Source organism: Rhipicephalus microplus, unplaced genomic scaffold (assembly GCF_043290135.1).
Source record: "Rhipicephalus microplus isolate Deutch F79 unplaced genomic scaffold, USDA_Rmic scaffold_15, whole genome shotgun sequence".
NCBI lineage: Eukaryota > Metazoa > Arthropoda > Arachnida > Ixodida > Ixodidae > Rhipicephalus > Rhipicephalus microplus.
Genome location: NW_027464588.1, coordinates 1,686,772 through 1,902,455, shown reverse-complemented (window position 1 = coordinate 1,902,455; position 215,684 = coordinate 1,686,772). Strand labels below are relative to the sequence as shown.

The 215,684-nt window shown below is 45.7% G+C and overlaps 2 protein-coding genes across 3 annotated transcripts; one reads left to right on the top strand and one right to left on the bottom strand.

Moving 5' to 3' along the window:
* Positions 1 to 46,589: 46,589 nt before the first annotated feature.
* On the top strand, positions 46,590 to 203,943 carry LOC119185177 (DNA mismatch repair protein Msh2). Of its 2 annotated transcripts, none has more exons than XM_075883121.1 (26): positions 46,590 to 46,638; positions 65,513 to 65,562; positions 67,962 to 67,997; positions 71,382 to 71,469; positions 72,639 to 72,784; positions 73,987 to 74,097; positions 77,203 to 77,289; positions 81,402 to 81,522; positions 82,222 to 82,308; positions 84,161 to 84,219; positions 90,103 to 90,223; positions 94,029 to 94,148; positions 100,810 to 100,946; positions 111,092 to 111,211; positions 112,012 to 112,126; positions 114,466 to 114,521; positions 117,072 to 117,161; positions 124,378 to 124,549; positions 130,011 to 130,139; positions 131,263 to 131,358; positions 151,509 to 151,573; positions 157,076 to 157,243; positions 184,734 to 184,825; positions 187,094 to 187,248; positions 192,474 to 192,541; positions 201,312 to 203,943. In XM_075883121.1, exons 4-26 carry the CDS (start codon positions 71,430 to 71,432, stop codon positions 201,384 to 201,386), a joined length of 2,430 nt encoding a protein of 809 aa, XP_075739236.1. In that variant the 5' UTR covers positions 46,590 to 46,638; positions 65,513 to 65,562; positions 67,962 to 67,997; positions 71,382 to 71,429; the 3' UTR covers positions 201,387 to 203,943. The 2 variants fall into 2 exon arrangements, with proteins under 2 accessions (XP_075739236.1, XP_075739235.1); XM_075883120.1 differs by lacking the exon at positions 46,590 to 46,638 and adding an exon at positions 61,740 to 61,923.
* LOC119185178 (mitochondrial ribosomal protein S31) lies at positions 47,307 to 61,515 on the bottom strand. Its single transcript, XM_037434279.2, has 8 exons — positions 61,469 to 61,515; positions 61,105 to 61,315; positions 60,221 to 60,318; positions 58,953 to 59,135; positions 57,529 to 57,741; positions 56,474 to 56,547; positions 54,575 to 54,721; positions 47,307 to 47,834 (listed from the first exon to the last, which is right to left on the bottom strand). Exons 1-8 carry the CDS (start codon positions 61,510 to 61,512, stop codon positions 47,545 to 47,547), a joined length of 1,260 nt encoding a protein of 419 aa, XP_037290176.2. The 5' UTR covers positions 61,513 to 61,515; the 3' UTR covers positions 47,307 to 47,544.
* Positions 203,944 to 215,684: the final 11,741 nt, after the last annotated feature.

The following is a 215,684-nucleotide window of genomic DNA, read 5'->3' as shown; positions in this document are numbered from 1 at the left end:
TTTTACAAAGAACTTCCAACGGACCCGACTCCCGAATTTGAAAGGGAGATAAAAGTAACCCTAAACAATCTCCGCCGGGACGAGAAAATTACCGGCAAAATGTTAAAAGCAATGTTACCGGCCCATTCTGTTCCCGGTCGATTCTATTTTCTGCCCAAAATACACAAAGCAGACAATCCGGGACGTCCAATAGTATCCAGTAACAGCACATCAACAGAAAATATATCAGCATTCATCAATACCTTAATAAAAAACATCCACCCAAATGTTCCCTATTACCTAAAAGACACAAACCACTTCATCTGCGAAACTTCAAGTCTCGACATCCCAGGTGGCAGTTTTCTGGTGACCATGGACGTCTGCTCACTGTACACCAACATACCCCACCATGACGGAATAGCGGCTATGTTTTCTGAATATGTAAAATCTGACTCATCAACTAGTGTAAGTGGCGAGGTACTGTTTGCACTTCTTGAACTTGTACTAAATTATAACCATTTTGAGTTCAATGGCAAGCATTTCCTTCAGGTCAGTGGCACTGCAATGGGCACGAAAATGGCCCCAAACTTCGCGAGCACCTTTATGGCTTCTCTTGAAATCACATTCATTGAGGGATGCACCTTGAAACCTTTCTACTACAGAAGATACTCAGACGATATTTTTATGATATGGAACCATGATGAGGAAAGTCTTTTCCGCTTCATAGAGTATTTTAACAAGTGCCACCCGTCAATTAAACTCATGCACAAAATTTCCAAAACTAGCATTAACTTTTTGGACGTCACTGTCATGGTCAAAACTGACCGCTTGTCAACAAACCTTTACAAAAAGCCTACAGACCATCAAATGTACCTAGATTTTAACAGCAGCCACCCAAAGCAGTGCAAAACGGGTATTCTATATTCTCAGGCCTACCGGTACCGAAGAATATGCACCGATATGTGGGAATTTGACAGATACGCGGAACACCTAAAGCATTCCTTATTGAAACAAAACTATCCGGAAGACATTATTGACGATGCCATACTACGTGCTCGCAACGTGAACAGGAATGATATAATTAAGGGACCAAACAGAGTATCTAAAACGACTTCCCAAACGAACCTTCTACTAACTTACTCCTCATCAGCGCCACGAATCAACAACATACTTTCCCGCCATTTCAACATAATCAGGCAAAGCAAACGACTAACTTCTATTTTCGCGAAGCCACCTCACGTGGTGTACCGCAGGGATAAAAATCTGAAAAACATTCTTGTCAGAGCAAAAACAAACACCCCCAAAATTCAATCAGGGTGCCATCCCTGCGGAAAAGCTCGATGCAAGGTATGCCCACAGATGGTCCCAACACGTGAATCCAAAGCGAACTTCTCGGATTTCAAATTCTGCATAACTGAAAGCCTTAATTGTGACTCCAGTAACGTAATATACATGCTACATTGCGACATCTGCGGACAAGAATATATCGGCCAAACAGACACGCAAACAGACACGCCGTTTCGGCTGCGGTACAGTAATCACCGGTACCACGCCACTTCACTGCCGAAGCTACCTTTATCTGGACAACTGCGCCTGCCAAACCACAGTTTTGAAAATATCAGTGTAACTCTTTTGCAGTCCGGTTTCTCAAACAGGCGCGAGCGCGAACAGCGTGAGGCATATTTTATTTTCAAATTTCGAACATTAGTAGCCGGCATCAACAAGGACCCCGAAAAACTCTCCTGCCTCCGAGAACTCTCCTGCCTCCCACCAGGAGGAAATTGGTGACAAAGATTGATAGCTGGAGACCATGCTTGTTTTTTCTGACTGACTCGTACGTGTACACTGTCCTTTCTTGTTTTTTGTTTTTCTTTTTTTTCCTTTTTTTTCTTTTTTCCCATACACATACAAAGTGTTTATGTTCGCCTACCACTTGATGACCATTGAAGGGAAACGGACGAAGATTAAAGGTAAAGAGCCGACCGACCCATTAAGGGGAAACCCTTTCTTTACGCACGCCGTCACGGACCCTTCCCGCCACCGCGGCGACAATCTTGGGTGGCCCGACACATGTCGAGAACTGAACAGCGCGTGATAAAAACCGGATGAGGACGTACACGGACAGTTGGTTTCGTTCTCAGTGTTGACAGTGGTTCTTTTTTACTTTCTTTCTTTTCTTTCTTTCTCTTTTTTTCTTTTTTTTCTTTTCGTCTTTTTTCTTCCCTCCGCTTTTTTTCTCTTTTTATTCTCTTTCTTTCCTTTTTTTAGTTCCCTCTCACTCTCGCAAACATCTTTCAAGGCGAGAGGGACGCGGCAGCAACAAAGTTTGGAAGTTCATGTCAGTATAACTCATCCCCTGATGAAGGGAGGACCCCTCCCGAAACTGTTGGGAAATAAATATATTTATCCTTGTTGACAATGCTCCCGGCTCCCGTTGTGCCATATCCCATATATATATATATATATATATATATATATATATATATATATATATATATATATATATATATATATATATATATATATATATATATATATTGTCAAGATGAAGAAAGACGCTGGGGCTCGGGCACGTGGGCAGCTAAGGGAAGGTAGAGAAAGAGGAAGAAGACAGAATAAGAACAGCTGGCCCAGGATCGGGTGTTGTCTCTTGTTCTCTGTCTCGCTCATCACAATATATATATATATATATATATATATATATATATATATATATATATATATATATATATATATATATATATATATATATATATATATATATATATATATATGTATATATATATATATATATATATATATATATATATATATATATATATATATACGCCGGAAAAAGTCACCATGTACTCCATGTCATCATCATCATCATCATCAGCCTGACTACGTCCACTGCAGGACAAAGGCCTCTCCCATGTTCCGCCATACTGCATGTACTGCATGTACGTTGCCTCAAAAAATCGGATCTGTCTTTGCGGACACCCTCGATCTACAACGTAACGAAACACACACTATAGGCTGTAAATTGAATATTTCGTTTGTCTCATACAGCTGCGGTAAGCCATTGTTTTTCTTTTTTGTTTGTTTGTTTTTGCCTTAACATTTTGTTGTCGAGACATCTTGTACATGCGTGCATATGGTATTGAGCGACACTGCCCTCGAGAACCAAACCGTGTTCACACAGCTCTTCTAATTTTTTTAAACTCAACAAAGGTTTCTATTTATACTTCTTGCCCCGCTGCGGTGGTCTAGTGGCTAGGATACTTTGCTGCTGACCTGCAGGTCGCGGGATCGAATCTCGGCTGCGGCGGCTGCATTTCCGAAGGAGGCGGAAATGTTGTAGGCCCGTATGCTCAGATTTGGGTGCACGTTAAAGAACCCCAGGTGGTTGAAATTTCCGTAGCCCTCCACTACGGCGTCTCTCATATTCATATGGTGCTTTTGGGACGTTAAACCCCGCAAATTAATCAATATTTACACTTCTTTATAAGGGTTTGTACCCAGACGAGTGGTGAACCTAAAAAGAATGAAAAAAAATAAAAAATTGGCAGATCTCATGTACAGAGGGAATCGATGATATGAGAAGCACGAATGAGGAAGGTTGGTATGTCATTTTAAAATCAGCACATTGTTACGAGGTGGAGGTAAATTACGCCACACAACATTTCCGTGTCATGATAATCATGTTTAGATGTGTCGTTTACCTTTGTCATCTATTCACGCCACGTGATACCAAATTTAGTATATGTGGAGCTACTTCGTCATCCATTGATGTCACGTAACACCAAATTTGGTACCCCACATTGGCGTCTGCGTAAGTAGGCGTTTCGTGCGTAGCGACACCACGGACCCGAGCTAACGGGGGAGTTACGACTCCCTCCCACGCCTAGCCGTGCGTGGCTCTGCCGTGCCAGAGGAAAAAGGATCCTGGGGGTCGAGCCGACGCTGGGTGATTGGACCTTTAAGGCCCCCCGGCACAGGCAACACACCCCTTTGGCCCCGGCTTCACGTAGACGGCACCCCTGGGCTGACCCACCCAGGGAAATCGGCAGTCACCTTTTCCTATCTCTCTCTACCTACATCTTCGTCTTTATCTCTCACTTTTTATCTGTCCTGTCATCTTCTTTTCTGCTTACTTTTAAATTTTCTGGCGGCGAGGGTTAACAATGTGTAGTTACCCAACCTTGGGTAGTTATATTCGATTATAGCAGCGATGCATGGCTGGCGTCTCCAAGTGTTCACTATTCAACCTAGTAGCGTCCTCTTGTTGGGCTCGGTGGTGGGTGGCCACCATCGCCGCCAAACTGTTCACAATATGTATGGCCAACTTTCCCCCCCTCTCCCTGATCACCGACCCAAAAGGTGGCGCACCGAAGAACCGTTTCTTCTTTCCAAACCGAAGCAGTTCTTTCCCAAGTTTAATGTCGTCCATAGCCAAAAAGAAAACAAAACAGACTGAGCAATTTCACCTTTTCTTGTCTCGAAAACACTCACCAAAGCAATAGGCTCAGGAAATCGTGTAACGAAGTTGGAAAGCGGTGACCTCCTTTTGGAGGTTCGCGACAAGCTCCAATACGACAATTTACTTAAAATGACAGCGTTTCGGGATGTACCAGTCTCAGTGGGCCCACACAGGTCAATGAATACAGTGCGCAGCGTGGTCTCTGATGACGACCTGCTTGGACTGTCCAAAAGTGAATTATTAGAAGGCTGGCAAGACCAGAATGTAGTCAAGGTCCCAAAAATAGTTATACGACGAGACAAAAAAGGAAACACTCACGAAACACATATTCATCACCTTTGGTACCAGTGACTTACCTGATTCTATTGAAACTGGCTACTGTAAGCTCCGTGTCAGGCCCTATGTGCCAAATCCTCGCAGATGTTTCAAGTGCCACAGCTTTGGACGTGGGTCACAAAGTTGCAGAGGGTGCAATACTTGCGCAAAATGTGCACCTAATAAGTGTGCATCAGATACGTGTAATTCAAACACATCATGTTGTGCGAACTGTGAAGGAGAACATGCTGCCTACTCGAGATCGTGCCCAATCTGGAAGAAAGAAAAACAAATCCTTGAGATTAAAGTGAAGTTCAATCTGTCCTTTCAAGAAGCGCGTAAACGGTTCTCCATCCATCAGTCCAGTCCCTCCTTTGCCGATGTGACGCGCCGGGGCGCCGCGCCGCATCTTTCTGTGCCCGCAAAAGTCACACAGAATGCGGGCGCGCCACGAGCGCCACCGGCTGGAGCAGCCAGTACTGCTCCGCCGCCTAACAAACAGGGCCAGCAGACTCCCCAGTCTGCCGGACCTCGGACCACGGAAAACGCAGTTAGGTCCGAAAGTTCTCTGAACGTGCCTGCCGAGCAGGCACCATCCACCACCTCACAAGAGGCGATGGATACAAGTACGACCCCTCCGGCGCCCGAGACGCCGAAGGAGAGGCGGAGCTCTTTGTAGCGCGCCAAAAAAAAAACTCAAATTACAGGGCCCCTAAAAGGCCTTGTAACCTAAGGCAACACTTTTGTACACACACCACCACACAAGACTAAAATGACACAAATACTAGAGTGGAACTTCAGAGGACTGCTGAGAAACCTCGATGATATCCAGTAGCTCTTACACGAACATACACCAAAAGTGCTGTGTGTGCAAGAGACACACTTGAAACCAAAACACACTAACTTTCTACGCAAATACGTTATCTTTCGAATGGACTGAAATAATGTCATTGTGCCATCCAGTGGTGTTGTCATTATAGCTAATCAAGGGATTGCATGCACACACCTACCACTACAAACATCCCTTGAGGCGGTGGCTGTTTGAGCAGTTCCTTTAAATAAGATCGTAACCATCTGCTCTCTATACATACCTCCACAACACGGTCTTGAAAAGCATGAATTCCAGTCCCTCATAGACGAACTTCCAGAACCTTATATTCTTCTTGGAGATTTGAATGCACATAGCAATCTATGGGGTGACTCTCGCTGCGATGCTCGAGGTCGCCTGATTGAACGGTTCCTTTTTACTTCTGGCACGTGTCTTCTAAATCGAAAAGAGCCCACATCTTGAATCTTCTTGAGCCCACATCTTGAACATCTTGAGCCCACATCTTGAATCAGAAAATCTTGAAAGCTTTAAGAAAATAAACTCCCAAGGAAGGAGAACGCGCTAGTAGGCTAGGAGAGAAAGTTGACATACCTTTTTATCAGGCATCACTTTATATACACAAGAAACTAAAGTCTGGAACAAGGTTCGCAAGGTAGCAGGACGACACGCATCTTCACTACCTCTCATAGACACACAAAAGAACACCTTGGAAGACCAGGTGAACTTCCTCGGTGCCCACTTCGAAGAGGTGTCCAGCTCGTCGCATTATACTGCAGCTTTTCAACGACACAAAAGAAAAATTGAAAAAGAGAAACTACAGCAAAAATCCTCTAAACATGAGTCGTACAACAACCCTTTCTGTTTGGCTGAGTTACAAGCATCGCTATATATCTGCAATAAATCAGCTCCAGGTTTGGACCGTATAGTATACGGAATATTAAAACAACTGCCTCCTCAAACGCCAAGAACCCTGCTTTCCCTGTATATCGCTATTTGTTTTTCCGTTGAAATCCCCTCTGCCTTGAAAGAAGCCATTATTATTCCGATTTTAAAGCAAAGCAAGGATACATCTTCTGTAAGTAGTTACAGGCCAATCGCACTTACAAGTTGCATGTGTAATCGAACTCGGGACAGCATGCACGTGAAGCAGATGCTTTACCCATTGCACCACAACGCCACGCATTGCATGTGTAAACTTTTTGAAGAAATGATTAATCGCCGACTTGTACATTACCTTGAAACAAACAATCTGCTCGACCCATTCCAATGCGGCTTCCGAAAGGGTAGATCCACCACCGACCACCTCGTACGTATCGAGGCACAGAACCGAGACGTCTTCGTCCACAAACAATACTTTCTTTCTGTGTTCCTCAATATCGAAAAAGCCTGTGATACGAGATGGAGATTCGGAATATTAGGAGACCTGTCCCATCTTGATGTTCGTGGCAGGATGTTTACTATTATCGAAAGCTACTTGTCCAATCGTACATTCCGTGTCAGAGTGGGCAGTGTTCTTTTCCGAACATTTGTCCAAGCAACAGGAGTACCGCAGGGTGGTGTACTTAGTTGTATTCTCTTTAATGTTAAAATGAATTCTTGGCGTCTTTCTATCCAACAAAATATGTTTTACTGTACAAATGTTGATGACGTCCAGCTTGGATTTAAGTCTTGTAACCCGGCAATTTGTGAGCGGTAGGTTCAGCTTGGCTTGAACAAGGTCTCCAAATGGGCTGAGGAAAACAGATTCCATTTAAACCCCCAAAATACACGTGTGTCTTGTTCTCTAGAAAGAGAGGAGCTCACCCCGACCTTGGCATTCAATTACACGGTCAACGCCTGTCTGTTAACACTGAATACAAATTCTTAGGCTTAATTCTGGACACCAAGCTAACCTTCGTAGCAAACATTAAGTATCTAAAAAACAAGAGCATCAGAACCATGAATGTTCTAAAAGTGCTGTCACGCACTACGCGGGGGAGTGACAAGAAGTGTCTCATGAACTTGTACAGGAGCCTCGTACGCACTCGCTTGGATTATGGAGCAATAATCTATCAGACTGCGACACCCACCGCCCTAAAGATGCTTGACTCTATTCACCACCAAGGCATTCGCCTCTCTACGGGTGCCTTTCGCACTAGCCCCGTTGAAAGCCTTAACGTGGAATCGAACGAATGGTCACTCCACCTGCAGAGATGTTACATGTCTTTTTTATACTATCTCAAAATGAAGGCAGACAAAGACCACCCTTCACATTTCACAATTGATGACACGTCTACTACTGTTCTGTTTGAAAACCATCTATCTTTGAGACAACCCTATTTACTACGTGTGAGGGGCATTTCTAAGGAAACCGGTGGGTCACTCGAATATCGTCTGATGGCTCTCGCAGTATGCCCAAAACTATGGCAGTGGCAATTGAGAGATTGTGATATGTCTTTTTTAAAGATTACAAAGCATGCACCCATTTCACATGTCCGCACATACTTCCTAGATCTACAACAAAAGTACACATGCCCTGAGTTCTTTACAGATGCGTCGAAGTCCAACACTTCTGTTTCATACGCAGCCATTGGCTCATCCTTTTCAGTTACTGGCGTCCTGCATCCTGATGCAAGCATTTTTACGGGAGAAGCCTACGCAATACTTGCAGCTGTTAAACACATTGCACATATAAAACTATAAAAAGCGGTAATTTACACGGAATCTCTGAGTGTGGTGAAAGCCTTTAAAACACTTAAGAAACGCCAAAACCTAGTTCTTGGGTCCCTTTATTCACCCTTATGCACAGTCTACTCATTCAAACAGCATGTTGTAGTCTTCTGGGTGCCAGAGCACCGTGAAATACAGGGAAACGTTTTGGTAGATCAGCTGGCTGCATCCGCCAGCAACGATGCCACTAATGCATCAATACCAATCCCTGCACTTGACATGAAACCTATCCTGAAACGAAAGCTCAGAGGTTACTGGCAAAACATGTGGGATAGACACACAAGTAATAAAGTACATGATATTAAGCCACAACTTGGTCATTGGCCGCCACTAAATCGCGACACACAGAAATAACACTTACAAGGCTAAGAACAGGGCATACATACTGTACACATTCATATATTCTGTCTGCCGGAGATCCACCATTGTGTTCGAGATGAGGAGAACCACTTACGGGTCTCCACATCCTCTCACAGTGTAAAGAGTTGGACGCTCTAAGAAAAAAGCACGTTTTACTGTCCTACCGACAGCAGCTCCCAATACACCCTGGGATGCTTATCGGTAGGGATCCGATTTTTAAAATTCACTTAATGTTTACGTTTTTGAATGATGTACACAGTTTTACTGCATATTTCAAGGTAATCTGTAGCAGGACCTGTGGTGACTACATTCCCGCCATAGTCTTATTATCATGACCTTTCGACATTCCTTCTCACTGCACATATTTCACGCCACTGTCACGATTTTAATACTTACGTTTTTACCCGCGTTAGCGCGAGGAATTTTAAGGACTTCACAGCCACGCATACCATCATTGTTCGTATCTCTAGTCTATCGAAATGGCGCTCTTTGGCCATCAATTGGACCTTGCGGCATTAAATCCCACCCATCATCATCATCATCATCATCATCACCAAATTTGGTATATGTCGAGCTAGTGAAATGGCCGCGAGCGCATCATAAAAACGGCCCAATATGCTACAACAAAATGTTGACGCGCGCGAACGCCGGCCACAGCGACGCCTCCCTGGGCGCCGCCATAGCCCTCCTTGGGCTGTGTAAATTGGCGCGTCCCCTCGAAAATGCACTGACAACGCTGCGCCCTTGGCCTTTGTACTCTCGCGCGCCGCCCATCATGGCGTTGTTGTTTTTTTTTCCTTCCTGTGAAAAGGTGTATAGCATAGAGAAAGAAGAAGACAAGAGGGGACACTCCGCGAAACCTGGCCTCAGAAAGTGCGTCACGACTACGTAACAAACTAGTGCTCTCACCAAACGTCAGAGGGCGCAAGCGCAAAAAAAAAACAGTTATAATCAATGCAACAAAACCGTTTTTACAAAATAATAATTACACGCTCAAATTTGGTATGTTCTTTATACATAAAAACAATTTATTCAACACACCTTACGCGATTATTTTTCTTCAGCCGTACTGTCATAAACACCATCCACCTAGCGACAAGCCCATGCATGACTGACAGCGAGAAGCTTTCGTCGCTTTCGTCAACGTCGGCTGCGTCGGCGTTTTCGTGCGTGAGATAACAGGTGAGGCACGTTTTCAAGTGAAGCTTGTTGAATGACATGTTGTTGGTCTTGTTGGGTCATTTTTTCAGAAAACGGTTACACTTGCGCGAATAAGACACCATGCAACAAACATAGAAAGATGCACACACACACGTTGCGCTTCGAGTGTGCGAGTTTGTTTCTTACGTGGCGTCTCATTCACGCAGTTGTAACCTTTTTCTGAAGCTTGTAAGGACTGGGAGGTTCGCTAAAAAGAAAGTTTGTGGCTCTATGCGGCGGCTAGACGGGAACATTGTGCAACGTATGCAGTATAGCAAAGGCGGCACGGCGTCAAGCCGAGGCGACGCGTGCTGCGTCTGCCACGGACGCAAGCGTCTGTGCGCTGAGCGTAGCTGGGCAGCTAGGTCATAGGCTCGGTGCAAAATATTGAGAAGCATTCGCTGGGCCTCGCATGCTTCACGACGCGTTTCCCGAAGGCTCGGAACACGAATAATTTTTGGTGTGCCGGAGGCAAATCTGGACAAGCCAAGTGGCCATCATCTTCGTTTTTTTCGCTAGCCTTGTGCCACTAGTGCAAGCTGCTCACAAATTTTTTTGACGTTTCCAATATAATTTTACCGCATAAATTTCAACTACGATTTTTCTTCCCAAGGTACTGCTGATACTGCGTACGTACGAAGGTGTTCTAAAGTTTCCAGGCCGCGATACCATTGCATTACAAGGGATAGCGGCCTGGAAACTTCTGAATATCTTTGTACGTGGTCTTGACGTATATCTTTGCAAGTCAGAGTTTTATGGGTCAGAGATGTATCACTGGTTTTGTATTGTGCATCGATTAGCTAATCATTCAAAGGGGTTTGTTGGTACACTTATGACGTGCACATATCTTTTTCGTAATTTGACAGCGAAGCATCCACTTACTAACATTTTCAGACCGCGCTGACGCCATGCCGTCCGGCGGTCCAAGCTACGGCAGCTACTGCTGAGTATCGTGGTGCTTCAACAATGGCAGAACCCACAAGAAGCCTGGGACGAGTTTCTTCCGCATACCTTGGGAGGGCAGGTGTGTTAAAGCTTTTGTATGGTTTGCATGTCTTTAGGCTTACTGTTCCTACTTGCTAAGTGACGGTAACAATAAAAAATCACTATTCAAGCACTTCCCCTTTCAGCTGATAGTTCATTGCCAATGCAGGATGAAAGCATGGATGCAGTATGCTGGACGCGATGATCTCCTGAGTAAGCCGGCCAGCCTATTGTACGCAACGTACAGGGTTTGTAGCGACCATTTTACTGCTCAAAGTTTCATGGACCCTGGGCACACAAGGCTTACAAGAATGGCTGTTCCCAGTGTGCAACCAGCTGCACCATGTAAGTGATTGACTGAAACTCAAATATGTGCAATAGCAGCCACTTGTATTGAATCAGTGCCGACAGTTAACCGTGAAGATCTTTGTAGCCGATGGAGAAACCTCACAATAGAAGTAACACTTGGAAAGTCTTAAATTTTGTGAATTGTGGGCTATTACCTTCATAACAGCAGCTTTACATTTCTGTCGTTTTTTGATGCTCTGGACCTGCGCAACTTGTTTTGAAAGACTTTAAAGGGCTATTTCACGTTATCTTCAAGCCTGAGTGCACATGTACGTATACATTTCATCAGTGAAAGCTGCCACTGTTGATAATTCCAAAAATCACAAATTACTTGTTTCCTAGTTGGTACCTTCTCTTTTCTTCCACGTTCGACCAATTTATGCGTTTGAAAGAGCTCTTTAAGTTTCCCCATGCTACAAGCTTTGTAACTTGTACCAGCTGCACATATATGCAGGTTCTCTGAGCGTCGCTTCAAGTAGTGACTGTGACATGGCTGCAGAAGCTGCACTGCAAGGTGCGGATGAGCTTCAGTTTGTGTTATTTTAAGCCTCTTACTGACACATTGTCGTAATTTCATTTCTTCAGGACCTGCGGTAGAGGCTTCAAAAAGCGGCTCCCACACATTGAGGTGCCCCGATGAACACGGTGCGTTCAGTGTCGCGATTTTTTTTTTACCCAAATTGACTGTTGACCAAACCTCTGCAGGTGGCAGCTCCCTTGTAGCTGGTGAAAGAATTTCTGCTGACTTCGTCTTGCCGGAGAAAACCTTAACCAGTCGTTCAGCTGTCACAAAAGGAACTTGTGTGACCGGTAAGTTGTATGTTCATTTCAACGCCAGAGTGGATTGATATAGAGACTTCCGCAGGCCGCTCGCAAGATTGTTCCGACAGCACTGTCCGAGGCACCGAACAAGCTTCACAAGACCCTCCAGAAGACGTCTCCGCCAACAGCTCCACGCCTGAGTTCCCTAGAGAAAATGGTGACTATGCTTTTATTGCAGCTGTTTTTAATGTGCTATTTTATGTTTAGGACATTCTGAGGAAACTATCCTCAAAAGGACACTACGTGTGCACTTACAAAATGTAAGAGTGGGCTCTCAGTTATTTTTATTTTTTTTGTGCATTGTCAACATTGTGAATGGTTTGTTTTTAGGTAGTGGAATCGAAAACTTTGCACCACAGAAAGTTGTGCACCTTGGGTCTGAAAGAGCGAGGAAAGTGCTCGTATGGGATTAGTTGTTCTTCGCTTTTACATCCATTTTTTTGTTTATTGCAGTGCGTTCCTGTGTGCCAGCGACAATGTCTCCATCAATGAAGTACAAGCAAACCATTAAACATCTGCAAGCCAAAGTAGCAGCACAGCGGAAAACTATCAAAAGACTGCGGAGACAGCCTCACAAAGCACTGTCATCGACTTCAAAGGCCCTTGAAGTTATCCGACCGCACGTCACCGAGGAGGTTTTTAAACTTCTTTCTGCACATGTTCGCTTGAGGCCCAAACGCAAGGGCAAGCGGTTTGCTCTTCACTTAAACTTCCCAGGTCCGCGAGCATACCAATTTCTGGCTCCATATTTTTCTTTGCCCTCCCGGCGTTCATTAAGGAGGTGGCTAGCTAATGTAAAGATGACTCCAGGCATAATTCTAGGAATCCTTTCTTCCATTGCAACATATACTCAAGCTTGGAATGAACGGGACCGAGTGTGCGCTTTAGTTTTCGACGAAATAGCACTCAAAAAGAATTTGTACTATGATGCTGCAAGAGACGTTGTCCAGGGTTTTACAGATGATGGCACTCATCGCACTTCAACCATCGCTGATCGAGCACTGGTTTTTCTTCTTGTTGGCGTTTCGAGAAAGTGGATTCAACCGGTTGCTTTTACTATAGGCACACATCAACACCATCATCTGTTATGCATAACTTGCTGGTGTCACTCATTTTGGAGCTTAGGAGCATTAATATTGCAGTGAAAGCAGTCATTTGTGACCAGGGCAGTTCAAATGTAAGTCTCGCTAACCAACTAAGAGTGACTGTAGCAAAGCCTTTTTTTGAAGTTAATGGTGAGCGGGTATATTGCATTTTTGATGTTCCGCATTTAATTAAAACAACGCGCTATAATGTCCAAGCACACAAGTTATACATTGGGGATGACATCGTTAACTGGTCGCACATTGTAAGCCTTTACCAATCCTCACATGAGTTCCGATTGCGATTGGCTCCAAAGTTGACTGAACGGCACGTTCATCAGAAACCTTTTTCTAATATGAAGGTAAGCAGAGCAACTCGGGTCCTCAGTGCATCAGTTTCGATTGCTATCATGGCATTGGTGTATGCGAAGTTGCTGCCTGCCTCGGCCATCACTACAGCTCAATTTTGTGATCGTATGGACAGGATTTTCGATGCCTTCAACAGCTCGAGTAAAAAAAGAACTTCGCAAAAGCTGCGGCATGCAATCATGAAAAATGATTCAGAGCTGATTGACTTCCTCCGAGGCCAGCTTCCCTGGATTGCATCATGGCAGTTTGTTGGCAGACGTCAACCACAAACCATCGTAGGTTGGCAAATTACAATTCAGGCAATTTGTCAACTATGGGACGACCTCTCCAAAAATTACAATTTTGAATACCTGTTAACACGCAGGCTTCAACGGGATCCTCTGGAGAACATATTTGGCCACATTAGGCAAAAACAGGGTTGCAACACCAACCGCAATGTAGCACAATTTATTTGTAGCCTGAAGCACATCTGCATAAGAAAACTCTTCAAGCTGTCAGAATACGGAAATGTCGAGGATGATGAATGTGACCTCCTCCAGGAGCAGCTCTCACCATTCTCCCTCACCAGTGCGTCTCTTGTGGATAATGAGGAGTGTGCACAGCCACAGCCTGACGACTTTCCCGCTCTAGACGATCTCTCTGAACTTGCGACAAACGTTCACTCCCATATTATCCATGGCACCGCTGCATATTATGTAGCTGGTTTTCTCATCAAACACTTCCTTCGGAATGCATGTGACGGTTGCAGTTGCCCACAGTTACTGAAAGACGACAGTGAGACGCTTAAGGGTACCCACCAGTATTTCACAATGCTCAAAGCACACCACGTCCCCAGCAAACTTTTTGGGAATCTCACTGTGCCATCAGAAGCAGATTTTGCATACGTACAACAACTTGAATCTCACTTTCTTGCCATAATTGAGGCCACTGCACATCACCTGAAAGTGTGCGATGTTTTGTATCACCATCTGTCAAGTGTTGGCGATTTTCATTTCTGCTCTGCTGGGTGTCGCGCGAAGTTTCTGAAAATGTTTTGCCGGGTTCGTTTATGTTGGCATGTGCGTTTTGTTAACCGAAACTTAGATAGGGTTAGGTTCAAGTCTTGAATCTCAGGCATACAGCTTGACAAGTTCAAAGGTTAGCAATTAGCGGCGGGTTTACACTAAAGTATTCGAGTTGAGCCGAATCCTGCAATAGCTTTGTTATGTTATTACTTCGTTACAGCAGACTTCATTATGGTCTTATATGCTTATATTCAGCTCAACTGGACTAGCCACTCCTTCGTTGCATACATTGTTTAGGTTACCCGCTATGAGGAGTAGGGGCACTGTGTATTCGCTCGAAGTGATTTGCATAACCTTAAAAAGAATGTTGGGTATCCCGTCTGTATTTTTGTAGCAAATGCGGGCGAACTGTACACTTTACTGTGGCTCGCTTGGTCACTGTGTATGCTTTATCTCTCCAGCTCAAGTAATATATCGATAACAAAACCGCTTGTTGAAATGTCTTCGAGCGGGTAAGGAACACAGTATGAAGTGGGCACGGTTCACGTTATCACGCTTTTCGTATTTTAGCTTCTCATCAACCTCCTCATCTCGCCCATCAAAATTTTCAAAAAAATACTCAAACTTGTAGCGTTTGATGGGGCTGCGGACGCTGCCATTTTATTTTTATATAGCTTTTGAGTGATAACGTACGATGTAGAGCCTTTGTGAAAAATAATGAGCCAAATTGGTTTCCTTCTGCTATTTATTAGCCCTTTAATACCGCTCTCGTAGCACCAATTAAGGTCCACAATTCTGGATAATTGATGACTACAATCTATTTTAGCTCGCAAGCGTCACAGCAACACCCAGACGCAAATCACGTGAGATCTTAAAGTTTTGATGAATGCTACGTATAAGAAGAGCCACAAGACCTGCCAGTGTTGTAGCATAAAGTTTGTCTTTCACGTAGTGAGCAAGCTGCAAAGCCCTACCTTTCTGAGGACAAGCAGGCATATAGTCTGCTTTTTTTTTTCATTTTGGGCTAGCTGTTCTTAAGCACAGCCAGCACACTACACCTTTGCCTTTCTGCTATATTGTGTCGTGTGGTTTTTGTGTGCTCTTTTTTATATGCATTATTTCGGTTAACCCCAGGCGTGATTCGCGACTTCGTTGCTGTGTATATGTCACTTCTTCCTTCTTCATCAGCATTTTGCGCTGTGTTTTTGCCATAGATCCTTACTTACCCACTGGCCCGGTGTGTCATACTTCACCAGCTTCTCGGCTTCTGCCAACTCTAGCGATGTGTGCGTTGTCTGTGTTCTCTATGTACTTGTTACAATATTTGTTACAATTTATTTGTAAGGCGAGATGCATTTGTTGTCTACCTTTGTCATATTGTGCTTTTTATATTCTCATACTCTACCTTGCCTTTGAATAAAACATTGCGGATGCTGACTGATATATACATTGACTGATATATACATTGACTGATATATACATTGATCACTTGTTCCAAAAGAAAAACACAAGCGCGATGAATAAAACCGTAGTGAATTATCATTACCTGCATCTCTTTTTATTATAACTTAATCGAAATAAAAATTACGTCACGACTGATTCGCACGAACCACTGAACAAAACAAAACAAGGAATCGCTAAATCAAAACGACCTACAAAAACTATCCATTTAAGCGATGAATAGTGGTCTGAAATCATGAACTTTCGTCATAACCAAACGTCGGTTATGCTAAGTAATTCAAAATTTGCGCCAGTGAAACCGAAACAGGAAGCGCACGCCGCTTGCTCTCACCAACCACTAGGTGTGCTAGGGTCGATTGGGCCGCTGGGGTCTACGGGAGTGTCCACTCTTAACCTTTATTTCTCTATGTGTATAGTCTCACGGCAGAAGCGACCGGCGTGACTAGCGTCCGTCGGCGCAGCTCGACGGCAACTGGCGCTAAATGCGACATTCTGCAAGTTAGAGCCGATGCGTTATCCAAACAGCACTGCGTCTGCCTCTTTTCGTGATGGTGGGATGCCAGACGCACTGAAACGCGCATGCGTCAAAGTAACGCAGCGCGACGCGCGCATGCGAGTATATGTCAGGACCGGCGCCTGGCGTGAAACCACCGGCGTGACGCGACGAAACGAACGCCGAAACATATTGGTGCCTTGACTGTGGCATGTAGTCATGTTCCCACAAGACACGCGCCTCATGATTACCATGTTTGTACCAGTCATATACATTCGTCAGCCATTGACATCACGTAATACCGAATTTGGCGTATGTGAAGCTATTGCCGTGAGGGCATCATGAGTGTAGCATATAGCCATGTTGTTACATGACACGCATGTCGTGATTATCATGTTTATATGTGTTATTTACCTATGTCGTCCATTCGCGTACCGAATTCGGTACATGTGAAGCTAGCGAAACGGCCACGAGCGCATCATGAGCATAGCATGTAGTCATGTTATTACATGACACGCATCTCATGTTTATCATGTTTGCACCAGTCGCATACCTTCGTCATCCATTCACGTACCGTAATACTAAATGTGGTATATGGGACGCTAGAGAAACGGCCGCCAGCGCATCATGAGCGTGGCGCGTAGTCATGTTGTTACATGACACGCATCTCATGATTATCATGCTTGCATTACTCGCATACCTTCGTCATCCATTCACGTACCGTAATATCAAATTTGGTATATGTGACGCAAGCGAAACGGCCGTGAGCGGATCATGAGCGTGGCATGTAGTCTTGTTACATGACATGCATGCCATGATTTTCGTGTTAGGGTCTGTCGTTTGTGTTCGCCACGCAATCATGTCATTCCACACCAACATGTCATGGAAACGAAACCAACGCAGGAGCAGCGGGACCATGAAATGTAAATCATGACACTCATGACATACATGTAATGAAATTTACGTTTAACTAGTCAAATATGCTCTTCATATAATCATGTATAGTCATACCAAGTTTGGTATCGATACTATTATCGATACTGCCAGGAGAGCTAAAAGTCTTAGGCGGCTAGATAGATACGCTCAATGTCACCGATGTTTGCCGAGAAATGCTTCGCTTTTAAAAACATATAAACACGATCTGTTTACGTGCGCCACATGTGCTATGCACCTGCCACAATGATCCCTTGCCGCCCGCGAGTACAAACGTGACACGCGTCACATGCTTGACGAAGACCAGTCGCGTCAATTGATCAAAGTAGATAGGCAGGTGGACATTCGTTCAGCGTGACAGAAAAATGTGAACCTAATTATTCTGTTCTAGAACTGGGGAGTGCTCGGAATAAGTTTCAAAAAGGGAAGTACCAAGAAGGTCAAGCCGCTTGCGGTGCTGAGATTGGTAGAGTGAAATATGTGGTCGTTAATTGTCATTTTTACTAGTAGTTTCGAAGCGTTCTAGAGTGCTTCTGCGAGAGAAGTGTTGCTGCCGTAAGCTCTTCGAAAATGTTGTACACACCAAGCGCTTCCACTTTGTCATTGGGTGCATTAAGTGGTACACCTAAGGCAGCTTTGTATGCTCCCTGTATTATCAAGTCAATCTCTTTAATTTCCGTTGGTATGAGCTCCTGATATGGTAGTCCATATGTGACTCTACTAAGGATGACGTTCCTGAGAGGGAGAGAGAGAGATTGCGTCTTTTCATTTTCTCAATCTCTCTCTCTCTCTCAGGAGAGCACTTTGAAACATCCACAAATATGGGATAAAAGTTGCCCGCAGATCCACCAAAGTGGTGCAGATGTAGAATGCCCGCACACTACTCAAAAGGCCTGGATTCAAATCGCAGCTGTAGATGGTAGGTTTTCTATTATTGGTGCCCCTTAAAGCCGCATTGATAATATCTTGCTTCTTAAAATCAAGTGAAATAGGAAAAATTTCACAGCATGAGCGTAATTATATTTCCGCGCCATCCCAAGGCATTATGGCCTGTGAGATTCTTGTATATATATATATATATATATATATATATATATATATATATATATATATATATACTGACACTTTCACGTTTACATTCACATAGAGTGTGATAGCTCAGTGGTAGAGCATCAAATGCGTTAATTTAAGGTCGTAGGTTCGGTTCCTGCTCACGGCAAGCTATTTTTTCACCCACTTTTCTTTTTCCTTATTTACATTACATTGTTTCTAATGACTTCCCCTGTACATTACTTGGCATTATTGTCTGTTAGATCTCATTATTATTGTGTCAGAACACGGAAAAACGAGCCCTTAGGTATACACTTCTTTCCCCTATTCATTAACGAGGGTCTCGTACTGTCAGACTTGGTGCCGTAAACTATTGGCCAGCTGCCAGCTCGTAATAAGTTCACGTGCTACGTGACGTCACGCAGGCTCATAAAAGAGTGTTTCCCACTCGCCGCCATGGCTACAGATGGCGCTGACTGACACTCCCACGTTTAAATTTACATATAAACCCAATAAAGTGGCTGGTGGGATGGTTGCCAAGGTAGCTCAGTGGTAGAGCATCGCACGCGTTATTCTAAGGTCACAGGTTCGGTTCCTGCTCACGGCAAGTTATCTTTTCACCCAGTTTTCTTTCTTCAGAATTATATTACAATTTGGTCTAATAGCTTCCCCTACACTTTTCTTGGCATTGTTGTCTGTTAGATCTGAATAATATTGTGTGAAACACGGAAAAACGAGCCCTTAAAAGGATACACTTCTTTCTGTTATATATATATATATATATATATATATATATATATATATATATATATATATATATATATATATATATATATATATATATATATACTGTAACAACGTGCAAAGAACAGTACACAAGGCTACGTTTCGACGTTAACAGCAAGGCTCTATTTGCACACAGAAACAAAGCGCAAGAGCAGACACGCAACGTCGTTTTCCTCGAAATGATGATGATGATGAGCCTTTAGCGTTTGCTGGCACTCGCCCACGAAGGGGGATCGGCCAAGAACCGGGTGGCAGGATCATCAAGTGAGTGAGTTATGAGTCAGGCATTCAGGTAGCCTCGTAGCCGTAATTAATAATAACAATAGACTAACAAAGTAATCTTTTTGTTGCCATTATGTACGCTCACACGGCAGAGTAAACCTCCCTGTGGCTATAACCTGAACGCCAGAGACTGCCGCTCGTGATGCTAGCTTCTTCCTCCTCTGTTGGGCTTACGGCTAAGATATATATATATATATATATATATATATATATATATATATATATATATATATATATATATATATATATATATATATATATATATATATATATATATATATATATATATATATATATATATATATATATATATATATATATATATATATATATATATATATATATATATATATTTATTTATTTATATATATATCCTAAATTTTTATTCCTGACGACTACTACTTGATCACCAAACTTCCGTTCATTAATTCGCTTCGTTTTATTGCGTATAGTGGAAATTACCTGTTTTGAATCATGTACATCATTCAACACGCATACGCTGGAGCAGCACATTCCAGACTGCACACGTGAACGATGTCTACTGATAACGCAAGCTTTGAGACAACCCGAAAGTCTATATAGGCACGCGTAGCACCCAATTATACATAGATGTAGGCTATCGCTAACCGTGTATGTTATCAGCGGATGTTGTCAGAGCACACCAGAGCTCGCCGCCTCAGCGTTATGAAGGCAAGCGTGTTGAACTCTGACCGGCTCACACTAAGGGGATCGAATTGAAAAAAAATGAAAGACGACTTCCTAATGTAGCTGAGAAGCAAAAAGTAACAAAGAATGATAAGAATTCACTATTGTGTGCTTCGGTGATATGATAGCAATAATATCTGATTATGAGGGACGCAGTTGTGAGGGCTCCTGAAATTTCGATCATCTGCATGGCGCTTTTTTTTAAACCATGGCCCCAAATTAAAGTACACCTATTCGAAGTAGCAGGCATTGACGTCACACAATACATGGCCTGGGCCTCCAGAATTTCTCCACCGTGAAAATGCTGGGAGCCTGAACACCATGCATTGTTAGGGCACATTGAGAAACACTAGATAGTCTAAATTTCCGGAGTTCTACTACGGCGCGCCTTGCAATCATGTAGCAGTTTAGGGACGATAGACTCCAGATAATAACATTATAGAATAACGAATAGGTGGGTGGATAGGTGCCCGTAATACATCAACATCATTATACGTCGCCATTTCTACCCGACGATGTCTTACCCAGACTGGCTTCCCACTTGATCCCCAAAAGGGGTAAAGAGCCGTCCAAATGCACAAATAATTAGTTTTAATGATTCAGCAAGACGGTAGTAAACACGAAGCGTGAATGCAAAGAAAGCAACAACGACACTCAAGACTGCATTAACAGGTCAAGTTGATCCATTCTTATGCTCGAGGGAGTGAGTCATGCATCTAACAGTTCTTCAAAAGAGATTTAATGTCTCCCTTTGAACAGAGTTATACAGGGTGTTTAAAAAACCTGTCCGAATACAATATTTTGCTCGGTGACTCCACAATCCAGTTTTCCGTAGAGGCAGGAGTCTTGAGACGGTTAAAGACATCATTTAAAAGAGTAATAAAGAAGAAAAAAAGTCGCAGTTTTGCTGCAAAGGCGAAGCAATGAACGCGATAGCAACAAATCGGAAAGTCACGCGCAGAATGGAAAGCAGATTGAAACGTTCCCCACGTTTGTGCAAATGACCCACGAAACTTACTCACATGTACAGATGCACGCGAATAAGCGTCTCAGTTATTACTTTGCTGTGTCTGAAAAGCGCGCGCTTTTCGCGAATAGAGACTGCAATGATGATTTGATTGATATGTGGGGTTTAACGTCCCAAAACCACCATATGGTTATGAGAGACGCCGTAGTGGGGGGCTCCGGAAATTTCGACCACCTGGGGTTCTTTCACGTGCACCCAAATCTGAGCACACGGGCCTACAACATTTCCGCCTCCATCAGAAATGCAGCCGCCGCAGCCGGGATGAGACTGCAATGATTGCAGTGACCTTTGTGTGCCTGGTAACTACAACAGAATCATTCCAGGTAAAACCTGAGGCCAGCCAAGACGTACGATCCTCCCTGCGAGGTAAGGGCGCGCAAGGGAGCGTTGCTTCCCTCCTCTATATAAGTGGGGCAAAGTGCGCGTGGGAGACCAGAGCGCGCGCCGCCGCGTGATGTGGCAACGCGCGGTTATTGCGCCATCTTGCTGGTAAGCTGAAAACACAATAATAACCCCCCTCCCCCCCGTGTGTTGTCAGCAGAGGTAAGTGGTAGATACATATAGCTTCTGGTTTGAAAGTCGAAGGACCACGCGCCATAGTATTTTTATGATTTTTTCTTTATTGCGTTTTATATCTATATTGTTACGTTTAGGAATGGGTTTATTCCGCTGTGACGTACCGGTAGACTCGAAGGTGTCGTGCACCACAGGCCTTCTTCGCTAACTGAACGTCCTGTTCTCTAATCTCCCTGTTCCCCGCTACCCAGAGGCTCATACCCAAATCACGTATGCAGTAACAATTGCCTCCACGCAGACGAAGCCCACCGGGAGAGTCAGAGGATATTTCTAGGAATAAAGCACTTCAAACGTGCTATATGGGCAAGTTCAGTCTTTGCATACCATCGGCCATTTGAATGAAGACGTGCTATGCACTAACTTAAATCACTTATACCGTGTAGAACAACATAAGTTCCCGCATAGTGCGCCAGCAGTTTTTCACACAATCCGCGTTTTCTAGCTGGCGTCCACAGCAACACGAGGTCTCCGCGATTATACGTCACGTGTCAACGTCGATGGTCAAAGCGTGCCTTCTAGCGATCTTGCGAAGCGAGAGTGCGCAGGTAAGCAAGACGTCGGGCTTCTTCTGCGCGGCAGACGATCTCGGATATACCAGAATCATGGTGGTCTAGAAACGGGAAGACGGTATCGACGGTACAACAGGGCAGCCGAGCATACAGAAGAAAGAACGGACAGTAACCAGTAGTTTTATGATGTGCGGGGTTGAATGCATAAGTGATGAAAGGTAGCAGCCCGTCCCAGTTCTTGTGATCCACCGTGGCATACATATAGATAGCATGTTCGTAAGGGTCCTGTTAGTTTGTTCCGTCAGGCCATTTTAAATGCGAAGCATTTCTTAGCGAACTTCAGCGACTTTCGGGGTATCTATCTATCTATCTATCTATCTATCTATCTATCTATCTATCTATTTATCTATCTTTCTATCTTTCTATCTATCTATCTATCTATCTATCTATCTATCTATCTATCTAGCCGCCTACGACTTTTAGCTCTCCTGGCCGTTTCGATAATGGTATCGATACCAAACTTGGTATGGCATAACGTGACTCTATGAAGAACATATCTGACTAGTCATAGCATGAAAATTATGACATGTATGTCATGAATGTCATGATTTACATTTCTTGGTCCAGCTGCTCTTGCGGTGGTTTCGTTCCCATGGCATGTTGCAAAACTGGTATGGTATGAGATGATTGCATGGCGATCAAGTCATGTAATAGCATGACTACATGTTACGCTCATGATGCCTGGCGGCCATTTCGCTAGTTTCACTTATACGAAATTTGGTATTACGGGACGTGAATGGATGACGAAGGTATGATACTGCTGCAAACACGATAAACATGAGATGAATGTCACGTAACAACATGACTACATGCTACGTTCATGATGCGCTCGCGGCCGTTTCGCTAGCTTCACATGTACCAAACTCGTTATTACGCGATGCCAATCGAAGGTATGTATGCCAATCGAAGGTATACGAAGGTATGTGACTGATTCAAACATGATAATCATGAGATGCGTGTCATGTGAGGACATGACTTCATGTCATGTGAGAACATGGCTACGCCAATACATTTCGACGTGACGCGGCGCGCGTGCCCGCCGGCGTTCATTTCGCCGCGTCACGCCGGCGTTGCCCCACCATGTGCCGGTCCTGCCTTATGCTCGCAGGCGCCGCCACGCTGCGTTGCCTTGACGCATGCTTGTTTCAGTGAATCCGGCGTCCCCTTGTCACGCAAAGAGAGAGACGCAGTGTTGTCTGGGTAACGCATCGGTGCGAAATGCAGCATGTCGCATTTCGCGCCAGTTGCCGACGGACGCTGGTCACGCCTGGTGTCAGACTATAAATGCTCGCGTTTCGCTAATGTAGCGTCGCTGTGCCCAGCGTGCGCGCGCGTCAACGCTACATTGGAGTATATTGGGCCCTTCATGATGCGCTCGCGGCCGTTTTGCTATCTCCAGATATGTTACGGGACGTCAATGCATGAAGAAGTATATGACTGGTGGAAAATGATAATCCTGACACGCGTGTCATGTAGGAACATGACAACATACCGCGCTGATAGTGTGCCCGCGGCCGTTTTGCTACTCTACATATACTAAATTTAGCATCACATGACGTGAACATATGACGAAGGTGAACGACACATCCAAACATGATAATCATGACACGGAAGTCATGTACGGCATCATTTACCTACACTTCGGAACGTTTTGCTGATTTTAAAGTGACATATTGAAAATTCTCATTCGTGCTTCGCGTACATATCCTCCATTCCGATCATGCGTGGAATCTGCCATTATTTCATTTTTTTCGAGAGGGGGGGGGGATATGATATAGTGCAGAGTGCCGAAAGCTTGAAGTGCATAGACGAAGCATCTCTTCCACCACGTCTGCAGCGAATCGTCGCCCACGATCACCGATAAAAATTCTAGGAGGTTCATGTCGTCGCACCACAAAACGCAGCATGAATAAACACATGTCAGCTGCAGTTGCCGATGGTATATCAGTTGTCTCGCAGTACCGTGTTAAATGGCCGGTGCAGACGACTATCCAGTGATTGTCATCAGAAGACAGCGGAAAGGGCTCTACAAGGTTAATCCCAACTTGCTCGAACGGAGTTCTAGGGGTGCAACAGGATGTAGTCGCCCTGGGGGAGCACTGGTAGGGCGCTTGCGGCGTTGGCACTCGTAGCAACTAGAGACGTACTGTTCCGTCGTGTGGCGCATTTTCGGCCAGTAGAATCTTTCTTGAAGCCGGCAGAGAGTTTTTGATGTGCCGAGATGGCCGGACGTTGGGTCATCATGCATAGCCTGCAAGACGGAAACGCGAAGACTCTTCGAAAACACGAGAAGATATCGTAAGCCGGTCGTAGCGTAGTTCTTTTTGTACACAAGCCCGTCGAGCATGCAGAAGCGAGTCGCCGATTATCTTGACTCGGTAGGAAGGAGCTCCTGTATGGTGTGGTCCCTTTGCTGCTCAATCTTAAAGGCACTGGTATCAGGAAATGGCAGGTCCAATGGCGCGATGTAGGTTTTGAAGTTGCCCACGTCACAGTCCATCGATGGAAGCGGTATAATCGCGAAAGACAATCTGCATCGGCGTGACGACGACCACTTTCATAGGAAACCGTAAAGTCGTATTCCTGCAGACGGAGTGCCCAACGCACTAGTCGACCAGATGGGTCACGCAGCTTGACCAACCAGCAGAGCGATTGATGCTTTGCCACGATGGTAGAGGGGCGTCCGTACAGGTAGGAACGGAAGCGCTGCACTGTGAAGACCACTGCGAGGCATTCTTGCTCTGTGACTGTGTAGTTACGCTCGGACTTGCTTAGCGAGTGATTTGCATACGCCACAACATGTTTTTTTTTTGTATCCAACCGTTTAATTAACACGGCGCCTGCACCGACAACGCTAGCGTCTGTGTAAAGTTCTGTGGGAGCCAGAGGATCGAAGTGTCGAAGAGTCAGATGGGATGTCAAAAGGAAGTTCAGCTCAGAAAAAGCGGACGCACATTCTGAAGTCCAATCAAATAGCACGCCTTTCTAAAGCAGGCACGTGAGTGGGTGCGCGATATTGGCAAATCCAGGCACAAACCGACGGTAATACGAGCAGACGCCCAAAAAGATGCGTAATTCCTTCGCTGAGTGAGGTCGCTTGAACGCCTCCACTGCGGCCGTCTTCGCGGCATCCGGTCGTATGCCTTCTTTGTTCACCAAGTGTTCAAGGACGAGTGTTTGGTGCTCTCTGAAACGACATTTCTTCGAGTTCAGCACCAAACGTGCTTTGCTTAGGCAGTTCAGCACGAGATCGAGGCCTATGTTGTGCTCACAGAAAGTGCGCCCAAAAACACAACATCGTCCAGATAACACATGCAGACTTCCCACTTCAAACCACGCAGAATGTTGTCCATGAAGCACTAAATAGATGCCGGTGCATTGCATAATCCAAACGACATCACATGGAATTCAAAAAGTCCATCTGGTGTAACGAATGCCGTTTTCTCTTTGTCTTCTTCGTGCATTTGAATCTGCCAATACGCCAACCTCAAATGAATAGACGAAAAGTATACGAGGCCGATGAAATACAGTCTATAGCATTATCAATGCGTGGTATACCGGAAATACGTCTTTTTTTTTGTAATGGTGTTGAGACGGTGGTAATCGATGCAAGATCTTCTTGACCAAAATTACGGGAGCGGCCCACGGACTACATGATTCTTGAATTACATTCTTCTTTAGCATCTCGTAAACCTGTTCATTTATCACTGCGTGTTCCGAAGGCGATACGCGGTATGGTTTTCGTCGGAGAGGTTCATGGGATGCCGTCTCCATGCGGTGCTTTATACTAGAAACAGGGAATGACAGTGGAGCCTGTAGCTGTGCGAAATCGAAAAGACCAGCATGTTTGAGCAGAATATTTGCCAGGTCATTACGCTCGTCGGTGCTAAGAGACTGCAAGAAATCTGCTAACCTGTTCTTTAAGAATTTGCAGGATTGAAATTTAGATTGTGGAAGAAAGATCTCGTCATAATCTATACTGAAAATCTGGTTTAAGTTATCAGATTCAATTACCTCACTTATGTTGACATTTATACTTGCCAGCCTTTTGTACATAAACTATCTGCGGTGTATGAAAACGAGGCCAATGAGAGAGCAAGAACGAATATGAGCCACTGATGAAAACATAATCAGCTTTTCTCACTGGTAAGCTGTAAAATTTTAGAAATGGCTGTACTGTTAACGAGTGGAATCGACAGAGCAATGTAGGGAGATGCGCTTCCCCTTCTCTATCTCCATGTTGTCTGCTACCCAGAGGCTCATACACAAATCACGTATGCAGTAACATAATATATATATATATATATATATATATATATATATATATATATATATATATATATATATATATATATATATATATATATATATATATATATATCTGTGTCCATACACGTACACAATGGCTATATCTCGGTACTCCCAGAAGTAGGATACATAGCATCGATTAGATATATAAAGCTATATACATATATGATGGAGAGTATTACTAAATGAACAGACTATCAGCACCTCAGATATCCCTGGAAGCCTCGGTGGGGTCAATCTAGAAAGTTAGAAGTTATTTCGACCAAATTTCGATGCCGAGTCCCCCCCATTAAACTTTGATTTACACAGAGCTGGTCTGGCGATATTTCCCCTGTGCCCATTCTGCAAAGAAGCAGAAACCATTGAGCTTTATTTTATGTCATGGTGGAGTTATTCATTAATTACGAAAAGACTTCTAGTTATTCCATTTTCCAGTGTAGGTTTAACTGCAAATAATATTCTCAGTTTCGGTGCCTCCGGCTTGGGACTTTGCCACAGAAACTTAATGAATGCAGTATCTAATTTTATTCAAGAATCTAAACGCATGTCAATATAACGTCTACTTGAATATATACTTGACGAATGCTAGTGATATAATTGATGATGTGAATAAATGAAGGACGCAAATTAGATTTTGATCGGGTCTGATCAGCTGAACTGACTGTATGGTCAGCTCGAAATTTCAGTCTTTTAATACGGTATTAGCTTTCATTTTCTTTTATCGATTCATTTTTCTTTTATTACTATTTTATTTATTTTAACAGATAATTTGAAATTTCTTTTTTTATTCGTACAGTTCTTCAATAGGCTGACAATCACTGTATAGTGTACACTTATAGGCTATCACAAGTTTTCTTGGCCAATCCCCCAGAGTGGGTATGTGCCACTGTTCACAGGCAAACAAATGAGCAAATGAATGTGTCAATAAACCAATGAATTCGTATTGTCTGCATGAATTTTACATTGGTGCAGTCGATGTCAGGAGCCTGCAAGTGAATATCCAGTTCGACTTCACTCGTTGTCAAGAGCGACCCTTCATCGTGGGGTTCCAAATAGAGGTTACGAGGAGCTGCAGGATGCCACTACAGCTCCGAGCCTTCTGGAGAAGACCGGCCATATCGCCGGAGCTACTGTGGATGACCTTGTCGCTCAAGGTAGCGTGTCTGTGAACACGACTCTTAAAGATTTGGCGCCTCATTTGATGAAAGCTCCCTCGGCATGTGAATTGCGAACACCAACAAATCTCACTGATACTAGCAGTGAACGGGCCCGCTCTGCTTGAAATGCAGAGGTATATATGAAACAACAGCAGCAGCTTTTAGAACATCTTCTGTCATTTGTAAATGTAAGAGAGAAGAAAGAAGTTTCTGTTTGACCGGACAGGCATGACGGTAGTTCAAACGCTGATGCCTGGCTCGATTTATACAGATTTGCATGCGCAAAAAAACAGTGGATGAGCCATAAAGACAGCGTACATAATATGAGGCCTTTTTTTCTGTGGGAACGCGTGGAAGTGGTTTTAATTACAAACAACTTTGCATGCAAACACTTCTTGGGCCACATGGAGAAAAGGCTTCGCAAGTGCTTTCGAGACAAACCCCGTAGAGCTTTCGGATAATGCCATTGTTTACAGATAGAGATGCACAAATATCAGGGAGTATGTTTTCATAAAGTGGCGCTTACTTAATAAAGCTGACCCACTACTGGTGGACTTCTCTGCCATCACTCTGGTCATACGTGGCATGCAAAAGTACTATGAAAGACAGATGTCAGGGCACACTCAGCACCGAAATATGTCACAGCCCCTGAATACAAGACACCTGATGAAGAGGCTAAAGTCCGCAGAAGTAATTGCAAGAACACGTCCATCTGTAGGGTGTCACAGAACGAGCGCTCAAAAAGAGCGCGCCGCCAACTCCTCGCGACGAAACGCCGGAGTAACGCCACGAGGTCAACGATAAAAGAAAAAGAAAAATAAAACAAGCTCCCCGGGCACGCTTCCTCTCCCCGCGGAAGCGTGGCTTCGCCGACGAACCTCCTCACCCCACAACGGCGGCCCAGCAAGCACTGGATTTTTCTAGATGGAAAGGGGCGTGGTCATACCGAGTTGAGTCATCCGCCGTGGAGGGCATTCCAACCGTCTCGCCCTCTCCCCAGCCTTCGCTGCGTATCGCGCCGACGAAATGACGAGAACCTTCTGGAATCTCGCGCGGAAGGTATTTAATCGAGCAGCCGAGACGAGAGAGCAGGAGAAGACGGAAGTTAGCGCCAGAACGCGTAGGGTATCCCGCCGTGTAGTCGGCGAAAGTTTTGTCCGTAGGGACAAAGCAGGAGAAGACGTGAGGTTTCCTGGAAGAGAAACTTCGAAGGAGAAGACGGAAGTTAGCGCCAGAGCGCGTAGGGATTCCGCCGTGTAGTCGGCGAAGGTTTTGTCCGTAGAGACAAAGCAGGAGAAGAAGATAATTTCCACCTGAGGGGTGACGACTCGAGCTACAGGCAAGAGTGTGTGTGTTTACCGCTATCGAGCGAAGACGCGTGCAAACAGCTGCGTGTGTGAAGCCGACGTGTTTCCGGCGAAGAAGTTTGAAGCTTGGAGAGTGGCCAATTGAAGACGCGAGGTTTCCTGGAAGAGAAACTTCAAAGGGCAGCGGAACGACAAGAACGCTGGACTTTGAGTGAGTGATTCTCGGAAGAGTATCATCCAGACGTTTGTTCCAAGAACTTTGGACTGAATAGGTTTTCTATCTCTTTAGTTTTTAAGTGTCTTGGTTGTTCAATGCATGCGACTGCATTGTAGTGCGTATTGTTGTCTGTGTCTGTTGTTTCGAGTGTGGCCGATTGTACTCTGTAGTACGTTGTTTGATTGGTGACATATTGTATGCAACTATTGTGGAGTGTGCATTCTTGTGTATTGTTTTCGATCTGCCATTATTGAGAATATAATTTTGTTTGTTTATCAACTCTCGGCTCTGACTTGTTCTTTGGGCCACAGCCGGCGTCCGCTGGCGCGCCAAAAAGGACCACTTCTAAATTGTCCACGCTTTCGTGGTGCGGTTCGGGCGGCCGATTGATTGATTGATATGTGGGGTTTAACGTCCCAAAACCACTATATGATTATGAGAGACGCCGTAGTGGAGGGCTCCGGAAATTTATACCACCTGGGGTTCTTTAACGTGCACCCAAATCTGAGCACACGGGCCTACAACATTTCCGCCTCCATCGGAAATGCAGCCGCCGCAGCCGGGATTCGAACCCGCGCCCTGCGGGTCAGCAGCCGAGTACGTTAGCCACTAGACCACCGTGGCGGGGCAAACGGGCGGCCGATACTTCGGCCCTTGGAATTAGCCCGGCGATCGCCTCCCTAATTAACGGGACCTGTGTGACATAGGGGCACCAGAGCCTAACCTTGAATCTAGACTAGACCCTGTTGCGACTGAGGGGGAGGGGAGGGGGGGGGTTGACGGGACCCGAAGCCATCTAAGGATCAGATGAAGATGAGCCGAGGGGACGGGGCTGAAAACTTGAAACGTTTATTTACAGTATTTATATGATTAGGTAGCGTGATACATGACAAAAAAAGAAACGCGCACACGAGCATTCAGCACTCGCGTTTTCTACCCTGTCATCCCAAGATTTCCTGCGAGGGAAGACAAAGGAGTCAAAGACCCTCCAATGGAATCATCGTCTGTCACTGCGCCCACGAAGCATCGTCTTTTACTGCGCCACGAAGAGGCAAAGTCCCAAACCCCTACCAGGAAAGGGGGAAAGGCATGTACCAATCGTCTTGCAGGTATGGGGCAGTACGCACAAAAAGCACAGCACTAACTGGCACGGTGCATTGACCTTGAACTCATGCACAGAGTAGATTCCTCTGGTTTGGCAAGGTTTAAGGATGGTTCATTGAGGACGCCCTGCCGCGTCGCTGGGCAGTCCGTGGTGCGCAGGAAAAGACCACTCGAAAGGCACTTCAGTTTCCCCGGTACTCGGTTCCTTGTCAGGTTTATTCCGACGACTCCAACAATAACGCACAGGGGACCGGTCTTTTTAGGCAGCCCAGACAGAAACACAACTCTTTCCAGGTAATTCGTCAGATGTGCTGGCCCAGACGGCTTGAGGCGAGCCGACGGACTTTGAGTTCGCTGTGCTGTCGCTTTCTTGACGCCTCCGGAAGCGTGACAATGTCAAAGTCCTTCCACGTGTCCAAGCGGAGCCAAGACACGGGGGCCAATCACAACAGCTCGTCCACCGCCGGAAAAAGGACTCGTAGTGGCAGTCCACTGCAGTACCTCGAAGAGGCCTGGCAGCACAGCAGGTCTGGAATGCCTGCGGCTGGTGTTTTCTGTCTTGCCCCAGTGTGGTCAGCAGGTTCCTCATTGGTGTTCTCTGTTGAAGGGGCTCCCGCAGGTCGAAGACTGGAGCTGACATTAGTGATCAAATCCGCACAGTACCCAAGCAGCGACAAGGCGGCACACAACCCCGCCTGAGATATGCCATGCTACAGACCTCCTTATTCTTAAACCTACCCCGTTCATGTAAAGCAGCAGCCCCCCTCAAGCATTGACGCAATGGCCAAGACATTAAGGCGACGCGCCTAACAATCTGAAGAATTTCGCCCGAATTTCATCTCATTCTAGACGCAATTGCCACCTAGCGTAGAGGCAAATGACGTGTGAGAAGACCGTGGAACCCAATTAACGAGTTCTATTTCTTTCTGAACGCCTGGCCTCGGCAGCCTAAGTGTAAAGGCGCATGATGGCGTAAAGTTCAAAATAAAACGAAAAAACAACACTGAATGACATACCAAACTTAACCCTGTATTGACATGACAAAGTGCTAAGAAACGAAACAAACAAACAAACAAAAAACTTCACACGAATATTGGAAAAGCTCACAAGTATAATCCTTGCTTCATCTTGCCTCTCTCACGATACCAAAGCATTCTAACTTCTGTGGTTCTCCCAGGACGTTTCCCAACGCACCCATTTGAGACGAGCTCTGGGGGGATGCACATTCCACAATTTTAGAGGCATCGGAGTTAGATGGAAGGACCAAGGACTAAGCTGTCCAGCGCACTCAATGGCGGTGATCTTTGTTTTGCGACACCCGAACTCTGACAGACAGGCATTCCAATGTTTTCGCTTCCTCAATGTGCGCTTGCTAGTCAAGTGGTATCACCCTCGCCCACGTGTCACATCGCATTGTTTCCCCATCTATTCTGCCCCGAAGGAGATGAGACTAGCTCACTTTTCCAGGGTACGTTCGCTTTGTGTGTCGTGACCGGAGTTGCTGCGCCGAAGGGCAGCAACTTCGTTGGGTCTCCCTGGCTCACACCCAGTCCCTTTGTTGGGTCTCCCTGGCTTGTACGCCGGGAGGCAGGCCACGTCTGTTTGGCGCCTGGCGCCAAGCGGAGGCCCCCTTGCCAGGGTATGGCCGTCTGACCAGGACGAGGCCTCCCTCTCACAGGACCCTGGTTGTGAGGAAGTGCTGGGACAGACGTACGGATGATGATGGGTTAATGAGTTACGTGAGACTCTGCGACATAGCACCCCGGCATCGCGTCTCCATCCTATCTGAAAACGGCACTGGGCGGCCACGTCGGCGTCTCAGTTTCTTTGAAATTATTTCCTTCGTGACGCGCTTCCCACCCAATCCTAATATCAACGAAACCCTCGACTTGGGACTTCCTACATACCTTTGCGCGATCGTTGGCCTGACCTTCAATCATTTCTCAGTGGGCCCTCTCCCGATCTGTCTCTTAACACTATGCTTAATGAGCTGAGAGCCAAAGGCATGGGGTTTGCGTTTAGTTATCTTAGCCCGGTCGTGGCAACTTAGACCTTTCGCTCTCGCCTTACGTTTTCTCCGATGATGATGAAGATGAATAAACTTTATTTTTGTATCCGGCATGTTTGTGGTCCGGGCTAGACCGCACAAGGAGGTACCGGGAAACCTTGTCTCTGTACAGCCTCCCTGGCCTGCTGGATAGCCCATTTTTGGTCTTGAACCTCCCAGCTGAGCAGCACAAGTCACCACTGCTCCCAGAGGACCTCAGGAGAACTTGTTGATAAGCTGGGGCATTCCCATAATATATGTTTGTAAGACGCCTTTTCTGTTACACATAGCTTACATTTATTGTCCGGGTATAAGTTTGGGTAGCTCCTGTGGAGGTGCACAGGGTTCGGGTAGCAGTTCGTCTGTAGCTGTCGGTATTCCGATGCTTCTTGCTTGTTTAGACTCGGATGAGGGGCGGGAAAGACGCGCCTTGCTTCTCTGTAGTGTTGCATGTATTCTGTGTAGCTTGTAAATCGGTCTTTGTGTGGTACGTCGGCGGCGCCAGGGATGATCGTCGAGCGGTGTGGTCGAACTGCGCGGCGGGTTAATTCACGCGACAACTCATGAGCCAGCTCGTTAGGATTGGGTGTATCAGTATCTGTGTGTGCCGGGAACCATACGAGGTATTTCGGTTCATATACTTTGTGTAGTTCTTGGTTATTAACGAAGATTCTGAAGGCTTGCTGTGAAATCCGTCCTTGCGTAAAATTTCAGATTGCTAGTTGCGAATCGCTCAGTATGAATGAGTGTTTGTTGGAGGTGATAGCCATGGCTATGGCTACATCCTCAGCCTCCTCTACATTGTTTGTTATGACAGAGCACGCATTGATGCAAATGCCGGACGTGTCAATCACGACAGCAGTGTGAGCTTTTCGTTCAGGGTATGGGCTAGCATCTACAAAAAGAGATTTACTGTTCGAGCCGTGTGCTTTTAGCAGTGCTTTTGCTCGGTGTTTTCTGCGGTCCGTGTTGATAATGAGGTTCATGTTTTTCGGTATCGAATTAGAAATGATCTTAGCTCTGATTGTATTAGGGATGTCATTTTGGACACCAGGTTGTGCATGGTACATGATCCCTAATCTACTCATTATATTTCTTCCAGTTTTAGTTTTACTGAGCCTTTCAAGCTGGGATATCCACTGAGCTTCTATTATCTCTTCAAGCATATTGTGTAGTCCTAGCTGAAGAAAAAGGTCTGTGCTAGCATACTCAGGTATTCCTATCGCTTGTTTGTAGACCTTCCGGATGAGTGCATTTATTTTGTTAGTTTGAGGTTTTTGCCAGTTGTGGTATGCTGCTACATACGTTATGTGACTTATGACGAAGGCCTGAATTAGACGAATTACGTGGGTTCTTTCATACTTCGGTGTTTATTCGTGACCGTGCGAATCAGTCTCATCGCATTCGTGACTTTGGTGTTTAGTCTGCGTATAGTCTCACCGTTGGCACCGTTAGCCTCAATGACTAATCCCAGTACCCGTATTTTTGGAACTGTCGGTATAGCTGTGGCCTCCTGTGTATGAATCCTAATTTCCTCATATTGCCGCTTGTTTTCCTCTGACTTGCGTGGCCTGCCTCTGATTGCTGGCCTGTAGAGAAGAAGTTCTGATTTCTCTGGGGAGCATGTGAGTCTGTGCCTTCCAAGTATCGCTCAACTGTTCCTACTGCTTCTTGGAGTCTCTGTTCTATGTAGCCGTTGCTGCCATCACTGACCCATATTGTGATGTCATCCGCGTAGATAGAGTGATATAATCTCGGGATTTTATTTAACTCTTTCGGTAGTCCAATCATGATTAGATTAAAGAGCATTGGCGATATTACGGAGCCCTGTGTAGTGCCTCTGCAGCCCAATTCTTGGAGATCAGATGTAAGGCTTCCTAAGCTGAGCCTTGCTTTCCTGTTGGTCAAGAAGTTTCTGACGTAATTATAGGCTCGCTCACCCATGTTTAAGCTCGATATGCGGCTGAGAATTGTTTCATGAGCTGCATTGTCAAATGCTTTCTTGAGATCCAGACCGAGTATGGCCAGTGTGGATCTTGTGGGGTAGTCTATGATTTAGTGTTTAATCTGTAGCATGGCGTCTTGAATGGCTGGCTGACGACGGAAGTCTATCATCGTGTGTGGGCAGTACTCACCATCCTCAAGATAGTTGTTGGCTCTATTTAAAAATGCATGTTCCATTACTTTTGCTACGCATGACGTTAATGAGTTGGGTCGGAGATTTGCTTTGTTGATTGGCTTTCCAGGTTTTGGTATAAGGATTGTTCTAGCCTCTTTCCACGCGTCGGGTATTTCCCCTTCTGTCCCGTTTTCTCCGACGCCTTTTTCTTTCGGGGCGGCAAGAAATGCTCTCATCCTCAGTACTAGCACTCACAAGCACGCTGCTTTTGACCTCTTCCAACAGTTACGGTGACTCAACTAGCTTATTCTCAGCGTTCCAAGGTGTCAGCGCTTCAGACACAAGGGTGCATCCTGTTTTAGCTAGCCGGCTCGCCTCCTACATGAGGGAATCTATCTCTGTCGGGGATAGCCCCTTTTCTCGCGCCTTCGTATTCAGCCTCCTGCTCTTTCTGACGAGCTTCCTTATCTTGCGTCATGTGAAGCGCCTCTTCCGCTGGCGCTATACGAAGAGCCTCATCGTCTACGACTAACACAGTTTACGTGCCTCTCACTCGTGCTTTCTGCTCCCCGATTATCACGAGTGGACTCACACGCCGTGGGGTATGCCAGAGCTTTCGCCGACCCGTCACCAAAACAAAGGCCTTTGAAATGCATACCCGAGTCATTCAAAAGATAGCGATCATGATTTGGCAGGTTTTGTGACATGGCAGCCTCATTCGCAGGCAGTCCTAACGGTCCCTCACTCCCTACGTGAGCCTAGAGCAAACGCACACTTTTCCACTTCACTCTATAGTTTCTTGAGACTCCGATGTCTCGTCACCCGCGCATTCATTGTGTTGAGCCACCGGATCATTAGCTCTTATTATAAACAAAATTTTGGGGCTGCCCACCTAAGAGAGAACACTGTTACGCCCTAGGCAGCCGATCGCAGTGTGATCACGCTCTTGGCAACCGTAGCATACGACCGGCTTTCTAGCCTTACACGCCTCTGTCTCTCTTTTGCTTTCCGAAGCACCTCTGCTTTTATTGCCCTTCGGCGAACCTCATCTAGCACTGCGCGAACGGCCGCTTTGCGACGCGCCTCGCTTTCCAATTCCTGCCGTCTTCTCGCTTCGCGCACTCTTTAAGACACCTGTGCTATTGCCTGAAGCTCTCGTTCTGACGCTTGAATCTGTTTTTCATGTCTGCGCTTAGCTTCCATATCCTCCCTGCGCCATCTTTCCTCGGTTTTAGGGTCGAAGCTCTTTATAGCGGCGCCCGTTTGTCCCTCGCAGTTGTTGTAGTATGTAACAAGTATAACATTTCGACCTCCAAGGCGGTGCCGGTGAGAGATTTCTTCTGTGCGTTGTTGAACAATCAAAAATAGTGCTCAATGTACATGCCAATGACTGCTAATAGGGAATGAGAGACAGAAGCATTCGGCTTTTAGTCAACGCGCACGCTGCGATCCCCAATAGCAGCCATTGGCATGTACATTGAGCACTATCGGACAAGAAAGGGTTGCTACATTATACTTGCTGGGTTTAACCTCCTTGGTTTTAGAAAGGTTCAGCGAGCGTTGGGCCGCAGTGCCATGAATACAGTGAACTAGTATATACCATGAACTCGAGGTGGTTAAAGGTAGGAAGTAGACCCGAAGCGCAAGCCGTAAGAAAGTGTGCTTGTGCCACCTCTCGTTTAGTCCTTGGAATGTCCGCTGGATGGCGGTGCTCCGGGGAATATATGATACATTCCCCATCCCCGGAACCACCCAAGACCACAAGCGTGACCACCCACCAGGGGGAAATCAGGGCCGATGTACGGACCACCCCAGGGCAAACCCTCCGCGAACACACCCAGCCGGTTTACGCAGCAAACATGGCACAGCTAGCACCTTTGAGCACACCCCGTCCACCGGGGACGAGTTTGGCTCCGCCAACATGGGGGCCACATCTGGGCACTGCACACCCTACGAAGACCCCGTGGCAAGCATTCAGGCTCAGCGCAAGCCCCGAGCTGTATCAAATGGTTGGGGAAATGGTCCGCCAGCAAATGATGCGCCAAATAATAATGCCGAGTCAAACCACCCAATGATTCTGAAGAGCCGTCGAAGACACCACCACCGCAAACGCACAACCACCAATGTAAACGTTGGTTTTCTCAATCTTCATGGGGCGAGAAAGGCAGCTAAGTGGGCTGAGCTGTATAAGACGCTGAATAGCGAAAAGATCGCTCTGTATGGTGTGGTGGAAACTCACCTACGAGAGTTGGAAGAGCCACCAGTTGACCCCGAATGGCAGTGGGTGGGCTGCAATCGTACAGGGGATTGCCGCAAAGGAGGCGGCGCTGGTGTGCTGTGGCGCAGCAATACAGCCTGGATGCCAATGAAGGGTCCTTGTGCCGAGCACATTTGGGTTTCTGGGACTATTCTTGGTGAGCCAGTTCTCTTTGGTGTGGTGTATTTAACGGTGGCTAGTGGACCACATGACGGTAACGACAAAGTCCTACAGTGTATCATTGAAGATGTGAAACGGTGGGGTGCAGACCGCGAGGTGTTGTTGATGGGAGACTTTAACGGACACATCCCGGCCACTGACGGGTACTTGGATTACAATGGGAAGCTGTTGTTGCAATGTGCGGAGCAGCTCTCTTTGGAAATCGTTAACCTTCGCACTGACTGTGAGGGATGCTTCACATGGTGCGCTCGTACCAGCCGCTCTACCATAGACTATGCTCTGGTGACTGCAAAACTGGCCGCTCGCATAGCACAAGTGCATATTGATGAAGAGGGCCAGTTCAGCCTTGGAAGTGACCATAATCGCATACGGCTGTTGTTCTCTAAGGGCGGCTTTCGAACAGGCTGCATGTCACCTCCACCCAGGCGTGGCATGTACTTGCCGAGCAAGTCCGTGGAGAGGGTCGCCAAGGATTTTGAAAGTAGTCCTCAACGGCGGGAATCCCGCTCGTACAGTGAGTTCATGCGCGCACTGGACGCTGTAATGCGTACCCAGATGGTCCAGGAGAGGCCGGGACGCAGGCCACAGAACCCATGGTGGGACAAAGAAGTGGAGGTGGCGTGGAAGGAGCGCCGCCAAGCAAATCGGGAACATCGAAGATTTGTCAAAGGCCTTGACACTGAGGTATGTGCAGAGAAGTGGGCTGTGTATCTGGACCGTAAACACAAGGTACAGACCCTGATTCAGTGCAAGATAGCAGACTACAACCTTAGGCTGATCCAGTCCATCAGACAGGAAGGAAGATCTGCAGCACACAAATTTTGGACATACATTAGGTCCTTGGACAGAGCCGCCCCCCCGCCACCTCCTCTCATAGATGCGGCAACGGGGCAACCAGTCGGAGAGCCCTGTGAATACATTGCACAGCACTTCTCCCGGATTTTCGGGACCTCAGACTTGAATACAGACACCACCCTTAGTAAAGAGGAGGCAATCAGTCCTAATACCGAACGCCCCCCAAGCCAAACAGAACCACCCTGGGCCCTCTCAAGGTTCACAGTTGAACGGGCGTTGAAGCGGATTAGGGCTGGAACGGCCACTGGTCTGGACGGCATGCCAGCGCGCGTACTAAAGTGCTTGGGAGAAGACTCGAGGGAACAGCTCGCAGAGATCCTCACGGCCATCATCGAAGGCGAGCCCATCCCTAAAGAATGGCATGAAGGGAAGGTGATTCTTATCCCCAAAAGGGGCGGAGATGCGAGGAACATAGAGGACTACAGACCAATAACGGTCACCAGTGTTATGTATCGCTTGTTCGCGGGGGTCATCAAAGCATGGATGAGTGGCTGGGCGGAAACCAAGGGACTACTGACCGAGCTTCAGAATGGCTTCAGGCCAGGCAGACGTCTGGATGACAATCTGTTCGTCGTCACACAGTGTGCAGAAATAGCTCGCAGGGAAGGGAGAACGCTGTTGTGCTGCTTCCTCGATGTTGAAAAAGCGTACGATAGCGTGCCGCACGGTCCTCTCTTTGCATGCCTGTCTGACCTTGGACTGCCCCGGCTGCTAATCTCCACTATACAACGGTTGTACAGTGACAATGTAGTGAGTGTGCAGTTGGGTGCCATAACTACTGGCCCAATTCATGTAAATAAGGGTCTGAGGCAGGGCTGCCCACTGTCACCATTGCTGTACATTCTATACGCATCCAGAATAGAGCGGGCCTTGTTGAACTCCAACCTCGGATTCAGCATGCGTTTCAGCACAACTAGTGCTGAAGAGAACTTCCACCTGCCTGGTTTGGCATTTGCAGATGATCTGGTGGTTATGGCAGAGAGTAACCAGGAGTTGCAATCCCTCCTCGACATCTGCCAGACGGAACTCGCGAGTCTTGGACTTCGATTCAACACTAAGAAATCGGCGGTTGTCCGTCTAACTGGAGGGAGTACCGATGCAGCAGCGTTGACTTTAGGAGGAGAACTGCTGGCCACACGCAACGATTACAGATACCTGGGCGTCACCCTGTGTGTGGATGCAGCAAAATATAGTCTACACGAGACTGTGATTCGACAGACTGCGTTGCAGGCTCAACGAATCCTTCGTCGCCGATGCCTATGGGGTTGCAACCGATTTCAGATGATCCGGGACCTGTGGAAGATGGTTCACGTGCCGGGCCTGACGTTTGGAAACGCGGTAGTGTGCATATCGCCAACGACACGGGAGTGGTTGGAGCGTCAGCAGAGAGAGGTCGGCCGTGCAGCGCTCGGTTGCCATTATCGAGTGGCCAACGAGGCGATTCAGGGAGACGTCGGATGGTCCAGCTTTGAAGCTCGGGAAGCCGCCAGCAAGATTGCCTATCGGGGTCGTCTCACGCTCATGCGACGCACTCGATGGGCGCGCCGCGTGTTCGAGTACCTTTCGGCAACATGCATGAGGACTGACTGGACACGACGACTCTACCAGCTGGAGAAGAAGTATGGCTTCTTTGCAGAAGCCAGTCCTATTGAAACAGCAGCCAAGTGGACGGTCGAGGTCCGCATGCGAGTCAGAGAAGCAGAAGAAACCCGATGGCGAGAAGCTATGGAGGCGAAGTCCACTCTCGAGTGCTACAGGAAACACCAGGACAGCATCTGTGGGTCGCGCCTCTATGACAATAGCATTGGCAGCAGCCTCCTGTTCGAGGCGAGAGCTGGGGCTCTTCGCACTCTGGAGTACCGCAGAAAGTTTGATGCCACTGTGGTCAGCAACCTGTGCAGAGTTTGCGGCGTAGCGAGTGAGACACAGGAGCATCTCGTCCTTCACTGCAGGAGTCTCCCAACTTCTCAGGTGGAGGGTGCAACCCTCCCACAGGCGCTCGGGTTTCAAAGGCTTGATGAAGATGGAAGCAGCGACAATGGGGGGGGACGGTACGCGGTCGCAGCCACGAAAAGGCGGCTTACTGAGTGGTGGGCAACTATACGGCGGACTTAGGACCTAGACCACTGTGTGCGCGTCTCTTGCCTGTGTCGTTCAAGAGTGTGGATCCTTTTCTTGGTCCTTTCTTTTTTCTCTGTGCTTTTGTTTTTCTTTGCCCACTTTTCTTTTTGAGGCCAGGACACTGAGTGTGTTCCCCCGTTGCAAAGGGGCCGGCCGCCATCACATCATCATCATCATCATCATCATGATGAAAAGATGCGAGATGGTGGTATACTTGGAGTGTTGAATAGATGGACGAACGGACACACACACGCATGAATGGACGCATGAACGGACGCAGGGGCGGATGCATGGATGAACGCACGAACAGACGCACGCACGGACGCACGGATGGACGCATGAACGGTCACACAGACGGATGCATGGACGAACGGAAGCAAGAACAAATGGACGGACGAATGCTTCGCCCCACTCTCCATCATTCACTCCGTGGATATGCTGCCATTTTTTTTTTTTTTTTGCTTTCTCTAATTCCTCCCATCTTGCTTCCTCCAATTCCCGTTCTCTGTTTTGCTGGTCGGTAAGAATTAAATTCCTGTACTGCTCGATATCATCATGTTCGCTTTCGATGATTATTTTACGGATTTCAGATTCAGGCGTATGATTATCTACCTCTATGTCGAGCTCTCAACACAACTTCAACAGACTATCCCTGGTCAATCTCGTCAAGTCTATGGCGACCTCCTTGCTTGGGCTAAGCTCTGACAAACTACAATTTAACCAGTGCTTCAGCAAATACCCTCCCTCAGCTTCACGATCTCCTCGTCATCTCTGCGGCTTGCCTCTATTGCCTCGATGACTTCGGCCTTCATTGGTATTTCCCAGGATCAATTCCTCATTCCCCATGTATCGCGTCTAGGTCTGATCCGTGCAACTTCTCCAAGCCTGGCTACTACTCTTTTGCAGACAAGTTTCTCAAGGAATAGGGCAAAAGAAAGGTTCCTGCGAACAGGCTTTTTACATCCTTGTCACCAAGAAGAACCACGTTAAGCCTGGTAACTCTCCGAAAAAAAAAAAAAGGTCATGCACTCAACAAGCCGGTGTCAAATTCCTGCGCAGATCATCTAATCGCTGCCGCCACTGCTGCGGCGACTGGGGGGGGGGGGGGGGTTGACGGGATCCGGGACTATGCAAGGGTCAGGGCGAAGACAAGCCGAGGAAACGGGGTTGAAAACTTGAAATACTTATTTACAGTACTTAGATGGTTAGGTAGTGTGGTACATGACAAAAAGGAAAAGCACACCGGAGCGTCTCAGCGCTCGCGTTTTATTCCCTCCGTCTCCCCAAGATTCCCTGCGAGGGAAGACAAAGGAAAGACCCTCCAATGGGATCGTCGTCTGTCACTGCACTCGTGAACCATTGTCTTTCACTGCGCTCACGAAGAGGCGAAATCCCGAACTTCTTCCAGGAAAGGGCGAAAGTCATACACCGATCATCTTTCAGGGAGGGGGCAGTACACACAAAAAGCACGGCGCAGCTGGCACGGTGCGTTGACCTTGAACTCACGCGCAGAGTACATTCCTCCGATTTGGCAAGGTTCAAGGATGATTCACCGAGAAAGCCCCGCCGCTGGGTAGTCCGTGGTGTGCAGGAAAAGAACACTAGCTCAAAGGCCCTCCGGTTCCTTTGGCATTCGATTCCTTGTCAGGTCATTCCGACGACACCAACAACGCTCAAGGGACCGGTCTTTCTAGGCATCCCAGAGAGCAAAAAAAGCCCTTTCCAGGTAATCAGTCGGTCATGAGGGCCTGAAGGGCCTGAGGCGAGCCGACGGATCCACAGAATTCTCCGTGCTGAACACTTCCGGAAGCGTGGCAAAGTAAAAATCCTTTTTGTGTCTAAGCGTGGCCGAGACACGGGGGCCGATCACAACACCCACATGGGATTGAGTGTACGGTGTCAAAACACAACTAAAGAAAGTCACATTGTCAAAGAAACAGTCTTGCTCATGAAAACGGGGATTCTGGGTGTCTTGATACTAGCGAGTCGTCACATATTGCCAGTTTTGATTGACACTGGTGCCTCAGTCAGTTTAATGCACGAGAACCTTGTATAAATGCTAGAAGTACTATACACGGGAAACCCATTCGTGTGTGCAGCTATGATGGTTCTTGTCAATAGTATTATAGATGGGTGGAAGTCTATCTGTAGTATGAAGGAGAGAAGTTCAAAGTTGAAGTGCCAGAAGCGCCCAAAGTCAATTTCGACTTTGTTTTATCAAGACATGACATGCATGAAAATTAACATACTTTGGAATGACAAAGGTATAATTAGAAGCGAGTGCGCTAAAACAAATATCGCCCACAAGGCCTACTGTAGGCCCACTACCAGAAAAGATGTACCCCTGATGTTTCCCGAGATTTTGTGTGTTGGCGCTTACCCAGAATTCAAAAGAGCCATTGAGGTACCGTTTCTGTTATGAGACAACACCATTGTGAAGAGGAAACCATACAAGCTCAGTCATGACAAGAAACTCTGGTTAAAGGAGGCTCTCCAAGGAATGCTAGAGGCGGGAGTCATGAAGCATTCAACTTCATCTTTTGCTTCACCTATTACAATTGTACCGAAAGAAGATAGTTATTTTGCCTGTGTACAGATTATAGGCTTATAAATAAACAGACCAATCTTTTCCCATATCCATGCCACAAATTGATGAAATCATTGAATAAACCGGAGGATAGCAGTGGTTTTCCCGCAGTGACCTATGTAAAGGATACTGGCTAATGCCGCTAAAAGTGAGTGAGTGAAACAACTTTATTGACAATCCGGCATAAAGGGGGAAGGAGTAGGGGGATTAAAGCGAGACACTAGCGTGCTCGGACGTCCCGGAGCAGCAACCTACTCGCGTCAAACCCGTAGGGGCGCCGCTTTCGGCCGCTGGCGTTCCAGGATGCTAAGCACGTGCTGGACCACGTCTCTTTGATTGCCTGGCTCTCGGCTGATGATTTTGCTGCTTATGGCAGTTGGCATTACTTCTTGGTTACCCGGCGGTGGTGCACAGTCCCAAAGGAGGTGTCTCTGGGTGGCTCGCGCGTTCTTGCAGTGTTGGCATACATCAGTGGTGTAAACCTCCGGGCAAATGTGCTTTGCCCAGACGGGGGTCCATATTGCTTGTACTTGCAGCTGCCGTAGTGTGGCTGCTTCCATGCGTTGTAGGTCTCGGTGAGGCGGTTGGTAGAGGCGTCTGCTCGTTCTGTACCACTGCAGAACGTCGGTGTATGTTGTGATAAAATGCCGCTAAAAGAAAATACAAAAACATTTACCGCATTCGTCACCTCTTCCAACATCTACGAATACAAGAGTTCTTCCATCCCTTTGGATGGAAGACCTCTGTATCATTGTTCCAAGAGATGAAAAATGATGCACTCAAGGACTTCATTTGAACATTCTGTAATATATACATGGACGAAATTATTATATACTTGAAAACACAGGAAGATTATGGAGAGTACCATGAGGAGATCTTTGAGGCACTTAGCGCCGCGCCAGACCTAAGATCAACATGAATAAGACTAAGTTTTTCTGGAAAATTTTTTTCAAGGGCGAACCAAGGGCACTAAAAAAAGGGCGTCCAGTGCATTAACAAGCTGACAAAACCTTATGACACACACTCTTTATGAGTGTTTCTTGGACTCGCAGGTCATTTCAGTGCATTTATAAAGGAATGTGCAAGACAGGAACATTCTCATCACGGCGTTATTAACTGAGAAGGGAGATCCCTTCGTCTGGTCCTACTAATGTGAGAAGAGCTACTTGGAACTCGTCCGAGCCATCTCAGCTGACTCTGCACTAGCCCTGCCCGACGTTGACCTACCATTTGAATTATATACAGATGCATCTGGCTGTGCTCCAGGCGCCATGCTGTATCAACGCGATGAAAATGAGCAACCCCGAAGAGAGCTCAAGGTCATCCTAGTATTCGTGCACGTTCTCAAATACGCAATAAAATTACACAAAAACAAAGAAACAAACTCTAGCTGTCGTAACGACTCCAGGTACTTTAGAAAGTACCTGAAAAGCAAGCATGTCAACCTGTTAACTGATAACTAGGCATTGACCTATTTGTTGCAACTTGCACAGACAAAGGACCGATTAGCTCGATACGTGAGCGATATCTAACAATTCAGTTTCGATGTGATGCATAGACCAGGCCAGAAGCATCAGGACATTGACAACATGTCTCGTTTTCACGTGCCACAAGAAATTCCAGATGGAAGCATTAACATGCTAAACTATGGAAGGGCACTCAAGACATGGAACTGTACAATGGGAAGATGTATGTCCCTGAAACAAAGTGCCTCAAGTGCTGAAATTATACCACAGCAGTCCACATTCAGGAGGGCACGACGGATTCCGGAGGACATACTACAAACTTAGGCACTCTGAGATATACGTTGCAGAGTATGAAAGCAGATGTTGCCCATTATATGAAGACGTGGCATGAATGCCAAATGGTGAAGTCAAAATACAAAGCTCGGGGAAATAGAATGGTATTGCCAGAATATTCGACTGTACCATTCGAAGTTGTTCACCTTGATTTCGCAAAAGTTAAAAAAGAAGAGTGAAAGCGTAAAAAGAACCCAAGCTTTCCTGGTCGTGCTGGATGAGTGCACGTGCTTCGCTGCCGCCAAAGCTGGAAGAGAATACGCGAATCCTGTAATAGCACTGTTGCAGAAATAAAATTTCAAGCACGCCAAGGTTATCGTCGCAGACAATGGGCTAGCGTTTAGGAGTCAGGGGCTACGCAACTGGGTTCCCGAAAGGAACATCGTGCATTGATACCCAGCGCCTGATCAACTGGAGGCTAATTCTCTTGCTGAACTCTGCTACCTAAAGGTACATATACAGTCACTCTATGCGAAAGAGCACAGCCATGGCTATAGCGGGAGCAGTGGGAACTAGTGTCCATGCCCCTGACAACGGCAAGGCGCGAGCATAAGAAGCTTGACGAGCAAGCTCCTAAATCTCGCGAAAAGTCGACAGCACTTCAGCACCCTGATCATTCCACAAATTCCCTTCTCAGAACGAGATGAGATAGTGACATGTGATCTTTTAAATAACAAAAGAAAATCCCTCGCTTCTAGGGGGCCTTGATGTCCACGCGCACTCGCTTCAAAACAGTAGCGTCCTCTCGCGTTCTGACAAGTTAGGCGTCAGGCACCACATTTGTTACTATGGCAAAGAGGTCAATATTTCGTTGGAATGTACAAGCAACAAGAGTGTCATTTCATTGCGGAGAGCCATCAAATCTAGAGGTGACTCCATGAAAATCAATTTGAGGGTAGGCATTTTTTTCATGTATTTTGTTTTTTCGTAATCGAATAAGTTATGACTGCGTACCGTTATCGCTGCCGTTCTTACTGCATTATTATGCCTGTACTTCAGTCCAAACAACTAAAGAATGAGGAGGTTGAATAGTGTTTGAGAGCCCCTTTAAAACTTATAACAGTAAATAACCCCCATTTCTGGAGTTGGATACTTAAAAATCATGTGAAAAATCTGCTTTGCTCTTGCATGACCTTTTTTCTTTTTTCAGACTACATGGTTCACAACAAATATCTAAATTTCTTCTTTTCATAACACGTTGGTCTTCATTAGCCTTTCAAAAACAAAAGATATCTATTTTGACAACTTTTATAGATTAAGTCAAACATGAACTGCAAAAATTCTATAAAATTGTTCTATTCAAATTTTTTCATTTTTTAAAATAGCAGGTCTATCATAATTTGACATAACCATGTTTCTTTTCTATATAGTACATATACAGATACATACACAGTGGCTGTAGTGAACACTGCAATGTAGAAAAGGTACCTAAAGATCTTTTTATTTTTTGCCGTGCTACAACAAGTTAACAATGTGATTTTTGAAGTAAGGTCACAGCACTCTATATGTAACGGGAGCCCACAAAGGTTTAAACAATACTTCATAATCTGAGTGGCATATTTTTTACACTGTCAAGGAAGGAAGTTATCTGTAATGTCATTGCAAATTTTATGACGTTAACTCTACTGATTTTACCTCAGTCCGTGCTTTTCCACTTATGTTTTCAGAAATTTCGATGTTCTAGCATGAGGGTTGCATGCATATTTGTATTGAAACATTTTTGAGAAACAAGTTAGCCTTACTCATGTCACATGTGAGGAATAAACACGAACCCTGTCTTTACATGTTAGCTGCTCAAGCTCCTTCAAAAAAACGTTGTCTACTGAGCCCAGCTAGATTAGACTTTGCCTTATCAAGAATGCCTACTGCTCGCTTCAAACCTAGAACATAGGGATTCCCATGTTTTCATTAGCAAATGCTGCCTCTAAATGTTGCTAAAGTTCAGAAGAATCATAACAATCCCTCATTACAGTAAACTCACTTTATTTGAAACATTGCTTTATTAGAAATTTCTTCCGATCTCAATGCAATCGCATGCATATTAAATTGCATTACTTTGTAGTTGAAGCACACGAATATGTAACTTGACCCACTCAGAACGAAGTGGCAAACGGAGGCAGCGACCCTTGTGTACATGCAGCGTCATAATAACGCCACTGGCATCTCATGCAGGCACAGAACAGGCCGCAAAAGTACCAAACCAGCAACTGATGGCCACCTAATAACGGGTACCAAGTGAGTGCTCTAAGCTGTTTACATAGTGCGGAGTGAACGGGAGCCGAGACATTCTATGGTGCAGTGCGCCTGGAGTGTTAATCCTGGTCGTAATTGTGTTGCTGCTGTACCTCGTGATGGAATCTACACAAAAATAGTTTTCCTGGAGCTTTGAAATCCCAGACAACTGCGGTGTTATGAATGCCGAAAAATTGCGGGCGCCGTAGCATTCGATAAGGTGCGATTGTGATTAGCCATGTTAATGCGTCATTTAAAGTCGCTCTGTGCTTTATTTTTGTAACTGAATGAAGTGTGGCTTCATTGAATACATTGCCCTTTAACTTCTTCACGGTAGTAGCACAAATAAATCTCGACCGCTTTAACTTTTCTCAAATGGTCACTCATACCAAAATGCCACTTACAAATTTTTTCGCTGTCCCACTGACTTCGTTATAACAAGGAATTACTGTAGATTAACGAAGTCAAGATCAACTTGAGTACCACAAAAAGGAGCATAATCGCGTGGATTTGCACTACAAACACGACCTATCAGCACTTGTTTTTTCTCTTCTAACAATTACAAAGAAGCCTGGCCTCACTAACGAAATTAGAGTGTAATATTGAACGCATTTTTTCAACATTTCGGTGCTGCATCACAGCGAAAGAAAAGCCACTGCCAGCACATGATGTTTGTTTGCAGAATTTATTTATTACGTCTTTTATTTTAAATAAATTTGCACAGCATGAATTATGGCAATAATTTCAGCACGTCCACCATGTGGTGTGTAGTCTGCACCTAGCAACTTCACTCTCAGCTTCCAAAAAACATTTCCCACCACAGTCACAACAGTCCTCCACTGCGTCCAAATGAGCAGTTAGCAGCACGTACACCCTCGAAGTATTATCACGTCCACCTACGATCGCCGTTCAGCTGGCCTCGATGCTGCTGCGCTCCTCCTCTTGGCCCAAGTAGAAGAACTCGCCTTCCTCAGGCAGCACTCCCGAGGCACGCAGTATATCGGCCTTGGCGCGGAAGTACTGGCGGAACCACTCGATGTGCTCCCGTTTGCGCTGGGCGGAAATGTGCGGATTCTTGGACAACCCCACCAGGACAAGCTCCATAAAGTGACGGATGGGGCCCCGCTCGGGAAAGTCCGCGATGTGTTCCTCCAGGAAGACATGCTCTTCGAAGCTTATCTGCGCCTCCTCGTCCAGACCTGCATTATTTGTGGGAAGGCTTAGCGTCACACCCCTGTTGCCATCTGTGTGTTAGACCACTAAATCTGGAAATGTCATGAGTATAAGAGGCATCACTTTATAGTTTTGATATGTCAGTGAATTGAAAAATCGATACATCATTAACTGCAAAATCCATATATATTGAAGTCACGGAACGCAAGCTTTCACCAACTGTCTTCCAAAGGCTGCAGTGAATGCATGAAAAGTGACTTATTATTGGTCATACACTTTGTCAAAGTTTGGGTGTCGAACCATGAAACCTTTGTATTCTTGAAGGGATACCGACCAAAATTTAAAAAACTGACGAAAATAGTGAAATTCTACACGGAAGATGTGGCTGTTCCAACAGATGGAGCTGGTTTAAGGTATTTTAGAAGAGCTCGCAGTACTTTTAAAGGATTGCAAGCCTGCGGTGTCTTCATGTCCGTGCAAGGTATGCCATCAAAGCCATTCTGGGGATGCACTGTGGATGTCTTGCTGTCCTGATACTTCACTTTCTCCCCCTCTCCTTTACATCTCGCTTTACCCTCTTCCACAAAGGCGCTGAGGCACGACCCGCGATTTTGGGGCCTCAACCCAACTAGGAGTTTATACTTGCAGTCGGTGCTGATCCTTCTGATTCAAGGAACTCTAGTGGGAGCTGGGTAGATTAAGATACACGAGCAACGTCTGACACTGTTGGCACGCCCGTATTCAACGTGTGAAGTCACCAAACATGACATCCTCTAGTTTACGGCATGGTCGTTCAAGGCACCAGTCTGTGATAAACAGGTTGAATTCATTCTTTCCTCTAGTTTTGCTTGAAATAAAGGTTACGTCTGTGAAGAAGAAAGAGCATCGTTGGCAAGTAACATCGCCACCGCTTGGGTACTGGGTGCTGGGCTTCGCTCGCTCGGCTCGTGCTGATCATCGCCGGCATCTGCTTGACCGTTGCTCTTGCACGATCGTGTTTCTTCGTAGGACCACCGTTCCAACAGTCGCCAATAAACCCTTTTTCAATTGGTGGAGGGTGCTGACATTCCCCGTTGCCTGAACCTGGGTGCTGCCATTCGCCGTCGCCTGAACCTGGAGCTGCGCAACCGAACGCTACCTCCCATCATGGCTACCAACAACGCGCAACCTGGCTCTTCCACTCCATCCTCTAGCAACCCCGGCGTTCTTCGTTTGCGAGAGCCCAAGGTCTTTAGCGGAGCTGATGAGACCGACGTGGAAGACTGGTTCGCTAACTACGAACTGGTAAGCGCAAACAACAAGTGGGATGACGCGGACAAATTGACTAACGTCATCTTTTACCTCACTGACGTGGCCGAAATGTGGTATAACAACCACAAAAACGACATTACGACGTGGTCGATCTTCAAAACGTCGTTTGCTGACGTTTTCGGCCGACCCGCTGTCCGCAAGTCCAGAGCCGAACAACGCTTGCGGACTCGCGCACAGAAGCCATCTGAATCGTTCACCAGTTATATCGAAGACATTATTGGTCTTTGCAACCGCGTGAACAACGCCATGCCCGAGTCGGAGAAGATTCAACACATCCTCAAAGGGATAAATGACGGTGCATATCAGCTGCTCCTGGCCCGTAATCCTGCCACCGTTGCGGAACTTGTCACTTTGTGTCAAGTTTCGACGAGTTGAGCAAGCAGCGCGCCCTGACTCAGCCATTTTCCTCACACGCCGACTCGCTCTCCAGTTTCACTTCTGTTCCCGACCACTCACCAACCCTGCAAGAGATTAAAGACTTCGTACGTGAAGAAGTAGCTCGGCAACTGTCGTTGATTCCCTTCACGCAGCAGCCGCCGTCCTCTCGTCTGCCCTCACCACTCCGCGACATTATTGCCGAAGAGGTAGCTCAGGCTGTTCCAGTCGCTGCCCACCAACAGCCTGTGGCCATGCCTGTTGCCCATGCGCCGGCTATGCAGCCCGTGGCCGCGCCTCTTACGTATGCACAGGTGGTACGTAGCAGACCCCGCCAGCAGCATTTGCCAGCCATGTCTTCAGTCGCTCCCCACTCCGCCCCTTTTTCGACACCTTGGGCCGCACCACGAGTCAGCAATTCCTGGCGCACTCCTGACAATAGACCGATCTGCTACGCCTGCGGTACCCCAGGACACGTGGCACGATATTGTCGCCGTCGCTTCCAACCACTCCACGACGCTACTCGGCCGTTACCGTATGACCCACAGCCCATGCACATACCTGCTCCCTATCCCTCACCGCAGTATGGATACACTAACCTTCCTGAGTCTCGGTCACCCCAACCTCAAACTCACTCTCCCCGCTCCCCATCTCCTCGCAGGCGATCACTGTCCCCGATGCGTCCTAGACCCGCTTCCTCCAACCGGGAAAACTGAACACCGCAGTTCCAGAGGCAAGAACTGTGCCGTCGTCGAAATGCTCAAGTCCTCGCACTTCACCAGCTAACGTCGTCGCTATATCTGTCGATGGTGTTTCTACCTTTGCCCTCGTCGACACAGGTGCTGCCGTTTCTGTTATAGCCGCCCAGCTCTGCCGCTCCCTACGCAAAGTGACCACGCCACTCTCTGGACTATCGCTTCGTACAGCTAGCGCACAACAAGTTCGACCTCTCGGCACCTGTACGGCCCGCATATTCATCCAAGGCTCTATGTACGTTCTCGAGTTCATCGTCCTTTCGGTGTGCTTGCATGACGTTATCCTCGGGTGGGACTTTCTGTCAAATCATCATGCCATCATCGACTGCGCACGCGCTGAATTTTCGCACCTGTGTGACGAACCTTTGCACGAAACCCTTGAGCGGTCGCCAAAACTTGTCGTGCGTGAGGACACTGAAATTCCGCCAGCCTCTCTTGCCGTTGTCCCGGTTTGCTGCGATGACTATAATGATGCTACAGTAATGTTTACACCTTCCGACATTTTCATGAGCCACAGAGCCGTTTCCTTGCCTTTCGCTACACTCGACGTCACTGCGGGCCGAAGCAATATTTTCGTCCACAACCCCCTTTCTGCACCGCTTACGCTACTTGCCGGCGAATGTCTCGGTCGAGTGGAGTACCTCGATTCCTCTTTATTCCTTAACATGCCAGACGAATCGTGCAGTAGCGCCTCGACCGAACTTTATGCCCTTTCCCCACTGGAATGCTCATCGAGTGACACCTTCTCGAGTTCCATCGCCGACACCTTAAGTGCCCATGAACGCGCCGAGCTTCTTAATCTCCTCCAGCACTTCGCGAATTTATTCGACGTTTCTCAGCCGCAATTGGGTCGGACTTCCGCAGTGCACCACTACATTGACACCGGTTCGCACCAGCCATTGCGTCAAAGACCGTACCCTGTCTCTGCTGCAGAACGTCACGTCATCAACGACCAGGTCGAAGAGATGCTACGCCGTCGCGTTATTCAACCATCGCACAGTCCTTGGGCATCTCCTGTCGTTCTAGTTCGAAAGAAAGATGGATCGATTCAATTTTGCGTCGACTACCGGCGATTAAACAAGGTGACGCGGAAAGACGTCTATCCATTACCGCGCATAGACGACGCCCTTGACAGCCTCCAAGGCGCCGAATTCTTCTCCTCCTTAGATTTACGATCTGGATACTGGCAGGTTCCTATGGCAGAAGCTGATCGCCAGAAAACTGTGTTCATTACACCAGATGGCCTGTACGAATTTAACGTAATGCCATTTGGTCTTTGTAATGCTCCTGCCACGTTTGAACGACTCATGGACAACACACTGCGTGGACTGAAGTGGTCTGTGTGTCTATGCTACCTCGACGACATTGTCGTTTTCTCTCCCAATTTTCCTACGCATCTGCTTCGGCTCCAACTGGTTCTGACGTGTTTAACCAACTCTGGGCTCCAACTGAACCTTAAAAAGTGCCGCTTCGCCGCGCGAGAGCTGTCCATCTTAGGGCACATCGTCTCCAAGCATGGTGTTCGACCCGACCCTGCAAAACTGCGAGCAGTCGCTGAGTTCCCGAAACCTACTACACTGAAAGAATTACGCAGTTTTGTCGGACTATGCTCGTACTTCCGGCCCTTCGTGCGAAATTTTGCATCGATCATGTCACCACTGACCAACCTCCTACGCGGTGATGCAGACCTTTCATCCTGGTCTTCTGACTGCGACGTCGCGTTTGCCACGCTCCGTAGTCTGCTAACATCTCCTCCAATTCTTCGGCATTTTGACCCAACAGCTGCAACGGAAGTTCACACAGACGCTAGTGGGGTTGGTCTAGGCGCCGTCCTCGCCCAACGCAAGCCGGGCTACTCCGAATACGTCGTCGCTTATGCGAGTCGCACACTTACTAAAGCTGAGGCCAATTACAGCGTCACTGAAAAAGAGTGGTTGGCGCTAGTGTGGGCGCTTCGCAAGTTCCGCCCTTGTTTGTACGGACGCCCATTCGACTTGGTAACGGACCACCATGCACTTTGTTGGCTCGCCACATTGAAAGACCCTTCTGGCGGCCTAGCTCGGTGGGCACTGCAAATCCAGGAGTACGACATTCGTGTCATCTATCGCAGCGGACGCAAGCATTCTGACGCCGACGCCCTGTCGCGTTCGCCTTTACCTCCCGACTCGGCCTGTGGAACCACTGGTACCAACTCCATCGCATCTCTCGACCTAGACTCCTTTACCAGTGAACAACACAAGGACCCGTGGATCGCTTCCCTTTTTAACTGTCTTTCTGGATCGTCAACCACTGCGGTACCACGATCTCTCCGACGTCAAGCTGCTCATTTCGCCATTCGTGATCGGCTGCTACACCGACGCAACTACGCCCCCGAAGGTCGTAAGTGGCTCTTGGTTGTCCCGCGCAGCTTGCGATCACAAATCTGCGCCTCCTTTCACGACGATCCCCAATGTGGTCATGCCGGAGTTTTGAAAACTTACGAACGCATTCGCCATCGCTTCTACTGGCGCGGAATGTATAATTTCGTTCGAAAATTCGTTATGGGCTGTCCTGACTGTCAACGCCGCAAATCACCGCCTTTCCACTCGTCCGGTGCGCTTCAACCGCTTCCGTGCCCTGCAAAACCTTTCGATCGGATTGGAATTGATCTCTATGGCCCTCTACCGACAACATCAGATGAAAATCGGTGGATCATAGTCGCTGTGGACCATTTAACACGCTACGCTGAGACCGCCGCCCTTCCAAGTGCCACTGCGCGGGACGTAGCATCCTTCATCCTTCATCGCTTCATACTACGACATGGTGCACCTCGAGAACTACTAAGCGACCGAGGTCGAGCCTTCCTATCAGAAGTCGTCACGTCTCTGCTTTCTGAATGCCATGTTGTTCATCGCAAGACCACGGCATACCACCCGCAGACTAACGGGCTCACGGAAAGATTTAACTGCACCCTTGGCGATATGCTCGCCATGTATGTGACATCCGATCATACTAACTGGGATCGCATTCTTCCATTCATCACGTTCGCATATAACACTGCGGCACAGTCTACCACTGGATTTTCACCTTTCTTTCTTCTTTATGGACGCGAACCATCCCACACCATCGATACTCTCCTTCCCTACCGTCCTGACGCATCCGAATGCCCATCTGTGTCCGAAGCTGCCCGAAATGCGGAAGAGTGCCGTGAACTCACACGCACCTTTACGTCACAAGAACAACAGCGCCAGAAAGAAAACAACGCCGACTCTTCACAAAGCCCCAGCTATTCCCCGGGATCACTTGTATGGCTGGCTGTTCCTTACCAAACCCCCGGCATTTCCTCAAAACTCGTTCCAAAGTACGAGGGCCCATACCGCGTTTTGGAGCAAACCTCGCCGGTGAATTTTCTCATCGAGCCACTTTCCCCATCTGACGACATGCGCCGGCGTGGACGTGACATTGTCCACGTCGCCCGCCTTAAGCCATATCATAGCCCTCTGCCTCCAGACTCTTAGGTCGCCAGGATGGCTCTTTTTCGGCGGGGGCAAATTGTGAAGAAGAAAGAGCATCGTTGGCGAGCAACATCGCCACCGCTTGGGTACTGGGTGCTGGGCTTCGCTCGCTCGGCTCGTGCTGATCATCGCCGGCATCTGCTTGACCGTTGCTCTTGCAAGATCGTGTTTCTTCGTAGGACCACCGTTCCAACAGTCGCCAATAAACCCTTTTTCACGTCCATCAATTTCAGCACCCAATCTTTCAATTGGAATGCCAAGGAGCATTTAGTAGGACAAAGGTTCAATCGACCAGCTCTGAGGTGTGTGTTGTTGCCCATGGGCTCAATTTCATCACTACACGTACAAGAAGGATTGGTCAGTAGAAGGAAAAGAGTTCACTAATTGTTTTTCAAAATGGAGGGTCTGTTCGGCAAACAGCGTTGCAATATTATGCAAAATATGATCACCATGACCTACTTTATGAATTAGCAAGCTTACATGGGCAAGTGTAAAAAAAAGTGGGAGCCTGTTTACTGGCCCTTCAAGGATACTTTAGTTGAAATAAAAAAGAGGTAAACATATAACGCATAAGCAACATTAAAAGTAACAGACTGGATTTCTAGAGAAGGTAAACGAGTGAGGGGAAGACAGAAAGTTAGAAGGGTAAATTAGATTAAGAAGTTTGCGAGCATGATATGGCAGCAGTGAGCACAGGACCAGGCGGAACACAGAAAAGGCCTTTGTCCTGTAGTGAGCGCAGTTGAACTGAAGACGACGATAATCTCGGAAAGCCATTTAGATGCCCGAGTCTGCTCTTGCATATAAGGCGAGGAAGGAAACGATACTGACCTGCTTCGTTGTTGATAGGGAACTTCCACAGCTTGCCCTGCTCAGTCCAGAGGATCATCTCCTCGTAAGCATTCTTGGGCGGTGGTGTGACCAACAACTGCAATTCCCGCTGCTGCAGTCTCTCCCACGTTTTGAGTTGTGGCACATCTGCAAGGCGGACAGTGGAGTGTGCTGACTACGTATATACGTGCACAACCATTCTTTCTAAGCTGTAGACAATTTTGCCCCTTGCAATCTACTGAGTAAAGCGTCACAGCTACTAAAATGCACTTAAACCTCTTCGAAAGTTACACTAAAGTGAAACAATAAATCAGGTAGGACTGATAGAGTGATGCTGCCATACAGCTGTTTATAGTGCAAAGCTAAAGGAAATCCATATGAATTTCCGTTTGTACTGTTGTGTTGTATATGTATGAAAGCCAATTTTTTTCCTCTACGTAAAATTCCCTCCATTTTTGCGGGACTACAAAGAAGTGGTCTGCAATATTCAATTTTGAATGATATTTTTCAAGGACTGTATAGCCATAGGCTCAATATCAGAAGTAAATACTCAAACAAAAGTAACAAAAAAATATTGCACATTAGCTTCGCAACATATACAGTCTAAATGCAAAAAAGTGGGGAGCAGTATTTAAGAGGGACAAGAGAAGGGAACAACAGCATAACCATTCTCTTCTCTTGTCCCTGTTTTGTACTGCGCTCCACTTTTTTAGCATTTAGAATGAATCTTACCAAATAGCCCATACAGCTGTTTTGGTGCATCATATACAGTTATAAAACTAAGGTTTTTTTTTTTTTTTTTGCCTCGTTCTAACCCTTCATTCAGTCATTCTTTGATGCTGCCTTGGGCCCTGTGCTTTGGCCGATGCACCACTAGGGCCAAGCAGCCCGTTTTATAAATCCCTGGTAGAACTCACACGGTATGCGCACATCGGCTGCTAAATTCAGGAGCAGTCCACAAATCCGGACAGATCAGTGGGTTGTCTTTAGCAATATACATCCAGAACATTGCATCACATAGGCTGCACCCAACCCGAAGCTTGCCACCGCCTTCTAAGACCACGTGACAACTTGCGCAGCAGCTGCAAAGCTGCGTCCGAGCGCAGCACGGCGTAGAGCCTCCCATGTGAACAAGATATGCCTTGTTAGAGAAAAATTGTCTTTTTGAGAGAGAGTAATTAAAGAATAAACTAAACTAAAATAAAAAAACAGCACAGACTGGAACACTCAAACGCCCCACAAAATCTCAGAAGGAACTCATGAGTAGGAAAAATACCTTTTGATTTTAAGACATGCCTGACAACACGAACCATTTCTGTAGAATACAAGCCCATGCTCATGGTCGCTGTCCTAATGTAAAAAAATAGATGAACACGAGGCCGAAATAAAGAACTACAAATGCTTGGCCACTGCTTATGCAGCTAAATGGAAGCAAAGAGGAAGCCTGCTACAAGAACATCAAAACTCTACTTCGTAAACTTGGCCGAGAAACTTTTATTGTCACTTACATAAAATTTAAACAAAGCAGATCACAAAATGAAACACAGCAATGCAAGAAACTTGCGTAAAAGCATTTACTTCCGGATGAATAAAGTGACAAATGCATTGCACCTTTATTTTTGTGACTGTGCCATGAAATACCTTCTATACCACGAAAAGAATTACAATTTTCAGCACTCCCTGCTTTAAAATAATAAACTTATCACACTGAATCAGTCACATCTTTTTGTATCTGTTACCTTTATGTCAATCACCTTGTAACCACCATGAATATAATACCGTCTGCCCTCAAAGGTCCTTCAGGGAAATGAACTAGGCTCAACTTCAGTAGCCGTATCCCTCCCCATTTTAGTTGGAACAAACATTAGGTGTTCACTTCAAAGTATAAACCAGTTGTACCTGTGTTTTCTTCAATGTCCCTTGAGAAAATGCCAAGCCGCCTGTCGACGTCGAGTTCCAGTTTCTCCTCGATGCTGTGCAGCAATGAAAGAGAGAGAAAAAAAGCTGCAGCTATCATGAGGAGAAGATGCTTTGGCACATTTGTTTTAACCATGCTAATCAACCAAAAAATTGTGACCAGGTTCAACAATGTAGGGAGAAAATTCCACTTTTAGCACCAATAAGTAATTTTTTAAAGTGGGTACAATTAATGCAGAAAAAAATGCAAAGCATGACATGAGGGACAGGCAATAACTTTGACACTTGACTGAAGTTTACTCGGTGCAGACAACATACGCACATATTGCAAAAAAAATTGTGATGTCGCACATAAATAGAAAATGACTTAAAAGTAATCTTGGAATGTAGTGATAAAGTCTAATTGTGATGCAGTGTCGGATTTTCGTTTCCCCCATCTCTGTTACATTGTGCAAGCTTGTTAAACAGATCATGCCACATGGACTCGTAAAGAACAATACCTGTCTGAAGGCTGTGTTCTTAATGTGGCAGCACAGAATTTGTAATAATATATGTTCTATGCCAACTGAGAATAACAGTCTAAAAAAAATGATGGTGTATCAAAAGTAGTCCCGTAATTCCAATCACCAAACTATAACTGTGATGATTTTTAACATGGCTGGAATCTATAACCTTATGAATGAAACTGAATATGATTACTTGGGAGCCGGAAGCAGGCAGCCGTGGAAGCAATAGCGAAGATGAGCTGCCAACCACGTGATGAGCATGAATTAACGAAGTAATTCATAATAAAAATAATAGTACCTTGGTTTCGTTATGGTTGAAAACAATGTGATATTACGACTGATTTCAGACACATACAGAATAAATAATCAGACCATATTAACTGTTTTAAGAGCTGCACCTTATCATTAATGCTTAAAAATATACAGCCCTTACAGAACAATACTGTTCATGCAGTTGTATAGCAATACATTGTTTAAAGATTTTCTCCAAATTCGCTTACTAGCACGAGTTATTGGGGAGCTGCACCTCACCGTTCTTGCTTGTTAGCAGCCTGTCGTCGGGCGGCAGCCTTTGTGTCCCTGTTGACTTGCTCCGTCAGTGCATCTATGGTGCCCGGTAGGAACTCGCTCTGCACTGCGCCAAGCTCGCGGTCTCTGCGGCTGCGATCTCCCCGCCCACCACCCTCCTGCCTTCCCTGTTGCTTGGCTTTCTTGCGCTCGATCTTCATGCCGACAAACAGGTCGCTGCACGCAACAGTGTACAGCGAAGGCATCGGTATGACACCGGCTAGGAAAGCGTTAATTTGCTACTGTCCCATCACCACACAAGCGGCTCATTGCGCCAGTCAAAAGCAATGACTGCTTCCAGTTACGAGAGTACTGAAAGCTACTACCTCTTAAAGGGTCCACCTTGAATAATGCATTTAACATGCAAGTGGTTGAACAAGATACCGTGGCTAGAGGGGACATAGAGTGCCAGTTTAATTCTTAGCGACAAGAACTGCATTTTCATGGTGATAAAATAGAATCTTAGCCACAAGAACTGCCTTTTCATGGTGATATAAAAGGAATAATGTCTGTGTACTTAGATATTAGTGGATGTTAAATACAGTAGACTCAAAGTAAATGTAAACAAAACAGAACTTTTACTTCAATGGAACAAGTACTTTTGACAAGATTAGTTTCATTTATGTAAGTAACTTTCCTCCTGTGAACCTATTGCTTGTTTGCTACATACCATGCCACGTTTCTGTCTCATTGTTAACTCGTGACAGTATGAGGAGACAGCTTACAGATATGACTATTCACGTATTTGCTAGGTATTTCCGATGCTTTCAAGGCAGAGAACAAAAGTTACAGGAATAAAGGAATGCTGGCGCTTTGCTATTGCGTTCACGATTCCTCCTTTCTTGGAAACTGCTGCTTGCGTGCAACAAGTTACACGAAGAGACACCAAAGTGAAGCGATGAATCAATTTCTATGGATAAATAATGCTCTGAAAAGTCTAATGCTGGTAATTCCACCATACGTTTATTATTACAGTAAGTGAATAAAGCTCAAAAACTTTACATTTTACGCCAAAATCCCTGACATGACATAGCAGATTTGAAAGTATATTTTTCATATTTTCGCTACACTTGCTCAACGAAATTGATTGAAACTTGGGAATTTCAGAGAGAAGTGTACTTTATTTTTACCAACGAGGAACTAGTACATAAGACAACCTTGTGGATGCTGTCAAAGTCTATGATGTCCCGGCATTTGATGCCAAAATTTGAAGGCCTCACCTTTTCTTTTTGCGCATTTTCTCGCTTACGAAGTGTTTCGTCGCTGCGAGCACAGTGATTTTGGAACTGTGAAACTGTACTTCACTCTTTTGAGTCCCTTTAGCAACTAATCTGCCACTGAACTACAACTGCGGTTAGCATTTGGTTCACAAGGAAAGCCACGCCCACCTGAGCGTGGCCGTGTTGTCCTTCTCTGGAGCAACGTGCTGGTTTCCCTGCCTCTCCTGCGCATGCACACGGAGCCGTGCCAGCAGTTCCGACTCGGTCTGCTCCTTCTGCTCCTTGCTGCTGCCCAGGCTGGCAGCCACCTCTCTGGCAGCCTGCACCACTGCCTTGCCAAGGCCCTTGGTCCTGTGTAGCAGAGCAGCCCACTTCACTAAAGCTGCCTGTAGAACTATAAACTTTGTGTAGCTGTTCTAAAGTGTAGACCAGCTAAGTTTGGCAACTGGTGGTTGCTGTGAAGGCACATAAATATTTTAGTATCACCCGAAAAGTTAGAGCACGGAAAATATTATTTGGGGGAGGGGGGAGGAATGTGCAGAAAACGCTATAGTCGATGGCAACCTAAGAATAAATCAGCGCTCTGCCCCCAATACTTCAGCGTGCCTGTCATTCACCTGTGCAACAGAGCAATCATTAGCAATTTCCATTCGAACCATAAGCACTTTTTCATTAATAATGCAAATATTATGCATATTATAAATTAAAAGTTTGTCATTTTTTGTTAAAATGTTACGTTTGGCTGAGCAGTGAAGCCGAAATCTCTGACAAAATTTGCCCCAAACTGAAATTTTTCCATCAAAAATTATCGAAATGAACACATGCCTGTACGGCCCAGTCATATGCCTGAAATACATGAAAGAACTTCATGTCACGTATATAAGCAATTGCAGTTGGTTGGATATTTATGAAAATTATGCCTGAATGGGATGATGCTGTGACAAGCTATAGTTACGGCCCTGGTACACACCCTTCCTGAAGTCAAAACAAAGCTGCTGACTGCTGCAGATGCTGTGGACAAAGCCGTGGTCTCTAAAGAGATGATCATGGCATCTACACAGTTGTAAAAGCACACATGTCCAGAGTCGAAACGAAAGTGTTGACCATCACATCTGCTGCTGAATAAACCTGGCTCACATAAGCACAATCATGGATGGTGACCACGCAGTTCCGAAGGCACACAGTGAAAATGAAAATACTGTTTGCAGCAGCTTGTGCTCCAGTCGCGATCGACATGATCATAGAGAACACCACCGCAGTTCATGTGCACCAAGTAAAATCAAAAACAAAATGAGTGTGCCATAGATGGTAAAGCCTTGGTTGTCAACAAAGATTTCAGTGAAGTACAAACACTACTACTCCCGTGATGCAATAACACTTACAATGCCATATTTAAGCGAGCTGTTGCATAAAGATAAGAGGAAAAACAGTCCCACCTTTGCACCTCTTCCTTCAGCTCTGGCTTCTTCGGTAGCCCAGGTTTGGCCAGTTTGAAAGATAAGCTGTTGGGATCAGTGCTTGCAATGGACTCAATCTGCAATGCGGATAAACTGCTTAATCATTATGATAACAATACTCCATGTCTTGCTGAAACATGTTCCTACATAATTATAATAAAAGGGAGAAGCTGCAATCAGCTATTTTACAGGATAGGTCGGACGGCAGAGCGACCATCCCTGAATAGGAATGGTGCCTGGTTTGAATACTAATGCCAAATTTTCCGTCGAGTAGGTCACTCTTTTCTCGAGAACTCCGCACGCATTTACTTTGTAACTTCATGCGTTTTGCAACCAATCCACAAAACTGTTTAACATGCACGACTCACTGATATTGCTGCAGTGAGCGGGTTGTATCGGTGTCGCTTTCGAACGCAGTCAACTCCGATCGGGATAGTAATTCTTGAACGTGATTGGCTTCCTTCCATCGCCTGAGCCAATCATGTGTACAACGTTGCATAGCGATCGGGAGAGATCATGAAGGAAAGTAGTGGCCGTGTGACTGCACTGAGTTCCATAGATACTCAGCGTATCTGGCTGCAGTCGAACGCATATCTAAACGAATGGTTGAACTAAAATCCACAGATGAGTAGGCGCGCATTAGAGCTAAAGTTGCATTGATAACCCGGCCGCGATTCTTAGTTTCGTTCATACGATGTGCACCAGTACGCCACAAGTTTCGAAGAGTGTCGACGGAATTTACCGAATTTAAAGCAACGAACAGTGCACACGCTTTTTGGAGAGTACAGTTTTCAATCCAAGTTTCTTAACAGTCTCTCAATGCAAGTTTCTGAACAGAGTTCGTGCAGTGCGCGCGCTCTGACCTTCATGTCGGATAGCAGAGCCGAAAGCTTGTCCAGCGCAGCTTTCTTTTGGTCGCCTGATGGCTCATCCTTGGCCGGCTGCTCGCTCTTGCCTGCCGGATCGTCGGTGCTCTTGCCACTTGACGAACAGAAAGACCTGGCCAAATGCGAGCCCCAACGGCAAGCTTTCGTGCGAGGACGCAGCGCGTACCGCACGCTGGCTAGCATGGCTCTGCGGTGAAACAAAAAAACGCAGCGTATCCGTCGCTACACAAGCATCAAAAGAGAACAGGCGTCTGGTCCGATTTTGCCACTTTGCACAAACAATGCAGCAGCACCAAATACTGCAAATTAGATACTTCAGAAGATTACATAGCTCGGATACCTCTGTCTTGAAGCAATGCGCGAGCAGCACATGGACACCGCCATGTTTCCTTCGGGTCAGAACCAGAACTACAGTACCACCTGCCTCGCTAATTTATAGCGTCATTATTTTGATACTAAAAGCACAATTTTTTAGTAAACTTTTAAAAAGTGATGTTAGTAATTTGGGCTTGTTTTTGTTCTGTGACAGCGACAAGCGTTACGTGCAAACATGTTTTCACGTCTAGGTTTGGTGTCTAGGTTGGTTGTGTCGGCAACTATGACGCGCGCACGTGTTTTGACAAATGCGTGGTCTTTTTGTTTGTTGTCACAACGCATGCGTTAAGCGCTGTCAAGGAAGCCTCGGCTGCGCGTAGTAACGTGCTTGAACCATTGTTGTTGTTCTTAGCACCTTGCAAAACAACCAGGGAAGCGTCGTCGCTATGGCCGAGCTGTTGCCAAACGTTGACATCGCGGGTAAGACGACGTTCGCGCGCTAAATCCGCACGAGCGAAAGCGCGCGGTGAGCGGAGGCAATCGCCGCGCGCGCGGGCGTCAGCATGCTCTGCGTGTTTCTTGTAATGTGTTGCAGATTAAGTCTGTGCCTCCTCATTGCGCGAGGCGTATTCGGGAGACATTGAAGAGCGAGTGAAATATTTTCCCGGCTACGATAAGTTAATGAACATTGACCGTGGAAGAAAATTTATCCGGGGAGAAATTCTGCGAATGCCTAGACATCAGTTTTTTGGGTCCTGCCCAGCTTGATGCAGCATTATGGACACAGAGAAACACACACAAAAAGTTGCCACAAAAAGAGAAACACGTTAGTGTCTTACTAAAGCGGTTCGTTCTGCGCCGATAGCTCGATTGCCATCTTGAATCGAGTGATTACTTTGACAACTCAGCTCACCCCACAGATATTTACGGTTAATATTAAAATGCTTCTTTTGCTACAGTGTTTTTTTTTTTTGGCCAGAAGAGATTGTATGCTTAATATTCTCTTCCCCTTTTAAATGAAAAGTGATTAGTTTTTAAAGGCAATATGAAAACGAAGTAAAGACGCCAAAAGCTTGCTGCAAAATACATTGTTAAACGCCGAGATTATAAAAACAAGAGCGCCTTTATCGCTCTCACCATTGTAAAATGAAAACAACAAAATTGCGTACAAATTAGTGAGTCAAGGGGTGACAGTCAGCGCTGAATTTTCACCACCAATAACCTTGTTACTCGCATACAAACTTTGAACTGTAAGACAAGAATGGTAATTGAAAGAAAAATGATTATGTATAGCCTGATAAAAGTAGGGTAGTACCTTGCTAAGTAAATAGCTCATTTGCCGAGAAAACCGGTCTCACTCGCAGTGTTTAAGTTGCAAAAAAATGCTGACCCTAATGTGCCTTTGCATTTCCACTAATTGTTTACTATCCACGCTTTTGCACTGCTCTCATCTCCTTTGTAAGTCCTTTGATGAAAAGGGTGAAGCCGCACTTTGCATCATTTCCCATCCTGAAACGTTTAACCTTTTGCAGTCCGGAACCTCTTTCCACCTTCTATTCATTATACTGTGAAATTAAACGCCTGTGGTAACAGAAACTTGCCTACTCATAGATGGCACATGACGTTTTATAGATGGCACACGGTGTCGTGAGAGAACATATCTGTCAATCTACCTAAAAAAAAATGGTCTAGCAGTGCCTGACCGCAGACAGCTGCGATCGTGTTGCAGTGTCAGGCACGGGCTGATCACAGTCTTCTTGGGTAAAGGGACACTAAAGGGAGACAATGAATCGGTGTAGAATGATAAATTATTCTTGGAGGGCCGTAACGTCATTAATTTCAGCATCATACATTTAATAACAGAGACTAAATTCAAGGTCCAAAGTTTTCATCTTTAAACTTTGTGTCAAATATTTGCATGTGATGTACGAGTTTAGAAGTGCATGTTTTTTTTTTATTTTGGATGCATCAGCTTAACTAAATTTTCATACTCTTGGTGGATAAATATATGCCCCCCTCCCCCATAAGACGATTTATTTCACCTTTGCTGATTAGGAACGACTTGAGACCTAGTAGATGCCATCAAAATCTATGAAGTCATGGCTTTGGTGCAGGAATTTCAAGGTGTCATCACCACTTCTTGCATTTTCTTATTGGGCATTTTCTCGCCTACCAGACCTCTTCACATGGCATGCATTGGAATTTCGAAATTGGGAAAGGGGAATGTACTAATATGAGAAAAAGCTTTCTTGTCTTTAGTGTCCCTCTAAAATCCAGGATAGATGAAAGCAGAAAGCACCGCCTCATAGCATCATCCTCCATCTTGTCTGTGTGTGAGAGGCTAATTGTGAGGAAGTTAATTCTTAAGGTTTGGATAATCATAAACAATGTCATCAAAATTGTATCTTTTTTCTGCTTTGCACTCCCTGTCTCTTGAGAATTCTTATTGCTAAATTTATCAAAATTGTGTGCGAGAAACTATGATGGTTGCACACAAAATTATGTTCGCTAATTGCAAATATCAAATCATGTGCTCAGTGTGTGGATTTTTTTATGCTCTGCACGTTTTAAATTGATAATGCTAACATTATTGCAGAAAAGAGAACTAGGTTCATCTACTTTCTCACAGTACTTTTAATAAGCAACAAGCAATTATTACTACTGTAAATTTAGGTTGTCGGGCATATTCTCCATTGCCGGTAAGCATATGTATTGTTTATTGGCATCAAACTTGTTTATTCTGCCATATTTGGCCCGAAGCTGGTCGATTCGGAGTATTCTCAGGGTTCGCCCAGCTTGAAGCACCAGAAATGTGCAATGCAAAAACATGGAAATGGCATTTGCAAACAACAGAAATGAGGTGGCACAATCCACAAACCATTCTGTAATACGGCATTGATATTGCTGGATAATTTTTGCTTTAGCTTGCTTTGGATTAGTTAAGACAGGGTGGTCTGGAGCCATGGTCACTCTGTGAGGCTAGTTGTGTGGGGGTGCTGACACCCCCCCTGTAAAGTTGTCTGCGCCGCGTGGCGCACGTGTCTCGCCCCAGGGCGTTATTTCGGTGGTGACCACCACCGGGCGATAGATGGCGTTGAGTTCGCTTTGAGTACCACTGTTGGTAGAGTGGTAGCGCCGGTGGTGGCCCCTGGCGGAAGGCGGGCCTTGGTGGTGCGCGATCGTTGAGCGAGTCTCTTCTGCGCGTGGCGGTTGCCGCGAACGGTTGTCTGTAGCGCGGGTCCCCGGTGCTCGGCACCGCGGGCTTCGCGCCGGGGTCCCACGTGGAAAGTCAGGCGTTGGCGACGCCGTCTTGGGTATGTGCTAGTGTGTTGAGTGTGTTAGTGTGTGTTTATCATGTTATTGTGTGTTTAGTGTGTCACTGGGTTATATTGTTTGTATGGTAGCGTGTTAGTTGAAATTGGTGTATCATTCGGCGGACAATATCGTCGTCTAAATTAGCTAATAAATGTATGTGTGTTGTGTGATTGTACCGACCGTGTCCACTGTGTCCGTTCACTCCAAGAGCGTGGCATGGCGAGGCGCTCGTTCGCCTCGCCGAGACCCCACAGTTGTGAGTGGTGAAAGTTGCAGCATTTGAAATGAATTATGCAAAGTAAGCACAGGATTTACTGATTCATCAAGAACATGAAACTGTATTGGTGCAACAGGCATTCGTTTATTTCTTTCGTGATATCTTCAATTACTTGGTTGATTTAGATATTTTTCCGGCCCTGTAAAATCCGAGTTAATGAGCCCTTCCAGTAATTAGGAGTCTACGATGTGTGCTTCACTTAGACATCATGCACGTGCTACGTAAGGCACGCACTTCAGTATCCGCTGTTTCAACCATTGGTTTAACCTTAGATGATGCTACAGCTAGCTGTGTGACTCGCAGCTCAGTGTTCTGTTTTAAAGTTCTGATGCTGCCTTTCATTTTGGGAGTAAATTGTTGCTACGGAAACAAAGTAGGAAACTTGACGTGCAATATTTTCAGAATTTGTTTTTTTTTGTGTGTGTGTGTGTTTTCATTGTGTGACCTTTTCTGCACTTTTTTTTTTTCATTGCACAGAGGTAGAAAAAGACCCCGGCTTTCTCAAGTACCTGAAGTCCTTGCCTGAGGTACTGCCTTCCTTTATTCACATTGCTCATGATTGTTTGCTGTCAATATACACAACTAAATGAGTGACTCTTAAAGCCTGTGAGAAAGATGCTCGTACTGAAAGGAAACTATGCTGGCCCACTTCGTGTTGCATGCTTACGAATTGAAGAAGTGTGTACGTAGACAAAGTGTTAGAAAGTCACCGTGGGGGTTGTTCAGTAGTTGTCGTGTATGTGTTACCTTGTGTCGTATGCGCTGTTTCTTCACTATGTAAACGTGTGGTTGTGTCTAATTTGATAAGGCATTGTATTTCATAAATGTCCACTGCAAAACATGCATGAACTTTGCGTGAGAGGGCTTACCATAAAAACCTAATCTTTTGTTGCTTGTGGAATTAAAAATAAATAAGAGATTTTCAGTTGCAAAATTGTGACAAGATTTCAAGCTTTATTTAGTGGAGGACTTCAACTTGACTTTGTCCACTTGCACAGACGTGTTTTTGAATCAATTGTACGTGATCGTAAATCTAACATATGTCATCGAGCTCAGCAGCCTAACATCTTAGCGATTGAGATACCCCAGTGAATTTTTGTTTTTGTCAAGCGTATGTGAGTTTCATTTCACTCTCCATCGAAGCTGGCTGTGGGATCGCACTGCTGATACCTAGGCAACAGATTCAATCCTGGCCACAGTGGCTGCATCATGATGAGGGCAGGCTGTGTAAACACTGGTGTACTGTGCGTTGGGTGCATATTCAAAATCCCTGTGTGTTTAAAATAATTGCTCCTCCCCATTGATAAAGTGTGGTGAGAGGATTAAATTATCATGACAAGACTTGCACATAATCATTAGTCTGTGTAGGGAAATGCTGTTTTCATTGTCTGGAGAAATGGTGATGTGCACAATAGTGTCGCTGCTCCCAAAACATGTCAAGCAGCTACCCATCCTTCATGAAAACATTAAATGACTGCTTATTTGGTACTGTAAAACAACAGTGCTTTACAATGCATATATATCTTATGTATTATTTGTTGTACAGATGTTCTTTTGCAAAAGTCATGTGTATTTTCATCTCTAAAAATGTTCAAGGAATACCAAATTTACATGAATGTAGGTCAATCCACTGTACTTGAACTTTACCAAATTGAAATCTAAAATTGGAGGTTGACCTACAATCAAAACTTGAGCTAGCTTTGGTTGAAATGATGGCTTAAAGCCAAGCCATTAGAAAATAAAAAAGTAGACGTGCTGTGGTGCGGTAATGACATTATGCTTATGTTCCGGCTCTGCCTTTAACATATGCCACATTTTCTTATATATGACTCGCTCCCTCAGAAAAGTGATTCGTGAGAGATTTTCCGAAAGTGATCCTGGCGTAGTGCCGCAGGGCTAGTTTTTCTGTGTAGCTTTGAGCACTGCGGTTTCGCTTGTGTTGCATACCAGAATTTCAGTTATTCTACCACCACATCGTCAATAAGCTTCCTTCCTGCCGTGCCCTTGCACATTTCTTTTCATTATTCTTTTTCTTGGTTGTGCTATTTAAGGGCTTTGACCGACATGCAAGTTGACTTGCAATCGGGTAAACATGGTATTTGATTCGATTTACACACGATTTCTATTATTCAAATTCGATTTGCTCTTTAAATTTAGATATCCACCCTTCGTCCAGAATGGCATAACTGTGTACATTCCATGGCATTTGGGATCAGTTGGTCATACTGCTGAATATTGTAGGCCACATTTTGGCTCGAAGTTATCTTTATCAGTTCTATGTAATTTACCAGACATGGTCTGCAAAAGGATTTCGTGGAAAGAGAAGATATGAAGGTACCAATCAAGTGTATCACAATCCTAGTGTAATGAAAAGTGAAAATTGGCCATTAGCATATGCAAAATGTACTCCTGTGAATTCTATCGTGAAAAATTTTGTTCGCTGCATTGAGTGAAAAATTTCACTAGCAGACCACAAGAACTGGTGGTCTGAAAGAGAAAGTCGGTTGTCCGAAGTCGGTTGAGACACACTAAGACAGAATGGCTATATAAGTAACTGATGCATACTGGCATTGTTACTCTGAATTTTGTTTTTTTAAAGTTGCCTTAAGACATAGTTGATAGATTAGTAACAGCATCATTTTAGTTGATGGTATGATGCCGGTAGCCTTGTAGCAAAGTGTGTTTATTCACTTGTTTTGCAGCTAGGCATTCAGGAATGTCTGGTTTAGTAAGCATCAGAGGCGCCGTCAAATATTAGCAAAGGATAGTGCTCATGCACTTGGAGTTGAATCTACTTCTGCAAAATCAGTGTATGCTTGACGGTTAAAGCTTGGTTACATTGTGTGATGATTTGTCTTTCTGTATTAAATGGCTGTGATTTTGTGGCACCATCAGTGTTGTCTATTCTCGTGCCTCTCTTTTCCAGAAACCTGCCACGACATTCCGCTTTTTTGACAGAAGTGTGAGTATTTTTATCCGCAGGAAGGATCTTGCTACGAATACTACTACGAATACTACGAATACAGTAATGTTGACGCCGCATTTCTTTTTTAACTAGTCTCCATCAGTGTGGGCTCTAATCCTCTCTAAAATGTTAATGAAAAACAGTTTATTTTATGGCATCTCATCTCGGATGTAGATACCATTTTTAACATGATAGCACAGATCAGCTTGTTGCACAGAAATTCTACTGCCAGTGTCTGCGTCCGTGGTTGTGAGGGGAAAATCTGCATTGTTCGTGATATAAAATTTCAAAGCGATGCGAATAAATAAGTAATAGAAAGTCTTTGGTTCGAGTGGAAACGGAACCCAGGACTTGTAGTTGGCAAGCATTTATTTTAGCACAGAGTGATGCCACTGCTTGAAACTGTCTCAAAAAAACAAAAAAACTGTACAAATGTCGTGTAGTTCAAAGTCCCTGTAATGCAGGTATATTGCATGGTTAAAGTGTAGAATCACACTTGGCTATAAATGTGAATTACATGTTGGTTTATGGGAACCGACAACCGATTTTGCAAACGAAAAGGTCCCTCTTGATGGTGGTTTTACCTGCGGTAGTTGATTCCAAAGGTGTGTGGATGTTTTGTTAGCGGAATTTTTCAATCTGAGAAGTCGCTAAAAAAAATACAAGTGCCTGCTCTAGTAATGCTGAGAAGCGATTACGATATTGATAGTCCTCCTTGCAAACTGTTTGTTACCCTTAAAGGGGCCCTACAACACTTTTCCAAGTAACCATATAATAGATTCACTAAAGAAGCTTATCGCCTCATGAATTCACCACTGTAAAAATGCTTAGACTCTGTTCAGTGCGATTGGAGCTGCAACGATTTGTCAGACACTGCATTTGCATTCTTTCTTCCCTCCGTATAGCAAACGCGATGGTAGTTAAGCAGGGAGGGACAGCACAAGGGGAAAAAAATACGTCATACTTGCCTCGTGACCTTGAACATTTCGTCTTTTTTTTTTTTCTTCGAACGAGCGGCTTTCGAGTGCAATCTTGCGTACATGCGTGAACACGTCGTCGCGGCCTGCCACAGTGGCTCCAGTAACTTCCGAGCGCACATTCTCAAACCAGCCAATGGCGTGATACTAGGGCCTATGGTTCAATGAACTTTTTATTTTAAGGTATCATTTGTCTAGAGAAGACAAAGCAATTTTTAGCTGACTTCAAGAATTAATTGTGGTTACCAGGCTGCATGCCCTGTTATAATATTTCGCTTGCTTGTTCTTGGGAGCCTGGACTACCTATCGGCAGCTTTTTCTGACCAGGCTCAAAACGTGTTGTGGGCCCCTTTCAGAATTGTTTCCGGACAGTAGCATTTTCTGGGTAATTTCAAAGATAGTATTACAGTTGAAGATTTTTATAACAAAGTTGTGTTCTAAGTAAAGATGCCATTTGCATTGTTAAATCATCTACATTGAAACACGGTTATATCGAATCTGAAGGGGATCACAAAAACGTTTTATACCGTGTAGACCACTTATAACGCAACCGCTTATAATGCAGAACCGGTTACAATGCGGCCTTTTTCAACTCCCGTTTATCCTCCCATAGAACCCCATGTATACACATACCACTTATTGTGCAGTCCATTAAGATGAGAGACCCATTATAATGCGGCTGCCGGAGTGAAGGAACGAAGGGAGGAGGGAGGGAAAAGAAAATGAAAAAAAGACTGGGCACGCTGTGCGGGCTCGCCGAGTAAGGGAGGAGAGCGGTTGCCTCAGCGACGGATAAGCCTTTGTGCCGGCACTGACGCGGCTATACATTGTAATAGCGTCACTAGCATAGCACCGGCCGCGCGCGACTCAACATGGTATGTGCCATCCCACCCTTATCAACTGTGGTCAACAGTTTCCCGTTGAGAAAAAAGCCTAGTCGTCATCCTGCTTGCTACAGATATCGCGTTCGCAACCTCGTCCGTAAATTTAAAATATTTTTGCGGCTTTATGACGCAAACTTTTCCCTTTGTTTTCTGTGCTCTGTCTCGCGTATATTTGGCGGGTTTTCGTCACTGTTGATCTCCCGGCTGCGAACGCGAATTTTTTATCACACATGCTGTTCTTGGTTCAGCGCTTGAGTGTGGTCTTTTCGACGCAGGATCTTCAGGTCTTGGACAAACTTCCCGCGACAAAATACGGGACGGCAGGCTAGTCCTAATCGGCGTTGTTTGCGTTTCGGTAGCTGTCACGTGCAATCTAGGTTTTGGTTTGGTATGGAATCAACAAAACGTTTTGCAGGGCCGCACTTGACAGGAAGGGATACATATCGTTATTCAATATGAGGGTGACAGGTGTAGTGCTCGAATGGTGGTTTGCGATTCAATTGTGACGACTTGAAATCAGGTGCGTGCCTATGTATTGTAACGATTGGCGTCCTGCAGAGCGTGAAATGCCGGATGTGATTCAACATTCTGAGTAATGCGAATAATCGAGACGTTCTGAAGAACAGTCGGCGAATTTTCGCGATAGTACTTTCTCTTGTTAGAACCCACCTCGTCCCCCTGTTTTTTTTTTTTTCTTTCTTTTTTTTTCGTGTTAATTTCATTGCCAAAGCATGTCTATGGACGTTATATTTTTTTAACATTCGGAAATATAAAGGGTTGTAAGCTCCACGCACTGTAAGCTCCATGCACCCCATATCCTCTGATAGTGCAGATATTCACTACTCTCGCGACTTACGTTCTAAGCGGTCTATACTGTATATTATGAGGTAATTCAATGTATAAAATATTTTGCATATAGAAAATCTTTCAATAGAATTTTATGGTTGTTCAATATATGCAATGATGTATTATATTTAGATTCAATATATCCGTATTTGACTGTATTTGGTATGACCATACAAATTTATGCAAAAAAAAATTTATGGAACTTTAGGTTTGCTTTAGTGTACCCATCAATCTTTTCTGTCAAGGTTTTGTTCTGTGTATTTTATAGAACTTTCTTGTTAGACACTACCTGGCTTCAATTAACTGGCAAGTTGCTAACATGTGAACATTCTTTTTGCTTTGATTTTAAGCGTGAATGTAAGTATTCCTCAATGTATTTTAAGTTTCCTAAATTTGCCATCAGTACTATATTAAAAAATAATAGTGGTCACCTGCGCACCACTTTCACATGTTGCTTTTGTTTGTTACATATTATGCATCACAGAATAATCTTTTGTAATACATGAGGATTTATCTAACTTGACAAGTTCATGCCACAGCTTAAACGTCGTCTTATGCTTTGTGGTACCCAAACATCAGGGTGACAACGTATTGGTTACCCCTTTATATGTGCATTAGTACAGTGTTTTGTTTTTTGCTTTATTAGAGTGTAGTTTCGAATATTTGCATTACAGGACTACTACACAGTGCATGGTCCAGACGCAGAGTATGTCTGCCGGGAAATGTACCGCAGCATGTCAGCACTCAAGTACCTCGGCTCGGGTAGGTTGCTGGGCAAGCTCGATTATGCAGCCTCTCTGTTTGTTTTGTGAGATGAAATACAATATGAAAGTGCCAATTTTCTCAAGCAAACTGTTGTCTTTGCAACAGTCTTAGGCACGCATGACTCTTAGAGCCCTGTCTACCGATTGCAGTTGGCTTGAGTCTGAATCGCTGGACATTCGTGACATCGACTTTTATGTGTCTGCAGCGTCAGTACCGCCAAGCTACCACTGTGGTGATATTCGCGCAATGCTCGTAGATTGCATAAATGCTACTTCAAGCAGTGCTGGTGTATGTGCGCTTGACTGCTCTTCCGGTCAAAGAAACAGAACTAGGACATGCTAGAGCTTTTAGCATACCTTAAGGACTCTGCATAGCACGAGGGCCTTGCTGCAGCAGTGCCCATTAGACTTGTTCGATTTGCTTGGATAAGGGTGCGCAAAAACTTCCAAAGCTGTGCAGCTCAAGTTGTGCATGCACAGCGCAATACAAGAAGTTAGTATACTAGTGAGGTGCTAACACAGTGCAGAATTCGGTGTTTTGTCAGCTTACTGCACTCACGGTGCAAAAGTTTGAGAGGTTTTGAACCAGACGTGTGGTCGGTTGATCGTATATGAACATATGCCTCATTGTATAGACGCAGCATATGTGCACGAGTGGGGTTCAAATAGAAACTACATTCGTGTGCTGCTTCGCACCTGCATGCTTGCACGGAGTCGATGCTGTCAGCAGGGAGGAACGTCATCAACAAGCCTGCACCTTTCTTGCACCTCTAAAGTTAAGAGCACGGCTTAAAAGATGCCATTGCTATGCCGCTGAAATAAATGAGTGGGTGCATAGCTCTGCAGACCAGTTTAAGATGTGCAAGTGAATAGAATAGATTAATACTATGTGACATTGTGTAACTTTATACCACATTGTGATCATTTCAGGGATATCAGGACACTGTGTGCCATAGGGATAATTAAGGCAGTTATGAACTATAATCGGGGCAAGTTAGGGTAGTTAATAGCCAGAAACACTGTATAGTTTATGTACAAAGCAATCCTATCACAAAAGGGCAGCATTTGTTCTACTTGCTGTTACTACTGGAGTGTACTTCACAAGCAGTATGTTAAGCCATCGTTAGCGGTGCTGTGTCCACAAGCACGACTTAATTGGTGATGCAGGTGACTCACGCGTGCCATCCGTGTGTGTGAGCCAACGCAGTTATGAGAACCTCCTATCTGAACTGCTGCTCATCAAGCACTACCGGGTCGAGGTGTACCGAAACACAGCTGCACGTGGCTCCGCATCCTGGACCCTCGCCATACAGGTGACATGTTTTTGGCTGGAAACCTGGCTTTATATAGAACTATTGCGATAATTATATTCTTGATGTTGGACTATAGCTGTTTTTTGTTTTGTTTTGCATGTCTACTCATTTGCTTTGTGTGTGTTAGGGATTGGAACGGCATGATTGTTGCATGACAATTTGATACAAAGGTAAATAATAACTTGATGACAGTTTTGTATGTGCTACATTGATGTGATCCATTGCTGTGAATAAAAAGAAAACAGAAGAAAGCTTACAGTGTATTGAAAAGCTGACGGCATGATTATTGGCCTTAAATTTGTTCGTGCTGAGTAGAGGCTTTATCGTTGAGATGGTATCTCTGAAGTATGATGTGACAAGGCTTGCTCATTCAGAAACCCTGTTTTCCCTACTGAATATACTATAAAGAGAGGGTTATCATATGAACATTTTGGCACAAGTCCAACTCTACTGGATAATAAAGGTTCATTAGAAAATCACCATGAAAGTGCAGTAGGGGGGTGTGCTGTGAAGATCGGTCTCCCTGTAGTTTTAATCACGGTGTAGAATTAGGCACATGCGACGTCATTGGTGGACATTTTCTGTCGCGGTGTCAAAGTGGTGCTTTTGCAAATTTATTAGTCTCATCTAAAATTAGCTTCGATGACCTATGTTTCAAGCTTTAACTTTATCTTACGATAGCAAGGGACTAGAAAGCCGCAATACAGTGGTGGCCTCCCCTGCCTGGATGTACTTCAAAGGAAATATTTGCCACCTGTGGTCCTGCAATTTATTTTATATTTTTTTTCTTCTACACCAAAAATAACGCATTACGGAAAAACAACAGTGCCATGTGTTTGTTGAAACATTAAGCTGCACGTGAGCAAACTCTTCCTCTTTGTACACTGTGTGTACACTGCACATGAAGATTTAGCTGCCTATCCCTGTAACTAAACTATAATAAGACTTAAGCCCAGGTACAATGTTTATAATTAAGGTATCATTTAAATGGTCTTATGTGTTGTTGTGTAGTGGCAATATGCAAATCTCCAAGTGTGCTAAGGAGTATACTGCCATTTCTTGCACAGGTTTGATCACCATTATTTTTAATGATGTTATATTTTCTTATTCCTGAGCAGCCTGAAGGTCAATGAAAAGAATGTATAAAGTTAAGATGTCTGTTGAAAGATTCAGCCAATTGAATGTAAATAAACCAATTTCAGGCATCTCCTGGAAACCTGGCACCTTTGGAGGATGTCCTTTTTGGCGGCGCCAGTAGTGGCCTTTCCCAGTCCAAAGGAGTGTTGGCCGTCTCTGTGCATACAAACCAACAAGTAAGCCCATCGTTATGCCAAAATTTGGATATAAAAAAGTTGTACGAGCAGCGAAAAATTTCCCTATAATTGAACAACTTTGTTAAACAAGAGTATTTTCTGTTTAAGCAGTTAAAGAAAGACACCATAGCTTTCCAGGTCATTCATCGTTATAATGTTTTGTTAGTAGCTACCTATATGCAAATTACTGCCAGAATGTCATGCCCTGCACGATTGTTCCGAAGTCTTGTGTTATTGCTACAAGCTGTCTTCACACGGCCTGGAGAGCATGAAGTCACACACACGTTGGGACAAATGAAGGAAGCGACAAAGACACGTGTGCTTGTAGAAGGTTTGGTAAAGTTGTAAGCTTGGAATCTCTTGATTGGAAGGCTGACATGTACTGGCGAGAGTAGAGAGAATAATAAACTGTGTGCGACAAGGCAGCCAAAGCATTACAGGAAATATGTTTGCTCTGCAAGACAGCTCTGGGGAAGGATGCCAGTGTTTATGCATAAAACAAGCTTACCGTATAAACCGGACTATAGGTCGAGTGGGAATATAGGTCGACCCCCCAAGTTCAGCTTACCGAAAAAAAAAAAAAAAAAAGGAAAACAACCCAAAGCTGCCGAACCACATTTATTTGTGAATTGGGCGCACCGCACCCCGATCGTCGGAGCTCCCCTCAACTACCATCGCAACTGCTCCTATTCGTCCGACGAAGCACCACTGTCTTCTGAAGACGAGAGTTTATCGCTGGCCGCCTCCCACATGGCGCCGTCTTCAGTGCCATCCAGCGAGTTGCTGATGCAACATTTCTTGAAAGCATTTTCTACCATGGAATCCGGCAAGGAACGCCAGGCGGGAAGCACCCAGCCACAAACAGTTGGAAGCGGAGGCCTCTGTAGGCGGCCCGTCAGTGTCTTGGAGTTGTCGCCGGACATCCACTCTTGGTATTCCAGCCGCACTCGGTCTTTGAACGGCTTGTTGAGCACAACGTCGAGCGGCTGGAGGGTGGACGTCATACCACCTGGCATCACGGCGAGGTCCGTTTTCCTGTCGCCGAGTGCGCGTTTCACTGTGTCGGTTAAGTGGCCACGAAACGCATCCAACACCAGCATGCTGCGAAGACGCAGCAGTGCACCTGGCCGACGGTTCCACACCACTCGTATCCATTCGAGCATCATGGCCTCGTCCATGTATCCCTTTTTGTTGACGCAAACGACAACACCGGGCGGGAATACTTCCTTCGGTATTGTCTTGTGTTTGAAAATGACGAAGGGTGGAAGCTTTTTACCATCTGCCGTGCATGCCAGCGTGACGGTGAAGCGCGAGTGTTCGTTGCCAGTGGACAACAGCTTCACATCCTTGGCGCCGCGCTGCGTGATCGTGGTGGACGAAGGCATGTCAAACCACACGGGGGTCTCATCGGCGTTGCCAATCTGCCCCATCATGTAGTCGTTCTGCTCCCAAAGCCGGTTCACGAAGCGCTGAAAGTTTATGAGCTTGTCCTCGAACTCCTCTGGCAACTTTTGACAGGTGGATGTGCGCCGCCGGAGAGAAAATCCTTTGCGTCGCATAAATCGACACACCCAAAAGTTCGGTGCACGAAACTCTTCTCTCGTGAGCCCAGTTTCTCGAGCGAGTTCCACGGCTTTCTTGCGAATGGTATCAACGGTCACTGGTAGCGAGCGCGCACGAACTTCCCGCACAAAGTCCGCTAGCTTATCCTCCAGTTGTGGATGAACGGCACTTCGTCCACGAAATGACATTTTTTGAGGATTGCACATCTGCAGTTTCCCTTTCTGCGCCCTTTCTGCGCCCTTCCCTTTCTGCGCCCTTTTTTCCGATACACCAAAGCGACGCTGAGCAGCCATATTCCCGTTCGCTTCTGCGAACTCAACAACATCTAGTTTAAACGCAGCTGAGTACTGCCTCCTCGCACCGCTAGACATATTCAGTGAACGAAAAAAAAAAGGCCACTAAATATGCAGCGCAATGTCAAGCGGAGCGAAAACTTAGAACAGGTCGGAGGCAAATCACGAACACAAAGAAAACAGATGGATAGAAAAAACAAACGGACTGCGATTGGATTTGGATGTGGATATGGCTGCGTCTGGCTTCACAAGTACATGCAAGCCACTGGTTGCCAGACAGCGTCGCACCTTCTGCTTGACACCGCTATATAAGACGAGGGGCGACTTTAGCTTACTATTTAATTGAAAATAACTCGACTTATAATCTGGTTTATACGGTACTCAGGCGTAAGTTTTCGACATTACACTTCTTTTGATGGCAGTGTTAAGTGTTAGACCACGGGCATTGTTTTAAGGACATGAGCTTTTCAACTTTTGCGCATGTGGAAGTCCAGGTAATGCATGCAGACTCGCTTCAGTGGAGCGCTGACTCACAAGCCAACTTGACTGCAACCTACAAGGTTTGGAAACAAAAAGCAGCTGTTCACTTAGTGGATGAACTTTCATCCCTGCAAGACCATCTGTTAAATTTTGAATCTAAGTAGGGTGCAATGTGAGTGTCATAAAGCGATCAGTGTTCAGTGAGGAATAACTTACGAAGCGTAATTGGAAGGTTTGATGCAAAAAGCCTCAGTAGTAAATGCTCTACAATAACTGCTCTGCCTCTATTGTTTTTTTTTTGTTTCAGATTAGGCTATATGAAGTTTCATCTAATAAAGTTTGGTGCCATTTCTTCATTCTCATTTACGACTTATTGAAGCATTGGGCTGTCTTTCTGATGTTTGTTGACAGTGGTAAAAAATGTGGCAACCTGTGGTAGCTTTTTCTGGTAACTTTGTGAAAATTGTTGCATTTGCTTCGAGAGGATTGGCCAATGTTTTATTGGTCTGGGCAACAATATATTTAACTGTGACTACTTGCTGCAGGCTACTTCTGCTCTAGGCTACTGGACATGCAAGTGTTATAATATAAAGAAATTCTTTAAAATTGCCAACCTGTCCAAAACTGCATTAGTGTGCCTAATCTTGATTTATTACTATTGTTGTCCAGTTAGCAAGATCCTTACATTGTAGCGTGGTTGGTCTAAACATATATATTGTAATAGTGCAGCACACTCACAATGGTCCGCTTTTTTTGATATGCCCAACAGACCCTGGGTATTGCCTACGGAGACGCCGTCCTACAGCAGCTGACGGTTGCAGAGTTTGTGGACGACGAGCATTTCTCGAACCTGAGTGTGAGTGTGTGCTTGCTTCACCTTTTACTTCGAGCCCTGATGCTATAAAGGATTTTGGCTTTTGTCAGAGTGCATTCCATAATAACAAAAAGAAAGAAAGAAAGAAAAAAAGAACGAAAAAAGTGGGATCATGTTGATTGATTGATTGATATGTGAGGTTTAATGTCCCAAAACCACCACATGATTATGTGAGACAGTGTAGTGGAGGGCTACGGAACTTTCGACCACCTGGGGTCCTATAAGGTGCACCCAAATCTGAGCGCATGGGCCTACAGCATTAAAGTGGAACCACGTGAAGTTCGTAACCGGCTCACCCTAATTATTTGGCTAACTGATGCCTTTTGACACATCTGTATTTCAGTATCAGAATTTATAAGACAAATAGCATTCTCTGCTTCTCTTGAATTTTTATTGAATTTTCGCTGCCGATAAAATTGTATTGAAGGTCAACCACCAAAGACGCTGATGTAGAGGGTGTAAGCTTCTGCGAAATCGAGTTGCGAAACATGTTTGTCTCTTGTTCCACCTAGCTTTTGGTTGTGTTTGTGCTATTAAGCTGTTGCCCTCGGATGTCAGATGGTATAAATGTTTGTGAAGCTCTTGGAAAGACCTCATTTTATCAAGCCACTTTCTCCCTTTCTGGCTCTTGGGAGGTCGGGGGGGACTCTTTTATGTTGGCTTGTGCCGCTTGAGTGAACACACACATGAAATATTTGCATATTTACAGTACAGTCTACATTTAGAGGAAACATCAGAATGCTTGGCCAGCGGTCTGCAGAGCGCTAACTTCTGGTGAGATTTCGAAATGCGGCGCATGCACATTGGTTCATCAAGGGGAAGAGTGCCCTGCGTCTTCTGCTACTTTTCCGCCTATGCACTCAGCATGCACTAGCGAGCCATGACCCTTCGCGCTTTTCGTTTTGGCACTGTCAATCAATTGATACTGATTCGGCCTCCCGCTTCTTTAATATGCCTATGTTTCTTGGCAGTTAATGCGAGCCTAAAATGTTTGCTGCATCAGATTTCAATGGCCCTATCTGCTGGCAAAAGTGGCTATTTGCAGCGAGCAGTACTTGAAAAATAGGATGGACTAAACGGGGAGAGCTTGTGAAAAACTGCAGCAATAAATAAAACAATATATTTTTGTGCTTGCTGGAAGTTTGACGAGCAGCAGGCGGCATGCAGATAAATTGCATTGCGAAAGTATGGAAATGCTGTGCTATGCTTTTATGTGCACAGGCAGAGAAGTAGCAGATGGAAACTGGGCACGTGCCGCCCTTGCGATTCGATGCACATGCACTGTATTTAGAAAGCTCGCCACCAGTTAGCGCTGCGCGGACTGCCGGTCTACGCCGACCGCAAGCTCGCATGTTCTCTCTGACAGTGAACTGCACTGTACATGGTCAGCTGTACTGCTTTCTATGGTTGTGCGAATAGTGAATTTTGGCTTGGAAGTGAATAGTGATTATGGTCAAATAATTTGGAATCAAATTCAAATAGTATATACTATAGGACATATTAAACAGAAAGACAGGCATATTTTTTATGACCAGACTAACCTGTGCAATATTTTTTTTAAATTGAAACAAGGCCTCTGCAAATGCCATTTTTTTTGTATCAAAGGATGTGAGAACAACTTTCAATAGTTGCAGGATCTGACCATTGGTAAAATGCAAGTGATAGCTTGTAAAACATGTTCCATTTTAAAATTTGCATTACTTTGAGCACATAAGTCGGTATAACAAGGATTTAAACTATAAATAATAATCCATGGGGGGGTAATATCTTCATTTAACCATGAACTGGGGTTTCGCCGCAGTGTGGATCTTTTTTTTTTAATATGTGCTTTTTTGGCTCAGCACTACTTCACTGCAGTGAAACCACTTTTACAAAAAGTTACACACAAACTAATACATACTTAGATAAGTGCTTTTACAGCCTAGCACTCCTCCACTGCAGTGAAAGAAACCTTAGAGGGATTTACATACGTATTAATATGCACTTATTCGTTCACCTAGAATAAATCAACATTTTTAATAATTTTAAATTCAATTCAAAGAAAATTCGAATACTGCATTATTTGTTTAAATATTCAGAGCATTGAAATATTTGCACAAGTTTGTTGTTTTGTGTGGAATAACGCAATGAAACAGGTGTAACCGAAGTTTATGCTAATTGTAATGCATATGAGGTGAGGCCCATGAACATAGTTGCAGGTGCATGGCTCACGCCATTCCAGATCGCATTGGCACTGGCGCGATCCTGGTTGGCCACACCTAGGTGCACTGGTTCGCATGGTTGGTGCAATGGGAAGTAATTGCGCTGGTCTTTTACTCCTCGGTGCTTACAACCTCTTTCTCATTGTGGCACATTGTGTTGTCTAGGTCGAGTTGGGCGCAACAAGGTGCGGCCTCGCAGGTTGCGCCGATGCCATCTCAGAAGTCTCACTTATGAAATGCTCAACTGCTCTATGCTGTAGCGAGAGAGAAGTGCGATGGCCATGTTCTACCACTGCTCTCTGCAGCTGTGTGTGGCGGCACGTGAGAATTTCAGGACTGTGGTTCTGACATAGTGAACTTTAGGGAACTCTATATTACTCGTTATTCAACTACTCCGTACTTTCTCACTTGTGAGATGAATGTAGGTCAATATGTGTACTTGTAGAGCAATGTTAGTTTGTTAGAGCAAGGTTAAACACGCTTCACTTTGTAAGAATTACAAGAAATGCTTAATTTACTTTGTATTATGATATCTATTAGTATTTATTATTTATATTATTAATACTATTATTACTATTTATGGAGGCATTTATTATAATGTCATATCATGCTTTCAAGATGTAAGCATCTTGTATAAGATGTGATTGTAATTACTGTAATCGTAGTCATTGAATGTAAACAGACAAGTGTATTGTTTTTACACAGTTCACACAAAAAAAGCAAAAATGTACGAACAGTCTTGTTGCTTTGTAGACACCATTTGTGGTGCATCACGGTTGTTTGTACATACTACGTATGATCTTTGTTTGGCTGTGCAAAAGTCGTGTGCTTTATTGTTAATACAGTCGCTGACTGATTTTCCGGACCTGGAGGGGACCTCGAAACAGTTCGAAAAAATGGCCAAGTCATGAAAATGAAGTTTACTTAGATTTAAAAAAAAACCTTAAAAAAGTCTCCACTAATGCTGTGCTTGATGCTGTTTTTGGGGACAAGCAAATTTAGTTCTATTTGGGCTGCAGTAACATCATTGGCAAGCACGTTGGCAATCGCCGCCGCCGACTGTTGCGGGCGCCAAAGTTGGTGGCTCCATGGAACCAAGCAAATAAAACTTGATGCCGGTCACAAAAAGGTGTATGCAACGTCCCGCCTGTTTCCGGCTATTTAACAACACGGTCTGGGCTTCTTTTACCTGCACTGACACCGCACAGTACGTGAGCTTCCAGCATTTCCCCACCGTCAAATCGCTACCGTCACGGCCGCAGTCGAACTCGTGTGTTCTAGGTCGGTTGCCGAGCACTGTAACCACGGAGTGCTAGTAAGCAATCCTGAAGAGCAGCGAGCATGTGTCGTGCACGACAGCTCAAACATACTTGTCACACCACTTACTTACTACATGCGCAATGACGACTAGAAAAGCAAATGCCCAGAAAATAAAAACAACGTACTGGTGTACTAATGATGATAATAAATAAGGCTGACTTAAAAAGAAAAGTTTGCTGGCCAAGGAAGATCGGACATGGCCTCCGAAACTAGAGAATTGTGCGCGCTTCTAATCTTGAAGGCCACACAACTAGCCACTGCAAGCCAAACTCGACCAAGCCAACAAAAGTCCAACATGGCGACTTTAAAAATCGAGCGGCATTACTCAGAACGAAAAGTTTATTCCAAAAAATTGAACTTTAAAACATAAATTATTTTGAAAAATCAGTCCCAAAAATGGTTTAGTGCAAGATAACATTGACGGTGCATTTGTGAAGTCCGAAATATCCAACAAGTCCGAATTCTTGGAGTCCGAAAAATCTGTTGGCGACTGTAATACAGACGATCAGAACAGCTGAATTTCTCAATGAGAGTTAGAGGGCATTCTGAGGCTGTTGGTGGGAACACATGCAGACTGTTTTGGCCCAGCTGAATCCACAAGAGTGCCTGCTGTCAGCCACAGACGCAAAGCGCTGCCCCGAGTTAAAGGCCCTCTTGGAGCGCTCTGGTGCCCTGGTCAATGAGGCAAAGACAGGTGACACGTTTAAGAGCCTATAGGTGTACAGAATTTTGCGTTGTGTGGGGGTGTATATTGTGATAAAATTTTTTGATAGTAATAACTAGCTTTGAAAATCATCTCAAAGATGAAATAATAATTTATTCCAATTAATTTTTCTGGTTTGCTACCTTAATGACTCCTTAATTTGGAGTAGTTGCAGAAGTGCTACGGTTAGGCATAGGGAATGTACTAGATGGCTTGTGGAAATATCTGATGATTTTAGATACCCTATCGACTGTTGTGATACTTTATGCCTGCTTCGGCTTGAACTTTTGTGTGCAGAATGTTGTCAGAACCATTTAAATTTATATATATTTGTATTTTCGTGCGCAAAACTTGCTTAAAAGCTAGTTTCACAACAGGGCAGTGGTGCTGCCCTGAAAGTACCCTTTTCAACGTAATTAACGCCACTTGATGCTTGCTTATTACACGAACACTCATTAAAGTTCTTTGTGTTTCTTTAGAGCGAGTCAGAAGCGTGAGCTGGGTTAAATTTTTCTTTAAAGTTTCTAATACACAGCTGTAAATTTTGTTGGAATTAATATTTCCTTAATTTGAAATTAAAAAAAATAGCATTGTAACAATGTGAAATATGATGGGATACCTCTCACCCCCGGTCAGTGCCTCCAGCACACTGAAATATTGTTGGTGACTGTCCTTATTTCTTTCTTGCAGGCGATTTCAACTCCAAAGAAATAGCACAAGATTTGAGCTGTTTATTGCAGCCGTCTCAGCTGCCACAGGGACAGGCAAGCATGCTGCGTGAGTTTGCTAATCTGTTCATAATGCAGGCAGTGGAGCAGTGTTTGTGCAGTGGACTGAATTTATTAACTCCTTCAGGGTCGACCTTCATGAGACATATCATATTTTTCAGTGTATAACTTGCACGTTTGTATAAGACGCACCTCCTACTTTCTACGACTTTTACAGGGAAAAAAAGATGTAGGGGACACATATTTTTATGAGATGCTCCTATCTTTCACACTGTCAACATCATAAAACTCAATGACGCCCCCTGGAATACTACGTTCGTTGCGAAATGCCTAGTCATGCACTGGCAAAATACTATATTCAAGCGTAACTTCTGAATAATCGTGTCATGAGGCAGAGTAAACTAATATGTATTCCACAGGATTCAAAGCCACATCCTCAGGTGTACTGTCAAAAGTGTCTACGCTTTGGTTGATGGCATTCTGGGGTTGATGTAGTTGCCGTTCTCAGCTTGTGAGTCGCTTTCATGTGGTGTTGAAAGCAACTATAAGCACATCATTTGCGTTGTTTCTGCGACATTAGAAGCTTCGCGGGAACACACAAACAATGATCGTGCACGTCTGACATCCACACTCACGCATCCAAACTGTGAATGGCCACCGAAAGCCGGAAGCTGCAACTACTGCTGGACTGGAGAGATGCCTGACGCAGAAACTGATGATGATGATGATAACCAAGTGGTACTTACATTTCTGCAGCTGGTGCTGCAGGCGCTACAACGTTGCAATAAAACCTTGTGGTGCCCTTCTTTATTTGTTTGTCACCTCAGTTTTGTGGCTTTAAGGATTGGTTTAAGAACAATTGATTGATTGGTATGTGGGGTTTAATGTCTCAAGCTCCCATAAGAGTATGAGAGACGCTGTAGGGGAGAATTCTAGAAATTTTGACCACCTGGGGTTCTTTTAACGTGCACCCAAATCTGAGCACACGGGCCTACAACATTTCGGCCTCCATAGGAAATTGGGCCGCGGCAGCTGGGATTCGATCCCGCAACCTTCGGGTCAGCAGCCGAGTACCTTAGCCACTAGACTACCGCGGTGGGGCTGTTCAAGAACAATATAATAGTTTGTGTGACGATGGTGGCATTTATGAGGCCGTAATATCTATGGTCGTCGCAGTGTCGTCGCAATATCTTTTTACCTCGCACATTGTTTTGAAAAAGCATTCCCAAATTACTTAATTTTATTCAGTTCTTCTTGGAGTGTACATTATATCAGCACAATAAGTCCATTCTAAATAATATATATTCTTGGAGAATATGAAGTAAAAAATAATAATAAAAATATGGTACAGGGCTCAGTTTGCTTCACTATATAGCTTGCAGTCAGTTTTTCTTGAGGTGCTGCAGTGAAAAGTGATGTGTTAAAGCTGCATCTGTGAAAAGGGAAACAAAACGAATGAATTTGATAATCTTGTGTCGTTTTGCTCTGGGTGGTTTCATGTAATCCAGTTGAGGGGTGTGGGTGTGCAGCCAGAGTCCATTAGCAGGGTGTGAAGGAAAGTGCTTTGTCAGTCAAAATTTCGAAATTGGTCTTTAAATAGCTTGCTCTGTTTGTTTGATGCTAACTAATGACCAAGCTTTCAACCAAATCATAAGTAGCCTATACAGCTGTTCCACGATCGTTTCCTAAACTGAGAAGGTGCTCTTACTGTGGCATTAATTTTTTTTTTGAAACTTTTTAAAACAGCACATTCTGCTTATGATTGCCACACTGTTTCTTAAGTTTTGTGTCAAGACTGATTGTATGGTCTGGGTCATTTTTCGTTTTATTATACTGTCAGCCCCATTTGGGCTGTAACAGGGGATTCGATATATTAACACTTGCCTTGTTTTGCCATGTAGCTGAACTGGATCTGAAGGTGGCCATGGATGCCTTGGCAGCCGTCATAAAGTTTCTCAATGTGAGTGCCCAAATTTATTTGTTTTATTTTTTCTGTATGTTGCTGAACATTGCCAAGTTTTTTGAATATATATTAAAAACATGGCTGTTGCCTGGTGCTTTATGTGTGCAACAGATTGAGGATAAGAATGATTCATATTTCTAAGATCAATAAGGGAGCAGTATCAATGGGTGCATGAAGGGGGTGTGAAAGGGGCGAGTTGAAAATAGAGGCCACCTTTTTGGAATGTCATACCCACCACACTGAGTGCCAGGCCGAGGTACCCCTCTTCGCATTAGCAAAATCGTATGATGCCCAGTGGCACTCGGACGTAGTAATATATATCTCTCACATTGGAGGCAGGCGCTCCTAACTTCACCACTCCAGTTTCTAGGGCTGACTGGTTGCACAAGAGGCCTGTTCTGTCATTTTACCACCCCCACCACTTCCTCCTTGGTCAATGGTTTTGTTAAAAATTTAGCAAACATCTTACAGAGTTGGCCAAGTTTGCTTTGTCACCAGTGTGACTCTCTCTACCCTTTGTTCATGTAGTGGTGTGCTTAAAGGAAATTTCAGGAAACTGTATTACTTCCCAAAGGCTATAATTACTGTACAGAACAGTAATCTGGCCCCAGCCCTTTTACAGCGAAAGCTGTTATGAGATCAGCACACAGGTCACGTGCGGCGGCAGAGTTGTTCGCGGTGTCTGTAACCGATATCGCAAGAAATAAGAAAAAAGACTCTGTAAATAAAAAACATTAAGGACGTAATGGGACTCGAACGCTGGTCTGCTGCGTGCCAGCCCTGCATTCTACCACTGAGCCACGCCGGCCCTTAAGGTGAGGGGGGCGGGGACATGGGTCTTAGGCCTCTCTCATTTATTTTTGAACCAAATGTGACAGAAGTTGGCATGCTTACTCAGTTTGTTCGCCAGGTTCTAAATGGGTAGTTATTTTTTCTGTAGCTTCGTTGGTTCATTATTTAATTAGGATAACATTATCTATTGTTCCTACTACAATAGAAAAATAACCATCAGTCCGAAATTTACAAATAGCATAGAGATCAACACTAGAAAGCAGAAGCTACACAACATAGGAAACAATTTTTTTATTGGGTCATTGTTTTTCACTTTACAGTACACTAAACTTCATAGCTCTGAATGTGGCCATTGTGTAGTCACACAAAAGACAAATTAAAAAAAAAATTGCATCAAGAGAAATCGAAAACTGCTTCCTATGTTGTGTGGTCCAAGCATATATATTCATGCTGCAAAAAAAAATTATTCTGCCATATGTAATAGCTTTGGATATACTGCAGGAATTTTCATGCAGGGTGCACAAAATTGCCATTTTGAGAAATTCAAGAAAACAAAGAATTCAACCATTTTTAACCGTAAAAATATATGTACTTAGAATTACTTAGTCACTAACATATATATACATGGATACAAGAAAGCCTAAGAAGTGCAACGCTGCAAGCTGATCGAAAATTGAACGAGTACTTCTGGAATTACAGCACCATAAAGTTCATTGCATGTAAGCAAAAACAAAAATTGGTATAATAAAAAAATGAAGCTGCCCATTAAAAATTGGCTCTCAGCATTGTTTTTTGTGTGCATTTAGCTACATTGTGCAAAGACAATTACACCTCTTGCTGTTCTAGGTCCACTTTTACCGAACAAGCAAAAGAGAAGGTGAAATTCTGTGCTTCAAGAAAAATGCTGTTAAAACTTTATTTTGTCGTTCCGAGTGAAAAATATCAAGGCACACATACTTTTAGTCAGTTAATATGCACCGGGAATGTAATAGGACAGAGTGTTTGCACGAGCGTGTCGATTTTTTTTAGTCCTGTAGAAAGTTGTCACCGTGTGCTCGTCTGCCGCAAGGCCACTTATCGATTCGGCGACTGTACTGAAGGCGATGTGCGACAAGTGTGCACGCGTCATCCGGGATCCGTATAATTACACGGCGATGTTTTCCGGCTTGTTCAGAATGAGGTACCCGTAAATGTCGCGAACCAAACTTGCTCCCTCGCTCATGAATTTCGAGGCTACACGAGTGCCTAGGTGTCAAGTTTCCTTTTCACGAAAAACTGCCGCATTTTCGAGCGGAGACCGCGACAACGTTGCGAACACATCGTTAAAAGCAGCCTACCTGTTGCCAGTAGCCTCCATTCACTGGGGGCGAGCATGTTCACTGCGAACGAATTGACTTTCTGTTGTTCGTCGACGTGCAGCGTACTTCACTCTGACGACCCATTGCACAGCAAGGTCCTTTCGTTGGCAGGGGGGAACCGCGACATCGGCGCATTTAGCGATAAAACTTCGCTTCCATTTTGTCATTACAAAGACATCTCTTGTAGCTTCTCTTCTGCTTTTTAATTGTTGTCCTTTAACTGATGAGGCTGTAAAACAAAGCCGCTCTCAGTAATGTTGTCGGCAACCAACGGGCTTATACGTGAGTGAGGCCTACACTGGCGACTCTGCGAACGCCGTTGACCGCGGCGAGTTCGTTATCCTTGTTGTCCTGAGCCATAGCGGGGCTCTTTTTGTAGTTCACAGCAAACGAACGATCGCCACACCCGCTTCACAAATTACTGTAGCACGGAACTTCTTTACTGCCGCAGGCAGACAGCAGCATCATGACAAAATGGTGCATGTCCGTGCGCGTCATGATCATGATTCAGACGTCGGAAACGCCACTTGGCCAATCGGATGCCTAGGTTTTGTCGCGTGCCCCAAGCAGACAATAGAATCGCGCGATAGTGCTTCTGGATGACGGGTTTTTGCTGAAAAACCAATCAGCAAGGCGAGCCAGTGGTGGTGGAAAATTGAAGATGAAGAACGACCCTTCCAAACGAGACCAAGATAAACATGATAGCTCGTGTGTGACGGCAACAGTTTGGCGCGGAAAAAGCGGGATTATAGCGCCAATTTGCACTCACATTCATCTCACAGGGATGTTATAAGTTTATTTTGCGCCAGAAATGATTACGCGAGAAGCTAGGAACTTCTCAGATAGGTGCAAAAAATAGGTACGGATGCTGAAAATGTCAACTTCAGAAAGTTGACTTCTTGCGATTTTTGGCCTTTTAAGACCCATGTCCCCCTTAACACTCATTTCAAAATTGGCCCTAGGCAGGCTTGATGTTGGGAAAGGAATCGTGCTAATATGAGTAACAAAGCGTTTTAGGACATCAAAGGAACAACCAGGCTTCACACAGTTCGTAAAGAGTGGGCCGTCCAATGATTCAACCCATTACAAAAGCTTGTTCTTGATCGCCTATTAACTGTGGCGCATACCTGGTTTAGGCATAATTCTTCATCTTTGTTTGCCACTGCATAAAAATATTGGACAATATTCCTAGCAAATGTGTAGTGGATACCACGCTTCTCCTAAGAATGATGGATAGCATAGTAAATGCTGGCCTACTACACAAAAATTATGATTATTTATGGCGTAGTGGATACCCAGCAAGTGTGCTTGTGGCAGTTACTCGAATAGGGTTAGGAAAAGGCTCTGAAAGGCTGCTCTTCGAGCTTACGCTGTCTATGCAGGTCTGGCGTATTTTGCATTGTGCACTCACACCTCGATATAAAGAACCCATTGTGCACTCACACCTCGATATAAAGAACCATGATATAATGAAATATCAATTACAACAAAGTAAATGAATACTCTTTTAATAAATATTGCGTTAGTAGTGTTCCTTTATGGGAGACCAGCGCTGGATAAGTGGTGCGCCGAAAAAGAGCACCTGGCGGAGAGTCGCGACACAACTCAGCTGCTCGGGCCCAGATGACCGCAGTGTACCACTCTGAGAGCGCATGCGTGTGCAGCTGTCGTGCTTCATTTTAGAACGAACAGCTCGAAAAGCCATAGCACCAGTAATACTGCACTTTGGTTTTGAAAAATGACTTTCTCCGAAGGCTACTCTCATATAAAAAGCACTAAAAAAATGGAGAGAAGCCCTGCAAAGTGGACTGCGTCAATGCATGTAGTATCGAAGGGACAGTGCTGTGCCGTGATGACAGCTCCCTCGTCCTCATTTTCTGGTTGTGTGCTTGGTTTTGGGCTAATGCTAGTGCTGGCTGACATGCTCCCACTGATAAGTCCACGGTGTGACAATACCACGCTGCCGAAATCTTCAGTAAAACAAAAATAAAAGCAGAGTAAGTGGTAGCTGCGTCATTTTTTTTATGGCATCGTTTGTACGCCATGTCCGCGTTGTGTGTGCACGGGGACATTGATCAAGCAAACCACTGTGGCAGCATAGCACGTGTGGTGTCGTGCTGCTATACTTGAAGGCGGAGGATAGATTAGCGACCACGGCCGCTGCACTTCGATTGGGATGAAATATAAAAACACCCGCGAATCAAGATGTATGTGTGCATTGGAGAACCCCTAGCGATCACAATTTTGATACGCACACTACAGCGTACCTCAAAATGATACATATCTTCTTTGGCACATAAAAGCCTAGCAGCTATCAATGTTGAACTGACACAGGCAAGCGGTAAAACTGTAAATGTGTGTTAGGCGAACCAAACAACGAGTGAAAACCGAAGACATTTGATACTTCTCTAGCAAGGCATAAATTCTTATGTTACTTGGCCATGGTAGCCAGTGAGAAAAACGCTTACGGCATCGGCTGACTCCAGAAAGCTAAGCTTCGAGTAGTCCACTACTTTGTTCGTAACAAGAGCCTTGTCTTTTGCACAAATTGAGTTAAACAGAGGCATCTTTGCATCTAGTGTTCGCCGCGAGAGTATCTTTTATAACAGCTCAGAGGCGTAGGTGAACGTGGCCCCGCACAAGTCTTTTGGACAAGGCAGCTTTACACGCAGCTGTTTACAAAAAAAAAAAAAAAAAAAAGATTACATTTCTATCGTATTATTCACTTTACACAGTGGCACCAGATGGAATTTGGAAATGGTAGTCAGATGGATAGACGCTTGGAAACTTTGTTAGTACTGAAGTGCACGACTATGCGCTGAGTGGGCCAGATAAAAAAAAGTTGACATATGCTCCATATGCATACTAGACTCATTTTATTTCCGGTGTAACGCCGTTTAAACATGACTGTTTGGTCCTGGTTTCTACTGGTGGCTGTCTTCACTGTGGAATAAATATAGTAGACATGGGTCATTCGGTTTAGAAACGAGCACGAGAGCCCTAGACAGGAGAGCGAGGGCAGAATTTTGCTCGCCTGACTGCTTGAATGCAATGCCGCTTCCTCTTTCTATGTCTTCCCTTTCCTCTATACGTCCTCCCTCTTTTTATATGTTATTACTCATGAATACGCAGCAGTACAGCCAGCTCCATTTGGTTTTGTTGCGGTGATGCGCGCACGCATTGCCTCTACCAGCCACCACTCGTCTGCGGTAGCAGCTGAGAAGTGCGCGCTCTCACCACCAGGGTGGTCGTGGAAACTGCAGCACTGGTTCCCTATAACGAATTTTCGGATATATTGAACTTATTTTCGTGTTATATGGACTTTCGTCAAATCGAGGTTTGTGTGTAGTTGTGTCCTCACTGTTGTTCATTGTACCATTTCAAAGGGGCCTGGAGGGCACAACTACTTGCTAGAATCCCGTGAAACTATTCGCTTCTGTAGAATGAAGTAGCAACATGCCATGTTTATGGCGCCATTTCTGGTTTCGCTCGTACATTGTCGCGGCTGTCGTGGAGATGAGCCTGTTTAAAGTGCTACAAAGAAAATGGCTGCTGTTGCCTTTGCTTTTTTACCCGCTTCACCTAAAAATCATCTTTTCTGTCATCTCTATTAAGGAAACATTGAAATGCTCAAATCTCAGATGCATGCGGCTTGAAAAAATTTGGTGCACTTGGCGGTTTCAGGGTGGTTTACAGGACAGTGCTCTCCTCTATGCTCAATTCTGTGCAGCTGACGTCCTGTGCTGAGCACCTTGGTTGCCTTCGGCTTTGCACATTTGAATTCGGCCAGTTTGTGCGCCTCAATAGTGCAGCCATCCAAGCCCTGGCTGTGCTTCCTGTTGACGGGGAAGGTGAGAACTTTGTTGCTGTTGTCATGATTGCCGTGGAGATGGGTGACACCGGTTTTGATACTCCTCTCAGGAGCATGGAAAGCACTGAAATTTCTTTTATTAGGCTTTTGTGAGTAGGGAACTTATGGTTCGAAGCGAAATTGAAGTGAATAGTGGTTTTGGTCAAATAATCTTCAATCGAATTCGAATAGTACATATTACATATTATAGAGACAAATGGGCATACTTGTCGTGACCTAACTAACCTGTACAATACTTCTTAAAAACTGAAACAAGGCCTCTGCAAATGCAATTTTTTGGCTTCAAAGAAAGTGGAAACAAATGACAGGGTAAGCAAATATATTGAAAAAAATCATTTTAGGGGGTGAAGCTCCTAAAGCCGTGGCTCTGTCCCTCCTAGCTCATATGTGACCGCCTAGTTCAATTACTCACTCAGCAGATGCAGACGAACGGACGGACAGATCCTGGTTTACCAATGAAACCCTCCGAAGCTTCACCCCACTCATCATCACTCACTCCGTCATATGCTGTGACTTTTTCTTTTTGCATTACTTAATATCTGTGGCCTTTCCTAAACCAGAATCTGTCGTTTGTTTGTCTCAGTAGGTTTTTTTTTTTCTAAAAATGACATATTCCAAAACTATTGTAGTGGCCTGCCGTGCCCCTCTCCTTACGTAGCAAGGGATTTCTTGCAGTTCAAGCATCATAGCCGTATAAAGAGGTTAGTTTGCAAGCTGGAGTGCATCTGGCTTATTCAGAAAAGAATGGGCCCAGAACTACAAAAGCGAAAGGAAGCAGAGGCATCAAGCTTTCTGACGGGAAATCTATATCTGTTCGGGGACGTCTTAGTGGTATTATCATTGGAAAGCACCGAAACTATTATTGTTTGGCCATTAAAGAAGTAGAGCCAGCTTGGAGGACTTGCGAAAATCTGTGTGGGCCACATATTTTCACATGATGTCAAAGGATACCAATCAGTACCATGGCCTTCGCTTGAAAGACGCCGAAACTTGTTTTGAATTCAACAAAGGACAGTTAAATGGTGAATCATTTCTTCATAAAGAGCAATCTCCAGCATCTGTTATTGAGGCTGTTAAGCCAAATTATCTAGAACTAGCTCATCCCGAATTGCTTTTCAACTGCCTCCGTAAGAAAACTCAACCATAACGAGTTAGATTGTCGAGTAGGAGTGCGTTCCAAAAAAAACGTTTTCTTGGGCACCAAACACTGTAAATATGCACTCTTGACTCTTTGGTCGCTTTTCATGACGGCTATAGAGCATGTGTGAATGTGCTGAACTCTTTTCGAATGTTGCCAGGGCACTGTGCAGTGCTGTGCCTACACACTTTAGACCTGCGCCAACAATACTTTGCTGACAAAGCTGCACATCAGGCGACAAATGAGGCTTGCCAAACAAGACGTTTCGACAAAAAAAAAAAAATGTTATTGGTGATGAGTATCTATTGAATGGTTCCGTCGATTCGCTGTTATCTCGTACTTTTTAAATACAGATTGTCAACATTAAACGTGATTATCTCAAAACAAGCTTTTTCTGAACTCCATGTTCCATTTTCTCAGCCACCACAATATCCAGAATCATGTATTTCGGTCAGTAGTTGGATAACATAATAGGTAGGATTGTGCGAATATTTGAATGCTTCAAATATTTGAACGAATAGTTGAGTGTTCGAATTTGCTTCGATTCGAATTTAAATTAAAGAAAATTTGGAAGTATTCGCAACGAACGAGTAGGTGTGTATTAGTCCGGATGTAACCACCTGTAAAGTTATTTTCATGGCAGTGTAAGGGTGCTAAGCCATGAAAACACCTATTCAAGAGAAATTCACTCTGTCGCAAACTTTCAAATTTAAAGGGGCCCTGCAACAGTTATTGAGCATAATAAAAAAACGCTGCCAATCAGTAGTCGAGGCTACAGAGAACACGCGAAGCAAATCTTATGGTGCAGCGCGCGTCCTGCGATTCACAATAAATTTTGAAAGCTAAAAATTGCTCTCTTCTCTCAGCAAACGATACTATAAGCTCAAAAATCACTTGTCACAGCCATTGGCTCATTTGAGCATGGTGCACTCGGTCGTTACTGGGGCCGTCGGGGGAGGCTGCCTCTTGTCCACGAGTACGTGCGCGATCACACCGAAAAGTATCTGAAGGGGAAAAAAAAGAGAAAAAGTGCTCATGGTCATGAGACATGCGTGACGTTTTTTCTTTCGCCGTGCCATCTCTCCCTGCTTAGCTTCCAGCTCTTTTGTCGGCTTGAGAAGAGAGAATGAAATTGCAGCGTGTGAAAAATTTCTCGAACTCTGCTTGTACTGGACGGATTCCAAAACTTTTGTGGGGTAAATTTGTGAGGCGACAAGCTTCTTTACTAGCTCCATGGCTACTTGAAAAAGTGTTGCAGGGCCCCTTTAAATGTACATGTTACCTTCAATTCATCATTTTATTAAACTTGTAATCATGGCTTATATGCTCTAAGTATAATAAATTTCAATATGTTAGGTATTTTACAGGTTATCACTCGCATCCTACCGAAAGTCATATGCCACTACTACTCAAGGTTGTTTCGACTTACTTTGAATGAAAAAAAAAAAAGAAACATTTATAGAGGCCCTATCTCAATTAAAAAGTTATTGTGCAGGTCAGTTATGTCATGATATTCTCATTTTCTATATATATATCTATTACACACCATTTGAATTCAATTCGAAACTATTTGAGCAAAATTAGTTACTATTCTCTTCAAACCTAGAATTCACTATTCGCACAAGCCTAGTAATAGAGATTATGCCGAAGCAGAATTACTGTTGTGTGAGAAATTACTTTTCTGCAACACGAAACCTAATGGCTAATATTGAGTGATAATTTGGTAACTGAAGCAAAAAATTTGCAAAAAATGAGTGTTACAATTTTCAGTGCTAGTTCTGCCTCACCAAAAATAGAGAAATGACTTATTATCACAGGGATAGTAAAATCATTACTGTAGCTCTTATGGTTATGGAGAAAAATGTACATAAGTTTCGCCTAAACTACATGGCTGGTATAAGGCTTACCCTGTTCCCTTAATACAAATTGATTTATTTATTTCGAATACTTCAAGTTTTCAATCAGTTGAATCCAAATACTGTTATATTCATTTGAAAATTCAAAGCATTAGAATATTTGCACAAGCCTAGTCATATTATATGTGGCACTTAGACAAATTCTATCATTCGTTGCCTGACAGTCTGGTTATTGCTGATCTTACTTGTCATTGCGGAAATGGCTTGACCAATTTTTTGCTCATGCACTAAGAGATTTCATGAGCTCTTGCACTTGGTGAAAGTGCAGAGGAGAAAAGTGGGATGGAAGGAGCAGCGGAGCAATTAAGTACGAAGTACCAAGTCACTGAAATCTGTAAAGGCAACAAATTAAGCAAGATTTTACAGTTCCCAGAGCTTGCGGCTGCAACCAGCCTTGTAACAAAGGCCTGGCAGGCAGGCTGCTTGGTGTGTATTGTAACGGGCGGACGAGGACAACTAGAAGCACAGGGAAAAACAGGAGAGACCCTGCAAGCTGGGCACCATCTTGTCCGTTACCCAGTTTATTCTGTGTCCAACGATTAAACGTATCTCCCCGTAACATCATTGGTGAAGGTGCTGGGAAAATGCCTGGTGCTTTAGTGTTGCAGCTGCAATATATGCAGGCATGCAAGGCCTGTTGAGAGATTAAAAATATTGGTGTGACAATTTTCCTGTGACTAGTGAGGATACATGCTAGCATTGCTGAAGCAAACTGCTTTTCTCAAATGCAGGTCCCAAGGCAGCCTCTGAACCAAGCCTCCTGCGTTTGCTGAATCGATGCCGCACTGTGGGCGGTCAGCGTATGTTGAGCCAGTGGTTGCGACAGCCACTCTGTGACCTCAATCGCATTGGTAAGCGCTTAAAAACCAAGAAATAAATACTTGCCTCTTTTAGCACTTTTGTAATTAAAACAGAATTGCCAAATGAGGAAATGTGTGTGTGCGGTACAGTGAGTGGCTTGACAGTGACAGTGTCGGCCAAATAAGTGACCCTCTACACTCATCTAGCCAGGGTCGATCGACTCCACATGGCGCTACTGCATTTAAGCAGTGCTCAATGGCAGATTAGGGTACAGACGTGCAATAATTTACCAGGAAAATGTGATACGTGTGTCTATCCGATATCTCTCTCTGGCAGTTGCTGTTTATTCGTGGTGAGAGCGTCGAAATGCTCCTTGGCGTCGCCACCATGCATTAGTGGACAGCCATGAAGAGAGCTAGCACCTTTCCCCAGTTGGGCACTTTAAAATATATTTGCTCTGGTATTACAGTTGTTCATTTGTTGGTAGGTGGTGCACCTCAGCAGATGCAAATTTCGAAGTGGTGGTTGCTACATACAGTGGACTTCTCTTAAACAGAACTCGGAGGGGCAAGAAAATTTGTTCCATTTATGAGAAGTTTCATTTAAGCAAAGCCCACGAAATGAATGAAATATGACTTTATTTAAAAATCACCAACTGTGACTGACTGGACAAAAACATTTTGAAGTATTCAATACTACTATAGCTGATTAGAAAGAAAAATGTTTCTAATATTGTTGACTTGAAGAAAGGAGGTCATAACAATTTGCTTGGCCTTGTTCACACACTTTCTCACATACTAGGAGTGCATTGCTAAAAGGCTGGGTAGGAACTCTGTGCCGCCATCGTGTTCAAAGTAGCGCTGAAACGGGATGACAGCATTTCTTGCTGCACTGTCAGCCACTGAAATGGGCTTGAGATCACACACCATCTCATTACCACTTGAGTACAAGTCCTCATCTTGAACTTGAGCTATAGATTCCTCAAGGCTGTCTCCTCGAGTTCACGACGAGACTATTTAGGGCCCGTAATGAGACGTCGATTGCTTCTCGGTGTGCTTAGACATGTGCAATCACTGAATTGGCTTGGCTAGGCTAGTTTTGACATTTGTTCAATGGTTGCTTGACTGCCGTGGCCACTTCCATTGTTCATGGATTTTGCCCGTTTTAGTTTCGTTTATTCGATGTAAGCTTAGAAAAATGTTCCGATTACCAGAAACTTTTTACGATTAAATATATTGTAGGCATTCATTAAGCACATCATCTATCTTTACAAATATTCATCATCATGAGTGGTCGTCATCTTCTTCTGCTGTGGGGACTTGGCTTGTCTGAGTTCTGTGCCTTGGGCGTGGTCGCTTCATCGTGTCTTCCGGGCCTAATAAAGGTTGCCTTTACTGTTACATCACAAGTGGTGGAGTGTGCTCTACGATCTTCCGTCCTCTCCGAGCCCGATCTGCCTCCTGGAGCTGCGCTCAGGTCGTCGTTTGTACCAGGTGTCCGGTAACATGCCTCAGGACGAGCCAACCGGCGCTTCTGCGTCTACCTCCACGGCCCCGGCTACCACGGCCTATCCATCGTGGATTATCACCGCGCACCAGCGTGAGCCGCCCACGTTCGCCGGACTTCGAGGTGAAGATGTGGAAGATTGGTTGGACCAGTTCAATCGAGCGAGTTCCACTAACAACTGGGATGATCCTACCAAGCTTCGCCGTGTTTCATTCTACCTCACGGGCGTAGCGAAAACATGGTTTTTCAATCATGAAACGGACATTACGGACTGGACGCGTTTCAAGCAACAGCTTCGCCAAATTTTCGGCACCCCGGCGGTTCGTTCAGCTCTCGCGAAGAAGACACTGGATTCTCGCAAGCAACAATGCGGTGAGTCCTACACATGGTACATAGAGGATGTGCTTGCTCTCTGTCACCGTTTCAGCACGTCCATGTCTGAATCAGAGAGAGTTCGTCATCTACTAAAAGGGATAGGCACGGTCGCGTTCAATGCCTTGGTCATTCAGAACCCGACTATGGTCGCTGACGTTGTTGCCACGTGCCAACGCCTGGAAGAACTTGAATCCCAACGGTTACCGCCGGACAGCTCTGAAACCACTACCACGACTGATGCCTCATTGCGTGCCATGATCCGGGCGCTTATACGGGAAGAGCTACAATCTTTCGGCCTCTCAATGACACCGAGTCCACCTCCCCCCTCCAACAATGTTTTGCGGGATGTTATCAAAGAGGATTTGGCGTCCATGACCAGGCCAGCGTTTGTAGACACTCCAGTACCTCGACTCCAAGCAACGTACGCACAAGTCCTCGCTGGCTCACCACCCGTGGTACAACCGATGCCCGCACACTCGACGCCTGTCCCGCTGGCTTCGTTAACTCCGAGTGTGACTAGCCAGCCCTTTCACCCACCGTGTCGGCCGCATCGTCCGATCTGTTATTACTGCGGCTATCGGGGCCACATTGCACGCGTCTGTCGGAAGCGTCAGCAGGACGAGCGTCGTGGACTCGACACCTACGGACGGGATGATGGGACAAGCTGGTACGCTTTCCAACGTCGTCCTTATGATCCGCCGCTACGCCGCTCACCGTCTCCAACTGCGACATCTGAGCCAACAAGTTCCTACCGCTCTACTAGACGCCGCTCACCCTCACCCCTCCGCCGTTCCACGTCTCCATTGCGACCTGTCTCGCAATTCACCAACCAACGCCCGGAAAACTAACCTCTGCAGCTTTTGGAGGAAAAGCTGCATCGAACGAAAAGACAGAAATTCCTCCAGTGCGTCCATATAATACGATAGCTGTTTTAATAGAAGGTGTGTACGTGGACGCTTTAATAGACACTGGTGCCTCTTTGTCTGTGATTGATCGTTCTTTGTGCTCACGTCTACGAAAATTCACCACCCCTTATGATGGACCTACACTGCACGCTGCTCAAGGGGACGCCATTAGACCTGCCGCTATGGGCACCGCTCGTGTTTTCATCGCTGGTATTCTTCATTTTGTACAATTTGCTGTGCTGAATTCGTGTGCCCACCAGATTATATTAGGCTGGGATTTTCTGTCTACGGCGAACGCTTCCATCTGCTGTAAAGAAAATGTTGTTCATATGATGGAAACTGACTATGCCCTGTATGCGGATGACAAGCCCGTTCGCTTGCTCGCTGCTGAAGAGACCGAGCTACCACCTGGTCATCAGCGGATAGTTGCCATCACTTCTAATGTGATCGACTCTGGTGACGTGTTTGTCCAACCATCTGCACGCTGTCTCGCAAGAGGTATAGCCTTTGCTTCAGGTCTAGCGCGATTCCACAATGGCTCCGGACTTCTCTACACTACAAACCAGACTTCTGAGAAAGTTCTCATTCCTAAAGGCACCACAATGGCTTGCGTTTCTGAATCTCAACCTGTCTCTGTTGTCTCTCTTATGCCAGCGTGTTCTGACCTTCCTTCTATTGGACGTTCATCAAGCGTTTCTGTTCTTGCTGCGACTATTAGTCCAGAACTGACCTCTTCACAGACAGATGAGTTGCTTGCCTTGCTACAAAAGCATAGGAGATTGTTTGATGCCCATTCCTCATCTCTGGGACAGACGTCCATTATTAGGCATCGTATCCAGACCGATGGCACTTCCATCGTACGCCGTCGACCATATCGCGTCTCTTCATCCGAGCGTGAAATCATTGAACAAAATGTAGCCGATATGCTGCAACGGAACATTATACGTCCCTCCGCGAGTCCTTGGTCATCCCCTGTTGTTTTAGTAAGGAAAAAAGATGGCTCCGTGCGGTTTTGCGTGGACTACAGAGCACTTAATAAGATTACCCACAAGGATGTTTACCCCATGCCGCGCATAGACGATGCTTTGGATTCACTGCAAGGTGCTGAGTACTTTTCAAGCCTAGACCTGCGTTCAGGTTACTGGCAAATACCCATGCACGAGGATGACAAAGAAAAGACAGCGTTTTCAACACCAGATGGGCTGTATGAATTCAACGTCATGCCATTCGGCCTTTGCAATGCTCCAGCAACATTCGAGCGGATGATCGACACAGTTTTACAAGGCTTGAAGTGGAAGACTTGCTTGTGCTATTTAGACGATATCGTTATTTTCTCGTCAACCTTCCCTCAGCACTTGCAACGACTGGACGAAGTTCTTACGTGCCTTGCAAACGCAGGCCTTCAGCTGAACACCAAGAAGTGCCGTTTTGCGAGCAAGACGATTAAAGTGTTAGGCCACATCGTAAGCAAGGACGGTATTCGTCCCGATCCTGACAAGATTTCCGCTGTCCAACACTTCCCGCGTCCTGAAAAAGCCAAAGATTTGCGCAGTTTCCTCGGCCTCGCTTCTTATTTTCGCTGATTCATTCGAGACTTCGCCTCAATAGCTTCACCATTGCACAAGTTGCTCGCTCGGATCAGGCGTCGCCTTTGTGTGGTCTCCTGAATGTGAAGCGGCGTTTGCCCAACTGAAGTGTGCACTCACATCCGAACCAGTCCTCTGCCATTTCGACGAAACCGCGCCTACGCTCCTGTATACAGACGCTAGTGGTCGAGGCATTGGTGGAATTCTTCTACAGCGAGACAAATCTTCACGTGAGAAAGTCGTCGCATACGCGAGCCGTGCACTGACCCCTGCTGAAAAGAATTATACCATCACCGAACAGGAGTGCCTAGCGGTCGTATGGTCGATACAAAAGTTTCGACCTTATCTCCACGGCCGCCACTTTACTGTGGTTACGGACCATCACGCCTTGTGCTGGCTCTCGACAATCAAGAACTTGTCCGGCCGCCTTGGTCGCTGGATTCTTCGCTTACAAGAATACGACTTCACTATCACATACAAGTCGGGAAACAAGCATCAAGACGCCGACGCCCTTTCGCGTTGCCCGCTCTCTTCGGAGCCGCTTAACAAACCCGCCACTGCTGCACACGAGAAGCTTTCGGCCGTCTCTTCCCTACATGTTTCGTCATTAACTACTTTGGACCCAACTTCTCCAAGCGAGTGTGGTTTGTTCTTATCTCACCAACATGCTGACCCTTACTGTCGCCGCATCATGGACCGTCTTGACGGTACTTGCCGGCCCCCTAACGCCCGTCTTCGCCGACAGCTGACGCAATTCAAGCTCAACAACCACGTCCTGTACCGTCATATCTACTACCCTGATGGTCAACGCTGGGTGCCCGTTCTACCTCGCTCTCTTCGGGCTCAAGTCCTCAAGACATATCACGACGACATGTCTGCTGGACACATGGGCTTCCAGAAAACGTATGACCGCATAAGATGTCACTACTACTGGTTGGGCTTGTCCACCTGTGTCGCGAATTACGTTGCCTAATGCGCCCTTTGTCAGCGTCGCAAGCTACCTACATCAACTCGAAGTGGACAATTACAACCGCTCCCGTGTCCCCTGCAACCATTCGAGGTAGTTGGCATTGACCTGTATGGTCTGCTTCCTATGACTGTCACGGGCAATCGTTGGATAGTTACAGCTGTCGACCACCTGACCCGCTACGCCGAAACAGCTCCCGTGCCTTCTGCATCAGCTTCGGAAGTGGCCGACTTCATCCTTCGAGCAATAATCCTTCGACACGGAGCTCCTCGTGTAATCCTGAGCGACCGTGGAAGAGTATTTCTTTCAGCACTCGTCGAAGAAGTGCTCAAGGCAGCCGGCACTACACACAAAACAAGCTCCAGTTACCATCCTCAGACGAACGGTCTGACTGAGCGCTTCCATCGTACACTGTCAGACATGATTGCGATGTATATCGAACCCGACCACAGAAACTGGGACACCATTTTGCCATTTGTCACTTTTGCGTATAATACATCTGTACAGCGCACAACCGGTTACTCGCCATTCTACCTTGTCCACGGTCGCTTCCCTTCTTCTTTCCTCGATGTTTCGTTCTTCTCTGCGCCTGTCAAACTATGTTCATCTTCAAGTGAAGAATACGTGTCTCGTCTACTTCATTGCCGCCACCTGGCTCGCGTCAACACTGAAGCCAAGCAACAGGATCGCAAGCTTGAATATGATGCCTCCCATCGTGCCGTGTCTTTCAGCCCTGGCGACGAAGTCCTCCTTCTTACACCCATTCGCACTCCCGGACTGTGCGAGAAGTTTCAATTACGTTTTATTGGCCCTTACACTGTCTTGGAGCAAACGTCTCCTGTGAATTATCGCGTGGCACCCGTTCTTCTTCCGACGGACCGCCGCTACAGGGCAGCAGAAATAGTCCACGTATCCCGCATGAAGCCTTTCATACGGCGTTCATCTTCGCTTTAAAATGCGGCCAAGAACTGCGGTCAGGATGACCGCTTTCACGTGGGGGGGGAAGTTAGTGTAGGCATTCATTAAGCACATCATCTATCTTTACAAATATTCATCATCATGAGTGGTCGTCATCTTCTTCTGCTGTGGGGACTTGGCTTGTCTGAGTTCTGTGCCTTGGGCGTGGTCTCTTCATCGTGTCTTCCGGGCCTAATAAAGGTTGCCTTTACTGTTACATCACAATATAGGAGACCAACCAAATGTGCTTAGATAGTTTCGTTTATGCGAATTATCTGTTTAACCGAGTTTCGTTTAATGGCAGTCCACTGTACTATCATTTAGATCATTGTCATTCCACATTCCTAGCAGGTGCATGTCAATGAGGTTTTACTGTATTTTCTGTGCGAACAGCGTTGTGTACTCTTTCTTTCAGAGGAGCGTCTGGACCTTGTGTCTCTGCTTGTGGACGACTGGGAGCTGCGACAAAGCCTTCACGAGCAGATGCTGCGACAGTTCCCAGACCTCTTGAGGCTGTCACGTAAACTCCACAAACAGCGAATCTCCCTGCAGGTACGGCTGCTGTGTGCTTCCTTGCTGGGGTTCTAGCTGGGACACTTAAAGACGACAGTCTTTCTTGGGGACCTTCGACGGGAAAATTTTGATCTGTCTGTGAATTTGTCTGTTTATCCACTCTTAATGGCACCGGGTACTTGAAACGGCCGACCCTATCCGCAGCGCCCACAAATGTTGCTCAAGATTCAGTGTTCATACTTGTGCCATTCTCAATTAAAAAGCAATTACAGTTTAACCCTACTACAACGAACGCCGCTTTACAGAAATTCCTGCTACAACGCAAAATTCACGCTTCCCCGTCAGCAGCCCATAGGAGTCAATGCATAAATATTGTCGCCTCAACGAACACTTTTAAAGACGATAGACCTTTTAAAGACCTTCGACAGAAAAATTTTGGTCGGTCTGTGTACATTTGTCTGTTTGTCCGCCCTAATGATACCTCAAACGGCACCGAACGACTAACCCCATCCGCAGCGGCCACCAATATTGCTCAAGGTTTAGTGTTCATAGTTGTGCGATTGTCAATTAAAAAAGCAAATATTGTGCATATGTGAGGCGCCATAACAACATGTCTATGTTTTGTATGTCTGCCTTTTTACTAGAAGAGGACACACACAAAACACTCTTAGGACTGTAGCCTTTAACGTGCTGCGCTGACAGTGCAACGCGATGCTCAAGAAGGTGCTTCCAAGGCTTTGCTACAACGGCACAGTGGTGGCACCTGCCCGTCGCTTTCCATTCTACACCTTATCACCTCCGTGACTGGCGCGCATCTTTCTCCGCGGTCGTGCATGCCTTCACTTTCGAAGATAACTGCCAGATGGCTCTCGTGTTTAACGTGCCTAGATGTGCTTGTTTGCCTCCGTTACACGCTCGAGGCACCCTAACGCAGCGCCTTCAGAATACCATTCACCGATTTTCTTGCGCAGAACACTAAATAAACATTTTGTTCACTTTTTCCAGACACAAGACTATCGTCTTTCGACGACATTTACAGTGTAACATGTGGATTCGGGCCAATTCTTTTTTTTCTTCTGCCATCCAACTTCATCGAAATTTCACAATGCGATTCCAGGCTCAGATATTTATTGCTATACAGTAAACCCAATATTTAACATTTTGATGCATTTTCAGAACCTGAAAATACGTCGACGAAGTCCAAAACATGCGTTGACACTTCCTGTAGGGCGGCTAGAAGTGGAAGGTGTGAAAACCGGCCGCTTCGAGGTGGCTCGCGCTCGCGAGCCTGCAGCGGTGGCGCTGTAGTCGGAGGTGCTGCCAGCTTTCTTCGTTGCAATGCACCTGCAATGGTCGTTTCGAGTTTTGGGCCAGAAGAAGGGTTTTGTCAAAGTAAATATCAAACAGCAATTTCACCAATTATGAATACACGCATCTTTCGCTGAATGAACATTCCATTAAAGTGAAGTTTTTGATGGATCGTCATTCTGACAGCATTACTGTATATACGCTCAATGAAACCAAAACGATTTTATTTTCTATATTTTACTGCGTCTTAACGAAGTTAAAAAAAGCTTGCTCTAGCGGAGCGTGGTATCTTTGATGATGTTAGTTTTTCAACATTATACCTTGTGCTAACCCACGATAGATTGTGACAACGTCTGTTGCTAAATCTGCCTAGACAGTGCCACTTACCGAGTACAGTTTCGCATTGCCATTTTCTCAATGCTGGATTTGTATTACACTTGAGGCAGTATTCTGAAACATGTTTAGAAACTGAGACAACACTTAGTTTCATGGCTGCAACAAAATTTCTTACAGTAAGTCACTAACAGACATCTTTTACGTGACACAGGGTTTCAATCGCTTGACTTTTTCCTCGCTTTTTGCTTGGTTTGGACCCTTCAAAAAAAAAAAAAAAAGAACTCTCGTCACGCAAAATAATTTGGCCACTGCTTTGTTCAGCTCTTTGCAATGTTCAATGCAGCCAATCTCCGGAAACTGCTTAGAGATAGTAGAAGACTGGCTACTAAATTCGAATGCAGGCGCATGCACTGTGCTAAACACATGTGTCAACTTGGCTTCTATAGTTTCCACCTGGTTTTACAGAGACTGACGGATACAGAAGTCGCCTTAGAGCCCCATCTCTAGTCGCCTGCCTTGGCAGCTCATTGAGTAATTCGGGCAATCCTCTAACATGCTAGGGCTATCGGGACACTTCTTTGCTGGTACGTAGTCCGATGAAGCAGCATTTCGTCTTTTTCCTTCTCTAGGCAAACTCTCCGATATATATTTTGGCAGGTTTGGGAATAAGGGGCGTACCGCATCATCCTTTAAACTAGTCTTGTCACGCTGAATTCTTCCTGTCCTTCCACAATATGCACGAATTCTCGCAGGCTGAATCTAAGAACCAAGTGAGAAGACACAATTTTCAGGTAAATAAATGTGTTTATCAAAAAGCTATGACTGAACATTTAAGAGCGCCACCAAGCGTTCAATATCTCCACTTGCCGATGCCTTCCACACATACATACAAGTATTTTCTGCCCTTAAATAAATTCAAAACATTTACCATGCGTCGAAATGTATTTTGCAGACGATGGAAGTTTCCTGGAGTGCTTTGTTTGCCCTTGCGATGGTGCGCTCCCATTTTGCTAACCTCTCTTTGCGTGCATGAGCGCACAAAAAAGGGAAAAATTTTGAGCGCACGATCTGCACCCGCGTGACCAGCAGCCTCCCTTGGCGTACACACCGTCTGCAGCCGTCTCCGCTGCGCTAGCAGCAGCGCCTCCGATTGCTATGCCAAATCACGGCCTAGCGAAGATCTCGCGCACCGCGGCACAGCTCGGCAAGGGAAACACGGCTCGTTTTTCACACCTCTCCATTCTAGCCACACTACCACGAGAAACCGCTGATGCTAAGCAACATGGAGGAAGGAAAAATATAGGAGAGGCCATGACGTTATATTCGTGAAGCCGCCACATCGCAAACATCCGCACTACCTCCTGGCGGAGAAGCAGATAAGCACTTCGCGATTTCCGGCGACCAGCCACCGCAGCTGCTTTGGAAGCGGTGTTTTCTGCTGGCAGCAAGTTAACCCACGAGTGCTGCTTCTTTTGCGTGTTTATTTTTAGAAAAGCTGTGCGATGCCCAGCTGTAATGTATACTCTGTGGGAATCGCCTGCACCGCCCTATGTACTTCGTGGCACTTTTCACGCATGTTCGCTTCACTGTTGATAACATTTGCATCCAGAGCTCTCAGCTGTACGCTCCGTTGGTTCGTACTCATTGTGTCAACTGAGAACACACGCTAACTTTCGTTTTTACTGTTGTAGGCATTGTGTCGTGTTTTTAGAAGTTTTGTCCTTCATACGGAAGGACACTAAACTTTTCTTGTTACCGGACTAACTGTGTATGCATTTTACGGTATACGCTCGCTGCGTGTTAGTTGTGTGCGCACTGGAATTACACACTTTACGTGCACGATCGCATATACAATACAGTGATGCCTTTTTATTGACGGGAAGTACGTCAAGTACTAGGCTGATGTTGCATGGAATAGCTAGGAAGCAAGCTCTCAAAATCATGCATTGCCACACTGACACTATATATGAGCAAAGAACTGCTAATCGGCCTGTAGATCAGGAAATATGGCTAAGAAAGAAAGAGAGAAGAAAAAAGGCCTTGCGGCGAGCAGAACGCATAAGTCGCTTCCCGGTGAGTGCGAATACAATGATGCAGGGGCTGAATGATTTTCATTCTGACACGTACCGGTGCTTTCTGTGCCGTTGCACAAAAACGCTCCACGAAGTATTTCAGCTCGCCGCGCTCTGGCCTGCCAAGCTCGAACAGTCTGGGAAAGGTGTGCTCGCAACATTTTACTGCATGCAAACCATACGATACGCGTCAAGTTAACGCCGGGACTATATAAGCAAAACAGCGCTGAGAGCACGCCGCGGAGGGTCTGCTGTTTTGTTTGCCCCATATCGGTTCGTTTGCTCCATAAGTTTGGCGTCACTTCCGCCACACTTCTCCCAATGCAGTTGGATAGGATAGGGCCTTTCCTTAGTTTTTCCTTCCTCCATGCTAAGCAAGCATAGGCGCGGCCATTGCTCGATAGCGATGGCAATGAGACTGCCCTGCTGTGCCAAAAAGAGGGCAGCCTCTTTGCCATCGCTATCGAGAAATGGCGGTGCCCGTGCTTGCTGAACAGCAGTAGTTTCTGGTGGTGCCAATGCATATTTTAGACTTCAACGATGTATTTTCAGTTTCTGAAAATGCATCAAAATGTTAAAATTGGGTTTACTGTACAGCCGCAGACGATTCGAAGCTGAAGCTCACTTGCTTAGTTCATGGTTTCCTTCACGCAGCTGCTGGGTGCATCTGCGGAACGATGCTTTTTTGGATTTCAATGCTTATCATTTTGTTGTGGGCTTTGCTTAAATGAAACTTCTCATAAATGGAACAAATTTTCTTGCCCCTTCGAATTTCGTTTAAGAGGAGTCCACTGTACTTCAGTGGAAACATTTTAACAAAAATGAGAACGCTTTCTAAATACATCAATGCTGCTTTGCACACGTGAACACCGATAAGTTTTGAAATGTATGTTTTGACCAAAAATGCTATATCTGATATCTTTGCAAGTATAGTAAATCTTGGCTACAACGAACGTGCTTCAACGAAATTTCCGCTACAACGAAAAATTCAGGATTCCCCTTCAGAAGTCAATAGGAGTCAATGCATAAATGTTGTCGCCACAATGAACACTTTTTCTTCGATCGTCCTGCTTCAACAGAATTTTACGATTCAATTCTAGGCTCAGATACTTATTTCTATGCAGTAAACCCAATTTTTAACATTTCAATGCATTTTCAGGCTCGTCAATCCAGTCTAAAACACGCGTTGGCACCACCAGAAACTGCCGCTGTTCAGCAAGCATGGGCCCTGCCCTTGCTCAATAACGATGACAATGGGACCGTCCTGTTTTTGTTTTGCCACTGGGGCTTGCTTTTGAGCCGTAGACAATCCGAAGCTGAAGCTCAGTCGCTCAGTTCATGGTTTCCTTCTCGCAGATGCTGGGTGCCACCTATAGGTGTTCTGTGGTGCAGATGCTTATCATTATGTTCGCGCTTGGCCAGTGTGGTAACTAATCAGAGCGGCTGTTCATTTGCATTATCAACAAAATCGGCTAGCCGCGAGTGATAGATGATAAGAATGGCATAGAATAATTCAAAAGTCACCGCTCCATCGTACCCTGTCTCCATCTCGGCGTTGTCGGATACTTTTGATGGCGGACAGCTGCTGATGTTAACGTGTTAATGCAACTGTTTGGTTCGTTCATGAAAGCGGTTTTAGGCGTCTTTCAGCGTGCTTTTTACCATGGTCTCGCTATGCATGGGTGAGAATCGTGTCGTGACGCTGCTGGGAAAAAATAGGAAGCAGCAGACATATTTAAAATTATGAGAATAAATGTTCCTTTGTTTTGCTAGCTCAAATCATCTATACTTTTTTCGATTTTACTACAACGAAATTTTCACTTCAACAAAATTTTTTTTACGCCCCTTCAGTTTTATTGTAATGGGGTTCGACTGTATAAGCATTCTGCCTAAAGTCATGAGATTGATAAAAAAAATTTGAACCCTAGTGGCTATTGGGCCACCGCAAAATGCAGTTACGTGATGCCATGAAGCATAAGTCTGTACCGCACATGTTGTGAGAAAAATTCACTTCCTGTTCCACTCTTCGTTCAAAAGTTTGCATTGATGCACTTAAAGTGTGTTGCACATCTGAGAAGCAATTTCTGAGGTAAACAATGGCATATAAATAATACCAAGAATGAGGTTTTGGTTCCGTACTCCATCGTCTCATTTGGTGAAACATGCTTTTTCTGAACATTGTCCTGGCTCTGCCAGATCGACCTGTGATGTAAAATTTGCCAGTAGTATCATCCTAGCCTCCTAAAAATGGAGAAATGTGATGTTATTCTGGCATGTGCAGATACTGATCATTACGTCACCTGTATCATTAGGGAATAGCTAGCAGCACAGTTTCGTTTGCATGCAGCAGACCACCACCACCAGGTATGCATGTTACTGTGCAAAAAGAATCTTTATGTTTAAAGCCATGGTCTGCTAATTTTACTGAACAGGCTCTTGCAATTGCAGGGAGCGCGCATACCCCGCGGCAAGCCAACGAAGGGGCCTAGTGACGGGAGGCAGTGCAGAGAGGCGACACGCAAACAGGTTTCAGATGAGACTGGCGAGAGAGTGTTGCTGTCAATATTTATTACGGGCTTTTTCAAATAGTGAGTAAAAGGAGTGATTGGTCGGTGAGACACTGGTCACATGATCAGCGTGGCCACACCAGTTTAGCTGCAGAAGACGGGCATAGTGGGGGCCTAGCTTCATCCAGCAGCACGTACAGGAAATTTCAACGCTAGGCTTGTGCGAATATTCAAATGCTTCAAATATTCCAATGAATAGTAGAGTAGTATTCGAAGTATTCGCGATGAATGAATAGATGTATATTAGTCAGCATGTAATCCCCTGTAAAGGTGGTTTCACAGCAGTTTAGGGGTGCCATTCCTCCATGCTTAGCTTCCAGCGCTTTCCTTTGGACAAGAAGAGAGAATGCAATGGCAGCATGTGACCAATCTTTGCAACTCCGCTTGTACTGGACGGATTCTAAATATTGTTTCGGCGGTGAATTCGTGCGGCAATAAGCTTCTTTATTAAATTCATTCCATGGCTATTTGAGAAACTGTGGCAGGGCCCCCTTTAAATGAGCATCTTACCTTCAAATCGATTCACGATTTTTTAAAGCTTAAAAGCTTGTTATGCCGGCTTATATGCTCCAAGTATAATAAATATTAATTTGTTATGTATTTGACAGGTTATCACTTGCATTTACCAAAAGTCAAATCCTGCTAGCACTTCTAAAGGTTGTTTCAACTTCCTCTGAAAAAAAAAAAAAAAAGGCATTGGCACAGAGGCCTTATTTCATTTCTAAAAAAATATTGTGCAGGTTAGGTCATGATGAATGTGTCTATTTTTATTTATATATCATATATACTATCCCAATTCAATTTGAAATTATTTGACCAAAATTATTATTTGGTTTGAATCAAAAATTCACTATTCCCACAAGCCTAGTCAACACAGGTGTGATTACACAACACCAGCGGTTGCACAACTCAGCACAGGCAGTGTGAAATCATCAGCATCATCAGCCTGACTACGTCCACTGCAGGACAAAGGCCTCTCCCATGTTCCGTCAGTTAACCCGGTCCTGTGCTTGCTGCTGCCAATTTATACCCGCAAACTTCTTAATCTCATCTGCCCACCTAACCTTCTGTTTCCCACTAGCTCGCTTGCCTTCTCTGGGAATCCAGTTGGTTACCCTTAATGACCAGCGGTTATCCTGTCTATGCGCTACATGCCCGGCCCACGTCCATTTTCTGTTCTTGATTTCAACTATGATATCCTTAACCCCCGTTTGTTCCCTAATCTACTCTGCTCTCTTCTTGTCTATTAAGGCTACACCTATCATTTTTCTTTCCATTGCTCGCTATGTCGTCCTCAATTCAAGCTGAACCCTCTTTGTAAGTCTCCAGATTTCTTCTCCGTAGCTAAGTACCGGCAAGATACAGCTGTTATGTACCTTCCTCTTGAGGGATAGTGGCAATCTACCTGTCATAATTTGAGAGTGCTTGCCAAATGTTCTCGACCCCATTCTTATTCTTTCTAGTTACTTCAATCTCGTGGTTCGGCTCCGCGATTATTACCTTCCCTAAGTAGACATAGTCTTTTACAACTTGAAGTGCACTATTTTCTATCTCGAAGCGCTGCTCTCTTCCGAGGTTGTACATTACTTTCATTTTCTGCAGATTAATTTTAAGACTCACCTTTCTACGGTCCTTGACTAATTCCGTAATCATGAGTTGCAATTCGTCGCCTGAGTTACTCAGCAATGCAATGTCATCGGCAAAGCGCAGGTTACTAAGGTCCATTTACTCTTATCCCTAACTTTTCCCATTCTAGGCTGCTGAAAACCTCCTGTAAGCCTGCGATGAATAGCATTGAGGAGACTGTGTTCCCCTGCCTTACACCCTTCTTGATTGGTATTTTATTGCTCTCTTTATGAAGCACTATAGTAGCAGTTGATCCCCTGTAGATTTCTTCCAGGATGTTTATATATATTTCATCGACGCCCTGATTCTGCAGTGTCCGCAAGATGGCTGATATTTCTACAGTTTGAAATAGGTTGTTTTATATGCAAAGCAGCTCTGACCAGCCTGTGTAACGCTGTCCCTACGTGCATCCGTACGAATGCGCCACAACGTGCTCCCCTCGCCGCTGGTGTTGAAGCGGTGCCAAGTAGGTCACTCCGCAGCTGCGCGTTAACGTCATGCTCCCCTTGCAGTGTGCGCTTACATCACTATCTCCCTCACCTGCTGCACCCTCGCCGCAGTGCCCGCAGCTGTCGCCCCGTCGGTTCGTCCGCAACACCTGTCGCAGTAGCGAGCGCTCGCTCCGCCTGCGCAACCGCTGCTCGCGAATCTTCGAGCGCTCAACACAGCACCGCACATCACCTGTGTGCAACGCCGCTACTTTGCATCCCATCAGGCTTTCTTTTGGGAAGATGGCGTGAATTTTTTTTTTTTAATCCCTGCCAAAGAATAGTCCAACTAAATTGCCATGCCAGTTCAATCTCATCAGCTTGCCATTAAAGTTTTGTGGCCTGCAGCCGCGCTCAGCTTGTTTCTAGCTATATTAGTCCTTCAAATATGCAATCCAGAAAAAAAGCATGCTCTGCATGTACCATACAAAACTGCAACAAAAGCTTTGGAGCTGTCTTATGGAAAAGAGAAAACATAAGTTAGCGTCACCGTGATAAAAGTGTTATGTGGGGAAGCATATAAAAAATCAAAAGGGTCTGATGCCACAGGACATAGTGTTCCTCTAAATAAAAAGTGCCCCTCTCTTCTGCCTCGTGGATAGGTTTGCAGGCACTCAAAAATCGCTTTGGGGACCCCGATTTGAGAGCCATTCTTTTAGAGTATTTACGATTGGTGATTACGAGACACAAAGGTTCAATTTACAGTAAAAAAGTCACAAAACTTTTGATGTGAGGGATTCTATAACTCATAACTGGAAAGATGGAAAAATGACTTCTACTAAGCAACTTTGTTTGGTGATTGCTAACCAGACAATTTTTGCTTGTTTACTCAATGTCGCAACTACTAGCGGCAACTCTTCCACATTTAAAAGGGCCCTGCAACACTTTGTGAGCATGCTCAGACACCACTGTCAATCGGTAGTAGTGGTTCCCGAGATCACATGAGCCAAATATTATAATGCGGCATGCAGCCTAGAATTCACAATAAATTATCAGAGTCAGCTAAAAATTGCTTTCTGTTCTCTCGACAAATGACAAAAGACGCTCGAAAATCACTCGTAAAAGGCCTTGTATCAGTTATTGGCTGATTTGAAGATGACACGCTTGGTCATTACAGAGATCGGCGCGGGAGGCCGCGACTTGTTCACGCCTGTGTGTGCTGTCGCACTAAAAAAAGCCGCATATTCGAAAAAAAAAAAAAGAGTGCTTAAAATCACGAGGTGCATGTGACGTGATATCGTTGCCCATGCCATCCCTACCTGCTTAGCTTCCAGAGCTTTCGTCGGGACGAAAGAAGAGAGAGTGCTATTGCAGCGTGCAACAAATCTTTCTAACTCTGTTCGTACTAAACGAATTCTTAACATTTTTTGCAGCAATGAATTCATGAGCCAATAAGCTCAGTTAGTGAATCCATTACATGGTTATATAAAACAGTGTTTCAGGGCTCTTTTAATGCACATATATATACCTCATCAAGTGGTCGGGCAGGTGACCGCCACTGTCGTTCGGTTAGTAGAGCTATGTATGCGTTATTCGAAGGTTGCAGATTCAGTCCGTGTGAGCTGAAAGTTGTCATGTTTTCATCACCTTTACTTTCTTCACATCTGCATAAAACTATAAACAACATCCCCTATACATGCCTTGACCTCCTCGTCTAATAATTCTAATTAATGTTTTGCTAACACTTTTATTTGTAGTTCTTGCTTACATTATCTTGGAATCTATCTAATCTGGTTGGTATTCTTTTATTACCCTTGTGCCCAATTTTTCTCTTTCATTCTTTTCAGGAACTTTACAAGATGTATCAATGCCTGCAAGTTCTGCCTAAATTGCGGGAGGCTTTGACCAAGGCATCAGAGTCGCACAAATCACCGCTTCTTGGTGCCATTTTTGCTACGCCAATTAAGGCAAGGGCTTTTTTTTTTTCTGGACTAGCGACAGAGTGATGCCTTGAACAATGGTCCAAACTGTTTTGCTAACCTTGTTAGTTTTAAAGAAAATTTTGAGCTTACTGTTGCTGTGTTTTTGCTTGGATTGGGCGATACGATCAAATTTACTATTGTGCGGAAAAACTAGTCATTTCAGATTGCTTTGATGGCATCCTTTATATTTGGCAGAAATACAGTAGACTGAAGACAGTTCAAATTAATAGTTTGTACTCTTGGTCAATTTGACAAATTGCAAGTATTTGGTTGACATCCTATCTTAAGCTGCTTAATTGAATCTGCATTATGCAGTGAATCCTGTAAATTTGTACTTTTTGCTTACTATAAGTATTTCACCTTTGTTCGTTCTGTCTGGTCAGAACACTTGTGCTTAGATATCTTTAGAAAGTCAAAGTAAATGCTAATGAGTACCTTCCAACACTTGTCACAGTGTTCAAAAACATAAGCAAAAAAAAATAATAATGTTGCATCAAGAGAGTCACAATGCATGGGACAATTGGCTACCTCGACTTTGATATGTAGCATTAAGTCGCATTTATACTTGAATCTGATTATGCAGACAAAATTTTGGAGTACATTAAACCCCAGAGTATAATTACATTTTAATTAGATGTTTTTGCCTGCTGTTCCTTCCTTTACGCCTTACATTGCTGTGACTGCTAGAATTAAGTCAACTTTAAGGTTTTCTGGTTGGCACTGCGTGCATTGTATGAAAGAAAAAGACTGTTGGACCTGACCGTAGGGCTCTTTTTGTTGTTCAGGCCCTGGAGGCAGATTTCAGTAAGTTTTTAGAGATGGTGGAAACCACTCTGGACTTTGAAGCTATAGAGCAAGGGGACTATCTGGTGAAGCCGGAGTTTGACGACGAGCTCAAAGGTTAGTCTGAGCTTGTTGCCTTGTCTCATAAGATACAGTCAACGTCCAGTTTTCTGGACTCTCAGGAGGCCGCGAAAACACCTGAAAAATGTGTCAGTCCGAAAAAACATATGCAAGTGAGAACACCTTACTTGCACCTCTGCACGCGGGTGAGCAGTTGCGAAAAACGCGTCAGCAGAGGCGGCGTGAAAACAGAGTAATAGGCATTTTTCGCTGATGGAGGAGGTCATTTTGTAGTACAAGATTCTCATTGCGATTCAGCAAATGCATGCTACCATAGTGCTTCATAAAGAAAGCAACAGAATACCAATCAAGAAGGGTGTAAGGCAGGGGGACACAATCTCCCCAATGCTATTTACTGCGTGTTTACAGGAGGTTTTCAGAAGCCTAGAATGGGAACAGTTAGGGATAAGAGTTAATGGAGAATACCTTAGTAACCTGCGCTTCGCCGATGACATTGCATGGCTGAGTAACTCAGGGGACGAATTGCAACTCATGATTACGGAGTTAGACAAGGAGAGCAGAAAAGTGGGTCTTAAAATTAATCTGCAGAAAACGAAAGTAATGTACAACAACCTCGGAAAGGAGCAGCGCTTCGAGATAGGTAATAGTGCACTTGAAGTTGTAAAAGACTATGTCTACTTAGGGCAGGTAATAACCGCAGAGCCTAACCACGAGATTGAAGTAACTAGAAGAATAAGAATGGGGTGGAGCACATTCGGCAAGCACTCTCAAATTATGACAGGTAGATTGCCACTATCCCTCAAGAGGAAGGTATATAACAGCTGTATCTTGCCGGTACTTAGCTACGGAGCAGAAACCTGGAGATTTACAAAGAGGGTTCAGCTTAAATTGAGGACGACGCAGCGAGCAATGGAAAGAAAAATGGTAAGTGTAACCTTAAGAGACAAGAAGAGAGCAGAGTGGATTAGGGGACAAACGGGGGTTAAGGACATCATAGTTGAAATAAAGAAGAGGAAATGGACATGGGCCGGGCATGTAGCGCGTAGACAGAATAACCGCTGGTCATTAAGGGTAACTAACTGGATTCCCAGAGAAGGGAAGCGGGTTAGGGGGAGACAGAAGGTTAGGTGGGCAGATGAGATTAAGAAGTTTGCGGGTATAAATTGGCAGCAGCAAGCACAGGACCGGATTAACTGGCGGAACATGGGAGAGGCCTTTGTCCTGTAGTGGACGTAGTCAGGCTGATGATGATGGTGATGATGATGAAAAAGTATTTTATATTTAAATAAAAAAAAGAAATTAAGAAAAGAAAAAGATGTGATGTAGCCGGCGCTAATGCATTTGTAAACATTTAGGGGCAAAAAAAAAGTTGCATATTTTCGTTTGCAGAGTGTTACTTTTGTCCGTGATGATGTCTGCCTTAATTTCAGCTAACTTCATGTTGTTGCTGTAAACCGAGGACAGTGTCAGTGCATGCGTCAACTCTGAGCTCATGGCTTTCTAGACGCTGCCTCTTCGATCTTATTGTCAAAGTTGTTGGGATCCTTCGCAACTTGACAAATGATTTTGTCATCTGTCAATTCCGCACACAGCTCATGGTCTTTGATAGAGTCGGCTAAGCCCTCAAAGGTTGTCCCGGCTGGAATTGAAACACCGGCAGCGAGCACATCCAGTATGATGCAAGTGTGGCGAAAGCAGCTCTTGAGGGTTTGTTGCTTAGGCGCCTTCCACATGTCTGCAAGCCAGCGACCGCAGACCATAGGTTAGCAGTGTAGCTTTCCCACTATCGGAGCATAGCCGACAGTAGAAAAATAATTGTCGATAGGAAGTGTAAACTGCTAAATATTGCGGGTAATTAATGTCACTTGAGAAGCACTGAGCGTTGGCTACACCAAGCGCGTTGCCGCATTCATGTTCAGTGGAGTTAGATCACGTAACTCGGTTCGTTCAGGGGGCTGTCATTGCTGTTATCGCCATGGTTTCCCCGCAAAAATAGTGGCACCAACAAAGCTGCTCCAAAACAGCATTATTCCTGCTCCCTGAACATGGTCTAAAACACTGAAGTCTACTTCCACCCCTGCTTTTTATGTGGGGACGTGTTGTGCAGCCGTAGTTGTTGCAATACAATTGTTCCTGTTGTGCTACAAAATGCTTGGCATTACATTAATTTCGAATACTGTCAAGTTAGCAAGCTTTCCGTCACAAATATTCATTTCGAAGCCTGAAGAGAACCGGCTCTTTGTGAGTTCCTGCACCTGTCCCCAATTTTCACACCTGCTGACCATTATATTGGATTGTGAAAATGATTACTATGTTACTACGTTGAAGCAGTGTAGAGTGCAGTGGTGTTTGATTCTACATGTGCCATTTTGCAGCGCTTCACGAAGAGTTGGAGAAAGTGAAAAGTGAATGCGAAGGCTACCTCAGAAAGGTAGGTGCGGAATGCGGAAATGCAAAAGTGCATGGGTTAGCAGTTATGAACTACTATTTTGTGGAAGTCGCCTTGCATCCAGCAGGAAAGCTTTTACGGGTGGACGTCATGTAAAGGGGCCCATGTGTGTCAGAGGACAGTTGAAATGTCATTATATACACAAGCAAGGCTTTCATTTTAATACAATATTGTTAAAAAAGCACATTTGGCAGAAAATCCTGTGTGGGCATTGTTTGTTGTGAGCTAAAAGTCACGTTCTTGTCCGTGACCAAATAATTGAAAGATTAAAATAAAATAGGGCTGTTCAAAAAGGAAAACTTTGGGCGCAAAGCGAATGCGATTAGTAAAGTAAGGGTGTGAACCGAATCGAATATTTTTAAAATGTTTCTCAGAAATTTTTTTTATACTTTGAAGGGAAATTGCAGGAGAACAAGTTGGAGAGAATTCTTAGGCATACTTTTATGTCATAGCAACATGAAAGTGTTTCTTTTCGCTAAGTGGATGAAGCGCCGGCGGGAGTGTGTTTCATAGTTGTCATATCAAGAATGAGGCAATGCAGAGGCTGAATTGTATTTAGGCACATGATTTAATGATGTCAGCAACTCTCTCCTTGTGAAAGGTAATGGTGCTATTTCTTCAACCTCTCCTCCTCTTTCAACTTCTGTAGATGCCCAACTGATGTGATAGACAAGGGTGTGCTCCCTTAAAGTCCCGAGTTCTAAATCTGTCTCATACTCGTCGATGTATAAAATGCCTGCAATTTAGGAGGCTAAAAATCTTCGGCATCTGATCTTACAGACTTCCTGCTGAAATTTCAAGTTTAAAGCAGCATTAATAGACCATTTTCAAGCAATCTTAGAACCATCCTCCCCACAGGCGTGCGAAGCACTATGGGAAAAGTGTGCATGTCGAACCGGTCGAGGGCGCTATGTGTTGTCTGTCGCCCGCTGCTCGTTGGTGCCATGAGAGCTGCAAATGAAGAAAAATAAAATGCGTCACCGCTTGTTGACTATTATTACATCCGGAATGCTATACATGTTTGAACGTGCCGGCATGTATCTCTACACATGAAATGCGAAAGGAATGATGCAGTCAATGTAGGTATTACGGAGTGCAAAAGCAAGAATCAACAAATGTGCACATGTGCAAAGATTCAACAAGGGATACCAGAACCAACCACCACCCAACAAAGTTAAAAAAATTATAAAAACATGAAAACAGGTAAACCAGCTAGAACCCTTAACACCGTATCTCGACAGACAGACAGACAACCTTGTTTTGGTTCTGAAAGGTGAGGCAGCGGGCCAATTAGGTAGGTCTCTACCCAGCAGTTGGCTAGTACCATGTTGGAGCAGAGAGGCCATGCCTGTCCGCTCGTTCACAGGCCCTCTGTACAGCCTGAAGCTGGACGTCTTACCTGGGATCTGTAATTGTCGTTGTCCAAGCTTCTTCTCTTTTGAAGTCCTGTGACGCAGGGCACTGCCAGAGCGTGTGACTTAGAGAACAGTATTCACCACAATCTGGACAAAGTGGATCAATTTCTAGATGAAGCATGCTCGAAAGGCCTCTAGAGGGGCAAGACCCCCTCTGGAGCATGCCGAGCGTGCTTGCTTGCAATCTGAGGAACCTATAATGAGGAAAGGGAAAAGTCTGTTGCTGACCTCTGTAATGGGATGTTATCTCATAAAAAGATATTTTCTTTTGATACAAGGGTACGGACAGCTCGCTAACATAACTATCCTTATTTTTTTCTATCTTTAAAGTATGCTTCTAATGACAGACATGCAGATGATTTCATGCTTCTTACGAGAACCTTTTCTTTAACACCATATAAGACCAGAACTAACCTTTTTTCTTTAACACCATATAAGACCGGAACTAACCTTTTCAAATATTCTTTCTTTCCACGCACCATAAACGATTGGAATAATCTGCATTTATCACGACTAATAAGCACAGATTCCATTGAACATATATCTACTTGATGTTCGCCATTGTCATGTTGATTAATCTTTCATTTCTTATTTTTAGTGTACCTTTTTTTGTATTTCAATTCTTTTTTTTTTGTTTGTATTTCAAGTGTCTTGGGGGGGTATAGGCAAATGTTTATGCGCATGCAATGTGTTCTTACTTCTGTTATTTCTTTCTGACGTTGTTTTCATTGATTATGTTTTTCGTATTTCTTCAGTGTACATCTTATTTTTCCTCCTGCTTGGACCCAAATAGGGTCTGCAGTATTGTATAAATAAACAAAATAAAAAAACCTGCATGTCTGTAAACTGTGGTTCACATACACATGCGGCAGCATGTGCCACAGGATGTGCATACTTTTCCTCGTTTTTCTTAATTTTTTGTGCATGCCCCTAAATTTACCTACAATATAATGAATTACCAACTAGTGCTACAACAATATTTAATAGTTATTGCAGATCGGCTATGATTGTCGAGGAATCACCTGACAGAGTTGTTTATCGTTATGTTGATGCTCGTTTGAAATTTGTGTGCTAGAGAAGTTCACAGGTTGTCACCGTCTTTTCACTTCTCTCACAGGCTGCGAAAGACCTCGGCCTGGAAGCTGCCAAGACCATAAAGCTGGAGACAAGCAGGGATCTGGGCTACTACTTCAGAGTGACACGCAAGGTCAGTACAGTTAATGCTCACACTCCGCTTGGAACCAGCAGGCACGTTTAACCCCCCCCCCCCCCCCCCCCCCCCATTGCAACCTAGTCAATACGAGCACAGTAACGGCAACGATGTATCTCGTCAAGCTCTTATCAGTTTTATAAAATTTTGCACAATGGCTGCACTTGTTGCGACGGAATCCATGTTTTTTTTTTTTTTTAACAAAATTGGCTAGCTTGCACACCAATGCTTTCAAACACACGCAAACGCACAATGAACAAGTGAGAAACATGGTTGGCACGCTACCAGCGGTACACTGGCTGCACTACTTGCACTTTGACGTTCGTTTCAATGTGGAGCTAGTGTCGCGCTACGCGTTGTTGCGAAGTGCGCCTCCGACGTCATTACAAACAGCACCACGAACCTCGCCGCTGCCACCACTGTTACGAAAGACGGCGACGCCAATACAGTCCCGAAGGCGCCACTGCTTCGAACTCCGCCGGGAAGGTCACCAGCCGTTTGGTAGCGTAGGTTTCCCAGCTCGCGACTGTTTCTGCGCAGAGCTGATAGACGAGCAAACGAGATGACGGTGAGTTAAACAAGGTTTATGTACAGCATAGATACAGAGGCGTTACAAATTTGGCACTGGGGCCAACAGTTTAGAAACTCGAAGAGCCGAGCTCTCTTCTCTGACACATAGGTCTACTGCTCGCGACATGCCGCAGGGCTTTTTTTATATGCACCGGGTGGATTCTTTGAGTAACCAAATGTCCAACCAGAAGCGCAGCTGGCCGTGAGGTCAGAATCCTCCAATTGGGTCACCGCTGGGCCGCATAATTCTCATCGAATCCGGAGCCGCTGCACGTGGCTGCACCCAAAGACAAGTGACGTCGCCCCGCATTGCATAAGACTCGCCAGACAGGTAGGCGCCTATTGCTGCAACAATGCTGGCTCGCTGTGCGTCGCGCGACAGAAAGGCGCCGCCGCGTGATGACGCCGTTAAGTTGTTCGCGTCAGGCGGGCTCGCGTGCTGGCCTTGACGCAGATCGCCTTTTTCAGAGGCATGGACGTTCGGCGTGGACTTGCAGGCATAACAGCATGCACGTGCTGACTTGGTGCTGCATGAGTATAGCTCTTGCTGCGCTGCCATCTGAACTGCCAGGAACTGGTTCACGCAGCGCAAGGCAAATCGAACAGACCTTATAACTGCAACTTCTTTATAAAGTATATTCCTAACACTATATTGCTAGACTATTCTTCGTTTACTTCGTTATAACTGATATTTTATATCTGAGTTTATTATATTGAAGTTTAACTGTATAGTGTATGAATGGAAATGTGAGTGAGTACAACTAGATCAGATTGCATGATTTCCTTGCTATTAACAGTGGCCCAATGCAGGCATTGCAGTTATTTCTTTGGCAACAGATTGCTTAATGTTGGCTTACTGGACAGCAAAGGAAGACAGACACCCATTCAAAAAGGGACGTGTTAATGGTAAATTTGGTCAGCATGTTCAATTTTTCAATTAACTTTTTCTACAATCCTCAGACCATGTGTTATATCATGGGGAAATGTTAAATCAAAACAAGCGGTAGAATCTAAGAAAAAGAAAACAGTTTACTAGCATGCTGTCGTCAAAAATATTTGTTGTAGAAAATGTAAATCTGCAGCTTTCCCTTGGCCCAGTATCGCCAAATTGGCATTGCCGTGAAAAAAAAAAAAACGGATGGGAGCTGAAGATAGCCACCAGGCTGCATTTCTCAACTGAAAAATAAACCAGCTTCCTTCTAAGTTTTGTTTGCTTAGTTTTAGCTTCATCTTCTTTGAGCTGCTTTTTCCTAGCTTTCGTTTTTTTATCACTTGCTGTCGTTCATTCCTATACAAATTTTAATTGGCTTTTTGTAAAAGTTGTTAGTAAGACAACATGTACGAGACATTTAAAAATATTTGAGTGCTTATTTGAGTATTAAAAAACAAACCAGTAGCCTTACGGCACAAAATGGGCCTTGTGAATACAGTCAATTCTACGTATGTCGAACTCGAAGGGGATCACGAAATAGTTCGATATATCGATAATTTGAAATGCGAAATTCAGTCGAATTCCTTTATAAGAGACAAATGAGTGTAAGAGACATCAGTGTGCCTACAGTAAAATACGGGCTGATAAGCGAATGCATACGAGGCACCCTACTTATCAGAGACATCTCATATAAAAGACAACAAATGCTGCTCGGAGCATGCCTTTTACAAAGCGGTTTAACTGTATGCGTATTTAAGGCCTAAATTAAAGCATTTCAGGCTGCGGAAATAGTTGCAAGCGCTAACATAATGATTCGCTCGCATTACAATGAACAAGGTGTGAACTGCTGGTTATTCACTGTATTTCGCATGAAAACAGTTCATAAACAAGGCTTGTGTGAATATTCGAATGAATAGTAGGGTATTCGAATTTGCTTTGATACGAATTTAAATTATTGAAAATTTCAAAGTATTCGCAATGAGCGAATAAATGTATATTACTTCGCATGTAACCCACTTTAAAGGTGGTTTCACTGCAGTGTAGAAGTGGTAAGCTATGAAAGCACTTCTGCAGGGAAAATCCGCTCTGCTGCAAAGCCCTATTACCGTAATTACTCGAATCTAACGCGCACCTTTTTTCCGGTTTAGCGAGTTCATAAATCGCATGCGCGTTTGAATTGAGTACGAAACAAAAAATGAATACGATCATTCTATTGCCATCGGCATTTCCAAAATGGCCGCCCCCTACGTGCGTCGGCATGGCGCGTCGGCCATTTCTGCCTATGTGTTTCCCATGTGCGGCACTTCGTGTGTGTGCTGAGGAGTTCGTCATCTTGCAGTGCATTAGCATCGACGGCATGGAAGGGTTGACCCCAAAAACTCGAGTGAACCACGATGCCACTTTTAAAAGGAAAGTCATCACGTGTGCAGAACGAAAATCGGGCCGCTTAGCGGTCGTTCGGAGTTCCCTAAGCGTGCGCGCGGGACTGGCGGAAACATAAACAGAATATTGTCGATAGCAAAGCTTCACGCAAATGCTTCAGTGGACCACAGCAGGGTCGGTTTCCGCAAATTGAATTGCTGCTCGACAAGTATGTGCTTGAGCAGCGAGCGGCAAAGTGGCACGTGACGACAGAACTGCTCCAAGTGCGGGGTATGCAATTAGCCTTAGAAAAAGGTCTAATGCGGAGCCAGTTTAAAGCGAGCAGCAGGTGCTGGCTAACTAACTTTATTTAGAGGAAAGGCTTTTCCCTCCGAAGGGGAACATGCATATGCGAAAAGTTTTGCGGAGGAGTACGATGAAAAGCTTCACAGTTTTCAGAGGTTCGTCCTAAACTTGCGGCGCAACAACGGCTACCTGCTTGGGCAAATCGGGAATGCCCATCAGACGCCTCTTTACTTCGACATGCCTGGCACCACAACCGTCGAAAAGAAGGGCGCGAAGCAAGTTCGCGTGCTGACATCGGTCCACGGTAAAACTATCGTGACGGAAAGCTTTGTTACACGTCAGATGGGCACAAGCTTCCCCGTACCTCATATTTAAATGGAAGGCGCTCCCGAAAGGAGTCGTTTTTTCGAGTGGTGTGATCGTGCGGGTCAGCGAGAAAAACGGGTGCGCGTTGCAATCGATGTCTTACTTTTTTTTTTTCGACGTGGAAATCGGGTGCACGTTACAATCGAGGGCGCGGTAGAACTGAGTGAATACGGTAACTTTAAAGGGGCTGTGCAACACTTTTTGAGCATGGTCAGAAAATGCTGCCTATCAGTAGTCGAGGCTACCGAGAACACGCGAGCCTAATATAATAGCGCAGCGCGTGGCCTGCAATTCACAATAAATATCCAAAGTCAGCTAAAAATTGCTCTTTTCTCTCTGCAAATGACGTCACAAGCTCAAAAATCACTCGTCACAGCCATTGTATCAGCCATTGGCTGAATTGCGAATGAACGCTTGGTCGTTACTGGGGCCACCGCGGGAGGCCATGACATGTCCACGTGTATGTGCACGATTGCACTAACAAGCCACGTATTCGAAGCAAAACAAAGAGAGAGAGAGAGAGAAAGTGCTCAAGGTCAGGGCTTGCGTTACATATTTTCCTCTTCCGTGCCATTCCTTCCTGCTTAGCTTCCAGCGCTTTCGTTGGGACTTGAAGAGAGAATGCAATGGCAGCATGTGACAAATCTTTGCGACTCCGCTTATACTTGATGGATTCTAAACATTTTTGCATCGGTGAATTCATGAGGTGATAAGCTTTTTCAGTGAACGCATTCCATGGCTACTTGAAAAAATGATGGAAGGTCCATTTAAGTAAACAAATTATGCTCAGATCAATTTACCATTTTTTAAAGCTTAAAAGCTTGTTATGCGCACTTATATACTTAAAGTATAATAAATTTTAGTATGATACGTATTTGAAAGGTTATCACTTGCATTCTACTGGAAGTCAAATCCTGCTACTACTCAAAGTTGTTTTGACTTCCTTTGAATGAAAAAGAAAGGCATTTGCATAGAGGCCATTTTTCAATTAAAAAAATATATTGTGCAGGTTTGATAGGTCATGATAAATATTCTCACTTTTCTTTATGTGTCATATATACAGTCGAATCTCATTAATTCGAACATGCTTAATTCGAACTTCCGGTCAATTCAAACTCACGATGAGGTCCCATCAAAGCTATGTGTATTTCAACGGGTGAAAACGCCCGGTAATTCGAATGCACAAGCACTTTTGACAGTTAATTCGAACATACCGCCCTCCGAAAATGCTCTCAGCACCCCGCCCAATCCCGTTGCGGCACCTCCGACACTTCAGCGCTGAGCGTGAAGGAAAGGAAAAAAAAAAGAAAAGGCTGCGGTGGAATGTTTGCTCGCTCTCAAATGCAGATTTGCGACGCGCTTGTGCACGGTTCTCCCTTTTCCGCCCCTGCCATGTAAAGACTCTTCTCTTTCCAACGCCACGCGCAAAGAGAGAGAGAAAAAAAAAATCTGTCGTGAAGTCTGGTTCTCTCTCATGCGTCAGTGCTACGCTTCCCCCTTCCCCGTTCCTGCCACGTAACCCTTCTCCTTTCAAAAACGGGTGCCAAAAGAGCGAAAAAAAATAAAAGGTGTTGTGGAGTGTTGGTTTTCTTTCAAATGTTGATCTGCTTCTTTCCTTGTGGAGACGCTCCTCCTTTCTCGTCACGTGATGGCTATGCTGCGGCTCCGGCGCAGAGGGTAGTAGCAGAGAGACGCTGATGCAGTCGTTGTCGTCGTCTTGAGAGTGTGTCAGTGTTGGACATTGCCGCGCGCAACTTCTCTTGCCAGGAGAATGCTGAAGTCGGAGTAGGAATGCTTTGCAAGCTATGTGCAAAATCGATTGACTTGCTGCAAGGCAAACGTGTGCAGATGTGCATCACCGATTACTTCAATTAATGACAAAAGTCCTGTGATTTGTGAATAAATGTAAGTCTTCTGAAATTTCCCCCTCATGTGTTAGCTCAATGCACATGTGCCACTGCATGGTAGCCCTTCGTTTACTTAGCTTTCAATAATTCGAACTTCTTTTAATTCGAACAAATTCTCCGACCCCTTCGAGTTCGAATTATCGTGATTTGACTGTACTATTCGAATTCGATTCAACATTAGTCGACCAAAGTCACTAGCCGCTTCAAGCCTAAAACGCACTATTCGCACAAGCCTACCATAAACTGGTCTTGCTTCTAGCGCACTGTCAAGTTCCAGTCATCCTCGATATTATTGAAGCTTTTAAAGTAAGCAAATTCAACACCTTCGACCTCGACAGCGTTGATTGTCTCAGAACGCCGATGCAAACTTTGTGGCGCGGTAATAGGTTGGTCAGCGGCAGCAGCGAAGGCGTTGGCATATTGATAAATATTGATAACCGTTCGGGTACACTCTCGCGCCAACGGTAACGGAAGCTATGATCTTAGCATTGATGCAGTCAGAAACAGCTACACAGCACCTCTCGCCGCCCACCACCTCAGGGCCACAATGAAGTGAAATTTGTACTCCCAATCAACGAAGCGTAGGCTAAACAACCGTGATTGTTGCGTTGTACACAGCAGAAGATGCAGTCGCACCTCAAGCCTTTCACTTGCGATTACAGTGCTTTGACGTAAATGATGTCGCAGACACAATGTTGCCAATAATTATGGGAAACCAGTTGCGAGAGTCGGGACAAGAATGGCCAGTTCCGCTTAAAATGGACAGATTCATGCTTCTTTTCTCAATGTGTCGCCTGTAGAATTTTCCGGTAGCTTGTCATGCTTCTGGGCTTATTTGCATTTTTTCGACAAATATATTTACATTATTGATCATCACGTTTACCAACAAAGCGTTTTTGATTACTCAAGTAGTTAAGTGTTGTAGACGAACATACTTTGGGGGAATGGTGAATCAACATTAATCATGCTATGGCAAGTGTGCGTTCAACCAAAGGGAGACCACCCTATAGACAATGTTAAAGATTAAATATTTATTTATTTATTTATTGTACCTTCAGGGCCCGAGGGCATTACATAGGGGAGTGGAGATATACATAACAAAAGCAATGTAAAACGGCAAAGAAAAAAACTCACAGCAGATAAGTAAGTGAAATAAAGTAGGCATAAATGACAACAATTTATATGTGCTGACTTTTATGGTTGCACATATTTTTGCTGTGCGAAATAGGTAAAGAGACTTACTTGTTCAACACTCCTTCATATCTCAGTGGCGTTATTATTATAATTAAGAATGCCTTTAAGCATGAAAAAAATTAATTAAATGTTCGCTTTTTGGGGCTTTTTTTGTGATGATTATATGCTTGTTAGCTCGGCAGTGTCAGGCAACTCTAGTCAGAGCAATCTATGAAATTCATTTGTAAGGAATCTGTGTATCTGTCCAGCCTGAAATCTGGCGCAAATAATGAGAACATGTCACGGAACGTACGCAGCAAGTTTTATTGAGATTTATTAACCTTGAAAAATCATCGTAGCTGAATTTCAACTACGCTGCTACTATTTTAGGGCACTAAAATTTTCTTGTGAAAGCAAAAAGAAGTGCAAACACAGACCCCGGGAATGAATTAGACCCTTTTTTGCGATAAATACTAACCAAGTTGCTACTTCATTCGTTCTAGATTTTCTTTCTCAAGGAACCTCACTCACTCAGTTCTGTGTTTTATCGTTAAATAGACCACATTCTCACTGCATGTGCTTTTGCCATTGACCGCAGGAGGAACCAGCATTGCGTTCGCGGAAGGGCTACACAACTATCGATACCAAGCAGAACGGCGTGCGCTTCCGCAATGGACCACTGACTGAAGCCAACGAACGCTTTCTGGCATCACGGAAGGCATACGATCAGGCCCAGGAAGGAATCACCAAGATGATAGTTGAGATTGCTGGTGAGAAAATGCTGCTGCTTTATGCATTTCGTGCTCTACTTTGCTATTTCTTCAGCAGCCTAGCATTGCCTCTTCCTTCATGGTTCTTCTTGTTCATTGCACAGCCAAGGTTCCGGATCTGGCTCTTCTCTTGGAGGAATCGATTGAACGGATTATTTTTGTAGTGAACTGCATGAAGGCAACAAATAACGAAGCCAAGGAAATAGGACACATTATTTATTTTTTCCGATTGAAGTGTAGTAGTAAATGGAAATGAAAGTGGGTAACATGGACATAAATCTTGAGGGTAGGAAAACATGAATGGTATTATTGCTTGCAGTTGGAATAGGGTAGTGCTCCATGTGTGTATTCCAACAGCTTGTCACATGTTATGATTAGGAAACTGGTACAGCTCAGCTGCAAGCGAGTGTGCTTAGAGACTGCACTATGCAGACACTGGCATGCTGTGAGCCACAAGTAACGTCTGTACGCTTCCCTTACGTCTGTTATAACACAGCACTGAGCGTTTGACATCAATATACAGGTGCTGAAAGAGGTGACATTACATGACAGACAAGGAGCTTTCAGTTTACTGAGCTGCTGAATCGATTCTCGCTTACATGTTACATACAGACTGCAGCCACGAGCATGAACCTCAAGTGGTCAGTGCAGCCACCATGCGTCTGAAAATCGCCCAACAGTGGTGCAGATACCATGAGGTTCTCTCGCACTCAGACGACTGAAGTGTAGAGGTGTTGTGTGATGACTTCGTTGAATCCATAATGCGGAGCAGGTATTTTTTTTTCTCTTGATCAATAAATTCTGAGAAATATGATGTAGGGTCATATTGGGCCAGCCAAATGTCTTTCACAGTACCCGTCAATTCTCTGACACCCAGTATGAGAAATCTTACTCTACAACTGTGTCCAATGTTCAGTCCAAGATATATATACTGTGAAAGTGATTAATTGATCGTGACCACAATATTTACTCGCATAACTTGTGCACCTATTTTCATGATTTTGGAACTCCTAAAAGGGGGTGTGCAAATTAGGCAGCGATTTCACAAACACATCTGAGATTAGGTGCAATAGTCCTAACGTTTGCGGTATATACTCTAAATAAAAGAGAAAATTAATTTGAGCACAATTAAAGAGTGTTTGTTTATTTAACGGAATTGACACGTGATTTTACCAACCAGATTCGGTCATTTGCTGATATAGTCAGAATCACTGGCCAGAGGTCCAACTGGAAATCATCGTCATCGAGGCTGCTATCACCACTGTCATTGCCCTCCCAAAGCACGTCTACGGGCGTTCGGTCGAGCACTTTCGAATTTCCCTTTTTTTTTTATTAAGCTCCTCTCAACGATGCCGGGAGAAAGCAGTTCCCACGACACGGGGACATCGGAAGACCTGAGCTTTCACACATAATTGAAAAGATTTCTGTTGGCAGGGAATTTGTACAGTCAAATCTCATTAATTCGAACACGCTTAACTTGAACTTCCGGTTAATTCGAACTCATGCTGAGGTCCCGTGAAAGCTATGTGTATTCCAATGGCCGAAAATGTCCTGTAATTTGTACGCGCAAAAACTTGCAACGGTTAATTCGAACATACCGCACTCCGAAAATGCTCTCAGCACCACGCCCAATCCCGCGGCGGCACCTCCAACACCTCAATGCTGCACGCGAAGGAATACAAAAAACAGAAAGAAAAGGCTGCAGTGAAATGCCTGCTCTCTTTCAAATTGTCGATCTGCAACGCGCCTTTGCCGCGCTTCTCCCTTTTTCGTCCCTGCCACGTGGAGACCCTTCTCCTTTCTACGCCGGGTGCGAAGAGAGAGAGAAAAGAAAAAAAAAAAGATGTCACGGAGTGTTTGTTCTCTCTCACGTGCCGGTGCCACACTTCTCCCTTTCCCGTCCCTGCCACGTAGATTCTTCTCTTTTCAATGACGTGCACGAAGGGAGAAAGAAAAAAAAGGTGCCGTGGAGTGTTGGTTTTTTCTCAAATGTCGATCTGCTTCTCTCCGCGTGGAAACACTTTCTTTCTCGTCATGTGGTGGCTAGGCTGCAGCTCCAAAACAGAGGGTAGTAGTGGAAAGACGCTGACGCAGTCGTTTCTTGAGAGTGTGTCAGCATTGGACATTGCCGGGCGCAACTTCTCTTGCCAGGAGAATGCTGAAGCCGAAGTAGAAACCTTTGCAAGCTGCGTGCGAAATTGATTGACTCGCTGCAAGGCAAACGTGTGCAGACAGACATCACCAATTACTTCAATTAATGACGGATTTCCTGTGATTTGTGAATAAATGTATAAGTCTTCTGAAACTTCCCCCTCGTGCGTTAGTGTAAATGCGTCACTGCATGGTGAGCCCTCCGTTCATTTAGCTATCATTAATTTGAACTTCCTTTAATTTGAACAAATTTTCGGGCCCCTTCGAGTTCGAATTATCGAGATTCTACTCTATTAGCAAGCGCACACTCTTCTGCTTTCTCCTGTACCAGTCATCACACGTTGAAGAACTTCCCGCTAAAGTGCTTGGCGGTGGCACGGTTCCCGTTTTCGTCCGTAAACTTTACAACAGCGAGATTGAATTTCGCCGTATATATAATTGTAGGCCATTTCTAGAGAACAGTAAACACGCGACGGATAGATGGCGAGACCTGAATTTACGAAATCAACCAAGAGTGCATTGCAGCGTAAACGCAACGAACAAGGTGAAAAGTCGGCGTGGCCGGCCCTGACACCCCTAGGATGCTGAAAATTGTCAGTGTCGTGATGCAAGCGTCCATTCTCATGGTATTCACGGTGGAAGAGAAGGGAAAATAGATGGAGGCAAGCGCTTGAGCATTGCCAGCAACCAGTCAGCAGATTGGGGTATGGTACTATTCCAGGACCGTAGTTCCTCTGAAGAAGGGACTTTGCAATTGCAGCCTGTTTTATGTATAACTGTGCTTGCCTGCTCGGCAAGGTGCGGGTCTGTTGCACCCTGCCAAAACATTTCATCTCATCGTGCATGTGCCGGCGAGCTGGCTCTAGTGAGTTCAGGAATGCAAAGCCTGCGAGTAAATATTTTTTTAGTAACTCTACTTAATTATTAAGGGTGCACAAGTTATGTGAGGGTGCAAATCATATGGCTAAATACGGTAATTGTGCTGAATACCAGACAGTTCAGGATATGCACCATGTTATGTCCAGCAACATGCATTGGGCTATTGCACTCCAGCCTATATTTAAAGCTTGGGCTAAAGCTAGCTCAGACATGGTGTATATTTTGTTGCCTTTTTTTTCTTCTTTTTATTTTGCTAATGGGAATCGAGGCTAGCCCGCCGCCTTTGCACAGGCTTTGCCACCTCTTTCTGCGTTCTCATGTCCTGACATCACTCCCCTACTCCGCGGTCTGCCGCGCTGGGAGAGCGGGGGTCGACGTTTAACACCTCTTATCCAGTAGCGGCTTTTGACTGTGGCGCCGTGCACAAAGTCTCTCGGGACATCTCGCGCGCTCGTGTCAATAGTGAGTGAGATTTTTCCGGAACGACTAAGGTTGAGCATGCATTTCTTTTCCATCCGTCGATTCGTATTGTTTGGGGCTCGTCGGACTTTGCCAACGGTGCCTCGCACGCGCAGCGAACACTCACTTTTTATTGCCCCTTTACTAATGTTAAACCGAAGAGCGATGTGGTGTCCTAGTGCATGGTCAAATTGCGCTGACCCATATCTCTCTGAAGCCAACACGAGCGCCTTTCCCTTCACTTGAGCAACCGGGCCCTTTGTCCGAGTGTCACCGCGAATCACTTTTGCGCACGGAGACATGCTCGCGGTACCCCTGTGTAGTACTTCTCGCCTGGGCGTGGAAAAGTTCATTTGCTTTCTTGCCGCGCCTTTTGCAATGGGCTCTGTACTGCGTTTCGGTGTTGTCGCAGAGAATAAACTGTTGCGACCTTGAGCAGTACTGTGTTCTCGCCACGGCGACGGTTAACGCGTGCCTTGCGATTTGCCAAAACCGGACCAATGCTACCGGCCGTACTTCTTCGAGATACGTGTAGAATACATGATGTCGTCATCTTCACCACAGAACCTTTGTTCTTGTTCCATTTCTCGTAAAAGATAGCAAGTAGGCAGGTTACACACACGACACCTGAATTTTTACATATTATTAAAGGTATACAGAAAAAAATTTCGTGCAATTGAAAGATTGGGTAGACGCAACCTTTATTTCTGGCAGAAAGTATTGGAGATTCAATACCTTAGTGCTTTTATATGGGCACGTGTGAGTATCTGAGCACTTTGAACGAATATGACAGTACGTATACGAATTCGTTTTGAAAGAAATTGAAATAATTTTAAATTGCAAAGTATTTGAAATGAACAAGTAGACGTATTCAACCTTCTGTAAAAGTGGTTTCACTTCAGCGGAGGTGTGCTGTACCTTGAATAATCCTACTGAGGGGAAATATGCACCGCCACGAAACCCCACTTCCAGGTTAAATGCACATATTACCCTCAAAATGATTCATCATTATTTAGGCATAGAAGCTTGTTATAGTACTAGCTTACGGGCTCTAAGCATAGTAAATTTAAAACATAACATATTTTACTGGTTATCCCTTGCATTTTATTAGAAAGTCAAATCCTGCTACATTTCAAAGCTGCTATCACTTCCTTTGAACCAAAAAGGCTTACATTTGCACTTTTCTTGTTTATGTTTCAAAAAATATTTTGCAGGTTTGTGGGGTCAAGACAAGTATGCTCATCTTTATTTATAATATGTGCTGTATACTACTCGAGTTGTTTGAAGTTATTGAGCCAGATTACTATTCGCACATGCGTGGTTTTTTCATAAACTCTCGTGTCTAACAGCTGCATTGTGAAGGTGTTTAATTTCTGGTGACATGAGGGTGCCATTTGCAGGCTGCCGGCCACATCTGCTCCCACTACGGGGCCCTGAAACAGTACGATGGGCAAGGTTGAATAGAGGGGCAGTATGGCAGGACTGGAAAGCTGGCACCCTGCTTCTATCACGAGGACACTCGATGTCACAGCTGTCGATGCATTTCTCCTAGCGCACTCACATTTCTGCAAAAATGCAGCCAACTGTTTAAAAATGTGCGAAGTACACTCTGTTATCAGAAAAGTCGCATCTTGCAAGTAGAATTTCAATGTTTTTCTCTTCTTTTCCTATTTTGTTGAATGCAAGCTTTTTCTTTGTCTTGCAATACTATTCAATACTGTATGATTTTGAGGGTAATACAAATACGGTAGATGCTGTATAAATTGGTTACATGGAAGTGCTGTCTAAATGAAACAGCTGTCTCTGATATGAGTGGTTTCATACTTATAATATGCACACCTGTTCACCTGTCAGTAAATGGAACTCCTGTTAAATATAACATAATTTCTTGGTACCTTCAGGTTTCATGTAACGAGAGGCCACTCTTTTTCTGAAGCCTCTTTTTTTAATTGCTACTTTCTTTCCTTCCCAGCTGGCTACTGGGAGCCCCTGCAGCAGCTGTCAGAGATCATATCTCACCTCGACGTCTTGGTCGGTTTTGCGGTGGCGGCTGTGTCGGCCACTGGCAAGCCCTTCGTACGGCCGTCCATGCGGCCCAAAGGTGAGCAGCCAAGACACTCATTAGTATTCATAAAAGAGCGCTTCTTTGGATTGACCATCAATATGGTCATTCATTAAAGGGGAACATGTGTCTTCTTTTTACGGTGGCTGCTGACTGAACCCTCCGTGAGGCATGATGACGTGAGCTCAATTTGTGGTTGTGGCAGTGATGTTTCGTTAGGGACGATATGCAGGGATGCCTGTGCACCTGCATGCGCTTAAAGGATACTGGACGGTCATGATGAATTTGAGGTTGCAGCGTACGACTCAGACACACTAAAGATATGATATGAGGAGAAGCCCAAGTGGCCAAGACAAGTGCTTTGTTTGTTTATTTGTGTGTGTGTGTGTGTGTGTGTGTGTGTGTGTGTGTGTGTGTGTGTGTGTGTGTGTGTGTGTGCGTGCATGTGTGTGTGTGTGTGCGTGTGTGAATTTCGCGCGTGCGTGCGAAAGTCAACAGTGTACAGCCAACTAGCTCCTACTTCTGATTTTCAAGTAAATTGTAGTCTTTTACTCATAGTGTCTCATATCTATGAAATAGTGTGGCTTTACTGTGATGCTGACAGGGTGGACCAGTGCATAGTGGCGACTGGAATTCACGTCGTGCCAGGTCTTGCTATATTCTTTGAATGTTTGTGCTTTCAATGTTGAAAAAAACAACTAAAAACACAATACACAGTGCACGAAGATGCCACACTTAGTTCATGTCTCCTTGGTTTCCTGTGATCTTATGTTGAAACTAGGATTGTTCGAACATCTGAACTTTTGAATAATTTTGTAATGGTGTTTAGTACTATTCGATTCGACCCACACTAGGGAACTTTATTAATTGAAGCATTCGAGCTTTCAGAAAATAAGTATCATGACAGTAGATTGGTGTCTGGTGTGCTTGAATGTGCTAGATAAAGCAAACAATCTTGCTTCCTTTTAATAAACAGTGAATTTACAAGCTAGTCTGCTATCATGCACTGCTGCTCTTGGCTGTCTGTCTGTGGTTTTTTTAAGCGTAACAATCACTTCAGGCTCCACGCTCACCTCCTTTACATTGCTGCAACTTTTAATCTTGCTATGCTTTGACATTGCAAGTGTGATCGTGTCATTCTATGTGGTGTGTTCTTGTCCAGGCTCGGGTGTGATACAGATGACGGCCTTACGCCATCCTTTGGTGGAAGCCCAAGGCGATGTCCTTTTCATCCCCAATGACGTGGATATGCGCAAAGGTGACTTTACATCTACTAATGCCATTTTTTTTCTCTAAGAAGGACTGTTTGTGAGTTATTTGGTGCTTAGTCGTAAGTAAAAGCAGCATGAAGTGGAAGAGAACATGGAGCACAACACAGCTTTTTATTCTTGTTGTCGCTTTGGGACACAAAAAAAAAACAAATGGAGGTGCAAGCATTCAACTACCATATTTACTCGAAAATAGGTAGGGCATGAATATAGGTCGACCCCTATCTATAGTGTTCTACGAAAAGAAAAAAAGTTTGAATATAGGTCAACCAATGTTTTCTTTTTTTCTTAAGTTAGAAACAGAAAAATTGAATTGCGCACACCTTTATTTACATAAGTCAGCGTCCTAATCGCTGCTGAGGCCGTCATCTTGTCAGATGTGCAAAATAATGTCATCATCGGACTCTTCGCAAGAATCTGCGACTTCCCAAACAGCATCATCTTTGCTACCACCGCTGCTGATTGCTGAACCGCGAAAGGCACGATGCCGACATTTGCACGCAAACAGACGGTTCTGCTGCTTTCGCCAACCCCTAATCAACGTCTCATTTTCATAGAACTCACACTGCAGGGCACATTTGCTCGAGTCCTCGGTAAAAAGTATCACTTGGCACTTGAAGTCACCTGTGTAGCTCTGCCGACGTCACATCGTCGCAAACGCGCACAACGAAATGGTGGGGATGATTAGAAGAAGGCGACACCTAATATCTGCAGCTTGGTAGGGAGCACAGCGCAGCGTCTAGAGCAAATGCGGACCGTCACCCCATCACGCCGATCGTACAATCAACAAAGTGCGAGGGGGCGATGGCGAGGCGGCGAGGCTGTGCGCAGTAAGGCAGTACCGGAAGCACGACTAGCGGACTTACGGACTTCACGGCCAATACATAGGGAAATCTTGGGTTTTATCGCAAACATGGCAGAGTGACTGCATTTCGCAAGGGCGGCACGCTGCTATTGCATAAATAACTTTTTATCAATTACTCAGGTAGTGGAAAGCAGGAGAGCGACTTTTTTTTTTCAGATTTTATGGTATATAACATACATATGCAGCAGATACCGCTTGAAAAACAGTGGGTGCGGCAGTTGAACGCCGTGAGCTCGACGCTTTTGGTTGGTTTGATCCTGAATCAACCGACACAACAATCCTGCTCTCCAATATGGAAGGCAGGCTGAACGATGCCGAAGATAGGTCGCGTCGGTGCAATCTTCTTTTTTATGGAATCCCCGAAAAAGAAGAAGAAACTTGGGCAGACAGTGAAGGGTTTGTTGCTGACATTTGCAAGAAGCACATCAAAATTAACCTTGTGCCGAACGATATCGAAAGAGCGTACAGAATCGGAAAACGTCAACCAGAAAAACCGCGCCCAGTAATTGTTAATTTCTCCCAGTTCAAAATAAAAGAAGCAATCTTATCTAACGGCTTCAAACTAAAAAATACGCCGTACAGTGTAGGTCAGGATTATTGTTTCGCTACCCGCACTGCCCAGAGAGAGCTTCTGCGCTTCGCACGTGAGCACGGCGGCCCTTTCAAGCTTCGTTACAAGAAGGTAGTTATCGGGAAAAAATCGTACCACTATGATGCAACCCGAAAAGAAGTCAAAGAAATTTTTCCACGCGGCAGCTAGCAATTTCACATCCCAGTAAATGTATCGCCAGTTGCCTCACCCTCTCGCCATACCCAGAATCACCCTGCCAAACATGCAAACGACGTCAGCTTTTCTATTCTCTACACAAACATAAGAAGTATCATGCCGAAACGCGACGAAATATGTACCATAATTGAATCATCTGATTGTGACGTCGTGATGTTGACAGAAACATGGCTTTCACCTTCCATCAAAGATTCTGAAGTTCTTTCATATCTAACCAATTTCGCATTGCATCGCCAGGACCGTTTATCCGGTCGAGGTGGTGGCGTGCTTATCGCTGTTAAACATACAATCCGTCACTTCGTTATTAGCATTACCAGTCCACTGGAAGCCCTTTGGGTAGCTTGCGAAAGTTCCCATGGGCTGATCATACTAGGTGTCTGTTACCGCCCCCCCAAAACAGAGCCCAACTTTAACATCAACTTTAACGACACCCTCGACAAACTACACAAAATGTATCCCCGTGCAAAGTTCATAATTTGCGGGGACTTCAATTATCCATCCATACAGTGGTCAAACAACGTTTCCCTTCGCAGCGGTGAATGCGGCGAATTCCTAGCATGTTTAGATAACTTCCAACTAACACAAGTAATAACTCATGCCACCAGAGAAACATTACACAGCTCTAATATATTAGACCTTATTCTAATGTCGGATCCAAGTAGCCTGCATTCTCTCCATTACCTTAAAGAAATAAGTGATCACAAAATTATTCTTGCCTCTTTCAGTTTTACTTTTCCAGAAAATAAGCCTACACCAAAGCAGATAAAACTCTACGGTCGTGGCAATTATGAAAAGATTAACAGCGAACTTGAACAATTTTACATTTCGTACGAGCAGGGATTCAACAAGCGCTCCGTAGAAAATAATTGGAAGTTGCTAGTCGGAAAACTCAACCAACTAACTGATGCATATATTCCAAGAATAAAAATTAAAAACAAAACATCCGCCCCTTGGTTTAACAACGCGATTAAAAAACTGATAAACCGGAAAAAACGCCTGTTCAGACGTGCCAAAAAACAGAACCAACCGTATCTATGGAAAGAATATTCCGACTCCGTACGATGCCTCTCGATTAACATTCAAAACGCGAAACGCGATTTTTTTCGAACAACACTACCAGACATGCTCAAAAATAACCCTAAAAAATTCTCGCAAACAATAAACTCAAGAAACATCTTGCCGATAACCTTATCCGGTACTAATGACAAACCGCTCAGTGACGTAGATTCGGCGAATGCCTTAAACCATGCCTTTTGTTCTGTTTTCACTCGTGAACATAGCTTTTTTACGAACTGCGGAGAGACCCTTGAGTCTATTATAAGCGAGCCAATGTCACCTATTGAAATATCTGCAAATGGAATAAGTAACGTAATTAGAAAAATGAAACTCTCATCTGCAAGTGGAACTGATAACATCAACAGCAAAATATTAAAGAATACACAATTGATAATTGGCGCAGCATTTCAGCTGCTCTTCTCTCAATCACTTTCACAGGGACAGGTACCGAGTGATTGGAAACTCGGTAAAATCACTCCATTGTTCAAAAATGGCAACAAAGCATCCCCATATAACTACCAGCCCATATCGCTTACAAGTGTCCCATCCAAAATTATGGAGCACATTTTATTTACCAACATCATTAATCACCTCGAACAGCACAACTTCATTCACCCTTCCCAACATGGTTTTCGTAAAGGCCTGTCGTGCGAAACACAACTTGCTGCCTTCATCCATGACTTGCACACAAATCTTGACCGGAACATCTAAACTGACGCCATATTTCTTGACTTTGAGAAGGCTTTCAATAAAGTTCCTCACCACCGCCTTATGACCAAACTTTCTTTGCTTAACCTCGACCCATTCGTCTTGTCCTGGATTAACAACTTTCTCACTGACAGAAAACAGTTCGTCGTCATAAATACAGCCAGGTCTCAAATCTCTCCCGTCCTCTCCGGTGTTCCCCAGGGAACAGTACTTGGCCCCCTGCTTTTCCTGATTTACATCAACGACCTTCCACACTGTATTACTAACAATATAAGATTATTCGCCGACGATTGCGTTATTTACGCAACAATCTCTAGTCATGAAGATCAAATAGCTTTACAAACAGACCTAACAGCCGTTCAAAATTGGTGCCACAAGTGGCAGATGAGTTTAAACATTTCCAAATGTAGATCAGTGTCTTTTCACAGACGTACTAATCCGTTAGTGTACAACTACACCCTACATAACAGTTTTCTACAACTGACTAGCTCGTATAAATACCGTGGAATACATATCTCAAGTGATCTATCATGGACCCTCCACATCAATCACGTCATTTCAACAGCTCGTAGATCTTTAGGTTATATCCAAAGAACCCTGAAGTTTGCTCCAAGCCACTTAAAAAAATTAGCTTTCACCACAATAATACGCCCCAAACTGGAGTACGCCGCAGCAATTTGGGACCCACACTAGCATTATCTCATCCAAAACCTAGAAGCCATCCAAAACCGCGCTGCCAGATTCGCCTTTTCCGATTACTCATCGTTCACCAGTGTAACAGACTTAAAGAAACGTGCCGCATTCATTCCCCTTAGTCAACGCCGAAAAACTGCGCGGCTCGCATTATTCCACAAATTCTATCACGCATCCCCATCCAGCATTTACGTCACCCAGCGCCCCCATTTCTCTGATTGTTGTTGCAACACTATGCAAGTACATTACCCTCGTCCCAAAACTACCACATTTGCAGAATCTTTCTTCATTCGGACAGCTAAGGAATGGAACGCCCTACCGGAAACCATTGTTAGCATTCAGGATGCAGAAGCTTTTAAAAGTTCCCTGACAACCATCACTGAACTGTAATAGCTAACTGAACTGTGACCTGCCATGCTATTTCTTGTATAATGGTTTCTAGTGTCATCTCCCTAGTATGGCATGTATGTTTATTTTGTGTACTTGGCAATGTTTCGAAACCTTTTAAGTGGTACCTTTTGTCACTGAAAAATGTTTTCATCCAGAGTCCTCAAACAAATGTACCTGTTACCGCCCCCCCCTCTTCTTGTATGCCCACCCCTCATGTAATGTCCCTTCTGCTAGGGACCCTTGAGGAAAATAAAATAAATAAATAAAATAAATATAAGTTGAGATTCTTTGGTCACGAATACAGTCAACTGCCGATTTTTCGGACACCCGAATTTTCGGACATGCCCGATAATTTGGACATCTTCGCAGCACCGCCACGAGCCGTATAGAATCAATGTATAAGGAAGTCAGAAATTTCGGACGCTCGAACTTCTCGGAGTCCAATTTTCTGGACTTTTTGATGCAACCAAAGGTCTGAAACCACTACTGATCTCCAGTGGAAACCACCACAACTGCATCACACGCGATTACGATCGCATAAATGAGCGCGCCGGTCTACTGTAGCGGCCTCTGTTGCTTGGACTCGTTGATTGTTAGCGGAGAAACTTACACGGTCTCCGAGATTCCTAACACTGGCCGTGTTTATCGTGCAAGGGTGCTTCGCTGACAATCGAAACTATCCACCCGGAAATTTTTTGGCACCAATAAAGTTCTTTACGCTTTAGCGCTTGTGCTCATGCGTGCCACTCTGGCTTCCCGCGCAGCGTTTTCGCGAAGCGTTTCACTACTTCGAACTAGAACCAACCGTCACACACCGATTTGGTTTGGCCACGCTGGCTATCTTGACTGTTTACAAGCGCCACCTCCGTAGTACTCGAGGCGCCGTCGCCTGCCGTCCCGCCGATTCGTTTACGCAGCTCACATGGTGTTTGGCTAGCCTAGTTCATGGTTGTGCGATTGTGTGAAGTGTGCTCTGCAACGCTAAGAATAGGTGCTTCGACGCTCGTCAGCAAACTCCTTTGTTCACATCATGAGGATTTCGCTTGCCTGCGATGGCCCCCACTCCACTTTCCTTGTCCTCGCTGATAGCATCGAAGCGCGGAAAACAGTACCATCGATTAATGATGAAGAAGAAAGCCGCCATTGTTAAGTTAGTGACGAGTGGCCGATCGATCGCAGGCTGACGTGAGCAAGGAGTTCGGCATTTCCAAGCAAACAGTTTCTGATTTGCTGAAGAACAAATACAAGATCTTGGAAGCGGCCGAAAAACTGTCTGGTGCCCAAAAGATGAATGCAAGCCATGGTGTTCAACCAAAGCTTGAGAACGCTCTCGTCGTGTGGCTAAATTGCCAAGCGGTTGCCAGTCTCGGGCTGCATCTTGAAACAAAAAGCGGAAACTCTCGCGCTTCGAATGGACATCACGGATTTTAAGTTCAGTGATGGATGGCTGAGAAACTTTAAACATCGGAATGACCTCAAATTCAAGATGTGTGGTGAAAGCGGCGCCGTCGACAGTGCAGTTATTGCACAGTACCGCAGTGGAAAACTCCAGTCTTTGTTGCAGCAGTTCTCTGCTGGCAACATTTTCAACTGCGACGAAACTGGCTTGTTTTACAAGCTGCTGCCGGAAAGAACACTCGCTTTTGCTGGTGACGCATGCCTTGGTGGTAAGCATAGCAAAAAACGGCTGACCGTTCTTGTCGGCAGCAGCATGTCTGGCAGCAAGAAACTTCCTTTGTTAGTAATTGGGAAGTCCAAGAGCCCGAGGTGTTTTGAAGGGGCAACGCTGCCAGTGTTATATGAAGCCAACAAAAAGGCATGGGTAACGCAGCAGTTGTTCGAGAGTTACATCTGCAGGTTGGACAGGAAGTTTGAACAACAGAACAGACGTGTTCTGCTCTTCGTTGACAACTGCGCTGCTCATGGTCACATCAATAACTTGAAGGCTATCCAGCTGGAATTCATGCCGCCCAACACTACAGCGATCCTCCAACCGAAGGACCAAGGCGTTGTCCGTAATCTGAAACTCTTGTACCGTTCACGTATACTCAACCGCATGGTGCTGTGCTCGAAAAATGGGAAAGGCTACAGCGTTGACCTTCGGTCTGCTGTCTGAATGTTTGCGGATGCATGGAAGGCAGTAACGCAAAACATGCTTGCAACTGCTTTTGCCACGCGGGCTTCGTACTCGACACAGGGGCAGCAGACTTGCCTGAAGAAAGCGACAGCGTGACTGACTTGTGCCCTCTCATGGACGATATTATCAATGACCTCCGCTCTGCTGGTGCTTCCATGCCCATGGAAATAACTTTTGAGCGGTTCGTCGACGCTGACGACGCGGTATGTCGAGCTCACATGGTGTTTGGCTAGCCTAGTGCATGGTTGTGCGATTGTGTGAAGTGTGCTCTGCGACGCTAAGCCTAGGTGCTTCGACGCTCGTCAGCAAACTCCTTTGTTCACATCGTGAGGATTTCGCTTGCCTGCGATGGCCCCCACTCCACTTTCCTTGTCCTCGCTGATAGCATCGAAGCGCGGAAAACAGTACCATCGATTAACGATGAAGAAGAAAGCCGCCATTGTTAAGTTAGTGAAGAGTGGCCGATCGCAGGCTGACGTGAGCAAGGAGTTCGGCATTTCCAAGCAAACAGTTTCCGATTTCCTGAAGAACAAATACAAGATCTTGGAAGCGGCCGAAAAACATTCTAGTGCCCAAAAGATGAATGCAAGCCAAGGTGTTCAACCAAAGCTTGAGGACGCTCTCGCCGTGTGGCTAAATTCAATGATTGCCAAGCGGTTGCCAGTCTCGGGCTGCATCTTGAAACAAAAAGCGGAAACTCTCACGCTTCGAATGGACATCACGGATTTTAAGTTCAGTGATGGATGGCTGAGAAACTTTAAACATCGGAATGACCTCAAATTCAAGATGTGTGGTGAAAGCGGCGCCGTCGACAGTGCAGTTATTGCCCAGTACCGCAGTGGAAAACTCCAGTCTTTGTTGCAGCAGTTCTCTGCTGGCAACATTTTCAACTGCGACGAAACTGGCTTGTTTTACAAGCTGCTGCCGGAAAGAACACTCGCTTTTGCTGGTGACGCATGCCTTGGTGGTAAGCATAGCAAAAAACGGCTGACCGTTCTAGTCGGCAGCAGCATGTCTGGCAGCAAGAAACTTCCTTTGTTAGTAATTGGGAAGTCCAAGAGCCCGAGGTGTTTTGAAGGGGCAACGCTGCCAGTGTTATATGAAGCCAACAAAAAGGCATGGGTAACGCAGCAGTTGTTCGAGAGTTACATCTGCAGGTTGGACAGGAAGTTTGAACAACAGAACAGACGTGTTCTGCTCTTCGTTGACAACTGCGCTGCTCGTGGTCACATCAATAACTTGAAGGCTATCCAGCTGGAATTCATGCCGCCCAACACTACACCGATCCTCCAACCGAAGGACCAAGGCGTTGTCCGTAATCTGAAACTCTTGTACCGTTCACGTATACTCAACCGCATGGTGCTGTGCTCGAAAAATGGGAAAGGCTACAGCGTTGACCTTCGGTCTGCTGTCTGAATGTTTGCGGATGCATGGAAGGCAGTAACGCAAAACATGCTTGCAACTGCTTTTGCCACGCGGGCTTCGTACTCGACACAGGGGCAGCAGACTTGCCTGAAGAAAGCGACAGCGTGACTGACTTGTGCCCTCTCATGGACGATATTATCAATGACCTCCGCTCTGCTGGTGCTTCCATGCCCATGCAAATAACTTTTGAGCGGTTCGTCGACGCTGACAACGAGCTCGACTTCTGCGCAGAGCTAACCGGTAACGAAAAAGTCAGTCAGGTTATGGCGGATTCAGACGACTCCGATGTCAAAAAAGGATGGATGGATGGATGGATGCTATGAGCGTCCCCTTTATAACGGGGTGGTGACAAGTATGCCACCAGGCTCGACAAAAAAAAAAAAAACCTTTTTTTTCTCTTTATGTTGGCCTAATGCCTCTACTTCGATAAATTCTATCTTAATGGAAAAAAAGGTAAATTTTCAGCTTAAGTTCTCTGCCATTTACGGCACACTGTCCATATTTTATTTTTCCAATATTTATTTTTGTCCTTTCTCTCTAATTTTCTGCCACCAATACTCTAACCGTCTCTTACTTATTTCAATCGCGGGTGTGTTCAGCTTTCCATTGTTGTCCCTAAAACCCAAGGCTTCCTGTAGGCTCGTGCCCAAACGTACACCTGGGTGGATATCTCCACATTCAATCAGAACATGCTCCGCCGTTTCCTTATCTTTCCCGCAGCATGTGCATTGTTCTTCTTCTTTACTGAATCTTGCTTTATAACTACGCGTTCTAAGGCAACCCGATCTCGCTTCAAACAGTAAAGCGCTTCCCCTTGAATTATCGTAAAATGCCTCCCTCCTTATTTCATTTTTGCCCTTTCGGTAGTTACTCAAAGCCGGTTTTTTCTCCATAGCTGCCATCCAGTAAATCCTCTCCGCCTCCCTGACTTTTCCCTTAACGCTCTTTGTTGACATATGGCTTACAATACCAGCCGTATACTTACTAGTGAGTCTTCTAGTTCTTTTTCTCCACTGTGTGTCCACGCTCTTCCTATACAAATAACGGAACACCTTCTCTGCCCATCTACTCTCCTTCATATTTCTTAGCCTTTCTTCGAACCTTATTTTGCTCTGCGCTTCCCTCGCCTCAAAACCTGCCCACCCCATATCGCCCTTTACAGCCTCGTTTGTCGTCTTCCCGTGAGCACCCAACGCGAGGCGTCCCACAGTCCTTTGATTTACATCCATTCCCGCTTGCACCTCTGCCCTCATGCACACCACTGAGTTCCCAAAAGTAAGCCCTGGAACCATTACACCCTTCCACAGACCTCGAAGCACCTCATACCTATTGTATCCCCACAACGCTCTGTGCTTCATTATTGCCGCATTCCTCTTTCCTTTTGCTGCCGAGGCTTTTTCCTGTACCTCCATGTATCTATCACTCTCATTTACCCATACTCCAAGGTACTTGTATTCACTTACCCTCGGTATTTCTTGGCCTTGTATGGACACCGTCTCATCACAGGGATCATTGAATACCATCAATCCACACTTCGTTACACTGAATCCTAGTCCAAGAGCTTCACCTTCCCTTCCGCATATATTCGCCAGCTGCTGTATATCATCTCGACTGTCTGCAAATAAGACGATATCGTCCGCATAAAATAAACCTGGAAGCTTCTGCTCAATCATCATGCCGCCCTGTTTGTGTGACAGATTAAAACCAATGTTGCTACCTTCTAGCGCTTTTTCCATACTCACCATGTACAGCATGAATAACAGTGGGGACAAAGGACATCCCTGTCTCAGACCCCTGCTAACCTCAACGTTCTCTTTGCTACGCATTCCTTCCCACTCTATGCAAACTGTATTTTCTCGGTATATCTCCCTCAAAAGCTGTATACAGTCGTCGCCCATGCCCATTCCTTTCAATATATCCCACAAAATTTCCTGATTAACGTTGTCGTATGCCCCAGTGATGTCTAGAAAAGCCACGTACAAGGGCCTATTCTCTATTTTGGATATTTCTATACACTGAGTGAGAACAAACAGGTTATCGTCTAACCGCCTGTCGACTCGAAATCCGTTCTGAAGTTCTCCCAAAATATCGTTATGTTCGGCCCATGTTTCTATTTTCATTTTTACTGCTTGCATCGCCATCCTGTATAGTACCGATGTAATGGTTAGTGGTCTATACGAGCGAATCTTGTCCTTTTCTCCCTTGCCTTTATAGATTAAGTTCATTCTACTTTGTCGCCAACTGTCCGGTATTTGTCCGTCCTTTAAGCTTTTTTCTACTGCTTTTAACAATGCTTCTTTAGTGTTATGTCCTAGTTCGTTAATGAGGCTAACGGGAATCCCATCTAAAGCCGCGGCAGTGCGCTTTGGAATTTTTCCTCCGGCCTTTTTCCAGTTGAAATTATCAAGTACTAGCTCTTCCTCTGTTGCTTTCTCCGCCACACTTTTACTCACCGGGGAGATCCCCTGGACGCTCTTTTGAAACGAATCGGCTGTTACCTTTTGGATGTAACCTAGCGCTTCGTACCCTTCCAATTGATTTCCTCCTTCATCTAGAATATGTTGTTGCGTTGTGACAGACTTCCTACCTAGCGCCTTTATGTGGCTCCAAAAAATCCTAGGCGCGGCCTCCTTTTTTTCGTGTATCTCTGTCATCCAGCGTTCACTTTCACCTTTAATTTTTGCCTCTACCAATTTCTGTACAAGGGATTTTTTCTCTAAATATATTTCCCATATTTTTTTGACTTCGTCCTGCGGCCGCTTCTCCTTTTTTGCCTTTCTATGCTCCCGTGAGGCTTCGCGTCGCTTCTCGATCGCCTCCCGGATTTCCTTGTTCCACCAACTTTTTGGCTTCCTTTTTCCTTTCCAGCAAACAGTTTTCTTCTCTTTCCCTATCTCCTTCGTCATTAGATGTAACAGCTCACTATACTCCCAGTCCTTGCCTGGTATTTCGCCTACTTCTTCCTCGACTCTTGCGGCTATATTTATTATTTGTTTGTCATTTAAATACGAGCTGCCAGACTTTGATTCCATGCTCATATTTTCAGTTTCGTATCCCATTTGTAATGTTATTCGTTTATGATCACTACCCAAGCTGTTAATGCCTTCCTCGTCTATCCTCATTTCTGTCAGTTTGTGGTAAATTCCTTCAGTCATGAGACAATAATCAATACTTGATTGCTTGTTTCCGACTTCCCATGTGATCTGGCCGTCACATTTAGGCCCCGTGTTAACTATCTCCAGACTATGTTGCTCGCAAAGATCTAGTAATAACTTCCCATTGGTGTCTGAATATCCGTCAAGGTCATGTATGTGGGCATTCATGTCCCCTAGAAGGATGATTTCGACCCCATTACCAAATTCCTTAATATCCGCACTCATGCAATCCACTATCTCCTGATTCTTTTCTCTGCAGTTATTCCCCGTCCACAAGTAGGCTACCCCTAGCCACGTTTCCTTTCCACCTACTGTGCCCCGAACCCAGAGGTGCTCTGAACACGTCTGTTTCACTCTAACCCATTTGGCTCCGCGGTGAATTAGCATTCCTACACCCCCACCTTTCCTTTCCGATATGGTCCTGTTACACCCTTCCCAAACATAATTTTTAATATGTGGTGGCTCTTCCAAGTCTCTAAGGTGTGTTTCTGTAACCGCATACACGCCTATCTGTTCTTTGTTTAACTGCTCCTCAATCTCTAACCATTTTGCCTTCTTTCTGCCACCCTGCATGTTTATGTAACTAATTGCAACACGCGCCTTTTTCCTTTTTCTTTTACCTTTTTTCTGGTTTTTCGCAATTCTACCTGTCAAAGCGTCCTCCTGGTTGCTTTCCCTGTTACGAGCTACCCCGGACTCCGAAGGGCCCGTGAGCCCCCCAAAAAAGCTACTGCGCGTCCTGCCAGTCGCCAGCCCACCTCGTGTCCAAGCCTCTTATCGAAATGAATCCTGTCTCTTTGGAATCCACCCCACCTGTGCACTTCCCTGTTTAAATCCACTACCTCGAAACCCTTCTCTCGACTAATCCGCCATATCTCCTTGTTTGCGTCGACAACCGCTCTTCGCAGGTTGACGTTGCGCACCGGTACTTCCGGTACTGTGCATACTACAATTTGCACCTGGGGGGACACGGTGCGCATGTCATCCACCCCTCTCGCCAAGGCCGTCGCTAGTCCTGACGATTCTTTTTTCAGGACGTCATTTAACCCTCCCGCAATTACAACGAGGTTACGATTGCCAGCCTTAGCTGCGAGTTGTTCACCCGCTTGACTCATTACTGTCCCCAGCGTTTGTCTTGGGAACGTCCCTATCGCAACTCTCTTGTCGCCTTTCACCCTTTCTTTGATTGCCGCTGCGCATCGGACCAAATTTGAGTCACCGGCGATGATGACCTGTTCAGACATTCCTTCTGAAACCTGCACCTGGCTGCTGACTAGGTGACTAGCGTGAGTCACGGCTGCTGGTTTGCTCCCTCCCTCCCTCAAAACTACTTCCCGGTAGCTGGGCCCTGTGGCCAATGTATCTGCCTTTGTCATGCCTGTTTCCTTCATCTCTCCCGCACGGGGGGTCGTCGCCATAATGCTTCCGCCGTCACCTGCGTCTTCGTTCCCTTTCACGACCTTCGATAGGCCCTTCTCGGCTGCCCGGAGCCTTTCTTCCATGGCTGACGTTTTCTCTCGCTCCTTCGCCAATGCATTCTCCAGCGCTGCGATTTTCTCCATGAGCCCACTCTGGACCGCCATCATATTTTTCATTTTCTCCTCGAACTCGCACTGTCTACACTTGGCGTCATCTTCTGCTTTCTCCTCCGCACTAATTTCCACCTTCCGCCCTACCCCGCACTCGGAACACTTTACGGTCTTTTTGACCATGGCTAGCTCAGTTTACCGATGCCCACGTGTTAGAAAACTGTACTAAAATACACTGGTCTAAGCCAAAAAGAACCACAATAATAAATAAATACGCTACACTTCACAGCACCTGCGCATGCACGTGGTCGGTCTACGCGCAGGCTTCAGCCACGTGGTGGCTGGAGAAAAAAAGACACAGTACAAAATACTAATAAAAAAAAAACCGTACACCGTACTAGACCTAATCAAGCCTTACGCTAGCGCCTTACGTTCTCATAACGCTACATATAGAGGCAAGCTGGAAACATGCAAAAACACTTATCTGTAGCTGTCATTCCGGAGCTCTCCAAAAACACGTCCGACCTCTACCACTCAGCAAAAAAGAGGAACCAACGCCAGCGCCACCTACGACCACCAAATTGATGCGAGCATTGATGACGCTGTCATCGGTGTACAGTGATGACGTGACCCTAGCTCAGATCGAGGCGAATATAATCACATGCAAGTGGAACGCCATTCAAACAAGGATCAACAAGTTTTTCAAGCCACTGCAGCTCTAACACCGGCTGCCCTGACGGCACCTGCTGTCGGCTGCATGCTTTTTTTTTTAACAGCTCTTTTCAGAGCCACCCCACGATGCTTTGGCAGAGTTCCGAAAGTCTGGTACTTTGACCTCGACCCTCTTGATCCGAGATATATCAATGAAATGGTGCGTTTTTTTGCTTGCATTGAGAAATATTAGCAAAATGGTGCATTTTTTTTTGCTTGCATTGAAAATTATCAGTAAAATAATGCGTTTTTTTTCTTGCATTCATTTTTTCAGACTGCGCGAATTTTCGGACAGTTTTTCGCTCCCTAGAGGGTCCGAAAAATTGGCAGTTGACTGTATAGGTCGATAGCTGGTTCTGAACATTTTCTAAAAAAAAAAAAAAAAAGTCGACCTATATTCAAATAAATGCGATACTTTTTGTGCATTCATCCTGGATTAACAGATGAGTGAATGCTGTGATGGCCAGGTTTGTGAGTAAGGTTCTCAAGTGTTTGCTTTTTTTTTATAATTCAAAAATATTTGAGTGTATTGAGGCCTAAATTGTGTGTGGAAGACGGACCGACTATGCGACGAAATATCTGTGCTAGCGCTTATTAGGCCTAGTGTGGCGGTGGCAACATTGATATAAAACGTAAAAGAGATTACATTAACAAGCTGAACCGAGGAAACCACACGTTAAACGGACGTTTCATTTGGCCGTCAGGAGAACAGCATGGCGACTGTAAGGGAAAGTCTTCCAAGCTTGTTCGTGTGCATGTTGGTGGCGAAAGGTCGATTCTGCCTTAAAGCATTTTCACTTGCGGGGGAATCGAGGTTGCATGCCCAGTGCCTGCGCTTTACAGCAACGAAAGTATTCTTCCTATGTAAACGAGAGTGTCGCGTAGTTTATTTACGTACAGACCTACTGGAAGTCCAAGGAACGCCAGTAGAGCGAAGAACGTCAAGAGGCCGAAAATACAAACAAGCGCAAGCTCGGGGCGCAGGTGTGCACCAACGCTGTGGCTTGCCGTTTCTTACTGCTTTGTCATCGTTTGCATAGATCCCTACATTGTCCCCCGGTGAATAGCATAGCCAACCTGGCGGCTTAAGGCGTAGTCACTATAGCGGGATCGTAATACGGCTTCAGACGACTCACATGCACACTTCCTCGGCCACGACGGCGTAAGTCATCAGACTGTGTCAAAGGCTTAATCTCATAATTGACTGGTGACGTACTGGCGAGAATGCGGTAGGGCCTATGGTATCGTGCCAGTAATTTTGACGAAAGGCCAGGAGTACTCGGTGGAATCCAGAGCCAAACGAGAGCACCAGTCGTGAAAGTAGAGAGATGTCGGTCGGTGTCATGCCGCAGCTTCTGGTGGCCTTGGTCTTCGGTTGTCAGTGAAGGGGCCAATCGTCCGCAGTCTTCTACGTACCTGGCAACATCAGAAATTGCAGGGTACTCAGAAGAGTCTGGCGTGCATGGGAGGATAGTGTCCAGCGTGCACGATGGTTCGCATCCGTACAACAGAAAGAAAGGGGAAAACCTTGTTGTCTCGTGCGTAGCGGTGTCATACGCATACGTGAAGAATGGAAGGACAGTGTCCCAATTGGTATGGTCCGAAGCTGTGTACATCATCAATATATCACCAAGAGTGCGATTAAATCGTTCTGTGAGGCCATTCGTCTGCGGGTCATATGCTGTCGTCATGCGATGAACCATGTTGCACTGAGCGAGCAAGGCTTGAATGGCGTCAGACAAAAAAACACCCCCCCAGTCGCTCAAAAGTTCGCGGGGAGCTCCATGGCGAAGAACAAAGTTGCGCAAGATAAAAAACGCAACTTCCCTCACGGTTGCTGCGGGTAGTGCTGCCGTCTCCGCGTAACGCGTGAGGTGGTCCACGCCGACAATTATCCACCTATTTCTGGAAGACCACGTAAGAATTGATCCGTATAAGTCGATACCGACACGGTCAAATGGACACGCTGGACAAGGCAGAGGCTCAAGTGTACCGGCAGGGCGTTGAGGTGGGGCTTTACGTCGCTGGCATGCAGCACAAGCACGTACGTACTTGCGGACAAATGTGTACATGCCGCGCCAGTAGTACCGCTGATGTAGACGGTTGTACGTTTTGAGAACGCCGGCGTGAGCGCTTTGCGGGTCGTTGTGGAAAGCAGTACAGATTTCCGAGCGCATGTGGTTGGGTATCACTAACAGCCACCTCCAACCTTCAGACGTGTCATTCCGCCGATCATCGCCCAACGGGTCTTTGAGCGATGATAGCCAGCGTAGAGCGTGGTGGTCCGTGACGACTTCGAAAGGGCGGCCATAAAGGTATGGGCGGAACTTCGTCTAAGCCCAGACAGTTGCGAGGCACTCTTTCTCAGTGACGGAATAATTACACTCGGCTTTCTTGAGGGTTCGACTCGCGTAAGCGACCACGTATTCTTGGTATCCTGGTTTCCGTTGAGCCAATACAGCACCAAGACCGACACCACTGGCGTCGGTGTGGACCTCCGTGGGTGCATCGGGGTCAAAATGACGTAGTGTTGGAGGTGACAATAATAACGTGCGAAGCGTGGTGAAGGATTCGTCGCACTCTTTTGACCAAGCAGAAATGCCTTTGGAAGTTGTCAACAGGTTGGTAAGAGGCGCGATGATGGAAGAGAAGTCGCGCACAAATCGACGAAAGTATGAGCACAGGCCGATAAAACTTCGAAGCGTCTTGATGGAATTGGGCTTCGGATAGTCGGCCACTACGCGTAGTGTCGCCGGATCCAGGAGAACACCCTCTTTGCAGACGACGTGACCCAGTATAGTGAGCTGACGTGCGGCAAAATGGCACTTCTTGATGTTAAGTTGAAGGCCAGCAGAGGTGAGACACGTGAGAATAGCACGAAGACAAACAAGGTGAGTTGAAAAGTCGCGAGAAAAAACGACGATGTCGTCTAGGTAGCAGGGGCACGTGTTCCACTTGTAGCCACGAAGGATGGTGTCCATCATTCGTTCGAAGGTAGCTGGGGTGTTGCAGAGTCCAAACGACATGACGTTAAACTCATACAGCCCATCAGGTGTTACAAATGCAGTCTTCGATCGGTCAGGATCAGCCATTGGAACTTGCCAATATCCTGAGCGTAAATCTAAAGAGGAGAAATATTCTGCTCCTTGCAAGCAATCGAGAGCATCGTCGATGCGTGGCAATGTGTACACATCCTTCCGAGTTATCTTATTGAGCCGGCGGTAGTCGACACAGAATCGGATAGACCCGTCCTTTTTGTGCACAAGTACAACAGGGGACGACCAAGGGCTCTGCGATGGCTGGATGACACCACGCTTGAGCATATCGTCGACTTGTTCGTTGATAATACGGTGCTCTTCCGCTGAAACTCGATATGGTCGTTGGCGTAAGGGAGCATCAGTACCGCTGTCAATGTGGTGCGTGATGTTCGTTGTGCAACCCAAAGATGGTTGAGCGCAATCAAAGAGAGAACGGAACTCTCGAAGAAGGGACAAGAGTTCGCGTCTTTGTGTCGGCGATAGCTCAGCGGCAACAGAGGGCTGGAATGAGTATGGCATGGGCACTGTGGCCACAGGTGGCATCATAGCATTGAGCTGGAGGTGAGGTGAGTGTTCGGCAAACTCTAGAGGGCCCAAGAGGTCAACACCTTGTATGTCACCCAAACATTCTCCGCGAAGTAAGGTAACTGGCGACGATAGCGAGTTTGCAACGAGCATGGCGGCAGCGCCGGATTTCATGGTGAGTATGGCAAAGGGCAGGTGTAGGTTACGACGGAGGGTAAATACGTCAGACGGAGTGAACAAAACAGTTCTGGCAGGAGTGGTTGTACAGGTCAGGGCGACAAGGGTGGATGTTCTCGGTGCTATTTCCGTGTATGCAACAATGACAAGTTTGTAAGATTCAGAAAGAGAATCTACCAAACAAGAGGTTGGCAGCGGTGTAAGGGCAACTTCTGCACGTGAGCAATCTATGATGGCCCGATGACGCGAAAGAAAGTCCCATCCAACAATGACTTCGTGGGAGCATGATGCCAGCACAAAAAATTCTATGGCATAAAGTTCACCTTGGATAATGACACGTGCAGTGCACACAGCTGTAGGTTTTATGCACTGCGAGTTGGCCGTGCAGAGCATCAGGCCTGAAAGAGGCGTCGTCACCTTTTTCAACTTGCAGCATAAGGTTTCACAGATCATGGAAACGGCGGCTCCTGTGTCCATAAGCGCTTGTGCAGCGGTCCCCTCAACATTGACGTCGATAACGTTTTGCAGCGAGAAAGATGGAGGCCTTAAGCAGTTCGAATGGTATGCAGCTGTTGCCTCCGAAGCTGCAGCGATCAGTTTCCCTCTTCCGTAGCAGGTCGGCGACGCATAGGTGACAGGGAGCGTTGTCGGGGTGATGGTGACCGGTGGTTTGCAAAGGGTCGATGACCGTCAGTGGTGTACCTTGATGGCGTCCTAGACAACGACGCAATTGGCCTGCCCACGGTGTCAACTGGAGGGGGATCTCGGCGACAGTGGCGGGCGATGTGTCCAGCGATACCCCAGGCGAAACAGATGGGCCTATTATCCGGCATCCTCCAGGCGTCTGAGCAACGATAAAATGGAGCTGAAGATCTCGTGAAGGGATACGGCGCAGCAATTGGGGTTGTAGGCACGACATAGGGGGGGCGTGGCAGGTTGAGCATACGGCATATCTGTCGCATAGGCCGAGCAGCGACGGCGGCGTACGGGAGAGGCGTAGTGACAGGTGGTTGCTGATGCATCAGAGGAAGGGCCTCAGCGACTTGGGTCCGAATGGCGTGTTGGAGGTCTGGTGCCAAAGCTTGCGTGGGCTCATGTGTCAGTGGCAGCAGTGACAGCTGGCGCGCTACCTCTTCGCGGACGAAGTCCTTGATTGTCGAAAGCAGCGGCTGCTGATCGGTAGGATGGGCATCTAGGTGCAAGCTCGAGCGTGTCAGGCGTCGTGAGGGCTTGACGAGCAATTGTGCGCTGCCTACGCAACTCATCGAAGCTCTGACAGAGGGAAACGAGCTCAGCAATAATTGTGGGGGGATTTCTCGCGAGCAACATCTGAAAGACGCCGTCGTCAATGCCTTTCAAAATGTGCCTGAATTTTTCTTCCTCAGGCATGGTAGAGTTGACGCGGTTGCATAAATGCTACACATCTTCAATGTAGCTCGCGTAGGTCTCGCCTAGTTGCTGCGCAGGGTGACGTAAACGCTGTGACGTAAACGTCCGCAATAGCAGTCTTGAAAGCAGACCACGTAGGAATGTCAGCTGCGTGTTTATTAAACTACAGTTGCGCGGTGTCCGCAAGGTAGAACGTGACGTAGCGCAGCTTACTTGGGTCATCCCATTTGTTACTTGCGCCGACTTTGTGATCCCTCGCCAACCAATCTTCGACGTCCGACGTAGTGGAGCCTGTGAACATAGAAGGATCTCATTGAGGATACACGGCGCCGCAAGTGACATGGCCGATCGAAGGTTCTACCTGGAGAGGCGTCTTGGTGGCCATGTTCGTGTCACGTAGAGGGGGAAGCTTACGGGAGCGAAGTTCCAGGTTTTTACGGGAGTCCACACACCTCCACCAGACGTCACATAGTTTATTTACGTACAGACCTACTGGAAGGCCGAGGAACGCCAGTAGAGCGAGGAACGTCACCAGGCCGAAAATACAAACAAGCGCAAGCTCGGGGCGCGCGTGTGCACCAATGCTGTGGCTTGCCATTTCTTGCTGCTTCGTCGTTGTTCACATAGTTCGCTACAAAAGAGACAATTAGTGTTAACGTGCACTTTTTTCAAATGTGGGCATTCGTTATCCCCAATGATGTCGATATGCGCAAAGGTGACTTACGTCTACTAATGCTCTTTTTATTTTTTCCCTAAGAAGGACTGTAAGTGAGTTATTTGGCACCCATGTCAAGCAGCTGAAGTGGAGCAGACAAAGGCTTCTCTGTCACATTCTAAACCATGCCCCTAACTCCCCACCCTTTCCTTCTCTTCTCACTCGTTCCCGTTCCATGTCCGTTCCTCTTTAGAACGTGGTCGTTGCTCCATCTGTGCACAGTGCACCCCTTCTGAGAAGCGGGCTTACTCCATCATTTCTCTGAGAATTTTTTAGCAGCCGCCTTATTGCCAGTCTTTCATATCGGGCAACTGCACAGTTAAGGTACACTGTACATGAAGTATATGAGGGTAAACGGGAGTAGAAATTAATGTATTATGGCTAGTACTACACTGTAAGCAATTACATTATAAATGATTTGAGCTGTATAACTAGCACATATAAAAAGGTTATTTCGATGATGTTGGAAATTTTTTGTAGGAACACGTTCACTTAAAATATAATTTTGCAGTAGATGTTCCTAAAATTGCAGGTTTCACCAGCTGTACTGTTGTGTTAGGCATTTAACTGAGGTTGCATGTGTGATACCGTTTGCATGTTATTACTTTCGTGGTTGTGTGTGTATTTATCTTGAAATTTATAATGTAGGTCTCTTTAGACAATTTAGTGCTGTTTGCTTGGCAGTGTGCAGTACTTGTTTTTATAAGTGTTATGTCTAACTTGTAATGACAATGTTGTAGCTTGGATGTTGAAACTGCCTGTCCTCGCAGAGGTTTGAAGTACCAAACTCTGTGGGCTAAATAGTTGGCTTCGACCTTTCTTATCGTTTCTTCCTCGCAGGTTCCAGTTCCTGTTACATTATCACCGGTCCAAACATGGGGGGCAAATCGACCTATATACGATCAGTGAGTGTTGTCATTTTTCACTTAAGATATGATTGTACAAAGGGCAACAAATGTTGGTACTTAAGGGGAGAAGCGGGTCTTTGAGACCGAAAAACGCTAAAAAATTATGTTTTTTTTTAAAATGCTATATTTAGATTCTCCCACTATAGCTGCATAATCTCGCCAATTTTCACGCGTCCTTGATTGGTAATTTAGCCATAAGAGTAGTTTATGCGACGTTAGTGAGCTGAATTTTAGCAATGGACGCGTGAAAAACAGGCTTTTTCAGTGCTGTGGTGTTGCCGTTCTACGTTTGCTACAGCAGCCGTCTTGGTCGCATTCGAAAGAGTCGCCCTTTTTCTTTCATATCCTGCCGCGCTTGTTTTCTTCCACTCAGTATGCACGCTGTGAATCCGCATTAAAAAAAAGCCCCGTTGCCTGAGCCTATTGGTGCGGTGAGCACAGTGACTAAATCGCGCCTTCCCATTCGCCGGGCCTCCCGGGCTGTCTGCTGCGTGCGGCAGAAGAGCGCATGCGAAGTGGCGAGTGTATGTCACTTTGTACTCGTTGGCTTCTTGAACTTGCGTGAGCTAGCGAGAAATTAGAGCAAGCATCTCTGTATAGTCTCTACGTTCGACGGTATACTGGTACGGCGCTGAACGAGCTCGACGAAGTCGCCGGGACAGTGCGGTAGGCCTGCGCTCTCGGCCACGTTTTCCTGAGCTGTCTCCTGCGGGCGGCAGTAAAGCGCACATGAAGCGGCGAGTGTATCTCGCTCACATGACATTGTTCTCGTCGGCTTCCTGAACTTGCGCGAGCTAGCGAGAAATTGGAGCAAATGTTTCTCAAGTCTGCACATTCGGGCATGCCGCCGAACCAGCCCGGCGTAGTGCGCCGCAGCCACCGGGCTAGTGCGTTAGGCCTACGCTCTTGGCCACGTTTTAAACCTGGCTTGAGAACTTTTCATAATGCCGAAGCCGTATCGCAAGTTCCGCACTGCTCACAAGTTTGGAAAAAGCGCAAGAAATCTACGGCAAAAAGAGATAATGGCGCGGGTATATCCAACACGCGCCGACGGAACACGATCCGTCGGATGAAACGCCGACATCTCCGCCTGTTTCCCCGGCCGCCTCGGACGAAGTCGGTGATAGGCAGTGCATAAGGAAAGACAACCTTTTTGACAAGCGCCGATCGTGCGCAACAGCAGAAAGTGAGTGCTCATAAGATCAGCAGCTTATCGGCAACTTCGGTGAGCAAGCGCAAGCTGCAAACATTCGCGACAGCGGGCGAGGACTCGGACCGGTCAGCAGCTACCTACGGGATCGACTTATCCACGATAAACAAGCTTCTTGAAAGAACGGCTAAATGCCGGACATGCAGTAGGACCATTTCTATTGAAAAAGGTGAGCGTGAATATGGACTTGCGATGAAGCTGATTTCAGAGTGCTGCAACTGTGGACTTGTTGACACTGAGTGGAGTTCTGGGAGGGTACCCAGTCAGGCTAAATACGCTGCATTTGAAGTCAATATCCGTGCATCTCGTGCCATGCAAAGCATAGAAAATGGCCAGGCAGCCCTAAACGACATCTTCTCTGTAATGGGAATTTCTCACAGGTGACACCACAAAAGCTATCAGAATCATTTGAAAAATAAACTGAATCCTGCGGCAACAAGAGCTGCAGACAAGGTCCTCTCTGATTGTGCCATGTCAGTAAAAACATTATACCAAGATCTGCGCTTTGACAACCCAGGTAATGTGGCCATCTGTTATGATGGCACATGGATGACCAGAGGCCACCTGTCGCACATTGGTGTGGGTGTTATTATAGAGTTGTTTTCTAGCTATGTTTTAGACTATGTTGTCCTGTCAAATTCTTGTGCCGGCTGCAAGCGCACACCACCAAAAGAGCACCCAAATTACTTGGTTTGGGAATCATCGCACATCTGCCAAAAAAATACAGAGTGCAGATCAGGGCACATGGAAGTGGAGGCAGCAGTCGCTCTCCTTGAGCGCTCAATTTCTTGTCACGGCTTGCGGTACAGAGTGGTGCTGTGTGATGGGGACAGTAGATCATTTCGTGCTGTTGAAGACTCAACAGTTTATGGTTTCATTCAGGTTCAAAAAGAGGACTGCATAAACCATGTTCAAAAACAAATTGCTACTGGACTACGCAATCTTGTTCAAAAGCATAAAGGTTCTGGTGAAACACTAAGTGGAAGAGGCCGCTTGACAGGTGATGTCATAGAGAAATTGTCGAGATACTATGGCTGGGCTCTGAAGTCCAATGTTGGTGACGTAGATGCAATGCACCAGGCCGCCATGGCCACATATTATCATGTGACCTCGACTGATGAAAGGAGGTCCAACCACACCTTGTGCCCAAGTGGCAGTGACTAATGGTGCAAGCAGAATGCTTCTGCTGCAAGGGGAGAACCACTGCCAAGACACACCTACAACTTCCCACAAAATATCCGTGATGCACTACTTCCAGTCTACGAGCGACTTTGTGACAAGGAACTGCCAAAAAGGCAAGACACAAAATGCAAACGAGGCACTCCATTTTGTCAAACGGTCTCTAATGCCTAAAGAGAAGCATGCTTCACTAATAGCTATTGAGACTGCTGTTGCTGAGGCCGTGATGCGCTTCAATTCATGAATGAAAGAAGCCTCCACACGTATCCTCAAAGAACTTCAGTTATAGCGAAACTCCATGAGCGAGCGATGGGTAGAAGAGAAGGATTCTCGTCGGATCATGAGTGCCGAGCAAAAGCGTTCAGCATCTTCCAGGTTCCTGCAACAAGCAAAGCGGCGGCAACAACAAAAGTGTGACAAAGACTACTGCCCTGGTGCTTTCTGAGGCATTTCTATGCAAAGAGAAGCATTTTTGTTTGTGGAGAATTCCTTGAATATACAGAGCTTTGTTTTTTGCCATTTTCTCAGTTTCAGTTTTTTGGCCACCTTTCATTCTTCTGACAAGCGCTTCTCAACTTTAGTACACTGGAATTTGATAATTTTTGCCTTGCTGAGAAGCTGGATGCTTGGTGAGTGCAAGAAAGGGCCATATGTAACTATAGGACACCATAAATTTTTAGAAAAAATGAAATACAAAAATTATTGTTCCCTGATAATGGAAGGATGAACTTCTAAGCTTTATAACTTTTGTTGTAGGAAAGCTAGAGCCATAAAACTTGCTTTTTGCACTCTTCGCTAATTGTAGAATGCAATGACATTTAATTCACCAAGAACTGTAGAGCCAACTTACTGAAAACATGATCAAAATAACTTTTAATTAATGACTAATTAAAAACTAAATGGTAAGAGGTACATAAAAAACTGAGTTCATATTTGACATCTGCACGTGTAAATACACCATCTCATAAGTTTTTATCACCCTAGCTCAAATAATAAGATGCCTGATGGCTAAGTGCCTCTTCCCCCCTTAAGTGCTTGTGCTTCACACAGCAGACCATGTGTCCTCTGTACTCCTGCAATTGTTAGTGCTCTGAAGTGCACTTCAGCAGTGCCCCTAGCAATCTTTGAATACACATTAGAACCATTGAGGCACTGTTGAGGCAATCATTGAGGCAACGCATTGTTGAACCATTGAGGCAACGCATTGGTGCAGGTTCTGATGGCAGAATATGTGCAATAGTCTTACTTAACATGTCTTAACACTGCGCATTGAAAATATATTTTTTTTTCTTTTTTGGCATTACACTGGATGTAAGGCTATTCTGAAAAAGACTCCAGTGGCATGGCATCATGTTATGATTGTTCAATCTCAGATGCAATCAAAGGGATTTTTTATCTCTATTGAAATAAGTTTTTTTAATTGTCATACAGCTATAGTATTCTAAGATTCATGTGGCAGTTTATGTGTAAAAGTGAATTTTTTAGTGACATGATGTCGCATTAGAGGCAGAACTTTAACTTGCCAAAGTTTAGATATAGCAAGGCAAATTGCTGATTTTGTCCACTTTTTTACGTTGGGGTATAAATGTACTTTTTACAGCCAGATTAGATTTTAGGGTCAGAGTTGTTTAACCGAACACTTAAAGTTATTACTTGCCTTGTTCGTCAAGCAAGAAGTTGCAGATTTATGTGTACAGTCGCCGACCGATTTTTCGGACCTGGCGGGGACCGAAAAAAAGTACGAAAAATCGAACAGTCCGAAAAATTCGTTTTCGCCAAAAATCTGAAGTTTATTGCATCAGGCAGGTTTAAAAAAGTCCTTGATGCTGCCTTGCCTCAAACTACGCTTGGAGGCAATTTGGTTTGCCCGTATTTGCGCCAAGGTGACATCGTCGCCGTAAACGCTCGACAAAATTGTCACCGCGTTGGCGATCTCCGACGGCTGCGGGCGGTCGTCGTTGTCATCCGACGACAACGACGACCGCCATCCGGCGTCGACCGTCATCCAGCGATATCTAGCTGCGAACGTCCACTCTCTATTAGCTTGATTATGGCAGCTTTCTTCTCCATCGTAAGGGTCATATACTTCCCACGCTTCTTCACACCACCTGGCTCCCGCGATGGCACAGATAGCGGAGCCATGGCACCGAGAACACAAAATTCGATGCCGCAGATAGCCGCTGCGAAGCACACAACGTCTCGACGCTACGCGACACAACACGTGCAGAATGGCGACTGAAAAAAGCTGCAACGACAATAAAAGAATCCTTCTTTCGCCTCCTCTCCGTGCGATGTGATGACGATAGTGCTGACCGAAGACGAAAAAACGGCGTCCATCACCGCGTCTTTTATAAAGCAAACACGGCCTCCGAAACTTTAAAACATGGCGTGCGCATTCCAATCTCGGAGGCAGGAAAGGCATCTGAAGACCAAGCTTAGCCAAGCCGACAGAAAATCCAACATGGCGGCGTTCACAATGGCTTGGAGCGTGGCACAAAACGAGCGATTTAGTCCGAAAAATCGAACTTTCAGGGGCAAATTCGCCCGAAAAATCGGTCGAAACAATGCATTAGCTCTATGGAATCCCTGACGGTGCATTTATGAAGTCCGGAATATCCAACAAGTCCGAATTTTTGGAGTCCGGAAAATCGGTCGGCGACTGTATATGTTGTGTGCTATAGTGGTTACTGAAAGCCCTTGAAGCTATGATTCAGCATGTAGAGGATGCCATAGTCAAGCAGGGCAACATTACAGATAGTACCTTGGTTGTATAATCACTTTGTATGAGCTTTCCATATGAGCAATAACATTGTTTTTTTTTTTTTTCATGATAAAGCAATTTGCAGTCCTAAGTGTGTCTTTTTTGCTATGAAATTTTCTTTTGTTGCTGTGAAATTATCAGCATAAACAAGGCAGCATAGGCAGAAATTTGTTTCTCTCTTTAATAGTTTGTGAAACGTTGGTTTAGGTGACTTAATAATGAGAAAGCTTATGTGCAAGTACATAACAAAGTCTTGAGTGGTGCTGTGTCCCCACATGTGTTAATGTGTTGTTGTGACTGGCACTAGCTTCCTGAATTCAGAGTTGTCATCTAACCTTTGTTCCACAAGGTGGCCCTAGCAGTGCTCATGGCTCAAGTGGGAAGCTTTGTGCCATGTGATTCTGCCGAGCTGACGGTTGTGGATGCCGTGCTGACGCGCATCGGAGCTGGTGACCAGCAGCTCAAGGGCGTCTCTACATTTATGGCCGAGATGCTGGAGTCCGCACACATCCTCAGGGTGAGAGGCTTGTTCGTATACCCCACATGTATGAATCTTTACAACGATGAGAGTTGTGCGCTCTTTGGGTGAAAACTTTCCCGAGGTGCTCTCGACCATATAAAGTAGCAATGGTGCACACCCATTGGGCCACTATTAGGAGCAACTGCCATAGTTTTTTAAACACTAGCCAACCTCTTGGATGTTTAAGATCTAAGCCAACTGAAAGAGAGAACTGTGTGTCCATTTATCCATCGCACTGTCATGTTAGACTAGGCTTGTGCAAATATTCGAGCACTGCAAATATTTGAACGAATATTAACATAGTTAACAGTACGTTATGTTGGGCTAGTTGGTACATATTAGACTGAAATGCGTGGCGCAAGGTTGCCAATGAGAAGTCTGTCTCTTCTCGTTCTTCTCATCGGCAACCTTGCGTCACGTATTTCAGTCTAACATAGTCGAATTCGCTTCTTTTCGAATTAATGTTATTGGCAATTTCAAGGTATTCGAAATGACAAATGCATGTGAGCCTCCCTGCTCCTCTTCTGTAGAGGTGGTTTCACTGCAGTGGACGGGTGCTCTCCTGTGAGTAGGTATCTCAAAGAAATTCTGCACTGCCGCTTCTAGGTAAATGAACTGCTCGTAGATCTGTTCTTTTTTTTTTTTAAGTTTAAAATATTGTTATGCCAGCATGTATGCTCCAGATATTGCAAATTTTAAAATGTAACATAGCTTACGGGTCCACCTCATTCTACTGAAAGTCGAATTCTGCGAATATCAAAATTTGCTTTTATTTCCGTTGAACCAAAACGAATGATATTTGTACATGCCTTGTTTCAATTAAAAAAAAATGTGTACTGGCTAGTTGGGCCACGACAAATGTAGCCATCTTTTCTTTATAATATGTGATATAGACTATTCAAGTGCAGTTCGAAATGATTCAAACAAAGTCACTATTAGCTTCGAACATAAAATTTACTATCCGCACAACCCTACATTAGATCTACTGCTATAATGAAATAAAGGTAAAAAGATAAATAATTAAGTTCTCTGTCGGCCGCTAGGTTTTAAACCTAGGGTCCCACACTCGTATGACAAACCTTTCACCCTCTGTGTTGAACCTCTGTGTTGCTTGCAGCGTGTAGAATATCTGAACCATATGATTGCATTTTGGCAGTGCAGAACACGTGGGAAAAAAAAGTTTGCAGCATATCCACGGAGTGAATGATGGAGAGTGGGGCGAAGCATTCGTCCGTCCATGCGTACGTCTGTGTGACCGTCCATGCGTCTGTTCCTGCGCCCGTCCCTGCGTTCGTTCATGCATCCGCCCCTGCTTCCATTGATGCGTCCATCCATGCATCTGTCTGTGTGTCCGTTCATCCATCTAATTCAACACTCCAAGTCCCACCATCTCGCATCTTTTTATCATATACTATTCCCCATATAGAAGCACCGCCATTCAGTGGACATTCCATGGACTAAACAAGAGGTGGCACGCGCACACTTTCTTACGGCTTGCGCTTCGGGTCTACTTCCCACCTTCAACCACCTTGAGTTCATGGTATATACTAGTTCACTGTATTCATGGCACTGTGGGCCAATGCTCGCTAAACCTTTCTAAAACCAAGGAGGTTACGCCCAGCGAGTATAACGTAGCAACCTTTACCTGTCAGATAGTGCTCAATGTACATACCAGTGGCTGCTAATGTGAAATGAGAGACAGGAGGATTGAGCTTTTAATTTCTTACGACTTGCATTTCGTATCTGCTTCCCCCCTTTAACCACCTCGAATTCATTCATGGTATATACTAGTTCATTGTATTCATGGCCCTGCGGCTCAACGCTCGCTAAACCTTTCTAAAACTAGGGACGTTACACCCAGCGAGTATAATGTAGCAACCCTTTCTTGTCCGATAGTGCTCCATGTACATGCCAACGGCTGCTAATGGGGATCGCAGCGTGCGCGTTGACTAAAAGCCGAATGCTCCTGTCTCTCATTCCCCATTAGCAGCCATTCGTATGTACATTGAGCACTATTTTTTATTGTTAAACAACGCACAGAAGAAATCTCTCACCGGCACCACCTTGGAGGTCAAAATGTTATACTTGGCACCACCTTGCAGATCAAAGCGTAAGACTGGTTACATACTACGACGGGACGCGGGACGAACGGGTGCCGCTATAAAGAGCTTCGCCCCTAAAAAACGCTTTCTACGATACCTTGTGCAAGTATTTTGCTGTGGTGGAAGAGAAAGCCCCCTTTAGGAAAGCATGTAAAGCTGATGTGGCTTTGCATATTGTCCACATTAGGGCAATTTTAAGTTTGTGCTTCTATTGGGCAGTCCTGGATGCAGTCAAATGCTAGAAAAAAAAAAAAAGAAAAATTCTATGTCGAGTCTGCCCGACACTGGTATGCGAGAGACGGTTACTACCACAAGATACGGTATAACTCTGCACACTTATGCATCAACCAGTCAACTCCCAAGAGAAACTATGCAATGGTTTATTTATTTTCATCACATATTTCACCTGATAGGACCTTCTCAACCTGTATTGTTGACCAAATTTTCTCTAACCATATTGGTGAGCAAAAATATTAAGCTTGAAGGGGTTTTTCGTCTCGGTGGCCAGCAGCTTTCATAAATGTTGCAGAAGCGCCCCAATGCTTGCCGCTGAAGGCAACTCTCGCAGCTGCTGTGCAGGTTGCAGTCCTGCCACATGTGGTGCAGCTAGGTGCTCTTCCACTGCACCTATTCGTAACGTGTGCCATTGTTCCGTAATGCATAATTTCTGTGTCACTGTTTCGTGCCCATGTATTTAGTTGACGTGATGGGCCGGTTCACACCAGTGATTCACATTTGCTGTTGATGACCGTGCCATGATGTGTCTCGTTTACTGAGCGGTATTGGTACCTTTAATCGTCAAGTGATGCATTTTGCTAGAAATCTAATGAGCGTGCTGCTCAGGTGGAGTTTTACCTGTGCAAAGCACTGGTTAGAGGTTGGAGAAAGCTGCGAGAAAAACATTTTATTGCTAAGAGACTGCACAGTGTTGTAGCGACCATCTGCCAACATTTTACAGCGGAGTACGAGAAACAACTGAACCAGAGAAAGGGAATTGAAGGGCTCATTTTTATTTATTGGACACAAATTCATGAGAATCAACAGACAATCAAGTCAAGTAAAGTATAGGTGTTGCTATTTGTTATAATTATGATATACTAAATTCGAAAAAATTGAAGTTAATGATCAGACAACTTGCCAGCAGCAGGTACCAAACCTACTACTTCCAAATGATGCGTCTGTTGCTCTACCACAGTGGTTCTCAAATTGGTATCTGCGACGTCATTTTCGGGGATCTGCGAAGCCTGCTCTTCAAAAAAAAAAAGAAAGAATGAAAAGGTGTTGTATAGAGGTGTTCCATGACAGCAGCTTCATCTTGTTTGTATGCTTCATCGCATCACAGCTTTGCGTTGCGGCAGAGCTGGCTCAAGCTTCCCTTTCTCTAGCTTTTGTTTCAGTTTTCTCTGATGTATGCGTGTGAGAATACTTTTTCTAGGCTTGAATATTCGAAGAGCAAACATAACAAGAAACAGGTTGAATGTGTCTGAAGACCACTCCTTTTATTGACAACCTGTTTAGATCAAAGTGGCGTGGCATTTCAGTTTGATCGATCTTTACCAGGAGAGAAGAGAAGGCATCTTATTTCACGCTATGTTGTGTTAAAGGAGCACCGACATGAAAAATTTGCAATTTGTATTTTTTCATTGTAATAGGCCAGTTATGACCCACTTACCACGGCTGGAAACCTTGTTCGCACAGTTATTTATTTAGAGAGGTTTTTAGAGTGCCCAGTCGCAGTTTCGGTTTCAAAGAGCACTGAGCTATGTGCAAGAGCAGTTCTGGTGTCAAGTTAAACACAGCCGACCATGTGGCCCCGCGAAACTGTGACATACCGGTGAAAATAATTCATAATGAATTCAAGCACTGCTGAATATTGCCACGCTGTGTTGGTGGCAGAAGACGAAAGCGAAGAAGTGAATGGCAGCTGTGGCTGAGTAAACAGTCCTCCACTTCGAGTTCTTGCCTATCGTTTCCTCTCGCGACAGACTGGTGGACGTGCTGGGTACTGTGCTGCAACGTCTTATGCCTGCTGGTCCTGAACCAGAAGCAACACCGCCAGTGCACCAGGGTCTGCTGACATCTATCGAAGCAGCCGCCGCCTTCAAGGACTACCACCACAGTACGGCCCCTTGGCAAGTTCCGTGAGGACAATGTTTGCCACATCCGCAACCCAAACCGAGCATGACCCAATCGCAAGCGTACCCTGTGTCATCAACACGCCTCGCACACCCAACCCATTCCATGGTGATGCCAGTGAGGATGGCGAAGACTAGCTTGACCATTTCGACCGAGTCGCTGCCATCAACGACTGGGACTATCGGCGTAAGTTGAAGGACATGTATATCTCCCTCTTAGACGCGGCAAGAGTGTGGTATGAGAACCACGAAACTTCATTCACAAGTTGGCAGGAATTCCATCGGCAGCTTCGCGAGGCGTTCAGTAACCCCGAACGGAAAGACAGAGCGGAGCAGGCACTTTCTTCGCGATTTCAAATGCCGAACGAGAGCGTCGCCATGTTTGTCGAAGAAATGTCGCGATTGTTTCGACGGGCTGACCCCCACATGCCAGAAGACAAGAAAGTGCGCCTGCTAATGCGAGGCGTAAAGGAGCAACTTTTCGCGGGCCTTGTGCGCAACCCTCGTACGACTGTGTCCGAGTTCATATGTGAGGCCACAATTATGGAGCGCATGCTTCGGCAGCGGGTGTCGCAGTAAGAGCGTCAGACGGCCATGTCCGCTGCATGCTCGCTTGTACCAGGACGTGATAACAGGGAGGTCCTCACAGAACTCATACGGCAAGTTGTACGCGAAGAACTTCGGAAATTTCATGCAGCGTCCCCTCCCAGTAGCGCTGCTCTTACGGACGTCGTTCGTAACGAAATCAGGCAGTTCGTTCAATCCTCACCACCATTGCAAGTCGAACCTCCCACACTTTCCTAGGCGGATGCCCTAATCGCCTCTACGCCGTCGACGGCACATTTTGCTCATCAACCTACTGGGACCCCCAGACGCTTTCCAAGTCCAGCCCATCTCCTGCCTTCTCAGGCCAGTTTTCGTCCTGGCCCGCGGAAGTCCACCGTCTGGTGTGCACTCGACAATCGTCCTTTGTGCTATCATTGTGGCGAGGTTGGACACATGTACCGTGACTGTTACTACCGACGAATCGGCCAACGCGGATTCCACCCAGATGCACATTGTCCACGCTATGGTGAGCGCCCACAAGAAATTGTGGATTACGTGGAAGGTAGTCATCACGCTCCTGTCCCGCCGCGACGACAGTCACGGTCACCATCACTCCGTTCGTCCACATCAACGCACCGCGCCTGACCCGCCTTTGGGTCCCCTGGTGTCAGTGGCGCAAGCCCACGCCGGGGAAACTGAAAACGGCGACCTCCGGAGGTGAGGCCGCTATCACGCGAACCGACAAATACCCTCCACCTCTGCCTTACGACGTGCCGTTATAGCCTGTTTGTGAAACCCCCAACAGAACGTCCGCTGCCATTACCGTTTCCGTCGACTGTTATCTGGTGACTGCGCTTGTCGACACGGGAGCTGATTACTCGGTGATGAATGCTTCATTGGCCACCCGTCTACACAAGGTGCTGACAACGTGGGATGGCCCTCAACTAATCACCACTGGAGGACACCTCGTATCCCCTATAAGAAGGTGCACCGCCAGGCTTGAGATTTGTGCGACGGCTTTTGTAGCATCATTCCTTGTACTGCCCAATTGTTCTCGGCCGGTCATTTTTGGCATGGATTTTCTGCAAGAGTATGGAGCAATAATTAATCTGCGTGATTTGTTCGTCAGTTTCGTTAACTGTGTTTCCCCAGATTTCGACATCGAGAACGAACATCGTGGCGTAGCCTTACGCATAGTCGATGATTGCGTCACGTTGCCACCTCGCAGTAGCATCTTTAACCGTAAACATTTTGACAGCAATCTGTCTGGCTGGGTAGAAAAGTTTAGAAAATTGAAATTGCTCCAGCCACAGTTCAAATAGAGCCCGGCGTTTCGAGACCGACTCGGTCCCTTCCTCAGGGGGTGACTGTCTTGGTCATGGAAGTGTCGTCGCGTCGTGTTCTCTCACCACGGCTCCGGCTTTTCCTTTCCACCACGTTTTGGAGACCGTGAACGTACACCGAAGGCATTGTTCCCAGCGAGCGGTTCACGTTGGCAGGCGTATGCTGAATGTGCCAAGACTCGAGCAAGAGCCTCTTTCCCAAATTCCGTTCTGTTTCAATAACAGAAGCGCCGTCTAAGTCAATTTTATGGTCGTGCTTCTCGCAGTGCTCCGCCAGAGCGCTACGTTGCACTTCCATCTTCCTGACGTCGTTCTTGTGTTGGCGCATTCTTTCCGGGAAACACTTGCTCTCGCCTATGTAGCTGGCTGGACACTCAGAACACGACACTTTGTAGACAACGCCCGGGTGTAGCTCCCTCGGAGGTCGGTCTTTCGGCCGCGGTAGCAAGCGAGCGAGCGTCGAAACAGGTTTATGGATTACCGTGACCCCGGCTTTTCCTAGGACTCTCGAGAGCTGTTCACTTATGCCCGGCACATATGGAATGGCGACGCGGTTGTTTGGCGTCTTCGTTTCTCTTGTGTGCGGTGGTGTGGCCAGGGCGGAAAGGGGGTCGGGCGGTGTGTCGCTTGCAGGTGTCTTTCCGCGGTGCGGTGGTTGTCGTCTCGACAAACGGCGTGACGCTTGGCGGATGAACGCTTCTGTGTAGCCATTCCTTCGTAGCTCGGCGACAATCCTCTTCAATCTGTCGTCAATCTGTCCTCCAAACAACTCTCCCCGACAGAGCACAGCGTGCTGGCAAAGGGACACAACTTCAACACGACCACGACACGTCCGTCACTGCCGAAGATCATCGCGGCTACGGAGGAAGGCATAAGGCGACTCGACAGCGGCATTCGGGAGAACGTGCGTCTCAAGGCTATCGGCGTACTATCAAAAATAGGAAAGCGCCGTGAGCACAACCTGTCGAGAGAGGAGTGTAAGGCCATCCATGCACTCCGAAATGATGATAAGGTTGTCATCCTCCCGGCCGGCAAAGGGAACGCAATGGTCCTGCTCGACAGGGAGGCATATGTCACACCGGTCCCGTTAATTAGGGAGGCGATCGCCGGGCTAATTCCAAGAGCCGGAGACTCGGCCCCCCGAACCGCACCACGAAAGCGTGGACAATATTAGAAGTGGTCCTTATTGGCGCGCCAGCAGACGCCGGTTGTGGCCCAAAGAACAAGTCAGAGCCGAGAGTTGATAAACAAACAAAAATTATATTCTCAATAATGGCAGATCGAAAACAATTAACAAAAATGGACACTCCGCAATAGTTGCATACAATATGTCACCAATCAAACCAATCAATCAACGTACTACACAACACAATCAGCCACACTTGAAACAACGGACACGGACAACAATATGCACTACAATGCAGTCGCATGCATTGAACAACCAAGACACTTAAAGGCTAAAGAGATAGAAAACCTATTCAGTCCAAAGTTCTTGGAACCAAAGTTTAGGTGATACTCTTCCGAGAATCACTCACTCAAAGTCCAGCGTTGTCGTTCCGCAGCCCTCGAAGTTTCTCTTCCAGGAAACCTCCCGTCTTCAATTGGCCACTCTTCAAACTTCAACTTCTTCGCCGGAACACGTCGGCTTCACACCCGCAGCTGTTGCCACGCGTCCTCGCTCAATAGCGGTAAACACACGCTCTTGCCTGTAGCCCGAGCCTTCACCCCTCAGGTGGAAATCCTCTTCATCTCCGGCTTCGTCCCTACGGACGAAAACCTTCGCCGACTACACGGCGGAATCCCTACGCGCTCTGGCGCTCACTTCCGTCTCCTCCTCATCTGTCACTACGGGCAGAACCTTCGCCGACTACACGGCGGAATTCCTACGCGCTCCGGCGCTAACTTTCCGTCTTCTCCTGCTTTCTCGTCTCGGCCGCTCGATTAAATACCTTCCGCGCCACCTTCCAGAAATTTCTCGTCATTTCGTCGGCGCGGTACGCAGCGAAGGCTGGGGAGAGGCGAGACGGTTTGTCTGCCCTCCGCGTCGGATGACTCAGCTCGGTCTGACCACGCCTCCTTCGTTCTAGAAAAATCGCGGCCTTGCTCGGCCGCCGCTGTGGGGTGAGGAGGTTCGTCGTGAAGCCACGCTTCTGCGGGGAGAGCGCGCGCCCCGGGGAGCCTTGAATGTTTGTCTTCTTTTTTTTTTTCTTTTGACCTCCCGGCGTCTCTTCCGCGCGTTACCGCAAGAATTTGGCGGCGCGCCCGTTTTTAGCGCTCGTTTTGTGACACTGCCCCCCACTTTAAGAATATTATCTCATAATATTCAAAAAACCACACAAACGAGCGCGAACAGTCACCACACACTCTCACAGACTGTAACACCATCAGTCGCTCATGACACTTCACATTCACAATATATCACTCAATACAATCAAACATTGTAGTTCAATTCCACAACACATGAAATATAGCCACAGGTACATGCCTACAACGCTTCATCACACATTCTAAACAATACAAACGTACAAAATTCTGTCTATACAACAATTATACAACACTATACATCACACCATCGCACAGAACACTGACTCACTCGACATACACTTGAGACACAGGATAACAAGAACATTAACACAACATATGTCACTCAGCCCTGCCAAACACAATCTGATTCCACCTCAGCACCTATCCTGTGTGTTTCGAGCTGCGCTTGCGTCCTTTCTTGCGGTGCTCGCTCGATCTCTTCTTGTGCTTCCACGTTCTTTTTCGGCGAGCCCTTTCCAACGACGATATCTGAGGCGTCGTCTCAGCCATCGTTGTCTCTTCCGACACCGTTAACGCGTCATTACATTCGACGGGTCCTGTCTGTTTATTTACCCGCTTGATCATGCCTCTACATTTTGCCCGGCTGGCCAACTGCGTCTCCTTTACACTGTCGGTCGGTTGAGGTTGTGCCGACGTAAGTCCGGTTGCTCGGCCCGTGAACTTATTCGACACGATCGTCTTCTCCTTCGCTGTCTCCTGCGCTGCAGCTTCACCTTGTGCTCTAGTGAGATCTGTCACGGGCTGCTCCTCCACTGTATCTCGCGGCCGCTGTGTTGGCGAGGTCTCTATCTTCGGGTCTTCTCCCAAACATTCTGGATCACTTGGCCCTCGCGCCCCGTCGATGTTTCCGATGACAAGGTCATACAGGGGGCTTGTCATGCATAAAGCAGTAACTTTCCCGCTGAAGTACGGGGTTTCAACTTCAATTTCTGCTTCGGGAAGCATCCGAACTGTACGGTCAATTAAGCAAACCGGCTTCGTTCTGCCTGTCAACTCACTTTCCCGTACCGAATTTCTCCGCACGATAACAGTGGAGCTGCCGGTATCTCTTAACACCGTAATCTTTTTGTCGGCAACTTTTCCAGGCAGCGTTGGCATTCCTTTCGTAACACCGGTTGGCTGTTTTGACATTACAGCACCCACAATAAGAATTTTCTCCCCATTCTTCAACTCTACGAATCCATCAGTGACGTCATCAAGGGTTTTTGGCGCCACTTGTGCACAGGATACCTGGTGAGTTTGACTCGCTCCGTTACGACATGCGTCGGCCTTGTGCCCAGTCTGACCACATTTGAAACATTTTACAACCGTGGGGCTCGTGAAGTTAGTTCGGCAGTGGCTAGCACGGTGACCCACTCGGTTACACAGAAAACATCGCGGAATTTTCTCCGGTGCACGCTTCTTTTCCTCGGGAGCCGATTTCTTCGAATCCTCGGGACCCTCCTTCTTGACTTTGGCCAAATTAGTGCCACCTTGCGCTTCCAAGAATTGATCAGCTAATTCAAGCATATCTTCAAGTGACTTAGCTCTCCTCTCTTTCAAGTACAGCGACAGGCTTGGGTGGCAACTAGTAAGAAATTGTTCTCTAATTAGGAGCTCTCTAAGCTCCTCGTACTCCTGTGCTGTCCCTGAAAGTTCAATCCATCTGTCGAAATAATGGCAAAGTCGGGCGGCATACTGCGTAGCCGTCTCACCGTCAGCTGGCTTTCCTGTCCGAAATCTGTCCCGGAATCCTTCCACGGTAAATCTAAATCGCTTCAGCAAAGCAGCTTTCACCTTTGCGTAGTTGGCTGCAGCGGTCGGCGTCAGCCTACCGTACACACTGAGCGCTTCACCACTCAAGCAAGTACTCAAAGCAGTTGCCCATTGATGTTCCGGCCAATTCTGGCTCTTCGCAATCGTCTCAAATCGGTGGAGGTACGCGTCTAGGTCGTCCTTCCTTTCATCAAACGCTACGAGCCGCTTGCCTGGGTTCAAGCGGAAGCCGTGATCCTCTCGTTCGCTGCTTTCAACTCTAGCTTGGACCGGAGTTTCACTTCGCTGTTGCAAACGGAGCCGCTCGAGTTCTATCTCGTGCTGTCGCTGCCGTTCCCTTTCCTCTCTTTCTTCTTTCGCCCTCTCAGCTGCCAGTCTTTCTTTCTCCAGCTCCAACTTCAATTGTTGCTCTCTTTCTTCCTTCGCTCTCTCAGCTGCCAACCTCTCTCGTTCCAACTCAGCTGCTTTTTCTTCCTTGGCCCTCTCAGCTGCCAACCTCTCTCGTTCTAACTCAGCGGCTTTTTCTTCCTTGGCTCTCTCCGCTGCCAACCTCTCTCTCTCCACCGCCTCTTTCTCCTTCTGGCTTACCCACTTCCGTAGTTCGGCGCCAGAAAGACCCATCTTCTCACCAAGAGCAACTAACTTTTCGAGATCCATTGTGTCTCGCAAATAAAACCTTGCCGCGTGCAAAAAGTATCTGCCTCACTCAGTCTATCGGAACACTCCACTGCACTCGTCAACGAGAACACTGAACAACACACAGAATCGTTCCGATAGCACTATCAACACTCGAGGCTCTTTCTCACTACTTTGGACACACTGTGCACCAAAAGGTCCTATGTCGCGGACGCCAGATTAATTGTCACACCGGTCCCGTTAATTAGGGAGGCGATCGCCGGGCTAATTCCAAGAGCCGAAGACTCGGCCCCCCGAACCGCACCACGAAAGTGTGGACAATTTTAGAAGTGGTCCTTATTGGCGCGCCAGCAGACGCCGGTTGTGGCCCAAAGAACAAGTCAGAGCCGAGAGTTGATAAACAAACAAAAATTATATTCTCAATAATGGCAGATCGAAAACAATTAACAAAAATGGACACTCCACAATAGTTGCATACAATATGTCACCAATCAAACCAATCAATCAACGTACTACACAACACAATCAGCCACACTTGAAACAACGGACACGGACAACAATACGCACTACAATGCAGTCGCATGCATTGAACAACCAAGACACTTAAAGGCTAAAGAGATAGAAAACCTATTCAGTCCAAAGTTCTTGGAACCAAAGTCTAGGTGATACTCTTCCGAGAATCACTCACTCAAAGTCCAGCGTTGTTGTCGTTCCGCAGCCCTCGAAGTTTCTCTTCCAGGAAACCTCCCGTCTTCAATTGGCCACTCTTCAAACTTCAACTTCTTCGCCGGAACACGTCGGCTTCACACCCGCAGCTGTTGCCACGCGTCCTCGCTCAATAGCGGTAAACACACGCTCTTGCCTGTAGCCCGAGCCTTCACCCCTCAGGTGGAAATCCTCTTCATCTCCGGCTTCGTCCCTACGGACGAAAACCTTCGCCGACTACACGGCGGAATCCCTACGCGCTCTGGCGCTCACTTCCGTCTCCTCCTCATCTGTCACTACGGGCAGAACCTTCGCCGACTACACGGCGGAATTCCTACGCGCTCCGGCGCTAACTTTCCGTCTTCTCCTGCTTTCTCGTCTCGGCCGCTCGATTAAATACCTTCCGCGCCACCTTCCAGAAATTTCTCGTCATTTCGTCGGCGCGGTACGCAGCGAAGGCTGGGGAGAGGCGAGACGGTTTGTCTGCCCTCCGCGTCGGATGACTCAGCTCGGTCTGACCACGCCTCCTTCGTTCTAGAAAAATCGCGGCCTTGCTCGGCCGCCGCTGTGGGGTGAGGAGGTTCGTCGTGAAGCCACGCTTCTGCGGGGAGAGCGCGCGCCCCGGGGAGCCTTGAATGTTTGTCTTCTTTTTTTTTTTCTTTTGACCTCCCGGCGTCTCTTCCGCGCGTTACCGCAAGAATTTGGCGGCGCGCCCGTTTTTAGCGCTCGTTTTGTGACACTGCCCCCCACTTTAAGAATATTATCTCATAATATTCAAAAAACCACACAAACGAGCGCGAACAGTCACCACACACTCTCACAGACTGTAACACCATCAGTCGCTCATGACACTTCACATTCACAATATATCACTCAATACAATCAAACATTGTAGTTCAATTCCACAACACATGAAATATAGCCACAGGTACATGCCTACAACGCTTCATCACACATTCTAAACAATACAAACGTACAAAATTCTGTCTATACAACAATTATACAACACTATACATCACACCATCGCACAGAACACTGACTCACTCGACATACACTTGAGACACAGGATAACAAGAACATTAACACAACATATGTCACTCAGCCCTGCCAAACACAATCTGATTCCACCTCAGCACCTATCCTGTGTGTTTCGAGCTGCGCTTGCGTCCTTTCTTGCGGTGCTCGCTCGATCTCTTCTTGTGCTTCCACGTTCTTTTTCGGCGAGCCCTTTCCAACGACGATATCTGAGGCGTCGTCTCAGCCATCGTTGTCTCTTCCGACACCGTTAACGCGTCATTACATTCGACGGGTCCTGTCTGTTTATTTACCCGCTTGATCATGCCTCTACATTTTGCCCGGCTGGCCAACTGCGTCTCCTTTACACTGTCGGTCGGTTGAGGTTGTGCCGACGTAAGTCCGGTTGCTCGGCCCGTGAACTTATTCGACACGATCGTCTTCTCCTTCGCTGTCTCCTGCGCTGCAGCTTCACCTTGTGCTCTAGTGAGATCTGTCACGGGCTGCTCCTCCACTGTATCTCGCGGCCGCTGTGTTGGCGAGGTCTCTATCTTCGGGTCTTCTCCCAAACATTCTGGATCACTTGGCCCTCGCGCCCCGTCGATGTTTCCGATGACAAGGTCATACAGGGGGCTTGTCATGCATAAAGCAGTAACTTTCCCGCTGAAGTACGGGGTTTCAACTTCAATTTCTGCTTCGGGAAGCATCCGAACTGTACGGTCAATTAAGCAAACCGGCTTCGTTCTGCCTGTCAACTCACTTTCCCGTACCGAATTTCTCCGCACGATAACAGTGGAGCTGCCGGTATCTCTTAACACCGTAATCTTTTTGTCGGCAACTTTTCCAGGCAGCGTTGGCATTCCTTTCGTAACACCGGTTGGCTGTTTTGACATTACAGCACCCACAATAAGAATTTTCTCCCCATTCTTCAACTCTACGAATCCATCAGTGACGTCATCAAGGGTTTTTGGCGCCACTTGTGCACAGGATACCTGGTGAGTTTGACTCGCTCCGTTACGACATGCGTCGGCCTTGTGCCCAGTCTGACCACATTTGAAACATTTTACAACCGTGGGGCTCGTGAAGTTAGTTCGGCAGTGGCTAGCACGGTGACCCACTCGGTTACACAGAAAACATCGCGGAATTTTCTCCGGTGCACGCTTCTTTTCCTCGGGAGCCGATTTCTTCGAATCCTCGGGACCCTCCTTCTTGACTTTGGCCAAATTAGTGCCACCTTGCGCTTCCAAGAATTGATCAGCTAATTCAAGCATATCTTCAAGTGACTTAGCTCTCCTCTCTTTCAAGTACAGCGACAGGCTTGGGTGGCAACTAGTAAGAAATTGTTCTCTAATTAGGAGCTCTCTAAGCTCCTCGTACTCCTGTGCTGTCCCTGAAAGTTCAATCCATCTGTCGAAATAATGGCAAAGTCGGGCGGCATACTGCGTAGCCGTCTCACCGTCAGCTGGCTTTCCTGTCCGAAATCTGTCCCGGAATCCTTCCACGGTAAATCTAAATCGCTTCAGCAAAGCAGCTTTCACCTTTGCGTAGTTGGCTGCAGCGGTCGGCGTCAGCCTACCGTACACACTGAGCGCTTCACCACTCAAGCAAGTACTCAAAGCAGTTGCCCATTGATGTTCCGGCCAATTCTGGCTCTTCGCAATCGTCTCAAATCGGTGGAGGTACGCGTCTAGGTCGTCCTTCCTTTCATCAAACGCTACGAGCCGCTTGCCTGGGTTCAAGCGGAAGCCGTGATCCTCTCGTTCGCTGCTTTCAACTCTAGCTTGGACCGGAGTTTCACTTCGCTGTTGCAAACGGAGCCGCTCGAGTTCTATCTCGTGCTGTCGCTGCCGTTCCCTTTCCTCTCTTTCTTCTTTCGCCCTCTCAGCTGCCAGTCTTTCTTTCTCCAGCTCCAACTTCAATTGTTGCTCTCTTTCTTCCTTCGCTCTCTCAGCTGCCAACCTCTCTCGTTCCAACTCAGCTGCTTTTTCTTCCTTGGCCCTCTCAGCTGCCAACCTCTCTCGTTCTAACTCAGCGGCTTTTTCTTCCTTGGCTCTCTCCGCTGCCAACCTCTCTCTCTCCACCGCCTCTTTCTCCTTCTGGCTTACCCACTTCCGTAGTTCGGCGCCAGAAAGACCCATCTTCTCACCAAGAGCAACTAACTTTTCGAGATCCATTGTGTCTCGCAAATAAAACCTTGCCGCGTGCAAAAAGTATCTGCCTCACTCAGTCTATCGGAACACTCCACTGCACTCGTCAACGAGAACACTGAACAACACACAGAATCGTTCCGATAGCACTATCAACACTCGAGGCTCTTTCTCACTACTTTGGACACACTGTGCACCAAAAGGTCCTATGTCGCGGACGCCAGATTAATTGTCACACCGGTCCCGTTAATTAGGGAGGCGATCGCCGGGCTAATTCCAAGAGCCGAAGACTCGGCCCCCCGAACCGCACCACGAAAGTGTGGACAATTTTAGAAGTGGTCCTTATTGGCGCGCCAGCAGACGCCGGTTGTGGCCCAAAGAACAAGTCAGAGCCGAGAGTTGATAAACAAACAAAAATTATATTCTCAATAATGGCAGATCGAAAACAATTAACAAAAATGGACACTCCACAATAGTTGCATACAATATGTCACCAATCAAACCAATCAATCAACGTACTACACAACACAATCAGCCACACTTGAAACAACGGACACGGACAACAATACGCACTACAATGCAGTCGCATGCATTGAACAACCAAGACACTTAAAGGCTAAAGAGATAGAAAACCTATTCAGTCCAAAGTTCTTGGAACCAAAGTCTAGGTGATACTCTTCCGAGAATCACTCACTCAAAGTCCAGCGTTGTTGTCGTTCCGCAGCCCTCGAAGTTTCTCTTCCAGGAAACCTCCCGTCTTCAATTGGCCACTCTTCAAACTTCAACTTCTTCGCCGGAACACGTCGGCTTCACACCCGCAGCTGTTGCCACGCGTCCTCGCTCAATAGCGGTAAACACACGCTCTTGCCTGTAGCCCGAGCCTTCACCCCTCAGGTGGAAATCCTCTTCATCTCCGGCTTCGTCCCTACGGACGAAAACCTTCGCCGACTACACGGCGGAATCCCTACGCGCTCTGGCGCTCACTTCCGTCTCCTCCTCATCTGTCACTACGGGCAGAACCTTCGCCGACTACACGGCGGAATTCCTACGCGCTCCGGCGCTAACTTTCCGTCTTCTCCTGCTTTCTCGTCTCGGCCGCTCGATTAAATACCTTCCGCGCCACCTTCCAGAAATTTCTCGTCATTTCGTCGGCGCGGTACGCAGCGAAGGCTGGGGAGAGGCGAGACGGTTTGTCTGCCCTCCGCGTCGGATGACTCAGCTCGGTCTGACCACGCCTCCTTCGTTCTAGAAAAATCGCGGCCTTGCTCGGCCGCCGCTGTGGGGTGAGGAGGTTCGTCGTGAAGCCACGCTTCTGCGGGGAGAACGCGCGCCCCGGGGAGCCTTGAATGTTTGTCTTCTTTTTTTTTTTCTTTTGACCTCCCGGCGTCTCTTCCGCGCGTTACCGCAAGAATTTGGCGGCGCGCCCGTTTTTAGCGCTCGTTTTGTGACAGCATACAACGACAAAGTGCGAGACCTGCTGGACAGTCCGGCCTACGAAAAGCTGACGAAGGACCCCACACCAAGTGTCCAAAGGGAAATGAACAAGCTCCTGGCGGATATCTTTAAAGCGCACCCGAAGGCGAGAAACACATACCTCCAGCTCATCTGCCGGAACGGCTCTGCACCAGGATTTTACGGGCTTCCCAAGATCCACAAGCCCACAGTTCCGCTCCGTCCTATCGTGGATTTTACATCTCCACTCCGGGCGCTGTCCAAGTATCTCCACCGGACTCTCGCGCCGCTCGTGGGGCAAACACCAACCCACATACGCGACGCCAGCCACTTCTTGGAGCGCATGAGAGATGTGACCGTGAGCAGCGATGAGTGCTTCGTCTCGTTCGACGTCGTGTCCCTGTTCACCAGTGTGCCCGTAGCACTAGCGGTATCTAGCGCACGAGCAGCGTTGAACCAAGATGAGCTCTTGGATGAAAGAACCTGCCTGGGCGTCGACGAACTGTGTCGCCTACTGGAATACTGCCTCAAGGGGACGTATTTCAGCGTCAACGGGAGCTTCTACAGACAAGTCAGCGGGACCGCGATGGGAGCGGCGATCTCCGTTACGGCTGCGAACCTCACAATGGAACACATAGAAGAGACGGCATTGGGCTCCTTTATTGACAGGCCGAAAGTATTTGTGAGGTACGTGGATGACTGTTTTTGCATAATGAAGAAGGCAGCAGTAGACAGCTTCCTCGAACATCTAAACTCCGTCGACCAAGCGATACAGTTCACGGTGGAACGAGAGCCAGACGGGGCGCTTCCGTTTCTCGATGTTTTAGTCAGACGACAAGGCGAGCGCATGACCTTTTCGGTGTATAGAAAGCCAACTCACACCGGCAGGTATTTGCATTTTGCGTCCTGTCATCCAACTGCCCACAAAGCTTCAGTGGTTTCGGCACTCCTTTCACGTGCACGAGTAATCTGCACGTCGGAAGGTGAGAGGAAGAAAGAAGAAAAAAGGATTGTCGCCGAGCTACGAAGGAATGGCTACACAGAAGCGTTCATCCGCCGGGCGTCACGCCGTTTGTCGAGACGACAACCACCGCACCGCGGAAAGACACCTGCAAGCGACACACCGCCCGACCCCCTTTCCGCCCTGGCCACACCACCGCACACAAGAGAAACGAAGACGCCAAACAACCGCGTCGCCATTCCATATGTGCCGGGCATAAGTGAACAGCTCTCGAGAGTCCTAGGAAAAGCCGGGGTCACGGTAATCCATAAACCTGTTTCGACGCTCGCTCGCTTGCTACCGCGGCCGAAAGACCGACCTCCGAGGGAGCTACACCCGGGCGTTGTCTACAAAGTGTCGTGTTCTGAGTGTCCAGCCAGCTACATAGGCGAGAGCAAGTGTTTCCCGGAAAGAATGCGCCAACACAAGAACGACGTCAGGAACATGGAAGTGCAACGTAGCGCTCTGGCGGAGCACTGCGAGAAGCACGACCATAAAATTGACTTAGACGGCGCTTCTGTTATTGAAACGGAACGGAATTTGGGAAAGAGGCTCTTGCTCGAGTCTTGGCACATTCAGCATACGCCTGCCAACGTGAACCGCTCGCTGGGAACAATGCCTTCGGTGTACGTTCACGGTCTCCGAAACGTGGTGGAAAGGGAAAGCCGGAGCCGTGGTGAGAGAACACGACGCGACGACACTTCCATGACCAAGACAGTCACCCCCTGAGGAAGGGACCGAGTCGGTCTCGAAACGTCGGGCTCTATTTGAACTGTGGCTGGAGCAATTTCAATTTTCTAAAGTAGCATCTTTGTGCGTGTTGAGTGCCCACGGGAGCAGTCGATTACGGGCATCGCCGAAAGTAACCAGACGTTATTGCTTGATCAGGAAGTGGCCATTGCTCGAAGTCTCGTTCAACTGCGAAATGGCCAGACAACGGTTTTAGTTACCAACTTCAGTGGCGAACACAGGCATTTTGCGAAACGCACAACCATACCTTACTTGGAGGCATTGGAGGATTTGGGTGCCTTCCCTTTGATTACGACGATCTCGGCTGGGAACAGCTGCGATACTGACGTGACTAGTCGCCTCAATGTCAATCGCCAGTTGGAAGAGCCTAAAAAGGCAAGGCTCCTCCGTCTCCTCTCATCCTTTAGTGACTGTTTTGCCACTACTTCGAAAGTCCGGCAGACTCCTCTAATGAAGCAGAGAATTATCACTGAGCCCAACGTGCAACCCCTGCGCCAACATGCTTACCGCGTGTCTCAGAAGGAGCAAGATGCTATCCGTCATCAAGTGAAACAAATGCTCGACGACGACGTAATTCAACCATCGACTAGTCCTTGGGCGTCACCAGTTGTTCTGGTTAAAAAGAAAGATGGTTCATTACGATTCTGCGACGACTACCGCAAACTGAACAAGGTAATGAAAAAAGACGCATATCCTCTTTCTCGTATTGATGACTCATTGGATCGCCTGCGACACGCCCGTTACTTCTCTTCCATGGATCTCCGTAGCGGGTATTGGCAGATTGAAGTAGATGAACGGGACCGAGAAAAAACAGCGTTTATTACACCGGACGGTCTCTATGATTTAAAGTTCTCCCTTTTGGCCTGTGCTCCGCTCCAGCCACGTTCCAATGAATGATGGACACAGTTTTATGTGGCTTGAAGTGGCACTCTTGTTTAGTGTATTTAGACGATGTAGTCGTTTTTTTCTACGACTTTTGAACAGCATATCGCCCCGCCGCGGTGGTCTAGTGGGTAAGGTACTCGGCTGCGGCGGCTGCATTTCCGATGGAGGCGGAAATATTGTAGGCCCGTGTGCTCAGATTTGGGTGCACGTTAAAGAACCCCTGGTGGTCGAAATTTCCGGAGCCCTCCACTACGGCGTCTCTCATAATCATATGGTGGTTTTGGGACATTAAACCCCACATATCAATCAATTTGAATAGCACATTGAGCGGCTTGAGGTGGTTCTTCTGGCTATTCGCACTGCCGGCCTCTCTCTGAAACCGGAAAAGTGTTATTTTGGATATGAGGAACTGAAATTCCTTGGCCACATCGTCAGCAGCAGTGGTGTTCGCCCCGATCCTGACAAGGCTATAGCAGTTGCTTTGTTCCCGATACCGAAAACAAAGCATGATGTATGCCGCTTTCTGGGACTTTGTGCTTATTACTGCCACTTCTTGTCGAACTTTTCGAAAATCGCCGACCCTCTACAACAACTCGTCAAGGATGGTGTCGCCTTCGTCTGGGGCCCCTAACAATCCGGCGCTTTCCGCGACCTTCAACAACTCCTACAAACGGTACCGATCCTAGGTCACTTCGACACCGAAGCAGACACAAAAGTCCGCACTGACGCGAGCAACCTTGGCCTCGGAGCTATTCTCGTGCAATATCAAGATGGCGTGGAACGCGTCATTGCCTACGCTAGCCGCACGTTGTCATCTGCGGAGAAGAACTACTCGACGACTGAAAAAGAATGTCTGGCGGTTGTATGGGCCATAACGAAATTCAGGCCCTACTTGTACGGACGCCCCTTCCGAATCGTCAGTGACCACCACTCTCTCTGCTGGCTAGCGACCTGAAAGAACTTTCGGGCCGTCTCGCAAGATGGAGCCTTCGGTTACAAGAATTCGATATAACGATGGTTTACAAGTCTGGTCAGAAACACACCGACGCTGACTGTCTTTCCTGCGCACCCGTCGAGGTCACTGAAGAAGACAATGATCAAGACATCAGCTGCCTTGCTATTCTCGCATCATTAAACGTGGCTGAGCAGCAACGCGAAGACTTAGAATTACAACCACTGATCGAATACCTTGAAGGACGTCGCCCACAACCCCCACGTCAATTCGTGCGTGATTTGTCATCTTTCTGTCTACGCCAAGGCATCCTCTACAAGCGCAACTTTCATTCAAAAAAAACTGTTTATCTCCTCGTCGTTCCTGCTGCTCTCCGCGATATTTTGCGTGCTTGTCACGACGAGCCATCGTCAGGGCATCTTGGCTTCGCGCGTACTCTGGCGCAGATCAAAGACAAATACTACTGGCGGAAACTTACGAAAACCGTCCGGCAGTACGTCAAGACATGCACAGCCTGTCAGCGCCGCAAAACTCCAACAACGAAACCAGCCGGTCTGCTTCAGCCTTTGCGACCCCCTCACGCATGTTTTGAAAAGGTTGGGATGGATTCACACGGCCCATTTCCGAAGTCTGCGGCTGGTAACCGCTAAATTGTGGTTGCCACCGACTACTTGACCAGATACTGCGAAACACAAGCCGCCCAGCAAGCAACTGCTTCCGAGGTGGCTGACTTTTTCATCAAGAACATCGTTCTCCGCCACGGTGCTCCTGCTGCCGTCATCACAGATAGTGGTACTGCTTTTACGGCACAGTTGCTCCGACAGATCTTCTTGCTGAGCGGCACGATGCACCGAACAGCAACTGCGTACCACTCGCAGACTAACGGGTTAACCGAACGCCTTAACAAAACGATTGCAGATATGCTTTCGATGTATGCCGCTAAGGATCAGAAGAATTGGGATGAAATCCTCCCGTATATAACATTTGCCTACAATACGGCTTTGCAGGAAACCACCGGCTTTGCCCCTTTTCGTCTGGTTTACGGCCGCGACGTCACCACAATGCTTGACACCATGCTGCAACCAACTCTGCCGGACACGATTACCCCGGACGCAGATGTATTTGTTCAGCGTGCCGAAGACGCCCGGCAGCTGGCGCGCTTTCGCATTTTATCGCGGCAAAATCAAGATGCTCGCCGATACAACACCCACCACAGAGCAGTAATATATGAACCCGGTGACCTAGTCTGGGTTTGGACTCCTATACGTCAACGGGGACGCTCAGAAAAATTGTTATGTTGGTACTTCGGACCCTACCGAGTTCTTCATCGCCTCGGCGAAGTGAACTACGAAGTTGTCCCAGCAGACACGTCACACCGTTCTCGCAGACCACGCTCCTCGGATGTGGTTCACGTCTCCAGGATGAAGCCGCACTATTCGCGTTGACTGCAAGTGAAGAACTTTGTGATGTGGCAATAGCGTTCAAGACAATTGTGCATTACTTTCTTGCTTCTTTATTTTTCGTCTCGTCCTTTTTCTTTTCAAAGGACACAGACATTTCTGACTACCTTTCGTTGTTTTTCGGAGCCGTGGTATTCATGCAATGCTTCTTCTTCTTCTTTTTTTTTTCTTTGGGGAGAGGGTAATGCCACGCTGTGTTGGTGGCAGAAGACAAGAGCGAAGAAGTGAATGGCAGCTGTGGCTGAGTAAACAATCCTCCACTTCGAGTTCCTGCCTATCGTTTCCTCTCGCGACAATATTATATATGCTCGATGACAATAAGGATAATGCCTTTCGGTGTGCTGAGGATGCCTGCAGAACATGAACTATGACTTCTTGAGCAGTAGTGATGGGAATGCAGCTTTGGCATTCAATACAAGGTTCATGACCTTAACTATACTATTAAACCTTGTTAATTCACACGTGACGGGGACATGGGTTATTGTCTAAGCAGTCGGACTCGTGAAATGCCGAGTACTAAGTTGCCTCTCGTGCCATACACCGCCGCAACAAACCGCAACAACAAAGAAATAAATTCAAGTATTTTTGGACTGAAAAAATTGTGGCTCTCGCACGAACATCTGATAGCATACATTCGTTATGACATGGAGCATTTATAATCTATTACCGTAATTACTCGAATCTAACGCGCACCTTTTTTCCGGTTAAGCGAGTTTATAAATTGCATGCGCGTTAGAATCGAGTACGAACAAAAAAATTACGGTCAATCTATTGCCATCGGCAAATCCAAAATGGCCGCCCCCTACGTGCGTCGGCATGGCGCGTCGGCCATTTCTGCCTATGTGTTTCCCATGTGCGGCACTTCGTACGTGTGCTGAGGAGTTCGTCATCTAGTAGTGCATTAGCATCGACGGCGTGGAAGGGCCGACTCCAAAAACTCGATAGCACCACGATGCCGCTTTCAAAAGAAAAGTTATGGCGTGTGCAGAAACGGACGGAAATCGGGCCGCATCGCGGTCGTTCGGAGTTCCCGAAACGTGCGTGCGGGACCGGCGGAAACAAAAGCAGAAGATTCTTGACAGCAAAGCTTCACGCAAAGGCTTCAGTGGACCACAGCAGGGTCGGTTTCCGCAAATTAAAGAGCTGCTCGGCAAGTATGTGTTTGAGCAGCGAGCGGCACAGCGGCCCGTGACGACAGAACTGCTCCAAGTGCGGGCTATGCAATTAGTCTTGGAAAAAGGTCTAATGCAGAGCCAGTTTAAAGCGAGCAGGTGCTGGCTAACTAACTTTATTTAGAGGAAAGGCTTTTCCCTCCGAAGGGGAACATGCATATGCGAAAAGTTTTGCGGAGGAGTACGATGAAAAGCTTCACAGTTTTCAGAGGTTCGTCCTAAACTTGCGGCGCAACAACGGCTACCTGCTTGGGCAAATCGGGAATGCCCATCAGACGCCTCTTTACTTCGACATGCCTGGCACCACAACCGTCGAAAAGAAGGGCGCGAAGCAAGTTCGCGTGCTGACATCGGTCCACGGTAAAACTATCGTGACGGAAAGCTTTGTTACACGTCAGATGGGCACAAGCTTCGTCCGTACCTCATATTTAAATAGAATACGCTCCCGAAAGGAGTAGTTTTTTCGAGTGGTGTGATCGTGCGGGCCGGCGAGAAAAATGGGTGCGCGTTGCAATTGATGTCTCACGGTTTTTTTTTTTTTTTTCGCGGTGGAAATCGGGTGCGCGTTACAATCGAGGGCGCGGTAGAATCGAGTAAATACGGTAGTACTCACAGAGTTCAGCATGCACAACAGCTGACAGAGTGGACGGACAAATGAACTATAGCTTTCTTCAATACGTTCATGAATATCTGTGTGCCGAGTGATACTGGCAGTTTCATTGGAATGCAGTACTTCCTACTGCATGGAAACAATCATCCTGGGCTAGTTGTGTGCAGCCTGTTGCCTACTCCTATCATGCGCTTGCTATACAGTATATGCACATTTGTGGAACAGTCCGTTGGACTGTACCAGTTTTATGCCTGACCGTGCACAGGCACAGTGAGTATCTTATTGTTGGTTGAACCAACATGACGAGCTTCCTGCAATGTGCACACTCCACCTTCCTGTGACACAGTATGGGTCTTGCACAAGGAGGTAGCAATAAATGGTGGGGCACATTTAGGTTTCATTGATTAAGAGCATGTGCAGTATGCTTAGAAAATTGCAAAGAGATTTCGCCATAAGTGTGCCAGTGCACCAAGGTTTCTCCACCTGCACCTCACCAAAACGTGCACGAATGTGCTGAAGACTTTGTTAAAATTGGGCTTGCCTGGGCTCGTTGGTTGCGTTTCAGCCAACTACTGGGACAAGGACAGTGTCGTCTGTCCTGCTGTCATCGTTTAAGTAGTTGGCTGGAACCCCTCACAATCGCAACTTTGTTTTAAGTCATCTGTGCACCAAGGAGCTGCTTTAGTTTCCGCAAAGCAATGCACTGGGACTGCTTGCAAAGCAGTCTAATACAGGGATGCATTTAGTGAACGGCAGCAGGGCACCAAGGCACCTAGGTTGTCGATTGTCAGAATTATGCACCTCATCTGTGCTACGGCACCCACACTGCTGAGCACAAAACTAAAGATAATGACTCAGAAAGGGTTGTTGGCGATGAGTTGTATTTGCACACTTGTCGTCCACCATCTCTCCTTACTTTTCTTTTCGATGTTTATTCATAAAAGCATTGCTGCAGTTTCGCTAGGGTCGGAATCATTGGTTCACCGGTCTGTACAGTTACCAAGAAGTTGTAAGACCTTTCTTCGCATGTTGTGGCTTTGGCCGTACAGACTCGAGAGCCGCAGCTAGTCGTAGTAAGCACCTGTATGCATAAGATGAGCTACTAGGCTTAAATGGTTATTAAGTTCACTAGGCTCTGTGAGATTCGGTTGGGGATACAGTGCCGTTACATTTCAATTGTCAGTGTATGTTTGAAGCAGGCACTGTATTAATGAGGTTTTGCTGTACAGTAAAAGCTCGTTTATCCGGACCTCGTTAACTCGGAAATTGGTTTAACTCGGAATCGCCGCGTGGTCCCGGCAAAACTGTGTATATTTCAATGAGGTCAAATGCTCAATAATTCGGATGGATTTAGCTGTGCACTGGTTATCTCGGAGAACTCCGGAGAAGGCTATCGGGACTCAATAGTCACACGATCTCGGCGGCTTGGAGGCTCAAGCACCGATTTCCGTAATCGATGGCAGAACCGGAGTTTTGGAGAAACCGAAACCGAGTGAACTGCAGCAGAATATGACCATAATGATAATGAATGAGGGGGAAGTGGCTAGGTGGCGCTAGTCACCACCCGGCGGAAGCGCTTGGGCCACCGGCGCATCCAGTGTCTACTAACAGCTGCTCGCTACGCCTACTGGTGTACTTCGTGTCTTGGTTCTTTGTGTTGTGACTTTGCGTGTTGCGGCTGTGTTTGTGCGCGTTGCCGCCGCCGTCTCGCTTCATGGCGACCGTCACATGAGTTAAGCCGCCACAGCAGCCAGCAAATGATCTTGAAAGAAAGGTTATGATAATGAAAGATGTGAACGCAGGTGTTTCTCGGCAGGAGATAATGAAAAAGTATGATGTTAAGAGAAGCACCTTAAGCGATTACGTGAAGAACAAAGAAAAAATTTTCGAGGCGTTTGACAGCGGCCAATTCACCAGAAAACGAAAACGACTAAGGACGGCAGCACACCCGAAGCTGGAAGACGCACAGCTGTGGTGGATAACAAACATGCGGAACAGCCAGCTTCCCTTGGGTAGACCGCTGAAAGGTACGCACTGAGAATGAACATAAAATCTTTCAGTGCGTCTAAAGGCTGGTTTGCCCACTTTAGAGAAAGGCACGGGTTAGTCATTCGAAACGTGTGCGGGGAAAAAGCAGCAGTGGATGAACGGCGTATTGCTGACTGGAAGACAACTGAGATTCCTCAGTACCTGGCTCGTTATGAGCCTGCCAATGTCTTCAATGCCGATGAAACGGCTCTCTTTTTTAAAGCCTTGCCGGACAAAACGATCACGTTCAAGGGCGACCGTGCGTTGGAGGGAGGAGGAGCAAAAAAAAGATCACTGTGCTTGCCGCTTCAAATATGTCGGACACCGAGCGCCTGCCACTGCTAGTTGTCGGGAAGGCACGTAACCCAAGGTGTAAGAACATTCGCCACTTTCCTGTGCAATATCGCGCCAACAGAAAGGCCTGGATGACTTCGGATATTTTTCAAGCTTGGCTGCGCCAGCTCGATCGTAGCTTCTCCACTAACAAGCGCAAGGTTTTACTTCTAGTTGACAACTGCAGAGTTCATACCAGAGTGACAGGGCTGGAGTGCATCAAACTTGTATTTCTACCTGCGAACATGATGGCTGCTGCAACCGCTGGATCTAGGGATAATTCAGCACGTAAAAAGCAGGTACAAAAAGCATGCGCTGGAACGGATCCTGGTTGCAAGGAAGCAGGGCGAGAATAAGAACTGAGTCTCCTGACCACAATTTACGTTTTAGCGCATATCTAGAGTGACACGCCACTTGCAGTCATTGCAAATTCTTTCTGGCACAACGGCTTTGTCCGCCCTGACGACTCGGATATTCCTCCAGAGGCCACTCCAGAGAACACCCGCGAGCCCACTGGGAATATAGACGAAGAGGTGAATGACACACGTTTCGACTCTCTCCTTCCTAGTGGCGTCCAGATTTCAGACTACGTCGCTATAGACTATCGTGTTGCCGTTGCTAGTCCGCTGACTGACTATGCTATATTATCAGACGTGCTTGAGGAAGACCAAAATCACTGTTCCGATGATGACGACCAGGATGAGCCGACGTGATGTTGCTGCACCGTGCGGGAGGCCGCCGGAGCCCTCGCTGTCCTCGAGTTCTGCATTTGTTCTCGCGACAGTGAACATGCGCACCACCACCTGATAGGATTAAATAAGATCGATCTGTCAGAAATTCCTACGGTGAGGCAGGCAAAAATAACGCACTTTTTTAAGAAATAAAGGTTTGTTCGTGCCCTGTACGTTTTCCTTTTGTTTTCATGGTCCATTCGATAAGTCGGAATTCGGTTAACTTGGACATTTTCTTTGGTCCCGTGAGATCCGAGTTAACGAGCTTTTACTGTATACAGTTACACGCCAATACATTGCCCTAATGCATGAGAAATGGGTAATTAAGCAGCTGAATAGTGGGTTTGTCACTTCTATCCATTCAGACTACATATGTGTATACACATATGTGTTACACATACATACATTCACATATGTGTTAAAAATATGTGTACGAATGATCTTTCTGACTATTAACCCCGCCGCGGTGGTCTAGTGGCTAAGGTGCTCAGCTGCTGACCCGCAGGTCGCGGAATCGAATCCCGGCTGCGGCGGCTGCATTTCTGATGGAGGCGGAAATGTTGTAGGCCCATGTACTCAGATTTGGGTGCACGTTAAAGAACCCCAGGTGGTCGAAATTTCCGGAGCCCTTCACTACGGCGTCACTCATAATCATATGGTGGTTCTGGGACGTTAAACTCCACATATCAATCTTTCTGACTTACCTACTCTTATATTCGTTTCATTTTTTCCTTGGTGAGATTGACATTAGAGTGGCTCATATTCATGGTCGACTTATCTTTGAGCGAATACGGTATTCATTTATCAGTCTATCAACAGTACTGCATGACTTTAAGAGAGAAAATATTTTATATTTCATTGCCATAGCAACCAGTACTTATATAGAAAATACAAATTTAGCAACAGATGGACACATGTTCCAACTCTGTTCACTTGACAACTAATGTGGGTGCCTTTCTCTCTTTGCCTGAGGCCTACTCTTGCTATATGGCTCAATAATTTCAGATTTACTGTTAAGGGATGATTGCTGCAGCAATAGGACAACTACAATATTTTCTGGCTTTCCTTCCCTGCTAAACACCAGTAGGTGCTGCTGACAGTCATCTGACAGGCATGCGCCATGGCTACATCATCTGGTTTATCGTACTTCACAAGTGAGCCATGAAGCGTGCTTACCTAAAGGGATAGCATGTTACACTGCGTTTTAAAGAATTGTGTGGGCCTCTTTGATTGTGTACCATAATTTTGGTTTGGAACCAGATAGAAGTGAAAATCATGAAGTACGCTTCTCCACACATCTTTGAACTCTGCGTATATTGGGAGATATTGTGTTGTATTGCGGTTATTACCCTTGCATTGGCGTGGTTGCCTTTCTGTAAAACGAATACATCCTGCATTATTTGCAGAATGCTACATCTGACAGCCTGGTTGTTATCGACGAACTGGGCCGGGGCACCTCCACGTACGATGGCTACGGCTTAGCCTGGGCAATATCAGAGTAAGTTTGAATGCACAAAGTAGCATGGTTTTGTTTACAGCATATATGTCATTTATGCACTTTGTTTCCTCTTTTTAGGGCTTTGAAAAAAGGGGGGGCAGAAGGGCACTGCAGGACGAGCTGTAATGTGGACTCTTCCAACTTCCATTTATGCTCCCATAGAACTTCATCCATTTGCATACGTTTTAGAGTGCAGTGTCTTGAGATGATTAACCGGTTATAATGTAGCTGCTGGGAAATCCCGCAGATAAACAAGGTAGTGAGCGCACTTTCCACTGGAGATGCACGTGCTGAGGAGAGAGGCACGATGGAGGAGAAGACGTGGAACAAACAGACAGGATGAAGCAGATAAAAAAAGAAAAAAAAATGCTGGGGTAGGAGCGTGTTGCGGGTGCACATCTTGGCGGTTGCCGTCTTGGCTCTGACTATTACTTGTCAACTGTGCACACTGTTTCATCTAGTTCACTACCACTGTTTGGTTCTTCAGCTGTCTCTCAGGAAAGTTACTAGTTGCTTCATTGCAGAGTGGAAATACACTCGAACTTCATTATAACAAACTTGCATCTTATATGATAATAAATTCATTATATCTGAAAATCTGTTATGAAGGTTTATTCTTAAGACAATGTATTGCAAGACTATTTTTAATTTACTTCGTTGTAACCGATATGTCGTTATATCAGGATTCGTTATTTCGAGGTTTGAGTGTACCATGTTCACAACCTCTACTTTACCAGCCCCGTCGCGGTGGTCTAATGGCTAAGGTACTCGGCTGCTGACGCACAAGTCGCGGGATCGAGTCCCGGCTGCATTTTCGATGGAGGCAAAAATGTTGTGGGCCCGTGTGCTCAGATTTGGGTGTGCGTTCCAGGTGGTCAAACTTTCCAGAGCCCTTCACTGCGGCATCTCTCATAATCATATGGTGTATTTGGGATGTTAGACCCTACATATAATATAACCTCTACTTTACCATTTGTAGTTCAAAGATTTATCACCTGAGATTTCACTTCCGTTTCCAGTGTGCAGACCTATAATTCTGTTAAAGCTTTTCCGCGTAGCGCACCTCTCGAACTTGGGCACAACATTTAGTTTTATGCATGTGGTCCTAACTTCAGAGAGCCAGTGGGGTAATTTTCCAAGTTTGAGCTGCATGTTTACAACAAGCTTTTCGCGACAGCATGCCAACCTGCAGGATAGTCCTAACGAGTGCTAGCTGCCATGTCAGTAGCAGCTGCGAGCAGTAAATTCTACGGTTCGCTACTGAATGAACAAAACATTTTGTGGTGGCTGAATTTGGAAAGGAGTAACCATTTTGTTGTGTATCTCTGCGAGAGTGATGTCTAATTTTGAAAATGTGTTATGTTTTTATTCTTGTTTGTGTGAATTTTTATATGTACACTTGCAAGCTACTTGTTGTCAATTTTTCTGAAAACCAATGTATTCATTTTTGTCCTTTGCCTGTGCGCATGTCGAAGCTTAGCACGAACTGCAAAGGGACAGGAGCCTTTGTCAGACTGTTTGCCTTTAGCCCTTGCCCCCCTGCAGAGAGCTCTGTAACGTGCTTACTGTAAAGTACTCTTACTCTTACATAGTCAAGCATAGCAAGGGCGTTGAAGGCATGTGCGACTTTCCTGTGGCAGTTCGCTGTTTTAGACACTGGGTGCACTCCCGCGAAATTGACCGAGGGGTCATGCAGCGTGCGAAGTTTAGCTCGCCTTTCTACACAGTTTCTGCGTAGTGTGGTTCCACAAACGAGTCCACATAATCGAGGAGCTCTGAAAAGTCACCCGCCTACTCATCATGATAGCGCTTTCTTTCCTTAGCTGTCTATTATTTCCTGCGTTCATTTGATAGGCCATTCGGCTACAGCCCCCTCAACCTTTCAACATTCATAAATTTAAATGAATGCACACACGGTGGTCGCATGCCTTGATACTGGGATGTGCATAGCTGTTTGCTCAAGATGTTTTGCAGCTGTGCAACCTTTGGTAACATGGTTCAGTTGTGGTGCAAATATTTGTGACTTCAGTCACTTGTGCTTTGAACGATCTGTGCCATCTAATTGCAGGGAAGCTTGTCAGCTTTACCATTGGCACAGCCACAATACCACTCCATCATGGCGTTTTAATTTTTACACTGCAAGAGTTCTCATTATCGTGTACAAATATGTGTGAAAATGTGACGTCATTCTTGTTCTTGCAATTGGAGCAGTGGGCTCACAGCGTTTATGACAGCTAGCAGATTCATAAATGTGTCATCCACCTGCAGGCAGCTGGCAAAGGAGGTGGATGCCTTTTGCCTTTTCGCTACTCATTTCCACGAGCTGACGGAACTGGCTGCAGAGGTGCCCTGTGTCCACAATGTCCACGTCACAGCTGAAGTCAGCGAGGACAGTTTTATACTCCTGTACAAGGTTAAGCCAGGTAATTGTCATTTCCATCGGTGTGTCAATGCGGCGCATTTAATCCTGCTTATTTCAGCTGTTCTGTGAACTTTTGAATGACTGAATGCTTGTTAGATGGAAAGATAAGTAGATTTTATTGTTTCGTGTTCATTCATGTATTGTTGCCATTTTATATTACATACAGTAAAGTTAAGGCGAACTCTGTTAAGACGAATTCTTTTTCAATATGAACAACACAGGAATGTTTGTTTGGTTTTCTACAGACTCAATGCAAAAAAAAATCTGCTTAAGACTAGCCGCTCGACAGGCCTCTTCTGTTAAGACGAACTCTCGCAGTGACCAACAGTGACGAGGACTGTGCGCAACGAACATTATAGTGTTGATAGGAGCATTTAGATAAGCGAGAGAAAGCAAAATTTAACAAAAACAAGGAAAAGAAAAAAAACTTCTTGGTGCAAAGACTCATAGCAAATTAAAAGTAAATGGCGATGGAGGGAAAGAGGGAAATACTACCTACCGTAATTACTCGAATCTAACGCGCACCTTTTTTCCGGTTAAGCGAGTTCGTAAGTCGCATGCGCGTTAGAATCGAGTACGAACAAAAAAATTACGGTCAATCTATTTCCATTGGCAAATCCCAAATGGCCGCCCCCTACGTGCGTCGGCATGGCGCGTCGGCCATTTCTGCCTATGTGTTTCCCATGTGCGGCACTTCGTACGTGTGCTGAGGAGTTCGTCATCTAGTAGTGCATTAGCATCGACAGCGTGGCAGGGCCGACTCCAAAAACTCGAGTGCACCACGATGCCGCTTTTAAAAGAAAAGTCATCGCGTGTGCAGAAACGGACGGAAATCGGGCCGCATCGCGGTCTTTCGGAGTTTCCGAAACGTGCGTGCGGGACCGGCGGAAACAAAAGCAGAAGATTGTCGACAGCAAAGCTTCACGCAAAAGCTTCAGTGGACCACAGCAAGGTCGGTTTCCGCAAATAAAGAACTGCTCGGCGAGTATGTGCTTGAGCCGCGAGCGGTACAGCGGCCCGTGACGACAGAACTGCTTTAAGTGCGGGCTATGCAATTAGTCTTAGAAAAAGGTCTAATGCGGAGCCAGTTTAAAGCGAGCAGGTGCTGGCTAACTAACTTTATGAAGAGCAAAGGCTTTTCCCTCCGAAGAGGAACATGCATATGCGAAAAGTTTTGCAGTGGAGTACGATGAAAAGCTTCACAGTTTTCAGAGGTTTGTCCTAAACTTGCGGCGCAACAACGGCTACCTGCTTGGGCAAATCGGGAATGCTGGTCAGACGCCTCTTTACTTCGACATGCCTGGCACCACAACCGTCGAGAAGAAAGGGGCGAAGCAAGTTCGCGTGCTGACATCGGTCCACGGTAAAACTACAGTGACGGCAATGCTCTGTTACACGTCAAGTGGGCACAAGCTTCGCCCGTACCTCATATTTAAATGGAAGACGCTCCTGAAAGGAGTCGTTTTTTTGAGTGGTGTGATCGTGGGGGCCAGCGAGAAAAATGGGTGCGCGTTGCAAGCAATGTCTTACTTTTTTTTTTTTTTTTTCGCTGTTGGAAATTGGGTGCGCGTTACAATCGAGGGCGCGGTAGAATCGAGTAAATACGGTAAGTGGAAAAGAAAAGTCTGCGCATAAAGCTGGTAGCGCTCTCACCCTTAGCCTGTAGGTGGAAAAAGGGCCGTCTTTATCCGCAAAAAAGGCAATAAAAAGCCTTCGTCCTTTCGCATTCTCCTCGTGTTCTTCATTTCCTCAACAGGAGTAAAGTGGATGGAGAATGAAAGAACACAAAAGCTTGGCTAGAGGGAAAAATGCAAGTGAAGGGGGGGGGGGGGGCAAAAAAAAAGCTAAATGAAAATGAAAACAAAGATTGCCTGTACATTATAATTGCTTGAAACTGAAACAACATGTGCGGCACTAGTGCTCCCATCAGAGGAGACAGATGCACTGTCATCGGCGCCACACAATGGCACCCAAGTACATGCTGTGGTCAGTTTGCGTTGTTTTGCACAGGGCCTGTGCGCATCATATGTGCTCCCAGTGAAATGTAGCAAATTGTGATGTGCCACTTTCATAGTGCACAACAAGGGAAGGTCATTGTGCACACTAAGTATAGCTGCGTTGTGTTTTTTTTTTGTGTGCCCGAGACTTGTGATTGTGAGCAGCGTAAATCGAGATCTTCAGCTGCATGTTGTTTAGGAAAGGTTACTGCGTGCTCCAAATAAAAAAATATCTGAACCTCAAAGAAAAGCTTGTAGACTTTCATAAGCAACTTGGCATATATAGGTTTTGTCAAGGTAGCGGTATTCAATGGAGGAGTATCCAAAAGTGATAGCAAAGCCAGTAAAACAGCCTCTCAGAAGGTGAACATCCAGAAGAATAAATTTTTCATTCTTTGAAGAAAAATTGTGCTTGTCTCGTCACTTTTATTTTTTTGTAATCGTCAAATTAGAGCCGTGCTACAGTTTTGTTGTTAAAGCGTGATAGCAAGTTATTTATGAGCATATTTATTACGAAGTCGCAAAATCAAGTATTTGTTCGGTTACCGCCTAGTCTAAATACTCTACTTGAAAGCATAGCTTTTATCAAGTTGAGCCAAATAAATGCTTTTTCTTGTTCCTTTCCTCCCCATTAATAAGTATACTTCATCCAGTGTTTTCAAACAATATATTTCGGCATACTTGGCACGTTAGCATTCGGTTGTTGGGGACACGTCCGATAAGACAAACATATAATTGTGGTCTCTTTGAGTTCGTCTTAAGTATTTGGCTAGTTGACCTGTTCCCAGTGGCAGGCTTGCTGACACTCATGCGCAAGGGTTTCACTGGGCTTCTGCGAGTATTCTAGTTGTTTGAGTGTTTGAACAAATGTTGCAGTAGTAATACGCTTCAAGACCCATTGTATATTCTGAAGTTTTCAAGTACCGTAAATACCCGCGTAATATACAAGGTTTTTTTTTTTTTTTTTTTCAAATATTAGCGTTCTGAATTTCTGCTTTGTACTATGTGCGGATCCGAATGAAAACTTGCTCGAAAAAGGACATTGTGCTAGAAGTTTCGGTTTCGTAACTGCCGCTTGGCTACGGCTTCTTTTTGTCTACGAGTGGCTACTGCTTGGCTTTGTTATCTTCACGCCCTCGCGTGGCAAAAGTGAGCGCTAGCACCAATTCTTTCTTTGTTGTTGAGTTTTTCGAGTGCTTGGACAGCGGACAGGCGGACGGTGAATCTCGCTGTGTTCTGTGGCTCACTTCGCAAAGGTGAAACATCCCAGGGCACCGAAACCAGTACTCGGCTGCATTCAAAAGAAAGGTCATCTTAGCTGCTAAGGAAATTGGCAACAGTGCGGCCGGAAGACAGTTTGTAGTCACCGGGGAAAGTGTCCGTGGATGGCAACGTCAGAAATAAGCGGTTTTCGTGTGCAGCAGAAAGAGAAGAAGCTTTCGCGGTCCAAAGAAAGGGGCCTTCCCAGAGATTGAACTCGCACTAACAGAGTTCGTTCGACAGCAGTGGGCGGCGCACTTGCCAGTCATCATGGACCTGATGCAGATGAAAGCGAGGTAGCTGGCGAGAGAAAAGGGGATGTCGAGAACGGACTTCAAAGCTAGCAAGTACTGGAGCCGGATCTTCCCTGCGCTGGCGAACCTCCATTTCTCAGAAGCTCCCTGAAGCCTTTGAAGAGCTTCTCATCTCATTTCAACGCCATGTGATTACGTTGCGCCGCTCGCAGAACTTTCAACTGGGACAAATCGGCAATGCGGAATAAATGGCAGTTTACCTGGACATGCCATCACCCCTTATAGTTCATGAGAAGGGCTCGAAGCAGGTTAGTGTCCGTACCACCGGCAATGAAAAAACGCGTGTCACAGTGATGTTATCGGGCACAGCGGACGGCCATAAGCTCCCACCTTATGTCATCTTCAAACGCAAGACAATGCCGAAAGGGAGGAGCTACCGAAGAATGTCATCGTGAGATGTCACGATAAAGGCTGGATGAATAAAGACTTTGTCCTCGACTGGGTAAAGTGTGTGTTATGCGGACGGCCTGGTGCCCTGCTCTCTTTTCCATCCATTCTGGTGCGGGACGCGTTTCGCTGCCATTTGGCCGACTCACTGAAGAAGCTCCTGTGCAACTGCAGCACGGAACTGGTCGTGAGCCCGGGTGGGATGACATCTGAACTGCAACCTCTCGACGTTTGTGTGAATAAGCCATTCAAGGATGCGGTTAAGCGTTGCTACGCCGAGTGGATGCGCTCAGGTGAGCCTGCAGTGACGCCGACCGCGCGGCTGAAACGGACGTCGCCGTCCACGCTATGCCAATGGATCGTGGACGCTTGGGCAAGCATCCCAGAGAACCTTGTGCGTTGGTCCTTCAAGAAGTGCGGCATCTCTAATGCCTCGATGGCACAGAAGACAAGCACCTATTTGAGGATTTGTCTGACAAGGAAATGTCCGAGGAAAGCGTAGTTGAAGACGACAGCGATTGACATGGCAGATGTGTGCTGAATAAATGTGTTTTTTGGGACCTTTTCTAGGTCATTTTATACGCAGGCACAATTTTTTTTTCATTTCGCGCCCCTAAAATTTGGCCTCGTATTATATTCGGGTTCATATTATACGTGGATATTTACAGTATGTAGAACAAATTCACCTAAATTGTTTCACCACGTGTGAAATCTTAAGAAAGACGGCTTCAGTGCAGCGTGCAGTGAAACCATCTTTGCTGTGGAACGATCTAAAGGCGGGAAATTATTTCTACTGCTAAGCCACACTTTGTAAATGGCACCTCAAATATTTTTTTCTCTTTTTTTTAATTTCCGTTTAAGTTGAAAGGTGGGTAGTTGTGGCTTAATATGGGCAAGTTTTGACTCATTTAAAAATATGTCGCATATTATTGCTTACAACATGCATCATGCTGCTATTCAAATACTGCTGCTGTTTGAATTCTCTTCAAAATTATTTGGTATTAATTACCACTCGCATTGACTTTAAGCTGATGTCTACACATCTTGGTTTTTTTCTATCTGCTAGTTTATCATGCCACTGGGCACAGGCTCACTGATGCGCAAATAATTTAAAATAAAATTGTGCTTGAATGTGGCTTTGCGGGTCCATTTTAAGAAGCATTGTAAGGCCACTTTTAACTGTAGTGGCACAAAACTAATTGTTAAATGTATTAGTACAATGACCCATTGTGCTGGGCTAAACTCCTTACTATAATGTCTCTCTACAGGCGTGTGCAGTCAAAGCTTTGGCATAGAAGTCGCCAAACTGGCACATTTTCCAGAGCACGTGCTCAAGGTGAGTCGTACTCGTGTGTTATTGCTGTGCAAGATTTTTAGACTGGTTTCTGTCTCCTCCCTCAAAAGGATACCATTAGTTATGTAGGTAGCTCCCTGCCTTTATTTGTTGTCACTGCATCAGTTATGGAGCCTCGTTCTGGCACCTCATGAAAATAGAAATAAGGAAAAAAGTAGGTGTGTGCGGATATTCGAAAGTTTCCAATATTCAACAAATATTGCATTTGTAATATTCGTATTCGATTCGATAACCACATGTTCAAAAATTTTGAATATTCGAACTAACTCGAATATACCTAGAATATTCAATGTTCATAAATATTCGTTCGTAGGTTCGTGCGAATATTCGTATATTCAAACGAATATTACTGTATTCGAAATCGCTTTGGTTGGAATTTAAATTATTGAAAATTTCAAAGTACAGTTAAACCTGATTATAACGAAACTGATAAATTCCCGTAAAATTTCGTTATAAAGAGGATTTCTTTATATGCAGGTTCGGCATGAAAATTTGGAAAATAAGCGTGCAAATTAAACAAAAGGCGGACTGAAGGCAGAGCTAGCCCAAAACACTTATTTTACAGTAAAAAGCTGTCTTATTATTGCGATACCAATTGTATGGACACTCGTGGCTGGTTTTTGCTGTCACCGTCATGTTCCATAACAAGTCCAAATTGATAATATATGCCGCTGCGCATCGTAATTTTCACGGGCGGGTGAAAACACACAGGCGCTGCTGAAGCAAAGATCAAATGATTCGGCCTATCCCTATTGCCTGAAAAGTGCATAACATCTCCTGCGTGTTGTTACAACTGCCGTCGAATGCTCAGACAGAAAGTAAACCACGAGTCTTGAACAAGCATGAAAAGCACGGGGATCACTTGAGTAGCAATAATGAACTTGGATTTTAATGGCGTTCGCGATTGCCAGCGTGCTTGCTATCTCGGCGAGTATCAGTGCGGTTTGAATGCGAAGGGACTGTGTGAAAAGAGCACTTCTCCCTGGAGCAGCCGTATGCTCACACCAGCATTTTTTTTTTTTGTCGGAGTTTCACGATATCGGATCTAAAAGAGTTGACTGCCAGCCTTATTCCTTATAACATTACAGTTGTTTGCTATCATGATCATTGCATTGCATTGAACGCGCCTCCGTGTTGCCAGAACTAATCGGCTAATCGCGAAAGCTACCAGCTTGTGAACTCGCAACGCGGCGCAAGACGGAAGCACGTGACGAGTCCACCTTCGAAGATCCGTCATCACCGTAGTCTCGGAAAGTTTCCATTAGCGCCTAATCTGACGTCCTCGTGGTGGTGAGGACACGATTGTTCGAAATTATGAAAAGTAACAGTTTCACCACAAGGGCGAAGAAATGATTGCGATAACAACAACTTGGAATGTAACGCTTGAATGTAACGCTTAGAATGGCAAGCAGATCAAAACGTGTAACGCGCTGCTCACGCACAAATGACACATGAAAACAACATACACAGGGCGACAGCCACTTAACAACTTTTACCGCTCGACACTTAATGCGCTGTTTAAATAAAAACAAGGCACGAAATGTAATGAGTGCGAACTAACAAGTTCCTTAGTTGTTCGCTGTGTTTAAAAAGCGCACTCTTTTTGCTCACGGCTCCTGTCCAGCGAGCGAAGTGGTGTGTGTCCACCCGGCAACTGAACACAATCGTTCTGGTAAAAGTCGAAGGCGCTCGATTCTCCCCACCAAAGGATAAGCTCCTGCGCACACGCATCTACCACCCGCCCTCCCCGATTCGGGGGGCAAAGTACGCGTCGGAGATAAACGCGCATCGGAGCACCGTGACGAGCCGGGTGCCTAGCGCGGGTGGCTTTTCTTCTAGAGTTTTTATATATGTAGACACGTATACATATACGATGAATGACAGCGCAGTGGCGGCAAAAAACCAGCCGAGACTGTTCATAAACATAATTGCTATAGCATAGAAAAAAAAGAAAGCAAAGCTGATTGTCATCGGGGGCCACACCATGCGCGCGCACTGAAACTATGCACGTGGGCGCGGTGTCAGAAACGAAGAGCGAACAACACGGACACAGACACGGATACCGCGGAAAACTTTTGGTAAAGCGCCCTCCACATGCAGCGCGGTCCCACATATGTGACGCTACCTAAAAGCATGGTACTGCCTACGCGCTAAGGTTTTTTTTTTTTTTTAGTAGGGGTGGGGCACACCCGACGGCGAGAACGGCGGCAACGCAGGCTAGTGGGGTGCAGGCCCGCCTCACGCCGACGTGGCCCACTTGTCCGCTTCGCGCTTGGTCGGCGGCGGGGTAGCCGCGGAAGATACATGCTTTTACCAAAATGACAAAATGAGGAGTAAGATTCCTAGATATTCCATGGGGCAAATTCGTGATATCAGCGTTGTCTCGTGCTGTTGCTTTGTTACATAGAGATAGCAAATATATGTGCTACTATGGAGCGGCGGCGGGGAATAGAAAAACTTCGTTACATAGAGGAATTCGTTATATGGATGTTCGTTATAAGCAGGAACTGTATTCGCAAGGAACGAGTAGGTGCATATTAGTCTGAATGTAACGCCTGTAAAGGTAGTTTCGCTGCAGTGTAGGGGGTGCTGAACCGTGAAAGCACCTATCCAAGAAAAATCTGCTTTGCCGTGAAGCCGCTCGTCAATTTTAAAGGGGCCCTGCTACACAAAATGCTGCCGATCGGTAGTCTAGGCTACTGAGGACACGCAAGTCAAATATTATAGCGCAGCATGCGACGTGCGATTCACAATAAATTCTCGAAGTCAGCTAAAAATTGCTCTCCTCTGTCGGCAAATGACTCCACAAGCTGAGAAAGCACGTGTGGCGTATTTTCTTTCCCCGTGTCATTTTTCCCTGCTTAGCTTCCAGTGCTTTCATCGGGATGAGAAGAGAGAATGCACTTGCAGGGTGCGAGCAATCTTTGCAACTTTGCGTGTACTGGACAGATTCTAAAAATATTTCCCGCGGTGAATTCAAGAGGCAATAAATAAGCTTCTTTAGTGTATACATTCCATGGCTACTTGAAAAAGTGTCGCACAGCCCCTTTAAGTGAAAAATATTACTCTCATATCAATTCATTTTATTAAGCTTAAAAGTTAGTTCTGACGGCTTATATGCTCCAAGTATAATAAATCTTAAAAATGTTATGTATTTTAAGGGTTATGACTCGTATTTTGCTAAAAGTAAAATCCTGCTACTACTCAAAGTAATTTCGAATTCTTTTGAATGAGAAAAAAAGAAGGAATTTGCATAGAGGCTCTATTCCATTTTTAAAAAAAATATTGTGCAGGTTTGTTAGGTCATGATAACTATGCTCATTTTTCTTTATATGTCATGTATACTATTCGAACTCGATACGAAATTATGCGACCAAGATCACTATTCGCTTCGAACCTAAAATTCCCTATTCGCACAAGTCTATTCGTTCGCATATGTCACTGTGAAGAACTTATGATTTTGCGCATTTGCCATAAGAGCCTCAGTAGATCATGCAGAGATTACTATGACTTTGGCGTAAATGCGGTGATGCTTGCATGGAAATTCATGGGAGCGTGATGACAGCTACCAATGAGTGCGGCAGTAAGTCATCGCGACAAACCTACCACGGATAAATATCTCAATCAATCTAAATTATGTACTGATTGTGCAGCAGTACGTGTGGCTCAGCGGTTTAGCGCTGTTACGGCTCATGTAAGCGTACTGACCACGCCGTCCGCTACCGCGCCTTTGTGCGCGGGACCGCAAGTGCATATCGCTCGCGGAAACAAGGGTAACTCGCCACTGCCGCATTGGCTGAACAAAATAGTCTTCACACCTTTGATTGGTCTTGTGCTGAGCGAGCACAAAGAAGAAAAACCTCTGCGCCCTTTTGATGTAGGATGGCAAGGTGTTTCAGGTATAGCCACGCCAGTTTTCGCCAATGAATCACCGTAGAAACGTACGCGCACATGTTGAAGCCTGACGAGTCGTCTGTCAGCTGTGCCGCTACTTTAACATGTGTACCCTCTTCATACTTCCAGAATGATGTCATGACAGCGGATATGGTCATGCGAATGATCTTAAGTGTTTTTCCGCTCAATGGCAAACATAGAAAAGGCCAAGCACTTTGGATAATGTCACAATGGCGTCCGGTGACGCACGTAGGGGGATGGAGGAATTACTGCGTAGTTCCGCTGCATTCCCCAAAGCGTCTTTGAAAATACGTAGTACGCGCATCGCGCTCGCGTGGCAATGTCTCCTGCAATCAACCCTCCGTCGCACCATTGCTACGATCGTGCTCTATTGCCAACGTCAGTTTACTGCCGTCAGTAGCTAGCGTGCCGAAAGGGGTCGAGATGCGGCAAAATAGTGCCCTTGCCGTCGGGAGTTGTGGCTCCGTCAACAAAAAAGCATATTTGGGGCGTCTTTTTATCATGCATCAGTAATCATCTATCTCGCGCGCTTACCTCACGTTATTGCTGTGCGCCCGGTACACCTCGGTCATGACCGTGCTGCTGTCAGCGCAACAAGGCATTGTTGATCGGAAAATGGGAAGCGTGGTCCTCGAGAAAGGCAATGGAAACAAGCGAGATAACGAGTATTGCTATGTAGTTGGAAAATGCCCCAAATACACCTAAGAGAACAGAGGTCAAAATTAAAAATAAAACTATAAAATGGGGGTTTTTCGAGCCAAAACTGGATGAATTGCGACCACCTAGACTACTTTAATAGTATCTTAGGCTTAAGTACACAGGTGTTAACTGTTCCAAAATCAAACCAGTGGCCTCATGCTTACTAGTCATGAAGGCGGGTACAAAAGCTTTTCTTTTTTTGTGTGTAATAAAGTACTATCAGACACATAAAAAAAAGGTACAAAAGGTTGGTTCATCATGTGAATTGAACCCAGCATCACAGTCACAAGCTCAATCTTATGCTTTCTGGCAAGTAGAGATAGTGACATTTTTCAAAATATATTATGTGCAATAACTGACTATAATAACAATAGTACTATTTCCAACCTAAATATACGATTGAGTAAAAGATTACTGGTGGAAAAAAATTGCACCTCTTCATTATTCAATATTCAATTCGTATTCGAAGCTATGTATTCGTACTTGATTCGTATTCAAAAATTTTGATATTCGCACACCCCTAGAAAAAAGGTATGTGACTGTACTTCAGGCTAGGGTCCACAAAGACCAAGTTGGTGGTGCTGATAATTGTGGTAGACGTGACCCGCTTCGCCACAATGGCAGCAGAGTGGCCAGTTATCGGACGTGCGCCATACGCTTGCCTTTGTGCTGTTCTGTCGTGATCTGAACGGAAGATATGTGGGTGCACTCAGGAACCTTGATGCGCGTGGCGGAGTCAAAGAGGTGCCCTGAATTGGATGGCTAGGCTGATCCATTGTCCACATAGTGGGATCAGGAGCATGTGGTGCAAAAGATAGCAGGGCCGCCTCGTAAGTCAGCACAGGGGCCTCAGGCCTTAGTGGTGCAAGTAGGGCGACCACCTGTCTGATTTCATTTCGAATGACGTCTGCGAAGGCTGTTACAGGTGATTGAGGTCCCGCTGCTTGGAGCTGGTGCAGCTCGTCCCGCACGACACTTTTTATGAACTCTGCGAGAGCCTGCCTCTCGCTGTCAGCCCTGATAGAGCATGCAGCAGCAGTGAAGTTGTGGCGTTCGAACTGTGAGGACTGCTGCGGGAGAGTATGCTCCATTGCGGTTGCCTTACTTATGAATTTGGCCACGGTCATTGGCAGGTTGCGCACGAGCTCGGCGAGGAGCTTCTCTTTTAGCCCTTGCATCAAATCCTGCACCTTCTTTTCCTCAGATATCGCAGGGTTGGCACACTTTAAAAGTCGAAGCATGTCGTCGACTAACATCGAAACTCTCGCTAGGTCGTTGATTCCGAGACCAGATGGGCTGCTCCGCTCTCTCTTTCCTTTCGACATTGCGGTTGCATCACGAAACTGTCGACTGAACTCTTGCCACGTCGCAAAGGAGCCCTCGTAATTCTCGTACCACATTTTAGCTGAGTCCTCCAACGCAAAGTAAACTCTATGCAGCTTGCGAGCTTCATCCCATTCGTTGAAGCTAGCAACTCGATAGAAGTGGTGAAGCCAGTCATCAACATTTTCATAAATGTCCTCAAGAAATGTGCGTGGTTTTTGTGGACTGTTAAAAACATGCGGTAGAAGAGAATCGGAATCGTTGGTTTGACTGGCTTTGTTGGTAATCGAGGTTGCCATCTCATCTTGAAATAAGAGACCGAATTGGGGGATAGTCCTCGCAGGTGGTGGCTGCCTCGTGCTGTTGGAGCTGTAGCTGTCTCCAAGTAGCTCGGTGTGACGGCTGAAAATCGAGAGCCAAGGTGCATGCACCCAGCGCATCCACCAGTGGCACAAGCGATATAAAACAGACAGTTAGGAGTTGTTTTTTCTAGAACCAGACCAGAAAGCGAGGTTCTCTTCTTCCTCCACTTCTAAGCGAGTCCATGCCACAGCAAATGGCTCATTACGAATTGACATGTGACAATATTTTCTCACACATAAGCCACCCTAGAATATTACTCACACCCACAACTAAAACCATAGGAAAATGGAATTTGAAAAAGAAATCCCTGTGTATAGCTGTGAAGCCGCTTTCCTTGCACTATCGTGAAGCAGTGCCGTGACGTCGTTTAAATATGCGCACCAAAAGTTCCGCAATGTTGGATGCAAAAGAGTTGGCTGCCAGCCTTACTTCGTATTGCATTGCATTACAATTGCTTCTTATGGCATTTATTGCATGACATTCAGTGCGCCGTCGTGTTGTTGCCAGAGCTAATTGGCTGCGTGAGACGGGAGCACGTGACGAGTTGACCTCCGAAGATCCGTCATTGTCACCATGGTTTCGGAGAGTTTCCATCAGTACCTAATCTGACATTCTCTTGGTAGTGATGTACGGTTGTTCGCATTAAAAAAAGAAAAAGAAAGCAGAGCAGAAGGTTGGCAGCAGCCACACCATGCATGGGCAGGAAAACTGCACGCGCACACAGTGTCGAAAACGAAGATCGAACGACACGAATATAGCAGAAAGCTATTCGGTAAAGCGTCCTCTGTATGCAGCACATCCCAGCATATGTGAAGCTATCTGAAAGCGGGACACTGCCACCGCAAAAGTTGCTTTCTTATATTGTTCTTGGTTTGGAGGGACGAAGAGGGCACATCGGCACACGCGCCTGCGGTGGCAAAAACGGCGACAACACCAACTCGTGGAGCACAGGCCCCCTTCCTGCCTCGCATACACCCTCGCTCAATAACAAGCGCTCGCTCACGCCTGGGAGTCGCCGGAGCAACGAGGGCCTTGGCGATCCTGAGCGCCCCACTGCTGTTACGCCCTTCGTTGGCGGAGAGGCAACCACAAAAGATACATACATGCTCATGCCAAAACGACAAAATCCGGAGCAAATTTGCTATTTGTTCCCTGACGAAAATTCGTTATATCAAGGATGTCTGTTGCTATTACTTTGTTACATAGAGGTTGCAAATACATGAGTTTCTATGTAATAACGGCAGGGAATATAAAAATTTTGTTATATCAAGAAATTTGTGATATGGAGGTTCGTTATATGCAGGTTCAGCTGTACCGATTTTTTAAAAATCACAAACATTGCTTGCAGTTTGAGATATTCATCAACGAGCTAATTGAGTAAAATCGAAACTTATCGCACATGTAGTGCACGATGATTTGATATGTGGGGTTTAACGTCCCAAAACCACTATATGATTATGAGAGATGCCGTAGTGGAGGGCTCCGAAAATTTAGACCACCTGGGGTTCTTTAACGTGCACCCAAATCTGAGCTCACGGGCCTACAACATTTCCGCCTCCATCGGAAATGCAGCTGCCGCAGCCGGGATTCGAACCCGCGCCCTGCGGCTCAGCAGCCGAGTACCTCATGTAGTGCACAAGGCATGGTAGAATGCTGGAATGACATGCAACAGAAAAGCGATGAAATAATAATGAAGATGCACCACAGTTATATGTGTCCGTGTAAACCTGGAAGTTGACTCACTTGTGTGGTGAATTGCCTTATTTTTGCGTCTAGTCTTCAGTGGCTATTCGTTATGTTCAAACTTTGTTTATTTTTCTGGGATTGATAAAACTCAGTAGCAGTTGCTGTGGTGCCCTCTTGCAAGACAGATGTAACACTTTTTTGCGTCTCTTCATACTTTAAAAAAGAAACAGACAAGCAGTACGCATCGCATGTAAACATTAAGCTGTCTACTCATGTATTTGCATGCTTGTCCATTTTTCTAACCCGACTGTGCTTCAGCACGCCTTCATTTAAATTTTGTCACTTCTCTGCTGAGAATTGTTTAGGCGTTCGGCCGTGCTTTTTGTGTACTGGGCACAATCAGTTTCGATTTCGCTTTTGAAACTTGAGGATGAACCTTATAAGCTATGTTCAAATTTCTGAGATTTCTAAAAAAATGGTTCTGCCATATATTTTTATTGACTACAACTTTCTAGTTAATTTTTTAACACTACTGAAGTGAATAATTTAAAAAAGTTAATTTACAAGTTTCTTTATCAGTTTCATAAACATCATTTTAGCTGCAAGAAAGTATTTCCGCCTCAGCGTGGAGTTTATGTAGGAAAACTGCCAGAGCGTAGCTCCCGTAAAGTTTTTATTAAAACTCTGCATTGTTTAAGAAACACCCCCTGTATATGAGGTGCGACTTTAGACAGTGACAGCAGTCTGTTTTATGGGTTTGTTGCAGGAGGCCAGGCAAGTCCTGTCTCAGTACGAAGCTGCTACAGAGAAGATGGAGGAAGAAACAAAAATGGAGCACTAGTACCTGTCATGATTTTTTTTAATTACGTGTCAATAGAAATCCTTCTGTTTTTATACCAAATGTTATACCTTCAATCATCATGTGTTCAAGCAGGATCTTCGAACCAGATAATATTGCTGCATCTGCACTATGATTGAGTCAGACCCTCCTACTCTGCCAATCTAGATGTGGGCTTTTTTTAATGGAAGTGGTCTCTAGGCGTGGAATATCTGGTGGAAGCAGATCGCCAACAAATGACCAAATTGGAGACGCCGACTTTCAGTTGGTCTCTGTGGTGTATCACATGCTGAAAATTTGTCAGTTTTCCTGCTCTGCAAAGGTTATGCCTAAGAGAAATTTTAAAAATTAATTGTACTAGTCATATCAGATGACTTTCACATCGGATGTCATAGTCAGAGTTCCCGATTTTTCAAAAACTATCAAGCCATTTTTGTTTGTCAAGTCAATGACCACTTTTCATACATACCTGATAATATTGCATGCCTTCACAGGACCACAACATAGCCTCATGGAGTTGATATGTTACGACATCGGGAATTTCAGATGCAGAAATAGTGCAGTGTTCATTCAGACCTGCTCTGCTTATAAGTACAAATGGCATTAATTGAAGGCACCACTGCTGCCATGTTGATTGCCTCACAACCTCGAACCAGCATTCTCGCGCACCTTTCCATTCATGGCTATAGAAATCCCGAAAATCAACTCCAACACAATCCAGAGATATTGCGCAAAGATGCATATGCAACTTTCTACAGTGGTTCGTATCAAGAGTCTGAAGGGGCCACTGTCGCGGAAGACTATGCATTTCTAAATTGTATGCGCTTGGATCTGCCGTGTGCCCTCAGTAAAGTCACATTATTATGTAACTGTTTTATACCTTCTGAGAGTTGAAATATATTTGTGACGTGTCTCTAGAAAAGTCTTTTTTTTTTTAGATTCTGATGCATTCACTGACCACTGTAGCCATAGTGGCTGATTGTCTGCCATGCCAATCAGTTTGTGTGTTCTGCAATCACTCTTCATGGTATAAAAGTTAACTTTGCCCATGTTTTGGAACACACCACTAAGTATCGCCTTTGTGCACGATCATACGGTCATGCGAGAGAGCTGTAATTTTGCCTGTGTTTTCTGAAAAGAAAAGAAAGAAATCCTTACATTGGGTACTCATGGAACCCTTGCTATTTAGCATTGCATTTGTTCTTGTGTTGATTTCACTGGCACTCATGGGGTGATGCGAACCTGCAATTGGCGTTTAGTGCATAGTGAAACATAGCCTGCTACACTTCATTAGCATGGCGAGAATACGCTGCCAGTCGGCAGTCGAGGCTGCTGAGAACATGGAAGTCAAACATTGTAACCCGCGGTGTTGCTTGGAATTCAAAAGTAATTGTCTTAATAAACTAGACAGCACTCTCATTTCTTTTGACAATTGATGCCATAAACCCAAAGTCCACAGCCATTGATTGATTCGATCCTCACAAGTCACATTGTTAACGTGGCCGCGGTAACAATGTGAAATTCACAAGTAAAAATCACAAGTGAAAATAAGTCACACACTCAAAGAACAAGATAGAAAACAAAGTGTTCAGGAATTCTGGGAAGGACAGACTCATACACAGTGCTTCTGCAATAACTATTTTATTTGCGCCGTGTTTCCACCGTCCTGAGAATCGTTATCACAGGTGAACAGGGGCAGGTGGGGCACCAAACACAAAGGGTACGCAGCGCGTATCAATTCACAGTAGGATTTCTACAAACAGTTCTCATGCTTGTTTGTGTGTGTTGTTTGTGCGTGTATGTGTAACTGCTTGTTACTCGTCTGCACGTATCTATACACTTGCAGACGAGGATCGCCTGTTTTGTTTCTGTACAACAACAGTTAGGATGTGAAAGCAACTCGCTACAATGTCCGCAGCTATAGTCTGTATGTGCTTCCCTGTCACACAACAATGTGCTCTGCTAGCTCACTGTTGTGCCAGCATCTTGCTGTTGTGACCACTTTCTTTCGAGACCAAATACACAAACGGCTGTAAGTGCATGTACAGTCTTCACTGATTGAAACGTGCCATCAAATGTGCAGTCTGACAGATCTTAAGCACGATTTCTTGAGATAACCATCATGTCATATAACAAAAAATGTGGCCTCTAAAGGTAATGTTGCATCTTATCTAAGAGTTTAAGTTGAAATTACGGCGATATGACCCATGTTAAAGTTAATGGAAAACACAAGTATGTGCAATATTTAGCCCGAAATTTATGCATTTAAAATTCATGAATACTATACATGTATTCCTGGCTTCTTTGTTGACGAATAAGTTTGTCTGAACCTTTCCAAGATAATTGTTGTGTATGAGAAAGGATTACCTACTTCGCCATGCTCTGCCAGTGCTAGCCAGTGGTGTAACGTTGGGCAGCTGTTAGCCAACTAGCAAACAGCCATTGCTGGTTCTGTGCATACGGAAGCCTCTCGCTGCTTTCTTTGTAGAAAGCATTATTGTGTACCATAAGTAAAATATGATAGACTCTCAATAAATGGAACCTGAAGGAACATGAAAAATGTGTTTTTTTTTACAGGAGTTTTGTTTACTGCGATGTAAACTGGGTTGCAGCACTTAAGTATGAAACCAATTATATCAGAGGCAGTTGTTCCATTCAAGCAGTAGTTCTGTTTAACAGATTTACGTTCACTGAGAGTCCACTGTATTAGGTTGATTTTTGGTTACTGGACATTGGTAGTGGCATTGTGTGACATCTTGTTTCACCGCCAAATGAACCCGAAAGGGTCTAGGAAACTGTGTTCTGTTTAATGGAAGTCTCATTTGCTGACAAAGCAACAGGGGTGCGGAATTCAAGTATGTAACCAATCTCATCCGAGGTTGTTGCATTTTAAGGTGGGACGCGGCCCTTGAAAAAGGAAAAATTGCAAGAAAGTCTGTTTTTGAAAAACTTATTGTTGGGTTGTATGTCACATAAACTACCTACGGTATTCTTTAAATATCAGCGCCTAATTCAACCTCAAAATGGAAAAAAATATGCTATTTTCGAGGCCGCCGCAGTTCCCAAAACACGCTCAAAAACCAAATCAAACCAAACTTCGCGCGCGCCACTCCGAGAACATGCAGCTGTCCCGCGCCATCTTGGTCTTGTTTTGACCGTGAATTCTTTCTCTCTCGTTTGCCGCCTTTTAAAATGACGTGAACAGCGTGATTGATATGCTATCCCCGCTTCCTCAAGATGTTATGCGGAGCGCTGATTGGCTAGATTTGCTCATTCATATCTCACGGGCGAAAGCGCGCCCTTCATTGGCTGATGTGCTTGAAGCGGGGGCGGTCCCTCCCTGGAACGTTCAAGGTGCTTGTCTCGCTGTTGCTACTGTTGCGCTCTGCTTTGTACGCCTGGATAGACGTTTGCTTACGAGCCGCTGTTTGCCTTGCACTGTATTTTCAATAAGTTTCTCTTCTTTTTTTTTCCCACAAGTTTTGTGCCTCGTATCTTTGTTGCTGTGCGTGATGCCGGCAACAAAGCCTAAGATGGTGCGCTAGTTCAAAGTGCGGAAATGCGTTATGCGGCTTCTACTAGAATCGAAATTCCACTTTTATGCTGCAAGTGCCCAGTGCGGAAATGCTTGCGGCAGCGAAACTGTGCTGTCGGCTGCCTCCAGTCCAGAATCCGACAAACCGTGTGTACCTGGAGCCGCGAATGCATTGAGCGCGACCGAAATCCCCAGATCCAGCACGTGCTCGAAATCAGTGCCGTTGAGCGTGACACCGAGTGTTGCTGAGATCGACAGACACAGCACTTCCTCTGCATCGGGGCTAATAGCGTGCATGGGCCGTCGACCCTTTATCTGCGGACGCATTTCCCAACTAAGAAAGAAATTGATGTGAATGTGAGACGCCGTTTGCGCTGAACTCGAATCTACGCCAGCGGCGCTGAAAAAAATTTGAACTGATGCAGCCTGCTTTTGAAAGAGATGCCCTACGCCTAAAAAAAAAATTCCAAACAGCACTATGAGAAGATGGAAGAAGACAAAAGAGGAAAAGAGTGCACAAGGACATTTCAAGCTACTCTGCTGGAGCTCACGTTAAGGAACCCCAGGTGGTAAAAATTTCCAAAGCCCTCCTCTACGGCGTCTCTCATAATCATATGGTGGTTTTAAGACGTTAAGCCCCACAGATCAATCACTCTGCTGGAGCTTTTTGTGGAAAACACATGTGCTGAACTTTCAAAGCTCGTTTTCTCAAAATTGATTTTTTTAGCTAGTTGTGACGCTGAGAAAAGCGATTTCTCAAGAACTGCTTGCCAGATTTGTGTGTCGTTTCTTTTATTCTTCTTTTGGATAATTTTGCCAGGGTATAACAAGCTTCTTTTTCTGAAAATTGGTGCCAATAGTTATTAATAAACAATTAATTTTGATAAATGTCTTACCTTCTGGCTACATCAAATTCAAAGTTGCATAAAATTCTTTTGGGGGGGAAATAAAAAAAAGCGGCTCTCTAGTGCCCTAGTATATCTATCCAGACATGACCACAAATAATTTCAGCCTTTTGGTATGCCCTGGGATTTCTTCCGGCTCTTCCTCAGGCACACAAGTGAACCAACCAGTTAGACCTCAGTAACTTTGGAATCCCTAAGCGCAATTTCATGAAACTTTGCAGTTTTTCTAATTTTAGCGTAGTGAATATATGCTGAAAATGTTGTTAAGATATCTTAAAAAATAAAGAAATTATAGTTTCCGGGTATCCTCCCCCCTTAATTAGGTGTTTGGTTGTGGAGATTCTCATTTGCCAAGAGCTTTTTTACAAAACGAATATGGCAAGGCAAAATTTCTACAATGATGCCCCTGCTGAAATTCTGCTCCAGCTGCATGGTAGTGTGTACAGCAGCATATACAGTAACTCTAGGTTGCCATTTCGAAAGTCCGCACACTCGCAGCACTTGCAAAAACTAGCTGCATGCGCCGCGTTCGATATCTGTACTGCGATTTTGATGACTAGAGACCCCTGTAACACCTCTTGCATGTCGATGCTGTACAGATGGAGTCAGACTTGTCTTGAACGCCCAGCCAGCTCCTCCAGCTGCCGTTTTTTTCAGCAATATGTAAAGAGAGATGCGGTAGTGATACCAAACATGGTCATACTGCGTGTCAGGTCTCTGCGCTATAATGTAGGCATTGACAGAAGCTTGTAGCTAACGCGAGATAAAAGCCACTGCCATCAACATTGTCGACAGGCATGCGTTCTGCTACTCTATATAAGTGTAGTTCTATCTGTAGAGCATGAACGGCGCATACGAATGAACCTCCAAAATGGCGCGACGATGGTGTGGCTGCCTTGAGATTAAGGATCAATGCATACCCTTATATATCGCTCTAGAAAGCAAAGCACTTTGCACAGTCTGTTCGGGCTAATAGTAAATGGTAGAAGCGTATACCAGCCCTGTTAAATGCCACCCGAAATAGCATGCATGCCAGTGGTCACACGCTTCATGTCAAAAGTTCATAACAACACCCCCCCCCCCCCCCCCAGCATATAAGCGCAAAATGACCTGCCTGCCCGACCCCTCTTGAGATCAAGGTGCACCCACCCCCCAAAAAATTAATTTTTGCCTAAGCCCAAGGCAACGGCGAAAACCAGTCGAGAACGTTTTATTGCTATCGCATAAAAACAAAATGGCTCTCTCTTGATGTATAAGGTATGGTGTAAGTGTTTTTTCTTTATGCGCTGCTTTCTAGAAGACACTATAGGGGGTTTTGGAGCGTAGAGAGAACCCTCTAACCTCACAAAACATCGCTGCAAAAATAGAATGAGATCTGTTAAATTTTGTAGTTCAAGCACAAAAAGATGAGGGCTGTAGGAGGTTGGCATTGTGAGAGTAGCTAAATGACTTCATGTTGTTCCTAGCAGTCTGATCGGTTCTGGAAAAAAAGAATCTATCTTTGAAGTTTCTTAGGGAAACGCAGTTGGCACTGTGTGACTCCATAGCGTCGTATGCCACAGCCGCTCAGAGAAAAAGCTGAATGTATGACAATGGCTAAAACGACAATATAATCAATAGCAGTGCCCTGCTTTCCGAAAAATTAATGTAAATGCCGGAGAACACGTGTCTCGAGTAGGACATTCTCAATATGATCCTGTTGACATCAGACTTACCGCCTACAATTAATCACTAGTAATCGAACTAGCTGCGCTAAATAAAGAACCTTCCGTGCACCAAGAGACATAATAGAATGCTGCTTGTTCGTTTCTGTTTGATTCATGGAAAAAAAAAACCGCCGCACGTTACTATGGGGAATGGTGCTAGTGGTTGAAAAGTTAAACTTTTCCCTGATTGAACTGGACAGGTCGTACCATCTAGCTAGACCAATTGAACCAAGTGCGCTGGCCATCTCGGAGGCCATGGCAGAAAATTGTTCAGTGGCCGTTGTTGCTGCTGTGGCTCCCGCTACTTTCACGGTGCTGCTACTAATGTTGGCGGCCACGCTGCAGAGCCGGGCAACGTTGTGCACGGCAACAGTGACGTGAGAGGCGCCACTTGAGGCAGGCAATTTGAAGTGTGCCAACGAGATGCGGACCAGAAAAATGCAGTCTTATTTTAAAATAAACACTTCCTTGGCACTAAGTAGCACTGCGAGGTTTTCGGACTGCTATCTCAGCAATCAACATCGACTTAATATTTGCCTTTAATGTCCCTTTAATAAAGTTCCTCGTCTGTCTGTCTGTCCTCAAAGCATTTCTGAAGATTAAGGAAGCTGAGGCTGGCACCCAATTGTGTTTGACAAGTGAGCTAGGATTAGTGTACACTGTATCTTTCCAAAAAATGCTGTAGAAGCCATGCCGTCCAAAAAGCAGAATTGTGTTGAAATTTTGGTAAGAGTGCAGAGAGCGGCAGCAGGAACTGTGCATGTCAGCGTAAGTGGCCCTTGGCGTGCCAGCCACGCAAGACAATGTGGAGAGGACATTTTTGGCACCTAAAAAGGTGTTTACACGAAATCTTTCACTTACCGTTTTATTTTTTCCATCGAATGATAGGCCAAGTCCCCGAGAGTCTATGAAGTGCACTGGTAAGCATGAGTACATGCGCCTTGAAAAATTAAAGCAGCATGCTTTTAAAAGCAAGTTTTGCTTCCTACTGTACCCTGATGTCACGACATGGTATGAGCAGCGCCACCAGGCGGTAGTATATGCACACACAAGTTCTCGTGATGTGTCCTCGTCCGCATGTCGCTTCTTTAATCATCTGCTTCGTCGACTGCGCGCCACACGTGTTGCAACTGTCGTGGCAGGGGGTGCAACGTTGGGTTGGTATCACTTTAACCTCCTCAGTCCCTAGAATGCACTAATGAAAAAAGCTTTTGCAAAACTGTATTATTTTATTATTTGACTCCCTGTCCTTAAAAACAAACGCAGAAGAATAATTTTAAAAATTGAATGGTTGTCTTAAAATGTTATGGTGGGCGTTTGCGTACTCTTGATCTTCTGAAGTCTCTAAGATTGAGTGCAACAAAAATATCAAACCGAAATGACTTTCAATATGATCTACAAGGTGTCCATAGTTAAAGGAATGCACTGTAGACGATGTCGTTTACGCTAGAACTGAGAAAAAAATTGCCCGCAGCTTCCCTCGGGGGAACACTGAGGAGGATGCGGAGCATATAATTGGTTAACGGGGTGTTAAAGTGTGACTTACTTGGGTCGATGGCTAAATTGGTTAACGTGGTTGTGAAATGGGGTGTTAAATTGCGACTTACTTGGGTCGATGGCTAAATTGGTTAACGTGGTTGTAGGAGGGGGTGTTAAATGAGTGAACACGTACACACGTATGCGAAAGGGCGGCGCTGGTCGAAGGGACGTCGATCATTGTGTTTGTGGATTCGTTGGAATTCATTTCACGCGACCTTGGACGTCGACGCGCCGTACAAACCAACCGACGAGCGGCAACTGAGCGAGCGAGCACCGACCTTGAGTATATATACCGCGCGACGGCGCATGCACTGTCAGCTGTTGAATGTTCTCGAAGCGCGACGCCACATGCGCGTCCACTGGAGAATCAGGAGAATTGTAGATGTCGAACGCGGTGTGTAGAGGAGGAAGGGTGCACAGATGGTGGAGGAGTGAAGCGCGCGCGGTGTGTAGAGGAGGACGGGATGCACAGATGGTGGAAGAGTGGGCGACGGCACGACGGCGCATGCGCGCGCGTCAGCTGTCGAATGTTCGAGAAGCAGTGCGGACGGCGCGGACGGCGCACTACAAGGCGCGAGTAAAAGATGCTTCCGCATCTAAAAAAAGCTTTCACTTATCACAAGGACAAAGCCGAGTACTCGTGCAATACGCATCTGAGCACTCGTGCAGTACTCAGTCATTTTCGTTCGCTCGTTTTGCAAAGACGACGAGACACATGGCGCCACTTCTCAGGGCTTCGTGAAATCAACTCATTCTAATTTATTGTGGCAAAACAAAGTTTTGACTCGCGGATATCGAATTGTGATGATTTGTAGCTTCTAGAACAGAGGTATCCGATTGGGTACCCAGGGACCATCAAGGTTTAAGGCTCTGGTTCTTTACCCAACAACTGCATGTTGCACTTGTACGCGTCAGGAGTTAAGTGCAGCGAACAGAGTAAACTCCGCTTGGTTTGTGTACAGTCTCCGCCTCAGCCGTGGGCGGTGGCGTATGAAGTCAACCCACACTTGTCTCAACGCTGGATCGGACGATAATTGGTGGAACTACCACCTAGTGTCCCCCGTTTATCTGGTGCAAGACTTCACAGGAGAAAGTACATATTCGACATCAAACGATAGTAAATCAAATGAAGCGCAAAACTTGTATTCACATACACGTACACTATTCCAGACTCCGCTAGCTTGCTTCACAGGTACCCTGGATGACAATGACCACACAGCGTAAACATGCAATCGAGAGGACGATGTGCAAGCTGCACTTTTTTGGTGTTTTGATGTTTGATGTCATCCAAACTAGCCAGACGGCTGCGTGAAGTCACCAGGATCTGTGCTGTAGCCTGACGTCAAGTTAGTGTCGATGTCGTCGGTATGTGCGCTGCGAGAAAATTTACTTTATTAACAAAATAAAATATCTCATCAGTGTTTGCTTAGCGTCACACTTGCTCAGAGCAGTCTCTGTATACAGTATATTTATATGGCAGAGTCAACTCTCCTTTAAAAAAAAAAAACGTTATATTACCTTTTTAAGTTTGTTTAGTTGGAGCAGTGGTCTCGCTTGCTGGAGGGTACACTCGATGATCTGCTTGCTGCTTAGAAAATGCAGGATTCAAATATCCCAACACATAAATGCTAAGTATTTGTTACTTTGCTTCAAAGTATCTTGCAAAATGGATCCCGATAATTATATTGTTGTTTTGGGACATAACCATCCCCATATGAAGTTCCTAATTGAGTTATTAATATTATTCAAATGTTTGAAGCCCTCTAGTACTTTTGTTTATAAAAAATAACCTTATTAACCATTACAGACCGTTTTAACATGATAGCGTTCAAGAGCTCGTTCCGCAGAAATACCGGCGTTGGTGTCGGCGTCGTTAGTTGTGAGCGAAATATCGTCTTATGTGTGACCACGGTATTGTTACGGGGAATAAAGTATACACTGGCGAGCTAATGCGTACGACGCTGCTGCAGTCCGAGCACGTTCCCGTTCAGCACTTCGTCGTCGTCATCCTCAGGCATCTACTTAGCCCGTGACAGTATAAGAAAAATAATTTAGGTGTGGCCACTCTTTACCCGCTGCGATGGAGCACGTGTCCAAACAATGTTCGGCTTTATAACATGTGCGGCAGCATTTTCTGGGGGGGGGGGGGGGGGGAGGGTGCACTGTGACATGGAGGCTTATAGGGACATTAAAGTCAAATAACAATTGACGTCAGAGTGAAAGCTCAATGTATGACTACATCCAAAACGTCAATACTATCAAGAACAGTGCCCTACGTACCGAGAAATTGAGGTAAATGCACAAGAACACATGCGCCGCGGTAGGACATTTTCAAAATGAACTCGATGAGATGAGACGGACCGCCTACAATTAATCACTAGTAATTGATCTAGCTGCACTAAATAAAAAACCTTCCGTGCATCAAGAGACGAAATAAAATGCTGCCTGTTCGTTTCTGTTTGATTCATGGTAAAAAGAACCGCCGGACTTTACTATCGGGAATGGCATGAGTGGTTCGAAAATGCAATTTTCGCGTAGTTACACTGGACAGGAGGTGTCATCTAGCGGGGCGCAGTTGAACTAAAAAAAAAAAAAAAACGTCTGCAATCTCGGAGCAATTGATGGGAAATTAATAAATGGCCATTGTTGCTGCTGTGGCTCACGCTGATTTCGACTTCAGGTGTGCTGTTACTAGCGGAGTAAAGCCGGACAACGTTGTGCACGGCAACAGTGGCGTGAGTCCGTCCAGTCGGTCCAGTTCTTGAGGGGGGTAATTGAAAGTGCGCTAACCCGATGCGGACCACTAAAATGCGATTTTATTTCAAAATAGGCTTTTCCTTGGCACAAAAGTGTCGCTACGAGGTTTCTGGACTGCTATTTCAACAATCAACGTCGACTTAATAGTTGCATTTAGTGTCCCTTTAAAAACCTAGCACGGCGAGACGAACACGCGTTTTTCTTTCTTTTTTTTCAGCTCAGGAATGAATGAATAAACTTTATTTGAAGCCCGGATTTCTTTCGGGCGAGGTTGGGTAAGAGGGTATGAACCCCTGTCCATTCCCACTTTATGTCGCTCCCAAAGCGTGTGCGGCAGTGTGGCCCTTCCCCCGCACGCTTTACACGCGTCCGTCGTGTATAGGCTTGGATAGCACAGGGGTGGCACTTAGGTACGTATTTAATTGTGATATTCTCAGCTCCTAGTATCTTATTTTTAAAGCATGCACGCTAAGATAATAGAGGTAGAAACGTATACCGCGTTTCGCGCGGCCGCGAAATGCCACGTGCGGTGAACAATGCAGTTATCTGCACAGTGTTAGCAAAAAAAGAAAATTTACACTTCTAACGTTCAGTTCTCACGGCGCAACGCCGTTAGAACGCTACGCACGCAGAGCGTGCTCTACAGTACTTGCGCCGGCCGCGGTTGCGTGGGGGGCGCTGCGACGTAAGGACAGATACGACGATACGGACAGATACGAGATACGTAAGGACAGATACGAACAGGTGGTATGGACAGATACGAATTCAAAGTGGCACCAGTATCTAAGATAGGTAGAGTCCGGGGCATAAATAGACGTAGCCACGAGCGCCGAGCCAATTCAGACATACTGTATATTAACATGCAGGGTGGTAGGAACAGGCTCAAGTGGGAAGAGATAGAAGAACAGCTAAGGGAAGAGAGGCCGATGGTATACGGTTCTGTAGAAACACATCCCAGGGACATGGAACAACCTCGGAACAATCTGGACTACGCGTGGGAATATTGTAATAGAACAGAAGGCGGCAGAAGGTATTGGGGCATTCATTCATAAAAGTACAGACTGGCAAAGGGTCAAGCAGGAGTGCAAGGAACATTTATGGCTAAAAGGGAAAGTGCCAGGTGAAACGACACTCCTTGGTTTCGTGTACTTGTGAACGGGAGCAAAGGCCAGAGAGGAAAACCAGGCAATGGTAGAGTGTATATCAAAGGACATTCAAGAGTTAGGAAGAGAGTGCGAGATAATTATACTAGGAGACATGAATGCGCACATAGAAGATATAGATGGGTATACTGACCCGACAGGCAAAATGATCATGGATATGTGTGAAAGGCTTGATTTGATCATTTGCAACAGTACCGAGAACTGTGAAGGGCAAATAACATGGGAGGTAGGAAGGCTGCAGTCGACGATAGATTATGCACTGATGTCAACATAGGATGTATGATAAGCTTAGGGGAATGCACATAGATGAAGGTGGCTCCAGAAGTCTGGGTAGTGATCACAAACGTATCGAGCTAAGTTTGGGAAGAGCAGTGAAAGTGGGAAGGAGACAAGATGAGCAACTACAGCAAAATTTTTATTCAGAAAGGCAAATAGAAATAGCCACTAAATAAATTGAGAAAGTAATCACGGAGGATAATAAGACAGTGTGGACATACACGAATCTAATTAGACTGTTTGAGCTAAAGCTTGCTAAGACGTGTGACAAGTCACCCCGGAAAAGAAGACACAAACACAAAAGTTGGTGGGATGAGGAAGTTAAGAGAGCCATAGCAAAACGTCAGGAAGCCTATAAGCAACACAGACATGCTAAGCAGCGGGGTGAACCGACAGATGATGTTGAAAGAAAATGGCAAACCTTTCTAAGCTGTAGAAGGGAGGCATCCCTTCTGATCAATGAAAACATTAGAAGAAAATGAGCTCAGTGGCTGGCAGAAGTACATAAAAAAGATAGAAAGGCAGCTGCGAAATTTCGGAACCATCTAAACTCCCTAAGAAATGAGATGAGCCGAAAGCAGAGGTTTATAACTACACCCCAAGGTGCTAGGCTAGAAGGGGACGAAGCTATTGAATATATAAGAACAAGGGGGACAGAAAAATTTCAACAAAGAAGTGCTTTATGCACCACAATAGACAAGGACGAAGCAAGTGGTGCAATGGCTCCATTTTCACAACGTGAGTGGGAAAGGGCTGAGAAAAGGGTTCCGAGTAGTACATCAACAGGTACAGATGGCATTCCAATTATGGTGATAAAGACATTAGGTCCGAAGTCTAAGCAGGCTTTGAGAGAGGCAGTGAGCAAACTAATAATCGATGGGGAAGTTCCCGATGGATAGAAACCTAGCAGGATGAGCATGATCTATAAAGGAAAGGGGGACAAAGCTGACATAAACAACTGCCGTCCCATAACAGTCACATCAGTGGTCTACAGGCTGGCGATGCAGATTATAAAGGAAAGACTGCAGGCATGGATAGAGGATGAGGGGGTGCTGGGAGAACTGCAGAATGGGTTTCGGAAATACAGGAGGCTGGAAGACAATCTGTTCTCACTGACGCAGTGCATAGAAATAGCAGAAAAGAAACACAGGCCCCTGTGGCTAGCATTTTTGGATATCAAGGGAGCGTACGATAGCGTGGTTCAAGAGGAATTGTGGGGAATACTGGACGCACTAGGCGTGGAACATGTAGTCACTAATCTTTTAAAGGATATCTATAAAGGTAACAAGGTAGTTATAAAGTGGGAAAAACAGGTATCCAAGCCTGAAGAGGCAAAACGGGGGCTTAGGCAGGGGTGTCCCCTGTCACCCTTATTATTCATGATGTACCTACAAGGATTACAGGCCGAATTAGAGGGAAGTGGACTGGGCTTCAACCTCTCTTTAGTCAAACAAGGAAAACTCATTGATCAGGCACTACCAGCATTACTGTACGCAGATGATATAGTGCTAATGGCCAACAACAAGGAAGATTTACAGAGATTGATGGACATCTGCGGTAATGAGGGAGATGGGTTAGATTTCAGATTCAGTAAGGAAAAATCAGCAGTCATGATTTTCGATGATAACGAAGGTAGTGAGCTTAGAATACAGGAGGTCACGCTAGAGATAACAGATAAATACAAATATCTGGGCGTATGGATAAGCAATGGGACCGAGTACCTGAGGGAACACGAAATATACGTGACGACTAAAGGTAACAGGAATGCAGCAGTGATGAAAAATAGGGCACTGTGGAATTACAATAGGTATGATGTTGTGAGAGGAATATGGAACGGGGTCATGGTTCCTGGGCTGACGTTCGGCAATGCGGTCTTGTGCATGAGATCAGAAGTTCAAGGAAGATTAGAAATTAAGCAACGTGGAATAGGTAGGCTTGCTTTAGGAGCTCACGGGAATACACCAAATCAGGGAGTACAAGGTCATGTGGGATGGACATCATTTGAGGGCAGGGAAGCTAGCAGCAAGATAAAATTTGAGAAGCGATTGAGAGAAATGGGGGAGGAGCTTTGGGCTAGGAAGGATTTCAGCTAGTTGTACATGAAGAATGTCGATACAAAATGGAGGAAGCGAACCAGGAAGTTGACTGGTAAATACTTAGAAAACAGCAGGTGGCCAAACCAAAAAGAACTATCGGTTAAGAAGAAAGTGAAGGTGTCACACACCTGTCCCGTTTATTAGGGAGGCGATCGCCGGGCTAATTCCAAGAGCCGAACTATCGGCCCCCCGAACCGCACCACGAAAGCGTGGACAATTTAGAAGTGGTCCTTTTTTGGCGCGCCAGCGGACGCCGGCTGTGGCCCAAAGAACAAGTCAGAGCCGAGAGTTGATAAACAAACAAATTATATTCTCAATAATGGC

Coding starts and splice junctions, on each gene's coding strand:
- LOC119185178 (XM_037434279.2), bottom strand. CDS start 61,512: ATGGCGGTGTCCATGTGCTGCTCGCGCATTGCTTCAAGACAGAG. Junction 57,742..58,952: donor GACAACACGGCCACGCTCAG/GTGGGCGTGGCT, acceptor TGTTGCGTGCAG/CGACCTGTTTGTCGGCATGA. Junction 47,835..54,574: donor CCCTATCAACAACGAAGCAG/GTCAGTATCGTT, acceptor CAAATAATGCAG/GTCTGGACGAGGAGGCGCAG.
- LOC119185177 (XM_075883120.1), top strand. CDS start 61,890: ATGGCCGAGCTGTTGCCAAACGTTGACATCGCGG. Junction 72,785..73,986: donor CCTGGACCCTCGCCATACAG/GTGACATGTTTT, acceptor AACCAATTTCAG/GCATCTCCTGGAAACCTGGC. Junction 84,220..90,102: donor CCGTCATAAAGTTTCTCAAT/GTGAGTGCCCAA, acceptor AATTCTGTGCAG/CTGACGTCCTGTGCTGAGCA.